The 288,358-nt window shown below is 40.7% G+C and overlaps 1 protein-coding gene across 1 annotated transcript; it reads left to right on the top strand.

Moving 5' to 3' along the window:
* Positions 1–42,418: 42,418 nt before the first annotated feature.
* Positions 42,419–237,768, top strand: ITGA8 (integrin subunit alpha 8; the record flags this gene model as incomplete). Its single annotated transcript, XM_080717210.1, has 30 exons — positions 42,419–42,624; positions 43,207–43,340; positions 75,603–75,703; positions 78,874–78,997; positions 83,208–83,269; positions 84,381–84,426; positions 87,605–87,730; positions 88,642–88,686; positions 101,067–101,110; positions 102,700–102,756; positions 104,480–104,532; positions 114,540–114,745; positions 117,034–117,225; positions 144,535–144,580; positions 146,812–146,919; positions 154,509–154,564; positions 155,159–155,313; positions 156,810–156,947; positions 157,451–157,518; positions 159,470–159,617; positions 167,996–168,088; positions 173,813–173,892; positions 179,199–179,279; positions 191,251–191,356; positions 194,082–194,240; positions 204,971–205,099; positions 212,141–212,254; positions 229,376–229,477; positions 235,524–235,646; positions 237,682–237,768. 30 exons carry the CDS (start codon positions 42,419–42,421, stop codon positions 237,766–237,768), a joined length of 3,189 nt encoding a protein of 1,062 aa, XP_080573336.1.
* Between the last annotated feature and the right edge of the window lie 50,590 nt (positions 237,769–288,358).

Below are 288,358 nucleotides of genomic sequence, written 5' to 3' on the forward strand. Positions count from 1 at the left end.
ATGTTCTAATTTTAAATAAATGCATATGCTGGTTTTATGATAAGAGAAAATATATTTATTCCAATTTTACATTTAAAAAATTACATACAGCTCTAGGATACTAATATCTGTGGAATATTTTCCAAAATATAGGCTGAGTCAAATATTTCCAATTCATATGATATGAGAAAGTCTTTTGGCCCAAAGACATAGTAATATAAATTTGCCAGAACTAGCCAGGCACAGTTAAGTCATGCCTATAAGCTCAGTATTTGGAAGGCTAAGACCAGGTGGGCTCAGATTCGAGGTCAGAGTGTAGTAACTTAGTGAGACAGTTTCAAAATAACAAATAAAAAGGGCTGGGGATTTAGCTCAGAGGTAGAAAGCCCCTGGGTTTAATCCCCAGCACCACAAAAGATAAATAAAAATTAAAAGGAAATTTGCCAGCACCATAGAAATTGTCTCTGCGCCATTTTTATACCTTGACAATCAGCATGGAAAATACAAAGTGTTTTAATAAAAGGCAAGTTTTTTACTTACAATAGAATTAATGATTTTAATATTGACAGTAAAAATTAAAGATTCTCTAAGCTGGGCAAGTTGGCGCATGCTTGTAATCCTAGCATTCGGGAGGCTGAGTCAGGAGGATTGTGGTTCAGGAGGATCGTGGTTCGCGGACAGCCTCAGCTACTTAGTGAGGCTGTTTCAAAATAAAAAACAAAAAATAAGGCTAGGAATGTAACTCAGAGGTAGGATGCCCCTGGGTACCATCTCCAGTACCACAAAAAAAATAAAGAGATTCTCTATCTGATCTATTTAATATAACAACATTTGTAACATCATTATTTCAGAGACTTGCATATTCACACTTTGTCTATTGGCTGCCCAAATTGTATAATTATGTGATGAAGTTGAAGAGAAAATGATAGATTTTGTGAGTTTACACTTAATTGGAGGTTTAAATTTTTATGTATCTAATTTCCTCAAAAGGTGAAGTGTTCTTTTAAATATATATGTTAGATCCAGGCTCAGTGGCGCATACCTACAATCCTAGTACCGGGCAGGCTAAGACAGGAGGATAGCGAGCTAGAAGACAGCCTTAGCAACTTATCAAGACTCTCTGCAACTTAGTGAGACTCTACTTCAAAATAAAAAAATAAAATAGGGCTGGGTGTAGCTCAGAGGTAGAATGCAGAATGCTCCTGGGTTCAATCCCCAGTGTGTGTCTCTCTCTCTCTCTCTCTCTCTCTCTCTCTCTCTCTCTCTCTCTCTCTCTCTCTCACACACACACACACACACACACACACACACACACTTTAAATATAATTATATTCCTTTCAATATATGCTTTGAAGTGTGTGTGTTGGCTGCCAGGCCAGGGGCTTTGGTGAGAACACAAAGGCTGGTCCATTATTCTTCCAGCGCCCGGCCTCCTGGGAGCGCAGGCCGCATGGGCAGCAGATGTGGCCCAGGGCGACCCAGGGCGGGGCAGGAAGCCTTGTCTTGTGACTGGGAAAAGCTTCACAATCTACACAAAGTCTCGCCAGTACCAGCGGGATAGTCTTCTTGTTGTTGTTGTTGTTGTTGTTGTTGTTGTTGTACTTGAAATGGAACTCAGAGGCATTCTACCTCCAAGTAACACCCACCCAACACCCAGCCCATTTTTATTTTTTATTTTAGAACAGGATCAGGCTAAGAACCTGCCACCCTCCTGCTTCAGGCTGCCGAATGCTGGGACTGCACACACGCCCAGTGGGCTGGCCGTACAGGTCCTTGTTTCCCCTGGAAAGCTGCTAGTGGCTTTACTAGTCTTTCCAGTTACTGTATTTTTAAATATTTCCACATGAGATTTAGAATGTCTGCCTTTTTAAAAAACAAAAATATGTTTTGAACATAAAACAGTCTCTCGTACCCTAACTCTACCTGTTAGAGCTGAGATTGGGGTGCTTGTGTGCTCATGTGTGCAAACACACACACACACACACACACACACACACACACACACACACACACCTGCTGGCTAGGCTCTCAGGAGAACTAGATGTCAGTGTTCTACTCAGAAACCCAGACCTTCTCACTGAAACAACTCAGACCTTCCAAGAACACAGCTAGCCCCCCCGCAGATGCTGTGGAGCCCCACCTTCTGAATCCGGCCTTCTCCACATCATGGCCCCGGTCCCCTCTAGAGGCCTTCTTTATGGAGCCCAAATCAAATATCAGGGATTGCTTTTCTGCCCTATAGGCTCCTGTCTGGCTTTGCAAGAGACAAAGGGTCTCTCTTCAGCAGTTCCTGCTAATCAAAAACAAATTGAACTTTGGGCTTTATTGCTTTCCAAGAACAAAGCAGAGGCAGTCCCGGGTGTGGGTGTCTCCTTCCTCCTCACTTCTGCAGCCTGAGGGCCTAACTGCTTCCTGCAGGGAGCAACTCCCCAGTCCTCCTGCCTCAGTCTCCCTGATCCTCACACCCACCAGTGAGTAGGTTAAACTTATCATTTTCATCAGATCAAACTGGCTCTGGGTTATAAGGATCTTGAAGCTAAACTGCTTCCCCAGCATCAAGCAATCCTCACCTGCAGTTACAAACAGCAGCAACAGCTCCCCTGCTCCTCCTCCCGGAAACCCTGCCTCCCTTCTCCTGCAGGCTGGCCACTGGGCCCCAGAGAGTGCACAGTGACCAGGGCCTGCGCTCCCACTCTGAGCCCCAGGGAGTGTCATGGTGGCACAGAGAAAAATCCCCGTAAAGCTCAGTCTGCAAGCAGGATGTGAGCGCATCCACTCAAGCTATTTCAAACAACTGCATGGAATTAGTGAGCTGGAGCAGGAAATGCTTATTGCCCTGCAGAGAACAAAGTCTGCATGCAGAGATCACCTAAGCGCAGAGAGGCTAGGTAGACAGATGCAGAGATGCAAGACTGACTTAAAAAGCATCTACTCAAGCCGGGTGTGGTGGCACATGCCTGGAATCCCAGTACTTGGGAGGCTGAGACAGGAGGATCGCAAGTTCATGGCCAGTCTCGGCAACGGAACAAGGCTCTCTGCAACTTAGTGAGACCCTATTTCAAAATAAAAAAGGGCTAGGGCATCAGAGATAGAGCACCCATGGATTCAGTCACCAGTACCACATGGAAAAAAAATTATATGGGCATGGTAGGGCACACTTGTAATCCCAGTAATTGGGAGGCTGAAAGGGGAGGATTGCAGGTTCGCAGCCAGCCTCAGCCACTTAGTGAGAATCTCTTTCAAAAAAAAAGAATAAAAAATAGGGCTGGGGCTGGAGCTCGGAGGAAGAATACCCCTGGTTTCAATCCCTAGTACTGTAAAAATATAAAAAAATTAAAATTAAAATAAAAAAATCATCTAGCCAGCATTTTGCAGAACACATTGAGGAAAAAAAATCATTCCCTAAAAATCAACTGATAAAGAGTCATCACTGAAAGATTGTGCTGGGAGCAATTACGTAAGCAAAGACTAGTTACTTTCTGTGCTTAGTTATTTGGACTTTGAAGTGGAGGGGCAAAATAAAAAAGGATGTCATAACAACACAGATGGGGCAGAACAAAGCCCGAAGCCTGGAAAAAGAAGATTCCAGACAAGAGTTCCTCATTCACTCTGGTTAAAACTATCATAGTTCATGAATGAGGAAGACTCAAGATGTTATCACAACCCACCATATGCTCCTTTTAGCTCCAAGGGAGGAATCTGGAAAGTCCAGTAAGCCGCATAGAGTCCTTATTTTGGAGACCGAGCTCAACCATTCTCAAGAGGACCTGTGTCCCTCCCGTCCTGCCTCCTGCTCCCCCCCAACCCGTGAGGGCTGGGCCAACTCTTCCATCGGCCACTGGCTCCTCCTCCTAGAAGCTTCTAGTTATTCAACCAGTTCAAACATTTTATCTAAAACCATAGAAATACTCCCAAGCCAGCACATTTCTATCTATCTATGTCTGTCTATTCCAAGTAAAAGGCTACACCATATGCCAGCTCTATGTAGCACATCATTGCTTTCCCCGAGGGAGCAATCCAAAAAGATGAAAAAAATAAGACGAAGGCTCATAAATTAAATAATGATGCATTAATTGAGAAATAGCTTAAGACTAGTAGCAACTGCTTGAGGGAGAAATCCCCCTGGGACTGGGTACTTACTCTTCTGTAGATCTACAACCACACTAGAAGAGGCATTCATTCTTCTTATAGAATCTTATTAAATGTTTTGGGTCTAGCACCTCTACCTACTAACAACATGGGACTCCAAGTACTGGACTTGAGTTGTGCTGTTCCATTCAAGGAAAGTGGGAAGGATGCTAGAAAACAGTGCCACTTGACCACTGGTGTCCCCCAAAGCAGCATCTCTCCGTGGAATCCCAGTTGGAGCTCTGTACAAGAGCCAATCAGGAATTCAATTCATCCAGTCCTCTTGGTCAGGATTGAGAGAGAGAAGCAGTGAAGAGAAAACACAGGTCAAGGGAGGCCACAGGCTAAAAGCCAGGGAAGCCCAGGCAGGCAAAAGGTTTGAAGGAGGGAGGAGAGCCTAAGACCACTTCCTAGGTTGCAAATAGTTGCAGCAGCTATTTATTTATTTAGCAGCTTTTGTGAAAGAAGACTGAACCCTGGATGTTAGCAAAATGGGCCGTAAAAGGGACTCAAACACAGACACCAGCTCCTTTCAGGTCAGACTCTTTCCCACCAGGGAAGGAGAGATGATGCTTTCCAGGTTTGCCCAGGGAAGGCCCTAAGGTTCTCTAAAAGTTTTCTGAGACAGAAGAACAGTTAGTTGCCTTCACTACCTCACTAAACCATGCACTTCCCAGCGGCCGTGTTTGATACCACAAGGTTCCTAGAACCTCTTCCAACACACGCTTAAGACTCGAGGTGGAGAAGAGTGTCTTGGATAATCACTGATAGGATATTCATGTGAAGACCTCCAGGGTGGTATCTGTGGGGTTGTGAGTCTGAACTTGTGGCTTCCCAGCAACTGGCATGGGCAAAACGTGCCCAGTGTCTGGAAGTGAGCCAAGACTCACAAATCTCCTGTGCCAGAATCCAGCCCCGAACTCCTTACATGCACACGGTGACGGCCTCCTTAATCCTGACCAGCTGTGAGGGTAACGGTGGTGCCAGGGATGGCAGCGGACCAGCATGGCTGGGACAGTGATTGATATCAAAGGGAGTGTTCCGGCCAGGGAGCCACGGTGAGTCACTGCAACTGAATTCTGTTGTGAACACATGGAGCATTTGTTGGTTCAGAGGAAGAGGTGCGTGGATGGATAGAGTCCACATGGCTAATGTGTGTGGTGGGCAGTGAACAGCTGGAGCCAGGCGCAGAGGGTCTGGAGGAGCTTGCGATTTGGCCTGACAGCAGACCCGGGGTGGAGTTGAGACTGCAGGCCCCTGGCTTCCTCTTGGGTCTGTTGAGTCAGAACATTGAGGGTGGAACATTGGCACACAAACATTTTTAAAACTCTGAAGGTGATTCAGAGGCACAGCCAAGGATGGGAAGCAGGGCTCTTAATGTTTTCCATTATTGCGATTCTAAACAAAGCTTAGTTCTGACACTGTTTATTACACTGTGGAAATGCTCTGCAGAGCCAGGTAATGTGTGGAGAAGTTTTATACTTTGGAAATCTGTGAAAGCAGAAGTCGTAGACAGATAAGGAGAAAGTTCTTGATATAGAGATGAGTGGGAGATAAATTTATCTTCACCAAGAGGCTAATAGCCAAGTTCAAATGAGATCAAATTCTGTTTGAAGTTATTTCACTTTAGAAGGTACAAGGAAAAAGAAAAACAAATTTGAGTCTCTGTTCCCATATTCTCCAAAGATTCTTATTTTGATCATCTCTCTTGGAAGATATGTCACACGTAAAGTGATCATGTTTGAAAAGTTAGATCTTGATAATGTCTGAAGTATTTCAAAATGCCTAGTTAATTAGACATAACCTCGTTCTGGTGAGCTTGGCTTAGCTGGATACAGCTTATATCCCCAGATATAGAGCCCCCAACTGATGATTCAATTTGAGGATGGTGTGAAAGTGACATACACAGTCACTGGAAACAAGACTTAGAATTTCGATCTTCCCCTGGGCTAGTGATGTGCAGTATAATTCTCTCTTGGGATTCTGAGCAGCTGCAGTGAGCCAGAGCTCCCAGCCCACCATGTGATGGAGAGGGGAAATAACCAATATTTCACAGTGTGCCGTGGTGCCAGCATTTTTTGGATATTGTGATTTGTGTTTTGGCATTTCATCTAGTCTAAAAATGCCTCTGTGTGTACATGAGCTATTTGACAGCTGTCAAAACAGGCTTTGTGCTAGGTGATCTTGCCCAACTGCAGGTCAACGTAAATGTTCTGAATACTTTTAAGGCAGGTGAGACTCAGCTAAGCTGTTTGGTCAGTTAGGAGTACTAAATGCATTTTTCACTCAGAAGACTTTTAGTTTACTATAATTCCATTGTAAGTTGAAGAGAGTCTATACTTAATTCACTAAGTTGAAAAAGGTTGAATCAAGAGGACTTGAATAACCACTCTTCTAGTTGGATTTTAGTAAATAAGCTGATGACTCCTAAACATTTCTATCAGGATAAGAACATCAAAGCCAGGCGTGGTGCTGCACACTTATAATCCCAGTATTGGGGAGGCTGAGACAGGAGGATTGCAGGTTCATGGCTGGCCTCAGCTACTTAGTGAGGCCCTCTGCAACTTAGTGAGACCCTGTTTCTAAATAAGAAATAAACAATAGAGCTGGGAGTACAGCTCAGAGGTAGAATGCCCCTGGGTTCAATCCCCAGTACTGAAAAAAAAAAAAAAAGAATAAGAACAGCAACCAATGAGTGGAGATGAGGCTGGTCAGTAGTGGCCACGGGAGGAGCGTGGACACTGAGAGCAGCACGCTTTGAGGAGCAGGCCACACAGAGAACGTGCCCAGGAAGGTGCTCAACTTCTCTGTGACCTTCCCATAGGGAAAGCAAGGAAAAACGATATCTCAGCAGCAATAAAGCAGGGCTCAAGGGGATGATTATCATCGTCCTTTGACAGCTAGGCATCCCATGTTCTCCCTGGTGGGACGAAGTAGATAGTGTACCGCACTGCTGTCGCCGCCTCCTTCTTTGATCACAATTTTCAATAAGTAGGTCACATATCATTCTAAAGTTATTGGTGTTAAATGTTTATCAAGAGAAAGATGGTTCCAATGGTCAGTCAGTCCACAGATATGTCACCAGTTGGCAGCAGCATGAGATGGCATGGCAGATACCAGGCTACCCAAAGTCTCTGGACCACATTTAATTCTGAGTTGGCCCAGTGCTCAGCTGAGTGGCATCAAGGCACAGAGCCAGGGGGCTCGGGGACCACTGGAGGGCACGTGTCTACCACTCCCTACATCCTCATCACCTTCCACAATGGCTGCCCCATCACCCTGCAGGGTCGTTATCCATACACTATCCCTCTGTTAGCCAGAACTACAGCATCACAAGGTTTGGAAGCCAAAGGACTCCCCATGGGGGGACCGAGGTGGCCCAACATCTGTTGACCAAGTGAACAGTCTCAGTGCTCAGCGCCTACCCCAGCCAATCTCAAGCATTTGAGAAAAACCACCAGGCCCACGTCTTCAGTGACTGGGTGTGGTGTTTCACCCAGATTGTAGCGGTGTGGCCAAGCAAAAGAGGTGTAGACAGATCAAAACCTGCATGCATGCTGCTATGGTTTAGTCATATCCCCCCAAATCCATGTGCTGTAAACATAATACCCGATGCAACAGTGCTGAGAGGTGGGACCTTTAAGAGGTGATTCAGTGATGAGGGCTCTGCCTTCAGGAGTAAATTGATGCTGTTATCATGGGAGTCAGTCAATTATCTTAAGAGTGGGTTCCTGATAAAAGGATGAGTTTGGTCCCTTCCTTTCTCTCTCTCTCTCTCTCTCTCTCTCTCTCTCTCTCTCTCTCTCTCTCTCTTACACACACACACACACACACACACACACACTTGCTCTCCTGCCTCCACCATTGATGATGCAGCAAGAAGGCCCTTGCAAGCAAGATGCAGGCCTCCTAGGCTAGAGAGCTATGAGAAGTAAATCTCTGCCGGGCGTGGTGGCGCACGCTTGTAATCCCCGCGCTTGGGAGGCAGAGACAAGGAGGATCGCGCAGGTTCGAAGCCAGCCGCGCTGGCTTAGGAGACCCTGTTTCCAAATAAAAATGCAAAAATAGGTCTGGGAGGGTAGCCCGGAGGTAGAAGGGCTTCCAGGAACCCCAGTATCACCAAAAAAAAAAAAAAAAAAAGAAGTAAATCTCTGGGTTTTTTTTGTTTGTTTGTGTTTTTTTTTTTGTGTGTGTGTGTGTCTATCTGTCTGTCTGTCTGTCTGTCTGGAGATTGAACCACCTCTGAGCTATACTCCTCAACCCTTACTGCTTTTGTATGGACACAGGATCTCCCTAGGTTGCTGAGTATCACTAACTTGTTGAGGCTGGTCTTGAACCTGCGATCCTCTTATCTCAGCCTCTCAGGCACTGGGATTACAGGCGTGCACAACCACGCCTGGTTCATTTCTATTCTTCATGAATTACTAAGCCTTACATATTCTATTATAGCAAGACAAAATGATCTAAACAATAAAACAAGCATCAATCTGGCCAGGATGGTATTCATTCCTTCTGGGTATACAACAGTTTTGGAAAGCCATAGAAAAGCCATAGTGCAGTACCATTTGCAGAAAGTCTTTCTTTTCAGAGTATGTTTGTTGGCATCCTGCGCAAGGATTAAGGGACATGGATCATTTCTCAATGTGCTGGTACAAAACACAGATTGTATGAAGGGCTGAAGGAGAGTGGAATCTGGAACAGCAAAACCCCCACCTGAGGGGATATTTACTTGGGAGTACTTTAAAGCCTGTGTCACAGGCTGTAAAGGGGGGAACTCACCATTTGTTTTTCCAGAAATCAAGTTAAACTATCTCTGGAAAAACCCTTAGTAATATTATGAACCACATCCACCTCTACAAGTTTCACAGGAGTCGACACAAACAGGATATAGTCTATCTTGCAGGAGAAATTGGCGAAAGGATCATTGTGACTCAATCCACTGTAGTTTAAGTTACAACTGTCTCTCTCTTGAAAACTGATCCCCACACAGCTAGTAAAATCAGTCTCGGTAGCAGACAGGCCATTATAGTTGCTCCTGAGTGTGTTTGGGGAGTGGGAGGGGAATTCTAAGGGGCCTCACCACACCCTGGAGGCTTAGAAGTGAGAATTTCTAAGTTTGGTTCCACTGAGCAGACAAAACCAGCCATTCACAGGTTTGTATGACTTGAAGGAAATTAGACCAGGCCTAAGAGAAATGTGGGAAGGGAAAATATAATTGTTTCTCCACCTGAGCCCTCTCCAGTAGACTGCAAATTCCTGAGGCAAGGGCTTTGTCTGTTCTCTCTTGTGTACCCAGTACCCAGCACTTAACAAGCTGTGATCCATAAATATTTATTGATGGATTAAATAAAAGCCCAAAGCAATCTTCCTCAAAGTCTCACACTGATTGAAAAGGAATAGAACTTTAGGGAGGAAGGTATAAAATTGGACTCTTCTCAGAGTGATTAATGTTTGAAATAAATTTATTTATAAAATGTTCTCCCTCTCGGTATGTCTGCTTGTGTAAGATGAACTGAGAAATGGCAATATATTTATCAGCAGCCGTATAACACCATGTAACACTGGGGGACACCACTTGACAAATACGGCATGCTTGGTAGCACCCAAATGGATTCGGCAATGCCCCTTTCCTTTCCTAGCTGAAGGTCCTGGGAGATCTGCCTGGATTTTAACCCCTTAAGGGCAGAGACTGTGTATCTTATCTCCTGCACCCACACATTGCCTGAAACCAACAGGGACCTCAGGGAATGCATGTCACATGGCGTGGTCTCAGTTGTTTCTTACCAATTGAAGAGACTAGGGTGCAAGGAAATTTAAGGTAGTCGTTGGTAACCAGAAAGCTGAACGGGTTGTTGGTAAATATCACATTTAGTAAATATTGGGACAAGGAGTGCACAGCTCCACAGCAGGAGCAGATTCATTTGGGGGTAAATCTGAAAAGAGGCCCATGGCAGGGAGGGAGAGTCCAGGAGAGTCAGGGGCCCCTGTCTTACAGACTAGGGGATTTTTATGGGGCATTAGGAGGGAGGTAGTTACACAGGCGTGGCTTTTCCCCATTGGTGGTCTTGACAGGGGCCAGCCAGGTAGGTGTAAGTGCTGGGGGCAGGGGTAGGTTAGGGCCCTCTCCCGCCACTGCTGGAGTTCTCTGTTCTCTACCTCCTCCAGCCAGGCCTCACAGCCAGACCTCACAGTGCCCACACAGGTGAACAAAGATTACACTGGGATGTCAAGAAGACCACAGGAGGAATGCAACTAAAGAAAGGTGCTAGAAAACCAAGTAGGTAGAGATCAGAAGACTGAAGACAGAGGTAGTAGAGACAAGAGCAAGAAAGTTTAAAAAGTAACTAGATCAACAGTCAATACTTATATTTATTGGAGATATATATATGGAAGGAGTTGTGTCTTGGGTCTCTTTGGGCACTAGGGATTAAACTCAGGAACATTCTACCTCAGAGCTACACCCTAAGCCCTTTTTATTTTTTATTTAGAAACAGGCTCTCACTGGGTTGGTGAGAGTCTTGCTAAAATGCCAAGACTGGTCTTGAATCTGTGATCCTCCTGTCTCAGCCTCCCAAGTACTAGGATTGCAGGCAAGACATTCATTCTTGAGAGGAATTCATGAAAGCAGAGCTCCCAATCTCAAAGATCTTATCAATTATTATAGCAAGAAATAATAATCAGGGGTGATCATCAACTTTATATGCCTATGTACCTTTAAATAATACCCATGATATAAATATAACTATTTCCCCTTAACAAACTGCTAAAATCAGGAATGTAAGGCCCCTGTGTAGCCAGGCCTGGTGGCACATGCCAGTACTTGGGAAGCTGAGACAAGAGGATCACAGGTTACAGGCCAGTCTCAGTAATGTAGTGAGATACTCAGGAACCTAGTGAGACCCAATTTCAAAATTAAAAATAATTTAAAAAAAAGTCTGGGGATCTATCTTGGAGGTGAAGTGCCCATGGGTTCAATCCCCAGTACTACCAAAAACAAAAAAATAAAAATAAAAATAAAAAAGACCCCTTAGAGTATTTCAATGTTGTTTTTATCATCCTAAAACTGGAATTGGGGGATTTTGTACTTTTAAATGAGTGAGGATTAAAGTAATTATTTTTAAGATTGCCAAAACATCTCCAGCCCTTCTCAAAAGCCACCAATCACACTATAACTACAAACAATTCCATACTTAATGCCGCCCCCCCCCTCTCTCTCTGTCTCTCTCTCCCTCTTTCTCTCTTTGTACAGATGTGAATCTTGGCTTCTCTGGGGATGTGAATGCTCCAAGGAGCTGATAAAAGCTATGGCCTCTTTATCAAGAAAAATAAAATTACACAATTTATTTTATTTCATTGTAAATTTTTTTCCCACATACCCAAACTACATTGAAGATGTGCATGTTATGCTTTTCATGGAAAAATTAATGTGTACCTCCTGAAAACAACTGAATTAAAGGTCATAAATTTTTTTTTTCGGGTCTGGGGATGGAACTCAGAGGCATTTTACTTCCGAGCTACATCCCCTGCCCTATTTTTTATTCTTTATTTTTTTGAAACAGGGTCTCACTAAGTTGCGGAGGACTTCACTAAGTAGCTGAGGCTGTCCGCGAAGCGCCATGCTCCTGTCTCAGCCTCCCGAATGCTGGGATTGCAAGTGTGCGCCACCACACACGGCTCATAAATTTTAAAAATACTTAATTCTTTCATTTCAATAAGAACTCAACTTTTTGCCTCAAATAAACAAATTAAACTGGTAAGACCTTTGTTATAGTGACTTCCTTGTTAGAGTAGTTTGACGTTTATTCATTGTGTGTGTCTCTGTGTGTGTATTGCTAAAGATGAATTTTTAAGAATCAGAAGAACTATAAGCAGATATTTTAAGGTGTATATTTTTAGGAGCCATAGACTTTCTGTGTTTGTGGCAGGGGGGTTGGTTACTCGGAGCTAGGTGCATTCTACCTCTAAGCTATACCTTCAGCCCTATTTTAATTTTTATTTTGAAACAGGGTCTCACTAAGTTGCTGAAGTCCTCACTATGTTGTTAAGGCTGACCTCAAACCTGTCATCCTCCAGTCTCAGCCTCCCAAGTATTGGGATTATAGATGTGTGCCACCACCCCAGCTAGGAGCCGCAGACTTCCTTATCTCGGCTTGCTAACCTTCCTCATCCCATCCCCTTTCATACCTGCATCCTTGCCCATTCCCAGACACCAGTGACCTTTGTCACTTGCTCTGTGGGACTTCCAAGGATTCCCCAATCCCTGCACCAGGAAGCCAAGTACAAGGTCTGGACCGTTTCCACCGGCAGCGCCTGTGCACACTGGGTTGGGCTTTGTGCCACACGGCTCCATCACAGAGCCACCATGAGCAAACCAGGTGGGCCAACTTTTGACAACCCTATCAGAAAATGTACTGCCTGCCGGGCGTGGTGGCGCACGCTTGTAATCCCCGCGCTTGGGAGGCAGAGACAGGAGGATCACGCAGGTTCGAAGCCAGCCGCGTGCGCTGGCTTAGGAGACCCTGTTTCCAAAATGAAAATGTAAAAAATAGGTCTGGGATGTAGCCCGGAGGTAGAAGGGCTTCCAGGAACCCCAGTACCACCAAAAAAAAAAAAAAAAAAAAAAAAAAAAAAGAAAATGTACTGCCAACATCTACATAACCCATTAACTTGGCATTTGGAACACAGTCTGCTTAGAGCCCAGCTCTTCTTGCCTGCGATATTAAATGCACAATTTGACATGAGTTTCACCCTCATTCGTTTAGCTAGAATGACCCATGTATTTTATTTCTAAGAAAAAAAATTTATGGCTTATGTGTATCCATGTCATTTGTTTGTTTGTTTGTTTCTTTGTTTTTTTGGACCCAGGGGCTTTCTACCTCCGGGCTGCACCCCCCAGACCTATTTTTTTTTAAATTTGGAAACAGGGTCTCACTATGTTGCTGAGAACCTCAGTAAGCTGCTGAGGCTGGCTTTAAAGGTGTGATACTCCTGACTCAGCCTCCCAAATACTGTGATTACAAGAGTGCCACCAAGACGGCTGTACCATGTCTTGACTATAAGACACAGTAATGAATGTTAAAAGGAGCAAACATGGAAAGTAAAAGCTTCTAGCCACTTTTTTAAACCACTGCCAGGCAGAGCTCTGTTTTTGTAATATTTGTTCTAAGTACAGAGTATAAAGTTGCCATTTCACTATGTCCTTCTGCAGAGCCATCTTGGGCCAAAAAAGCTAATAGAGATGCTGAAACCATAATGGGCTGGCTCAGATTAGAAAGCTGACTCCTCCCTGACTATCTCCCGATTTGGGTAAAAGCTGAGCCTTAGTGTGCTTCGTCCAACTGATTCTTGATTAGCGTTGGTTTTCTGTCCTGCCTGGCCAAGATCTCCACGGAACATTAAATCAGACAGGGAAGGAATGTCTCTGGATTCACACACTCCTCCATAGAATGCATTTTCATAGCCCAATCACATCACTGCTCTCTTCCCTCTTAGTTACTGGTTATCGAGACCGAAGCTGTGCTCTCAAATCTAGCGAGTAATGTGTGATGAGACACCTGCGGGCTGCTGTCTCCCCTCGCGTTGTTATTCCCAGTGGGTCCCGCAGCACCACTATAAGCATGAATCCTCATCACCGCAGGCCGTCTGTGTTTGTCATGGCAAGCCTCCAATACAGGCTTGTTTGGCAAAAACAAGAGTGTTTCTAACAACAGAATCCAAGACAACTGTGCGCTCCAAGCTGAAGGCAGCAGAGCCTGGCCCCATTAAATGAGCAGCTGATAGTCTGCCCCAGAAGGCAGCAGAGCCTGGCCCCGTTAAATGAGCAGCTGATAGTCCGCCCCAGGAGTTGCTCCTGGTCTTGTGTTTCCATGTGAAGCAAGGCCAGCAGCTGGGCAATCTGTATCCTACTTTTTAAAGTTTTTTTTTTCCACGAGTTAGAGATTCAAATCTGTTTGCACATATTCTCCAGATACTGGAAGCCCTACAGATAATTAAAAACCTTTTCTTGTTGTCGATTCTTGTGAAATTTGTTATTTTTAGTATTTATTTCTTTACTAGGGGACTGAGGATTTAACTCCGAATCATTTTACCACTGAGTTACACCCGCAGCCCTTTTTATTTTTTATTTTGAAACGGGGTCTTGCTAAGTTGCTGAGGCTGGCCTCAAACCTGCGATCCTTCTGTCTCAGCCTGCCAAGTACTGGTTTTATAGGCATGTGACACCATGGTGAATTTTTTTTGTGTGTGTGTGTGTGTGTGTGTGTGGTACTGGGGATGGAACCCAGAGGCATTCTACCCCCGAGCTACACCCCCAGGCCTACATTTTTTTTGAATTCTTTGTTTTGAAACAGGGTTTCACTGAGTTGCAAAGGGCCTCACTAAGTACCTGAGGCTGTATGTGAACCACGATCCTCCGGTCTCCGCCTCACCAATGCTGGGATTACAAGTGTGCGCCACCATGCCTGGCCCTCTCTCTTCTACTTTCAAGTCATTTTTTTGTTTGTTTGTTTTGCTGCATGAGAGAAAACATGGAGTGCTTGTCTTTCTGAGTCTTACTTATTTCACTTAATGTGATTTCCCAAAATATAATAAATTGTTTATATTAGCATGTTTGGGATGAAAGTAAAAGAAACTCCAATTCAAAGTGACGTGTACAATAAAGAGTACCTATGACTCACAACCGAGAGCCCAGAGGGACTGAGGTCTACATCAGGCTCCAAGGGGTTAGACATCGGCTCCACCTGCGCGCACAGCTCTCAGCTCCGCCCTCCTCTTTGACGGCTGCTAGCTGGGTTATATGCTTCCTCTTACCCAACCAGGCAAAAGCCTCACCTCCCACCATCCCCAGTTGCACCCCAACCAATCCTTGGGCTATTTCAATGCCAGATATTGGTTGATTTATGCCTGGGAACTAACCTCACCCCTACCAATCTTTGTGGATGTAGGACAGCATGTGTAGTTTGGTTTATGTCAATCAGCAAACCTGTAGACTTGAGGGTGGGTCTGTCCCACCAGTGAGCATAAAATGGGTGAAGGAGAAAAGAAGGGAAAGAGAGCTTCATCATAGAAATGGGAGAGACAGGTGAGGGGTATTAGGTATGCAAACAGTGAAGACCAATGGCACCATTTTTACTTAAAAATATATATATGTATACATAATTTATGTGTGTGGTATTGAGAATTGAACCCAGTGTCATTCTACCTCTGAGTTACACTTCAAACCCTATTTTATTTTTTTGGTTTGTAACAGGGTCTCACTAAGGTGTGGAGGGCCTCATTAAATGGCTGAGGCTGTCCATAGACCTGCGATTACAGGCATGTGCCTCCATGCCCAGCTTCTTTGAATTATTTTAATAGTGCATTGCAATTATACATCATAGTGAGGTTCATATGATAAAACATACATGCACACAGCTCATGGTGCATTTTCTTCCACACCCCCTGCTCCCATTTCTTGACCCCAACAAAGGACTAATTTTTCTTATGAGAATTTTAATAAGGTACCAGGGCCAGCGAGACAATACAGACTTTTTTAAAGCAGCGTATGTTTTTTTTTTTTTTTAAGAGAAAGAGATAAAGGATAATAATTATCTGTCCAAAAGAACAACTTTACCAAAACTGTAATAGTTAAAAATTAGGGTGTTTAGCCAGGTATGGTGGCACATGCCTGTAATCCCAACACTTGGGAAGCTGAGACGGAAGAATCGTAGGTTTGAAGACAGCCTCCTTAGTACAGTAAGACTCTCAGAAACCTTGTGAGACTCTGCTTCCAAAAATAAAAATAAAAAAGGGCTTAGAGTGTAGCTCAAAAGTAGAATGTCCCTGGGTTTGATCATCCCCAGTACCCCTCCCCCCAAAAAAGAAAGAAAGAGAGAAAGAGAAAAGGAGGGAAGGAAGGAGAAAGGAAAGAAGGAATGATGGAAAGAAGGAGAGAGAGACACCTCAGAGTTCTGACCCTGCGTCCTTGGTTTATGTTGCATCTCCATCACACAGAAGTTTTATGGCACTGGATAAATCAGCAACCATATATCTGTGCCTCAATAAGTAAGTACGATAATAGTGCCTACATCACAAGGGCTAAATTAAATAACTCATGCAAGTAGATCTTGTAAAGCAATAAGCACTCCCCAGTTGCACCCCACTAGAAGGGGACCTCTCTATGGGCAGAGATGTCACCTGCCCATCTTCTCCTGTAACCTCCATGCCCAATGTTCAGCAAGCACTTTGTGGAAGCACTTTTTCTCCATCTCTAACCCTCAAAATAAAGAGTAAAAAAGAGAGCTGGGCATGGTGGTGCATGCCGTAATCCCCGTACTTGGGAGACTGAGAAAGGATAATTGCAGGTTCGAGGCCAGCCTCAGCAACGTAGTGAGAGCCTATTTCAAAATAAAAAATGTAAAAAGGGGCTGGGGATGTAACTCAGGAGTAGAATGCCTCTGGGTTCCATCCCCAGTACTTCCCCCCACCAAAAATCAAAAGAGGAAAGAAGAGGAAAGTGTTAAAGAAACTGAGGGCCAACACAGCTGGAGCGAGATCTTGGTTGAAGGCCCGCTTTGAAATCCAGTGGGATTGAGGCTCGGAGGCGCAGATCTCCTTTGAGTGCTATTGGAACAACGCAGCTGACAGGCCTGAAAAAGAAGAGGTAGAAGTGTTTGTTAAATCCCACAGCATGGCTGTTGGCCATTGCTTGCTTTTCTTTTTTTGTCTTTATTTTTTACCATGAGAAGCAAAGGATCAAGATGGATCATCTGGTTCAGTGACATAATCTTTAGAAGAAAAATCTGGGAGTCTCTCTGTGGGAAAAGAGAACTCAAAGGAAAAAGACAATAGAGGACTTAATCCAAGCCACTGAAAAGCAAATGTTGTTTCCAGGGATTTTCAGAGATTCTCCATGGAGGAAGAGAGAGACTGACCACTAAACGAGAGAGGAACACAACTGTGAAGAGATTCCAAACACCGTGACTGCCTGTGCATCCTTAGAGCGGCCTACAGGGCGACACATCCCATATGTGTGCCCTGCCAGGCCTTTCTCATCTCCTCAGCCTCTGCCAAAAAGTGGCAGAATCCTGACTACAAGGACAAAGAGTCCTGCTCAGGAAACAGCAACAGGAGCAACAAACCAAAAACCAAACACCAAAACAAAACAATAGCAAACAAAACAAGCCAGGCATGATGGCCCGTGCCTGCAATCCCAGTACTTGGGAGACTGGAGACAGGCTCAGGTTCAAGGTCACTGGGGCAATTTTGTGAAGGCCTCAACAACTTAGTGAGACCCTGTTTCAAAACAATAAAAATAGGGAAAATAGAGCTGGGGGTGTAGCTCAGAAATGGAACACCCCTGGGTTCAATCTCCTGTAATGCCAAAAATAAATAAGTAAATAAAAGTAAAAAGAAAAGACCTAACTCTGTTCCCAACATAAAGCAGTGAATATTTAGAATAGTCAGAGAAATTTAGAATATTAAGAGAAATATAAACAAAAATATAAAAGAAAGTCGTGGAAGTCACAATTTTTCATCTTTGCTTTCCACGTTTTACTTTAAGATAGACTCACATTTACAAAACCCTTGCAAATAATAGTATACACGGTTGTCCTCTATAGCCTTGGCTTCCCTGTCCATGGATTCAACCAGCCCGAGATAGAAAATATTCTAAAAAATACACAGTTGAAGTTGGGCGTGGTGGTGCATGCTTGTAATCCCATTACTTGGGAGCCCGAGACAGGAGAATAGCAGGTTTGAGGCCAGCCTTAGCAATATAGCAGGGCCCTCAACAACTTAGTGAGACCCTGTTTCAAAATAAAAAAATAAAATTCTCAAGAGGTAGAATATCCCCTGGGTTCATCCCCGGTACTATAAACAAACAAACAAAAATAATTGTGCCTGTCTGAACATGCACAGACTTTTATTCTTGTCATTATTCCCTAAACAATACAATATAATGATTATGTAGCATTTACATTTTTTAGGTAGTATAAGTAATCTAGGGATGACATAAAGTAAACTGGAGAGCTGGGCATGGTGGCACACGCTTGCAATCCCCGCGCTTGGGAGGCTGAGACAGGAGGATCGCACAGGTTCAAAGCCAGCCTCAGCTACTGAGTGAGGCCCTAAGCAACTTAGTGAGACCCTGTTTCCAAATATAAAATAGGTCTGGGAGTGTAGCCCAGAGGTAGAAAAGCCCCTTGGGTTCCACCCCCAGCACCACCGGAAAAAAAAAAAATTAAACTGAAGGATGTGTGTGGAATACCACTTGATTTCAGGGTCTTAAGTACCACAGATTTTGGCACTGGTGTGGGAGGGAGGCTGTAATTTGCTGCCTGACAGTTGTGCATGTAATCTTCATATATACCCCGGACCCTGTATCCTCTGCTGTTAACAGCTCGTGAATGTGATACATTTGTCCCAACTAATAGGCCATTATTATGCTTGGTGAATACAATCCAATATTATTAGCCAAAGTGCATATCTGCCTCAGAGGTTTTAGTCCTTTTTCTGTCCCAGAATTCTATCCAGGTGTTACGGTCAGATAGAATCCCCCCTGAAGAGCTCACGTATTAACGTTCCGTGTTGGTATTGCTAGGTCATGGGGGTTGTAATATCATCAGTAGAAAATCCATTGTTACTTCCCAGATAAATCCATTCCAGTGGTACCCTGGGCCAGTGCGGTATGGTTGGAGAAGGTTGTGCTTGTGTCTCTGAATCCCCCTGCTAGTTTCCTCCCTCCGTCTTGCTTCTGGCCTCCATGACGTGAGGTTTGGAACCTTGCGCTCTCCCTCCACTTCCGGTCACCATGCCCTGGGCTTCAGACCCTGGCCTCACATGGAGAATTTCCAAAAACTGTGAGCAAGTAAATCTTTTTTATCTAAGTGGTGCGGTCAGGTTTACTGGGACGCAGAAGTGAGGATGTTGACTTAGACAGCAGCGGTCTTCCTGTCTCAATTTATTAGACTTCGCTTCTTCTCGATGACTTCTTTTGAGCACATATTTCATAGAGTGTCTCTCAACTTGCATTTGTTGGATTTTTTTTTCCCTTTCAGACAAGGGTTAGAGGTTTGGGGGAGAAGCACCCCAGAGGTACTATGCTATTCTCATGATGTCACATCAAAGTTATCATCCCAACAAATATTTGTTCATTCAATGACTTATTTCCATCAATATGGATTAATGGATATTTATTTTATATTTGGGGTTCTGATTCATTTCTATGTTATTTATTTTGTTGTTCAAGGTGCCCCAGCCTTGGGCACTGGGACTCCTGCATGCCCTTGACCTACTCCCATCAACTCCCTTATTTCCTGCACCACAAGATCAACCAGTTAAACATCCACAGTACATGCTCCAGCCCTTCAGTAAGCCATTTCTCCAAGGGGCCTGCTTCCTCTTGTTGGAAAATGGTGTTGGAAACCAAGATCTGGGGCCAGGGTGTACTTGTAGCTACTAGGGTGTGGACACGTCTAGGCTCTTTCTGTGCTAGCACTTGATTTAATTCTCCTTATTTTGACTTCCCAAACACTTTTACCTAAACATGGTGGTAGGTGTACATAGTCTTAGCTACTTGGGAGGCTGAGGCAGAAGAATCCCTTGAGTCTATGAATGTGAAACCAGCATAGGCAACTACGATGGCTAGTCTGGATTGTAACTTGACTGGATCATGAAACACTGCAGATTATGTGACTTTGAGTGTGTTGATGGCATGACTGCCTTATGTAATGGCAGATTGAAGGGGAAGTCATGCTCTGGCTTTAGGGAGCACAGTCCTGTTATGTGCAGAACACAGATCAAGGAAGACCATGTGACTGATTGTGTGGTTCTTCCTGACAAAAGCATGTCTGCTGTTGTTTGAGATACCAGCCTTTAATTCTTCAAACTGGGCCTTTACCCCCATTTCTTTGGAGAGTCTCCTGGCCTTTCCATCTGGGACTGCATGAACAGTTTCTCCTATTCTGAGACTTCAGCTCTTGGACTGCTGGACCAGCTGCTGGTTCCTCCAGCTCTCTGCCTGCAGGAGCCCACTTGGGACTACACCATTTTGGACTGTATGCTGATTTGATAAATCCCCCTTTACCATATGCATATCCTGTGAGCTTTGTTATGCTAGGGAACCCTGACTAATACAGCAACTTATCGAGATCTGATCAAAAAACAAACAAATAAGCAAAATAGTCAGATGGTAGTACCTTATCCCAAACCAAGGAAACAGAAATGGAATAATAATTTTTTAAAAAGTAGAATGCCCCTGGGTTCAAGCCTAAGTACCATAAAAAGAAAACAAAAAAAAAAAAAAAAAGAAAGAAAAAAAAGGTGTTCTGTGATTTGCTTTCAGATTTTGCCATTTCACAGACAGGTCACCTCTTGCAAGTTACTTAATTCCATCAAGCCAAGGTCCCATCATTTAAAAAATGTGAATAGTTAAAAAATATACCAAAAGAGTTTGTGTGTATAAAGGGTAAAATAAAGCACAAGCTCATGACTAAAACAATTCTAGCAACCTGTCAGCATAAATGTTTATCCATTCTTCCTTCTTTTTGAAACTTTTAATGTATTTGATATTTTCTCCAAATTGACTGATTTACTGAGGTTCTGTCCTGTATTTAAAAACCAACTATTGACAAATATAAAATATCAATCCAGGTGTGGTGGTGCACACCTAGGACTTGGGAGACTGAGACAGGAGGATCATAGGTTCGAAGCCAGCTTCACCAGCTTAGTGAGACCCTTCCTGTTTTCAAACAAAATAAAACAAGGCTGGAAGTATAGTCTGGAGATGTGAAACTACATCATATAATTTTTCCTGAACTGAATCCCACATTACATTTTCTCAAAATTTTTACAGAAGCACAATGATCTACTCAAATTCTTCAGACTCAAGCTCTACTTCTAGCAATATTAAAATAGCCAGTGCTCCTGATATAAACAACTAGGAGGTGTTGACAAGTGTTTTTCAATGTTCTTACAGGCACTGAAGCATTCATAAAGCACATAAGAATTATAGGGCCTATTTCTAAAGGAAGAAAGAAATTCAGAGTTGGAACCAATATTTGGAGCTATTTTTCCCTATGAGAATCTTCAAGGATTCTAATGAAATGAATCATTTGCAGGTGGGGATGGGAAAGGCTCCTCAATGAGGAGAGAAACTCTAATCCATGTTCTTGGGAAAAATCTATTGTAAATAGCTTAGACTTAGGTCTAAGACTTTAAAAGTTTACACTATTAAAAAAAAAGAAAGGTGAACTGAATATAGACTCATGCTTCCAGCAACTGAAGCCCAGGTTAGAATATTGGTTAAAGTAACGAGTGCTCATAGTGGCCAGCCAAGTGTTAAACTCGAATTGAATAAAGATAGCATCATTCATAAAAAATTGATCATTTAATTGTTAAATGTTCTTAAGTGAGAGCTACATGAGGAGACCAGATAATACCAGCAAAAGCCAAGAGAAAATGCAAACAAATCCCTACCCCCATGATGTATGTAATAGACACAGTAATAGATTCAAGCTTTAAAATAACTCTGGAAATACTCATGGAATTAAGAAGCAATAAAACATTTTGGCAGAAAACTGGAGACTAAAAATAAAATAACTTATGGGAATTCTACAACTTCAGGATATACTGGCCAAAATTTAGAACATGATGGGCTGATTTGGCAGAAGATTAGTCACAGTTATACAATCACTGGTGGACTGGGAAATAAAATCAGAAGAATATATTGAGAAAAATCATGCAGAACAGCTGGGTGTGGTATGCACACCTGTAATCTCCATGCTTGGGAGGCTGGGACCGGAGTATCACAGGTTTGAGGACAGCCTCAGCAACTCAGTGAGACTGTTTCCAAATAAAAAATAAAAATGCTAAGGGGTGCAGTTCAGAGGTAGAATGCCCTGGGTTCAATTCCCAATACCACATACATGCAAAAAAAAAAAAAAAAAAGTTCCACAGAATTAAAAAGATAAAAAATATAAAAAGAAAATTAAAACTGTACTATAGAAAGTATAATATATGAATTGGAGTCACAAAAGATGACAGATAAGATAAAAAACAATATTTGAAATGTGTGTGTGTGTGTGTGTGTGTGTGTGTGTGATACTGGGGATTAAATATTCCAGGGCCATCCTATCTCTGAGCTACACCCTTAGCCCTTTGTATTTTTTATTTTGGAACAAGGTCTTGCTAAGTTGCTGAGGGTCTTGCTACATTGCTCAGGCTGTCCTCAAACTTGAAATCCTCCTGACTCAGCCTCCTAAGTACTGGAATTACAGTTGTGTACTTCCATGCCTGCCTTCAAGCTCTTCTAAATAACTGAGCTTAAAAAAAAAGATTATGAGATTAACCTATATATTCAAAAATTTCTTACCTCAAGAAGTAAAGAGGGCAAGAAAAACTACTTTACAGATCAAATTAAAGCCACTAAAAGTCAAAGGCAAAAGAGAGTCTTAAAAGCTAGGCGAGCTGTGCTCGGAAGCGCATTTCTTTAATCCTAGCACTTGGGAACCTGAGACAGGAGGATCATAGGGTTAAAACCAACCTTAGAAATGCAGAGAGACTAGGTTTTAAAATTTAAAAATAAAAAACGCTCTGGGCATACTCAGAGGTAGAATGCCCGTGGATTCAACCCTCAAAACAACAGCAACAAAAAAGGCTGAGCAATATATATATATATATATATGTATTACCTTCGTAGTTTGTAGGAGAAATATTAAGGCTGGCAGCTGATATCTTCTTTTTTAATTTTTTTATTGGTGCATTGTAGTCATACATCTTAATGAAGCACAAGATGGTGGAAGCATACATGTACACATCACCCAATTAACCCTTACCTGATCCCGCCTCATTCCCTTCCCCTCCCTCATTCCCTTCCCCTCCCTCATTCCCTTCCCCTCCCTTATTCCCTTCCCCTCTCTCCTTCTCATGTTTGGCTTAGTGATTGACTTTGATATGTTTGTTAATGTACATCATGCACATTAGAGAATTTCCTTATTCCCCCTCCCATCCCCTCAGGTCACCTTATTTGCTCATCTATATATCCCCTTTTTCATCTAAAGTTCCTCCTATGACCCATTTTCTCCCTAGCCTTCCCATATTAGGAAGGACATCTGATTTTTTATTTTTTGTGACTGACTAATCTCACTTAGCATAATGTTCTCTAGTTCTATCCATTATCCTGTAATGATGTATTTGTGTTTTTCTTTATGGATGAGTAAAATTCCATTGTGTACATATCCCTTTGTAATCCATTTATTTGTCGATGGACATCTTGGCTGATTCCATAGTTTGGCAATGGTGAGCTGTGAGCTATGAACATAGATACGCATGCATTAGTTTGGTAGTTTAGTTTCCATTCTTTGGGGTAGATACGCAGAAGTGGTATTTTTGGATCATACGGTAAATTCATTCCCGTTCTTCTGAGGATCCTCCATACTGTTTTTCAAAGTGGTTGCACTAATTTGCAATCCCACCAACAGTGTTTTAGATCTCCCACTTCTCCACATCCTCGCCAACATTTGTTATTGTTTTATTTTGAATTGTTGCCATTCTGGTTGGAGTTAGGTAAAATCTCAGGGTAGTTTTGATTTGCATCTCTCTGATTACTAATGATGTTGAGCGTTTTTCCACGCATTTATTGGCTATTTGAATTTCTTCTTTTGTGAATTGTCTATTTAGTTCACTTGCCCATTTTTTGAATGAGTTATTTATTTTCTTAGTGTGGAGATTCTTCTCCGGGACTTGGGAGGGAGACACCTGAGAGGGGAAACCGAACAGCTACCTGATGGGCAGCTGCCCTGAACACCGGACAGTTGCCTGATGAGCAACTGTCCTGAAATGAAAACAACAGCTGCCTGCTGAGCAGCCATACTGAAATGTAATTGCCCGATGAGCAACTACCCTGAAATGAACACACAGACAATGCCTGATGAGCAACTGACAAAGTTTATTCTCTAAAACCAAAATCGTATGCCCTTTACCAGTGAAATTTCTAGTAGAAAAGTGTAAACACCAAAGAACAATAGTGGGGAATTAAGTGAAGGACATGTAAATCACCAATCATAAACAAGACAAAAGGAAGAGCTGTGACATCACTGGTCTTGTGATTAAGATCAGCCCCCTGACCTTGCAGGTGGGTCTTAGGCTGCAAATTCCCGAAAGACAAGGGTCACACTCAGAATTTTGGAGAATTCGACCTTTCATGAATCTCCTTTAACTCTTTCGGAACCTTCCATCCCTCAGGCTTTGTCCATGTCCTCCATCACTTAGTGCTGAGTTTCTTAAGTTTTCTGTATATTCTAGATATTAGTCCTCTATCAGGAGAGTAAGTGGCAAAAATCTTCTCCCATTCTGTTGGCTCGTGGTTGAGGTTCTTGATAGTTTCCTTTGCTGTACTGAAGCTCTTCACTTTAATGCAATCCCAAGTATTGATCCTCCTTTTAGTTTCTTGTGCCTTTGGGGTCTTGTTGAGAAAGTTTTTATCTGTGCCTATGTGTTGCAGTGTTGGACCTATGCCTGCTTCGAGGAGCCTCAAGGTCTCTGGTTTAATTTCTAAGTCTTTGATCCATCTTAAATTGACTCTGGTACAGGGTGAGAAAGTGAGGTTTATTTCCATTTTTCTGCATATGGCTAATCAGTTTTGTCAAAACCATTTGTTCAAGAGGTTATTTTTTTTCCAGTGTATGTTTTTGGCCCCTTTGTCAAAAAACAATTGGTTGTAAGTACGTGGATTTGTTTCTAATTCTTCTTTTTTTTGCTCCATTGGTCCATGTATCTGTTTTTGTGCCAGTACCATGCTTTTTTTTTATTACTATGGTTTTGTAGTATTGTTTAAAGTCAGATATTGTGATTCCTCCTCATGGTTTTGTTGCTGAAAACTACTTTTGCTATTCTGGGATTTTTGTTGTACCAAATGAATTTAAGGATTGATTTTTCTATGTCTGTAAGGAATGATCTTGGTATTGGTGGATTTTGCGTTGAATCTGTAGATCACTTTTGGAAGTATGGCTATTTTGATAATATTTATTCTGCTTATCCATGAACATAGAAGATCTTTCCATCTTCTAAGGTCTTCTTTGATTTCTTGTTTTATAAGTTTTTTGTAGAGGTCTTTTATCTCCTTGGTTAAGTTTATTCCTAGGTATTTTATTTTTTTGTGGGATATTCTGAGTGGAAGTGTTTTTTAGATTTCTTTTTCAGTGGATTTATGTTGGTATACAGAAAAGATTCTGATTTTTTAAGATTGATATTGTATCGAGACACTTTGCTGAATTTGTTCTATAAGCCTTTTGTTTGAGTTTGTGGGTCTTCTAAGTATATTATCATGCTATGTGCAAATAGTGAAAGTTTGAGTTCTTCTTTTCCTATTTGTACTCCTTTGATTTCCTTTTCTCTCCTTATTGCTCTGACTAGAGCCTCAAGTACGATATTAAAAAGAAGTAGGGCCGGGTGTTGTGGGGCATGTTGTAATCTCAGCATTCGGGAGGGTGAGATCAAAAGATCAAAGTTTGTGGACAACCTCAGCTACTTAGTGAGGCCCTCTGCAACTTAGTGAGATCCTGTTTCAAAATAAAGAATAAAAAGTAGGGCAGGGGGTGTAGCTCGGAGGTCAAATGCCCGAGTTCCATTCCCAGACACACACACACACACACACACACACACACACACATACACACACACAAGTAGTGATAATGGACATCCTTGTTTTGTTCCTGTTTTTAGGTGGAATTCTCACAGTGTTTCCTTATATAATATGATGTTGCCTGATAGCCTATTATAGATTGCCTTTATGATATTGAGGTATGTTCCTTTTATTCTGACTCTCTGCAGTGCATTTAGCATAAATAAATTTTGGCTTTTGTCAAATGATTTTCCAGCATCTATTGAAATGATCATGTGATTTTTGTCTTTGGTTCTGTTTATGTGATGAATTACATGGATCAATTTTCGTATGTTGAACCAGCCTTGCATCCCTAGGATGAACCCTACTTGGTCATGGTGTATGATTTTCTTGATATAGTTTGAATGTGTGTTGCTAGTATTTTGTTTAACAGTTTTGTATCCAAGTTCATCAATGATATAGGCCTATAGTTTTCCTTCTTGAGTTTCATTATTTGGTTTTGGTATTAATGTGATGTTGGCTTCATAGAATGTATTTGGGAGAGTCCCGTTTCTTTCTATTTTATAAACTAGATTGAGGAGTATCAGATTAGTTCTTCTATAAAGGTTTTATAAAATTCACTTGGGAAATCATTTGCCTTGGGCTTTTCTTTGATGGTTGGCTCTTTATTGCTGCTTTGATCTCTTTGATTGCTATTGGGTGCTTTAAATTTTCCATATCTTCTTGAGTTGTCAATTTCTTCCAGATTTTCCATTTTGTTGGAGTATAGTTTTTCAAAGTAGTTTCTGATAATCCTTCTGATTTCTACACTGTCAATGGAATAAAACTATAAATCAAGAGATGAAAAAGAAGATATTACCACTATGGTCTGAAAAGACACAGAAAAGTATATCACATTTTTTAAATTTGCTAGTGATCACTTTGTGGCCCAGGACTATCTATTTGGAGAAAGTTTAGTGAGCAGCTGAGAAAAATGAGAACTCTATTGTAGTTGGGTGGGATAGTCTATATGTGTCTAATAGGTCCATTTGGTTGATGGTGATCTTTAGGTCTGAGGCATCTTTACTCATCTTTTGTCTAGATAATTGGTCTCCCAGTATTATTGTTTGGGATTTATGTGTAACTTAATGTCAAAAAGAGTTTGTTTTGCCGGGCGTGGTGGCGCACGCTTGTAATCCCCGCGCTTGGGAGGCAGAGACAGGAGAATCTCGCAGGTTCGAAGCCAGTCGCGCGCGCTGGCTTAGGAGACCCTGTTTCCAAATAAAAATGTAAAAATAGGTCTGGGAGTGTAGCCCGGAGGTAGAAGGGCTTCCAGGAACCCCAGTACCACCACCAAAAAAAAAAAAAAAAAAAAAAGAGTTTGTTTTAAGAAAGTAGTTGCACCTATGTCCTATGTTTGTGGCATAAATGTTGACAATTGTTATTTCCTCTTGCTGAATTGTTCCTTTTACCAGTAAAAATGACCTGCTTTGTCTCCTCTTCTAATAATCTTGGGCTTAAAATCTAACCTGTCTAATATCATAGTTACTACTCCTGCTTGTCTTTGAGTTTCATTGGCATGGATTACCTTGTTCCAACCCTTTACCTTTAGTTTGTTACTATTTTTACTTGTAAGTTATGTTTTTTGCAGGTAGCAGATAGATGGATTCTGGTTTTTAATCCATTTTGCCACCTTATGTCTTTTTATTGGAGAGTTGAGGCTGTTTATGTTCAGTGTGATTACTGAGAGATGAGTTTTAATTCCTAACATTTTAAGTTTTAACTTCTGTTTGAGGTAGTGTTTGTTCTTGTATGCTTAGTTGTTTTCTTAATGGAAATTCTTGTTTCTCTGTTTCTGCTGTGCATTACTTATTTCTTCTTTGCAGTTAATCTCTTTGAGTATTTTCTCTAGTGCTGAGTTGAAAGACATAAATTCTTTCAGCTTCTGTTTGTCATGGAAGATTTTTATTTCCCTGTCTAATTTGAGAGATAGTTTTTCTTGGTAGAAACTTTTTGGATGCAAGAGGTTGGAATATGTTACTTCAGGCCCTTATGGCTTTCATGACTTGGTTTGGGAAGTCTGGAGTGATTCTAATTGGTTTGCCTCTGAATGTCACTTGGTCTTTTGTTTTTGTTGCCTTTAAGATTCTCTCCTTGGCTTCTACATTAGTTGGGCTATTATGTGGTATAGTGAACCTTTTCTCCAATCTTGTCTAAATGGGGTTCTATAGGTTTCCTATACCTGTGTATTGACTTCTTGTTCTATGTTTGGAAAATTTTCTGATATTACTTCTTTTTAAAGATTTTTTTTATCATTTTGGATTCAACTTTTATTCCCTTTTCTATGCCTATTATTCCTAGGTTAGCTTATTTAAAATGGGCCTATATCTCTTCTATGTCCAATTCATGTTGTTGAATTATTTTTTCTAAATTATATACTATGCATTTGTTTTTGGAGTGATCTTATAATAGCGACATTCTAGTCTCTATATGGTCTAATCTATTGTTTTAGTTTGAATTGATGCCTTCACTTTAACTATTGCAACTTTCTTTCAGACTCTCTAAATTCTTTTCAGAAGTCCTGTGTTATTTCTACAGTTACCTTCCTGATTTGTCTTTCTGGTGATCTCTGCAATTCTGTGTTGTCAATCCTTTTATTGTGGGGTTGTGAGAGCTCATTGCTTCCTTGTCATTTCTCCTTCTCATGAGTTCAGACATTCGTTTCTGTTGATTTTGATAGATTTCTCTCAGTCTCTAGGTGTCAGCTGGTATATCCAAGGGCAAGTTGTATTGTATTTAACAGTGAAGGTTGGGTTGAGAGAAGAGGGAAGTTTAGTTGTAAATGAAAGAATAGGGTAAAGCCACAGATAGGATCAATTAGAATGAGAGTATGAGTTTGGTAAGGTAGTATACAGTAGAGATTAGAGATAGTGAATATGTAGTAATATTCTAGTAACCAATGTAGGATATTTGGTATAGTGATAGTATAGTAGATTTAATACAAGACAAAGAAGGGAAGAGAGAAAAAAAGAAAAGGAATGGAGAGAAGAGAAGGCATGTACAAGAAGCTTGGGAAAGGAATTGGGAAGAGAGCAATCAAAGCATACACACTCACACATGAAAAAGAACAAGAAACAGCTGGGCGTGGTGGTGCATGCTAGTAATTCCCAGCATTTGGGAGGCTGAGACCATAGGATCATGGTTCGTGGACAGCCTCAGCAACTTAGTGAGGCCCTCCGCAACTTAGTGAGACCCTGTTTCAAAATAAAAAATTAAAAAAAAATAGGGCAGGGGGTGTAGCTTAGAGGTCAAATGCCCCTGGGTTCCATCCCCAGACACACACACACACACACACACACACACACACACACACACACAAGAAAACAACAACAACAAAATAATGCAACACTACAAATATATGAATATTCAGCAGCCTGGGTCTCTGGAGTCTCTCTCTGTGCAGACACCTAATGCCACCAGCACCTTTCCTGCTGCAAGCTTGATTCTATGAATCTTTCTCTGTCTATGTAGATGGCTGGTATCAATAGGGCTGGGTGTAGTGTTAAGTGTAGATCACCTTCCACTCTTACCACAGATGTGGAGTCTCAATTTCTCCTTGCCTCCATAGGGGGCAGATGCCTCTGAGACCAAACTTAATCTAAGAGTCTCTTTTCTGCACAACTAGAGCTGGGCAGGTCTACCTTCTCCCCATTCACCATGATTAGGTGGTCTGTGGAGATTCTGGAGATCCTACTAGTTGGATCAAGTGGTAAGCATAGGTCTCCCTCCACACTTTCCATTGACACAGAGCCTGAGTCTGTCTGAGCCTCTGCTATGTCCAACAGTAGACTCCACCCCCATTTTCACCAGGTTGAACTGCAAAGTCTCAGACCCAGGGTGTTAATAGCAGCTGTGTGAGTCCCTGGGGTGTCACACTGTGCATTCTCTTGTGAGGATGGAGTGTCCACTTATGGTTTTGTTGAGTGCCTCTCAGGATCTCTGGAGGAAAGAGCTCAGCTGCCACTGCTGCAAGTTTTAGCTGATGTTTGCACAGGAAGAACTGATGGCTTACAATTTTGATGATCTGCAGCAACTTACTTCGTTTCAAGACCTTGTTTGTTTTTCTGTTTGTCTCTGGAGTCAGATGTGGTGAGGCAAGATGGCCAAGATTGTTGTAGTGCTCATGGCTGCAAGGCAAGTGGATTTCTTCTTTGCTCTCTGATCAGTCTTCTAGCTTTTTTCCTTTCCGCTTTTTATTTATTGTGTTCTTTAAACTTATGGTGTTTTCTTGCTTTTTCAAGAATGCTGTTTTTAAGGCAGTGAAGACTGAGTGTCAGCAAGAGTTATATGTGCTGCTTCCCTTGATTGCCATCTTCCCGGAAGTCCAACAGCTGATTTCTTTCTTCTTTCTTTCCTTCTTTCTTCCTTTCTTCTTTCTTTCTTTCTTTCTTTCTTTCTTTCTTTCTTTCTTTCTTTCTTTCTTTCTTTCTTTCTTTCTTTCTTTGTGGTACTGGGGTTCCTGGGAGCCCTTAACCTCCAGGCTACACTCCCAGACCTATTTTATATTTTTATTTGGAAACAGGGGCACAGGCGCACAAGAGTGCGCCACCACTCCCAGCCAATAGCTGATTTCTTAATAGAAATGAAAAAATAAAAAATAGAAGGCTACAGAGTGATATCTTCAAAGTGGCAAAATAAAGAAATAAACAAAATATTTAACTTCAAATTCTATAGTGAAAATACCTTCCAAGGATAAAATCGAAATGAAGCTATTTTCAGACTTTGAGAGTTCAGTATTAGTAAATCGCACTGAGAGACTCTAAAGGATGCTCTTCACACAGAAGGAAAATGATCATAGTGAGTACTTAAAATTCAAGAAAGAACAAAAAAAAATAGTAAACGTGTGGGAAAATACAACTAGGCATTGCTTGGACAAGGTAATAATATCTCTGTGTTCATTTTTTTTTAGAATTAAAATACATGATGATAATAGCATATAAGCCAGGATGGGATAACTGGCATTACAGTATTCAAAAGCCTCTGAAGAGTTCTAGAAAGAGGTAAGACATGTTAGCTCTTAGTAACATAATAGAACTTAAGGTGAAAATGATGCCCATCTAAAAGAATGGTAAAAGAGTGTAAAATTATAAAGCTATTAGAAAATGAAATGATAAAAATGAAGTTTATTTATTTATTTATTTATTTTTATTATTTTTGGTGGTACTGGGGTTCCTGGAAATCCTTCTACCTCCGGGTTACACTCCCAGACACTTTTTTAAATATATTTTTATTTTGAAACAGGATCTCCGTGTGTCACCACACCTGACAAAAATTAACAGTTTAAAAGCAGGCAAGAACCAGGCGTGGTAGCGCACGCTTGTAATCTCCGTGCTTAGGAGGCAGAGACAGGAGGATTGTGCAGGTTCGAAGCCAGCCGCACTGGCTTAAGAGACCCTGTTTCCAAATAAAAATATAAAAATAGGTCTGGGAGTGTAGGCCAGAGGTAGAAGGGTTTCCAGGAACCTCAGTACCAAAAAAAAAAAAAAAAAAAAAAAAAGCAAGAAGGCAAGAGCTGGGAATGATGGCACACACTTGTAATTCCAATACCTGGGAGGCTGAGACAGAAGAATCGCAGGTTCACACCAAGCCTCAGCTACTTAGGCCCCCCAACAGCTTAGTGAGACCCTGTTAAAAATAAAGAATAAAAAATAGAGCTGTGGGTGTAGCTCGGAGGTAGAATTCTCCTGGGTTCAATCCCCAGTTCTGCAAAAAAAGAAAGAAAGGAGAAAGAAAGAAGAAAGAAAGAAAGAAAGAAAGAAAGAAAGAAAGAAAGAAAGAAAGAAAGAAAGGCAAGCTAAGATTGAAGATTTAAATTCAACTTAATAATTATATTAAATGTAAATTCACTAAATGAAATGCTCTGATTAAAAGTCAGAGATGAACAGACTGGATGAAATAACAGAACCCACCATGGTGTTCCTTAGTTCAGCCATACCCAGACTGAAAGGACTCTGCACAAACAGTGATCAGCTACGATACCCATGACCTACAAATGGCATCTCCAGCTACACATCCAGCCAGAATGCCTGCTGACGAGTACTAAGGGACATGTGTGTAAATGGTCACAGTGGTATTATTTGTAAAATGCAGAAATGGAAACAACCCATATCTTTATCAATAGAGAATAGATAAATAAGCTATTGTACAATTACACCATGAAATACAGTACTCCTGGATAATGAAATAACAAACTTCTTTTGCTAAGCAAAGCAGCAGATACAAGTGAGGACATATGGTATGTTTCCACAGATATAAAGTTCAAACCAGACACAACTAGATTATGCTTTATTGGCTAGGATGGTAGTTAGTCTGGGGAGTGGGGGAGATGGTGATTGGGAAGAGCATTATAGGAGCTTTTGAGTTGTTGGTAATAGTCTATGTCTTGACTTAAGTGGTAGTTATAGGATAGTTTGCTTTATGATAAACCATTATGACTTATATTAATAATTTGTGATATTTTTAAATTTTAGAGATTTAGAAATTTTAAATTAAAATTTTAAAATCTTAGAAAGTTAAAATAGGTAACTATCAACAAAAGAATGAATAAAGAGAGTATCACTCAGCCATAACAGTGAAATCATGTCAGTTGAATAAAAATAAATGGAAGTGGAAGTTACCATATTAAGTGAAATAAGTAAGACACAGCCATATTAAGTGAAATAAGTAAGACATAGAAAGACAAGCACTCCATGTTTTCTCTCATATAGCAAACAAATAAACAAAAGAAAATCACTTGAAAGTAGAAGAGGGAGGGTCAGGCGTGGTGTCCCACACTTGCAATCCCAGCATTTGGGAGGTCGAGACAGGAGGATCACAGTTGGTGGCTAGCCTCAACTACTTAGTGAGGCCCTTTGCAACTCAGTGAGACCCTGTTCCAAAATAAAGAATAAAAAAATTAGGGCTGGGGGTGTAGCCTGGAGGTAGAATGCTCCTGGGGTCCATCCCCAGTTCTGCAGGGGTTGGGGGGGAGAATACAATTAGTAAATGCTGGGGAGGATGTGGGGAAATAGGAGCCCTAATACACTGTTGGTGAGATTGCAAATTAGTATATTATATTATACTATGCAAATTATATTAATTTAACTTTGTAGAGATCAGTATATAGTTTCAGAAGACTAAGAATGGAACCACCATGTGACCCAACTATACCACTCCTGGGCATCTTTCCAGAGGAATAAAAATCAGAACGTTATAGTGATGTCTATAGTGATACATGCTTATAGCAATTCACAGCAGACAAATTATGGAATCAACCTAGGTGTCTTTCAACAAATAAATCGATTACAAAACTGGTCTATACAGAAACTAGAATTTTACTCAGCCATAAAGAAGAACAAAATGATGTCATTCTCAGGAAAATGTATGGGACTAGAGAATATTATGCTAAGTAAGATCAGCCAGTCTCAGAGAGTGAAAGGTCGTATGATTTCTCTCATATGCGGAACCTAGAAAGAAATTGGAAAACAAAAGGGACTTTAGATAAATGAGAAGAGAGGCCAGCAGAATAGTGGGAGGGGATCTTAGGAGAGTGGCAGGGAGGGGACAAGGAAGACTTAACAAAAGAAACACTTAAAATAATGCCACTTACATATATAAAGCTATTACTACTAATCACAATAATAGGTATGGGGAAAGGAAACGGGTGGGATCAGAGGGAAACACCAGGTGCTATGTGCAGGGTCCTGTCACTCTGAACCTCATTATGATGTATAACTACAATGCACCAACAAATGTATATTTTTAAAAAAGAAGAGGTATTGCTTCTCGGCCTTTTGGCTAAAATCAAGAGTAAATAAATAAATAAATAAATGTTAAGTACCTTGAAGTGCATGGCTCACCTCTTTGAATGAAATGCAAATGAGTGAGGTCACACAGTGGCTTAAGCTCCAGAGTAACAGTAGATTAAAATAACTGCAATTTCAACCCAGCATAGTGGTGCAGGCCTGGGGTCCTAGTATTTGGGAGGCTGATACAGGTTCTGCCAACCTCTGCAACTTAGGGAGGTCTTCAGCAACTTTGTGAGACCCTGTTTCAAAATAATAAAATAAAATAAAATAAAATAGGGCTAGGGATGTAGCTCAGAGGAAGAATGCTTCTGGATTCAATCCCCAGAACCACAAAACAAAACAATCAAAAGCTGCTGCAATTCAGATCCTTTCTCTCCTCTGGATGACCATTATTTTTCTGATTTGATATGATCACATAAGAATTGGCAAATAAATTTTTTAGAGATTTTGTAGGAAATCACTCTAATATCTACTTTCAACAAATTCTTCTGCAAATCAGTTGAAAACTGAGTTAATTTTAGTCCATTTGACTCTATGTCTCCTTCCTGCATTGCTGCGTGACATCTTTCTTTGTCCCTTTATGATAGGATTTTAACTTTCATCTGCCGGTTTTAATTTAACTTGTCATATTTTTATTTTTTTGTATGTGCCTAGAGGCTTTTGGAAAAAGGACACGTTTTTTTAATATGTCAGAACAATAAAAACCAGAAAAATCAACTTAAGGCAATTAGTCACATTTTAGGTCATCTAAATAGAAAACAAGAGATTCACTTCCAACTTTCAAGTAATTCTTCTGAAGATTACTAACTCTGGAACCTGGCTAAGGCATTCCTCCACAGAGAGAATTGAAATGACCAAGGCCATAGTTATAGATAACTCAGGCAGACACTGTCTCTCACCCTCAGTACTGGGGGTTGAACCCAGGAGTGCTGTACCACTGACCTACATCCTCAGCTCTTTTTATTTTATTTTTGAGACAGGGTGTCATTAAGTCGTCCATGCTGGCCTTGGGTTTGCCATCCTCCTGTGTCAGTCTCCTGAGCAGCTGGGATTACAGGCATGCCACTGTGCCCCACATCAGGACCTTTTGAAATGATAACACAGAAGCTGAAAGGCACATGACACCCTATAGCAACACTGAATGTCTCGATGTGATGGAGTGTACAGATGAATTGAGTCAACACTGGACCCTTTTTAAGTCCAGGGCCCCAAACAAGCCATAGGGCTTCTTGTTTCCCAGAAATAGGTGAAGAGGCCCATAAACCATAAACCATGTATTTTTACATACGGTATGAAGATAACATATATATATTCTCCCATATACTTTAAACTATCTCTAGATTGCTTATACCCAATATAATGCGAAAGCTATGTAAAGAGTTGTGAAGTTATATTACTTGGAGAATAATGATAAGAAGAAAGTAGCAGAAGTTGGTTTACGTTTAGCACAGATTCAAATTTTTCCTGGATATTTTTGATCCACAGTTGTTTGAATCCATGGATATGGGGCCCGTGGATATGGAGGGTCAGCTGAATCAATCTCTGGCTTTGATAAGCCAAAGATTTGGCTTATCAAAGCTTTGGGTTTCAAATGCTGCCACAGTGCCTAAGACATAGTTGGTGCTCATATTTGTTGAAAGGGGGAAATCATAAATAAATCTTACCACAAAATCAGAAAGGCAAATAAGGTTGAGTAAGACATAGGCTTCTCATGGATGACAGGGAAACCTGATTTGGATTTTGCCATAGTTGGGAAAATATCAAGTAGTGCTTTTATGGGAGCAACTTCCTCTCAGCCTGCCTGCCTTCCTTCTTGGTCGTCATCGAGCAACTTCCTCTCAGCCTGCCTGCCTTCCTTCTTGGTCGTCATCGAGCAACTTCCTCTCAGCCTGCCTTCCTTCTTGGTCGTCATCGAGCAACTTCCTCTCAGCCTGCCTGCCTTCTTGGTCGTCATCGAGCAACTTCCTCTCAGCCTGCCTGCCTTCTTGGTCGTCATCGCTGTCTCCGTTCTTTTTCATGTAATGATTTGTAATGCTTTAACAAAGAAATGATAATCTTAATAAATGTGAAAGAGATCACCTCAGTATTTGGAACATTTTTAAGGAAAAAATATTTTAAAAATCCATTTACAAGGGTCATCTAAATTGTTAGGAGGCTAAATATCCGCTCACAAGGAAGACTTTTATGATCCCTGGAAGATCCCATGCATTTGAAGAGGATCACAGACACTAGAGGGCAGCCCTAGACACCTTCGTGGTATTTCCTAAAGGCAGAATGAGCACCACAAGCTAGTCTCAGGCTCTAAACACACTCATATCAATATATCAGACACCCCTCCCTTCTCCCTGCTGTGACTGCATGACTTCCTGCATGACATCCCCAGCTATTCAGACCCCAGACCTTGGGTGCCTTCCCTGAACCCCGTAGCCTCTACCAGAAGATGAATAAAAAAGCTCCTGGCTACTCCCCAGGAAGCCCAGGCGATGCTGCTGCTGCTGTTCCAGGACTATGAGTGAACCTGAGCACTGTGTTCAGGAGAGCCTCTGCTTTCTAGTCCTGCTATGTGCAGGGGTGGGAGAACACCATCTCTCCTTATTCTTGAGGGATGTTGCCCTCAACCCTGGCATATTAAGGAGACTTGTAGTTTTCCTTCCTCCCTCCCTTCCTCCCTCCCTTCCTTCCTTCCTTCCTTCCTTCCTTCCTTCCTTCCTCCTACTGTTCTTTCTCCTTTCTCCTTTCTTTCTTTCTTTCTTTCTTTCTTTCTTTCTTTCTTTCTTTCTTTCTTTCTTTCTTTTTCTTCCTCCTCCTCCTCTTCTTCTTCCTCCTCTTCCTCTTCCTCCTCCTCCTCTTCTTCTCCTTCTTCTTTTCCTCCTCTCCTTCTCCTTCTCCTTCTCCTTCTTCTTCTTCTTTGCTGGAAATTTAACCCCATGGCATTCTACCTCTGAGCTACACTCCCCAGCCCTATTTTTTTTTTTTTAATTTTGAAACAAAAATCTCATTTGGAAGGCAAAGTTCCTGAGGCTGTGAGGCTGGCTTCAAACCTGCCATCTCTTGTCTCAGGCTCCCAAGTACTGGGATTATAGGTGTGTGCCACCATGCACGGCTGCCTTACACTTTTTTTTAAGCATCTCCTAAATATATTCCTACATTTCCTGTTTGCACTAGGCTCAAGTGTGAGCCCCTGGAGGAAATAAGTTCTTCCGTTGCCAGGCTCTGAATTATGTCTGGGATGCTGTGAGCATCCTTCCAGCCCCCAGAAGTTCCTACCAGTCATTCTGGCTAGTCATTCTCCCACCAAGCCATAGGACTAGTGTGTAGCATCTTCAGGATTCTAGGAAGGGCCCTAACTGAATCTGATGAGTCATTAAAAATCCTGATTATAGGTTTGGCTCCACCTGGAGCTTGGCGTCTCAGGAAGATTTATCCCAAATGGCAATGGTTGGGAAGAACTTTGTTGCCTTCAGTTTCCTTTCCTTTAGAGGAAGAATTATTTCATCAGTTTATTTATTTATTTTTTAATTAATTAATTAATTAATTTTTGCCATACTGGGGATGAAACCCAGGGGCACTCTACCTCTGAGTTACATCCCAAGCCCTATTTTTTACTCTTCTATTTTTGAAACAGGGTCTCACTGAGTTGTAAAGGGCCTCACTAAGTAGCTGAGGCTGGCTGCAAACTGTGATCCTCCTGTCTCAGCCTCCCAAATGCTAGTATTATAAGCATGTGCTGCCACGTCTGGCTCATCAGTTTGTTTATTTATTTATTTATTTTCTTAGTGCAAAATGCAGGGCTGTTTCTAAAGGCTCATTTTAAAAAGAGATCAAGTTGGAGTCTGGTTCTGACTAGTGGGAATTTTCCTCCAGCTAAACCAACTGTTGCCTGTGCTTGAACTTCTGCCAATATGGGGGCCATCACTGCAGCACTTTTAACTTAAAAGTGGCTAATAAAATTATGAAGGAAAATCATAAAAGAGAATTATAAACATCATCAAAAAAAGAGAAAAAATGATTTGACTCTGATGAAACTCACTCTCCAGAGACCATAGTAGAAAATTTGCAGACATAAGCTTATGTCAGCAGAAATACTTGGCAGAAAAGTTGTTTCCTCTTTAGTAGGTTTAACTAACCAGTTTCTACTAGTTGGTTGTTTTTAAGATTGCAGAAGGGTGAGTTCGTTTGAACCACCCCCACATGCCACTCTTCAATGGCATGGGGCTGTAACTGTCTTCTGTATTTCTGTCTTTTTAATAAAGTTCTTTAAATCTTCAAAAAAAAAAAGACTGCAGAAAGACAGTAGAGCTGGGCAAAAGAAAAATCTTTAATCACCTCAATTATTCAAATAGAAGAAAGTGAAACACTATTTTCCCTCTTTGGCGCATATGTGTCATGGTGCTGGGGAATGAATACAGGGCATTCTACCTCCAAGATATGCCCCTGCCCTTTTTATTATTTTTACTTTGTTTTGTTTTGAAACAGTGTCTCACTAAGATGTTGAGAGCCTCCTTCCATTGCTGAGCCTCCTTATGTTGTTAAGTACTGAGATTACAGGCAAGCACCACCATACCTGCCTACGGTACTTTTATTTATTTATTTATTTATTTATTTATTTATTTATTTTGCGGGTCTGGGGATGGAACCCAGGGACATTTGACCTCCGAGCTACATCCCCTGCCCTATTTTTTTAAATTATTATTCTTTATTTTGAAAACGGGTCTCACTGAGTGGCAGAGGCCCTCACTAAGTAGCTGAGGCTGTCCGCGAACCTCGATTCTCTGGTCTCAGCCTCCCAAATGCTGGGATGACAAGCGTGCGCCACCACGCCAGGCTATGGTACATTTATTTTTAAAGGTGATGCAGCCTTCAAGAATACAATGTTTTCTGCCGGGCGTGGTGGGCACGCTTGTAATCCCTGCGCTTGGGAGGTGGAGACAGGAGGACCGCGCAGATTTGAAGCCAGCCTCGCTGGCTTAAGAGACCCTGTTTCCAAATAAAAATATAAAATAGGTCTGGGAGTGTAGCCCAGAGGTAGAAGGGTTTCCAGGAACCCCAGTACCAAAAAAAAAAAAAAAAAAGAAAAAAGAAAAAAAAAGAATACATTGTTTTCACATTACCTTACTTCATAAAGAGGTTAGTTAACACATAGAAAGTGTGTTTGTATTAGTGATATAATCATGCCAGGACTCACATTTTAAGGCATAATCATACTTCATCATAATAAACTTAAAACATAATCAGAAACAATATTTGGTCATTAAGTTATGAATATGTTTGGTTAGAAAGTTTTAGCTAACGGGTTAAATGCTACACTGTCTTTATTTTCAAGCACTTTGAACATGGCTACAGTTCCAAGATCATTTTTTCTTCTGGTACTTTTTACTTGTTTATTTTTGGAATGTTTGGGCCAAATCTGTTCCAACTCTGACCTTTGGATTCCTTTCTTTTCTTTTTAGGGAAACAGCTATGTATACCTTTCCCTGTATTAACATACACACTCGCATGCACGATAAACAATTCCCAGACTTGCTTTTCTGACAAATAAATCAGTACCAGTAAATCTTTCAAATGTCAAACTTCTCATTCAGCACGAGACCTGTCACTGTCCATGTGTTTCTTTGACGAAAGCCCAGCTCTTGATTGGCGTGGCTCCCAAATGTCAGAATGCTGAGAAGTACAAGACACTTATTCAGGCTTAGCTGTTTTCTGCAATTATTACAGGTTCTTTCTACCTTTTCTTTTCTTTTCTTTTCTTTTTTTCTGGTTTCTTATAACACTGACTGATCTCACAGACTTCTGGCCTCCCAGGAAGGTCAAAACAGTTTCAAGTTAGTTTGATTTCCTTTAACTCTCTGAAAAGGTACCAGCAATTGCTTTTCCAAGATTGCCTGGAAACTGTAAGGCTGCTTTAAGACATTATTCTATAGAAACCTAATATCACAGGACCTAGTTCAGGCTTCTGACAGTCCTAGGTATAATTCATACTTTTTTGCTTCATAAGCACACATACTATTTCACCTCCTGAACTGTAGTCGGAGTCCTCATCTATTAAGTGGAAACTGATAATATTAAGAATAGAAGCGGGGGTTAGGTGTGATAATGCACACTTTTAATCCTAGTACTTGGGAGGCTGAGACAGGAGAATAGCATGTTTTGAAGGCTAGCCTCAGCAACTTAGCAATACCCTCAGCAATTTAGGGAGGCTCTGTTTCAAACAAAAGTTAAAAGGGGCTGGGTGAACTGCTTAGAGGTAGACACCTCTGTGCCATGCGTGTACAAGAGAATAAAGACTTACAAGCCAAGAGCAAATGTGTTTTAGAAGAAAGGAACAAGAGTACATTTACTTAGGTGCCAGTAAGTAGGACTTTTTTTTTCTTTACACACTCACCCTAAACAACAACTACAAAAAAAGGCAAAGAATATTACAGGAAAATAAGCATGTGGATACAACAGGGAATGCCCTGGTGCCATGTTGCCCTATGAGAATCAAGGTATCATGTGATATGTAGCTAGTTCTGCCCAGTAAGTCGGTACGTGGGTCAGGCGCACATTTAGGACCACGATTCACTCCCTACCTCCGTGACATTCCACATCAACCCAAGGCTTGCCTGCAATATGACACATTTCCAAATTTTAATATACAGTGTCATGAAATGACTGGGTTGTTATTTCCTAGTCTCAGTGCTTGTAATAGCTCAACGTGAATTACTCACTGAGATTTTCTATGGGCAAGGCCACTTTCATTAACAGTAGTAACCTGATCAGAGTCAGAGACTCTGTGTCCAACACAAATAGACTTTTGGATGGAGAGAAAAAAAACTTCTACCATCTACACTTAAGTCTTTATCTGGGAAAGGACGATCCAGTTAGGAAATGATCTAGACATGCTGATTTGCCCATAGATACTATTATTTTTAGTATTTTGTAGGGACAAGTAAAGACAAAAGATTCAAAGCAGTCTACCAAGTGGTTCTAATGAAAGTGGGAAGAGAACAACCTAGATTTTCAGTGGGCTCAGAGATTCTTCTTCAGATAATCTCCCAAATCTTGACAGCTCCCAAAATGCAACTGGTGCATTAATCCCAGGCTAGTAACCCATTAGGCAGGTCCAACATCTAACTCATCATCTACTTCCTGCACCTGCTCACCTTGCCCCTTAGCTACCACTCCTCCCCTCCTCCTCCTCCTCCTCCTCCTCCTCCTCCTTCCTCTTCTTCTTCTTCTTCTTCTTCTTCTTCTTCTTCTTCTTCTTCTCTCTCTCTCTCTCTCTCTCTCTCTCTCTCTCTCTCTCTCTCTCTCTCTCTCTCTCTCTCTCTCCTCTTTTCTTTCTCTCTCTCTCTTACCAGGGATTGAACTCAGGGACAGTCTACCTCTGAGCTACACTCACAGCCCTGTTTTATTTTTATTTTATTTTGAAACAAGTTCTCACTAAGTTGCTCAGGGTGTCGCTAAATTTCTGAGGCTGGCCTTCAGCCTATAATCCTCCCGTCCAGCCTCCCGAGTGAGTGCTGGGATTACAGGTATGTGCCACTAGGCCTGGTGCCATTCTCTTTTAAGTCAGTATCAGCGCCTCACCTTGGACGCTCCTTCCCTCCTCTGAGCCTCCCTTCTTCTTAACATCACACCTTCCTCTTTCCTCATTTTTCTTTCTCCTCTCTTTCTTCCCCCTGTCAGTTTGGGGTCTTCATGGGAACAGCTTCTTTGCTTCTCCTCCCAACACACAACACACACACACACACACACACACACACACACACACCTTTGCCTCTGAGCTTTTCCAATCCCTGGGTGCATGTCGTGTCTCTCCTTATTAAGACTGTTGCTCTCAGAAGATCCACCCAGCCACACCACACCATCCCTGACCCACTCCTTTTATCCCAATCCTGTGCTCAGCCACTTAATCCCAGCCCATGTCCTTAGTTATTTCCCACAGCTTGCCCTCTCACAGTCCCTCCTATTCAAATTCTCGCCCAAGTCTACATCCATCGCTACATCTATCTCCTTAAAATACCTCGGAAACAACTTCTAAGCCCAGCCCTACACGGTTAGAAGTCGGTCCTGCGTCCCTGGACGCCCACGTGTCAATTAGGGGCACCCATGCTACCCCCCGCCGCTGGTTCCTCACCCCCTCCCCATGTAGGGACGTGGAAAGAGATCGACTAATTTCGGGGGTGGGAGCTGAGTTAGATTCCCATGGATTCTAATTCGCACCTTCTACCCCTGCTTCGGATACCCTGTAAATTACACATCCCTTTTTCATCGTTATCCTCCTCACACAAGGGGAGTAAGACCTACTGCCAAGCCATTTAATTTGCCCGCGATGCCTCTAAGAAAGACCTAAGTAAAATCTCCACGCTGCCTTTATTAGTCTTTATTAGTCTGCCCAGAAGTGGGAAGGAGTCGAGGGAGGAGGGGATTGCGTTTCCACCTAAACCCCTGATGTAAGGATACCGGCTTCGTCCCGCCTGGCGGTGCGCTCTCCCATTGGTGCATCCAAGCTGCGCAATCTGGGAAAACTGCTTCAAACTCTCTCCCCACGTGGGCGCCGCTCCTTCTGGCTGGAGGCGGCGTGGAGGAGACTCAAATGGACCTTGAGATGCTGCCGGGGTCCAGGGGCATGGCGGGCTCCGGACAGCCGGGGCACGGCCACTAGGGGGCGCCGCGAGCGCGCCGGCCCCGCCCGCCGCGGGAGGAGGGCGAGCGCCGTCCCGGGCCAGTCCCGAGCCCGGGGCGGGCGGGCGGGCCAGACGCGGGGACTGTCACCGCGGACGCACCGCGGCCCCGTCCCAGCGCGAGCGTCGGGGGAGTCGGGGCCGCCCGGAGCCGCCGCCGCCGTTCGTCCCGCCGGGTCCAGGGTCCGGCTCCCGGGGAGCAGCCGCGCGGGCCCGGGGCGATGTCTGCCGGGGCCGCCCGCGGTCCTCGGCGCAGCCGGGCGCAGCCGCTCCCGCGCCTCTGGTGCCTCTGCGCCGCGCTGGGGATGCTCTGGTCCCCCTCCTCGCGGGCGTTCAACTTGGACGCGGACCGGCCCACGGTGTACCGCGGCCCGGAGGGCAGCTACTTCGGCTACGCGGTGGACTTCCACATCCCCGATGCCCGCACGTAAGTCGCTCGCCCCGCGCAGGTCCGCCCCGAGCCCCTGCCGCGGGCCCCGCAGGTCCTCGCAGGCTGGAGGCAGGCGGGCCTGAGAGCGCATCCCGCTGCCCACTCGGGGCCCCGCGCTCCCAGCCCGCCGCCAGCCTCTTCTCCCCCCTGCGCGCTAGATAGATCTGCCTCCTAGCTCTGACTTAGAGACACGCCACTGCGTGGCATTCCCGAGTTCGGAGACTCGCGCATCTTACGAAGGAGGGAACCAGACTGCAGAGGCTCAAGAGAGTTAAGATGGCCCAACGCAGTCTGAGCTACCCTGGTCAGAGTGCCAGTGCTGTGGTCTACAAGCAGCCAGGCTCCGTCCTCTTCATTCCCCCCCTCTACATAGAGAAGAAGTCGGACTTTGAGCAGCCTCTTCCCAACCAGGTGTCCGACGCCCATAGGTTTCCGAGGGGAGGCAAGCTTGACAGGTCTGTCCATCACACCTGCGCTTCTGCCCTCCACCCCTGCTCCAGAGAGCCTGCCGCTCAGGCCGCGCTACGTGCGCACACTTTCCTGATCTCCAAGGGGTGACCTTCTCTAACCCTTCTGCAGAGCGAGTGTCTTGGTGGGGGCGCCCAAAGCCAACACCAGCCAGCCGGATATCGTGGAAGGGGGAGCCGTGTATTACTGTCCTTGGCCCGCGGAGGGGTCTGCGCAGTGCAAGCAGATACCGTTCGACACCACCAGTAAGTGATATTTGTCCTTCTGGACTGTGGGTCCTGGTTTCCAAGAGCCGGAACCAGCAGGAGTCAACTTGCACTAGCTCTGTTCTCTTTTGCTTTGCCTGGCTTGCTGCTGTTCGGGGCTGTAGATCTCTAGGAAAAAAAAAAAAAAAAAAAAAAAAAGAGGGTCGTCTCCACCTTGAGAATGTTTTGTGAGCCATAGAGAAGAAATAATATTTGCACCGTGTTTGGACACATCCTAGTGACATCTGTCTCCTTACTGTCCAGAGGGGATCCTTTCCAGTGAGGATGCTTTGGAGAAATACAAAAGTTACATCCTAACCCTGACCACGGAGAGAATGTGGTTGCTCCCCAGGGCCCCACCTGGGGAGAGACAGCTTCTGAGCCCAGCACAAGCTCCAGGGGCACCTGAACCAGGGCAGATCCAGACACCAAGCCATGCTGTCGCTTAATTCTTTACAGAAAGAAAGAATTCTCTTTCAAAATATTGGACATTGGATGCAAACTAGTACAGGCAGAGTGTGGATGGATTACATTCATTTCCCAAATCCCTAGACAGATGTTTCTTATTTAATTAAAGGGAAAATACATTTTAAACAATTCAGGCTGCTTATGTTTCCTCTGGTGTTTTCTCTTTGAGTCCTGAGAAAATAATTTAAACGTAATGTGTTTGAAAACATTTACACTGAATGTTTTAATTTGTACCACCAAAACTTTATGAATTCAAATGATATATGTTATCAAAAAGCAAATATCTCTTTCCAGGAAAATGCAAATATGTCATCTCAAATAAGTTTTGATGAATAATCATTTAAAATACCTGTGCACTGCACAGCTATTTTATGACACCAGTCTTGATTTTCTTTACTTTTTGGTTTTCTTAGTGTACATTTAGAATTAATGTAGAATATCCATGTTCACAGAATTTTGATGAAATTGGGTGGTATTTACTTTTTACTTTAAATATTTTATGTTGGGGGGAAATAATTTTATATCCATGAATATGAAAATCATTTCAAAGAAAACATCCTGTTCAAGAATTACCTTGAATCATGACCAAATTAGGAACGTTTTTATAAAAAGCATCGTTAAAATTATGTTTTATATGCCTATCTATATATGGTCATGACAGCTCTTTATTGTTTCATTAAATAATTTAGTTCTTTCATGCCAACTTTTATAAACTTTTACTTTAATATTTAAGATGAGCGAATGGAAAAATTAAACTTTTTGATGTTACTTATTGACAGAAATCTTTTAATTACTTGTTTGATCATACTTACTTAAGATGTCTTCTAGTTACTGATCCCAGTTTAAGAATAAACTTCCAAAGTCAGAAACTAAGCATGAAATTAATACCATTTTAATTATCATGCCCAAACCGTGCATAATGCCCAAACCGTACATATTTCAAAAAGTATTTTAAACTCAGACCTTGACAAGTAAAGACATCCTTGGAATTCATTAAATTGACATTCGGGAAAATAAGAGTTTATACTTTGCATCATGCTTTATGTGTTCTCACGAAGAAGTAATCTATAGTCACGAAAACAAATTGAATAACCTTCCAGGAGATCCCATAACACATTGAATCAGGATCTAGTTGGTATATTTTTCTTTTGATAAATGAAGATTCAATGTCTGCTCAGATAAGTGACACCTGAGTACCTTTCAAACCCTTATTCCCCGTACCTGTTATGGTTCTATTGATAAAAAAACAGAGAATCCAGGCATCAATATGAATTTTTTAAAAACCAGTACTCCCCATCAAAATGTCCCAGGGCGACAGTACACTAGGTAATATTTTCCAAGGTTCATTATGAAGCAATTGTTTGGAGCTTTGAATTCACTTTCCCATAGAGAACTAATGCTGAAGATTGTGCTTTGGTCTCCAAAACAGCCCACAGGAAAGTGCTTAACTCTTACTGTAGCTGAATTGTATTTGCAACATAATAGTAAGGGACAAACTAATAGAATTTCAGCAGTTAAATAAATAGGAAAATAATGCCAAGGAAAGACCAGTGCTGGGAAAAGATGAGGGACGATGGCCTCTTTTGTGCAGGGTCTGAAGAAGACAGCAAGAGTCTCAAAGGGCCCTAGAGAGCCACGCTGTTGGTTCCACACTGCCCCTTGCCACCTTACTTCTAAACGCATGGAGTTGTTTCCTGATAAAGAGACAGATGTATCCTACCATTATAGTTATCCACCATGATCTCAATAACTTAGGGCTTATCAATGGAACAAGGTAGGGAGAAGGGAGAGAAATAGATGTCTATGAAACAGTTGAGCAGAAACTGTCTTCTCTACGCAAGTCAGGGTAGGCTACACAAAGTTTGTAAGGAATGAATGGTTCATGGTGGCATGAACCTTGCAGTGATCTGTACAAGAGGAAGGAGGCTCACAGAGAGAAGAGAGGAATAGTCGGGAAAAATTCTTCTTGTTAGCCGTCAAGGAGTACTGTGGGCCCAGAAACCTTGGTTGCTGCTGGGAATGGCCTGAAAATAGGTGGAGTCAGTGGACCACAGGTCCGATGTTTGCTACTGACTGGGTGCTTGGGATACTCTCTAACTCATTTCTATTAACTTGCCTTATGTGTGTACCCACAGTCATACTGGTGGTGGCTGCCATTTTTTCTTTTCTGTCTTCTTCTTTATTATTATTATTATTATTATTATTATTATTATTATACTGCAATTGAACCCAGGGGCATTCTACCTCCAACCTACATCCCTAGTTCTATATATTTTCAATTTTGAAACAGATCCTTGTTAAATTACTGAGGGTCTTACGACGTCATTGAGGGTGGCCTCCAACTTGCAATTCTCCTGTTTCAGTCTCCCAAGTACTGGGATTATAGGTGTGTCCCACCACACGCAGCTGCAGGGGCTTGCATTGATGGGAATCTCTGGAAGGTACCGCAGAAGCCAGGATGGCTGGGTACAACTGGAGCACCAGTTTTGTGGGCAGAGTGGAATCTCAGAACCGAAGCTGCAAGGTGGAAATCAGCATTGCTGACTCTGAGTCTCACAGCATGACATTAATTGATGACTACTTAGTACCAGCTACTTTATATACATTATTTCTCACCTGTAACACAAAACAGCTACGTAAAACTCACTTCATGGTGAAGGAAACTGGCATCAAAGTTATGTCCAGGACCAGACAAGGCAAGTTCGAGATAGAGGTTTGCTGATCCAGAGCCTGCCTCTTTGGTCACCTTCCTTCCAAAAATGGGGAGAGGATGGTTCTCATGGAGTGCAAACCCAGGATCCTGACAGGGTCCCCGACAGCCTTGGCAGGCACCGTTCACCTTTGCTCTTCTCCATCCCCCATCCTGACATTGGCTTCCCAAATTCCAGTGTAAAGGATCCTCCAGATAAGAGCTGAAAGGGGGAGCAGTTGTAGCAGGAAGGTTATAGAAACCAGAGGTTAGCATTTCGGAGGCTGAGACAGGAGGATCCCTGTTCTTGGGCAGCCTCACTGAGCTGCTACTTGGTCCTCTGCAACTCAGTGAGGCTCTGTTTCAAAATAAAGAATAAAAAATAGGGCTGAGGGTATAGTTTGAAAGTAGAGTGCCCCTGGGTTTCACCCTCAATATTGCAAAAAAAAAAAAAAAAAAAAAAGAGGAAAAGAAAAAGAAACCAGAGGTTAGAAGCAGGCTTATCTTAAATTATGGCTTGTGTATGTCCCTGGTTTGCTTAAGCTCTGCAAAATTCCTCATTGAGAGTTCCTCATTAGCTGCCTCCCAAGTTACTCTTTGTCAGTGCCAGCAATGTACTTTTTCCCTAAAAAAAAAAAAAAAAAAAAAAAAAAAAAAAAGGAAGAAAATTTCTCAGCTTGAAAAAGTAGTGGCTTTGCTTGGATAGATACCTGCACCCTGACATCCACATAACAGTGGGGATGTGCTGGGCACAAGTGTGTATCGCATTGCCAGTATTCCTCTGTAAGAATATCTGTGACTTTCCCTGTCTTGCAACCTGTCTACTTTTACTATTTTGTCCAAATTCAAGACATTGTAAGCAACCGGAGCTTTTAATGAAATGTTTTCAACTTGTTCAGTCCCCCGAGATGTCTGTACTTTGCCCTTTTTTAGAGTAACCTATCTATCTCAGCCTAGATACTGAAGTTGCCTCCAGCTGTGATCCTATAATCTCAACTTATTTAAGGTCAGATGCCCTAAAAAAAAAAAAACTACCTGTTAATTTATTTTTAATTAAGTAACTGTTTTTATCTTATCATTTTAGGGGACACAATTTCTCATGGTGAATGCGAAAAGGCAAACACCAGGCTTGGGCTAGTCTAGAGCTTCAGTGGCATGAATACCATTAAATTCTGCTCCTTTCAAGTATGGAAAAAGGGAATTTTAAAGAAGCATATGGTGGTGGGGGAGGTGCAGAGAGTAGATAATTTTTCTGCTCTGTACAGAGTCAAGTGGTTCCCTAAAAAACACTTCTCTCATTTCCCTTCTGTCTTTCCTTCTTACTTCAATAGAGCAAAATCCTTCCCATCACCAAGTGATTCCTTCCACTTTTGCCCCAGGAGCTCTCTCCACTGTGCCCTTCTGTCTTAAGCAACTTAAAACATCGCATCTGCCAAAGGCACGTCTCTCGTCGCTAAGTCTACTCCAATGTGTATTCTTTTTTCCTACACTTGCTTCCTGAACCAAAATGTGGATTAAATAAGGATGGAGAGAGTACAACCTTTTTGCTAAGAGGGGGAGTGAATGAAACTGTAAACCAGACATCTCATTTTTGGAATAATGACAGGGTAAGTCGCAACCATAATAACAAAAGCATAGTACATAAAATATTTGGTTGTGTTCAATGCTCAAATGGTACCTTTTGAGAAGGACAATGGCACATGCTAATAAATGATGGTGCTCATCATGGCACTAATAATAACAGAGGCAAAGCAGATGGGAAATTCTCATGCAATCAGGGACCCACATGAAAAGCCAACAGGAAGTAGTGGGAGGTGTCACTGAGATTTGGAAGTCATCTAAGAAAGACTACTAGAATTTGCCTGGCCTTAATTTAGCATCTTTGTGCTTGAAAAAAGAAAAAAAAACTTAAAATGGAAGATGATTTGGTTAGGATATTTCAAAACTTCAGGATGTTCAAGTTTTGTTGGAATTGTGTTTTTGCGTGGAGACTGGAAGCCTTTATTTGAGGGGGTCTGTTTTGTTTTGTGTGGAGTGAACCCACAATCTGAAGCAGCTTAAAGCATCTGGTGCTGGAACTGGTGCAGGACTGGGTTTTGATAGCACAGGGTGTGCCCTCTTTCTCCTGTGAGGGTTGAGAAACATATTGGTCACATAAGTCTTGCTTTTCTGACTTCCCCAGAAAGCAATCAGTTTTTGTTTGGGAACAAAGAGAAGGAAAATGTAGGTCAGAGCTATCCAAGAAAATGACAGAGGAAATAGCATAAATGTGATAGGATTCAGGAACAGCAGAAATCTGTGGTCTAACAAGTTCAGGAAGGTTAAAAAAGAAAGGGTACCCCAAAGATCACCTACTCCTTTTTTTTGTAGTTTTTTATTTTGATATTTTGGAGATTGAACCCAGAGACATTCTAACTCTAAGCTAAAACCCCAGCCCTCTTTAATTTTTTAAAATTTTTTAAACAAATTTTTTATTGAACATAAATGGTATACATTTCTCACTTAGTTGCCGAGGGTCTTGCTAAGTTGCTGAGGCTAGCCTGGAACCCGTGATCCTCCTGTCTTAACCTCCCAAATACTAGGATTAAAGGCATACTCCACCTTGCTAACTCACCTACTCCTTTTAAGGATTAATAATGAGCAGAGGAAGTTTTGCTACTCAGATTTTATGCACACGTGTGCGTGCACGCGCACACACACACTCTCACACACACATAGAGTCATTGAGGGCTGTTTAACTGAATTTTTATTTTTTCTGCAAGTGATTCATGCTGGCTACTATGCCTGAATATACTGGCCTGAGAGAGGCAGCCACCATCCATCCCAGAAGGAACCTTGATTGGCCGAGACTTCCATGTGCCTGAATGCAATTGAGTCCCGATCTGAGAAGGGAGGAGGCGGTGGTCCCTACAGCATTAGCAACCGAGGAAGCAATTAGAAAAAGGAAGTCCTTGAAACTGCAGCTAGAAATGGGAAACAGATCTGCTGTACGGCTAGTCGAGTAGTAGGAACATTAGGCGCCTGTTGCTTAATCTGCAAAATTCTTTCAAGAAGCTCGAAGTCTGTGTGAGGGAACAGGCTTCCAGGTTCTTGGCAGGAACGTCCATGTGTCAGCTGCAGCATTCTCGGAGAATAGTCCAAAATAGTCCTAAAATTATTCTGGAAGAAAAATGCTCACTGACATTTAAGTGACCGGCTGAAATGTGCGTATTCAAACATGACGTGTTGTGTCGAAAGTTCTGATTCTGCACATTGTGTTGATAAAAAGAATTGCCAACATTTCTAAAAGCTCCTTCCTCATAGGTGTGCCCTGGCGGACACTACCCAGGCACACAAATATGGATCTTTCGAGGGAGATAGATTAAAAACAAAAACTATTGATCTTATTAAAAGCACTTACTCGATTTTTAACCAGCAAGCATGTTTAGAACATTTTAAAATTGATTTTTCAAATATATTTAAATACATGCTTAAAATAGACTTTCAATACATGCTTAAAAAAAAACATATAAATCTGAGTGTGGTGGCACACACCTGTAATCCTAGTACTTGGGAGGCTGAAATAGAAATAGGAAAAGAAGATTGCAGGTTTGAGACCAGCCTCAGTAACTTAGACTCAGCAATCTTGTGAGAACCTGTTTCAAAATAAAAAGGGCTGGGGTGTAGGTCAGCGATAGAATATTTCTGGATTCAGTCCCTAGTACCACACATACACCAACAGAAATATAAACAAACGAGAGAGAGAGAGAAAGAGAGAGAGAGAGAGAGAGAGAGAGAGAGAGAGAAGAGAGAAGAGAGAAGAGAGAAGAGAGAAGAGAGAAGAGAGAAGAGAGAAGAGAGAAGAGAGAAGAGAGAAGAGAGAAGAGAGAAGAGAGAAGAGAGGAGAGAGGAGAGAGGGAGAGAGAAGAGTATGCCTTCATGAGGACTGGCTGGGACAGGAGGATAGCAGGTTTAAAGCCAGCCTTAACAATCTAGAGAGGCTCTTAGCAACTTAGAGAGGCCTTGTTTCCAAATAAAAAATAAAATAGGGTTGGGATGTAGCCCAAAGGTAGAAAAACCTTAGGTTCCATCTCTAGTATCACAAAAAAAATTGGTTTTCTGGCCCTGGGGGCATTTCTGGGAGCATGTGGGCATTAAGCTCTTTGGTTTATGGGAGTGCTGATATGATAATACCTGGAAACATAAGGACATGCCTGGAGGGCACAGGCCACTACCCTAAATGAGAGAAAACAATTAGATCATTACAGAAGACCTTCCTCATCTTCCTTTAAATAAAGGACGAAATGTTCAGTATGCTTTGTAAAAGAACCCTGCGTAGCTGGGCGTGGTGGCACATGCTTGTAATCCCAGCGCTTGGGAGGCTGAGACAGGAGGATCCCACAGGTTTGAAGCCAGCCTCAGCTACTTAGTGAGGCTCTCAGCAACTTAGTGAGACCTTGTTTCCAAATAAAATATAAAATAGGTCTGGGAGCATAGCCTGGAGGTAGAAAGCCCCTGGGTTCCACTCCCAGTACCACAAAAAAAAAAAAAAAAAAAGAACATGCATGGAACCATGTTAAGAATTCCTCTGTGCAGGGAAGTACCACATTGTGATTCCCTTGCACTTACAAAATGCAGACCTGGGACCCCCCTCTCTGGTAGTCATTAAACTAAGGAGATCTCACCTCAAACATAGGATTGTAGTTATCAGAACTAGCTCACCTGCGCTGCAGGGCATTCACTTGTTACCAGCAGATCAACTCTGCTTTAACTCCATTATTTGACATCACAAAAGCCTGTATCAATCCACCCTGATTTCCAGGACATCCCAAGACCAGCGAGAAGGGCACATCATTGCTGCAGGAATGGATTTATTCATGGAGCCCACAGGGCCCATGAGCAGCATCTCACCCAAAGGGCAGTGGTGGAAGCAAACTCCAGAGCTAAGCTATGGATCCTATTCTAGCCACTTCACCTTCACCTTTTGTCATGTACCCAGAAGTTTCCAGCCAAAGCCACCCTCTTGCCACACGGCTTGCGCAAGAAATGTTCATGGTCCTTCAAAATGCATGGTGAACACCCACTCCCTACCCAAATCCTACCTAACCCCCCAGGATATCTTATCTTCTAGTAATGATTTTCTGGTAGTTCTGGAATCTCTTTTCCTCATTTCCCAAAAAGATATAGGTTTGAGGAATTAATTTAGAAATTGTTATAAATCCTGGTTTTGGAAGAAAGGAGATATGACACTGAAAATATTTTTTGAGCTGTCTAACTGTGGATAGCCCATGAAGTTATGACATAAGAAATAGTATACAAAGAGGCCAGATATGCTGGTGCATGCCTGTAATTGCAGTACTTGAGAGACAAGAGGATTTCAGGCTCAAGGACCAGCTCTTCAAGTAATGATACTCTTGGTGATCTAGCAGGATTGGGGGTGTAGCTCAGAGGTAGAATGTCCCTGGGATCAATCTCTAGTATAAAAAAGTTAAGATTATACAATCATAAAAAGTGAATCCTACAAAGTATCAGCATTTATGAAGGAAGCTGCTTTTGTTTAATGTTAAGTGGAAGTCATAAAATCCAAAATTGTGTCTACCACTTTTTGAAGGGCTCAAGAAGGGAAAGCAGCCGGGCGATACAAGTGGTGGGGGGTCGGGAGCGGTGGGAAGGGGAGGACTCAGTGATGGTCTGGATCACACTCTCGTCTTCAAAGCTGTTGACAGAAGCATCTTCACTTCCTTACCACCTATCTTGCTCTCTACCACAAGTATGGAGTTTGGGATGCGAGCTTCAAACACATAGTGTCATTTGAGTGTCCCCGAAACATGTCCTGGAGAGTAACCTCTCTGGGTCACATTTTCTTTCCCCTGCTTTGTCTCTTTTAAAGGTGTGTGTGTGTGTGTGTGTGTGTGTGTGTGTGTGTGTGTGTTGCTAAGATATTGAAACCAGGCGCCTTCTACCTCCAAGCTACAAATCCAGGCGTTTTTTTATTTTCTTATTTGGAAACAGGGTCTCACTAAGTTGCTAAGAGCATCGCTAAATTGCTGAGGCTGGCTGCAAATCAGTGATCCTCCTGTGTCAGCCTCCTAAGCACTGGGATTATAGGAATTAGCCACCATGCCAATCACTGTTTTGGTAGGGGAAAAAGTATTCAAAGTTTAAATAATATGGCCAACCTCCTGAGCATGAAATGAAATGTGAGAAGCCGTGAAAGTCAATTCCAGGTGGCAACTTTAATAGAGAATGTGTGATCTGCACATCCCCTTTCCAGGAAGGGAGATGTTGGGCACACATGTATCAATAAGGTTCTTTCATGAGCCTGGGTCCCTGGTGGCTTGAATGAGCTGAGCCTCCCTGTATGCTCACAATAAATACATATGCAAAGAATAAACTTGGTTGTATTAAGCCAGAGATTTGGGGTTGTTTCTCTTATCTAGGTACTTTTTGGTCAAATAGTACAAATGAAGAGAACTCGGGGGAACTTTACCTCCAAGATATTCTCCCACCCCAGTGTGTGTGTGTGTGTGTGTGTGTGTGTGTGTGTGTGTGTTATTGGGAATGGAACCCAGAGGCATTGTAACTCTGAGCTTTACCCCCAGTCCTATTTTTTAGTCTTTTTATTTTGTTATTTTTTACTTTTTAAATTTTTTATTGGTGCATTGTAGTCATACATTTCAAATGGGTTTTAAATGAGGTACAAGATGGTAGAGGCATACATGCACACATCACTCATTTAGCCCTTCCCCAATTCCCACCCCATTCCCTCTCCCTCCCTCCTTCTCATATTTGGAGTAGTGATTGGCTTCAATATGTTTATGAATGTACATCATGTACATTAGGGAATATTAGGGAATATTAGGGAATTTTCCTCTTAGAGTTAGAGCAATTTTTTTTCTAATCGCTTTTTTATTTTTAGTTTTTGGCGGTACTGGGGATGGAAGCCAGGGGTGTTCTACCTCTGAGTTACACCTCCAGCCCTATTTTTTAGTCTTTTATTTTTATTTATTTATTTATTTTTCCATTTGATTATTTTATTTTTTGGTGCTGGAGACTGAACCCAGAGGGCTCTACCACTGAAACGCATCTCCAGGTCTTTTTTTTTTTTTTTTTTTTTTTTTTTTGGCTGAAACTTGCTTCTTCTTTTATTTTTAATATTATAGCGATTTATCCAAAATCAACAATGATAATCTCACATAACAGATTCATTTGTCTGATATCAAACTTTTGATCACTTAGAGATAACATTTCAATATTTATTTCTTGTTTTCTTTCTTACCAGAGGATATTTTTCTTTTCTTTTTTTAAGGTGAAACTATCATAGATTTTTTTTTGAGAAAAAAATCTATCCTAACATGAAATATGAACTCTAAATGCCCAAAACAATCTCAAAAAAGAACACAGCTAGAAGATGTACATTTTCTGATTTCAAACCTTATAAAGCTACAATAATCAAAACAGCATAGTACTGCTATAAAGGCAGATATATAAACCAGTGGAGTAAAATAAAAAAACTAGAAATAAATTCTTCCATATATGGTCCAGTTATTTTTGACAAGGTTTCCAAGAACATTTGGTGAAGGAAATAATAATCTTTTTACTAAATATTGTTGAAAAATAATAATTACATGAAAAATAATAAAATTGGACCCTTACCCACACCATATACAAATATTAACTCAAAATAGATAAAAGACCTAAATGTAAATCTTAATACTACAAAATTTTAGAAGAAAACTTGGGTCATAAAACTTCACAATTGAAATTGGCAGGGATTTCTTGGATATGATCCCAAAGGCACAGGCAACAAAAGAATAAACAAACAAACTTTATAAAAAATAAAAAAAATTATACATCCAAAGACAATGTAAACAGAATTAAAAGTTACTGAGAGAATAGGATAAAATATTTCCAAATGCTATATCTGAAGGTATATTAATATTCCAAATAGAAATACTAAAAATTATCAACAATAAAAGCAAACAATACAATTTAGAAATAGGTAAAAGACTAAAATAGATAATGAATCTCCAAATATTTTTATATGACCAATAAACACATGAATATTACTCATCATTATCATAATGCAACTAATTATTAAGGAAATACAAATAAAAATTATAGTGAAATACTACTTCACATTTGTTAGGATGGCTACTTAACATGAATTAACTTGCTCCAGCCATTTAGCTTGAGTTTTTTTTTATTATCTTTACTTGTAAAGTGTGTTTCTTGTAAGCAGCGATGGATGGATTCTGGTTTTTAATCCATTTTTCCACTTAATGTCTTCTTATTGGGGAATTGAGGCCGTTTACATTCAGTGTGATTATTGAGAGATAACTTTTAATTCCTAACATGTTAAGAGTTCATTTCTGTTTGAAATACTGTTTATTCTTCTTTGCTTAGTTATCTGCTGGATGGAAAAATCTTGTTTCTCTGGTTCTGGTGTGTATTACCTATTTCTTCTTTGTAGTTAATCTCTTTGAGTATTTTCTCTAGCGCTGGTTTTGAAGACATAAATTCCTTCAGTTTCTGTTTGTCATGGAAGCTTCTTATTTCCCCATCTAATTTGATAAATAGTTTTGCTGGGTAGGAAGTTTTTGGCTGGAAGTTGTTTTCTTTCAGAGTTTGGAATATGTTACTCCAAGCCCTTCTGGCTCTCATGACTTGGTTTGGGAAGTCTGGAGTGATTCTAATCGGTTTGTCTCCGAATGTCACTTGGCCTTTTGTTTTTGTTGCCTTTAAGATTCTCTGCTTGGCTTCTACATTGGTCATTGTGACAATTATGTGGCATTGGGAACCTTTTCTCTAAGCCTGTCTAAAAGGAGTCTATAAGTTTCCTGGACTTATGTATTGATCTCTTGCTCTATGTATGGAAAATTTTCTGCTATTATTTTTTTGAAGAGATTATTGATCCCTTTGGTTTCACCTTCTTTTCCCTCCTCTATTCTGATTATTCTTAGGTTAGTTCTCTATAAATGGGCCCATATTTCTTCAATGTCAGATTTCTGCTGTCTGATTTTTTTCTAAGTTATAAATTATGCATTTGTTTTTGGATAGATCATCTTCTAGGAGCAAGATTCTATTCTCCATGTGGTCTAATTGATTGTTTATAGTTTGAATTGATGTCTTTACTTCAATGATTGTATCCTTTATCTCTTTTTGGCTCTCTCTGAATTATTTTTGAAGGTCCTGTATTATCTCTACAGTTATATTCCTGATTTGATCTTCTGGAGATCTCTGAATTTCTGTGTTATCAGGTTCTGATAATATGGGGTTGTGGATGTTCATTGCTCTATTGTTCCTTTTTTTCATTATTTCAGATGTTTGTGCCTTCTCTGGGTTCTTCCCTGGGTCACCATGACTTCACTTAGGGTGCTCTGGATCTCAAGTTTGTCGGAATCTCAGCTGTCACTACTCCTTTACTGGGTTGTATCACAAAGTCTCAGACCCAGGCAGTTAATTGAGGCTGTGTGAGACCATGGAGGGTGCCAGGCTGGGCATTTTCCCAAAGGGAGCTGCAACTAGGGTGCGGTATCTCTGCCACTGCTACTCCTTCACTGGGTTGGACTGCAAAATCTCAGACCCAGGGAGATTATCAAAGCTGTGCAAGTCCCTGGGGGTGCAGTGCTGGGATTTTTTCTGTAGGGGCTGCAATTTCACTTATGGTTATTGTGTGCACTGATCTGGAGCTGTAGTGGCTCTGGTCAACTCACCACTGCTGCTGGCAAGTTGAGGTGCTATGCCCTTGGCCGTGAGGCTGGCATATTTCTTTTCTGGTTTTGAGTTCCATTCTGAGTCCCTGGAAGGCGTGATGAGCTTGGCCACTGGGAGTTTAGATGTTCTTTGTGCTGAAAGAACTGCTGAATTACACCTGAATGATCTGCAGCTGCTCACTTCATCTCTTTGTTTACCTTTCCTCTCTGGAGCCTGGTGCTGTGAGGGAAGATGGCGCCAGTGCGGCTCTACCGCCACAATGAGGGCTGGTTTCTTTTCTGGTCTCTGGTTGTTCTTCTAGTCTTCTTTTTCTCTGTACCTTGTGTTTACATTTTTTATTTCTCTACTGAGAGTGTTTTCTGGCTATGAAAAGCGCTGATTTTTTGGCAATAGAGATTGAGTGTTAGCAGGATTCGTAAACACTGCTTTTCTCGATCCCCATATTCCTGGAAGTCAGTCTTTTTATTTTTGAAACAGGATGTCACAAAGGGCCTCGCTAAGAAGCTGAGGCTGTCCATGAACTGAGATCCTCCAGTCTTGCCTCCTGAATGCTAGGATTACAAGCGTGTGCCACCACGCCCAGCATCTCCCCAGTTTTTTAATATTTTCTTTTAAAAAAGGGTTTTGCTGGGTTGCTGAGAGGCTGACTATAGTGCTGAGTCTATTCTTGAATCTGTGATCCTCTTTCCTGTCTCAGCCTCCCAAGTATTGGGATTCCAGATGTACACTACTACATTCAGATTCTTCTCCCCTCCTCCTCCTCCTCCTTCTCCTCCTCCTTTTTCTCCTTCTCCTTCTTCTTCTTCTTCTTCTTCTTCTTCTTCTTCTTCTTCTTCTTCTTCTTCTTCTTTTTCTTCTTCTCCTTTTATTTTTTTGGGTGGGACTGAGGATGGAACCCATGAACTGTATCTCCAGCCTATTTTATTATTTTATTTAGAAACAGGGTCTCACTAACTTGTGGAGGACATGACCAAATTGCTGAGGCTGGCTGAGAACCTGTGATCCTCCTTTCTTAGCTTCACAACTACTGGGATTACAAGTGTGCACCACCACGCCCAGTGCATACCTCACTTTTTATTGGCTTTTCTAGGAGAATACACACTGTAAGTCTCAGTGAAGGAGAATAAATGCAAACATATTCTAACTTATGGAACCATTTTTTTTTCATGTTTAGTCAAAATACTTTTTTAGAAGAGATTGGGGGAACTCTATTCCCTCCTCACTTTGTCAATCCCCCGCCCACCCCAGTGACGTCACCCTCGCTTCTGCTCAGCTTATATTATTGACAACTATGTTGACACACTCACTACAGGATAAACAGACACACCTTTAAAGAATACTTACAAGCCTTACTTGAATCTAAGTGGACCTGTGTACCCCATTCCCCTAAAAAAATGCTCTAAGTGGATTTTGTAACTCATAATTGGCACATACTTAATGTGGGTTTTTGTGTGTGTGTGTGTGTGTGTGTGTGTATGGTACTGGGGATAAAACCCAGGGACATTTTATCTCTGAGCTATACCCTCAGCTCTTATTTTTTCTTTTTTATTTTGAAACAAGATCTCACTAAGTTGCAGAGGGCCTCACTAAGTTGCCGAGGCTGGCTGCAAATCCCCAATCCTCCTGTTTCAGCCTCCCAAGTACTAGGATTACAAGTGTGCACCACCATGCCCAGCCATATAGAATGTTTTAAAGAAAAAAATATTATTGATCATAACCAATGACAAGCTGAACACCAATTCATGTTGTAAAATCTAAGACTGCTTCATGAGTTTACCTGAATGGTGCAATGGAATTGCAAATACACCTGAGCACTGTGACAGCCACAAGCAGATGTTTTTCTAGACCCTGGGATATGGCCACAAAGCCTGAGGCGCTGCCCGCATCTGGCTTTCAGTGAGTAGCATGAGGAAGGACAGGTCCCCGAGGGGACAGAGGTGGGGGTCTGTGCATGTGGGTGCACATTAATTTAATTTGAGGACCATTACTTTTCTATTGCTGCTATAACAAATTACCACATATTTAGTGGCATTAAACAATACAAACTGATTATCTTACAGTTTTGGAGCCAAATCTAAAATAGGCCTCCCTGGGCTAAACACAAGGTCTTGGCAGAGCCGTGTGTCCCTTCTGGAAGCTCTGGGGGAAATCTCTTTCCTTGCCTCTTCCAGCTTTTACAGGCTACCCACATGCTCTGGCTCATCGCCCTTTTCCATTTTTAAAGCTGGCAATGTTGGCCCTTCTACCTCTCCCCTGTCCTCTCTCTCTGCATCTTGCTTCCTGGTTCCCTCTTCTATTTTGAAGTAAGTACCTGTGAGATCTTGGGCTACCTTGAAATTGCAGAATAATCTCCCTACCTCAAAGCCAGATGATTGGTGATCTTAATTCTACCTACAACGTTAACGCCTCTTCCTGGGTAACCTAACATAGTTAGCAGTTTGGAGAATTACGATGTAGGCTTCTTAAGGGGCTATTATTTTGTCTATCACAAATATTCACAACCATCTTTTTTTTTCTTTTGAGAAGGTGATATTTGAGTGAGGGCCTAAATAGAGTGAGGCATCCAGGGGATTACAGGAAATTCAGTGTTAAAATCTACAAGAGAAGCCAGACATGGTGGTACATACTTGTAATCCTAGTACTGGAGAGGCTGAGACAGGAAGATCAAAGGTTCACAGCCAACCTCAGCTACTGAGTGAGGTCCTCTGCAACTTAGTGAGACCTGTTTCAAAATAAGAAATAAAAAATAGGGCTGTGTGTGTGTGTGTGTGTGGCTCAGTAGTAGAATGCCCATGGGTTCAATTCCAAGTAACACACACACAAAAAAAGAAAAGAAATCTGGAAATGAGACTCAGTCTGCTTAGGAAATACAGGAAAGTTTCTGGCTAAAAGAGAAACAAGTCAAGAAAAGAAAGATAGAAAATTAGGCTAGAGAGCCAGGTATAAGAAAGATCATAGAGGGTTTGGACCATGATGCCAAAAGACAATCTCAAATGCTGAAATCCCCAAAGATCAAAATTCCTACAGTTTAAAATTCTAAAGTTTAATTCTGAAACAGTAATTTTATAAAGTTATTTAAAAGACCATTACAAGGCCAGGCATTGTGGCACACACTTGTAATTCCTACGCATGGGAGCCTGAGACAGGAGGATTGTACAGGTTTAAAGCCAGACTCAGCTACTGAGTGAGGCTCTCAGCAACTTAGTGAGACCCTGTTTCCAAATAAAGTATAAAATAGGGCTGGGGATAGCCTGGAGGTAGAAAGCCTCTGGGCTCCATCCCCAGTACCACCAAAAAAAAAAAAAAAAAAAAAAAAAAAAGACCATTACATTGTTAAAAGAGAGATTATTTTTTGAGAGACAAAAAAAAATCACAACTGAATACTTAATGTCCACTTTGCATAATAAAACAGGAAATAATAACATGTAATTTTGCAAGCATAAACACTCAGGTATACTAATGACAGTTTCACACATATGACACAAGCAAACGAACCGTGTTTACAAGCGAATAGGTCAACAGTGAAGTGTCTCACTCTGTTTAGTCATTGTGAGCGCCCAGCTCCGTAACTGTGGTCACCTGAATGAAGTTCTGTCAGAGACCTGGACCTAAGGTTTTACAAGACAAGCTGGAAGTCTTCATAGATCACCACAATTGCCCCAAGAGCCAAAAATCTCAATCATTTATAAAGGCAAATGCCCAAAAAGGATATTTCTTCTTTTAATGAGGAAATTTCGATGCTTCTGTTTAAGCATGATGTTTATAAACTGAGTTCACATCATGATAATGAAATTTCATAGAGTCAAATTTTTAAAAAGTACATTAAGTGAATAGGGCCTGGTGATGTTTGCCTGTGGTCCTAGTACTTGGGAGGATGTGACAGGAGGATTGCAGGTTCAAGGTTCAAGGCCAGAGACAGCAATTTAGGGATACCCTCTGTAACTTAGTGAGACACCACTTCAAAATAAAACAAAATAGGGCTGGGGTATAGCACAGAGGTAGAATGTCCCTGGGTTCCAGAAACACACACACACACACACACACACACACACACACACACACACACCCCTTAGGACCTAAGGGGCTACTTGGTAGCAGCCTTGGAATCCTAAGGCTGGAAAGCCTGGAGTTCTGTTATTCAGGGCAGCAGAAGAAACTACCCCTGCTGGGCATGGTAATGCACACCTGTAATCCTAGTATTTGGGAGGCTGAGACAGGACGATTGTGGCTTCTTTGCCAACCTCAGTAACAGCGAGACCCTCAGAAACTTAGTGAGACTCTTTCAAAATAAAAAATAAAATAGGGCTGAGGTGTAGCTCAGAGGCCCTGGGTTCAACCCCCAGTTCCAGAAAAACAAACAAACTCAACTCAACTCTACCGTAGGTATTAGAGACCTATTTGCCTTCTGTATTTATTCTCTCTAGGCTTTTGGTCAGCTGGATGCATTAATCTGGTGTGGAAACAAACCTGAAATAATGCAGTAGCAGGTTTCCACGTGTTCATTGTGCCTAACATGATGCATCTATTCTACATTCAATCAAAAACATGCTTAAGTACATTGTGTGTTTTAGAGATTTCCCTTCTTTCCCCATCCTTTCTCCTCCTTTAGGTTGTCTTGTTTACTCCTCTATAGGATTTCCTTTTTCATCTAGAGTTCCTCCTATGACCCTTTTCTCTTTAGCTTTCACATATTAGGAAAAGCATCTGATTTCTTATTTTTTTGTGACTGACTAATCTTACTTAGCATAATGTCCTCCAGTTCCATCCATTTCCCTGAAAATGATGTAATTGAGTTTTTAAAATGGCTGAGTAAAATTCCATTGTATACATATAAGCCAAGCAAGGGAGGGAGGGATGGGGAGGGAATGGGGTGGGAATTGAGTAGGGGTTAAATCAGTGGTGTGTACATGTATGTACATACAAGTTTTTATCCCAATATGATGTATGAATATAATGCACCAATAAAAAATTAAAAAAAAAGAAAACATGCTAGTCCTTTTCCCACAACTGGGCTTTCTATCTCCCTTCTGTAGAGAGAGTATCTTTTTTTTTTACCCCAAATGGAAACTATAGTTTGGGGATTTCAACTTTCAGGATTTCAATGTTCAGAATTATAATCTTTCAGGATGATGATTTTGGAAATTTTAGGCATTGGAGGCTTCAAGTGTTTGATCTTTTTGAATTTCAGCATTTGGTATGATGGCCTTCAGAACCAGGTTATAGAGTACTTTAACATCCATGATGACGATTTAGGATTTCATCCTTGGAGAGATGGGCAGTCAGCAGTGAGTTTTGAGTAGACAAGAATGGTGATTTGAATTGTGTTTTATTTTAAAAAAAAATTTTGTGGTACTGAGAATTAAACTGAGGGGCATTCTTCCTCCAAGATATACCACCCCAGCCCTATTTTATTATTTTTATTTATTTATTCTTTGTGGTAGTAGGGATGGAACCCAGGGGCATTCTACCTTTGAACTACACCCCTAGCCCTATTTTTTATTTTTTATTTTGAAACAGGGTCTCACTGAGTTGCAAAGGGCCTTACTAAGTAGCTGAGGCTGTCTGGAAACCACGATCCTCCTGTCTCAGCCTCCCGAAATGCTGGGATGACAAGCATGCACATGCACCACCACACCCAGCTTCATTATTTTTAATTTGAAAACGGGTCTCACTAGATTGATGAGAATCTCACTACTTGTTCAGGCTGGCCGTGAACCTGGAATCCTCCTGTCAAGTACTGAAATTAAAGGCATGTACCACCATGTCTGGTTTTTAAAAGGACCAGATTAGCTTCTGGATGAATAATAACTTGTACACTAACCAGAGAAGAAGCAAGGAGACAAGGTAGGAACCCAATGCCACCATCCATTGGAAGAAATATGGCTTAGCCTGGGTGATAGCAGTTAGTATTCAGGAATGATTAAGAGTGGGATTTATTTGAAAGCACAGTTTGAGCTGGACATGGTGGTGTACGCCTGTAATCCCAGTACTTGGGAGGCTGAGATAGGAGGCTTATAGCCTCGAAATCAACCTTAGCAACTTCGCGAGGCCCTCAGCAACTTGCTGAGACCCTGTTTCCAAATAAAGAAAAATAAAATGGACTGGGGGTGTAGCTTGGAGGTAGAATGCCCCTGGTCCAATTCCCAGCACCAAAAAGAAAGTGGAAAGTGCAGTTCATAGGGTAGAATGATGGGTCTGATGAAGAGTGAACAAGAAAAAGAGCATTTGACTTGAATCCTAGCAGGAATGGGATTGTACAGGGAACATCTTAATGTTGAGTCCGTATCATCTGAAATGCTAATTGGACATCCCAATGAATGTCAAATGGGCCGTTGGATAAATAAACCTGGACTTCAGGCAAGAGGTCGGAGGATTTAGATTCCCAAGTGCTACGCATGCAGGTGGCTTGCGAGACCGTGACGGGAGTGAGAAGGGGCGGAGAGGAGAGAAGCAAAGTGAATCAAAGGGAGAAGAAGAAGGAAGAGGTGCTATCAGAGTTGAGGCGATCCCAGAGTGCCCTGACAGTAGAGAAGTGTTGGGAACAGAGGAGGATGAGTAAAGAATGGGCGGTCCATTAGGCAAAAGCCAGGGGCCAATGGAGAGTGTCCTGCGAGGCTGAAGTGAAATGAGGACTCCTGTGTGAACATGTGATTCGGCATCTGATGGCTACTGAAGACTGGAAAAAGAAGCCAGGCATGGTGGCGCAGGCTTGTAATCCCAGCATTCGAGAGGCTGAGACAGGAGGATCGCGGTTGGAGGACAGCCTCGGTTACTTAGTGAGGCCCTCTGCAACTCAGTGAGACCCTGTTTCAAAATAAAGAATAAAGAAAATAGGGCTAGGGTGTAGTTTGGAGGTAGATTGCCCCTGGGTTCCATCCCCAGTAACCCCCCCCCCCCCCACACACACACAAGACTGGAAAAAGTAGCTGGGGAATGTGTCAGGAGAGGATGGGAGGAGACAGCAATGTTGTGTAGCCATTTGTCAAAGGAGTTTTGCTACAGGTGAGACTAGAGAAATGAAATAGACAAGAAAATATCATAGCATGTTAGTCTGATAGAAATTACCCAGAACACAGGATGGGGAAACAATGACTGAAAGAGATCTGGGCGTGGGGGCCACGCCTGCAATGTCTGTACTTGGGAGGCTGAGACAGGAGGATCACAGGCTCCAGGATCACTGGCCTCAGCAATGTAGCAAGGCTCTCAGCAACTGAGTGAGAGCCTGTTTCAAAGCAACAATAAATAGGTCTGGGGATGTAGATCAGAGGCAGAATGCCCCTGGGTTTAATCCAGGAAGAAAGAAGGAAGAAAGGAAGGGAGGGAGGGAGAGAGAGGGAGGGAGGGAGGGAGGAGCATGTATGTCCTAGAGCACATTTCTGGGTGGATGAGAAGGGATGGGGCTCTTACACAATGGAGAGACCAGCCGTAGAGTGCCACAGAGGGACAGCCACCTGGCCTGGGTGCTGGGAGGGAAGGCAGAGCAAGGAAACAGCCAATGCAGGTCCATGCATCTGTGGCTGGAGGAATAAAATATTAATTTCTTGCATTTCCTTAGTGAAATATGGAGCCAGGTAGAAGAAGAAAAGGTGAATGTTATAAGGAAGGGGTTGAGTGAAGTCACAGGATGACTGCAGCTTGCAGACCATGAGAGCCTGACTTAATTTGTTGAATGAATAAACGTTTGCCTCTGCTCACCCATAGCATGGCACTACTTACTGGGGCAGGATTTAAGAGGATCTCCTAGAGAACGATTTCATCTTAGATGTTAATCTTCCAAAATGATGAATTGCAGACATTGAAAGTTTGCGTTCTGGAGTTCCTAGTTTTTGCAACATTAGGTATAGTGATTTTTCTCCCTCCCTTTCTTCCTTCCTTCCTGCCTCCTTCCCTTCCTTCCTTTCTTCCTTTCTTTCTGTTCTAGGGTTTGAACCCAGAGGCATTTTACCTCCAAGATACATCCCCATCCCTTTTTATTTTTTATTTTGAAACAGAATCTTGTTAAGTTGCTGAGGCTGGCCTGGAATCTATAATCCTATCTTAGTTTCCCAAGTACTGGGATTCCAGGAGTGTACAACGATACCTGGCTAGGAATGGTGATTTTTCAAACCACGGTATGAACTGCTTTATTAGACAAATGGCTGGCACCCTTTTTACAACAACATTTCTGGCATGAGGGATGAAGTACTGAGGAATACATAACTATGCCACGGGGGGCAGTATAAATACATTTTCAAGTGCTACCGGGAGTAAATCTATTCAGCCTTCATCCTGAAACCCAATAATATCCTGTTTTCAAAAGTGGTCCCTTGAGATACTACTGAAGACATTTATGGCAGCTAGTTGGCTTCCTGAGATCCCCATGCTGAGAGGTTTTCACTACTTCTTAAAGGAAATAAATGATTGGGCACTGAACAGAAGCAGGCTGTGCTCCGGGCAATCCAAAGGTGACATCTAAGCCGTATGTAAGACTTCGCATTTCTCAGATGCACCCACAACCACGCTATGTCATCCCAGGTCATGGCTCCACATGTGAGAACACCTAGGGATGAAAGAACATGAAACAACCAAGGAACTACGAGAAAAGGTGCTCTGGATGGGGATGCCAAAGCTGGTTTGGGCAAGGAAGGGGTTTTACACGCCTGCACGCAAACTGTAGAAAGAACCCTGGCTCCGGGATAGAGGAGGAACCCGAAGGTGTCAAGACCAGCAGGAGCTCACCAAGCTCTGGGCGTGTGTGTCCCTACAATGTGGGACATTATGCAAGACTATGATGCACCAACAGAAGGAATCCATGGCATTAACTGAGGCTGCGGGACGTGGTCACCACGAGGGGAGGGCCAGCAGGACTGGGAAGAAGGAGGTGGACTTGTAGATACCTAGAAGGAAGGATGGGTGGAAAGCAACGACTGAAGAGAATTTGGAAGCGCAGGGCTGGATGATTGTCAAAGTTGTACTCCAGCCTGTGGCTTGGTTAATGGGACCAATAAGTGAAGGAAGCTTTAGGGGTGCAAAAAACTCCATTCCTGACTGAAAGGGGTATTTTTTGTGGGTCAGGGAAGACTTAACTCACTTCCAGAGAGTGATATATGTGTGTGTGTGTGTGTGTGTGTGTGTGTGTGTGTGTGTGTGTGTACATATGTGCATATGTACGTATTCATCTCCGGGATTGACAAATAAAACAGAAAACCATGCCAGCCAATGTGGCCATACTGGAGTCGTTGTAGAGCACAAGGTCAGCCAGGCATGGCAGTACACAGCCGTAATCCCAGTCTTGGGAGGCTGAGATGGGAGGATCGCAGGTTGAGGACGGCTTCGGCAATGTAGTGGGACTCTCAGCAACCCAGCAAAGTAAAAAGGGCTGTGAGTGTGGCTTGGAGGTCGAATGCCACCGGGTTCAATCCCCAGTACCACAAAAACAAACAAACAAACAAAAAATGACATCAGTGTTGATGTTTCAATCAATACAGTCCAACTGCAGTCTGTGGTGCGTTTCTGACTCTGGCGTCGCACTCAGGAGTCTGTTTTTGTTTTGACTCTGATCCGCCACAGATGGCTAATGGTTTCCCTTTGGAGAGATCATTCATTTATTTCTTAACTCCTAATTTCTTGCTCCTGTAGCTGTGACATATTAATTAACATAATGTCTATCCTCCCAATCACTTACATTGTACCAACAAAAGCTCATATGTATTTCCAAAATAAACCTTACATAAGATCTTAGTCAGGCTACATATGAAAAGCATTTCAAATAATATATGATGTAGAAAACACATTCATTTTTATTACTAAACACAACTCTAAAGAACGCTGGCAAGCTACTATTGGTTATTCAAAACAGAGAGTTGGAAATGTGACCCCCTATTTTAGGGAAGGCAATCTAGACCTGGAAATAATTATAGCTGAACATTTATACTTTCATCCAGACCAGGAAAAATATGTATTAGGATGATTGCAATACAATCCGGACTATTGGTATCCCAAACCTATACACATGAACATCATTTTCTTTTGTTTGGTTTGATTTTGGGGACTGGGGATTAGACCCAGGAGTGTTCTGCCTCTCAGCTACACCCTCAGACCTTTTTATTTTTCTTTACTTTGTTTTTATTTGTTTTGAAACAGGGTCTCACTAGATTGCTGGCTTTCACTAAGTTGTTGCCAGTCCTAGCCTCGAACCTGTGGTCTTCTTATCTCAGCCCCCCAGATACTGGGATCACAGTTATGCATTGCCATGCTCAGATGGGTATTATTCTTAAAACTCTAAAATATGCATTTATCTCAGTTATCTTTTTTAGGATTTATGTATGATATTAGATACTTAAGTAGTGACATAAATGATTTCAAATAAAAGTTTCATAATTTCCAAAAAAAGAATAGTTGTTTCTCTGTAAACCTAGAGATGTGCTAGAGCCTCTTAAATTCTGAGCACCTGGATGAGTTTACCAAATTTAGTGGCAACTGTACCCAGGGAATTAAGTTCTGATGGACTTTCACTTTGCTGCTTCAGACAATTCTTTGTGTAAGTTGTGTTGCTTTGTATTCTTTAAAAACTGAAAAAGATTCGATTAGAAAAGAGTTTGGGGAGCCGGGCGTGGTGGCGCACACTTGTAACCCCAGCATTCGTGAGACTGAGACGCGAGGATCACAGCTTCACAGCTAGCCTCGGCTACTACTTAGGCCCTCTGCAACTCAGTGAGACCCTGTTCCAAAATAAAGAATAAAAAATAGGCTAGCTGGGCCTGGTGGCACACGCTTGTAATCTCAGCATTTGGGAGGCTGAGACCGGAGGACTGTGGTTCGCAGACAGCCTCAGCTACTTAGTGAGGACCTCTGCAACTCAGTGAGACCCTGTTCCAAAATAAAGAATAAAAAATAGGGCAGGGGTGTGGCTCGAAGGTAGAGTGCCCCTGGGTTCCATCCCCAGACCCACAAAAAAAAAAAAAAATGTTTGGAACTCTGTATTTTAAATAGGCTTTGAAGGAAGTCATTGGCATGAGCTGGCAAACAAGGGGTACGGCTCAAAAGTAGAATGTTTCCGGGTTCAGTCCCACTACCACACACAAAAATATCCTCTCTCTCTCTTTTCCTGATTCAAACTGTCTGGAAAGCTCCTACAGAGGCTTTAGGAAGGTCCCTTGGGGGTGGATTTGGAAGTGATGACTGAGGATTATAGAGAAACTTACAGTTTTTACAGTACAAGATCGAGAGCTTTATAGGCTTCAAAAATTACCTGTCTGCCAAAATGTGTGGTCCCACCCGACCCAGGTTGGGTCTTCCCTCTTTCCCCTACCATGACCTATCCCCACTTCTCACATTTCCTCCCAGTTTGCTAGAAAAGTCTGCTGCAGTCCACCTGTGCAACACATTCTATGCCCCCCCCCTGTCTCTCACTCTGAAATGTGTATTCCCATGAATAGAGAAACTCAGAGCTGACCACCGACTGGGATTTGTACCCAGACTGCCCCAAACTGCCAGCTTAAGAGGGATTGCTTCCCCCAGGAAGGGCAACCTCAGAGAGAGGGCAGAGACCCCAGTGGAGTGACGGAGGAGCTTGGGGAGGAGGAGAGGGGTAGAGGTGTAAAGAAGGTAACAGCTGAAGTAATGCCATGTATGTGTGCTAGATTACCAACGCCAACCTCAAAGACATGCACAGGGAAGGGAGGGCGCTGGAGGGAATGCTCTAAGTGTTCTGTGCATGTATATTCCTATGCATAATTACAGTGACCATTGAAAGAATATATATATATATATATATATATATATATATATATATATAGAGAGAGAGAGAGAGAGAGAGAGAGAGAGAGAGAGATTGTATTAAAGAATTGTAGGACAAACAAAGTCAATTTCTTCCTAACACTCATTCTGAATTTCCCAGGTGAGCCTAGAGATATTTTCAATTGTATATTCAGGTTCTTTAGACTTTTTTTTCTATTTTTTCTTCTTCTTTTGATCATATATGTAATAATGTTCACTGTAAATGCTCAAACAATAAGAAATATACTAAACAAATATAAAAGGCCACAGAACTCAGGAGCATTCTACCTCTGAGCTACAAACTTAGCCCTATCTTGTTCTTTTATTTTGAAATAAGATCTCCCTAAGTTACAGAGGGCCTTGATAAGTAGCTGCGGCTGGCTGCAAACCTGCAGTCCTCCTGTCTCAGCCTTCCAAGTACTGGGATTACAGGCATGCACCACCACACCCGGCTCATATGATCACTTTCTATGGCCCAGTAGTGTTCATTTATGGTCTGGCACTAGAGAGAATCCCTTGTAGATATATAGGGGATAATGGATATAGGAATGCTCAGAATTCATGTTTGTAAGAAAGGCAAAGTTGAAAAAAAGAAAACCTAAAATTTTATATAAAAATAAAATGGATAAATAAAATTTAGATGATTATGCACTATGATACAGTATTACCCGAGTTAAAAGAATGAACTTGGTATATCCATCTTTCTATCCATCCATCCATCCATCCATCCATCATCTATCATGCGTCTTTTTACATATCTCTGCATTTGGCTATGTATCTAGTTAGCTGGCTAGCTAGCTATTAATGGCTCTCACAGACAGAAAACTGAATGTAAAACACAAACACAGACTGCTACATACAGATAATATATTATGATACCTTTTTTTTTTTTTTTGGTGGTACTGGGGTTCCTGGAAGCCCTTCTACCTCCGGGCTACACTCCCAGAACTATTTTTGCATTTTTATTTGGAAACAGGGTCTCCTAAGCCAGCGTGCGCGGCTGGCTTCGAACCTGCGTGATCCTCCTGTCTCTGCCTCCCAAGCATGGGGATTACAAGCGTGCACCACCACGCCCGGCTGTTATGATGCCTTTTTGAAATTTAAAAAAAAATACACAAAAGAATAGCAATTGTTGGAAAACTACAACTGAATCTGGTCCACCATCTTTTTTTGTACTGCCTATAAGCTAGGAGTTGTTTTTACGTTTTTTTAATGGCTAAATTTTTTCCAACAAATACTATTTCACATTGCATGAAAATTACATGAAGTTCAAATTCTGTGCCCATAAACAATATTTTACTGGAACACAGCCCACTCTTACCTATAAGCTGCTTTCACTTGTAAAGACAGAATTGGGTGGTTGTTGATAAAGACCACAGAGCCTAAAATATTTATTATCTGGTGCATGAAAAATTTAGAGACCCCTACACTACATTATTCATGCACATGATCTTTTGTTTATGTTATTTTATTTGTGATGGTGGGGATTAAACCCAGGGCATTCTACTCTGAGCTACACCCCCAATCTTATTTTATTTTTTATTTTGAGACATAGTCTCACTCAGCTGCTATAGGCCTCACTAAGCTGCTAAAGCTGGCTTCAAACCTGCAACCTTCCTGTCTAAGTACTGGGATTGTAGGCATGCACCACCATGCTTGGCCTACTATCTCAAGAATAAAGTGTATATTATCAATTTCTTACAGACAGATAGGTGACAACTGTTAAACTATTATTGTTTTGCTTCAAGGCTCAGGACACTTCTTTGAATTTACAAGCTGATGTATTTTCACCTGAAAGGCTCATTTAAATGCTTAGAACTTTTTTTTCCTATTGAATATGAGTATTTTTTGTATTGAGTTGGGAGACATTTATATATTGAATATATTGATTCTTTTCTTGAAAAAATTCATTGTGATTTCTATTTGCTTATTAACTTTGTAAGTAGTCTTCTGCTACTTAGAAAACTTTAAATGGCCTCTGGTTATTATAAAAGCTTTTCCTAGCTTTAGACTTTGCTCTCTCCATGGGGTGGGTGTGTGTGTGTGTGTGTGTGTGTGTGTGTGTGTGTGTGTGTGTGTGTGAGTTACTGGTGATTGAACCTCCAGCCATATTTTATATTTTTTATTTTGAAACAGGGTCTCACTAAGTTGTGGAAGGCCTGTCTAAGTTCCTGAGGCTGGCCTTGAACCCTCAATCCTGCTGTCTCAGCCTCCCAAGTACTTGGATTACAGGTGTGCGCCACCATGCTCAGCCAGGTTGTGATAAGGACAGACTTGTTTAGGCAATGAACGTCCCACCATGCCCCAGAGTCACTTTGTTGGAGCTTTATGGAGCCCACAATGTGGTGGTAAGCAGGTGACTTCCTTCTGCTCCAGAGGACATGCCCCATGTCACCGGTGTATCCCTCAGGGGTTGGCTTTGCTTAAGAGAATAGAACCCACAGGCAACGAGGGAAGGCTTTCGTACAGAAGGTGCTGAGGCTTGCATGGCCTTGGGAAAGGCTGGGGAGTAAAGGTCAAAAAAGCCACTGTCTGTGGATTAATGATTCTGGAGGGTCAGGGCTCACAGGCGGGACCTTTGCTGCCTGAAGCACAGCAAAGACAGGAGGATCCGGAGGTCACCTGGGGGCTCCAGCAGAGTATCACCCCTGTCACCAGGAGCCTCTGAGCCTGCCTTCCGCTGCCACCAGGAAGTGACAGCTTCTCTCTCTTCCTCTTCCCAGTCTCTTATGGTCCACTCTCTCATCCAGAATCCCACTTCTAAGAAAGTCCTAGAAATATGTTTTCCAAGCTTTCTGCCCTTGCCATTGTGAGGAGAGCTTAGCAGGGCAGTAGTAGTGCTGAGTGCCCACAGATATTACCTGGAAGTTGTTTTTAGTAATGGTCAGGTGGAATTAAATCAAAGCATCCTGCATGTGTGGAAAGTTTCCAGGGTGCCAATGCGCTATGTCCTGCACCAGGTTACTTGACATGGGAGACCCTCATTCAGTCAGGGAAAGGGAGAAATTGGGGAAAGGTCACCATCACCATCAGCCCCAATCTCTTACTTATCTCAAATGTTATGAAGTTACAAGTTTAGATTTAAAGTCAGAAAGTTTATTAAGAAATAAGGGGATATATGATGGTGGAAACAATTCCAACAATCCTTTGTTTATACACGAAGTTATCTGTGTCAATGTTAATATTATCTACGGGGTCAGCCAGGGACGGGGTGGCAGGAGGGACCCAGAGGAAGCACAGTGAGTGCAGTGTGCGTGTCTATCTCTGTCACTCTGAACCTCACTGTGGTGTATAATCACAATGCACCAATAAAAGGATATTAAAATGATAATAAACTAAAGTTTTAAAAGGTGATATTTGTCAACTTTGTGAATCAAGGGAAGGATGCTACACCTAGATAAAAACTCATCTTAGTAAGTTGAGACATGGTGTGCCTTTTTTCTTCTATGCTCCTTGGACAAGGTATGGAATCAGTGAAGTCCCTTCATTTGTACTCTTGGTTCAGACATATAATTGCTACTGAAAAAAAACCCGCAATACATACTATCAATGAAGTTATCACACAGTTCAACGTACAAAGCAGAAGATGTGCTCCAGAAAGCACACAGTAGAATCATAATTTAATCTGCCAAGCAAGGCCCTGCTCGGAACTGGTGTGTTTCCTCACAAGATCCATTTCCTTTCCCATAAAAGCCTGCTTTGTGCAGTGTGTGTTGATGCACACCCGTGATCTCAGTACTTGGGAAGCTGAGACAGGAGGATCCCAGGTTTGAGGCCTGCCTCAGCCACTTAATGAGAACCTCAACTTCATAAGACCCTGTTTCAAATTAAAAAAATAAAATGAAAATGGGGGTCTAGAACAGAGGTAGCATGCCTCTGGGTTCAATCGTCAGTGCTCCCCCACCAAAATTTGAGATCTTCTTTAATTAAGATTAAAGTTTTGAAGTGTCAGTCTTCTTCCCGTGGCTTTTTAGAAACTTCACAACCACTCTAGTCCTTCTCCATGGGCCTTATCAAAGCCATGGTATCCCATGACGTTTCTAATTTCGTTCCTTAGTAGAGCCGCAGATCACGAGTAAGAATCCATTATACTTGTATGTCTATGAAGTCTTTCCAAATTTTAGAAATAAGTTGAATTTCTGGGTTCCAAATTAAGAGACATTTTAAAGGACTTAGGGACTTGCCTTTGTATCTCCATGAGATTTTGTAGTATGTGATTTCTGGGTTTACAAAGAACTTTCAGGTTTATTTATCTCCTGTGATCCGAGTGACTAATTCCCCTGTAGAAGGAGTGGGGGAAAGTATCCTCAGCCTCATTTTTCAGAAGAAATGAAACTCCAAAAGACTAAATGGATTGCCCATAGTCGCCCAGTTAGTGGTGGCAGGACCCTTCAGTTCTGAGTTCTATAATCGTCCAAGCAGCCTAGACACAAATAGAAATGTTTATGTTTTTCATTTTAGACTATAAGCTGTAGAAGACCCTTAATCTTTGCCAGTTGTGTGCACTTTGGGTGAGGATTTCCAGAGCTTACTTTTAGTTTTTAGGTCCAGAAACATCAAAAGCATGAAAGATTTTGAAGACGGGAATTCATAATTTTCAACTAACATGTCAAAGTGTAAATTTTAGGGTATATATAATTTATCCTTTTAACAAGTCCATCATCATAAATAAACTCAACGGAAGGTTTAATTACATGTTTATTTTGGCCTTACCTAAAAGTTCATTTTGTGATGTATGTATTATCGAGTGAAGGAAGAAAAATAAAATACAAAGGAACATGCAGATAAGATGCCCTAGTACAACCGTCCTTCGCAAGCCATTAGCTGTTACTGATGAAGCTCCAGTTTGGAGAATGTAGTTAGAGCCATGTGGGACATAAGCTGATGGGGAATCAAAAGTGAAAGAAAGATGTCTGCTTTTGATTAAGACCTGAAGTGGGATATAATTGGGTAGCATTTTTCCCCAGATGGCCTCTCTCTCTCAGGCTAACATCTGCAAAGTCTGTGGAAAACTGTGTTGGGGCATTATCATCAATACTGTGTAGACACATGTTACTTAGTTAAAAACCCAAACCCCTCACACTGGTTCCACCTATAACATTCTGAGAAATCTTGTGCTGTTTGGACCACAGAGAATCCTAAGTGTTTCACTACTGAAAAAGATTTGGAATTCTTAGAGCAATTTTAATTACTTGGTCTCCCATCTGAAGCAGATCAATAGCCAAAGTGTAGATTCAAGAATACCTCAGTCCACATTAAGTTGAAGGTACAGTTATCTCTGAAACATAAACCACAAAATGCCTCTAAGTTGTAAAATGTCATGGAAATATTTTCATTTTGCATTTTCTAGTGAAAACCATCCTCTACTTGAGACTTAATCTCCATGTGTGAAAATAAGTTTTCAAATAATTTGTGTGTGTGTGGCACTGGGGATTGATCCCAGGGGCACTCTACCTCTCAGATATACTTCCACCACTTGCATTTTTTTTTTAATGAAACAGTTATCTTAGCAGGTTGCTGGGAGTCTTGTGTAAGTTGCTGAGGCTGATCTTGAAACTGTGAGCCTCCTGTCTCAGCCTCCCAATTACTGGGATTACAGATATGTGCCACCATGCCTAGCTTCAAGTATTTTTTCAATTGACAAATAAAAATTGTATATATTTATGGTGTACAATGTGGTGTTTTGATACACGTATACACTGTGGAATGATATGCTATAGTGAACCCAGAGTATGAATATCTCTTTGACGTACTAATTTTATATCTTTTTGATATATAGTAATAAGTAGGATTCTTGAATTATATGGTAACTCTGTTTTTAATTTTTTGAAGAACCCCCATACTATTTTCAAAAACGGCTATTCTAATTTACATTCCCACCAACATTGTATAATCATTGCCTTTTCTCCACATCTTTGTCAGCACTTGTTAATGTTAGTCTTTTATAATCATGGCCGTTCTTACTGAAGTGAGTAATCTCATTGTCATTTTAATTTGCATTTCCCTGACAATTAGTGCAATGTTGAGCAGTCTTCACATACCCGTTGGCCAACTGAATGTTCTTACTCAAGAAATATTTATTCAAGTTCTTTGCTTAGCTTTTAATTGGGCTATTGGTTTTCTTGCTACTGAGTTGCTTGAATTCATTATGTGTTTTAGATACTAATCCCTTCTCTGATGCATAATTTCCAAATATTTTCTTCAACCCTGTATGCTCTTTGCTCAGTCTGTTGGTTGTTTCTTTCACCATGTATGAGCTTTATAGTTTAATGCAATCCCATTCGCCTATTTTTATGGTTTGATGCTTTATATTTGATGCTTTATATCTGATGCAATCCCACTTGCCTTTTTTAGAGTTTGATGCTCTATATTTGATGCAATCCCATTTGCCTATCTTTGCTCTTCTAGCCTATGCTTTTAGGATCATATCTAAAATATCTTTACCAAGACCAATGTCAAAAACTTTTTTTCTTTTTTTGTTTTATAGTTTCAATTCTGACATTTAAATCTTTAATTAATTTGAGTTATTTTTGTATATGGGATAAGAGTTTAATTTCTTTCTTCTGCATGTGGATATCCAGTTGTCCCAACACCATTTATGGAAGAGGTTATCCTATCTCTATTGTGTGTTCTTGGCACCCAAGTTGAAGATCAGTCGATGCCAACAGCATGAATTTATATTTGAGCTCTGCGTTGTTCCACTGACCCAAGTGCCTGTTTTTTGCTACTTTGATTACTGTACCCTTGTAATGCACTATATTTTAAGGTCAGGTGATGTAATATCTCTAGCCATTTGGGTTTTTCTATATATAGGAACATATCATCTAAAAGCACAGATAATTTAACTTCTTCCTTTACGATTTAGATGTAGTTTGCTCCTTTTACTTGCCAACCTGCTCTGTTTATGACTTTCAATACTATGTTGAATAAAAGTGCTGAAAGTAGACTGTCTTATTTTGACCCTTTAACTTTTCACCATTGATTATGATGTTAGCTAATGTGATTCTAAATAGAGCCTTTATTGTGTGGAGGTATGTTTCTTTGATACCTCATTTATTGAAAATTATTATCATGAAGGAGTGTTGAATATTACCAAAGGCTTCTGCTACACCCACTTAAACAACCATGGTTGTGTTATTTGCTCGACATGTTTGTTGTTTTATATAGCATAAATCTTATTTGTTCATAGTGAATGATCGTTTTAATGTGTTGCTGAATCTGGGTTGTCAGTATGTCGTTGAGGATATTCACATCTACATTCATTAGTAATATTGCCCTGAAATTTATTTTTCTTATAGTGTCCTTGCCTGGCTTTATTATTTCTGTTTCTCCTCTTTTTTTTTTTTTTTTGTACTAGGAACATTCTACCTCTGATCTACACCTCTACATCTCTAGCCCTTTTTAATTCTGAAACAGTCTTGCTAAATTGCCGAGTCTGGACTCAAACCTAACATCTTCCTGTCTCAACCTCCCAAGTGCTGGGATTATAAGCATGTGCCACCATGACTGGCTTCCTCTTAAATTTTTATGAAAAAATTTAAAAAGGATTGATACTAGTTTTTCTAGTATTTTCAGTAAACAAAGTTATTACTGTACATTTTAATTAGATACCGTGTTTTAAAACTCTTAATAACTCATATCCTTTTTGTCAGACAACAGAAAGATCAGAGTTAATGGAACAAAAGAACCTATAGAGTTTAAATCCAATCAATGGTTTGGAGCAACCGTGAAAGCCTACAAAGGGAAAGTCGTGGTGAGTAACACCTGTGTGATTGTGGTCCTGCTCTGGAAACACTTTGCCCATTGAAATATTTTAATGCTCATGTTTTAAGAACTCATCTTATATAGGAACATATTAGACTTTCAAAGACAAATTTGTTGGCATTTTAAAGAAATTTAGTGCTTAAAATTAAAGCATCTATTTCAGTGTCCCGAGCTATAGGAAATAAAGCTTATTTCCCAGAATATCAGATATTTTCAAATACCTAAAAAGATGACTAAAAGGATGGAAAAATAAAAGATAAATATTAAGAATTTATTTAGATTTTATGGTTTACAACTGACATAAAGGCTTACTTAAAATTTGATGATAAAAATAAAGAATACAAAAATTGGGCTGGGGATGTAGCTTGGAGGTAGAAAGCCCCTGGGTTCCATCTCCAGTACCACACACACAAAAAAAACAAAAACAAACAAAAAAAAAAGACAAGAAAAACAAGATTACTATTCTAGCAATGTTTAAGGAGTATCATTGATTTTTTTAGAATAAAAAGAAAGCTTCCTTTAATAATAATAATAATAATTTATATTAAAACTACTGCTGATCCGGGCGTGGTGGCGCATGCTTGTAATCCCTGCGCTTGGGAGGCAGAGACAGGTGGATCACTCAGGTTCGAAGCCAGCCGCGCTGGTTTATGAGACCCTGTTTCCAAATAAAAATATAAAATAATAGGTCTGGGAGTGTAGCCTGGATGTAGAAGGGCTTCCAGGAACCCCAGTACCACCAAAATAAATAAATAAATAAATAAATAAATAAATAAATAAATAAATAAATAAATAAATGTAAATAAAACTACTGCTGATTCTCTGAGTTTATTAGTACTTTTTTTTTTTTTTTTTGCAGTACTGGGGATGGAACCCAGGAGCATTCTACCACTGAACTACACCTCCACCCCCTATTTTTTATTCTTTATTTTGAAACAGTGTCTCACTGAATTCCAAAGGGCCTCACTAAGTAGCTAAAGCTGGCTGTGAACCATGATCCTCCTGTTTCAGCCTCCCAAATGCTGGGATTACCACGGCCGGCTTTATTAGTACTTTTAGAGTAAAAAATCCTTGCTCTCAACTAAATACCTTAATCTTTAAAGTGTTATGATTTTATGATTTTTTCTTATTGTTATTATCAATTATATTGTCTCAGTTATTGAGAAATCAACAATTATTGAAAGGATCTGCAGGGTTTTTTGTTGGGGATCAAAAAATCTATTTGCTTTAATTTCTTCATAATGATAAGAAAACAATTTGGACTTTAGGATTTGTTTAAAACTTTTTGAATTATGATTTAGTAAGAATATATATCTAAGAGAGATGGCTAGTTTTATTTAATCTGTGGCTAGCCTTCCAAAATATTTTGACATAAAATAGGTGATGTATAAAATATAGATAGTCTTCTCTAGTTAGAAATCCAATATTGCCAGGTGTGGTGGTGCACGCCTGTAATCCCCATGTTTGGGAGGCGGAGACAGGAGGATCAAGCAGGTTTGAAGCCAACCATGCTGGCTTAAGAGACCCTGTTTCAAAAAAAAAAGTATAAAAATAGGTCTGGGAGTGTAGCCCGGAGGTAGAAGGGTTTCCAGAAAACCCGATACCACAAAAAAAAAAAAAAGAAAGAAAAAGAAAAAGAAAGAAAGAGAAAAAAAAGAAATCCAGTATTTATAATAAACTCCTTATGGAATTATACTTAAATTAATAAAGTTTTATTTCAGAATTTATAAAATATTTTTTATTCTTTAGTGATGTGTAGCTTATGGAAGTAAACCATACTACTGAAAAAACTAATTTCATCATAATCATTGTTTGGGGTTAAAATATTTCAATGCTGTATTAATTTTTCAAGTCTTGAAAATTTGTCTGTAGCATATAATTGTTATACATTTATTCAATATTTGTAGAAACCTTCAAAAACATTAAAATAATGCAACATGTTCATAATAAAATTGTTTGATTTAGAGTATGTTTGCATTTTCTAAATTATGTGCTAGGAAATAGGATAGCATAAAGAATATTTTAAGTAAATCTTTTTTCTTTGAGGCCTGAAACTTAACGGAGTGAAGAATGAAATTATACCCTATGTGATACAATTATTTAAATTAGGAACTAGTAATGCAGAGTAATTAATTTTTCAAAATGATACCTATTGAAGTATCATGTTGAATATCCAGGTATCATGAGTATACTTACATATCGGGTTTGAGTCAAAGCTAAACACAGTGTGTTTCACAACATTGTAAAACTGAGCAGAAAGGGGAAGGGATAACTATTTAGAGCAGACATCATGCAAATACTGGAATGAATATTCATGGAATTAAATTTCCTTTGGTGAGACAAAAGATGAGGCCAGTTGGACGATAGTGGGCACAGCTGGCTGCTTCACTATCTTGGCTCTGGAGCTCTGATCACCATTTTTACCTTACATTGGATGTTAGCCAGGCACCTTGTGAGCTCACTGAGAGGTTCATAAGGTTGGGGCATTGGCCAAGACTTTTCAGTGTACAGAAAACAAACAGCCAAAGTTGTAAACGGGTGATTTGCTTGAAAATAAGTGGTTTATCTTCAGTAAAAGTAGTTAAACATTGGACTACATTACCCAGGACACATCTAAAAGCATAAAACAATTTTAATCAAAATCACTTTTAATCAAATTAGAGGATAGTATAGCCCCTGCATGTTCTAAAATTCAGCAATTCTGTGTCTTTAGACAGGAAACTTGAACAATCAGGTAAAACATGTGAGACCCTGTTTCCAAATAAAAAATAAAATAGGGGCTTCAGATGTAGCCTGAAGGTAAAAGACCCTTGGGTTCTATCCTCAGCAACAAACAAACAAACAAATAAATAAATAAGAGATATGAGTTCTTTGCTGTTAGGAAGTAATTAATATTCTATGGAGAAGAGCCGATTCTTTTGTATAGGTTTAATTTTGCCAGATATTGTATATTAACCTTGACAATTGGCTTTTTAGGTTTAATGAACTCTGATTACCAAGGTACTCATTAGCATGCTGGAGGCCAGTGAATTCACCTAATAATTTAACATTAAGTATGTCTTAACTTTACGTACACTAATGAATAATTCAAACCAAGTTCAGGCCATTGCACAAGAAATCAACATCAAACATATACTCACCATCCTTGTGCCTTCACAGGCCTGTGCTCCTCTGTATCACTGGAGAACTCTTAAGCCAACGCCAGAAAAGGACCCTGTGGGCACCTGCTACGTCGCCATTCAGAATTTCAGTGCATACGCCGAGTACTCTCCCTGTCGAAACAGTAAGTTATTTTTATTCCTGGAAACAAAAATGTATCTCAAGAGCTTTTTCCCTTGTAGACAGGAGCACAGGTAAGTTCAAAATACCAGTGATAAGATGTGATATTATGGGGAAAGAGAAGAGGATAAGGATTAATGGCAGCTTCAGGATGTCTTCCTGTTGATAGAAAGGCTATGACTCCAAACTCTTTTTCTTTTCCAAGGTTTTGAATATTTAGTCTTCATATATTTTGTGGAGGAATCGATTGGTTCTTTATCTTAGGCTTATTTATGCCGACTGCTACTCGGAATTCGCACTCTGTGTCCTAAAGAATGCAGGATTTAAGTTAGCATCCTTGGACCCAAGTGCTCCTTCTACTTGAGAATGCTGTCTGGGCTGTGTGTTCAATGGTGCATTTGTTTGTTTGTTTGTTTGTTTGTTTGTTTGTTTGTTTGTTTTTGGTAGCTGTGAACTCAGGTTATCTACGCGATATACTTTTCTGCGTAAACTGCTAAATCCCCTTTTTAAAAAGACTCTGCACACTCCGTCCAGATTTCCTCTGGCAGTTCTAGGTCTCTTCTAACAAAGTGTCCTTTAACAAAGGGAAGGTAGGCGGAGGGACTCTCACCAAGTGCTTGAGTGTGCAGGTCTCTATCACTGCGAGCCAAATTATAAGAGCATAATGCATCAATAAAAGTACTAAAAATATAAATGAAGCAAGCCTTTAAAAATAAAAAATAAAGTGCCATTTCAGGGGCATTGTCATTCAATCTCTTATGTCTGTGTAATGCACAAGGGCTTTACGATGGCATGATTAATTGCTTGGTTATCTGTGAACTCAGCATCCTTTTGTGAACGCCCCCATTCTTTGAAGTGCCAGGTGAACAGTACAATTTATGGGTAAGCAACCACTGGACTTTTCTCTTACTTTCTCTATTTTTTCTTTTTCTTTTCCTTTTCTTTTCCTTTTCTTTTCTCTTTTCTTTTCTTTTTTTTTTTTTTTTTTTTTTTTTTGGTGTGTAGTACTGGGGATTGAACCCAGGGGCATTCTTTCTCTGAGCTATACCTCCATCCTTTTACTTTTAAATTTGGAACAAGGTCTTGCAAAGTTGCTGAGGGACTTGCTAAGTTACTGAGTCTGTCCATGAACCGTAATCCTCCTGTCTCACTCTCCCAAGTATACCCTGCACATTCTTACTCTTGCTTGTTCAACAGATGACATGGGACCAAAAACATATCATTTGAAAGAACATTTCAGATATTGATTTCAAGATATTGGTTAAAAAAAAACTTCAGATTTGTTTAACCCTTAAAACTACAAGTAAATCCCCCCCTTTTCATAAATGTTTTTAAAACTTGAGATTAATTTAGGTAAAATAATGGGCAAATTCAAAAAAATAAGACAATAAAGATAAAGAAAGAACCAGGGTTATTAAAGGGTTGAAAAAGAGGCCACTGGGATTTAGAATTTCAAAGAATGTGAAGTGAAACTTTTTAACTCTGATGGTTTGGGGTGAGGATTTTGACAGGGAAAACATCATGATTATCTATACATCAGCCGAATGAATTCTCTGGAGAATAAGGACTTTATTTTCAACAGCTTTAAAATGAGGATTCTTTGTAGATCCTGGATATCATTACTTATTCATCCCACATATGTTTATTGAACACTCTGGCACTAACTATTCTCCATTGAGGGACTACATCAAAGAACAGGAGAAAACAAGCCCCTATGTCTAGGGAATTGACACCCTAGTGAGAAAGACAGATAGCAAACATATAAAGCAAAAATTCACAATATAATATCAGGAAGTGGACGATGCTCCAAAGAGTAAAGTAGCAGCAAAAAATAAAGAAGTAACTAGGGCCTGGGGGACGGGGAAGGGGACTCTTTGGATTTGTTTAACAAATGCTAGTTAGAGGGAAACAAGAAAAGTGTCCCAGGCACAGGCACACCCAGGAGAGGCCTCCTGTGGGTCTTGTTCCATTGAAGGTGCATGGCTTTTGGGTTTGGTACGAGGTGGGTATTATTATACCAAAAAGATTTGATATTGAAGCTGGAGTGGTGGCACACGCTAGAATCCCAGTACCTGGGAGGCTGAGACAGGAGAACGGTAGGTTCAAGACAAGCCTCAGAAACTTAACAAGACTCTCAGGAATTTAGTGAGACTCTTTAAAAAAATAATAGAGGGTTGGAGGTCTGGCTCAGAGGTGGAAAGCCTCTGGATTTGTTAAAAAAAAAAGTACAAAAAAAAGATTTGATACCGAACTTCTTTCGCCAATTCTTACATCAAATCCATATAATATTTTAATGATTTGCTAAAGATGCTTTTCCATGATAGCAAACTATTATAACTGAAAAAATACCCAGCAAGCCCATCCTTCCATTTCCCTTGACAAACCATTATATTCTCCAACTCACATTAAGCTTTATCAAGTGTAAAATTGTCACTGCTTCTGTACGGGATACCCTGTGGGATGTGAGTACTTGTATAGCCTGGAGAATCTAGACTTGCAGGCAGAAGTTTAAGTGTGAGTTTGAAGCATCATGTAAAAATTAAAATTACAGTACACTTGCATCTTTTTGTGTGTGTGTTTGTGGTACTGGGGAGAAAATCCAGGGACATTCTAACTCTGAGCTATGCTCCCTGCCCAATTTTCATTTTGAAATAGGGTCTCATTCAGTTTAGGAGGGCCTCTCTAAGTTGCTGAGGCTGGCCTTGAACCTGTGATCCTCCTATCTCATCCTCCCAAATACTGGGATGACAAGTGTGTGCCACCAGGATGCACCACCATGTCTGGCTCACTCCCATCTTGAAAGCCATTATTTGTCAATTTATTTGCTCTTTATTTTTCCAAATAGAAGAATAGTACAAAAATGCTAAAGTGGAGCTCAGGTTGAATTGCAGAATGGCTAAATAAATTGCCAGGGATCTTTTCAGCTCTAGTATGTACTCAAAGTTTTCACGTCCTCACTGGCTCCCTATTGCCATTGGGACGTCTTCCTCTTTAAATCATCCAAAAAAAAAAAAAAAAAAAACAGACTTCCTGTCACGGCCAAAAAGCTCACAGTTCATTAACACAAAGCCAGCTTGTTCATGAGCATGTGGTCAGTATCACAGAACAGGAACATCAGCAATATTATTTTCAAAAGGGAATTTTAAGAAGTACCGTATGTTAATTCTATACCACAAATGCACTCCACAAACACTGTGAGCAACATGGGAATTGACCTGCTCATTACTATTAATGACATGCCTTTCAGCTCTTGTGTCTATTCATAACTCAGGTTGGAGAGTTCACACACACACACACACACACACACACACACACACACACACACACACAACTTCCTTTTTATTTTGGAAGCCAACAAAGAGTAGTGAATGAGCAGCCTACATCCCTGGATTCCTGAGTTCACTGGGATGTAATTATAAAGTTCAGAGATGTTCAGAAATTCCAAGAAGAAAGATGTTTGTGGCTCTCATAAATTACAACTCAATAAGAAAGGAGAAATGGCTTTGCAGAGGAAAGGACCTCACAGATTACATAATTACCACTCAAAATAAACATTTGGAGTTGGTTATTTACCAATGATTTTTTTTTTAGAAAATAGTATTTTCTGTTAATTTTTCCAGTATCAAAGATGTTCTCTCTCTTTTGGATAATTTACAATATTAAAAACAAACAGTTGATTATTTGTAAAAGGTTTATGCAGCCAGGTGTAGTGGTACATGCCTGTAGTCCCAGCACTTGGGAGGTTAACACAGGAGGATGGCGGGCTCGAGGCCAGCATCAGCATCAGCATCAGCATCAGCATCGGCATCGGCATCGGCATCAGCATCAGCATCGGCATCACATCAGCATCAGCATCAGCATCAACACCGTCCTCTGAAGTACTGGGGGGGTGCACTACCACCCTAGCTAAACTCTTGTTCTTTGATGTATGCCCTAAGTGTAGGATAATTAGTACTCTGTATGTTCAGTAAGCCCAATATAATAACCCCAAAAGATATTATTTTGTGGAGCTTACTGTAGAATCACAATGATGCTTAGGATATGGTAATGTATTTAATAAATTGTTTGGAATAAATTTTTAAAATAAATATAAAACATACTAATTATTTTAAATTTAGAAGGCTGTAGAGGAAATAACAGTATCTTGAATTGGTTATTAAAATATATCTTAGAAATGATGACACTATAACATTTATATATTTTGATCATTCCAGGCAACGCTGATCCTGAAGGCCAGGGTTACTGCCAAGCAGGATTTAGTCTGGATTTTTATAAGGTGAATTATTTTAGTCTCAGAGCTTCTAATACTTAATATGCATATTTTTGTGACTTTTATTTTCTTTTACTTCCATATCCCCAAACAACAGCAATAACCAAAAAACCTTTACCATATCTACCTAGCTATATCTAGCATCTTCTTCTTTATGCCTTTTTATTTGCTCTTTATTTCTATTAAGTAATCTATGCACATAACAACCTACTCATATACTATGATAAAATATGTGTAGAGAAATACATATGATGAAAAGCAGCTCTCTTCCTGCCTAACCCCTTGTAGCAAATGTTTTTAATGAAAATCTCAAACACTCAAAAATAATTGTTTCTAGGAAGATCACACAAGAATTTGTAAGCTCTTTATCTCTTTGCTGTAATTGGCTGATTTGATATTCATATTAAAACCCACATATCCTTTCACAAAATTAAACACAGAGATGACCAGTGCAAGCATGGAGAAATAGTCTCTAGTTTTGAAAATAGTGTAGCAAAATGTCGCCAACATATGTTCTGTTTTACTAACCATTCATTGTATTTTATCATTGCTTTTTTTGTCTTATTTTTTCCACTGAAAGTTATAGATTTAGGGTCCAGAAAGTAGAAATATATAAAGATGACAAAATGTTTATATCTGATAATCTGGGGCTTTTGCTTTCTCTCCTGAGAAGAGGGTTGGGTTGGCAGATGTACGGAAGGAAAGAAAAAAAAATAAACAGGCAGTACTGTGGCCTTGAAAAAACTTGGAACAGAATTTTTTTTTATTACCAAGGCTTTTCAAAAGACTGCCTGCTAAATTGTACAGCATTTAAACATGTTGATGTTTTGCTCACCGGGGGCAATGCCAAAAAAACTGAATTTATATATTCTCGAGGGAGAGAGTTCAATTTACCTAACTGGGCCAAATTAAAATTATTTAATATGATGACACACTAAATAATTGAAAGCAAAAGGAAAGAAAATGAGCTGCAGGCCTGATATAAGGACCTCTTTGAAAATTGTTCTTTTATGGGAAACAAATTGTTAGGGCAATGCTTATTAGCAATGATTTATCACCCTTTAAAATGTTCAGTGTTTCTTTTCCAATTGTTCCTGTTGCTGCTTCTGTTTTGTAGAATGGAGACCTTATAGTAGGAGGACCTGGAAGTTTTTACTGGCAAGGTATGTGCTCTTAGCAAGGAAGAAAAGCATATTTATTGTTACTAACAAGAAGTCAAATGTTGACTTTGTGTTACATTAATATTATACCTCTACTCATAGTTCCTTGAATAAAGCGTCACTTCCAACTTTACTTAGTTATGTAAATAATATTTTAAAATATTCATGCAACTTGAAATTCATTTCTCCACCAAGAACTTATTGAGCTATGCTATTGTGTTAGAGCTGGGGATGCAGTCATGAATGAAAGCAGGCACTGTTTTCCCTTCATGGAAGTTAACACCTGGGGAAAAGATACAGGCATCGACTGAAAAGTCACATTAAATGTCTAAAAAACTCCAACCATGATACACACGGTGACGATATGTCATGAAGGGGCCCGGAAAATACAGAAGGTTTCTCCAGGGTCGCTGCATAGAGGTGAGCACTGTACTCTGACCATTGGCTGACAGGGAGCTGGAATGTATGAAGTTCCCAGTACCAATCTCATTACCATGTTTGGGGTAGGGGAAGGAGTAGAGAGGAAGCCAGGGGCAAACTCACCAAGTGCTGTGTGGGTATAAGTCTCTCTTAACTACGTTAAGATGTGAGACTACAATGCACCAATAAAAGTACATAAAAATTAAAAATTAAAACACTAAAAAAAAAGTAGCACTCTGTTCAAGAAGCCTTTAACCCAGGTGCAAGTCAGTGTATACCCGAAGAAGAGAACCTTGTCTAATTCTTAGAATGACGCTGCGTAGGCCAGCAGCAGCCCACAGCCCATAGATCAACTAATTTGGAAGAAAGCAACTGAACTGAGATCTGGACCTTGCGTAGGAGTAACCTAGGTGAAGAGAGGAAGGACTATATGCAAATGCTCTGCAGCATCAAAGAGCAACAGGTGGAGGGAAATGAGAGTCATAGAGATGTGGAGAGGCCCCACCCACCACCCAGAGCTTCAGGCCAAAGTTAACAGCTTTGTCTTGGTCCTAAATTTGAATGAGAAACCTTTGGGTATTTAAAGAGTTTGAATGGGTGGGTTTAGCTAGAGTAGGAAGGACGTCTTTGTCTTGAAAATAATGGGAAAGTGCTAGAGAATTTTAGCCATGGAATACTTTAAAAGGATTACTCTGGCTACAAAAGGGAAAGTAAATAGTTATTAGATTGTTATAAGGTTATAAAGCAAATTTAAGTTTCTAAGGCCAATTAGCTGTAAGTTTCAGCTACATCATTTGCTTCTTAGAGTGGTGTTGGGACAGACTGCAAAAGAGGAAACATTTGTGAGATACTCTGAAGGCAAAATAAACAGCCTAAATGATGGGTTTGGTCTATGTTGGTGAGAGAGGGAAGGATGGATGTCAAGGATGTTTCTTACTGCTGCAGTTGAATGGACTGACGAACATGGAATAGAAGAGGCTTGGACTGATTTGGAGAAACATGATAGATAAGTTTGCTTTTGATTATACTGAGTATGGAAATGCTGGGCTGAGTTTTCACATCCATATTTAGATATATTGGCTTATGCTCCAGGAAGATTTTTTTTTCGAAATCAGGGTCTTACTAAGTTGCAGAGGATCTCACAAGGTAGCTGAGGCTGTTCTCTGCGATCCTCCTGTCTCAGCCTCCCAAATGCCTTGATTACAAGTATGTGCCACCATGCCTGGCTATTTGTACGCAGTTTTGAACATCAAATAATTAACATTTTGTCTTTAAAATTATTTGCAAACTGAAAGTAATACTACGCAAAAGATAGGATACAATAAAAATTGTGCTTATATCTAACAAGATTTTCTTTTTGTTCATGTGTTTATTTCACATTCCTTTCTTTAAGTTAGAAACACTGTTTGATACAAATGATTTGCTAACAATTAGCCATGGCAAGGGCATTTAGAAACACTTGCCCAAGATATATAATTTAAAATTTTATGTAGGCTTAAGATTACAACAATTATAGACCCAGCCAAAGGAAACAAGCAAAGGCAGCATACACGTTGACGGCAAAGAAGGCAGTACTGAGCTTAAACCAAAAGAAAATCGGAAAATTCTACCAGCATTGTTCATAAATTCACGTGTAAATATCATTGTATTAATATTAAAACAGTCATTCCAGTCTCAGTAACTTAGAAATATTAATGACCTGCTTTGACAGTTTTATTCTTTCCTTTTGGACTTTGAATAGAAACACTGCAGGAATTTCATGTGCAAATTCCCAAAGAAAATTTTGGCTTTGAAATTAATGTTAAATATTAGTCATTTGAAAGCATTTCTCCAGTTTTCTCCCAAAGACCATGAGATCACACCTTTGCCTTCGATGTCCATAATAGATATGGGAATGCTTAGAAATGATAGTGGAAAATCGTTGGCTGTCTTTTAGATACTCATATACCCTGATACAATCGTGTTTCAAGATTTCTAAAGAATGCCCTTTCTAGGAGAGATAAACCAAAGTTATTATCAAATAAATGTTTGTGGTGATGAATTCCCTTCTCAGTAAAATTCTGGACCTGCCTGGACCTGACTGCCTCTTACTATCATAATTTTATACTTCCTTAATATATTTTAGCACAAATAGCAAATGGCTCAAAAATTATATAATTCCCTCCTTTACCTGAACTGATATGTTTATAATCTGATATATTATAAACTGATGCTTTTAATGTTTATAATTGGGTAAAAGTGACTTAATACTAAATCTAGGCTTTGTAGGCATACCAAAGGAGAGAATGCCAAGTCTTGGTTATAATGCCAAATATCCTACCAGCAAAACCATGTGACCTTAGAGAATGCACTCAAGATCTTTGAGCCTCAGTTTTCTCATCTATATGAAATTATTTTTGGCTAGACTATCTCCAGCTTTCCTCCTACCTCTAACACTCTAAAATAAAAAATTAATCACATAAATTTTGCCTACAAGTATTTCTACTTTTTGATTCTTTTGTCCTTCAAAGGTGGAGAAATTGTGTGTGATGAATGCAGGAAGACAGATACAATACTGCTGTTCATCTCTAGTCTTTTGATCTTCTGTTTAGATGTAATCTACCCTAGCTTTTATTTCGAGTGACAAGCAAAAAATTTCATCACCAAGAATGCAAGAAATTGCATGATAACATTTCAGAGGGTGTGTGTGACTCTGGGTCCAAAGAGGGAGGGCCTGCCTTTAGCGTTCATCCACTTACCATATTAATTTGTTTAAATACAGGCCAGGTGATCACTACCAGTATTGCAGATATCATTGCCAATTACTCATTCAAAGATATTCTCAGGAAACTGGCTGGAGAAAAGCAGACAGAAGTGGCTCCAGCTTTCTATGACGACAGCTACCTTGGTGAGGTTCATTGCTCCGGACACTCGTTTCCCAAAGGATAAACAGATTAAACATAGTTGTAAATGTATTACTGATTTATCTGATGCTATTTGGTATCTTATGAAAGTTTTTTTTAATTAGAGTAGATGCTTAGATTTTCTTTTCTTTTTAAATACAACTATTTTTAAAGCCATGCTGCATGTATTATCTACATAATTTGAGCAGGTATTTTTGAGCATCTATCTTTTAAGATCTTTATTAGTCTTTTGCATATAAAATATTTTGCTGATAGACACTATGCATTAGCAGGGCTTTTACAGATGCTATAGGGAAAACGTGCCAGCAACCCTGTCCAGTTTTTAGAGCAATAACAATAGACTTCCAGGATGCTAGAATATCCTCAAACTTTATTATGTGCAAACTACACAATATGATTTCACCACAATTGTTTCCCACATTTGGTACCATATTTGCATACGGCATTTTGATGGCTTAAAAAATTGAAAAAAATTTAAATGGAAATGAATTAGGAAGTAGGATTTGTTGATAAGGCATAGAAAAACCTGAGCAAAAAGAATATCTTTCAGAGTATCATGCTTTCTCATGATGAATCAGCAGCTCTTAAAGTACAACAGTTGCCATTTACGCTGAAAGGTGGATTATAAAGTATTCATGCTTTGAAAATTGACCTCAGAATCTGATTTTTCCTATTGTTTCTACATAAGAGCTAAAGTAAGAGATCTAATATGTGTCTAGGATTTAGTATGAAAGTGTTCATATTACTGTCATTGATTTTTCCTTTTATGGAGTTCTTAACTTTTTATAATATTTGTAGATATCTCTTAATAAAACAGTAACATAGTATTTTTTCTAGATCTAACTCATTTTTTAAATCTTTAGGTGTAATTAGTTTGTTCTTTTCTTTCAAACAGGATACTCAGTTGCTGCTGGGGAATTCACTGGAGATTCTCAGCAAGGTAAGAGACATTATTGAGCCTTAGTCATTTAATAAGCATGGAGATCAGGTAAGATGACATTAAAAGTTCTTTTGTAATGTGGTTTTCTTTGCTATATAAAATGCATATAAATGAGCCAGGCATGGTGGCGCACGCTTGTAATCCCCGCGCTTGGGAGGCAGAGACAGGAGGATCGCGCAGGTTCGAAGCCAGCCGCGCGCGCTGGCTTAGGAGACCCTGTTTCCAAATAAAAATATAAAATAGGTCTGGGAGTGTAGCCCGGAGGTTGAAGGGCTTCCAGGAACCCCAGTACCACCAAAAAAATGCATATAAATGGAATCCCAAAATATATATGATAATTTTTTAGAAAGTCCATACATGTTGGTGAAGCATTTTAAATCTCAACAGATTTCTTAAGAATCAATGCCAATCTTTATGCCATCTAATAAAGCAATAAAAATTATGACAGTCATCCCATCTTATGAATAAAATATACAGATGATTAAATGACTTAGACAAGACTCATGCTGTTAGTGAAAGGTCATATGCGATAAATATCAAGATCCCTCTTTTTGTTTTAATGTCTAGAATTTAATATCGCACATATTCAATACTATGTTACCCACCTAGCTCCAATTCAATGATGCCAATATTATTTTCCTCTTCCTCTTTTTTTTTTTTTTTTTTGCGGGTCTAAGGATGGAACCCAGGGACATTTGACCTCAGAGCTACATCCCCTGCCCTAATTTTTGCTCTTTATTTTGAAACTGGGTCTCACTGAGTTGCAGAGGGCCTCACTACGTAGCTGAGGCTGTCTGCGAACCGCGATCCTCCAGGTCTCAGCCTCCCGAATGCTGGGATTACAAGCGTGCGCCACCACGCCCGGCTTCCTCTTCCTCTTTGAACATGTCCAATCCTCAAATAACAAGCAGTTTGGCAGCAGTTAAAAATAAACATCAATTTTCTCTTAAATGCAAACTAATTTTAAAAAACTATCTTTCAATTACTTTTTCTTCAAGTTACTAAATGGCAATATATTATAATTGTTAAGGGCATAAATTGGACATAGACCTTTTGGGTTTAAACCCTAAATTCAGTACTAAGCTCTAGAAACTTGAACAAATTATCCAAATCTTGGAGCTTCCATTTCTTTATTTCTAAAATAGAGGTGGTGATATGGCATCATCTCCTTCACGGGATTCTTGTGGAGATCAAAGGATTTAATTGTATATATTAATAAAATACTGCAGTACATAGTACTATTAGCTATAAGAAAGAACCATTGCATTGGGGCCCACCAGAGATAGAACTGAATAATCAGTTCTTTTAAAATAAGTCAAATCTTATAATCACTCATTGATTTAGCAAAGGAAAATGTAAAATATGCCAAATGATTTTATTTTAACATAACATTAGGGTACATGTTGCAATCCCTCCAAAATACCCCTTAGTTCTGACCCAAAAAAAAGTAGTAATGATGTATACCATGGCATTTTTTGGAAAGATGGTTGAGAATAATGATTTCCCACTGAATCAGCAGGAATATCCAGAAACAGATCCAAGGTGTTGTTTGTTTGTTTGTTTGTTTGTTTGTTTGTTTGTTTCCTGTGGTACCAGGGATGGAACCCAGGGGCATTCTACCTCTGAGCTATACCTCCAGCCCCATTTTTTATTCTTTATTTTGAAACAGGATTTCACTGAGTTTCATAGGCCTCACTAAGTAGTAGCTGAGGCTGTCTGCAAACCACAATCCTCCTGTCTCAGCCTCCCAACCAAGTTTTAATTGATGGAAGGATATATAAAATAAAAGCACTACCAACAGATATCATGACTAGTTCACTAAGGCTGCCAATATTCATAGCTTGCTTATTTGACAGGAGGGAGTGGATGCTATAAAAAAGAATTTGGTGTCCTCTGCATGAAGGGGCCAAATGTGGAGTCTTTGGGCTGCTGGTTGGTCAATGGCTGGACTTCATTAGATTTGGACCTTCAAGAGTTATATGCAACATTTATATGTGTTTGGATTTTTCAGATGAGAAGATCTATAACTTTCTTTAAATTTTAAATGTGTTCATAACTCAAAAAAGATTAGAAGCCTCCATTCTCATTTTGGAACCAGATGTAGTGAGCTAAGACCCAAGAAAGTGGTCTGGACTTAACCAATGCAAATCATCATCATCATCATCATCATCATCATCATCATCATCATCAAATGTTGTAGAACGGACTTTGCTGTCAGTTCTTGACTTCTATTCCTCCCCAACTATGACCTGTATGGTGACTGAATATTTCTAAGTCTCAGTTTCCCTATATATCATATTGGGATGTTAACCCTTTTTTGAGGTTCAATGAGAAAAATCTGATAAAGCACCTGCCACACTCTTTATTACACAGAAGACTTTCAGTGAATGCTAATCTTCTTTCTGCCTCTTGCTAGTCATGAATTTCCAGGTCAAGAACCTAACTTTTTCCTGATCATGCTGCTGATAGTAAGAAATATCTGAAGGTTTCACCACTGCTGTTTGGTAGAGGTTGAAAATAAAGATCATTTTTCTCTTAATTGCAATGGACCTAAGAAAAGTCTCCTGCTTTCCCTTCCAAGTGAAAATCTGTGTAGTTGAGTGACAGTTGTAATTTGCCTCAGACCCCAAGCAATTAAACTGTCCTAATCATTTATAAGTGATCGTGAACATCTTTAATCAACATTATACTTAATAGCTTCTTAGTGGTGTGGTTTCAGGAGGTTTCAAACTCCACAGTGTTGGGGTGCAATAGTTGACCCTTTAGAATGAGATTAGAAATGCTTGTGGTGTATTAGAAGTAGTGATTGCCTGCATCTCAAATAGCATAATCCCCCAAATCCATCCTTGTCAACAGTCCTGACCTTGAAATCAGTCAATTCCATTATATCAGCTTGTGGTTTATTTTCAGTGTCAGGAGGCCTTAGTTCAGACCCCAGAGAAGATTGCTGAAATCTGGGCAGTATGCTGAGTTCTGGAAGCTTCCCTGGCTAGGGAATCTATCCAGATGGGTTAGTTTTTCAGAACCTTATCCTCACCTTATTCTTTTAGAACATGCTCATTTTCCCTCCTGTTGCAGTAGATAAACTATCCATACTGTCTCCGGTTGACCTCTCTGCTTTGTCCTGGTCCCATTCTTTCTTACACTGAGTGATGGGACTCCAACAATTCTTAGTTTTCTGTCTCACAGCACCACGTTTTCCCTTGCTCCTGCATCATTCTCACTAACATACAAGCATATTTCTCCCATCTTACACACAAAAAAATCATTTTATCTACTTTGCCTTCTGGCTATAGCTACCACACATTTTACTCTGCTTTGAAGGAACTGTCACTTTTCTTGCATTTTCTGTGTGAAAGTTCCTCCCTCCCTTCTCTTAAGGCCCTTCCTGGTGGATCATGTCTCTTCTGCTCTACTAAAATACTAAAATGACTCTTGTTAAGCAAACCACACTCCTCCATGTAGCTCCTCTTGCATGGCTAACAGGAGCCTTGGAAGACTGGATTTCTCCCTCTTGGTTTCTCCACTTGACTTCTTGGTACATTTCTCTCACCTCACTGGGGTGTTCCAGGACTAAATCCACGTGCTGTTTCTTTACCATTTAAGTTCATTCTTGGTAATCTCATAGTCTTTATTTATTCCTCCGATGGGACTAATTTCCAGGTTTGTGCCACAGACTCTCTACTCAGCATCTCTGTCTTTTAGCTAGCTATCCCAGACTTGATGAGCTGGTGACTGAATGCCTCACCTTCCCACTAAAACACACGCTGTCTTCCATCACTCCTCCCTTCACCCCAGTTACAACTGTAGGGCATAGACATTCTCCCAGTTATTCGAGCCAAATACCCTGAAAGCCAGCCTAGGAATACACTTTTTCCAATGACCTATATTTAAGCCATAAGCAAATCCTGCTAACTAAACCCTTAAAATTCAAGCAGAACTGGGTGTAGTGGTACACTTGTAATTCCAGTACTTGGGAGGGTGAGACAGGAGGATGCGGGTTCACAGACAGCCTCAGTTACTTAGTGAGGCCCTTTGTAACTCAGTGAGATCCTGTCTCAAAATAAGGAATAAAAAATAGGGCTGGGTGTGTAGCTTGGAGGTAGAATACTCCTGAGTTCCAAACCCAGTACTGTCAAAATAAATAAAATTCAAGCAGAATCAGACTACTTCTTATCTCCTCCAGGGTTTGACTCTGATCCAAGTTTTCCATCATCTCTCACCTGTATGACTGCAAGTCACCTGCTAGGTCTCTTGCTGTCACCCTTGCCCTCCTACAATCAAGTCCAAATCCAGCAGTTATAGCACTGCTTCAGAAGCACAGTCAGACTGTACAACTTCTTTGCTCTCAGAGACTTTCCAATGAGTTCAGCCAGAACCCAAGTCTTTGCAGTGACCTTAAAGCTCTATTCATGGCCTGAGTTAGTTTGACCTCATCTCCTACCAGTTTGCCCTTCACTCTAGGCCTTGGTAGTCTTTGAGTAACTCCAAACACTCTTTCTGTTTTTGCACTTGGTGTTTCCTACATCTAGAACATATTTCTCCCAGTTAGTATGTGCCCAGGAAGTATTTACTTTTTCCTTTCCTTCAGTCTTTGCTCCAACGTTACCATCTCACTAAGGCTTTCCCAACTACTCTGAGAAGCTGCAATCCCTTCCACATTCTAACTTCAACATATGATATGTTATTTTTCCTTAGGTAAACAAAATTGTTTGGGCATGTTATTGTGATGGCAACTATACCTTTATGCCAGTTTTAAAAAATGTCCCCATGGTGAAAGCTGGCAAAACCAAAATAAGAAATTTAATTTATAAATCACATGTAATCTGAAAAACCAAACTAATATTCTACAGGCAGAAATGCATACAGGATGGTATGAAAATTGGAAAATCTCAAAGTACAACTTTCTCCTGTCTTGTCTGTAAAGAAACAAATGCTAGTGAAAAAGTCCATCTACAATTTTGACGTCTTCCACTTTCCATCTCCCTAGATGATGGTTACTCATTCGAAAGGCTTTGTCTTTAACACTTATTCTCTACATAGCTTTAAATACAAATGCAATTTCTTTTATTTTTTTGATAGCAGCTTTTTTATTGGTTACAAAACCTAAGCCCATATATAAATTAGGAACATGTTTAATTGCCTCTTTTGAAAGAATGTTTTAGTCTATTTTAACAGAGTTTAAAAATATAAAAACTGTATTTTTAAACACTGGTTTGAAAACCGAAAAGCACAGTAATAAACTTAGTTTCTTTTACCTAAGAAATGGTGCAATTCCAGTTCAAAACTGGTTATGGTCACAACAAATTAAATCAAGCAACTGCATACATATGTCTGCACTAGTTGATGCAAATGTTCACTTAAATGTTAGTTTGCACTTAGAACACAATAGAAAATAGGAATCATCACAGTAAGGGAGGAGGCAAGACAGCTGCCAATCAGAACATGCATTCCTCGAGAAGCCCTGGACACCAGAGTTTGGATTAAAATCTGACTGGAACAACTTAAGGAGACATTTTCAGCCGTGACTTCCTATCTAGAATCCAGAAGAGAGAGCGGATAGCGGTGGAATTAGAAGCAAGATGACAAGGAGGCGCCTGCCATGCAAGAAAAGTGATTTTGGGGAAGAACATCCCAGAAGAGATCAGAGAAAAGACCGCTTCATCCATGCATGCAGGGAACTCTTAACATCATACCTTGTAAGAAAAGCGACCCAGGCATGGTGGAGGGAGCTGAGCAGTCCTGGGCAGTAAGCCGAGCCTGTGAACCGAGAGGCCCGGAGCCAGGTGGGAGGCTAAGCCCACAAACTAAGAGGCTCAGTGCCCAATAGGAGGCTGAGCCCACAAACCGGGAGGCCTGGTGCCAGACAGGAGGCTGAGCCCACATCCCAGGAGGCCTGGTGCCAAACAGGAGGCCAAGCCCGTGTCCCGGGAGGCCTGGAGCTGGGCAGGAGGCCGAGCTGTGCATCCCATGGAACTCAGAGCCGCTATGTTGCACCCAGGCCCGTGGTGTGCTCAGAACAGCTGATCCTGCTCTGTGTGGTGAGGCTGTGGGCCTCTGCCTGGAAGGGAGATAAAATTCATTGGTGCTGAGTGCTCAATCCCACAACCTCTTCAAACTGCACATACTATCTTCTTTAAAAAAGAAGAAGAAGAAGAAGGAGAAGGAAGAAGAAGAAGAAGAAGAAGAAGAAGAAGAAGAAGAAGAAGAAGAAGAAGAAGAAGAAGAAGAAGAAGAAGAAGAAGGAGAAGAAGAAGAAATATTATTCAAGATGGCCACGGGAACTTGGGACAACATGCTGTGTGAAGAGGGTGTTCAGAAGAGAACCGAGATGGCTGTGGCAGCAGCAGCGGTGGTCAGCATTTGGTAGAGGCAGAGATTCAATCCATTCTACCTCATAATTTTAAAGAAATATCTTCAAAGGTATACCACTACTGCCACACATGCTCGGGAATTCTGGAAAACAATCCGTGTGGGAAAGGTATTCGGGAGAGAACCGAGATTGCAGTGGCAGCAGTGGCAGTGGTGGTGACAAGAATTTGGAGGGGCAGATAGATCCAGTTCAGTCCACCGTGAACTTTTGAGGAAATCTCCCCACAAAGGTAGACTGCTCCTCCCACACATGATTGGGAATTCTGGACATGTTAAGTGGTAAAAGGGTTTGGGGGGTTTCAGAGGGAGCCCTGCATGGTCAGGATGGGCCGCCACACTGCGGGTTCTGGGCGTCATCAGCCCTCATGGCCACCATGCTTCTCTGCGCAGAGTGGGAGGCCAGGGTACATGTGGAGCAGCAGAGCCTGCTCTCCGGGCTGAAGCTGTAGACCTTGGCCTTTGGAGAAAGGACAAAATTCATTGCCACTGGGTATTTGGGGTCCCAGCTTTCGCAAAAGACATGTACTGCTCTCTTATATTAAAAAAAAAAAAATTGAAGAACACCGGGCATGATGGCACACACTTGTAATCCCCGCCCTTGGGAGGAGGAGACAGGAGGATCATGCAGGTTCAAGGCCTGCCTTGCTGGCTTGAGAGACCCTGTTTCCAAACAAAAATATATTAAAATAAAAAAGTGGGTCCGGGAGTAGAGCCTGGAGGTGGAAGGGTTTCCAGGGACCCCACACCACCAAAAATAAAATAAAATAAAAAATGGAAGAAAAAAGGGAACATATGTAGACAACCTGCTCATAGTGGCAGATAACAGAGCCCGATGCACAGCAAGACAGAAAGGCAGGTACCGGGGCCTCTGAGGCCAGGATAGGTGACTGCCAGATGTCTAGGCCAGTGCCAAGTCCAGTGAGACCAGGATCGGAGCCTGCCATGAGGCAAGGCCGTTGCTGGGGCCTCCAAGGCTGGGATCATAGCCTGCTGAGGGGTGAGACCAGTGTCAGGGCCAGTGTGGCCAGGATCAGAGCCTGCCATGAGGCAAGGCCGTTGCTGGGGCCTCCAAGGCTGGGATCATAGCCTGCTGAGGGGTGAGACCAGTGTCAGGGCCAGTGTGGCCAGGATCAGAGCCTGCCATGAGGCAAGGCCGGTGCTTGGGCCTCCAAGGCTGGGACTGGAGCCTGCAGAGAGGTGAGGCCGGTGTCGGGGCCAGCAAGGGCAGGATCGGAGCCTGCCATGAGGCATGGCCAGTGCTGGGGCCTCCGAGACTGGGATTGGAGCCTGCTGGGGGTAAGGCTGGTGTCAGGACCAGTGAGGCCAGGATCAGAGCCTGCCATATGACAAGACCAGTGCTGGGGCCTCTGAGGCCAGGATTGGAGCCTCTCAAGGGGTGAGGCCACTGTTGGGGCCATCAAGGATGGGATTGGGGCCTGTCGTGAAGCAAGGCCAGTGCTGAGGCCTCCGAGGCCAGGATCGGAGCCTGCTGAGGGGTGAGGGCAGTGTCGGGGCCAGCAAGGCTGGTATTGGAGTCTGCTGTGAGACAAGGCCAGTGCCAGAGCCAGCGAGGCTGGGATCATAGCCTGCTGTGAGGCAAGGGCAGTGCTGGGGCCTCTGAGGCCAGGATTGGAGCCTGCTGAAGGGTGAGACTGGTGCCAGGGCCAGCAAGGCCGGGATTGGGGCCTGCTATGAGGCAAGGCCAGTGCTGGGGCCTCTGAGGCCAGGATCGGAGCCAAATGAGGGGTGAGGCCGGTGCTGGGGTCAGTGAGGCTGGGATCAGAGCCTGATATGAGGCAAGGCCAGTGCTGAGGCCTCTGAGGCTGGGATCAGAGCCTGCTGAGGGGTGAGGCCAATGTTGGGGCCAGTGAGGCTGGCCGGGATTGGAGTGTGCTGTGAGGCAAGGCCGGTGCCAGGGCCAACAAGGCTGGAATCAGAGCCTACTGAGGGGTGAGGCCAGTGCCGGTGTCAGCGAGGCCAGGATCGGAGCCTGCCATGAGGAAAGGCTGGTGCTGGGGCCTCCAAGGCCAGGATCGGAGACTGCTGAGGGGTGAAGCTGGTGCCGGGGCCAGCAAGGCCAGGTTCAGGGCCTGCTGTGAGGCAAGGCCGGTGCTGGGGCCTCCGAGGCCGGGATTGGAACCTACCAAAGGGTGAGGCCAATGCCAGGGCCAGAGAGGCCAGGATTGGAGCCTGCCGTGAGGCAAGGCTGGTGCCGGGGCCAGCAAGGCTGGGATGGGAGCCTGCTGTGAGGCAAGGCAATTGCTGGGGTGTGTGAGGCTGGGATCAGAGCCTGCCATGAGGCAAGGCCGGTGCTGGAGCCAACAAGGCCAGGATTGGAGCCTGCTGTGAGGCAAGGCTGGTGCCAGGGCCAGTGAGGCTGGGATTAGAGCCTGCCATGAGGCAAGGCCGGTGCTGGGGCCTCCGCGGCCAGGATCGGAGCCTGCCGTGAGGCAAGGATGATGCTGGGGCCAAGGAGGCTGGGATTGGAGCCTGCCATGCGGCAAGGCCAGTGCTTGGGTCATCAAGGCAGGATTGGTGCCTGCCGTTTGGTGAGGCTGCAGCCACTGAGGCCAAGATAGGAGATAGCCTAAAGGCAAAGCTGGTGTGGGGCAGGGATCAGAGCCTGCCATGAGGCAAGGCCGGTACTGGATCCAGGGAGGTTAGGATCAGAGTCTATCGGGTGGTCAGGCCAGTGCTGGGGTCTTCAAGAGTGGGATTGTAACTTGCAAAGCGGCATACACAGAGAACTATCACAGAAAATTAAAAAATTGAATGCTTTCCCTAATATGCAAAACTAAGAAGAAATGGGTAATAGGAAGGAATCTAGTGGAAGAAGGGGGCCCTATGGAGGAGCAATTAAGGTGACCAATCAGAGGGGATGGGATGGGATGGGAGAAGATAGAATCTCTTTAAAGCACATGATGTACTAAATAAATATATCAATGATAAACACTAAATCAAGCATGGGATTGAGGGAGTGGGAGGGAATGGGATGGGGATTGGATAAAGGCTGATTGGATAATGTGTACTTAAATATCCTAACAAATCTTGAATCCATTGTGATGTTTGACTACAATGCACCAATAAAAATATATTAAAAAAAGAAATCATCACAATAGAGGCCCAATTTTAATCTTAGTGTGTGAAAACTTCAAAGGTAACTGTCAGCTAAATATGAAGAATCTGGAAGAAACTAAACTAGAAGGAGGACAATTTACAATATCAGAAGGTTTGGAATTAAAGGGTTTCACTGAAATTTGTGCCCTTAATTTACTTTGACTTTGTTATTTCCACTTTTAGTAAATACCACACAGTGTAGAAGATAGTGTCTGAACAGAATGCAGTTATTATATGAAGCTTCAGCTCAAAAATTAGATAAAGAGCTGGGCATGGTGGCGCACCCTTGTAATCCCTGCGCTTAGGAGGCGGAGACAGGAGGATCGCGCAGGTTCGAAGCCAGCCTCACTGGCTTGAGACCCTGTTTCCAAAATAAAAAAAGTATTAAAATAGATCTGAGAGTGGTAGCTGTGTATCCTGGAGGTAAAGGGTTTCCAGGAACCCCAGTACCACACACACACAAAAAAAAAATTAGATAAAGAAAAAAAGGCACCATGATCTTCAACTCAATTTTATCTGCACAAGAGTTAAAAAATCTGAACCACCTTAAAGAGAAATTGATTCTAAAATTTATAAAACCTATAAATAATCAGAGGCCAAATCACTATATTAAAACAGATTCTTTAACAAGAAAATTCTTGCAGTTTAATACACTTGTCCACTTTGGATACAAGACAAAATTCACTCTTTAAAATGGCTTCACATTAGCCATTACATATAATTGTAATGAATACCATCTGCTCTGTATCGTTTCTCAGTGAAAACACCTGAACTGATTCACAAAGCTCTGGTGGCATCTGTCTTATCTTCATCACGGTAAAAACAGCTCCCATTGGATAACTAGATAGTTTAAATTTTCTATCCCTTCACATCAATGCATTGAGAAATTATACCCAGTAAACAAGAGCAACAAAACCATTTCTGTGACACCACAAATTATTTAAAGGTTTTCAAACTCATATTTGTTCATTAATAACTGGGTCAGACAATTTACAAAAAGCGATGTCTTTACAGAGAATGCCAGATTGTGCAAAACTACTTAATGCTCGCTGCAAATCAGGCTTGTGCTAAAGAACTGCAGATTGTTCCTCTGCACAAACCCCTGTGTGAATCTCCTGCTGTGGGCGGATGCTTTGGGAGTGGAGTCTGAATCAACCTTCCCAAGCCTTGTAACACTTGTAAGGAGTTGCTGCTTTATTGCCAACCACATTATCAAAAGCACTGGTGACCAAATAAAAAAATGTTCTAAGACTAAATTATAGTAACCATGAAAGCTCCACAGTTTAAACTCAATATAAATCGACCATATCCAAATATCAAATTAAAACAAAAATTATTAACTCCTGAAAGCAAGATTTTTTTAAAAACATCACCAATGAGTATTTTAGACCGTTGTAGTTTTCTGCTTTTTTATTCTTTCATTTGTGACTCAAGGACTCTTGCTTTCAACTTAAACAGAAGTTCAAATCCATAACAGGTTGAAGCTCAGGTGAAATGCACAACATTTTGTTGCTTCATAGCAGCAGAGACACAGGCCGAGGTGAGTGGTCAAATAGGGCTTGTTCTCAAAAGTCAGGTATACAGTGAAAAGCATTGCCATCCATACCTACCTCTAGCCCTCAATTTCTGCTAGTGAAGTACAGTTTTCTAAAAACTTATCTGTTTAATCAATAACAAAGTTTCTTGCTTTTAAGTTATTTTTTTGTGTCAGTTCCACCAATGAAAATCATTTTACTTGTACTTTAAAATCCATTCTCCCACATAAAGAATATGAAAGTATGTTTGTGGAGGACAGTGATGGAGGCTCAGATCTGACTGCATCCTTTTAGTCTTCCAATATGGATATGCATCATACCACAGTGTCTTGATTCTATTTTCCAAAGGAATACCAAATGGGCGGCTCACTCGCCACCACTTTGGGTTGTTCTAAACTGGAGACTGCAGTTGTCAGCATGTGGCACCAGGGACCAGGGGAAAATCGGGTGGCTGAGATTGTTAAGGAGAATTCTAAAGCAGTTCAGGAAATCATGCATATGCATTGGTAGTCCCTGTGAGAGTCACTTTGGGCAGCTGCACAGTGACTTGCTTTAGAAGCCTCAAAACGAAGAGGCATGTGTTCTGGAGCCTTTTGTAGCTGTTCTTCTAATCATTTGGTAGCCATCTGGTGGTGCTTCATGTTGAATGTGAGAAAGATGCTGCACTCAACTGACCTTAAAATGAAATTCTTTTGTTTGAAGGTCGGCTGTTGGGTCAAAATTGTAAGCACCTTGTTGTGTTGTGTTGCCTCAGGAATGAGTCTAGGATCTTCATCGATATCATCACCAGAGAAATGCCGATCTATGATTTCAAATGCTAATTGATATATGAAAATTTTCAATTTTCTCTAAACCTCCACATTCTTTTATAATTTTAGCTATATACATATAATTTCATCACCAGCCATTATCAGAATGTCTTTTAGACCATTACTTGAACTGCTTGAAAATCTTTTACTGATAGTAAATTACAGAATGGTAGTATTACATTCTTTTGTACAAGGTACTCAACCTGATTTTTCTGCCGCTTATCATTAAGTTGCTAATTGCCCAAGCAGCTTCTTTTTTGTGTTCCAAAGTCCCCCTTAGCAAGTTGATGAATAATCATAGGGATTAATCCAGCATCTATTACAGCTTGAATCTGTTGCTGGTTTCCTGACATTATAGTGGAAAGAAACCATACTGTTTCCTTATTTATCTTCCCTTTGGGGTGTGATAAGAAATTGGGGAAGTGCTACAGGACATCACAATTGAGAACAACCTGAGTCCACCTATCAGTGGCAGTCACTATGTTGCCAACTGCTCTAAGAGCTAGAGTTTGAAATTTTCTTTCTAAATGACAATTTTTGTCCCCAGAACTGGTTGCTGGAGTCCCACGAGGAGCACAGAACTTTGGATATGTGAGTACGGAGAATGCACTCTAGGATACTTTCTTGTTTATGCAAAGAAACAGTTTTTGCATGCAACTTTTAATTCTTTAAAATTATCCTTGAAGAATGAGTTCCCCCTACAGATTCCTGTCCCTCGTTCCTTGAAGAATAAGTTCCCTCTATAGATTCTCTGGCCTCATGGAACTTGGGGGGAAAGCAAGCCTTCAGTGGGGAAAGATGGACAAATCAAAAGGACATACAGAAGCTGAGCATGGTGGTGCACGCTTTTAATCCCAGCATTTGGCAGGCTGATACTGGAGGATTGGGTTCTTGGCCAACCTCAGCTATTTAGTGAGGCCCCCACAACTTAGTGAGATCCGGTTTCAAAATAAAGAATAATGAATCAGGCTGAAGGTATAGCTTGGAGGTAGAATGCCCCTGAGTTTCATCTCTAGCACCACAATAAAGAAAAGATAAAAAAGGACTTAGCCAGGTGTGCTGGCTGACACCTGTGATCCTAGTACTTGGGAGACTAAGACAGGTGGATTGCATCCAGGCAAAGTGGTACATGCTTGTAATTCCAGTACTTGGGAGGCTGAGAAAAGAGGATCCAGGTTCACAGACAGCCTCATATATTTAGTGAGGTCCTTTGTAATTCAGTGAGACCTTGTTTCAAAGTAAAGAATAGGGCTAGGGATATAGCTCAGAGGTATGATGCCCCTGGGTTCCTTCCTAAGTACTACAAAACATCTAATCTAAAAATATTTATAGATTTGGTTTGGGCTAAATAAAATTAAAAATTATTTATGCTGCATGGACATTTTAAAATCTATTTTTTTTTTGCAAAGAGCCATACATATCAGGTCTCACAGTGGCACAACCACAGAAAGAGATTTAGACCAAAATCTTGATTGAATAAATTAACTGATCAGGTTAATTGCTCTCACTGTTCTTGCATTCAACTGTTATTTTCCTACTTTTGATTAGTAAGCATAACTTTATCTGGAAATGTCCTAAACCTAACCATAAACAAAAACTTTAATTACCTTTTTTAGTTCATTCTAATAAACTTGAATTTTTGTTTATATGTAGCTAACTAATTATTACTCATAACAAAAAACTTCAAATAATTTACGTTGCAATTTTTTTTTTTTTTTTTTTTTGCGGCACTGGGAATGGAACTCAGGGACATTCTACCTCTGAGCTCCACCCCCAACCCTACTTTTTATTCTTTATTTTAAAACAGGGTCTCACTAAATTGTGGAGCAACTCACTAAGTAGCTGAGGCTGGCTGTGAACCTGCAATCCTCCCAAGAACTGGTATTACAAGCATACACCATCATGCCCAGCTTAAGTTGCAATTTTTTTGTGTGGTATTGGGGTTCCTGGAAACCCTTCTACCTCCAGGCTACACTCCCAGACTTATTTTATATTTTTATTTGGAAACAGGGTTTCTTAAGCCAGCGAGGCTGGCTTCAAACCTGTCCTCCTGTCTCTGCCTCCCAAGTGTGGGGATTACAAGCGTACGCCACCACACCCGGCTTAAGTTGCAATTTTTTTAAAATAATGTTTTCAGTTTTATGTCCAATGATGTGCCTATCTCATTTCTGTGATTTTAGGTCTCAATCATTAACTCTACAGATATGACCTTTATTCAGAATTTCACTGGAGAACAGGTAAGGACACTTTAATATGAAATAATGCAAGAAAAAGGAAGGTGCTAAGGATAAAAAGGGCAGGGGCTTCTCCCGTTAGTTTTAGTCGGTGACCCCCACTTCACATTATTTTTAATAAGTTTGCATTCAAAATATTGAAAGTGAAGCACACACTTTGAAGCTGCCACGAAGGGCCTGTGTTGGGCTCCTGTCTTTCAAGGTGACAGGAGGATGAACGTTCTGGGCTTCCTCTTCCTTGAGATGGCAGGGAGAACATTCTATGTTCTTCTTAGAAAAACATCTTGGCCACTACATGCTGCATTTTAAAATGAAGGTTAATTGAAAGTAATTAGTAGTGATGAGTGGAAGCCCCAGTAGAGCTAGACCCACATTATCAGTAGTGATAGGAATGATGATGGGCCTTCATGAGGCCAGGGAGCCACAAGTCCTGTATAGCACAGAGGACAAATGTCCCACTGACAGCCTGTGTGGTGTGTGTGTGTGTGTGTGTGTGTGTGTGTGTGTGTGTGTGTGTGAGTATGGGTGTGAGTATGTGTTGAGGGGAATAGGTCAAACACATTTCTAAGAACCCAGAAATTAGAGCAAGAGACTGAAATATGAGGAAATGCTGGGGGGTTTCCTTTCTTTTCCAAGCAACACATATTATCAGACTTCAGGAAAGAAAGAACCCTAGAAGAGCAGGCTAGAGCACGCAGCTGGTATCTAGGACTGCCACAGACCCTCTGATGGCCACTGAGCCGGGGTTCTTGGCAAGGCAGACTATGCTCCTTAAAAGCAAACACCACCAACCACTGGGATGAGAGAAAAAGGTTGGTAAACTATAGTCGCTGTTTAGTGCACCTATTGGTGAGCCCTAGGTACCTCCTTCCTTCTAAGAAGACACTGGCTACACCAAGGTGCCATCCACTGGCCAGAGTAGATGGCCTGGACCCTTGGACCTCTACCTCTCTCACTCACTGTAACCAGAACCCTCCATCGAGCCTCAGGATTACATGGAGTTTGGACAAACTATTCTGGTCTTTTCCTCCTGAAATGATGAGACAAATATGAACACATTATAAATCCTGGAAACAGAAGCTTCCAAGGAAAAATATGGGAGATACAATACTCACACTTGAGGAAAACATTTAGGAGCTTTTGTTGACTATGAGCTCAATATAAATTGATACTCAGATGTAGATTCCTCCAAATTAAGCTGCTTTTATGCTTCAAAATATAAGGAAGCCCCAGTAGAGAGTATAACTCCTACTTAACCATCCTCAGGAGTGTCATCTATTCTTGACTTCCATATGTGGCATCTCTTGGAAAGGGGCTCCATAGTGGACCATCTGAAAATATTTTCAAATAAGACTTCATATAGAGGTAGAATTAGATTTATTCTGTGAGTTTTGAGACTGCAGAACTAGGTGAGATTAAGAACTAGAAGTTATGGAAGGGCTACATATAGGAAAGGACATTCCAGTGATCGTGATGACACACTGAATGGGCTGATTGTTGAGCATATCTGGAGCATGTCCAAGCAGCTGTCAGGATTATTATGGGAAAATTATTCATCAGGCCAGGGGTTAGACTAAATGCCTTAAAGACGCAATCCACGTCCAAGGGTCTGTGAATATAATTGCAAAAATCCGCACCATGATGAGATTCATCTTTTGGTAATAATGAAGAGATGACTTTATAAATGACTTTTGAACATAAAATACGTCCTGATTTTCTTTTGCAGATGGCATCTTATTTTGGATATACTGTTGTTGCATCCGATGTTAACAATGATGGGTAAGTTTGTAAGAACTTCCTCATTCACTGTATATCATGCTCATCCATAAAGATGTGTATTTTCCCTCATAAAATACACCCTTCTGTGCTTCCTCAACAACATAGAGAGCCTCTTGTTTTAACTTTTTTTGATTCAGGACAAGAGGATGCATCTAATAAAGGTTTCTGTGGTCCTATTTTATGTCTTTACTGAGATTTTCCACATCTGCCGTTTCTATAAGGGATGATTTCATTTTTTAATTTTATGAAGTGAACAGTCCTTGGTAATTCATAATCCATGGCCACTGGGGAGGGTGCTCCTCTGTCTCTTCACTTCTAGAGCTTTCCCCAGCATGTAACACAGTCATGAAACATTTTCTCAAAATGGACTTTTTCCCTTCTGACATTATTTTAACCAACTATTAGTAATGTGCACAGAGAAAATGAAATAATAATGCTATTTTCTGATTATGTTAGTAAATTATAGTTGAAGTTGGACCATGAAACACTGTTGAATTATGATTATTTCAAAAATTGTTGTTAAATATATCGTTGATTCACTAAAAGCACCTGAGAAATAAATTAATAAATCATTAAATAAGAAAATCTTGGAAGTGTATTGACTATAATAGATACTGCTGGTGTACCTACTGTGTGCCAACACTGTTTTTGGTGCCTAGAGCACTGTATATACAAAGTGTATATGTTATACCAGGTCTCTATCCTCATGGGGTTCACCTTTCTATAGAAAGCAAATGTCTAAAAAAAACCCTTACTATATTCCAGGATCTTGGCCAAGCATTTTAGATAGATCTTTGTTAGACAATACTTGAGAGACTGAGACAGGAGGACGGCAGGTTCACACCCAGCCTCAACTACTTAGTGAGGTCCTCTGCAACTTAATGAGATCCTGTTTTAAAATAGAGTAAAAAGTAGGGCTGAAAGTATAGCATGCAAGTAGAATGTCCCTGGATTTAATCCCCAGTTCTGCAAAAAAAGATGCTGTTATTATACATTTGTTAAAAATCATAACATGTACAATACCAAGAGTGAACCGGATGTAAACTCTGGACTTTGGTAATGATATATGGTTCATGGTAACAAACGGACAACTCAGGTGAGGATGTGATGGTTGGAAAGACCTTGTGTGGGAGGGAACGAGATGTGAGAACTCTAATTTCTTGGTTCTAATTTGCTTTGAATCTAAAACTTCTGTATACAATGAAGTTTATTGATTAAAAATTAAAGTAAAAGAGGAGGGAGAGAGAAGAATTTTTTCTTCCTTCTTTTCTTCCTTCTTTTCTTTTTTTCTTTGATACTGGGAATGCTGGGCAAGAGCTCTACCACTGAGCCACAACTCCAGTCCCTTGGATGCAATTTTAAGTCAAGAACATAGGGATTCTTCAGTGATAAGATTACAGTGAAGACCTAAAGGAGGCATGGTAAGAAGCCCAATGGATGTCAGGAGAAGAGGTCTTCTCAGCCAAAGAGCAACAAGTACAAGTTCTGGGAGGTGGGGGTGCCAGACACACTTAAGAAACAGCAGAGTGGCCTGTTGCAGAGAGGGAACAATGGCGGGCCTCATCATGAAGGTGCAGAGGCCATGGTGCTCACTCCAGCTCTGCAAGGCACCACACGCTCTGCCGTGGACTAGAGTGAGTCTGTCTCTGCTAGGGACACAGCAGCCCAGGAGCCAAGGAAGATTCCAGGGTAGGGAGTGGTCTGCTCAGACTGGCTTCCCCAGGTGGGCTCCGTCTGCCTGGCCACCATTCAAGGGACTCAGTACAGTAGTTTGGACCAGAGTCCCAGCAGTGAAGGGAAACAGAAGTAGTGGCACTGCTGAAATATGTTTTGTTTGTTTCTGTGGTTTTGGGCACTGAACCCAGGGGAATTCCACCTCAGAGAAACACCCCCAGCAGCCCCTTTTAAAAATTTAACTTCTTTCTTTTTGATAAATGGATCTCACTAAGTTGTGGAGGGCCTAAGTTCCTGAGGCTGGCCTCGAACTTGTGATCCTCCTGTCTCAGCCCCCCCCCACCCCCAAGTAATGGAATTACAATTGTGGGCCATCCTACCTGGCAGGGTATATTTTTAAGGTCTAGTTGAGTGCCAGATTTATTCTGGAAGCAAATAAATAAAAGCTAGATTTCCTTACTTTCCAGTTGTTTCCATTGCAAAAAGAAAGGAAGCATTGGTACCACCAGTCAAGAATCCCAACATGGATGGGCTGTAGCCATTCTCAAAGGCTCTTAGTTGCCGGCATGGTGGCACACGCTTGTAATCCCCGCACTTGGGAGGCGGAGACAGGAGGATCGCGCAGGTTCGTAGTCAGCCTCGCTGGCTTAAGAGACCCTGTTTCCAAATAAAATAAAAGATATAAAATAGGTCTGGGAGTGTAGCCCGGAGTTAGAAGAGCTTCCAGGAACCCCAGTACTACACATACACACAAAAAAGGCTCTTAGCAATTTAGAAAGCAAATAGCTGAAGAAGGACTTGAAGCCCACACAGTGTTCAGTTTTAGTATGCCTGTTGTAGAGCCAGAACAAAACTCCATGGTCGGCAGCCAGACATGCCTAGACACACTTCTCTCCACAGAAGATCACGCGTGCACAGGGCTCTGCCCCTTGGGTACTGCACATTAGTTACAGGGCACAGATGTTTCTGTGGTCCTTTCCATGGGTCACTCGTATTTTGAAGCCCTGCAATTTTTACCAGGTTTCACAATATGCCCTGGAGAATACTTTCTCCTTTCTGGAAATATCCTCAATTTAGACTACAGCAAAGTTCTGTGACAATATTTACAGTACATATTTTTTGCCATGTTAAGGGGAAAAAACTTGTGAAAAAAGGACTTTACTGGTCTCCAGCTGATCAAAACAACATGGTAACAACAAAAGCATGGGTTTATCAAGTAATAAATTTGTTCTTTCTTGATATCCTTTAAAAATTTTATGTAAACTATTTGTTTTTATGAGGTATTATTTTCAAAATCCTTTAAATTACATTAAAGAATAGGTCCATTAACTTAATATTGCCACTAACTTAATACTGTTTTAATACTGTACTTCTTATTGGTATATTATAAATATATGACATATTGAGATTCAAAGTAATACCTTCATTTATGCCACATCATTTGGTTAGTACCACTTTGGAAATACGTATGGGGGTTCCTCAAAAGACTAGGAATGGAGCCCCCATATGACCCAGCGATACCACTCCTTGGTATCTCCAAAAGAATTAAAATCAGAATACTATAGCAATACATGTATACACATTTTCATAGCAGCATAATTTCAAAGTTTTGTGAATATTACCACTCTTAGGTAAAGTGTTCATAAACTCTCAGTGTGATAATACCTTGCTGTTTATAATTACTTAGATATCGTGAATATACATCCAAGGATTGTAGCTGACCAAAGAAATATCCCAGATGAAGATATACAACTCAAGTAAAGTCTGAGATTATAATACTGATATATATATATATATATATATATATATATATATATATAATACTGATACATATATATACAACATATATATAATACTTACACACACATATATACATATAATACTGACACACACACACAAATGTGTATATATATCAAATCACTTGGCTGGGTGATTGTTCATGGTTAAGAAGGGAAGAGCCCCCCCCCCGCCCCATTTACAGAATTAAATCACACATCCCTTTCTCCAACCAGAAGAAAAGTATGTGTACATGAGGCTACCTGTCTTTTGGCAACAAATATCTTCTATTTGACAAAATTGGGATTCTTACAAATGCTCCAACATTTCAATATCAGGGGGAAAATGTATCACTAAGTCAACTGACAAATTGGTGGAAATTTTCCCCAATATTTTTTATTAAGAAAAACATCTAGGCTGGGTAAAGTGGTGCATGCTTGTAATCTCAGTTCTTGGGAGGCTGAGACAGAAGGCTCTCAGGCTCAAGAACAGCCTCAGCACCTTAGCACGTCTCTCGGTAATCTAAGGAGACCATGTTCCAAAACAAAAAATAGAAAAGAGCTGGGGGTATAGCTCAGAGGTAGAGCGTGCTGTGTTCAGTTCCTAGTACAAACAAACAGAAACACAAAAGAAGAAAGAAGGAAAGAAAGAGGGAGAGAAAGAAAAGGAAGGAAGAAAGGAGGAAGAAGAGAGGAAAGGGAGCATGCAAATAAAGGAGGGAGGAAGAAGGAAGGAAGGAAGGAAGGAAGGAAGGAAGGAAGGAAGGAAGGAAGGAAGGAAGGAAGGAAGGAAGGAAGGAATCTTATGAGCCTGCTACAAACATTTCGAGCAAACACTTGTGTGCATGCTGGTTAGTGGGCACAACTATCAAGCCTGTGATGGTTTTGCAAGTATAGTATAAACAAACTGGCAGAATTACCTTTAGTTATTTTAGGGCAGCCAGTACTACAAATTCTGTTGATTGTCAGCTTTTTAGGAATTTCTGAATAAACTTCTTCACAACAAATGGGGATGTTATTTGTTATCTTGTGCCTAAACAAGCAAATCGGTTTGTTTTCCTTTTCTATAGCAATTGAACCATATAGTATTTATGCTATTTTAGAAATTTACAAAATTACAATTTAATCCATTGGTCATTTCTACACACCTATTTTTCTAACCTTTGCAGAGCCAAAAAGAGATAAATTTCAAAAGATTCATAGCATCCAGTGAAGTTGAGAGCATTTTAGAGAAAATTTGCTTGAAAAGAAGAGGCTTTGTGTGATAAAGGTCTTATGCTAGATTTTATCCACATATGTTCACTAGTATAGAATATATCACTCTCAGTAAATTAGATATAAAATCTAGAAATCTGACACATAAAAAAGTTGTAAGTTAAATTCATTTCTGTAATATAATTGGTTAATTGTATTTTTCTTGCCTATCATAAGGCAATTAAGTGGATTAGAGATCAACTCTAGCATATAGTCTACTTATTTGTACTCTTTTAATTACTGTATTCTGAGCATTAGTCAGAGGCATCAGCATTCAAAAAGTACCACTGACAAAAAAGAAACAAAACTTTATATATTAAATCAATCCACTCACACCATTTGGCTGCAGAAAACTTGAATTTAGATGCTTCATATTCATTATTTTCCTTGATGTTGTCTCTCATAGTTCATCACTATATTTATGCTTTTAAGAAAAATATTGGTAATGTTGTATATCAAATGAGGTCCAAAAATGTGGTATTAAGTGTTGCATTATATTAGATTATCAGAGTGGATTTAGACATAAAAGGGAGAAAAAATTAAATTTGTGTGAATTCTGCAGTTAAAGAAAACAGTGCTTAATGCTTTAGATAAAATGAAGTTTATTGCCGGCGTGGTGGTGCACGTTTGTAATCCCCGCGCTCGGGAGGCGGAGACAGGAGGATTGCGCAGGTTTGAAGCCAGCCTCGCTGGCTTAAGAGACCCTGTTTCCAAATAAAAATATAAAAATAGGTCTGGGAGTGTAGCCCGGAGGTAGAAGGGTTTCCAGGAACCCCAGTACCACCAAAAAAAAAAAAAAAAAATGAAGTTTACATCTACATCCTACTATTAAGAAATATCTTTACAAAATAACCTAGATCTCATCCAAACTACCATCATGCGCCAGAGAAAGTGTTTTTTGTTGAAACCATATCATTAATATCTTTCTCCATCACTGTCATTTTTCAATTTAAATATATCTCTAAAATCTCTCTGTATGTGTATATATATGTATATGTGTATATATACACATGTATATTTCCACATATATGTACATGGGTATGTATGTATATACACGCACATATACACACATATTTATATACACATTTTATTAGAGTGGTTCCTAGCCTGTTATGCTCAATTACTTATCAGAAGGTCAACAAAAGTCATCCCTCTTAATAAAAATTTTAAAGCTTAAGCCTAAATTGGCATATTCAAAAAATGGATTTGACAAATTTTTAAATAGCTTAATAGCACACATAATCTACTGTAGTGATTTTCCAACCACTTTTTTTACTCATGGGCCATAATAAAAACCATGTTTGATATTACAACCCAGCACACACATACACACACACAGCTGAAACAAAAGTTTCACAAAACAACAATTACCCTTATTATATAAAATGTCTTTACTCTGTACTCTATTATTGTATTCTATTTTGTTTTTAAATTGCTGGTAAAGACCCATTAAATTTATTTCATAGTTCACTAATTAGTTGCAAATCAAGATTTTTAAAACAGCAGCCTAAACAATAATAATATATGCTATGAGTAAGTGGTATTGCTAATATAAAATAATATTTAAAATAAGTCCAAAATATTCTACAAGGCACATTGTACTAATTAAGTCCAAGACAGCTATTGTCTCTCAATTGTATGAGAGCATAATTATGAATTAAGAACAAATGTTTCTTTCTCTTTTTGGAGTTTAGCACATTTTAGGAGACTTACACATTAGTATCCAGGGAAATATATTCCTAAGAAAATAAACCAATAAAATAAAGCAATATTGCTTTTAGAATCTAAGGATTCCAAGGATGTGCCAAGTTCGCACAATGATAGGCCGTTTCTCGAACTCAGTGTTCTCGGTGAGAAAGGCTGAGCCATCTGTGGCAGTCTCTGTCACACTTCTGCCCGCAGGGACCAATTACATGGCTTTAAATGGCCCTGTTCAATCTGCAGAGAAAGCCAGCGACTCTGGGTATCTAGCTTAGGGCTGGGAGGCAGCCACACACTAGGTGCTTAACAAATAACTCTTCATATTGAAAATAACAATGACTGAAATAGGGGCAACCAAGGCTCCCCGACATGAGACCAGCACTAGAAGAGCAAACTTTCTTTTTAAAAGTAAACAAATTTGAAATATTTTTTGTGGTACTGAGGATGGAACCCAGGGGCATTCTACCTCCAAGCTACATCCCCAGCCCTATTCTTTATTTTATTTTATTTTATTTGCGGTGCTGGGGTTCCTGGAAGCCCTTCTACCTCCGGGCTACACTCCCAGACCTTTTTTTTTTAATATTTGGAAACATGGTCTCTTAAGCCAGAGCACCTGGCTTTGAACCTGCACAATCCTCCTGTCTCAGCCTCCCAAGCGTGGGGATTACAAGCGTGCGCCACCACGCCCGGCTTATTCTTTATTTTAAAACAGTGTCTCACTGAGTTGCAAAAGACTTCACTAAGTAGCTGAGGCTGTCCATGAACCTGGATCCTCTTGTCTCAGCCTCCCAATTGCTGGGATCACAAGTGTGCGCCACCATGTCAGGCTTATTTGAAATATTTTTAGGAAAGCATTTTACCTAAGTAAAATAACAGCCATGCCTCAGGTCTATACCACAGTCTCCACTTCCTTGTTACAATTGGCCACACTTTTCAGTATGTTGTATCTACTGCTGGGTGTAGACAAGTAAGAGCCTATTCTAGAAGTTTCTCTAGGCTCCAGAATATTCCAAAGTTATTTTTCACCTCCCTCCTGGGTTCTACTAGGTGAGAGAGAAGGTAAATACATTTTAACTTTTAATTGATCACTCCTTGTGTTTACATTGGTATAATGTATAAAAATATTGTCTAGTCCCCTTAACTGCCAGCTCAATGCCTTTGTAATACCTACCATTTGTTAAATGTGATATGTGTGTGTGATATGAGTGTGTGTGTGTATGATAGAGATCGATCTTAAATAATATAACCGATAAAGTAGCACATTTCTATATTATCTACATTTTACAGAATTTAGATAACTTATTCAACATGGAATATTGAGTTATTGGAAGAGCCAGGATTAAATCTAGATAACTATGACTTCAAATTCATGTTTTTCTCATTTTATCTGGACTCAACTTACTTTTTCCAATTCTTTTTTCCACTATTATTAATAGACTTGATTTTTAGAGCAGTTTTAGGTTGACAGCAAAACTGAGCAGGAGGTACAGAGAGCCTGCATTTACTTCCTCATGCCCCATCCCTTCAATTTTCCATATTTTAACATCTATATTGGTGGCATCCACTTGTTATGATTGATGAATTTACATTGATACATTATCAACAAAAATATAGTTTACATTAAGATTCATCTTTGTGTTTTATGATTATATGGATTTTGCCAAATGCATCCCCCATTACAGTATCATACAGAATAGATTTATCATGCTAAAAATCTCATGCTCTTTCTAGTCCTCCTCTTCCCCCACCCCTAGCAACCACTGATCTTGCTGTTTCCATAGTTTTGCTTTTTCCTGAATGTTATGTAGTTGGAGTTCTATAGTATTTATCCTTTCCAAATTGGCCTTTTTAAAGTAGCAATATGTATTTCAGATTCCTTTATATCTTTCCATGACTTGAGTCCATTTCTTTTATTTATACCAAACACTATTTAATTATATGATGTACTAAGGCTTGTTTATCTATTTACCTATGAAGAGTACCTGGGTTGCTTCTAGGTTTTGGCAATTATGATGCAAAGATCTGGGTGCAGGTTTTGTGTGACATACATTTTAAACTCATTTGAGCAACTACTAAAGAACACAGATGTGAGATCATGTGGTAAGCCCATGTTTAGCTTTGTAATAAATTGCTAGGAGGTCTTCCAAAGGGGCTGCATAATTTTGCACACCCCTCAATGAGTGAGTTCTGGTTGCTCTACATCCTTGCCAACACATGGTGCTGTCGGCATCTTGGATTTTAGCCGCTCTGAGAGATTTGTAATAATATCTTGTTGATTTAATTTGCAATTCCTAATGATTGAGCATCTTTTCATATATTTACTTTCTGACTGTATCTTCTTCGATAAGGTATCTAATTGAGTTTTCTTTCTTGTTGTTCTTATTGTACATTATATAAGTAGGTTATAACAATAATATATAGTATATAACAATATATAACACTATAATAAACATTGTTATTTTAATATATTAGTTTTATTTTATATTATTGAGCATACATATGATTTGAAGTGATATATTAATATTATAGTTTATTCATTGTAACATATTTATATTAACTTATCAATTTTAGTATATATGTAGTGTTAATATAATTGCTGTATTAATCATATACTATAAGTAGTCATATATTAGTGAGACAGAATTAAATTACATGATAATATTTTAGCAATTAGATTACTTGGCAAACTCCATCATTAACTAATCTACATAGACATAAAAGTCAAATGCAAATTCCTATTCCCCCTACCAGTGGTCTTTCATATTACTGCGACTGCCAGAATAGGATTGTCTTGACAAACTTTAGTCATTAGTAGAGATAAAATCATGCATTTTGTGTGATGTGACTTTTCTTAAAAATAAAACTTTTTCTCTTTTAAAATGAAAATCAAATAGCTTAGAAACTTTGTGGCAAAAAAAAGAAAAACAATTCTGTTCTAGTCCTTCTCATATCACCTGGCTCTGAGAAGGAAACACTTCTAACCACCATTGCTTTATATTCTTCTCATGGTTACATCGTCATCTCTAAAAAATTGGTGTAGATGATTGTTTCTTGAATTGTTTAAACTTCAGAAATCATCTATTAATTTTCTGCTAACATCTACATGTACAAAGAATAACTATAAATTTTTGCTTGCGATGAAAAAGGTTTTCTGTTTTTCTAATCAACATTATTCACCTCTCCAGCCTAGAGAGAGAGAGAAAGAGAGAGGGAGGGTTTTATAGTTATATAAATTGCAGGCGAACTCGAGTCTCCTTTCTCCTTTTAGGAAAACTTCTCTAGGTGTTTTTGAAGTTCTTGTATAATTACAGTTCTTGGAATGTTTTGTTGAAAATGATGAAATATCTGAAATATCTGTGGTTTTCTAAAAGTAAGCATTTTCATCATAGTTAAAAAATTCAGCATGATAATTTAACACTCTTATTTTCTTACAGCATTGTATTTTGTAGACATTAATACAGCAATGAAAGAAATACTATGATTACAAAATGACCTCTGGAAAAGGAAAAATACTAACGGAAATATACTAATCTAGTTGATTACAAATATACCACAAAGAATCTTCTATTTGCCAGTTTCCTCACTGCTTTTTGTTCCCTTCAGGATGGATGACATATTGATTGGGGCACCTCTCTTCATGGAGCGCGAGCTTGAGAGTAACCCTAGAGAAGTAGGGCAAGTCTACCTGTATTTGCAAGTGAGTGCCCTCCTCTTCCAAGACCCACAGGTCCTCACAGGCACCGAGACTTTTGGAAGATTCGGTAGTGCTGTGGCTCACCTAGGGGACCTGAACCAAGATGGATACAATGGTAATTTAACTCCCTGTGTGGAAATTATGTATGTCATAGTTTTGTATTCTTGCTCCATGAAGGAAACAGTAGACATTATAAAGTGTTCACAACGGTGGGTAGGGCTAGGATTACTATTATTGGTTTTCAATAAACTATGAAAAAAATCTCAAGGCAACAGTAAGTTTATATGTTTCACCCAATGTAGACGTCACATGGAAATTTTCTCAAGTTAAATTTAGAATGGCTTACAACAGCTCTCAATGGTTACTTGAAGAGAACTAGAGAATCTTCTCTCTATATAGGGTCAAAATGAATAAATAAATACATACTGATATATTGACAAGTATATTGCCTCCTGATTAACTATGCAGGTTACATATAGTTACACTGCATCATTATTGGTCTATAAAGGCAATTTCAATGTTTGCAATCAAGTAGTGCTAAATAGTCTTGTGGATCTTTAAGTCAGAAAGTCATAGATGCGCCAGGCGTGGTGGCACAGGCTGGTAATCCTCGCGCTTGGGAGGCGGAGACAGGAGGATTGCGCAGGTTTGAAGCCAGCCATGCTGGCTTGAGATACCATTTCCAAATAAAAATATAAAAAAATAGGTCTGGGAGTGTAGCCCGGAGGTAGAAGGACTTCCAGGAACCCCAGTACCACCAAAAAAAAAAAAAAAAAAAAAATTTAAAGAAAGTTATAGATGCTTTTAAGTACCCTCTCCTCAGAAAAATAGTCATGTTCAAACAAAATTGTATCTACATTTTCAGGACCTTTAGGTTAAGAACCAAGGTATAGTGAGTTTCTTGATCAAAGTCAAGGATGTAACAAAATTTGCTGGACCAAAGTAGCCTAGGAAGAGCACACATCAGATTTGAATTCATTGGTATGTCTGGCAAGTGTTTCTGTACTCGTAACGTCTTTTTAAAAGTAATTTTCAACCATGAGTGTTTATTAATTTTTAAAGTACCATAAAACATATTAAAAGCTTATAGCTGCAAGGAAATGATAAAAGACAAATTTCCCCTCAAGGGGCTTGCTGCTTTCCAAAACTGCACTATTTCCTGTCGCCCAAGTGAAACGATGATGCTAAATCATGTATAAGTTGTCATTTTCATCAAATTTTCTTCCATTTGTCTTTTCTCTTAAACCTTTCTACCATTTTTAAGAGCTAAGCAAGGCATTTTTAACCACATCAAACGTGTCTTAGTCACTAAGCCTTGGTATACTGGAGAGTGTAAAGTAAAATAATGCTAAGCCGACCTGGCTTAACCAAGGGAACAGTCCATTCGTCTGTTGAAGGACATCCAGGCTGGTTCCATAATTGGGCTATTGTAAATGGTGCTGCTATAAACATGGACGTGTGTGTCATTATAGTATTCTGGCTTCATTGGCTTTGGAAAGATACCCAGGAGGGGTATAGCTGGGCCGAATGATGATTTTATCCACAAGCCAGAGAGAAATTGGGAAACAAAGGGGACTTTAGATAAACAAGGAGAGATAATAACAGTGGAAAGAGATTTGTGGGAAGGGGTAGGAGGAGAAAAAGGAAACTTGATGAAGGAAAGAGTTAAAATAATGCTATGTTTATATATGAACTTATCAATACCAGTCTCAATAATCTGCATGGGGAGTGGTAGGGAATGGAGTGGAATTCAAAGAGAAATATACATACGATGTATGGGGACGTTTCTATCACTCTGAACCTCAAGATGTGAAATTATAATGCACCAATAAAAGGATATTAAAAATTACCTGCTAGCTGGGTACTGTGGTGCACAGCTGTAATGCTAGTACTTGGGAGACTGAGACAGGATGATTCCAGGTTTGAAGCCAGCCTTAGCAACTTGGCAAGGTTCCCAGCAATTTATTTTATTGCTTCCAAATAAAAATTAATTAGTGCTGTGAGTGTAGCCCAGAGGTAGAAGGCCCCTGAGTTAGTCCCTATTAACACACACACACACACACACACACACACACACACACAACCTATGTATACATATATATAATATATATGTGTATATATAATTATATATATGGCCTACTCTAGAGCACAAATTTCCTAAATTCCGAGGCTTTGAGTGTCTGACTCACTGTCGCACCTACTGTATCTAGAACATAGTAAATACCGTCAGATGGATGAAAGACCACAAATAAGTCCCTATTGCCGCGACCCTACAGAATCCTCATGGAAAATGTAATAAGCCCTCAGGCTTGAGATATGCACTCCAGTTGTAGTAGACCTTATTTCTTCACTATTTCTAAAGCATCCCTGTTTATTTCAAAACATCTTTCTGCTCCTCTGTAGACATCGCCATTGGTGTGCCCTTCGCAGGCAAAGATCAAAGAGGCCAAGTGCTCATCTACAACGGGAACAGCAACGGCTTAAACACCAAGCCTTCCCAGGCTCTGCAAGGAGTGTGGGCCTCCCAGAATATCCCTTCTGGATTTGGCTTCTCTTTGAAAGGAGACTCAGACATAGACAAGAATGATTACCCAGGTAAGGGTTTCTTTCTTTTCCCGTGTGAGTCTGCTTCCTGGCAAAGGTCCACTGGCTGGAAATTGCTTCCTGCATAAGCAGCTCTCTCGTAGAGATGAAGGTCAAACTTAAACGTGGCATGGGTGTTTGTGTGATTCCAGAGTGACTTTCATAAGCATCTGAAGGAAGACGAGCAAACACTCCCTTTCCAGTGAAGGGACAATGAAAAAAGGCAAGATGGCTTAGAAAGCTGCACTGGACATAAAACTTGTCAACCTTACAACCCGTGTTTTTATTGGAGACCCCTCAGTAGCTTGGTCTCCACCGAGAAAGACAACATGCATTGGACACCTTCCTTGAGTGATTTATTTCAATGTGGCGATTCCCTTTTATGCTCATAGTTTCTATTAATCAACGTACAACCCTCAACATTCTCTGTTATAAGGCACATGCTTTTAGAGCGCACATATTTTCCAGCCATATTTTGGAGCTTTCTAAAGATAGATGGAGTATTTTAAGAAGAAAAAAAGTTCATGAGAGGAATCACAAACTCTTCCTGATTACCTAATTCATTTTGAGGGTACATGGAAATCCATAAAGGACAGATAATTCACAGTTTGTACATGCCATATACGAATATGGATTTGTCTTTAAGGATTATATCAGTAATCAGAGCTTTTAGCAGAGAACATTAGATTCGTTGGTTTTATTGTTCACTTTTCACTTTATGTGGGTTATTTTAAGATGTTTTCAATAAATACTGAGAAATCATTAATAGTTAACTGACAACTTCAAGTATATACTAAAACCTTGTCTCCTTCCACCAGCCCCTCCCCTAAATGGGGTTTTTCCATATGTAGAGTTTTCTCCGGTTTGGGGCAGCAATCCAATAAACTGACTGCCTAAATATACATCATTAATTTCAATCTGTTGGCTCTCTTCTCCCTTGGGATTAGGCAAAAAGGTTAACACAACATATTCTTATAAATTTGCCAGGAACCTTCCACAACACTAACATAGACTAGTTAGAGTGGCCTCAAAGAGAATTTGGTATTTATATTGTATGCTAACACTTTCAACCTGTGGTTACTTCAAGAACATTTGGTTAAATTTATTTACTTAGGTCATATTGTACTAGTATAGTCAATAATGGTTTGGGGGGGAGGGGTCTCCTGCATAATATATTTTAATTTTAAATAATTTAAAAATCTAGATCCCTTTGTTATTTCTACCCCAAATATGTCAGGGTGATTGATGAAATTGGACTCCTGGGTTGCAATTTAGGTAAACACTTAATTAAGGAAGTTATTGCTATTCATTACGCTTGTCATAGGCTTCCTTTCCCACCCTCAGTACCAGGGAACTTGACAGGCGGATGACAGCACCTTCCACTGAGCAAAGGAAGCGAAGGGTGTGTCCACCCACAGCCAGCCCAGCGCTTCCCAAAGAAGCTGAACAGGGACCACACGGGGACAACTCAAAACAACTTTCCTCTCAAGGAATATTCTCTCCAGGGTAGGGGAGGGGGGAAGAAAAGAAAAAAGAAATAGGACCGGGTAGAGAAGGCCAAGCCAGTACATGTGAGCAACTGACCACCTAGAAATCGTGTCTCTGTCCAAGTTCCCAGGTGCCGCCGTTGCTTGGTCTTTCACACCACACTTTACAATGAGTTTGAGGGTAACGGAGTTTAGATCAGTGGTACTGAAACTTGGCAGGCTTGCCAGTTACCTGCTGAGCCTGCTCCTGTAGACTGAGGGCATACCACCCTTCACATACTTTGATTTGCCAATTCTGGGATGGGGCGCAGGGATTTGAATTCTTATTGGCACCCTACTTTGAGGAACACTAATCTTTGTGGTGTATGTGGCTCTGTGCCCATATGCACAGAAGTCAGACCCACATTTTCCTCTTTGGGCAAGAATCTATTATCTAAGCTCTGATCATTAGTTAATTAATTAATTAGCTAACTAATTAATTTGTACTGAGAATTTAACTCAAGGATATTTAACATCGAAGAACACCTCCAGCCTTTCATTTTGTTTTCTTTTGAAGCAGGGCCTCACTGTGTGATCTTCCTGTCTCAGCCTCCCAAGCACTGGGATTACAGGCATGCACCACCATACCTGGCTTCACTCATTCTTTACCAGGGGTCAAACCAACCAGCAGCTCTGTTCTGTAGATGACCTCTGTGTGCTGCCCTGCCATGCTTAGTTAGGCCCAACCCGTGCCGTGGTCTCAAGGCCCCAGGAAAGATAAGCTGATTTCTCATGTACTCTCTACATTGTGTGGAAGTTACCTGTGTGTTAAAATGATGCTTTACTAAATTTAAATTAAGATATATTGCTGTATTTGTTAGAAAATAACCTATACCTTAACCATAAAGGACTATCTGAAAAAAAGCCAAGGGCAGGGACTCTGGGAAGGACTGAGAGGAGCCTGTTGTCAGGATCTCTCTCTCTCTCTCTCTCTCTCTCTCTCTCTCTCTCTCTCTCTCTCTCTCTCTCTCTCCCCTTCCCCTTTCTGTCTCTATCTCTAGACCAGTTTTTGTTTGCTTGTTTGTTTGTTTGTTTGTTTGTTTGTTTGTTGTGGTACTGGTGTTCCTGGAAGCCCTTCTACCTCCGGGCTACACTCCCAGACCTATTTTATATTTTTTATTTGGAAACAGGTTCTCTTAAGCCAGCGTGGCTGACATCGAACTAGCGCGATCCTCTTATCTCCGCCTCCCAAGCGCGGGGATTACAAGCGTGTGCCACCACGCCCGGCATTAGACCAGTTTTATCTGAGAATGTCGTAGGCTGCTTCTGCTCTCTTACTACAGCGTCACATGTTGCAGTTATATCCGCTCACAGAGACTGACTAGGCCAAGGGTGGTGGCGTGTACATGTAATCCCAGAACTTGGCCTGCTTAGACAAAAAGATCACAGGTTCAAGGACAGCCTCAGCAACATAGTGAGACCCTCTGCAACCTAGTAAGACCCTTTTTTAAAACAAAAAATGAAAATGTTTGGGGGTGTAGCTCAGAGGAAGAATGTCCCTGGGCTTAATGTCTGTCTCCCCACACATTGTGGGGGGGGGGTAGAGAGAAATACAAAGACTTTACAATTTATTTATCTTAATCCCAAATGTTGGGAGAGGGAATTGGATAGGCTAAGACAAAGGGTGATAGTCTCAAAAAAAAAAAGAAAGAAAGAAAGAAAGAAAGAGAGAGAGAAAGAAAGAAAGAAAGAAAGGAAAGGAAAGAAACAAACACAAAACCAAATAAACAAATTTTAAAAATAGGAACAGGAATAAATTTACAGATTATTTAGGAGTTCTAACAAAACAAAACTAAGCAAAAATGGCCCTGGGAAATAAAACTCATAATAAAAAGGAGAAAAATAACTTTAAAAATATAATATTTTTTAAAAATGAAATATTAAGCTGGACATGGTGGCACATGCTTGTAATCCCCATGCTTGGGAGGCGGACACAGGAGGATTGTGCGGGTCTCTTAAGCCAGACTCGCTGGCTTAAGAGACCCTGTTTCCAAACAAAATATAAAATAGGCCTGGGAATGTAGCCTGGAGGTAGAAGGGCTCCATCCTAAGTACCACCAATATATATATATGAATTGATTTCAAAATTGCTGTACATTACTTTATGCCTCTTCTTTTAGTTCCAAGGTCAAAAAGATAAATAAGTAGTAACTTCTTTGCTGAGTCAAGCTAAGGACTAACATTGTTCTGGTGGGGCTCGGGCTCTGGTGACGAGCACTGAACAGAAATTACATTCTAGGTGAGAAAGCCACACAGGTCAGCAAATAATACAGCAAGGGACAAGTATTGCTATATAAAGTGAATTTAAACTTGCTATGGGGGCTTTTGGAATGGACACCCATCTTCATGGATAGAAGGTCTCTATGTTGGGTTGATATGAAGGCCAGGTAGTAGATAGCCATGGGGCGGAGGCAGGCAGAGAGAACAGCAAGTGTGAAATCCCTGAAATAATAAGAACACTCGGCTTCCTGCACAGCAGAGAGACATTCTGAATCACTGGCACATAAGCAGAGGAGGAGGCTGCAGAGGGGAGCTGGAGACAGACAAAAAAAGCCACTTTGAGTTTGGACTCTGCAATGCGGGCAGCGAGAAGGCACTTGTGTAGTGTCACTCTGACTTTGGTGTGGAGAAGAGATCCCAGAGAGCACTACTGGTGCCGTTCAATTGAAGATGGCAGTGACCCGGATCCTCATAGGGTGCAGAATTGCGGAAGTGGGTGGGTGAAGAGCTCCGTGGGCAGTGGAATCGCCAGGATGTGATGGTTGTGGGGGGAGAGGGAAGAAGAGAGTAGGCTTTTGAATGACTTCCGGTTTTCTGGCTTTGATGACTAGCTGGATGGTGGTGCCATTCCTCAAAATAGAAAAAACTGAGAAGGAAAACTCTGAGGGAAATGATGCTTTTTTAAAATTTTTTTATTGGTGCATTATATTCCTACATCATATTGGGGTGAAAAACTTATGTGTACATACATCTACACATCACTGATTTAACCCCTACCCAATTCCCACCCCATTCTTTCCCCATCCCTCTTCCCTTGCTTGGCTTAGCAGTTGACTTCGATATGTTTAAGTACACTGTGTGTTTTAGAGATTTTCCTTCTTCCCCCTCCTTTCTCCTCCTTTAGGTTGTCTTGTTTGCTCCTCTATAGGATTTCCATTTTCATCTAGAGTTCCTCCTATGACCCATTTCTCTCTGTCTCTCACATATTAGGGAAAGCATCTGATTTCTTATTTTTTGTGACTGAGTAAACTCAATTACATCATTTTCAGGGAAATGGATGGAACTGGAGAAATAATGCTTTTTTAAACATTGTGGGTCTCAGGAAACTTTGCTCACTCAGGGGCAATGCAATGTAGCATGGATGGATGGGTTATTGCAAAAAATGAGAGGCCCAGGGCTCAGCCAGGGCTCTGGGTTCTGAGCGAGCAGGCGCTAAGGTAGTAGGTATGCTTGATGCCAATTTAAAGGGTGATTCTGTTGCAGTAAGACTTCTCCATCAGTGAAGTGTCCTTGGGGCCCTCGTTCAAGGCTTTGTGCACTGTCTGAACATGCTCTGCATCTATTTTTTGGTTCCACCGAATTATATGTTCAAAACATGAAAGATAGTCTTCCTACTGAACTGAAAGAAAATTCTTTTTGTATCTTTGCCTATTTTCTTAGCTTTTCCCAGAAAGACCATCATGTAAGAATTTGCAAAATCACAGAATACTTGTCTTGAAAATGCAAGTCTTTGGGGGGGGGCAGGATAATCTCATACTTGAAAAAATTCAACATGTTGCTGAATATTACGCTTGTAGATTTAAAAAATATTTTATGAAAAAAATATTGTTGGCTTTTAGAAATTGTGTACTCATTTGGTCTTAATTTAATCCGTTGCCAGAAGACAACATACAGGCTCCAGAGACTCGTGTACAAGCACCTCCAATTCCCCTGATTACTTCCAGAACCCAAGCTAATTCCAGGATCAGGGCCGCTGCAAATGATGTACAGGTGGTGCCCCGCCAAGGAGCGAGTGAGGGCAGATTCATGTTTCAGGGGATTCCTTCCACTTGGGAAGGGGCAGGGGAGCCTTTCAAAATTCACACATAGGCATCCATGTTCTCAGTAGCCCTGTTCCAGGACTTCCACTCTAAATAGACCAAAAAAAAATCTCATCACATCGTATACCTGGTCACCTACAAAATTGGTGAGAGACACAGGCAATGAAACTCTGAATTGAAACTAGTCGAGCTACTTGCAATCATAATGGAATAGAACTTATCTGGGAAACTACGCTTGCCAGCAGCAGTGACTTCCAATCCATTAGTTCTCCCATTCTTTAGAACACTTTTTCTCACACTGTAGGTGCCAACATGCTTAGTTGTAAAGAAAAGGAAGGCAGTATTGGCTTTCCTTGGCTCCTCTGTCTGTTGTACAGCTGTTTCTGCACGGCCTTATGAACCCTGCCAGTAATAATGCAGGGCACACAGCTCACCCCATTCAGATAGCAGTGAGCACTCTTCATTTCTTCTTTATGCAGACCAAGAATAAGACTGAATGTAAGATTTTATGTTTACTTATTGTACATTATAGCTCTTTTATCCCCTAAGCCAGCTAGAAATTAATTCATCCAGTATTGGTATTATGGGGCCAATAATATCTATTTTGTTGAGGAGGGGGTATGTGCTTGCACTTTCTAGGTTGGGAGAGATTTTTTTTTTTTTTTTTGCAAAAGCATGGCCATGTAAAAAGTGGTTTTATTTATCTTTACTCAATATCACGTGATGTGCCCTGTAAGTTACATATGTTATGTATTTGGGCAGGATCACTCAGTCTTTGGAGACAGGAATGCTAGCAAAGGGCAGGAACGGGGTCAATTAGATTGTTGACATTTTTTACAATTATAGCAATTATAACTACCGATAATTAAAAGTCCAAAGTATACTAACCACTACATAGAAGATCAATAGAGGGCATATCCATTGCAATATTAATTTTAATCTCTCATACATAAATATATGCACTCATATATAGGTGTGTGTGTGTGTGTGTGTGTGTGTGTGTGTGTGTGTATTTTGTACACATCTATCATATACAGCAGGCAAGTGGGTAAGATTGAATGGCACTCCACTTTTTTTTTTTTTTTTGCAGTACTAGGGATGGAACCCAGGGGCATTCTACCTCTGAGCTACATCCCAGCCCTATTTTTTTAGTCTTTTTATTTTTTGAAACAAGGTCTCACTGAGTCGCGAAGGGCTTCTTTAAAGAGCTGAGGCTGTCTGCTAACCGCGACCTCTGGTCTCCGCTTCCCAAATGCTGGGATGACAAGCTTGTGCCACCAAGCCCGGCTTCCACTTCTTTCTTTCTGAAACCAATATAAAAATAACCATACTAAAGTTAGCAGAGTGGATGTGAACAGAGGGAGGGAGATAAGACTGCCTGAATTTAGATTCCCATCCCACAGTGATTAGCTTGGCACTCAAGTGGGTTGTTTGACTTCTTTGAGTTTCCATTTCCTTTCTGGCACTAAGGGGTCCAAAATACTTACTTTTCTGAGGAAAGTGGGGTACGCTTCCAGTTTCTAGGTTGGGAGAAGATTTTTTTTACAAAAATGTTGTGAAAAGCTTAGGATGGCAAAGAATATCAATTTTATCACCATGCAGAGAATCAAAACTATTTTACTTCCTAGTCTTCTTGGACTCACATAAGATTTTGAAAGATGACATTCTAGAGTGCTGGAAACAGATAACTCAGTTTTAAAATCTGACTCTACTGCTTTTTACTGTGCAAAAGTAGGAAAATGTCTTGACCAATCTGAACTTAAGTGTCATTGTCTATAAAAGGCATAAGAATATGTTAGTATAAAAATGAAAGGAGCCAGACATGGTGGTGTATACCTATAATGCCAGAACTTGGGAGGCTGAGACAAGGGAATTTTAAGTTTGAGGCCAGCCTTAGCAATTTAGCAAGGCCCTCAGCAACACATTGAGACCTTGTCTCAAAATAAAAAATAAAACAGGGGATGTAGCTGAGAAGCAGAATGACCATGGGTTCAATCCCTAGTACCACAGAAAATAAAAAATAAAACAAATAAATGAAAAGAGACCATTGTGTAATAAAAAATGAGATTATATATTTTAAAATGAGATGATAGCCATTGGTGCATGCCTGTAATCCTAGTACTTGGGAGGCTGAGACAGAAGGACCATAGATTGAGGACAGACTCAGCAACATATTGAGACCCTGTTTCAAAATAAAAAAGGTAGGACTTCCGGGAAGATGGCGATGGAGAAAAGTGGGGCTTACAAGCCCCGCTAACAACCAATCTCGATTACCACAAAATCAGCGCCTTTCATAGCCAGAAAACACCATCAGCAGAGAAACAAAAAATGTAATTACAAGGGACAGAGAAAAAGAGGACTGGAAAAACAAGACACCAGAAAGAAACCAGACTGCAGTGCTGCATCCGGAGCCATGGTGTGAAGCAGCGGGCGCCATTTTCCCTTGCAGCACCAGGCTCCAAAGAGGAGGGGGACTCAGAACGGAGCTCAGAGCCACAGAGGAGATACGCCGGCCTCACGGCCGAGGACGTGGCAGCAGCGCCTTACTGCCGGTGGCAGCAGCACCTTACTGCCTGTGGCAGCGGCGAGCTCACCGGACGGCACCAGACCAACGCACTCAACAGCCCACCAGGCTCCAGAGAGGAGCAGCGGACAGCAAGCCAAGGTGAGCCACTGCGGATCAGCCAGGAGGAATTCGGCCGATTTCTCGGCGAAGGAGCATCTAAAGCTCCCAAGGGCTGGGCTCAGCACACCCTGCAGTGACTCAGAGTGGAGCTCAAAAACAGAAAAGAAATAAGCCAGCCTCATGGCCGAGAGTGTGGCAGCGGCACCATATTGCCACTGGCGGCAGCAGCAGCGAATTCACCGAGTCCACTACAGCTCCATCTGCGCACTCAACAACAGTGAGTCAAATTGTGGCCCCTAGAGGAGAAATCCCAGTACTGTACTCCCAGGGACTTGACCCAGTGGGGGAGTGGTGGTGGCAGAGATATCACACCATAGGAGAACGCCCAACCTGGCACCCCCCATGGTCTAAAGCAGCCTCAGTTGACTCCCTGGGTCTGAGACTCTGCGATACAACCCAGTAAAGGAGTAGTGGGGACTGAGATACCACAGACTCGAGATCCAGAGCACCTTAAGTGAAGTCGTAGTGACCCAGGGAAGAAACCAGAGAAGGCACAAACCTCCAAAATCATGGGAAAGAGGAATAACAATGGAGCAATGAATGCCCACAACCCCACAACATCAGAACCTGATAAAACAGAAATCCAGAGATTTCTAGAAGATCAAATCAGGAAAATAACTGTAGAAATAATAGAGGTGTTTCGAAAATAATTCAGAGAGAGCCAAAAAGAGATAAAGGATGCAATTAATGAAGTAAAGGCCTCAGTTCAAAGTACAAACAACCGATTAGACCACATGGAGAATAGAATCTTGCTCTTAGAAGATGGTCATTCCAAAAATGAACGCATAGTTTCTAATTTAGAAAAAAAATCTGACAGCAGGAATCTGACATTGAAGAAATATGAGCCCATTTTAAGAGAGCTAACCTAAAAATAATTGGAATACAGGAGGGAAAAGAAGGTGAAACAAAAGGGATCCACAATCTCTTCAAGGAAGTAATAGCAGAAAATTTTCCAAACATAGAGCAAGAGGTTGATACACAGGTCTAGGAAACTTATAGAACTCCCTTTAGACAGGATCGGAAAAGAGGATCCCCACACCACATAACTGTCAAAATGACCATGTGGAAGCCAAGCAGAGAATCTTAAAGGCAACAAAAACAAAGGGCCAAGTGACATTCAGAGGAAAACCAATTAGAATCACTCCAGACTTCCCAAATCAAGTCATGAGAGCCAGAAGGGCTTGGAGTAACATATTCCAAACTCTGAAAGAAAACAACTTCCAGCCAAAAACTTCCTACCCAGCAAAACTATTTATCAAATTAGATGGGGAAATAAGAAGCTTCCATGACAAACAGAAACTGAAAGAATTTATGTCTTCAAAACCAGCGCTAGAGAAAATACTCAAAGAGATTAACTACAAAGAAGAAATAGGTAACACACACCAGAACCAGAGAAACAAGATTTTCCATCCAACAAACAACTAAGATTGGTCATCTGTGGAGATTCATTATTTATGTTAGTCTTTTACCTATCTCTAAATTGTATTGTTTGCTTTTATTGTTGCTAATTTTTAGGATTTCTAGTTGTAATATTAATATACCTTCAGATATAGCATTTAGGAATATTTTATCCCATTCTATCAGTAACTTTTAACTCTGTTTACATTGTCTTTGAATGTACAATATTTTTTTTATTTTTAGGGAGTTTGTTTACCCTTTTGTTGCCTGTGCTATTGAAATCATATCCAAGAAATCACTGCCAATTTTAATGTTGTGAGGTTTTATGACCCAGATTTTCTTCTAAAAGTTTATAGTCTTAAGATTTATATTTAGGTCTTTTATCTATTTTGAGTTAATATTTGTATATGGTGTTAGGTAAGGGTCCAATTTTATTCTTTTTCATGTAATTATTATTTTTCAACAATATTTAGTTAAAATATTATTATTTCTACCACCAAATGTTTGTGGAAACCTTGTCAAAAATAACTTGACAATATATGGAAGAATTTATCTCTAGGCTTTTATTTAACTCCAATGGTTTATATATCTGCCTTTAGAACAGTACTACACTGTTTCAATTATTGTAGCTTTAGAAGGTTTGAAATCAGAAAACATACATCTTCTAGTTTTGTTCTTCTTCGAGATTGTTTTGGGTATCTAGAGTCCATATTCCATATCAGGATAGATTTATTCTGAAAAACAAATAAACAAATGTATGATAGTTTCACCTAAAAAAAAAAGAAAATAATATTCTCTGGTAAGAAAGAAAGCAAAAAGAAATATTGAAATGTTATTGTTAAGTCATAAAAAGCATGGTATAAGACAAATGAAACTGTTATGTGAGATTATCATCATTAATATTGGATAAATTGCTATAATACTAGATGTCAACCACTAAGCCAAGTATGGGAAGGAGGGATGGGGAGGGAACGGGGTGGGGATCAGGTAGGGGCTAACTGGGCGATGTGTGCATGTATGTCTACAATAGTATTATCTTTATACCATTATGATGTATGAATACAGTGCACCAATAAAAATAAATTTAAAAATAAATAAAAAAGGTAAAAAGGGTTGAGGGTGTAGCTTGGAGGTAGAATGCCCCTAGATTCAATACCCAGTACTATAAAAATGAGACTATGTAGAACATAATTTAATAAATGACAGATCTTCAGTCAACTTTTAAAACAAGAGTATATTTTGGAGGTATTCCTTTCCCTAAGCATACCAGTTGATATTCTTTTCTTTTGCTCTGATAAGCAAATGTCCAAGCCAGGCATGGTGGTGCACACTTGTAATCCCAGTTCACGGACAGCCTTAGCTACTTAGTGATGCTCTCTGCAACTTAGTATGACTTTGCTTTAAAATAAAGAATAAAAAATAGGGCTGGGGGGGTATATCTCAGAGGTAGAATGCCCTTGGGTTTCATCCTCAGTACTGGAAAAAAAAAAGCAAACTTTTGTAGTCCCCAAGTTTAATTTGCAGTCCTACTTTGCTTCCTCTACCCACAGAGGATTAGAAATATGAAAGGAAGGTTATATCTACTGTGACCTGCTGGGTCAAGAAAAAAAAATTCTCTGATGCTGGACTCTCAGCAGAAGGTTCTCCCCTATCATGAGATTGCTGCCCACATTGTGATAAAATCCACTGTGCACCCACTGACTGCCAGCTCCAGGCTGGAGATGAGCCAGCAGGGACTGCTCATATTTCTCACCCCTGGGGTTTACCAGGCATTGAAAATGCTCTTCACTCTCATCCCCTTGACCATTTGCAGATATCAAATTTTACACTAACCAGGCTGGAACTAGGGTGATGGCCATGGAGCTGAAAGGAAGGGACTAAGAAAATTGTGTAAATGAAAATTAGAAGAGAATTACAGAGGACTCGCTGTGGTGAAAGGAGGAGATGTGGGGATTACGGGAGAGGGGAGAGGGAAGGATGAACCTCCAGGGGTTTCTGTTGTGGTTGTTGTTTGTTTTGTGGTACTGAGGATTGAACCCAGGGTCATTCTCCATTCGAGCTACATCCCCAGACCTTTAAATTTTGTTTTTTGTTGTTGTTGTTTTGAAACAGGGTCTCACTAGGTTTCTGAGCACCTCTCTAAGTTCCTAAGGCTAGTCTGCAGTCTGGGAACCTCCTGTCTCAGCCTCCCAAGAACTAGGGCTATAAGGATGCACCACAGTGCACAGCCAACCCTGGAATTCTGATTTAGTGTACCTGAAAAAAGGAGCATGTAAGAGACAGACATGGGAAGATTTAGTTAGAGAAATAAAGAGATTTGATTACAGAATTAATATGTGTAATAATTTTCCTAATGTCTGATGTATCTGCTCAGTGTTGTTTTAGGCTTTTTGTGATAAGTATTATCACCGGCACATGAACATGAGTAGGAGTCATAAGTGTTCTTGTCACTAGCACCAATATTTTTTTTTTCCTTTTCAAAATGTAGATGTGTTCAAGTTCCTGGGTTGGTGCTCTTTGGAAAATTGGGATGGACTGGAGGAGTATCTTGTGTACATTAATTGAGGAAAGCATTTCAGAGGAGAAACAGCTGTGACAGCCAGGCATCCCACTCTTCAGTGTTCTAGTCTAATCTGTTAAACATAATTGCAGAACAACAGCATCTGCTAAATGCATAGTCCAGACATGAGAGGCCAGAGGAGGGGCAGCGCAGGTTTTGTTGAGGAGACAAAAATCTTGCAGTGAAAACTGGAGGAAAACATGGGCTGAATGCCAAGACTATCATTGTCTCTTTCAGGCCTTTAATATGTGATGATTATATCATGAGACCATTTCAGACAATTTTACTCAATGAAAAAAAATGACCTATCATCTGTTTTAATGAGTGTTGTGTGTGCATGCGTGCGTGTGTGTATGTGTGTGTGCGCGCGCGCGTGCGCAGTGTAAGCAAATAAGTGAGCAAGGGAGAACTTACACATAACAAGAAATAAAGGGGTGGCTTTACCCAAACACAGTAATGCATTTTAATTAAACTTTGAGCTCCTTGGAATTGTTAGTTGGAAATTTAGTTGAACCAAGTCCAAAATCTTGTATCAAGAGTTTATTTTTACTTCTCAAACTGCTACTCAAGTTTGCAAGAAAAGCAAAACATTACATTCTTATGGAGCAATATTTTCATAATTTCATTATAAACACATTAAAAATTAGAATTTTGCATCATTTTTTGTAAAAATATCCTATGAATTTAGATTGTGTTGAATTAATTAAACTCAAAGTTCATGTACTTGAATTGAGTAGTGTCATAAATTGGAAGTCAAAAGAAATGAGGTGAGACAGGTATGATAGCACATGCCTGTAATCCTTGGGAGGCTGAGACAGGAGGATCGCAGGTTCAAGACCAGTGTCAGCAACAGAGCAATACTCTCAGTAACCTGGTGAGATAGATCCTGCTTTAAAACAAAATATTAAAAGGGCTAGGGTTATAGGGTTATAGCTTGGAAGCAGAAAGCCACTGGGTTCAGTCCCCAGTAACACACACACACACACACACACACACACACACACACACAAGAAATGGTGTTTTGGGGGTTTTTTTGGTGGTACTGGGGTTTCTGGAAACCCTTCTACCTCCAGGTTACACTCCCAGACCTATTTTATATTTTTATTTGAAAACAGGGTCTCTTAAGCCAGCAAGGCGGGCTTCAAACCTGTGTGATCCTCCTGTCTCTGCCTCCTAAACTCTGGGATTACAAGCGTGCACCACCACGCCCGGCAAGAAATGGGTTGTTAAGAGGACCAGAATTCTAGAACAACTCTCCCAAATATGATTTTAGTAACTAAACTTGTCTGAGCCGCCTGTTTCCCATTTGGAAATAAAGTAGGTATACGAATTGCTTCTCCAAGGGTTTTTGTAGCTCCAAACATCTTTGGTTTTTACAGTTTTAGAACTAGAAGTACTGTCTCCTCAGATTACTCTGTAATTTTTTATAAATTACTAAGAATTTATCTTTAAAATAACAAAAACCTTTAGTGAAATTATACAAGGCTTTTTTTCCCCTTAATTTTTTCTTGGAAAAGAACAGTACTTTCTATAATTCAAAGTGATGCTTTTAAAGCCCTGTCTTTACCCAATTCCTGTGGGGTCAATATCACCACCGTGATCGATTTCGGGCTGTTGGGGCCCTTACGTGATCAGAGTTGCACAACTGCAATACGTACCCCTGAAGTGAAGTTGCTTATCTATATGCCACTGCCCGGGCACTCACAGGTACACTAGCCCCCGTTTGGCCAAGGGGAAATTTCTATTTCTATATTCTCAGCTTGAGAGTGAGTACAATCTATACTTACAACTGTACAATCTATACTTAGAACAACAAAACAAAAATTACTTGTAGTCATTTTCAAACTCAATAAAAATATGCTGACCACCTCCTCCCCAGCCTTAAATTAATTACAGCTGGGCACTGTCACGTCCCCACAACACATATTCCTGTTTCACCTCTTCTTTTTTTGAAGACTTGTGACTCCATCTGCCTTCCTTCTGGTCCAACCTTGATGATGCAGCCATATTGAAATACTGTGCCTTGAAACCAAAGCTGCACGGATGGCCTTGGCATCGAAGCCAGAAGCACTCACACCCTTGAATCGGATTCTAACATAAAACAACAATAATAAATATCATTATTATAAATTTATATAAACATTATTATTATAAATGTATTATATTATAAATTTCACAAAATAAGTGCCTCATAAGCCATTCACCCTACAGTCTATTCTAGAGCAGATATGAATAATATCCAACTTGAAAGTAGTAAAAATAGTGCATTTCTTTCACGAGATATATGAAATCTAACTATGTAACTCTGACATTTATATGCCACCTGCATAGAAATGTTACTTTAAGTTTGAACTAACTTCCTTGCACATATTCATAGTATTTACTAGTTTCTTTCAGAAAAGGGCATCAGTAGATATGACAAAGTGCTATTTACACTTGATCTTGCTCGTAAAGATAGAGTTAATAAACACTTACTCTTAGTAAGAGAGGAAAGGGTAGGGTGCGAGAGGTCTGCAGTAGGTTGCCTCGCACTCAGAGTCTCACATTATGTCTGCCTGCAACCACTGGCCATCCTTCTATGAGTCATTTTAACGCATTAATATGCAAATTAAAAGCCATATTTTAGTGTCATTAGCGGATGTGTTCCTTCTGCTATAAAATCTTTGTGCATCCTGGCTGTTTTCCCAGCAGTTCACTTCCTACTTAGGAACTCAGGTCAAATGTCACTTCCTCAGGAAGCCTTCCCTGACTGTCATTCATCTCCTAAAAACACATATCTCAAGTGGCAATGACACAAGTGGGGGATTATTCAGTAAATGACTCTTTCACCCCGATAGAGTGGACACTGTATGAGTTGGAAGCTAGGACTGGATTTAGTTTTGCTCACTGTGAAATCCTGGTGCTCCAAACAGCGACTGGTACAAAAGACACCTGGGAAATAATGAATGAATGAGTGAATGAGCAAGGAATGAACAGGACCACGCACTCTGCCAAGAAACCATTGCTCTTGTCTGTCTTCCCCTCGCCACTGCCTCAGACCTGGCTTGAACCCAGCAAGCTATTTTATTCCTGCGCAGAATAAGAATGAAAGTACAAGTAGAGATGATAAAAGAAGACTCTGGTGCTCCCTCTTTGGGAGCCTACGAGGCTCCACTTGAACGGGCAGATTCATCTGGTCGAGCATGCAACCCTTGTCTCCAGTTCTTTGTTGGCTGGAAATCAAGGCGAGAATTGCCTTCCCAGCCACTGGAGCAGGAGAATCAGTGGCCAGCGTGGTGGGAGGGCACCACCCCAGAGGCGGGGACCTGGGTGTCCCTTTCTTTGCCCATCATGGACCAGCTCTGCAGCCTGGGACACATTTACACCTGGGCCCCTGGGCTTACCCAGCCATAAAAGGAAAGTGACCTGACCACCATTCAATATTGTGGAGACAGTTTGCAAACTCTAAAACTAATCTGTGCAGTCATTAATTCTTAGTTCTTAGCTTTCCTCGCCAAATGGAGGTGGGGGGACCAAACTCTAAGGCTGTGGTCTGGTTTCTTTCCCCCAGATCTGTCCTAAGACGATGACTTAGGTGATCTTTGTCTAAAGCTACCTGTGAGATGATACATGGGTGACTTTCAAAATAACTATGATAGTGACAAAGTCCACTTTGGTCCTTCCTATTTGCAAACATCAGAAAGCCTAGGTTCCGGCAAGCCCTCAGACAAAGCCGTGGGGCAGGTACAGCACGATAGGGATGAGCAGTTTCTCTCTTCCTCTGCTTCCTTTTCTTTCTGTCCCTGGAGGCTGGCTCACACCACATGTAGACGTGTACATGACTTCCCTTTCTCAGAGTCATGCTGCGGAAGGCTCTAATACCCTTATCATCATCAGGATAGAAGTGATTAAGGAGAAGTAGATCCCACCCAGACACTTTGATTTCATGGACCCTGTCCTGTGATTTTCACCGGCCTCCTTGGCGAATTGGTTGATGGGCTCTAAATACTTGGAGTGCTGGGAGTATACGTGCTAAATACCTTGAGCCTTGGGAGTACCCGAGTGCTTGCTCTCTGCAGAACCCTGGGCAGGCAGGGCAGGGCTTGGCTCATGGTGAGAGTTCTGCAGTGTTGCTGAATGAGGGAACTCATTCCAGGGAACTACTGGTATAAACGACCCCCACCCCCAACAACACCACTTCCCTTAAAGATCTGTACATTTGTAGCTCTGGGCATTAGCTTATTCAGGCTACCGTAACAAATGGCCATAGACTGGGTAACTCAAACAAACTCAGTGAGTTTCTTTCCTCCCACTTCACAGTGTGAGCAGGGTGGGTTTTTCCCAAGGCTCTCGCTTTGGCTTGTACTCAACCATGTCTCCTGCATCTTCTCACTGTCTTCCCTCTGTGTGTGTCTGTCTCCTAGTTTCTTCTTACACCAGTCCTACTAGATTAAGGACCTTCTGTATGACCTTTTTTGTTTGTTTTGTTTTGTGGTGCTTGGGATCAAACCCAGGGGCATTCTACCACTGTGCTATACTTCCATAACTTTTCACCTTTTACTTTGAAACAGGATGTCACTAGGTTGCTGAGAGCCTCACTAAGTTGCTGAGGCTGGTCTGGAACCTGCAATCCTTCTGTCTCAGCCTCCCCAGTACTGGGATTAGAGGCACGTGGCCTCACGGCTGGCTTTAACTTCATTTTAAATGCATTACTTTTTAAAGACCCTATGTTCTATTAAATACTTTCTGAGATACTAAATATTAGAAATTCAACTTATTAACTTGGGGATGTATAGAACTCGGCCCATTACACTTAGAAAACATATAAAGCCTCAAGAGGTTCTCATCACAGGAGTTTATCCCATCAGGCTAGATGGGGAAAGTGTCTTCTGAGCTCCTGGGCTCTTCTGGAGCCTATGGAATCATCGCCAATAGGCGGCCATTTATCCATGACACTGCTTCTAAAGAAAGACCTTTCTCCAGGACTTCTAGCAACCGACAGGACAGCACACATATTGTGTATCAGGGTAGCCATGACAAGGACACAGTGGCCTGCCTTTGATGGAGCAACTTGGAATGCAGACACGGGGTGTCAAGCAAGAGTAGGGGCGGCGGTAATCTTTGCAGCCACGGGATGCTAATAAACATATAGAAAACTATTTTCATAAGGCGACTCCTCGTTTGATATTTCGCTCTTATTTCTTGTGGGATTTTTTTAAAGGAAAATAAACCCTCAGTAAATTAGAATGTTGCAACCCAATACCACGTTCAAGCTCATAAATGTTTTTCTTCAGAGTTCATTTGGAAGCATTTCAGACATATTGTTAGGATTATTACTTTCTGGGATAAAATCATGCATTTTTTTGCAAACATTTCTTCCTTAACTCATAACCTTCTTCTCAGTAATATTTTGCATGTTGCAATAAAAAAGCAAAGAGGAAAGGCAGCCTCTGCCTATTTTTAGATTAGCACTCTTGCCAAACTTGGGGAGACTTATCTACACGCCTGCTTCCCGTAGACATGAGCTGGGGCCATCCTCCTGCACCGTCTTTAAATCCCACGTCTCTAATGGCCCTGTTTCTCTTGATGTCATCACTGTGCAAGTCAGCAGCCCCTGGTGGATCCAGGTAGATGACTGTACTAGACAGCCTTTGTTTTTGTGCTATGGGGAGAAGCTTAGCCAACCCAGAGCCTGGGCAGGGATGGGTGATTCCTGGGAGCAATTCTGTGTAGGCAACAAGGAAGCCAAGATAGGAGCCAGGAGTCACGGCAGCCCAGGGCAGAGGTGATGGGCGGTCTCATGTATAGGGCTGGGAAATCCAGGAAGAAAGCCAGAAACTGGTTCTCCCTGAGCAGAGGCAAGAATAAGCCCATACACACACCTGCAGAAGAAAAGCTGTGTCCAGAGGCTAAGGAGGGTCCTGGATTGTACATCAGAGCGCGTGGAATGCAGCGATTCCACCCCAATGCATTCTACTGTGTTCTTGGTTTTCTCATCTGGAGACCCCTAAAGGCTTCACCAGAGATTTGGCAGTGAATGGTGATTCATCCAAGGTCGCTAAGAAGCCAGTGGCAAAGGGGACTGGAATTTAGAATTCTGACTTTTTCTCTCTTTATTCATAATTTTCCACTTTGAAATACCACTCTATTTCAAAGAAAGTTTCAAAAGTTATTTATTTATGCATTTTTGGTACTGGGGATTAAACCATTCTATCTCCAAGCTATACCTTCAGCCCTATTTTATCTTTTTTATATAGAAAGATAGTCTCACTAAGTTGCAGAGGGCCTTGTGAGTCTTAAAACTTACTATTGTGCCTCAAACCTGAAATCCTCCTGTCTCAGTCTCCCAAATACTGGGATATCAGGCATGTGCCCTATGCCTGGATATGAAAGGTTTTAGAGAGATTCAATAAGAGAGAATGTACAAATCAAAATTGGCCTGTGGATACCCCCAAACCTGCATGTAGATGTTTACAGTGACTTTCCACAAGTTGGAATGGCTCAGGGATCTTTTAGCCAAGATGGACAATCAAATTGCCAGTCATCCAGTGCCCCACACAGTGGAACACTACCCAGAAATAAAAGAGAATGGATTCCCGACACACAAAACATGATAGATGAATCTCAAATGTTTGGAGTATGAGAAGCCAGATCCAAACTGCTACAGGCTGTAGGACTGCATTTTTATGTCATTCTGGAAAACAGACGAGTGGACGCCAGGAACATGGGCAGGGTTGACTGCAAAGCTGCATGGGGGATACTAGGGGATGATGGGATTGACTGACCTAGGCCTTGGCTGTGATAATAGTTACATGATTGGATGCTATTATTGAAGTTTCTAGATCTATATATTAAAAGAAGGAAATTTAATATAGAAAAATGTGTTTTTATGTGACAATTTTTTAAAGAAAAAAAAATAGCAGGTAGAGAAGCTCCCAGAAGACAATGTTATAAAACAGATGAGTGTGGGCTGAACAGACGGAACTGGGCCTTGCCTCTCTGAGCCGCATTTCATTATCATCACCGTTATTATTACTAATGTCCATAAAGTGGCATGAGATTGTTGTACCAGAGGTGTTCTAGTCGTTCCTTCTTACCTATGGAGGAAGACCTCTCTTGGATGCCTGAGTAGTACCTTACTCTATATATTTTGAGTTTTTCTATGTATACCTATGATAAAGTTTAACCTATAAATTAGACACCAGAAGAGATTAACAATATTAAAATCAAACAATTATAACAATATAATTTCATAAAAGCTATGTAAATATGTTCTCTCTCTCTCTCTCTCTCTCTCTCTCTCTCTCTCTCTCTCTCTCTCCCTTTTGTTTTGTGTTGTTTATTTGTTTGTTTTTGGTACTAGAGATTAAATTTAGGGGCATTTTATCTCCAAGTTACACTCCCAGCTCTTTTTATATTTTAAAACAGAGTTTTGCTAGGTTGCTGAGAGCCTTATTAAGCTACTGGGGCTGATTTAAAATCTGAGATCCTCCTGTCTTAGTGTCTGAAGTACTAGAATTACAGGCATGCTCCACCTCTCCCTCTCTCTCTATTTCTCCCTCTCCCTCCCTCCTTCTCTCCCTCCTCTGTACTCACTCTTCTTGTGCTGTGAGATGATACAATGCCTATATGATGAGCTGAGGTGATATAGATTACACAGACATTGCAACTTAATATTAGACTGCTATATATGAGTTACTAGAACACAAGCACTGTGGTCCCACAACAGTTGACCTGAGAACAAAATGGCTACTTAGTCACTAATGAGCAAGTAGCATATACTGGGTGGAAACACTGGATTTACATCCTGGGCACAACATAGCATTTGGGTACAAGATTCATCATGCTGCTCAGAATGGCACACAATTTAAAACTTATGAATGGAATTTTCCATTTCTGGATTTATATATCCACAAAATATGAATACATTTGCATAGCCATGTGTATATTAACTGGATACATATAAACATTTGTTTAAAATTTCCAACCACAGTTCACTGTTGGTAACTGAAATTACAGAGAGTGAAACTGCTGATAAGGGGGGACTAGTGTTTACAATGTTTGCTTTTTTTCAACATTTGTTTGTAGGATTGTAAAATATATTTCATGACAGATTCCTTGAAGTGCAAATGCTAGGTCAAAACTATGCATTGTCATCCATATGCACAAACTACCTTCCAAGAAAATTATGCATATTTATACTACTACTAACAGAGCAGGAGTTGTTGGTCCTCCACTCTACCCAACCCTGCCTAGCACTAATCTTTTCATCTTTCTCACTTTGAAAGGTTAAAAATTCTACTTCATTGTTTCTTTAATTTGTATTTCTTTAATGACTAGTGATGTTGAATGTAGTTTCATATATTGTTCATAAAGTATTTCTATATTAATTGCCTTTTAGAATCATTTGTTTGAATATTTATAGTTCTATTAATCTACAGCAGTTTGTTATAAATTAGGCATAATAATCCCTAATGTTTATTTTTCACTCTGCCAAGCATAGAAAAAAATTGTTATTTGTTCAGGCCCACATTTCTTTTTAAAATTGTTTTGTAATACTGAGGATTGAACTCAGTGGCATTATACCAGTAGGCTATACCCTACCCCTATATTATTTTTTATTTTTAAATAGAGTCTCACTAAGTTCTGAAGTCTTGCTAAATTGCTGAGGCTGTCCTTGAACCTTCGAATCACCTATGTCAGCCTCCCAAGTACTGGGATTACAAGCATGTGCCACCATGTGTGACACTTTTTAAATTTTCTTCGTGACTTCTGAATTTTCTCGATCATGTTTAAGGAGATCCTCCCATTTGAGTGATTGTAATTTTTCAACAACGGATATTGTTATATTCCCATGTTTCTCATTTGTTTGGAAGTTTTTTCTAGCAATTCTAATTGTAGAAGTTTTGTCTTAAATAGTAAATGATTTTTAATTTCAAAATGAAAAAGAAGAGCCAGTGTTGTGGTGCATGCCTGTAATACCAGTACTTGGAGGTGGAGACAGGAGGATCACAGATTCAAGGCCAGACTCAGCAATTTAGTGAAACGCTCAGCAACTCAGTGAAACCCTGTTTCAAAACACAAAATAAAATAGGGCTGGGGGTGTAATTTGGAGATAGAATGTCCCTGGGTTCAATCCCTAGTACTGAAAAAAAATGAAAAGGAAGATGCCTGATGGCATTTCGAGCAATAATCTTAAGCATCAGTGTATTTCCAACAAGTGATTTAGAGGAGAGAAAAGGGTACCAGGGGAGATGAGGATGCCATACGGAGCTCACAGGTTGTAGGTGCTCGGGCGGCCGCAGAGACACCCCATTAACTGACGCAGGGTGATTCTCCAACGCGTCACCTCTCCTCCTCTGGTCTCCCTCTTTTTGTGCCCCCACCTCCCAAGATGTTCCCACTCTTCATTTCCTTACTGTACCCTGTACCCCTGACCCTAATCGCAAAGGCCCACTGGACAAAGTTAATGTTTTCAAACAGAACTTCCTCCAGCTCTCAAGTTTCCTTCATTGTTAGTGAAATCAGACTCTACGGCCCAAGGGCTACTTTAAAGGCTTGGCTCTTTTCTTCCTCACTTAAAAAAAATAATTTTGGAAAAAGAAATAAAAACATAGGTGTCATTTATCTCCGATGACCTCACATTTTCAGGACAATTTTTTTCTTGCCAACCGATCCTGCGTTCATGCTAATGTCCCCTTTCTGTTTCCTTAAAAGTCCTCAGTTGCTCCAGCAAAAGCTAAAAGGAAAATAAACTGTGTTTCTCAGGCGATGTGTGGCAATAACAATGGCCTGAGCATTTGAGAACATTTTTTGACTGAGTGGAAAGAACCAATTATAGTTGCCAGTGATTTCGACCAGGGGACAAAAAAAAAAAAAAAAAAAAAAATAGCTATGTGCCTATGTATAGCGAGGGGCAGACTTTTTTATTTGTGTTTATTTTAGATCTGCCTTTCAGACATTTCTAAAAGAAAGGAAAAATTGAATATTAGATAATGTTCAAAGTAAGGGAGAAAGAAATGTCACACAAATATGAGTCTAAATATCAGCACCCAAATTATTATTATCATTTAAATTCCTAAGAATAGAATTAAGCAAGATTTTAAAAATATGTATTGTTTCTGAATGTGGATACCTTTATATATATATGCATATATACACATAACATTATAACACATGACATATATACATATAACATAGAAACATAAGTATACGTACACATTTGTATATAGAACATATGTTAAAATATGTGCATATATTTGTTATATATGGACTATACGGAGAGAATAATAAATAGTGCTTATCAGAACCAATCACAACTCTTGGAAAGACAAATTGTCTAGAAACACAAAACAGCGAATCAATTCTCCTCTCCCAGAGAGATCAGACCAGTGGAAGGTCCTGAGATTAATGCTTCTGGCCTTTCCAGCAGGCATAATACCAAGGTGGTGTCTCAAAAGACAAACATGCTTTTGTGGTAGATAACTGCTTTCTTGGCCTCTGAATAACTGTGGCCACATTCTTGCAAAGAAAATTGTGGCCTGCTTTGCCAGTTATTTTATTTTTCCAGAGAAGGAAAATTCCCACCGTAAGGCGCAGGAATTAAAGCTCTTAAGGGAGAAGTCCTCGTCCTCGTCACCGTTCTCACCTCTGATGTCAGTCTGGGTGAGGTAGAGCCTCTACGTAGCTTTCTAGAATCTGGGGATATATGTGTGTTCACGCATGCGTGTCTCCAGCACAACCAAGCCCACCTGCAAGAATCCAGAAGGACTTAACTGTGTCTCACATCGACCCATCTGAATAGCGGTCTCCTTTCTTCATCCTTTTCGTCTTTTGTATATTGTCCCTTGATTACTTATTTCTCTACTAATGAATTATGAAGTCAGTTGTGGTAATTGTGAAATCTCTGTATCGGACACTGTGGCTGAACCATGCAGGCAAAGATTCTTTCACCATGGAGTTCAAGCCATTCTCTTCTAAGAAGTATTTGGGATATGCACACTTAGATATCCTTGCCCTGGAAAAGCTTACAGTTTTCTTTGCCTTTTCTGAAGAGATGATGCTTAAAATTCAGCTGGTATTCATTCAAGGTCTACTCTTGGTGTATAAGTATTTCACCTTACTTGTAGCCAAGAACAAAGCACATAATTTTTCCTGAGCCAGTTTTCACAGCAGAGCACTCCTGTCTGCTGTCAGGTCAGCACATAAGGATCCAGGCCAAGGGCCACCTGGGTTGCACTTGTCTAAATATTAAGGCCTGTGATTATACAGGAAGGGTCGGGTTCATGCTTCTGCAAATCTGTGACATTCAAAAATGCATTAGCAAAAAAATGTTGTAAGAGACAATGTAACAAAATGCATATGAAAATCATTAACAGAATTGGAATTCTGATATAATTTATCACAATAAATTTATAACATATCAACTATATAAATTATTATATAATTTATGTATTAAATTGCACACATATATATACATACACACACACACACACACACACACACACACACGCACATATATATATATATGGTACTGGGACTTGAACACAAGGACAATCTACCTCCGACCTGTATCCTCAGCCCTTTGTTTTGTTTTGAAACAGGGTCCTGCATGCTTGTAATCCCCGCGCTTGGAGGCAAAGACAGGAGGATCGCGCAGATTTGAAGCCAGCCTCGCTGGCTTAAGAGACCCTGTTTCCAAATAAAAATATAAAATAGGTCTGGGAGTGTAACCCGGAGGTAGAAGGGCTTCCAGGAACCCCAGTACCACCACCAAAAAAAAAGAAAGAAAAAAACAGGTCCTACTAGGCTGCTGAGAGTCCCACTAAGTTGCTGAGGCTAGTTTTGAACCTGCCACCTTTCTGTTTGAGCCTCGCAAATATTGGAATTAAAGGCATGCATCACCAAGCCTGGCTTCATTATAATTTTCTAAATTGGTAAACTTAGTTGGGTGTGGTGGTGTTCATGTGTAATTCCAGTACTTAGGAGACTGAAACAGGAGGATTGCATATTTACAGCCAGCTGCAGCAAATTAGTGAGACCCTCCACACTTAGTGAGAACCTCCACAACTTTGTGAGAAACTGTTTCCAAATAAAGAATAAAAAAGGGCTTTAGGTGTAGCTCAGGGCTAGAATGACCCTGGGTTCAATCCCAAGTACCATAAAAAAAAGAAAAAAAAAGAGAGGGAGGGAAGGGTTAGTGGAAGGCTGAGACAGGAGGATAACAAGTTTTAGGCTAGCCTCGATAATATAGGGAGACCCTAAGTTTAAAATTTTAAAAAAGGGCTTGGAGTGTAGTTCAGAGGTAGACTGCCACTGGATTCAATCCCTAGTATGAATAAAAGAAAGAAAGAAGAAAGAAAGAAAGAAAGAAAGAAAGAAAGAAAGAAAGAGAGTGAGTTTTGTTTTACAGCCGCAGTTGACCAACCTGTAGTCCTTTCCTTGATGTGTTCTTTAATTCCACTTCAGTTGACTAATTTGAGCATTACCGTACACAGCTTTTTAAATGTGGGACTTGGGAGTCAAATGCGGAGCTTACTGTTGCAATCTGACTTCTGTGCCTATAAAACATCAGTCATCTGTGTGTGGTTTTGTTCTTGAAGAGATTTGAGTCCACTTTTTCAGCAAAATATTTTAACAAGAAATACTGTCTCTTAGGTTGAGCTGTCCCAGAGCAGATGTGAAGACAAGGATCAGAAAACAAGTCATTTATTTGAGAAGTGGTCCAGAGAAGCATCAGTAAGGGAGAAGGAAGAAAGGCTCAGGAAGGAAGGGAGCAATAAAGATTTTTATCAAGCTGTTTGCCCCTGTGCGCAGGAGCTCCTTCTGAGCAGGGAAATAAGCGAGGCCAGGAGGAGCATGCCTCCTAGTGACCCCACTGGAGGGACAGGAAGCCATGCGAGTTATCACCCACTTCCATCCGCAAGTGGCCAAGGGCAGTTCCCAAGGGGCAAGGAGCCCACAGGGGAAGAATCAGGTGTTTGTAATCTGGAAATCAGCCTGTGAGGAAAGATGCCTATAAATCATTTTTCTGTGCAAGTTCCATTTTACCAATTTAATTACTTTATAATTTTCCATAGGGAGCAACAAGCTAAGATCCCTCCCTGTCCTTTTTAGTTTTTTGTAGCTTTTCCATTTTCACTTCTATTTTACTAAAATTATCCAATTGGGGTGTGTGTGTGTGTGTGTGTGTGTGTGTGTGTGTGTGTGGTTATTGAGCATTGAACATTGAACCCAGGGGCATTCTGCCTACACCTCTACCCCCAGCCCTATTTTATTTTGAAACAGGGTCTCACTAAAGTTGTTGAGGGCCACGCTGAGTTGCAGAGGCTGGTCTCAAACCCGCGACCCTTCTGTCTCAGCTTCCCACATACTAGAATAACAGGCATGTGCCACCATGCCCTACAGCCAATTTAAATTTCAACTGTTTTCTTCTATGGCCCTTGTTTCTGCTAAGTCTGTTTTTCTTACACCTAAATGCTATAAGTTAGCTAGCATTGTTTCGATTAGTGTTTGATTGCTTTCACCAAGAATAACCATTGTAAACTAGGTAAAGAAAAATAGGCAGCTTTACCTAAATACTAACCATTCACTGAGATACACTGAAAGGGTGAGTGTTACCCCTCAAACAGTCCAGGACTGTCTATTGCTGTAACCCAGCTCCACCTCTGACCTGGCTGTGTAAACCTAAGTCAATTTATTGACTAGCCTGCTTAAATCTCAGTTTACTGATTTAGAAAATTGTAACAATATTAGAGACTTCTTAATGTCTTTGGGGAGTCAAAGTAAATCATTAAAAAAAACAAATCATTTAGAAGAAATTTTAGTGCAGAGTAAGTTTTCCATCAGCATGTGCTATTTGTCATTGTCACTGTTATTTAAGATCAATAGAATATGTCAGTTATTTTATGTACTATCGATTGCTTTGCCAAAAGTGTACTTGCCACCCACACCATCTGTAAAGAGCAAATGGTTGCATCAAAATGACAACCAGAATGTTCTATTTCAGGGGTAATAATCCCTGCCTCAAGGGCTGTTGCTGGCAAGGGTGTAGTGAAACAATAAATGTAATGAGCCTGCTACCTAGTAAGAGCTAAGCATGTGTTTCCGCCTTCTTCCCCTGATTTGTGTGCACTGAGTCTAGAGGTTAGTAACAATGATGCTAGGGTGAATGTCTTAAACATTTCTAGAATGTGGGTCTTCCTAAACTTTCCTAAGTGCAAAAGGGTTTGAGATCTATTGACTCGTGTAAAAATCACCTCAATTTGGTATGCTCCAATATGCGTTCCAAGGTGTCTTAAGAAAGGTGGAATTGGCTCATGTCGCTTTCTGGCTTCCACTCTGCAATCAGCATTTCAGGATCTTTCATGTGCTACTTATGATTATGAGCTTAGTACAGGTTAAGTATCCCTTATCAGAAACCCACACTTGTAATCCCAGCACTTGAGAGGCTGAGAGGAGGATTATAGATTCATGGCCAGTCTCAGCACTGAGTGAGGCCCTCTGCAACTTAATGAGCCCCTGTTTAAAAATGAAAAGTAAAACAGAACTGGGGGCGTACCGCAGAAGTAGAATGCTCCTAGGTTCAACCCCCAGTACCACAAAAAAGAAATGAAGAAGAGAGGGAGGGAGGAAGGAAAGGAGGGAGGGAGGAAGGGAGGGAGGGAGGGAGGGAGGGAGGGAGGGAGGGAGGGAGGGAGGGAGGGAGGAAGAAGGAAGGAAGGAAGGAAGGAAGGAAGGAAGGAAGGAAGGAAGGAAGGAAGGAGATCTTGGAACCAGAAATGTTTAGGATTCCTTAGATTTAATCCCCAGAATTTAGAACATTTGTATATACATAATGAGGTATCTTAGGCAGGGGATCAAAGTCTAAACACAAAAACTCATTTGCATTTTATATACATCTTATACAAATATCCTGAAGGTAACTTTATGCAACATTTGTAATAATTTTGTTCATGAAACACAGTTTTATGGTATGGATTTTCTACTTGTGTCATGGCAACGCTCCAAAAGTTTTGGGTTTTGGATTTTGGAGTAATTCAACTTTTTTTTTTCTTTTCAGATTAGGGATACGCACACTGTAGATTGTTTCTATACATCTGTGTGTGTTTTTTATGTTTTTATGTTTTTTAGATTTACTTGTGGGTGCATTTGGAACAGGAAAAGTAGCTGTTTACAGGTATGTGGTTGACAGTATGCAAATATTCTTCGAATTGTCAAATGCATTTTCCTCTTGTTGTTGGTTTTGCCATAAAGACTATATTCCAATTATTTATTCTGGAGAATATTAGATGCTTTTTAAAGTATAGAGGTAATTTTTTTGCTTTTAGTTTTAAGCCTTTACTTCATCCCTCTGTATTTTTTCTCATATTTTATGACTGATCTTCTATCCCCTACCAATGTTATATAAAATAAGATCTGAAACTCAGCAAATCACAAAATGGCACCCTTTTTAGTTGTCACTCTATTTGAATTAATCTCTGTATTTTGAAAATCCTTGAAGTATGCGCTTTTAGAAAATGGAGTTCAGGGTGGGAAACTGATAATACTTATTGTGCCTACTATTATCAAGTGTGGACACTAAGGTAGTAAATAAAACATATCAGAAATTGGTGGCCTCCAAAAGCAAGTATTAAACAGCAGTTCCCATAGACAAGACGTGGATTCAAATCACTAATTTACAGTCTTAGGCAAATTCCTATAATTTTCTGAGCCTCAGATTTCTTTCATCTGTAATATGAGAATAACAATACTTTATAAGATTACCTTTGTTAAAAAGGATCAGTGAGAAGCTGAAAGGAAAGTTATCAAATAGTAACTGGTTAGACAATTGGTGCTCAAAAATTTCAGACTCTCTTTTAAAAATATATTTTTAGAATATCAGGATATCAGGACAAAAGGCAGAGCATGCAGAGGTGTCCCAGGCACATAGTGCTAGGACATCCAGCTCCCAGAGAGAATCTAAGGCTAGATATCTTCCAGCAGGTAAGATTTTCTTCCTCATCAGTCCCAACACAAACTCAGGGAGGGCTGACTTATACTGGCCCCTCTCCACGTCAGGGGAATCACAGTTGGAACCCCCAGGCTCTGCAATATGGCGCTTGGGTTTGTGGTGGCCACAAAAGGGTGCCACTCAGCATTGCTGGAGAGAAATCAGATCTTTTCCATGAGCCGCTCCTACCCAGTTGCTGGGAACAGCAATGACATCGATGCAAACCTGTTTCTGGGAGACATACTTCTGTCACAGCATCTCTGGCTCAAGGGCATCTGGTAAGCCACACCAGAACTTTCTTTCCCAGCCTTTATTCCTTCCTTCCATCTTTGCAAAGGTCCAAACTCCCAGCCGCGGTCCCCCACTTACTCCTCTTTTACTTATTGGTGTTAGCCACAAAAAAAATCTCTGGCAGGTTTAATTTCATCTTACAATCCAATTTTCCGAAGACTAGAGCTGACACACTATTGAAATAATATAACAAAGCACAGAGAAATAACATAAAGTACCTTAGGAAAACTCACAATGGGCCCCATGTGGTTATCATGAAATTGAAGTAGCGCCCTAAACTACATTCTGGCCCATGACACCGCCCTCTCTACTGTATTCAGAGGAAAACTCCCAACATAGTGTCTCTGTGTGCTGACATCTGGTGACTTTGACTCCCAACCATCATTTCTTGTAATCAAGCTTTAGAAATTGCCCCCCACCCCCGTTTATCTCTTATTATCCTTGCTCTGAGTGCCTGAAATGGCATTGATTCGCACTTCCCCTCCTCAAACCCGGCTGCATATTAGGATCACCTAGCAATAGCATTTAACACTCCAGTGTCTGGTCCTTACCCAGAGGGTACTGGTCAATTGGTTGGTGGTGGATTGTATTTTCTTAAAATCTTTGGTGATTATATCGTGCAGTCAGGATTCAGAACCCCTGTTCTGGGTCAAGTAACAACGTTATTCTGTAAACCTACTTTCACCTGCTTTACTGTATTTCCAAAGCTCAGATAGAAAATTGTCAATCAAAGTAAATTATCAATGAGTCAACAAAGTTTATAAAATGTAACTAGTCACTAGGAGTAGATGAAAGATGGTATATTTCTCCAAAGATAGATATAAATATTCTGGCAAATTTTAGAGTAGTATTTTAGGGCAATATTTTTTAGTCCACTGTGTAACAAAGGCAGCTTTGTCTATGCATCTGTGCTTGATGGGCATGTGGCATTCCTTATATGGAATCCTGTGTGTTTAAGAGTAATTAATGGAGTGTGCTGCCCGTCCCCCGCCCCGTTCATGCAGTGAACAGAATTCTAGGTGCAAGGCTGAGAATGTTGGTGACAGTCCCTGGAAGACTGTCTTCCAGAGTGAATTTCTGTCTGTCACTGGTGTGATGCCCCTCAGCCCCTGTGTTTTCTCCTGCAGAGCGAGGCCCGTGGTGACCGTGGATGCCCAACTTCTGCTGAACCCAATGATTATCAATCTCGAGAATAAAACTTGTCAGATTCCAGGATCTTTGACACCAGTGGCCTGGTGAGTTTGCCTAGTGCGTCTTGAATTCTGAAGGGGATTCAAATCACCTTGTTATCTTGTTAGAAGAAAGGCAAATTAGGATGTTGTAAGTTCATGGTAGAGCCTGAGGCTTTGCATTTCTTGAAAAAGCTTCAAGAGGGTGCTGATTCTTATGTAGAAGAATGAAATTAGACTCCCATTTCTCACCCTGCACAAGAGTCAATTCAAGATGGATCAGAGGCCTAGAAATTAAACCAGAAACTTTACAATCACTAGAAGAAAACACAGGACCAACTGCTCAACTTATAGGCACTGGTAGGGACTTTCCCAATAACATCCCCAAAGATCAAGAAATAAAAAGAACCAATCAATGAAGTAGCATCAAATGAAAACGCTTCTGTGCAGCAAAGGAAACAATCAAGAGTCTGAAGAGAGAGCCTACAGAATAGGAGAAAACCTTTGCTAGCTACTCCTCTGATAGTAAACTAATATTTGGAATATGCAAAGGACTCTCACACTAAAATAATAACCCAATTTAAAAGATGGACAAGAAAGTCAATCGACAGATGAATAGATAAAAATGTGGTACACACACACACACACACACACACACACACACACACACACACAGAGTAAAACTTTCCTAGCCCTAGAGAAGAATAAATTATGTCATTTGTAGGGGAGTAGATGAAAGTAGAGAATATTTTGCGATGTGAGAGCAGCCAGTCTCAGAAAGTCAAGGGTCCAGTGTTTTCTTTTGTAGGTGGAAGCTAGAGAGGAAATAAGAAACAAAAGAGACTTCAGATAAATGAGGAGAGAGATCAACAGAACAGTGGAGCGATTGAAAGAGGGAGGTGGAGAGGGGAAAGGATGCCTGGTGAAAGAGACAGTCCAAATAAAGCTATGTTCATATTTGACGGTATGACCATCAATCTAACATGTACAGAGATTGGGTGGAATGTGGAGGGAGACACACCAAGTACATGTATGTTTGTATCACTTTGAACTCACTATGATGTATAATTACAATGTACCAATAAAAGTGTGTGTGTGTGTGTGTGTGTGTGTGTGTGTGTGTGTGTGTGTGTGTGTGATGCTGGTCAGTGGACCAGATTTGAGTACCAAAGAAATAATCTTTCAATTGAGGCATGATCCCAGTACTTGGGAGGCTGGGACAGAAGGATCACAGGTTTGAGGATAGCCTCAGCTAGTAGTGAGACTTTCATCAACCTAGCTAGACCCTGTTTTGAAAATAAAAATAAAATATGGCTGGGGGTGTACATAGGAGGTAGAATGCCCCTGGCTCAATTCCCAGTGCCACACACTCTTTTAAAAGAAAGTATGATGTAACCAGGTGTGGTGGCGCATGCTTATAATCCCAGCATTCAGGAGGCTTAGACCGGAGGATCGCAGTTTGCTGACAGCCTCATCCACTTAGTGAGGCCCTCTACAACTAAGAACTTTTTTCAAAATAAAGAATAAAAAATAGGTCAGGGGGTGTAGCTCGGAGGTCAAATGCCCCTGGGTTCCATCCTCAGGCCCGCGAGGAAGGAAGGAAGGAAGGAAGGAAGGAAGGAAGGAAGGAAGGAAGGAAGGAAGGAAAGAAAGGAAGGATGGATGTGATGCTAATCTTTGGCTATGGACTTATGTGACGGCTCTGAATGAGATGAGAAGCATAATGACATTTGGGAAATTCCCAGTGAAGCAAAACTTGGTGCTCTCTTTTAGATTTTAGCATACTAAAATTAATGTTAACCAAACTAAAAATATAACAAAATACTTTGGCTTTTGCATTTGCATATGTTATGGACACAACATTTCAGACATAGACTATGATTTCCCTTTTTTAGTAGTGTAACTTGGGTTGAATTACTGTTTCCTGTGCTGAAAACAGATGTCAGTTTTGTAATGTATTTGGGACAGAAGGTCAACATTACAGAAACAGATTTTCATGCCCTAACCCGGATCTTTGTGGCCATGATCTCATCATTAGAAATAGTGGTAGCCAGGCATGGTGGGCACGCTTGTAATCCCCGCAATTGGGAGGTGGAGGCAGGAGGATCGTGCTGGTTCGAAGTCAGCCTTGCTGGCTCAAGAGACCTTGTTTCCAAAAATAAAAAAGTATAAAATAGGTCTGGGAATGTAGCCCGAAGGTAGGAGGGTTTCCAGGAACCCCAGTACCACCAAAAAAGAAGGAGGAGGAGGAAGAGGAGGAGGAGAGAGGAGGAGGAGGAGGAGGAGGAGGAGGAGGAGGAGGAGGAGGAGGAGGAGGAGGAGGAGGAGGAAAGAAAAGAAATAGTGGTAAAGTTGTGGTTCGTTGGCCTGGACCATAGGAGAACATTGCTTATCCAGCTTCTGAAAGTATTCCCTCTGAATTGTTCATCACCTGAAGAAGGACAAAATGGCACTTGGTGATATCACAGCCTAAGAAAATACCACCTCATTCCTCAGTAGGAAATCCTTGAGGGTCAAGATCATTATATCAGATTATGCCAACAGATGATACCTCCTGGAGAATCAGCATCTCCCTGAAATGTGCTCTCATTCTCCAGAAAATGTCTAATCCAAGAAATACGTTCAGTTCCTGGGACTGTGAGAACATAGGACAAGCCAGTCTTGACCCAAAGAAGTCCTTTCCAGCCCATTTTAGTGTGCTGTAGATTGGCCTTTGATAGGATTTTATATGAGAGTCAACACTTTTAATGGTGAAGGGTGGGAGCATGGAGGACGTTGAAGAATTCTTAAAAAAAATCCTGTTGTTGGGAGTTCCCAATGTAGGAAGACATGTCCTCTCTTTGAAAGTTTCTCTATTGAAAGTAGTTGGGAAGTGCCCTGAGCACATTTTAAAATGGCTTAAAACCATAAAATGGTATAATGAAAACCTGACGTGATTAAGTAGACATTGAATGAATGGTGAGCACTATGTGAGCATAAATATTAAAACTTTATCATTCCCCATATCGTCTTCTGTTCCTGTCTGCAGAACTCCACGGCCTTCTAAAAGGCATTTTTGAAACAGCACTATCCATATCATCACATGCTATAGAATATGGCAGTTTTGAACTGAATATCTTTTCTAAGTGTTTTTAGTTTTGTGGACATTGTTATGAGGTTTAAGATTAGAGAACCTGCAGGGCGTGGTGGCGCACGCTTGTAATCCCCGCGCTTGGGAGGCAGAGACAGGAGGATCACGCAGGTTCGAAGCCAGCCGTGCTGGCTTAGGAGACCCTGTTTCCAAATAAAAATGTAAAAATAGGTCTGGGAGTGTAGCCCGGAGGTAGAAGGGTAGAAGGGCTTCCAGGAACCCCAGTACCATCAAAAAAAAAAAAAAAAAAGAGAGAGAACCTGTTGGTTTGGGAAAAAGAATATTGTTTCTTAACCAGAAAATGTCTTTCTTTTCATGAGCAATTTTTTCTTGCATTAAATTATATTATCAACATGAAATGTAATTTTATCACATATTTCTCTAAAAGACTTATTTTTGCCTGCAAAAGTTATGAATGTTGCCTCATCATTCAGTGTAGAATGTGTCTTTCTGATTCTTTTTGGTTATTATTATTTTGCTAGGAGTTTAGCTTAGTTTTTCCAAAGGTCTCTGTTAATTTTTTTCTATAATTTTTGTCTGTATTTGGTATAACCTTGTACTGGAGATCTGAAGAACAATTCTAGAAAAACTATTCTGTTCGCTTAACCAGTCTGAAAACTTTTCTTGAGATATAAAAGGCTTTATGTAAAATATATCTACCATCATTAAAATAGGACCAAATTGGTGATAATTAGAAGGAAATTTCTTTGTACTTGTAAATCATGTTTTGCGTTTACTTTATCTCCATTATCCATAGCTGCGAGCAGAGTAACGTCCTGGGATCACTACTCTGAGTGCAGGCTGGCGACTAGCGTGACCGCCCTGTGTTGTGTGGTTCTGCCTCTGACCCTATCAGCAGCATGGTCCACAAAACAGTTTCATTTAGATATATGTAACAAGGAATTTGGGTTGACTTCATTGTTTTTTGTTTGTTTGTTTAGCTTCAATCAGATCTCTTCACCATAATGGATAGTGCTGAATGTGACCACAAATTCTAGATTGAAATTTTAATTCTAATTTAATTAGAATTTGCAGCTTTTTCTGACAACACACAAGTGTATTTTAGGATTGAGCTGAAGTGGGCCTAATTGTATGGCATATAAAACACATAATGTATGCGTATATGTTTGTATTTTTAATATTTAGAATGAATATGTCAGTCTACTACCAAACAATCCTGAGGATTTCTCTTTTAGATTAAAAGGGGAGTTCTTGAAAATTTGTTACTTGGCAAAGACTTTTTAGCTAAAGACATTTTTTGAACCCAGCAGATTTAGGTTGGAATGCTATTGTCGACAATTCAGAAAGTTTTAATGGTTAAATTAAACTTGTCTGTAAAAAGTTAAAGTACCCAGGTACTTGTAATTCTAATACTTGAGAGGCTGAGACAGGAGGATCACTCAGGTTCAAAGATAGCCTCAGCTACTTAGGCTCTCAGCAACTTAGTGAGACCCTGTTTCCAAATAAAATATAAAATAGATCTGGGGGTGTAACCCAGAGGTAGAAGGGCCCCCTGGGTTCCATTCCCAGTACCACACACACAAAAAAAGTTTAAGTGATCCATTTGCTGATGGTATTGAAACAACAGGGAAGGAAAACTAAGAAAGGAAATAGACATACATTAACATGTAATTCATAAATCAAGAGTAACCATCCATCTTACAGCATCATTTACCAAATACCTTCTCACAAAGAGGAAATAGTATCCACTTTTATAATTTTTTTTCAAAAATTGTATTGCTTTTGAATTGCATTAAATCTAAAATTATCTTAATTTATATATGTTAATTTCACTACAAATATGAATTTACCTTATAAAAGTTATGTAGGATACTGAAAAATAAAACAAAAGGTCAATGGACAATTTTAACACATAACTTCCAAATAAAAGTACTTCCAAAAAAAAGTTGGGCACAGGAAAAAAAATCCAAGTTTGGAAGCCAGGCTTGCTACAAAATTTAAAGATGTGATTAACTATTCATCTTCCTTGAGTAGTTCTAATTGAAGTAGATGTGTGTTGGAATTTGTGATTTCTCTGGGGAAGTGGTATAAACACTTGTAATGGCATAGACATTTCAGAAAAGTTTTGGCTTAATGGTATGTGGTGAATTATTTACCCTGAAGGGAGACATTGACTGGGGTCATGGAGATAGATGAATCCCAGATGTGACACATTTTCATTATGTTTGACACAGGAAGCTGACATATAATTAAAGTATGATTGGAGATTACTCCTTTTGAATTCCATAGAAATATTCAAGTCATACTATGGTATTTTATTAGTAAGAACTTTAGGATTTTTGTTAAGTGACAATTAGCATATTGTCATATTTTTAATTTCTTGGAAATGTGAAAAGACTGGCTGTTAGAATTTTGCCGAAGGGAGGTAAGAACACTGCAAAATCAGGCAGAGACCACTAGACATTTCTCATTCCCTCTGTGCACACAGACCCAGGCCAAGTGCAGGTCATCCTATAAGCCATGGCAGATTTTCTTGGACTGTAGTTAGAGTATGCGCAAGGCAAAACCATAAAGCGTCTTCCACACCCATCCATCTTCTTGTTCTTGCCTTTATATACCCCTATCATTGTGCCTACCTTGCTTATGCCAGCAACCTTAGGCTCGTTTTCTTTCTCTTCTCCCATTTTTGTCTCCCTACTTCCAATGACCCCTCTCCTAGCAAGCTACCACCAAGCTCCAATCTTCTTCCAAGCAGAGTGGGTGACTGGAGTTAGGCAGAGATGCCACTTCATGCTCCTTAGGATGAAGTCCACATTCTTTAGTGTGACTTCAAAGCCCTGTTCCTCATCAGTCAGCCAAGTCAGCTGTGCCTCCTGCAACTTCCCCATCTTGCTGGATTCTCTAAGTGCACTGAATACCTTTAGGTACCACAGAGGGCGTCACAATCTTGCAAATCTCCGGGCTTCAGTTATCATTCCCCCACTTTACTGCCTACTTCTTCACACCATAGTGCAGGAAAGATGCTCACATGTGTTCATTGCATAAATGAAGCAGGGCATTGGTTGACTGAGTCAATCAATCTCTAATGATTTCTAGTAATAGTCTCAAGTTATTACCTCTCTATGCAATCTCATTTGTCTTAACCCATTTTATTCCATCATCATAGATGAGAAACATCTCTAAAAACTTAAATATATTGCATCATATATCTTTAATTACATAATATGTAATATGGTTATGTAATGAAAATATAATCATAATATTGATAATGTCAGTTAACATAATAATACATAAAAGTCCTAGATTGATTTCCAATCTATTTCAACACACTTGTATCTATTTCATTGAAATATTTGCAGAACTGAAAACTTTGGATTTAATGGGTTTTGACTACATCCATGTTGTAGCATACTAGTGGGAAATATATGTGTGTGTGTGATGTATGTGTGTGCATGTATATATAATTAAAAGTATAGAGGGAATATTATGTATTCCTTTTACCTGGAAGGAAGGAGAAGAAGATTTCTATTTCTGATTCAAAAATTTATTAACCTTTGCCACCTACACCACTGATAGAGGACTAATATCTAGAATATACAGAGAACTCAAGAAACTCAACACTAAGAAAACAAAGCATCCAATAACAAAATGGGCAAATGAACTAAATAGACACTTCACAAAAGAAGAAATTCAAATGGCCAATAAATGCATGAAAAAATGCTCAACATCACTGGCAATCAGAGAGATGCAAATCAAAACTACCCTGAGATTTCACCTAACACCAACTAGAATGGCCATCATTCAAAACACAAACAACAACAGATGCTGGCGAGGATGTGGAGAAGTGGGAACTCTAAGACATTGTTGGTGGGATTGCAAATTAGTGCAACCACTTTGGAAAACAGTATGGAGAATCCTCAGAAGAATGGGAACAAATCTACCATTTGATCCAGCAATACCACTGTTGGGTATCTACCCAAAAGAAAAGAAACCAAACTACCAAACTAATGCATGTGTATCTATGTTCATAGCTGCACAATTCACCATAGCCAAACTATGGAACCAGCCAAGATGTCCATCAACAGATGAATGGATTACAAAACTGTGGGATATGTACACAATGGAATTTTACTCAGCCATCAAAAAAAAACTCAATTACATCATTTTCAGGGAAATGGATGGAACTGGAGGACATTATGCTAAGTGAGATTAGTCAGGCACATAAAATAAGAAATCAGATGCTTTCCCTAATATGTGAGAGTTAGGGAGAAAAGAGGAGCAAACAAGACAACCTAAAGGAGGAGAAAGGAGGGGGGAATAGGAAAATCTCTAAAGCTCACAATGTACTTAAACACATCGAAGTCAATCACTAAGCCAAGCAAGGGAGGGAATGGGGTGGGAATTGGGTAGGGGTTAAATCAGCGAGGAGTACATGTTTGTACACACAAGTTTTTTACCCCAATAAGTTGTATGAATATAATGCACCAATAAAAAATTAATTTAAAAAAATTAAAAAATAAAAAAATTTATTAACCAATAAATTATTGAATGTTCCTTTCTATAGCTTTTCCTTAAGAGTATGTGCATCTGTAGCAGGCCAGAGTATTTCAAACACAGTAGGTAAGCTTGTTTTTATCTCTACCTTCCTATGTGATACTAGGCAAATTTAATAGTAAGCATTTCTCTGCACAGACTACATAAAGCTAAAGGGTCTGATATTGACATCCAGATTTCTGTTACATTTTTAGAATATTCCACACGAATATTATTTCAGTATAATTGGTATCAATATTATCCATAAAACATATAAATATAAGAAAAGGACGATCTGTATTTTGCAAGATAATTTTACCTCGGAAAGTATTCTATAAAATTTGTTTTAGTTCAAGTTTGATCCCAAGTATGAAAAAAATTTTCTCAAATAAGCAACTTGAAATAAGGATTCATATTACTTCCCTTGATGTTACATATATATGTGAAATTATCAGATCCAATCTCAGTATCAGGTATGGGAAAGGAGAGGGACCCAGGGGAAGCTCACCACGAGTTATGTGCATGCGTGACCCTATAACTCTGAATTTCACTATGATGTGAGATTTCAATGCACCAATGAAAGTGTATTTTTAAAAAAAGAATTCACATCCCTGCTAGATCACTGTGTTTTCTGAAAGTTTTTCATCCCCCAATTGTATTTACTTTATTTCTGTCCTTTAGCACTGATAGCTGAGGTGCAGTTGGATTACCTGAAACAAAAAGGAGCCGTTAAAAGGACACTTTTCCTCGATACTCATCAGCCTCATCTGCTCTTCCCTCTTGTGATGAAGCGTCAGCAGTCCCTCCAGTGCCAGGACTTTGTTGTCTACCTTCGAGTAAGTGTTTAGAATCACTTCTGTGGCCTCACGTGCACATCCAAATTCCAAACATTTCTCTCCAGTTCTTCATCCTGTTTGTCTACAGAGACCCCCCATCTGTCTATTTTCACTTTCATAGGAGGAAACTTGGTCAAGGTTGAATAATCTTTTCTTGACCCAGACGTCAACTAACCTAACGATCCATCGCTCTTTATTTCTAAAGCTTTTTTTTGTTTGTTTTGAACAAAATCTTGATAACAGCACTCAACTCAGGTGGTTTTCATTTCTAACTGCCTCCTCCCAAAAGACATAAAAGCTCAGCAAAATTTATTTGAATTGTTATCCTATGTGAGTATGTCCCATTAGATTTTATCAGTGTGCGCTTCTGAGCCAACTAGGGGGGGAAATGCCAATTCAGGCACGCAAAGCTTTCATTAAAGGTTATTTGTGCTGGGTGTGGTGGCACACACCTCTAATCCCATTACTTGGGTGGCTGAGACAGGAGGATCCCAGGTTTGAGGACAACCTCAGCAAAGTAGCTGGACTGTCAGCAACTTAGAACCTGTCTCAAGATAAAAGGAGGTCTGGGAGTGTATCGTGGAGGTAGAATGGTAGAATGCCCCTGGGTTCAGTCCCCGGCAAAACACACACACACACACACACACACACACACACACACACACACATGCACGTGCACACATACACACATCGGTAAGCTTTTTTAAAATATAGTTTTACAACTCTAGAAGCTACCATAAAATTTTAAAAGTCAAAGTATTTCTTAAATTTTTTTGTAAAAATTACTTTTTTTTGGTATACATTTCTTTGTAACACCATCTTCACCTTGCCAATGGCTGAGCCGTGATCACGCACCCTCATTTCCTCTCCTCTAATGGCATAGTTAGCAAGGGGAGCCCTAGCGAAGACCACACAGTCACAGCCACACTCTAGAATAAAAAGTGTGGCATGTGACCCTTACATCTCATCATGGCCTTGGCCTTCACTGCCAATACAACTTTTTTGAAAAGAATTATAAACGTCCTAAAAGTGTTTTGAATTTCATGCAAGCCAGGGTTTGAAATGAAAAGGGAAGAAGAGAACGAAGATGTTTTCTTCCCCTAAGCCCCAAAGAACTCATAAGTTCTGAGAACCTCATGAAAACAAAAATCCTAAATTGTGAAAGTTTTCATGGCATTTATGGTACATAGCAGTAATGTTTTACTTTGAGATTTGCCGGGGTCTTTGTAAGGTGCTGAAGGCCCGGAGAACCCGAGGTTTACCTCTAGAAGCATGTTTCAGTGACGCCACGGCTCTAACTGGCATCATCACTGGGCGTACATTAATTGTGCTGGCTACTATATACCACATAAATCAGTGTGTGTCTAGACTTGCTGCAGATCATTGCTTTGTCGTCCTCTTTCATTGGCCAAAGCCCAGGGTTGCCTGCCTTCCGTAACTGACATCTTGCAGCTATTTCACGGGGCCTCTCTGGAGCTTGTGATTATTATTCCTAGGATGAAACCGAATTCCGAGATAAATTATCTCCAATCAACATTAGCTTGAATTACAGTTTGGATGAATCCACCTTTAAAGAAGGCCTGGAAGTGAAGCCAATATTGAACTACTACAGGGACAACGTTGTTACTGAGCAGGTATGTCCTGGGCGCACTTTGATGGTGCTTCCCCAGGAAGCCCTGGTGGTGGGTGGGGGTGGGGCTGGGGGTTCCTGGGCCTTAATGACAAAAAACCAACCCTTCTGTTTTTGCTTCTGCAAACAGACAGTAACATTTGGGAGTCGTTTTTTTCTTACGTGTTTCCTGAAGCACCGAATCATTGGGTTTTCAGAAACCCTTTCCCCTTGGAAAACCAAGGTTTCCTATTTTTAAAATGTGGCTGTAATCCAAAAGGACAACCTATAAACCTCAAAACAGTGTCAGGGTAGCATTCTGCACAGTCATTTCAGAATGGACTGGGGATGGGCTGTGAGGCAAACGAGTCTATACTGAGAGAGAAGCGCAGGGCATGGAGTTGGGTAGATTCATGCACAGCGAAGTGGAAGCTTTGGCTTCGTTTGTGGAATCATTCTGAATTTTCAAGAGAAGGATGTGATTCAGGGTTCCCCAGATTATTCCTGATACATGGTTTGTACACGCAGGCTCACATCCTGGTGGACTGTGGAGAAGACAATCTGTGTGTCCCTGATTTGAAGCTGACAGCTAGACCGTAAGTTGAAATAAATAGATGAGCATGGTATATTTAATGGAATACAAGCATTGATTTGCAGTTTCTCTGGAAAAGATACACACTTCCAACAACTACCAAAAAAAATAAAGACTGCTCAAATTTCTTGAGCTTGGCAACACTTCAGGTTAATCTGAGATTTGGTTGGTTCCTTTTTAAATTTTATGATTATGATTATGACTATGGTTTTATGTTTATACGTATAGTACTAGGGATTGAATTAAGGGGCATTTTACCTCTGAGATACCTCCCAGCTCTCTTTTATTTTATTTTATTTTTGAAACAGAGTCTCACTAGGATGCAGAAGGCCTTGCTAAGTTGCTGAGACTGGTCACAACCCTGTGATCCTCCAGTCTCAGCCTCCCAAGCACTGGGGTTACAGGAGTGTGCTATGCATGGGTTGGTCAGTTCTTGGTCTCTGGGGTCCAGTGACACCTGGAGATTTGCCTGGGCCATCTCATCTTTCAGCAAAAGGCGGATAGTGTTTTTGTTAAAAGTAAACTCGCATGTGGGGTGGCTCAGGTTATATTCACTTCAGGGCAAGCTGGTCTCAAACCTTAACCAAACAGGTTTTCACAACACCCTAGGACTCAAAGCCATTCTTAAAACTGTCAAAACAAAATTAATTTTAATTTACCGGAAAAAACTTAAAAGGTATCCTAGGGAGCAAAGGAGAAGGTGTCACAAAATCAAATGAAAGTCAAAGGGCTCCACAGTTGCCAGTCACTGGAGCCCCTAAGCCTCGGCCTGTGTAATCGCGCTACATTATGTTAAGAAAAGGAGGCTAGGATGTAAACCATCCTCCCGTAGAAAGAGCAGAGTGCTGCTCCTTCTCTCCCAGGAACTACCTCCCTGCCTGTGTTTGGGATCTGTTTAGTAATCTCTCAAGGGGATTTTCCCCCAAACTTCATAATTTACCAAGTGTCAAAAGCAATAGCTTTGAGTAAGGGTCAAAAGTGGAAGAGGCATATTCTAAATGCTGGTTTGATTTGGAGTTCAAAGTGAATTAAGTTGCCTCGAAATACTTCAAAACTCTCTATCAGCCACTTAGGATCCTGTTTCATCTGCCTGTTTTTTCCTTTCTTATCATTAACTTTGCATGTGTCCCCATCTTCCTTTCTAAACCAGCTCTCTTCCTTTCCCCCATAGCTCATTTGCTGCTGCAGTTACCTTCTTCTTCCTTTTCTTCTTCTCTTCCCTCCTCCTCCTCCTCCTCCTCTTCCTCCTCCTCTCTTTTTTTGTGATACTGGAAATTGAACCCAGGGTGGGTTCTGGCTCTGAGCTACACCCCCAGCCCTAATGGATCTTATTTTGAAGTAGGGTCTCCCTAAGTTTCAGAGGGCCTAACTATATTGCTGAGGCTGGCAATCCTCCTGTCTCAGCCTCCCAAGTACTAGGATCTCAGGTGTGCCCTACCACACCCAGCTATTTTTTTAAAATGTGCTGGTGCTGCTTTATTCTGGCTTGTAAGCCAAATGTTAAGTTTTTTCAGAAATCTTCTATCAGATTGATAAGTAAGTTGACAGCTTGAAGTTGACCACAGTGGGATGATTTTGACCACAGCCGGATGATTTTGACCACTGGAATCTGCAAATGCTATAAATCAATTTTTGTTTTTTGAAAAGTGGTTCCTAAGGATTGGCCAGCGCACTCTTGCCTGTCTCTCAACATCCCCAGCCATCTCTTCATGATGACCTGTCTTCTTTTTCTGCCTTGCTATTATGTATAGTCAACACTTTTTTCTCTTAAATTAATAAATCAAATATCCATGAAGTCAGAGAAGTAGTGTGCCCTCCCCTTTTTACACGGGTCTTAAGTTGCTCAGGCTGACCTCAGACCTGCAATCCTCCTATCTCAGCCTTCCAAGTACTAGGGGTATAGGCATACACCACTATGCTCAGCTCTGATCATCCTTTTTAAACTACATTTCTAGAGATAAGCACCAGATAATCATTGGAGACGAAAATCACCTTATGCTCACTATAAATGCAAGAAATGAAGGGGAGGGAGCCTACGAAGCTGAACTCTTTGTAATGATCCCAGAAGAGGCGGATTATGTTGGCATTGAACGCAACAACAAGGTAAGGCTGCAAATTATTTAAAGTAAAGAGCTTGGTGCAGTTTTGAGTTCAAGTGATGCTGAGTAGGGTTATCCATGCCGAGTTTCTTTCTAACTAAAAGGGAGCAAAACACTACAGCTCACTTTGTAAACCATAATCGAAATGGAGCAGGAGGGGGGATGGGCATGCACAGTGTAAACAACTGTCTGAGCCACAGTGAGAAGATAAATCCAGCAAAGATTGGGAGATGCCGCAAGGAAGAGATCGGCAATTTCCCACGCAAACTTCTGCGCCTCTCTGGCTTTTCAGGCTTTGTTTCGCATTCCTTTAGGTTCTGAGAGGTCCCAAGAGGCCTGGACCTTATTATTGGTCAGGGAAGAAGGCTCAGCCAATCCCTGTGAGCCCTGATAGCAACCTGGACAGGACCTGGAAGGGAACAAGTTCATTTTCTTTCTTCTTGGTCAACCCTGAGATTGCAGCCAGGAAAAACCTGGCCAGGGCCAGTCTTCAATGCCTCTATTAATTAAAGTGACACCAAGGCCATGTACAAGCTTCATGTTCATTATCAGAATGTGGACCTTCCTACTCCAGGTAACCTTGGGCCTTGGGAGCGCTTAGTCACTCGGTCTAGAAAACCACTATAAGTACTTTCTAGATTAACAGAGTCCCTGAGTTTCAGAAGTACTCAAAACTCACAATTAAGAATAGACAGCCAGGCATGGTGGTGCACGGTTATAATTCCCGCGCTTGGGAGGCGGAGACAGGAGGATTTTGCAGGTTCATAGCCAGCCTCGCTGGCTTAGGAGACCCTGTTTCCAAATAAAAATATAAAAAAAAATAGGTCTGGGAGTGTAGCCCGGAAGTAGAAGGGTTTCCAGGAACCCCAATACCACCAAAAAAAAAAAAAAAAAAAAGAATAGACTGAGTCGGGCGTGGTGGTGACACTTGTAATCCCAGCATTCAGGAGGCTGAGACAAGAAGATCGCAGTTCACAGACAGCCTCAGCTACTTAGGCCCTCCACAACTTAGTGAGACCCTGTTTCAAAATAAAGAATAAAAATAGAGCAGGGATGTAGCTTGGAGGTCGAATACCCCTGGGTTTCATCCCCAGACCTGTAAAAATAATAAATAAACAAATAAATAAATAAATAAATAACCAAATAAAAATAAGAGACTAAAAAATAGAGTTGGAGGTATAGCTCAGAGGTAGAATGCCCCTGTGTTCCATCACTAGTATAAATAAATAAATAAATAAATAAATAAATAAATAAATAAATAAGATTGAGTTTCACATTTCTTTCACAGGAGTGGGTACATCATAGGTGCTCCTCAAACACTTGCTGATGGAGTCATTTAACCAAATTGTACTGACAGTCTCCTCTTCCTGAATATTGGATCATCTGAGGCGCTTACACACCTATCTCTCTATCATCTATCTATCCATCTATTTATTTATCTTGGCAAAGGGGGACTACTAAGAATTAAACAATTGAACCCGGGAGTATTCTACCTCTGAGCTCCACCCTCAGCCCTATTTAATTTTGTTTTTAATTTTGTTTGCTAAGTTGTTGAGGGCCTTGCTAAGCTGCCGAGGCCGGCCTGAGATCCTCTGATCCTCCTGTCTCCGCCTCTCAAGCACTGGGATTACAGAAGTGCATCACCATGTCCTGCAGAGCTTGCACATTCTAACGACTGAATTTAATGAAAAGTGAATTCCTTCATTGTGATGTCGGTATATTAAAAGCATCTTAAAACATAGGGAATATAAAATTATCTAATTTGTACATCTAGTCTTGTGGATTTTTGTCTTAATTGAATTATCTTCTTAGTCAAAAAAGAAAAAAAATCCAGATAAGTAACAAGTACCTTGGGGTCATTTAAAATCAGCATGAACCAGGTGCAGTGGTGCACATCTGTAATCCCAGTACTTGGGAGGCTGAGACAGGAAGATTGAAGGTTTGACGTCAGCCTCAACAACTTTAGCAAAACTTTGTTTCAAAATAAAGAGTAAAAAGAGCTGGGAGTTCAGAGGTAGAATGCCCTGGGATCCATCCCTAGGACCTAAAAAGAAAAAAATATATCACCACCAACAACAAAAAAGTACAAGTTTACAAGTTTCTATTGCAGAAATTGATAGGAAAATATCTCCTGACTCATGACTCATTAAGTTGTTGTATCTGTTAAGCATATGTAGTTTTTTTGTGACAATCATACCTCAATAACATGGTTAAAAACAGCCCCAGAATGTTCCAACCCTTCTATTGAGCAGTGTGGCTGGAGAGAGGAAAAACCATCCCGCTTCCTTTGGGAGTGTTTGAAGCTGTACAACTCATGACTCCCCTCATCTCAAACAAGAAAACCAACTTGTACCCTTATGGGTACCACTGAATGGCCTATAATCATCTCATTTTCTTCTTCCTCTAATTATGAGATATTTTACTCCTCATTTCTCTATTATAGTCACATTGAGATATAAAAATAAATGAGAATAAGTGGATCACTTAGTCACATAACTTATAAAGAGGGTATTTAATATCCATTTTGAATTGAAAGTGTCCTCATGATAAAAAAAAACTCTGCAAGCAAAAAAAATCACTGACAGATAGTCACATGCAAATAATATATAAACAAATGCAAAACCGAACCTCAAGTATGTTATTTTTTAAATGTTCTAGGGCTCTGCTCACATTTTTGTTTGAATTCCCCACATGTCTTTGCACCCTTGACTTTGTTAGACAAAGCCTCTATGTTCTTTCAGCCAAACATCCAGTTACCACTCATTTTGTAGCAGTAGAAAACACGGGGAGGGGGCTTATCACTCCATCGTTGGCTACAAACAATACAACAGACATTATCCATAATCTAAAATGAGCCCTTCACAGGGTTTTCTCCATCAGTCCCCTTGGGCCAAGACTTAGCTCAGTCTTTGAATTTTACATGACTAAGCCACACTGTTTTCTTCTTTATTTTTAAGCCTTTCTTGAGGTTTATGTACCTTCTAATTTAAACTCAGCTTAGGGGGTTTTTTGTGTCTTATTTTTTAAGTAAAATTTTCTCTTAAGGGAAAAGTATTAAGAATTATCTGATTGTTCCTTTGGGGTTTGGCTCATTGTTGAAAACATTCATCTTTTTAAAAATCCAGATGCCGATTATTACTTTGTCTAGAAACCAAAATTGAGTCAGCCTATATACTTCCCTTTCTTTGACCTTTCTTGTAACATTTTCCTAGGAATAAATGTCTATGTGCATTATTATCATAGTAAAATTTACATATAGTCAAATTTGCCGTGTGTGTGTGTGTGTGTGTGTGTGTGTGTGTGTGTGTGTGTGTACTGAGGATTGAACCCAGGAGCATTCTCCCTTTGAACTATACCTCCAGTTCCAGCCCTATTTATATATATATATTTTTGGTGGTATTGGGGTTCCTGGAAACCCTTCTACCTTCGGGCTACATTCCCCAGACCTATGTTTATACTTTTTTATTTGGAAACAGGGTCTCTTAAGCCAGTGCACGTCACTGGCTTCAAACCTGCATGAGCGATCCTCCTGTCTCCGCCTCCCAAGCGTGGGGATTACAAGTGTGCGCCACCACGCCCGGCTATTTTTAAATTTTTGAAACAAGGTCTCACTAAGTTTCAGAGGCCCTCACTAAATGGTTGAGGTTGATCTCGAACCTGCAATCCTCCTGTTTTAGCCTCCCAAGCCCTGAGATGACACCGAGATGTGCCCCTCCACATCTAGTTTAACCATCCTTAAGTGCACAGTTCAGTGGGATTACACCCACACTGTCATGCAACCATCACAGCTACCCATTTCCAGACTTCTCATCCTCCCATACTGAAACTTTGTTCTCATTAAAAAAATAAACCCTGCCAGGAGTGGTGGCACATGCTTGTAATCCCAGTGCTTAGGAGGTGGAGACAGAAGGATTGCGCTGGTTCGAAGCCAGCCTTGCTGGCTTAAGAGACCCTGTTTCCAAATAATAAAATATAAAAATAGGTCTGGGAGTGTAACCCAGATGTAGAAGAGTTTCCAGGAACCCCAGTACCACCAAAATAATTAATAATAATAATAATAATAATAATAATAATAATAATAATAATAATAATCCCTTGCTGGGCATAGTGGTGCATGCCGTAATGCCAGTACTTAGGAGACTGAGACAGGAGGACTGCAGGTTCAAGGACAGTCTCAGCAATGTAGTGAGACTCTTAGCAACCTAGTGAGAACGTGTTTCAAAACAAGAAATAAAAAGGGCTTGGAGTGTAGCTTAGAGGTCGATTGCCCCTTGCATTCAATCCCCAGTACCCCCCGCCACACACTCACCCTGGTCACCACTACTCTGTCCTTCTCTACAAATTTGGCTATTCCAGGCACTTCAGACACATCTCCCCTCAGAACTCTCCCAGCGGCCTCACCTGGGCATGTCCAGGCCCAGTCCAGTGAATGGCTGGAGCTGGAGGTGTAGTTCAGAGGGAGAATGCTCTCTCCCTACCCACTTGCTCCCTTTCTCTTCATTTCCTGTGCCTGAATATGGCAGCAGCACCTACCTGGCTTTTAAAAGCCAACGTCAGTCCTGAAGTTCTCTGGTGCTCACCCTGCTCTCCCTCCCCGCTATGGTCACTGCTTTGTCACTCCAGCACCACGAATGACCTATTACCCTGATGACTGCAAGAGTCCACGCATCCCCTTCCGGCTCCCTGTCTCTAGGGTCTCAGCTGCAGAGAAAATCGCACATATCTGACCCCATCACTCCCTGGCTTAAAATCCTCACTAGCTCCCCACTGCTTTAGGACAAGATCCAAAGCCCTCAGATGACTGCTAAGGCCCTCAGCACGGCCATCCCGGAGCACGCCTCCCTCTTTCTGCTGGATATTGACTCTTTCCTTCACCCCCCACCCAAAACTCCAGCTGGAGTGAATTTCTTTCAGTTCACCCACCGACTGCCTTGGACACGATGCTACTAACTCCATCCCCTCATCCTGTTCATCTAACTTCTCTCTCCTCCTCCTCAGGAATCAAGAATAACAGGGCTACAAATGGAGGCTTAATGGTCATTGAGGCTGATAATATTTATTCAACAGCTGCTGTGGGCTGCATGCTGCTTTTGCATTTATTTACTTAATTCCCAGAACAGCCTTATGGAGTAACTGCCCTTCCTCCTAAACACTGTCTTGGATTGCTTACGTCTCTGCGCATGCCCTCCTTTGTCACAATTGATTTCTACTGTCAAAAACATGCCAAGGCCTAATGTAATTGTATGTTTCCATTGCTTGTTACAAATGCTCATAATTACTTTTTACAATTATTATAGTAATTAGAAATTCTGTGAGGACAAGGGATCTTATTTGTCAGGACTGGGTAAATACATCCACAGTAAATATTTTTAGTGAAGGAATAAATGCATGAATAATATCCTGAGAACTATAAATGGATTAGAACAAAAATGTCCTTGGAACCGCTGAGGAAAATAATCTAGAAATATCTAGAAAAACAATCATTGTTTCACAGAGAGGAAATAAAGGTTAAAAATAAGAAAGGGTGGAGGAGATGAGGGAGTGAGAAAACTCTTTGATTGATGTCAGAAAACTATTTCTAAAAAGCTGGAAACACGACCATGTCCCCTTTAACCTTTAGGTAAAATAAAAATATTCACTATAGAAACCAAATTCTTCAAGGGACACAAGGGCATTCTAAAGCTCTTGCTGGTTTCCCCCGCACCCTATTTTCATGACTGAGTTAATAATCACAACACAAAATATCTCTGTGTAGTTAATATTCCTTGTTCATTCTTTTTTTTTTTTTTTTTTTTGCGGGTCTGGGGGTGGAACCCAGGGGCATTTGACCTCCGAGCTACATCCCCTGCCCTATTTTATTTTGAAACCGGGTCTCACTGAGTTGCAGCTACTTAGTGAGGCCCTTTGCAACTCAGTGATCCTCTGGTCCCAGCCTCCCGAATGCTGGGATTACAAGCGTGCGCCACCACACCCAGCTCCTTGTGCATTCTTAAGTAGTTGAATACTTACTAAATCTACCTTTGAGAAAAGAGAAGATTACCAGCTTTTGGAAAATATGATTTTAGTTCCTTTAGCATAACTAACACATCATTCAGGGGATTTGAAGAGAGCATACATTAAATGGACCTACAAGCTGGATGTGGTGGCACACACCTGTAGTACTTGGAAGGCTGAGAGAGGAGGGTTGCAGGTTCAAGGACAGCCTCAGCAAATAATGAGACTCTCATCAACCTAGTGAGACCCTGTTTCAAGATAAAAATAAAATATAGAGCCAGGAGGTAGAATGCCCTGGGTTCAACCCCCAGTACCAAAAAATAAATAGGCCTTCAAATATCAGTGATTCGCTCCATTCTCATTAATCAGAGTGTGTGTTTGTACCCAGATGTTGCTGGGAAGGGAGTCTCTATGTGCTTGTGTGTTTTACCTTAGGCTCACTCTCTAGGAAAGAGTGAGCAAGCCGAACGTGCTGGCATGTACTTGTAATCCCAGCACTTGGGAGGGTGAGACATGATGATTGCAGGTTCAGTTGCCTCAGCAACTTAGTGAGGCCCTTGGCAACTTAGTGAGACCCTGTTTCAAAATATAAACCAAAATAGGGCTGTGGGTATAGCTCAGAAATAGAATGCCCTTGTACTCAATCCCCAGTACAAATACAAAAAAAAAAAAGAAAAGAAAAGAAAAAAGAAAGAGTGTGCAAGCTGCTTCTGCCCAAATCTGACATTGCCTAGTTCTGCTCCAAGCAGTGGAAAGAAATCAGCTACAAGAACTCAGTCCTAGCCGGGTGTGGTGGCGCACTCTTGTAATCCCCGCGCTTGGGAGGCTGAGACAGGAGGATCGCACAGGTTCAAAGACAGCCTCAGCTACTTAGTGAGGCTCTCAGCAACTCAGTGAGACCCTGTTTCTAAATAAAATGTAAAATAGGTCTGAAAGTATAGCCTGGAGGTAGAAAGCCTCTGGGTTTCACTCCCAGTACCACACACACACACACACACACACACACACACACACACACACAAGAACTCAGTCTTCCTGAAGCTCTTAGCCTCAAAATATCTGATTTGCCTACAGAGCCTTTATGCAGATGTCTCAAGTTTGTTTGGTTTTTCTTGATTTTGGTTTGAGGGTTTCTGTTACTAAAATAGGAAGAAAGAAACAAAGGCTCATTTCTGAAACTTTTACTTGGAAAATCACACCACTTCCTTATATAAAATGTCCATGGTGCTGACAGTTAGATACATGACCATCATGTTGAGGATCCTATTTGATGGACTCCTCGCAGGGACAGAGATCCCCAAATAGTAGTCCTTTGTAGAAGCCCTCATTCCAGATGAGCCTTGGGGATGACGGTGGCAGGCGTGTATTGGTGGTGTGTAAAGAGAGCAATGGGTGGGCATAAGTAGCTTCCATCGAATGCGGAGCTGGGTGTACATACAGTAGATTCAGAAGTATGGAGGGAGAATCGGGTTGGGGAGGAAGGAATGGGTTTCTAGGCAGCTGGAAGTAGCAGAACAGGAAGTGATCTGGAGGAGCAGAAGACAGCAAGGAGAATCCCTTCCCCTTCTCCAGCAGATAGGCCCAAGCACCTCTTCAAATGAGGTGTTAAAGACTCTAATCAGAATGGGATATAGGGAGAAGCCTATATTCCAAACCTAAAGGTCATCTCTTTACACCTTAAATATTTGGAGGACTGAGAAAAATTGACCGTGCGATCTCCAAATGAGATCGTGATGTGGTGGCGTATGCCTGTAATCCAACTTCTTGGGAGGCTGAGTGAGAAGGATCGCAGGTTTGGAACCTGCCTCAGCAACTTACCAAGACTCTCATCAACCTAGTGAGACCCTGATTCAAACATGAAAGGAGTGTAGCTTGGAGGTAGAATGTCCCTAGTTCAATCTCCACTACCAAAAAAAATTTTTAAATTAATAAAAAAAAATGTGTTCAAAGAAATTCTCTTCCAAATCTTATAAAACTCCATTATTTTTATATATATAGTAGTAATACTATCATTTTATTATCACAAGATTAATAGATTAATATAAGGAAAAGTCTGTTTATTCATATTTAACTGTGTGATCCCTATGCTCTGAGTTTAACATTAATGTTAGTGAAACAATGTCCAAATGTTCATGTAAATACTATTGGAGGATTGTGTTCGTCTCTGAAACACATGTTTACCATTTAACACATTTCTATCCAAAATTACCTCTCCCTTTTTCTCCCAGGCTTCTCTTCTGAGCTAGTGGTCACACATGAACTTTTGTGCAGCCCTACCCACACAGGTGTTTGAAATCAAGGAGCTCCCGGGCCCCCAGCATTGCCGTGTGACAGGATGTCATTTATTCTGCCCCTGAACTCCGGGCTGCTGTTCTTTCTTTTTTGTAGGGACTGAGACCACTGAGCTGCGAGTACAAGATGGAAAATGTGACCAGGATGGTGGTGTGTGACCTTGGGAACCCCATGGTGGCTGGAACAAATGTAAGAGAAAGCCGGCTGAGATCACTGGTTTCCCTCTAATTAAATTTTACAAAGAACTAGTGCAAAGCCCCCCAGTTAGCCCTCAGCAGCTCCGCACACAGCAACTACAACAAATTAGGCAGGAAATTGCCAGGGTACTGGGACTCAGCATTATAACAGTACAGAGGGTGATGGTTACAGGTTATACAGGCATAATAAGATATATACTTTATACATTTCTCTTGAGACATTACACTTATGGGTATTTTAATCACAGAATATCTAGAAAAATGTTTTTATTACAGATTTTTAAATGTTTAAAAAACCTAAGATAACTTAATTTTTAAAAAGGTTAGCAAAGAAAATTAACTTATTTCCAATAGACCTCCTATATGAGTAGCATTCACAGTATTCTCATATTAAAAATATTGCCATACTCACCAGGCGTGGTGACACATGCTTGTAATCCCAGTACTTGGGAGGTTGAGACAGGAGGGTTGCAGGTTCAAGGTCAGCCTCAGCAACTTAGCATGGTCCTCCACAAATTAGTGAGACTCTTTCAAAATAAAATAAAAGGTTGGGTGCATTCATTTCGAGTCACCCCTCCATGCCAGTCTGGTATGAAGCTGTATTTCTATTTTCTGTATTTCTATCTTTCTAATAAACTTCTTTAAATCTTCAAAAATTAAAATAAAATAAAATAAAATAAAAGGTAGGGCTAGGGGTATAGTTCAGAGGTAAAATGTCCCTGGGTTCCATCCCCCCTCCCAAAGATTGACATACTCTAGTTTTTGAACCAGCTGTACTAGGTCTACATTTGAAAAATAATACAGAAAAGTATTTGTAGCAAGAGGAAAAAAAGATTAATGATCTCCAGCATGCACTCAAGAGAGTAGGACTTGTTTTTCTCCTTCCCTTCTTCTACTTCTCCTTTTTATTTTACTTTTTGTCTTTCCAGATTTAGGAACTTTTCTTTCAGGATTACTTGTAGACAATAAATTTATTTTATGTAATTATGATCTAAGTATACACACACAACTTCTTGTGATAAATATCACAGTGGCAATATTTTATGAAGTCGTAAGTCAGAAAAAAATCTGAAATTTGAAAATGCTACATAATTACATCTTACATGATTTGACCCTACATATCTTTCTATTCAAAATTAGATGTTTATATTTATCAATGAAATGACATGTTTGAAAAAACTTCTTGAAAAGCTGTGATTACATAGGTTTGTATTAGAACTACTTCCCAATGGATTCCAAAGAGCAGGGTACCTCAGCCATCCTTTAAAAGGGAGCTGTGGGGCCAGGCGTGGTGGTGCACACTTGTAATCCCTGCGCTTGGGAGGCAGACAGGAGCCAGCCTCGCTGGCTTAAGAGACCCTGTTTTCAAATAAAAATATAAAAATGGGTCTGGGAGTGTAGCCCAGAGGTAGAAGGTTTTCCAGGAACCCTGGTACCACCAAAAAAAAAAAAAAAAAAAAAAAGGGAGCTGTGGGGTCTTATCCTTCCCTGGGAGACTTGGGTACATGCTTGCTTTTAAAGGTGTTGGTAAAGTCTTCTAGTGAATAAACATTTTACCACATTTACATTAGCATTTGTAACTTTTTCTCAAATACCTATTTCCAATTTATACTTCCAGATACGATGTTAGCATAACATTTTGCTCCTTCACGCTATGACTTTGCATTGATCTTGGGTATTTGAAACAATGTGCCAAACAATAGTCTAGTCAGCTTAATTTTTGGGTCCAAAAACATTTAAATGAGAGGTACATTCCTACAACCGATTACCACTGGTTACTGTGAGTTGACTATCCTCTATGTTATAAACACGTCACTGGGAAAAGGAGTTACTTTCTATGTTCTTTTATTAGATTTTCAAAAATATCCTGTGAGTCAAGTTATTTCCTTATTTTATGGGTGAGGAGACCAAGGCATAGAGAAGCCAGGTGAATTGCCCATAGTCCCACAGACCTCACCACGAAGTCCACATTCCATCTCATCTGCAAAAAGTATGGAAAATACTTATATAAAAAAACTAATGAAGAGCTGGGTGTGGTGGTGCCAGTACTTGGAAGGCCTAATCAGGAGGAATGCAGGTTCAAGGACAGCCTCAGCAACTTAGTGAGGCTCTCAGCAACTTGGTGAGACCCCGTTTCAAAATGAAATAGGGCCGGTGTTCTAGCTCAGAGATAGAATGTCCCTGGGTACCTCAATCCTCAGTACCCAAAACCCAAAAACAACCCCCCCCAAAAAAAAACACTAACAATTAACAGATAGTACTATAAAATAAAGCCATAAAAAACTGAATGTCTAAGCTAAAATATAAGAACATTTTTCATTATAATACTTTTATTAGAAGCTAATAAATCCTTTTGCTAGTTTTCAAGGGCAAAGTCCAACCACCTAATTTGATAGAAAGGGGTTTACCTAAGGGCAAACAAATTAATTGACATGATGGCAAAAGAGGTAGCATCGGTAGGCGTGGTCATACTCATCCTTTTTCCAGTATTAAAATGTTAAATCTAAAGCCAGGCATGATGGTGTATGCCTGTAATCCTAGTACTTGAGAGGCTGAGATAGGAGGATCACAGGTTCGTGCGTGGCCAGCCTCAGCAACTTAACCAGGCCCTCTAAAACTTAGTAAGAACTTGTTTCAAAATGAAATAGGGCTAAGGGTATAGTGTAGCTCAGGGGCAGGATGTCCCTGGGTTTAATTCCTAGTACAACAGACACACACAAAAAGTTAAATCCAGACCTGAGATTGTCTAAGATCATCAACAACTAAGGATAATCCTGGAAGAAAAACAGGCCATCAGTGACATTCAAAGAGAAGGGTAAAAATGGTAGTGTGGTCTGAACCACCAATGTGTTTATTTGAAAAGATGCCAATACATTTTACCAGCTAATAATCCTTAGAAGTCAGGGAAGTAAATTGTTTATAATCATTTATCTCTGAGTTCTATAGTAGAAGAAACCTAATAGCTTTCTTATCTTACCCTTTAATGCCCTTAAACACATCAAATTTTATTGCATTCTGTTTTGTTATAAAACACTTTGATTTATTTACTTCTTTGTTTTGTACTTTAAAAAGACTGTCAGTGGACTGTAGTAAAATTCAAAGTAGAAATGCACTCCTAAATATTAAAATAATCAGAAATCACCAGGAAAATATATATATATATTCTCCCAGTCCCAATATTTTGAAAGAAAGTTTTTAAGTGACTTTTAGTTTTAAAATATTCAGGATAGTGTTCAAATGTTTTGCTTTTGATTTTTAAGTAGTAAAGTCATTTTCACATAGTAGTACAACAATATAAAATAGTTACATGCGCCGGGCATGGTGGCGCACGCTTGTAATCCCCATGCTTGGAAGGCAGAGACAGGAGGATCACGCAGTTTCAAAGCCAGCCTTGCTGACTTAAGAGACCCTGTTTCCGAATAAAAATATAAAAATGGGTCTAGGAGTGTAGCCTGGAGGTAGAAGGGTTTCCAGGAAGCAAAAATAAAAAAATAATAGTTACACGCTAATAAGGTTCATAATCACTCATAAATTTTCTCAAGTAGTAAAACCAAAAAAAAATAATAATAATAATAATAATAATAATAATAATAAGTTCAAAATTTTTTTAGACTCAATGCCCAGAAATCTGGTGTTTGGTATAGGTTAGGAACACATAAATTAGGCATGGTGACTCATACCTGTAATCCCAGTACTTGGAAGGCTGAGACAGGAGGATCACAAATAAAATAAGGCTGTGTTCAGGTAGAGAGCCCTGGAGTCAATCCCCAGTACCACTCACACACACAAAGAACACACGAACACATGAGCCTCTTCCCTGTGTGAGAGGGTTATGCCATGTAACTTAGTCTTCCTCCTGTTTGAACTCTTCAACCATGAAAAACAACCTCAGGCAGCTTTCATTACGATACAGCAAGATTCCATCACTAGACATGTGTGAACAAGGGCAGAGTCCAAACATCCTTTCAACAAGTTTAACTGTCCCCTTCTATATGCGCGATACTAAGCTAAAGGCTGACAATATAAATATGAAAATATACACTCTCCCTAGAGTAAAAAACTCAAAATTAGCAATACCATAGGATGAATAAAAGAAGAGTAGTGAAGACAGAGAGGGGACTAAAGAGGGAAAAATCCAAGACCTTTCCGGGTTTAAATACCAGTTTTGCAGCCAGGTATGGTGGCACATACCTATAATCCCAGTACAAGGGAGGCTGAGACAGGAGGATCGCAGTAGACCAACCTCAGCAACTTAGTGAGGCCCTGCACAACTCAGTGAGACCTTATTTCAAAATAAAAAATAAAATAGGGCTGGCGTTATAGCTCAGAGGTAGAACGCCCCTGAGTTCTTTCATCAGTTCCATTGGGGGTGGGGACCATCTTTGCCATTTAGCAGCTGTGATACCTTGAGCATGACATACTGAAATGGGAAAATACCTACTTGTGGAAATGTTTGTAACAATGCACCGATTGACATACGATAAGGGTGATCTACCGCCAAAATGATGATCACTAGTCACAGTATTACTGATTCATATTTACATGAATTTTTATGACTGGTTTGATTCTCATAATGCAGGAGCTTTGATTGCAGATTCTAGAGTCAGCTTTCGGGGATTCAAATTCCAGCTCTGGAGTTATTTGCTCTGTGCCTGGGGCAAAGCTTTAATCCCCCTGAGCCTCAGATTGCAGCTGCGTGATAAAGTGTCAACGCTATCCTTACCTAGCTCAGAGTGGTTTTTGTGACTACGTGAGAGAAGGCACCTAAGGCATAGCACAATGCTCAAAAGACCAGCATAATTTTTAGATGTTACCTACTATTTTACTACCTTGTATATTATCATTGAATTTATTTTTCTTCATCTTAATCTGTATTCAGATTATAAAAACAGTAAGCACAATATCCAAAATTTGGAAAACAGAGGAGGAGAAATTATTCCATGTAACCATAGCCTTAACCTAGCTATAATTTATCATTCTGGTATATTTTCTTACAGTACAGTTCCACATTTGTCTACTGATTTTTCTACATGTAGATTTTTTAAGTGTGGCTAAAACACACTGTGTAAGAAATTTATTGTGTTTATCTCTCACTGATCATTATTGCATTTGCAGCACTGTCCACATCATCACATTAACCTTACAGCTATAATTTCAACAGCTACATAAATGCCTATTAATAAGAAGCATAATAAATTTCTAAATCAAGCCGGGAATTGTGGCTCACAACTCTAATTCCAGTATTGGAAGGCTGAGACAGGAGGATCACAAGTTAGAAAACAGCTTCAGCAACTTAGTGAGATCCTGCTTCAAAATAAAAAATAAAATAGAGCTAAGGGTGTAGCTCAAAGGTAAAATTCCCCTTGGTTCAATCCCCAGTGCCAAAAATTAGTATTTGAAGTCAATCCCCATGCATATATTTGGGTTGTTTCAATGAATACATGGGAAAGTGGCCAGGGGAAGGGGGCACAGGACTAAATAGAGAGACAGACTCAAAACATACAGTGACTTGGGTCTTCTGGGCCCTGTGGTCTCACTTCATGACCTCCTCTCAGCTCTCAACCTCCAAGGGCAAAAGAGAAAAGATAATACAGAGATGAAGGCTTTGTTTTGGAGAGACTACTTAGAAAAGGTTTGCATGCTGTGTATAAGGTCCCTTTGATGTAATAACTTTGTGTCTCCTGTGTGTTTTGTCGTTGTTGTTATTGTTTTCTAGTATTCTCTGGGCCTCCGATTTGCAGTTCCACGTCTTGAGAAAACAAACATGAGCATTAACTTCGATCTCCAAATCAGAAGGTCAGACCTTTAAACGCCTGCATTATCAACAGTGCTCTAGAGTAGAGATTCCTGATGAAGTATGTGCCACTGGCCACGCTCTTTCACCTTCATAGTTCTGAAATCAGAACCTAGACTTTTAGAAACTAGTTATTCATTCTCAAATGTTTCAGTGTTTTCAATATTTGGGGTCTTAAAAAAGGAGACTGCATTATGTAGTCCAAGGTAGGAGACCATCAGACTGTGTCCGGGGCCCCTCTCACCCTGCTTCACTACCACTTTTCCTTATTCCTTTTTCTTTATAAGAAAAGGGGAGGAGCATAGACTTTTGTACGTGCAACCTTGAAATCTACAATTTCAAGAGTGAATGAGTCTGATGATTTACTTGGGAGCACCATGGAAGGATGAAGATGACATAATAGTGTATTTTGAGAGCAGGGCCTTCTCTAGCAACATAAAACGGAGCCAACAAGGTGGCTGCCTCTTTTTCATTTTTGTTTTACATTTTAATATACTTTTATTGGTGTACTATAATTATACATTGTAAAGAGGTTCAGAGTGATTATGTGCATGGCACTTAATGATGTTTCCCTACCATTTCTCAGGTTGAACCTGTCTGAGGATTCATCTGTGACTCCACCTTTTTACTCTTTGCTCCTTCATGACCAAACATAATATTTCATGAGCAGGAAGACCCATAGGGTTAATGACACATGTGGGCCAGGCTTCTAGCTCTGAATATCAACCTTTTATCTGGTGATAGAATCAATTTAATGGCTCTAGGCCTATATTTTTAAATAGGAAAATGAATGGAAGATAATATAGTACTGTTCACAAAATATTTTGTTCAGATAAATATAAATCTTTTTCGAAAAATGCCTCCTTAGGTATATTTTGCAGTATGCAGTTTTAAAACTTTAAAAAACATTGGTAGAGATGCACATGTGTACACCCCACAGTTATTTATACCTTATCAGCATAGTGAACCCTTGCTCTAATTATAGAAGTGACTGTAAAGTCGATGCTCAAAACTTGGCTCTCCAATACCAATACAGCATGACGAATCTCTAAATTTATCTTAACATCATGCAAGAACAAGCATCCTTAGAGTGTGATACCTTTGGGGACAATTACTTTGTGCACCAGATTACATCGATGAAAGGTTCAGGATTTAAAAAGATACAGTAACTCTTTGATTCCCAATTTCTCTCTAGCTTTCACCTATGAGAGAAGACATACAACTATTTACTTCCAGAGACTGGATAATCTCAGTTAGCATAAAATTCTCAAGTTTTCTCACTTTCTTGTAAATGACATAATTTTGTTCATCTTTATGGCTGAGTAAAATTCTACTGTGTATCTCTAGTACAAAAAGTCAGATGAAAATCTGCAATGGAGCATTGAAAGGGGTTAGGGGAGGAGAGGGGGGATAGAGACACACGAAGGTAACAGTTTAAAAACTGTTATGTATGTATGTGAAATTATCAACACCAATCTCACTGATATGTACAGCAGAAGGTGGGATCCGGAGGGGAATGGTGCAAGTGTTTTGTACACGCATATTCCTGTCTCTCTATACCTCAGTGCACTAGAAAAAAAATACAGAAATGTAACAGATCTTAAAAATCTGCAACCCTGTGTCAAAACCATCCTATCCCAAACTTGGCAATACGTTTCTAAGGATGGAGGTGTTCTAATTTAGTTTAGGCATCCTATTCTAATCTTGATTCTTTTTTGTGGGTTTTGTTTTGGTACTTTAAAATCTACTGCTGAGCTACACCTGCATTCTTCCTCTTTTTAAATTTTGAAAACAGGGTCTTACTAAATTGATGAGTTTGGCCTTGAACCTATAATCCTCCTGTTTTAGCCTTCCAAGCACTGGGATTACAGGTGTGCACCACCATGCGTAGCTATTAGGTCTTGCTTGAGCCTATTATTTTCTGCTGAATCTTAGAACATCTTTTCCCCTCCAAATTAGCAATGGAATGCAAATGGAATGATTTTTTCTGTAAAATCTCTTCACTTTTCAAAAAAGTTACTGAACACTCTTTTGTATGTACAAAAATATATTCTTACCAAAAGTTTTAGGCAGTCCTAAATACTTTCACTTTGGAGTCTTATGCTAGTATTTTTAAGTTTACAGGGAGGAAATGCCAATGAAACTTATATTTCCCTCAATTATCATCTCTGCCTTGATCTTGCAGTGGCCTGAAGCTTTGCGTCACATGGGGAAAGACACAGCTCTCATAAATGCATGCCTTTATTTAAAGAAAGTCTGATATGAAGGTGTGAAGCAAATTCATTTTAGTCCCTCCTTTATCTTTATTTTAGTTTTGAATAAGAGAATGGAAGCGAATAGTCATTCAGTCAAGGAACAAAAAAAACACTAGATATTCTAAATGCCATCCCCAAATTAATCCTGTACAGCATCATTTCAACAATGAATTTAGTGGTAAAGCGTTAAATTTGATGAAAAGTAGAGATGGCCACATTTTGAACATCCCTTCTTCCATCTAAAAATGACTCCTGATTATATTCCATTTCTACTCATGATCATTCTAACACGATCCTGAAGAAAATAAAGATGCATACAAACTGGAACGTATACAAAACATCAAATTTCCAAAACATTCATTATAGAGCCAGAAGTGTTGGAGAATACTTTGAAAACTCAAATAGTAAAGTATTAAGAGGTGAGCACTTATCTGTATGCTTTGCTGGCAGCCTCTGAAGATGAAAAGAAGAACTTAGATGGGTAGCTTTATATCCAGTTTAAATGTGTGCAAACCAGAAACAAACTAATCCAATGCTACAGAGTTGGAACTCTTACAGCCATACACTGATGACCCTACCTGCAGTTACTGTACTTTCCACAAATAGAAACCAAGTAAAAAATGGGCTTTAGAAATCAATTAGCTTAAAATTTTCAACAACATAATACTTGAATTAAATGCTCTTTCCATCCCCTTGTTCTATATGACACGGACATTTTTCTCCCTGTAGAGAGTGAATCACATTGCAATCCCCATATACAAACAGCAGCCTGTGTTCATCTTTTAAGTTGCTCCCTCCTTAGTGATGAAATGACCACTGTGTTGTTTTTGCTGACATTCCAAAGACCACAGAAAACATAAAAGGCATGTTAGAAAATAGGAAACAATAGGAAAAGGGAAAAGGTACTGATGTAATCAAGTGGAAAACAAGTTTACCCTTTGTGTGCAACACAGGGTACAGTTGTATAGAGGAAATTCATTCTTTGTGTAGAATGAGCACCAATGGTTTAAACAGCTTGGTGCTGGAGACAGGGATGAATCACTTGTTTGAATGTGCAGCAGTGTTAGGGAGGGAGGTTTCCTTCCAGGAAGGAGGTCAAGGAAGCATCTAAGTTATATATCAAACCTGGTTCATTTCTTGCCGGGAGACTTTTGTCAATATCATTTGTATGTAGCACCAAGAATCATGAAATATCTGTGTGACGGGAAAAATCTGCTTAGCTAACCAGAAGGTCTGGATTCTGTGCCCGCCATTGCTCTTGTGGCTCTCAAAACCGTCTTCAACAACCTCATTCTAGTCTCAGATTCAAGGATGATTTCAATGTTTGACACCTATTTTCATGTCCTCTCTAAAAATGGTGTTATCCAAGCCACTTATAAACAAAACACAATACAATTATTATGCAAAGTCTCCAATGAGACTTGGTTTCATAATTCTAATTTCCACCACGGCAAAGCAGTAATAGAACAAAAATCCGATTAATTTGTGAAGCAGCTCTATTGAAATTTCTGAACTAAAGAATTGCTCTTAATATACTGGGAACCATCAAGTCAGCAACAAATAGAATTACTTAAAGAATTCTTAGGGGTAAGAATGTTGACTTCACTTCAAAAAAAGAAAAAAGAACTTTTCCCCAGATGTGAGAATAGTAAAAAGAAATGGCCTGGCAACTGGGGTTCAAACTCTGGCAAACAAGTCCCTGCAGGCTCAATGGAGAGCTTAGCAGAGATGCTCCATTACAGGAAACTAGCCTGACATTTGCCTGTTTATATCTTTTATGTGTGTTTGCAGTTCAAGTTGCCTTATCATTATATACAATCGACCAGGGCTCTTCAAAAGCGGTGTAGGAACAATTCTGTCTCCTCTGCCTTTGAGAGCAGACTTCTATCATATCCTTTCCAGCACCCGCATTTGGAAAGCTTCAAAATCTATCCAGAAGCTACCCCGTCGCCGCCATCACAGCATTAAAGCTTGTGTGTTGAATCTGAGTGGGATTCCATGGTGAGCAGAGGAGGCTTTCTCTTAATGAGACTTGAATATAAACATGACCCATAAGTGGGGATGTGGCCACATCTCAGCTCGCTAAAAGCTGCCTAATCCTATGGGTGACTTCTATGAAAGCACAGAGACAACAAATGTGGATGCCAGCTGTGTCTGAGGCTCAGACACTGGTTCATCCTCTTGGGAGGTATATTTTATTTTCCCTACAGCACTGACTGCTTACTGCATCCATTTTTTTTTAAGTTAAGCTTCCTATCTAATTATATATGTTCTAGGGGGAGAAATCAGCAAGCAAAAGTAATTTTGCCACTGTCCAAAAAAATATTGTTAAACACACACCTTCTCTCTTGAGACTTCCAATGAATTTCACACCTCACCATGTTGTCTCCGAATGGCCTCTTTCCTTGGGTCTTGTTTCTTCTCACTATTAGCCGTGTTTCTAGTTCTTTCCCCACTCTTCTTCCTAGACAGTCAGCGAGCATGCTGTAAATGTACACTTATTTTACCATTAACTTAAGAAATAAGCCATAAGGAAGATTAAAATTGCTTCCAAGACAATGTATGGTATGATGCAGTCCAGAGGTAAACGCAAATGCCTTTTCGATTATGTGCTGGTCTGGGCTGTGGATGTCAGCTCTCCCTGTTATGAGCGTGGAGAATCAGGAGCGGACTGTGCTGTCCTTTTCTATTTTGTAGGAAATGAACATGATACTCATAGATGGTAAGGAATTCATTCAAAGAAGGAGCCAGAAAATGGCTTTTTGGTTTAGCCATTGAAGCTAAAAAGTGTTAGCTTCTTAGATTTCTATTATAATTCCAGATAAAAGATTTCCTCAGGGAAAGTTAGTTCATTACTGTTGCTCATCAAACAATCCTAACAGTGCTCTGTACAAATAGTTATGATTCTGTAGAATAAATATAGCATCGTTTCTCGAATAATCAGGTTAGGAATGTGTGTTGCTCTTGTGATGTGAAGAATGTTTTTTTTGTGATCATATAATGTGTAACACATCTGAGAAAATAAATTTAAATCATCTATCATTGTGTTTTAGTTCCAACAAGGACAATCCAGACAGCAATTTTGTGAGCTTGCAAATCAACGTTACTGCTGTAGCCCAAGTCGAAATAAGAGGGTAAGTAATAAACAAGAAATAATAGCTCTTGATATGTAATAATTGTAGTGGTATAATAATAGTTCTCTGTGTGAAAAGACTTATGATGAAATACTAGTAATAACTACATGGAATATTCCTAATAGGTATCACAGTTTACTCTAGTTATCAATACTCATTAATTTCTACTCATCATTAGCTTTTGTTGTTGTTGTTGTTGGTACTAGAGATGGAACTCAGGAGCATTCTACCTCCAAGCAACATCCTCAGCCCTATTTTCTTATTCCTTATTTTGAAACAAAGTCTCACTGAGTTGCAAGGGGCCTCCCTAAGTAGCTGAGGCTGTCTGTGAACCACGATCCTCCTGTCTCAGCCTCCCAAATGCCGGCATTACAAGTGTGCACCACCACGCCCAGCCATCATTAGCTTTTTATCAGAAAGTATACTAAACCTGTGTAATAATTTACTTTAAGGATATAAAAACATCACATCACATCAGTTATTTCTCTAAGCTGATAGTTCAGTTGTCAAACTAATAACCAGTTGATCAGTGATGTGATTGAAAAAAGTCACTTTTTAAATAATTATTTTAGCATATGACAATTTAGCTCCACTATTCCACATCTTGAGTTTAATGAATGGGTGACTCTCTGATGGAAGGACAGGTGGATCTACATTCTGCATCCTTTCCCTTTGGTCCTGTTCTTTGAAGGAGGCACCAATAAGCAACCAATAGGGCAACGGGGAAAGTGGTCAAGGCAAAATCTAGAACATCTACCAACTGAAAAGCCTGTGTCTGGGGTAAAGGAAATCAGAAATGGGTCGCATGAGTTCTTATCTTGCACAAATGTGAATTTCATTGATTTGTGATTGTAATTCTGTTTCTTGAACAATCAAGATTTGGCTAAGAATGTCAACTGGTTCTGTGGACCAAATTGTCCCTGTAGTTCCAGAATCCTGGTTCCCTCCCTTTTCCACATGTCCTGAGTGGTTCACACTCCTCCTTGAAGACAAAAGTGGGTTTCTGTACCCAGAGCCACTGTCGCCAGGGGCCATTTTACTTCTGTTCCAGGATACTCTCTTTGGATGCCACTGAGGCTTTGCCTAGTGACTGGAAAATAATAATGCTTAACATTTATTGATGTTTTCTGTGTGCTGCCCAGGTCAGCATATCTTAATATTTACTAGTATTTTTGATGTGCTAATGAGGGAATTGTGCCCAAGGAATTGAAGGCTACACAGGGAGAAAATTACCAGAATGTCAGTACTGACAACCATCCCCAGAGCTCATGCTCAGAAATGATCATATTATCCTGCCTATGAGTTTCTTGAACCTTAGCCACATAAAACCCATTTATTTGTGATTTTCTGATTTTTTATTCAAACAAATGACTTACCCAGTTTAGTGCATATGCTTGTAGTTCACTCATTTTAATTGCACAAGAGTATTACATTGTAAAAATATGACATAATTCATCCATTTTTATTCTTGATGAAAATCTGGAACATTTTCCATTTTTACAAACTTTTTTATACATACATGACTTAGAGTACATGAAATGGGTCAATGGAAGAGTGTCAGCCGGGTATGTTTTAAGAAGTGGAATTTCAGGATCAGAGTTTATACTATTTAACTTTACTAAATGATACCAAACTTTTTCAAAATGGTTGTATCAAATCACATTCCCACAAGTAGATTAAAGTTTCCACGGCTCCACATTATCAACTCCTAGAATGATCCAGTTTTGAATTTCTAGCCATGATAAATAAAAAATAGCACGTAGATGAAAGTTTAATTTGCAGCTCCCTTGATCTAAATGAACTTGAGATGCTCCTTGAAATTGACGGCTTTTTATTGTTCCTGTTCAAAAAGATTCTTGCTGGTTTTTATACATATTTCAAAGGATTGGCTTTTTCTTTTTCTTTTTTCTTTCTTTTTTTTTTTTTTGCGGGTCTGGGGGTGGAACCCAGGGGCTTTTGACCTCCAAGCTACACCCCCTGCCCTATTTTTTATTCTTTATTTTGAAACCGTGTCTCACTGAGTTGCAGAGGGCCTCACTAAGTAGCTGAGGCTGTCCGCGAACCGCGACCCTCCTGTCTCGGCCTCCCGAATGCTGGGATTACAAACGTGCGCCACCACGCCCGGCTGGCTTTTTCTTATTAATGCATAAAAATTTGTTTATATTCAAGAATTTGGACACTAGTATTAGTTATACATATTGTAAGTATGTTTGTTTTCACAGTTTATGGGGTCTGTAGGTTTTTTTCAAGTCAAGTTTATTGAGAGGTAAATTATATAAAGTAAAAACTCACCCTTTGAGGAGTCTAGTTGGAAGAACTAGGGCACTCTGAGAACAATGACAGCCCAAATGGTCTTTTGGACTCTTTTGTGGTCATACGTTCTCCTTCCATCTGGTTTTCTGACACTGTACAATTTGTCTTTTCCAGAACATCACACAGGTGAACTCAATCAGAATGAGTCTAACTTCTTCCACTTAGCATAATGAATTTGAGAAATATTTATGTTCTTGCATAAAATAATCATCGATTTCTTTTTATGCTGAAACGTCTTGCATTATTGGGATGTCCACTGAGCTCCTCGTCCATTCACCACTGCGTGGATGCACGGGTTGCCCCAGTTTGCAGCTATCTAGAGCAGAGATGCCATGAACGTTCACATGCAGCTCCTTGAAGGAACATTTGTTTCCATAAGTGGAACCACTGAGCTGTGTGGTGAGTGTATGTTTATAAGAACTCGCCCACGGGTGTGCAGGAAGCCGGTACCACTTCAGCTTTGCATTCCCACTAGTAATGCACGAGGGCTCCTCTTTGCCACCCAGAGCTTTGTGTTCAGCTGTTGGTCATTTCAATTTCAATGAATGTGTAGAGTAACTCACGGGGGTTTTAATTTTCATTTGCTTACTGACTAGTTACACTGAGCATCATTTCAATGCTTATTTCCTTTCAGTATCTCTTTTTTGGTGAAATGACTCACTTTATTTGTTTAATTCATTGTTTTATTACTAAGTTATAAAAAGTGTGTGTGTGTGTGTAGAGTAACTCACGGGGGTTTTAATTTTCATTTGCTTACTGACTAGTTACACTGAGCATCATTTCAATGCTTATTTCCTTTCAGTATCTCTTTTTTGGTGAAATGACTCACTTTATTTGTTTAATTCATTGTTTTATTACTAAGTTATAAAAAGTGTGTGTGTGTGTGCATGTGTGCGTGTGTGCGTGTGCGTGTGCGTGTGCGTGTGTGTGTGTGTGTGTGACTGGGGATTGAACCCAACGGCATTCTACTTCCAAGCTATGCTATTCTATATCACCCTTCCCTTTATGTTCTTATTTATTTATTTGCAATTCTGGGGATGGAACCCAGGAGCATTCTACCTCCAAGCTATACCCCATCCCTAGTTTTTATTCTCTATTTTTGAAACAAGGTCTCACTAAGTTGCATAAGGCCTCACTAAGTACCTGAGGTTGTCTGAGAACCCGAATCCTCCTGTCTTAGCCTCCCAAATGCTGGGATTAAAAGTGTGTGCCACCACGCCTGGATTTATTTATTTATTATTATGAAACAGGGTCTCATTAAGTTGTGGAGAGTCTCATAAATTGTTGAAGCTGGTCTTAAACCTGTGGGCCTCCGGGTTCAGTCTCCCAGGTATTGATTGGGATTATAGACATGAGCCACCACACCCACCTATAAAAGCTCTCTATAGGTTCTAGACAGAAAACTATTTTTCAGATGTGCGTTCTGATTTCACTCTAAAGTCTGACTTTCTATTTTCTTTTCTCTCTTTTTTTTTTTTTTTTTTTTGGTGGTACTGGGGTTCCTGGAAGCCCTTCTAACTACGGGCTACACTCCCAGACCTATTTTTTTAATTTGAAAACAGGGTCTCTTAAGCCAGAGAGGCTGGCCCAGAACCAGCGCGATCCTCCTGTCTCTGCCTCCCAAGTGCGCGGATTACAAGCTGCGCCACCACGCCCGTCTTGACTTTCTATTTTCTTAGTAGTGTTGTTTAAAGAGCAACAGTCTAAAATTTGTATAAAATTCAGTTGATTGATTTTTTTTACAGTTTGTGTTCCTTGTGTCTGATCTAAGAAATATTTGCCTCCAAAGCCACAAAGATTTTTCTCCTCTGTTCTCTACTAGAAGTTTTATAGTTTTAGGTTTTAGGTTTAGGCCTCTGATTAATTTTAATTTGGTGGAAGGTAAGAGCTGAGGCCCATTTTTGCTTATGAATATCTAGTTGTTCTTGTTGAAAAGTTCATTCTTTTTTATTAAATCACTTTAGAACCTTTGTTGAAAATCAGTTACCCATATGTGAAGGCCTGTTTCTGGGTTTTCTACTCTACCTGTGTGTGTGTGTGTGTGTGTGTGTGTGTGTGTATGATCTTGAAATGAAGCGCTTATCCTGACATTTTAGCAAACACAAATACAAGTAATAGTATATTTTATGTTTGTTGCTTTTACAGAATTTTCTATGCAATTATCATGTTCTGAGTGAATAAAGACACTTTTATTTCTTGCTTTTTAATTTGCATGTGCAAAAATTTGGCCAATTACAAAGTCAGAGAGAAGAGACCCTACAAAAAACGGCTCCAGTCTGACACTAGCTGTGAATTGGGGTGGTTCCCCAACCAATTTTTGATTCAAAAATTCACCAAAAGGACTTAGAGAACTCATCGACAGCTACAAACGCAGTTATAGTTTATTAGAGGGGAATTTTTTTGTGTGGGTCTGGGGATGAAACCGAGGGGCATTTGACCTCCAAGATACACCCACTGCCCTATATTTTATTCTTTATTTTGAAACAGGGTCTCACTAAGTTGCAGGCAGCCTCACTAAGTAGCTGAGGCTGTCCGAGAACCACGATCCTCCAGTCGCAGCCTCCCAAATGCCGGGATTAAAAGCATGTGCCACCACACCGGGCTTAGAGGGATTATTTAGATTAAAATCAGGCAAGGGAAGGAGGATGGGGCAGCACCTTGAGAAGTACCAAGTGCAGAGCTTCTGCTGCCCTCTCCCATGGACTTAGGACGTGCTCCTTCCCTTCTTCACATCCACAGCCCACCTGGGCCAGGGCAGTGGGCAGGCTGCGTGCAGACTGCATGGGAGACATATGGTTTGCTGGGGGATGCTCGCAAGAGATCAGTGACTCCTCCAGGATGCGTTCAACGGAGACAGGCTGACAGCACCTCTGTCCCTCACGGTGCTTTGCCAAGCACCACTTCCTCCCCCTCAAGTTGTGTCCACCCGTGGCCCGCTGGCAGTGACACGTCTCCTTTCCACAGCGCCCTCCACTCCACACCAGTCGCCGCTGTGAGAGGTTTTTGTATTTGGGCTGCAGAAGCAATGACATCATCAGCAATAGTGTGTTTTGTTTGCTAAATTTGCTCTTATGATAAACATCCCAAGGAGCAACTGCTCCGGTGCATGGGCAAGAAAGCAGCTTTCTACAGACAACGCCAGCATGGCCTGGCTCTCAGTGTATATGCAAGAAGGCCAGGTCTGCATCTGTACCTGGACTTTCCTGCCCAGGCTTCTTCTCATTGTTCGCTTAATGCAGCTAGGTTTGGGGTACAGAAAGGAGATGCTCAGGGACATGGTGCTTTACTGCCCCCCCTTTTCCTTAGAGCTGATGCACCTGGTATTTGAGGGGGAAAAAAACTATGTTTAAAATTAGAGAAGAAGCCGTGTGTGTGTGTGGTAGTGTGTGCTTGTAATCCCAGTACCTGGTTAGCTAAGACAGGAGGATCACAGGTTCACAGCCAGCTTTAGCAATTTAGCAAGGTCCTCAACAACTTAAGGAGACCCTGTTTCAAAATAAAATGTAAAATAGGGCTGGGGGTAGAGCTAAGAGGTAGAATGCCCATGGGTTCAGTCCCCAGTATCTCACACACACACACACACACACACACACACAATTATCAATCATTCATTCATTCTTTTTTTTTTTTTTGGTAGTGGTACTGGGGTTCCTGGAAGCCCTTCTACCTCCGGGCTACACTCCCAGACTTATTTTGTATTTGTATTTGGAAACAGGGTCTCTTAGGTCAGCGAGGCTGGCTTCGAACCTGCGCGATCCTCCTGTCTCCGCCTCCCAAGTGCGGGGATTACAAGCGTGCGCCATCACGCCTGGCCATTCATTCAGTCTTGTACTGGGGATTGAACCCAAGAAAATTTCACCTCCAAGCTACACCCCCAGATCTTTTTTATTTTTTATTCGGAAACTGTCTTGCTAATTGCTGAGAGCCTTGCTAAATTGCTAAGGCTGTCCTCGAACCTGCAATCTTCATAGCTCAGCCTTCCAAGTATTGAAATTACAGTCATGTGCCATTTATTACTATCTTATTTTTATATCTTTTCAAATTTTTATTTATTATTTTGTTTTAGAAAGCCTACAGAATGGGAGAAGATCTTTACCAGCTATCCCTCTGATAGAAGGCTACTATACAGAATATATAAAGAACTTAAAAGTCTTTACACTAGAAAAACAAATAACCCAATCAAGAAATGGGCAACTGAATTGAATAGACACTTTACAAAAGAAGAGATACAAATGGCTGATAGATATATAAGAAATGTTTAAGCCGGGCGTGGTGGCACACGCTTGTAATCCCTGCACTTGGGAGGCGGAGACAGGAGAATTACGCAGGTTCGAAGCCAGCCCTTGCTGGCTTAAGAGACCCTGTTTCGAAATAAAAATATAAAATAGGTCTGTCCCAGAGGTAGAAGGGTTTTCAGGAACTCCAGCACCACCAATAAAAAAAAAAAATGTTTAACATCATTAGCAATCAGGAAGATGCAAATCAAAACTACACTAAGATCCCATCTAACCCCAAACAGAATGGCAAGCAAATAATAAATATGGAGAATAGGAGCTCTTCTACACTGTTGGTGAGGGTGCAAACTAGTTCAGCTGCTATGGAGATCAGTGTGGAGATTCCTTACAAAACTGGGAATGGATCCACCATATGATCCAGCTCTACCACTCCTGGGTATATTTCCAAAGGGGTTGAAACCAAAATTAACTATTACACATGAACTTTTGTCTCATTCTTTAAGCTTAGTTTATCTTAGTTGTGCTAATCAAAAATAAGCCAGACTGTTTTTCATTCTGAAGCAAATTCAAGATTGAGAAATATTTTTATTCAATAAGACATAACTCAATACAAGACAACTAAAGGCCTAATATAACTTTCTTTATTCTCAATATTCATTTAATGAGATTAATATTTTCAAATGTATTTCTGCCATCACTTACAGTAAAATGAAGGAAATTTCTATTTATTTTCCAGCAATACAAATAGTTAATTAAAGTTGACTTTCTCATGTGGATGCAATTGTTTTAATTGCTAGATTAAAGTCCAACAATTGACCACAGTTTATTCTCTAAGACAGTGTTGAAGTTCTTTTTGGCCATTTTACACAGTAAAGCTCTTTCCTCTGAATATGCACCAAAAAATTGGTCCCAATGTTTAATTCTTCAAGGAACAAACAGCTGCTATGTTGAAAATCTTTCATGCTCAATGTTAAGGAAAATGTAATTTCCTTTTGGCTAATGTTATTTATTTCAGTGAATTTTATTATGTACTATCTCATGCAGTGTTTTTAAAATTTTACTTTTGTTTCTATTGTTTACAAGTAAATTAAAATGAATTTTTTGAGTGGGGAAAATACAGAGAGCTACTCAATTTGTTTCAGAGCTAGATAATATCAACATTGTCTTTGTCCCATTTACATGCCATTTGTTGATACAAAGGACCAATTTAGCATGGATTTGTATGAATTAAATTTTGCCACTGGGCGTGGTGGTGTATGCCTGAGACTAAGACAAGAGGATCGAAGGTTTGGGGCCAGCCTTGGCAACTTAGCTAGACCCTCAGCAACTTAGTGAGACCCTGTGTCTAAACAAACAAACAAATAAATAAATAAATAAATAAATAAATAAATAAATAAAATAGAGCCGGAGGTATAGTTTAGAAGTAGAATGTCCCTGAGTTCAATCCTCAGTACTCCCCCAAAAAAGAAAAAAAAAAAAAAGAAAAATTTTCTATCAAAGGCATTACCACATATTAATGAGCTCACAAGAAGTTTAAGAATATTGCCGTCTTTGTAAAATAAGCAGGGTGGAATAGGTTTATATTAAGCAGGGTCACAATAACCAAAGCAAGCATCCGGAGCACGTACAGCCAACATTGCTTCTGACAGTAAATGACCGTCTACTATTTGGGAGCAATATGATTGGATAAATAATATTAGAAAAATAAGGTCACACCATACTACCCAATCCTTAGACTTGAACATCTTAACAGCAGACATACTTCAGCCTGTCAACAACCAAATTCCTTTATTCAGAAAAATAAAACTTTATTCCAGGAAAATAAAAATTCATACATCAATACTTAAAGCGTGTATGGGGGGGGGGGTGCTGGGGATTGAACCCAAGGGCATTCTACCTCTAAGCTACACCCCCAGCCCTATGTTTTTAAAATTTGAAACAGAGTTTTGCTAGGTTGCTGAGAGCCTCACTACATGCTGAGGCTGGCTGCGAACCTACAGCCTCCTATCAGCCTCCCGAGGACTGGGATTACAAACCTGGGCCACCACGCCCAGCATAGCATTTTTTTTTTAACTAGCTGAAACCCGCAAGAATCCAAATGTCCTCCAGTGGCCAAATGGTGCATGAAGTGAGGCACAGCCACACCATGGAATATCACGTGATAACAAAAGGACTGCACTAGTGACCCATGGACCACCTGGACGGATCTCCAGGAAATTATTCAGTGGAAAAGCTCATCCCCCAAATCGCACGCAACAGGATTCTATTCACGTGACAGTCTTTAAATGGCAGGATTCTAGAGATGGAGAGCAACTTAGTGGTTGTCAAGAGATAAGGAAAGAAGCAGAGGGAGATAAGTAGAGCTGTAAAAGGCTATTTTTTGTGATGACATCGTATCAGTGTCAATATTCTGGTTGTGATATTACATACACGATAGCATATTATATGGGGTGGTTTTACAAGAAAGTTTAAATTGTGTTGACTAAATACCACTGAGCTTAAGGGTTCCTAAGGTGCACTGGGTATTGGAAACAGAGACTGGTTAGTGGGTATAGGAGAGATCTCTGTATTATTTCTTACAAGTATATGCAAATCTAAAATTATATCACAATGAAGGTTAATTTAAGAAAAAAAAAAAACTGCCCGGCGTGGTGGCGCATGCTTGTAATCCCAGCATTTGGGAGGCGGAGACCAGAGGATCGAGGTTCGCAAACAGCCTCAGCTACTTAGCGAGGCCCCTCACAATTCAGTGAAACCCTGTTTCAAAAAAAATATATAGACTAAAAAATAAGACCGGGGGTGTAGCTCGGAGGTAGAATGCCCCTGGGTCCCATCCCCAGTACTTAAAAAAAAGAAAAAAAGAAAGAAAGAAAAAAGCTAATTCCTTGCTTTTCCCCAAATCCTTTTCTAATATACAATGTTACCTTTAAGAGTATTTCACCTTTTTATTACCTGAGGGTCACAGTGATGAAGGGCCATTCAGCAGGAGTGGCTAGAGGACTGCCTGGACTGTTCACTCCAGGCAAATGAATCGATTATAATGCTTTCTTGCTAGCCAGCTCCTTTTTTTTTTTCTAAAAAAAAAAAATTTACTTTGATAACAATAAATTTAGTTAGGCTTCATTCTTAGCCATACTTTCCCCCAATTTTAATAATTTTTCAACAGGTAAATGATCTGTACTTTTTGAATGATTTTGCTGTGCCCTGTGACAGATTATATGTTTCTTTACATATAGATTTTGTTTTAGAACCAAGCCATAAAGTTTAAATTGTGTTTACTAAATATCACTGCAGCTTAGGGGTTCCTAAGGTGCATTGAGTATTGGAAACAGAGAAGAGGGTTCTTAGGAAATCTGAGTTTTATTCTTTTATTTCTAACAACTAACTCACACTTCCTCTGTATATCCGTGTTCTTTTTGTGCATAAAATGAGAGGTTTGGGCCATAATGTCTCCACAGTACCTATCAAGGCCTAAAGATTTATGATTCTATGATCCTAGAAAATGTATAACCAATTCTACTAGACTGAGGACCACACAAACAAAGTATGTTCCGAGAAAGTGCATTCAGCTTCTGTTCCCTGTGCTAGAAAACACACACACAGCCGGGCGTGGTGGCGCACGCTTGTAAGCCCCGCGCTTGGGAGGCGGAGACAGGAGGATGGCGCAGGTTCGAAGCCAGCCGTGCTGGCGTAAGAGACCCTGTTTCAAAAATATAAAATAGGACTGGGAGTGTAGCCCGGAGGAAACAAAACACACACACACACACACACACACACACACACACACACAGCCTAGAGCTTTGCAGTGGAAAGTGGACACTGAGCATGGACTCTGCTCTGTGGCAAGCTGAGAGGAGGTGAAGCCTTGGGTGGGGAAGTGGGCAGGGCGCTGTGGCCACGGAGGCCCCAGTGGTCATCTCTGGCCTCCATCTGAGGAGAGCAGCCCGCTGCGTCCTGTGCTCTTCTCCCTGTGAATCCCTCCAGTTTGAGCTGAGCGTGATTGAATCAAACCAAGTAGGAAAACAGGACACGGCAGTGACTGGCCTGTATACAGGAGAGTTTTGAGGCACCAGCCCGGCAAAGCCTGGCACTTCTTTATAGTTGCACATTAAGCGCATTTGCAAAGGGCTTTACAACGTAGCAACATTTCTGCAGGTTGTCCATTCTCCACACACCTCCAGAAGACAATGCAGACAGATTAACTTAGACCAAACGCATTTGAGATCCTTTCCAGTCATTTGTGGCATACAATCCAGAAGTTTATCATAGTTTTTTGGATGAGGCAATATACACACTACCGCCTTTAAATTATTTGCCCTCGGGTCAGCATTCGACCCAAGCCTTGGAAAAAGATTACCCAGAGGAGGAAAGGGAAGATAACATTTAAGGCTGCTAGAAGTGCAGTAATTACTGGATACCCCTAAAAAGGGAATTTGGGATATCTGATTGGCATAGAGATGTTTTCTGTTGAAGTTACTTTTAGCTGAAGGTCTAGGAATTCTTTTAAAGATACTTTTGACAATAAAAAAAAAACCCTGCCAGAATGCATTGTTATCTTGAGAATTACCCTTTCTAAGATTTTTACTAAAATAATAACTGGGTTTGTAATCAGCTGTTAACATGGAATAATGCTACACACTGTATTTTATTCCTGCAGTGCGCATGCTCTAAGTATACAGTGCAGGAAAAAATACCCATATATCAAGTTGGTATTCTACTTAAGTGATGAACAATTTAACTCCGTTTTTCTCTCACCTTTAGTTCTCTATAAGACCATGCTGGGACTCAACCACACTTTTTTGTTGTTGTTGTTCTGGTCTCGAGCCTGGTCTGGTGAGAGGTCTGAGGGCATTGACAGGAAGCCCAAGAAATCTAGGGAGAAAGGAAATCCTCTTTTACTCTCAAGTCTTTAAACAGAGACTATATTTCTTTACAACTGGACATTTACTACATCACAAAGAATCCTAGATATTCACACACACACACACACACACACACACACACACACACACCTCACTTCTCAATATGCCTTAAAGCAAGAACTATAGAACCTATGTACACGCATACAAGTACACACACACCTCTGCACAAATACTTACGTGTGCGCGTGCATTCAATTGTTTCTCAACTAAAGAATGCTCTCCGCTCTGCCCCCTAGTGTCCAATCGATGAGGTGCTGCAAAATAGTAGTTCTCGGGTCTAGCAACAGTAATTAAAAGGCTTCAGTAATAGCTCTGTTAGATCCTTTACTACCACGTGGGTCATGCTCTTAAATATCACAGCCAATATTTTTTCCATGCAGAAAAAAATTTTTCAAATAAATTGAGAGCCGCGTGTTTCCCAGCTATCCGTGCACCCCGGCCTAGTGGAACAGCCCGGTTATGGGCCAGCAGCAGCAGCTAACACGGCGTTCCATCTTTCAGGGTTTCCCACCCTCCACAGATTGTGCTGCCTATTCATAACTGGGAACCGGAAGAGGAGCCCCACACAGAGGAGGAAGTTGGGCCGCTGGTGGAGCATATTTATGAGGTAGCAGTTTTCTCCACTGAAGTCATATTAAGCTTTTTATATTTTTATGCTCTTTGCTAATAAACAGCGAGCACTTCAAGGCCTGAGCTTTATACACCACCTAACTTCATGCTATGCTGCTGTCTTGTTTTGGGGGGAGAGGGTTCTGTTGGGCATTCAAAGACTGGTCATCTGTGCCTTGGTGGTGTGAGCCATTACATGGTAAGAGCTATTTTATCCTGTTACTCTTCTTCTTTACTTAAATGTTCTTTATCTGCAGCCTTTGAATACTTAGCCAACCTACTCTTAAAAATAACTAGCTCCCTAGACTTTATTTCATTTCTTCCTACATTTTCAGATGTCTTTAAACCCCATTCATTTCTCCAACTGAAAGTCACCAACTAGAAGTTCCAGACCGGAAATTTTTATAAATTATTCACTACTGTACTGAAAAAAATGCACATTTGATATGTGAGATGGGTGCATGGTAGACAGATAAAAATAAATTTACTCACCATTGAAGTAACCCCATTAGAAATTAATCATGTATTCTGAGATTTTTTCATAACTTATTCTGAGTCCATTGATTAGTAAAATATTTTCCAGAAGTCAACAAGCAACACATGAAAAATAACCTGGTGTTCTTTTCCAAGCATTAAATTGTGACTAGGGAAAAGATTCCTTGACCTATCAGCTAAAGCATTTAATTTTTTTACAAATAGAAACCAACATCTAATAAAGGGATGACTACTAAGTCCTCCAGATGTTTTGTTTTGTTAGTAAAGTTAATGCTATTGACCAAGAGCAGTTATCCACTTTCAGAGGAATGGAAATAGAATTTTTGTCAAATGAAGTTCTAAGGCATTTTTTGATTGAGATTCCATCTTGAGAACATTCCTACTGTTTGTGCCTTTCCTATGGAACTCATGCCCCTGACCGTATGGATTAGGTCACGACATTCATCTTCAGCCATGAGGGTCAAGAACAACATTCTCTGCTAGGGTAACAACAAAACCATTTCCAATCTGATGAGCTGTTTCCATTCATGGGAGAAAGCCTCAACTCCCGCGCAGGATCAGAATGGAAACCTCCATCTTCCACCCAACCTGCAACTCAAGTTAAGAAGCCCTGTCCAGAGCTGGACACAGCATGCCTTATACTCTCCTGACAGGAAGAGGACGCCCCTGTCCTAGTTCCACTACGATCAAGAGACTCACTGGAAAAATTAAAAGCTGTCAAATAATTTATTAAACTTGTGTGCCTGCTTCTGCTCAAGAATGATGAAACTTTAAAGTTTGGGGGGAAAAAAATTCCAGACTCAATCATTCACAATGCAGCCCTGCTTCTGATCTTAGCATAAACGGACCATAAAAGTTTAGAGTGATTACAAGGCGTTCCAAAAGCAATCATCAGATGTTTCTTGCATGCACTATATCAACGAATATCATCGTGTGAATTAAACTTTGAGAATGTGAATTAAACAGGCATCTAATAAGAAAAACCAATTATACTTTGGTTTATAGATTGTGATAATTGTCATAACTGTGAGGGGACAAAGAGAAGATCTTTGTTAACTTTGAAGTGAGTTTTTAAAATCCATGATAAATCTAAAAGTGCTTAGTGTTTTTGGCAAACTGTTTTGTGTATTCTAAGCACGGGATTCGCATGTTTTAAAAAAAGTCCATCTCTTTATGAGATGTGGCCTTTCTTTCTTTGGGATCTGCTGATTGAAACAGAGGGAGCTCAACTTTGAAATATGCACTCAAGTGAACTGTGGTGAGTGGAGACTGCCTTCCCCCCTTGATGGATAGCCATTTTTCCAGAGGGTGAAAGAGAGCGCATCTCATATGGTTGCAATTGATGAGCCTGTAGTCAGGCCAGAGAGGCAGATTTCAATGCAAAGAAAGAACCACTACATTTTGAAATCTTATAATTAAGACTGCATTTCTAGCACTACCGTTCAATTAATATAAATTCAAGGTCAACATTGCAATTACCAGACACAGTTAGTAAAGGCTGAGCATCTTGAATCTGAAAACTAAAAATGCGCTCCAAAATCCAAAACGTTTTTTGAGAATTGACATGAAACCACACCTGGAAACTTTCATACCAGACCTCACGGGATGGGTTGCAGTCAAACTGAAGATATGTTAAAATATCACATAAGCCGGGCGTGGTGGCGCACGCTTGTAATCTCTGCGCTTGGGAGGCAGAGACAGGAGGATCGCGCAGGTTCGAAGCCAGCCACGCGCGCTGGCTTAGGAGACCCTGTTTCCAAATAAAAATGTAAAAATAGGTCTGGGAGTGTAGCCCGAAGGTAGAAGGGCTTCAAGGAACCCCAGTACCACCAAATATATATATATATATATAATCACATAAGAGTCCCTTCAGGCTCAGTGGATAAAAAACACCAAAAATGTGTGTTTAGAATTTGGGCCTGTTCCTGAAATATCTCATTATGTATGTGCGATATTTCAAAATCCCAAATACTCTAGTCCTAAGTGTTTGAGATAAGGGATGTCCAAACAGGGTGGCGCTGAGAAATGCATGCTAAGAGCTCCAAAGACCAGAAAGTCTTCTCCAAACAGCAGCCCATCATGCTTCCATAGTTCCTGCCCACAGGGACTCTTTATTTTCTCATGACTTAAAACATTTAATACAGGCCTCTCTGGCAGGTGCCAGCCCTGGAGCTGGGCCTGGCCCCTACCTCGGGCTGTGTGTTCTCTAACTTGTCACTTGCTTGCAGCTGCACAACATTGGACCAAGTGCCATCAGTGATACCATTCTGGAGGTGGGCTGGCCATTCTCTGCGCGGGATGAGTTTCTCCTCTACATCTTTCATATCCAAACTCTGGGACCTCTGCGGTGTCAGACGAATCCCGACATCAACCCACAGGACATAAAGGTAGGAGTCGGGCCAACCCAGTAGCTGTATTTATTCTTTTTCTGATAAAGAAAAAAAAATTTTAAACGGTGGCTTGTTTAAAATGTATGAAAGCAAAGTAATTATAAGTTGCTTCAATGATTATTGATCTGGCCTTTAGTTTTTATAAGGTACCAACCTAATTCAAAATATCACACCTGAAATCTTAACATTTTTAAATAGCGCTGTCACTCATCAGGACTTGCCATTCATTTCGCCTACTACAATGTGCACCTTTATGTATGGTTTGATTAGCTGTACGACCAACCCCAAATCATTAACAGATATGTCTTGTTCTGGAGAATTAGTACAAAATGCTATTTTAAAAGTCTTTTTGGTGTATTGCCAAAGATGTGAGAATCTTTGCCAAAACAGGCTCTTCCAGCTGTTGCCAACAGCAAGTGGTAAAACGTGAGAATTTACTAAAGGCGCCTCAATGCTCCAAGCACCTTGAGACTGGAGCGTTCAGGACCTATTGGATTGAAGCTTCTGGAAAAGCCTGCTCGTCAACACTGCCACATCACCGGGGGCTACTAAAAAGCAGGTTATAGGCCAGGTGCTGTTGTGCATGCTAGTAATCCCAGTGCTTGGGATCCTGGGACAGGGGATCACAAGTTTGAGACGAGCCTCAGCAATGTAGCCAGACTCTCAAAAACCTAGTGAGACCCAGTTTCAAAAAAAAAAAAATTAAAATGGGCTAGGGGTGTAGCTCAGAGATAGAATGTCCCTGCGTTCAATCCCCAGCACCACATACACATGCACACACACACGGGTAGGGTGTGAGTGTAGCGGGTTCTGGCTCACGCTGCTGCTCCACTGGCCAGGAGTTCCTCAGCAAGGAGCCCTCGTGTCCCCAGGAGCTGATCCCATCTAAAGTAAGATCCAAATTTGGCTTCCATTCTTTCTGGGAAGCAAAGAAGGGAATTAGCAGACACCCTAGAAAAATGTGACATTTGTATGAGATCCAAAACAAAACTTTGTTAATCAGATGTTGTCTTCAGAAAACAACTTCATTTAAGAACGAACATTTCCCAGTGACCACAACGTCACAGCATCTCCTGGGCCAGCAAAGGCTTCTGGAAAAACTTCCTCAGCCATCCAGGACACAGGTCGCTCTCGACACTTGGCCACAGGCCCTGGGCCACTGCTGTTAGGCAAGGCTTTCTTTCCAGCCCCCCATGCCTCTGTGTTCCAAAAGGGGAAGACTAAAGGGGGCTCAAAAGTGAAGGATTCAGAGGACAACAATAAAGAAGGACAACTGTGAAACGGAAAACTTCCAAATACTTCCTCTTAGAATGTTTCTCCATTCCCTTCTTCTCTGCTCTTTACTAAGATGATTTTAACATCGTTAAAGGCAGTAGCTTATCATAAAATTATGTCAAGTGTTAATGATGTATAATATTGAAGTAACTCAAGCTTTTGCATATCCTGCTCTGCCTTTAACATGTACTGTGTTCCAGTCATGGGTTCTTGGAGCACGTGATGATGCAGAAGGCTTCTCTCTCTGAGTGAGATGTTTACTTTATATCTGACACTATTTGTACATGTTTGTATATATTATGTGACTTGTTTAATGTGCGCCATGTTGGTTTGAGTTACGTTTTTCTTTATGGCAATTTAACCATCATTTGCAGTGACTGGGAGAGTACTAATAGATAATTTGCCTTGGACGTTGACAGATACATGCAAGCTGACTGGAGGTATATGCTAAGCACCTGGCATTTTCTGCTTCCCAGTTCTTTGAAGTGCTCATGGGCTTTCACTAAAAATCTGTTGAAGGCTAGGAGTCTTTTAAGTGTAACTTAATTATGCTCATTTTTATAAAAATCGATAGGATATTGGATCACAGTATGAAGCAACAGCTCTCTAAAATAGCTAATTAGAACAACATATGAATTTTTGAAATTATGAATTCCAAGCAAAGTTGAAAAGGCATTGCTTTGGGGCTCTCAGAGTACTTTTACCTCTATTTAATATATGTTCCCAGAGAGTCTAAAAGGACTTTGTCAACAAATAGATTTTCATTGGTGTTGCTGTTGTTGGTTTTTTGTTGTTATTGTTCTGTTTTATTTTGGTACTGGGGATTGAAGCCAGTGGCATTCTACCTCTCGGCTACATCCCCAGTCTTTTGTTTTTTATTTTGAGACAGAGTCTTGCCAAGTTGCTGAGGCTGGCCTAGAACCTGTAAGGACTAGGATTACAGGCCTATTTAACCATGCCTAGCTAAATCGATTTTAAAACTGGCAAGCAGTATTTTTATATCAGTGGCTATAATACAATTGAGGATACTTGAAAATTATTTTCTTCTTAAGATATTAAGTAATATCTTGTTGAAGTTGCTACTAACTTTCCTTGGCAGTTTATCTCTTTCTAGAGAATGCAAAGATAAGTAGTCCATTCTCAAACATAAGTACAAATTAGAAATCAGTAAAAAGCCAAATTACAGCATTTCTTATATGTTGTAATCAGTTTTTCAATAAGAAGCACAGAAACAATGTGAGTAAATGGAACAGGGAGGCAGAAATATATATGTTAAGGTAAGAATTAAACAGCAGTATCCAATTACTTACCAAGCAGATGGACTAAGGTACAATTCCTCACTATTTGTGGTATGGTTTGGATGTGATTTCTCCAAAATTTGGTTTCCAATGTAAGAGTGTTGAGAAGTAGTGAAACCTTTAAGAGATGTTTGGATCATAGGAGCTCTGCCCTCCTGAAATGATTAATATTCTCAAAAGTGAGTTCGTTCTTAGATGGGTTCGTAGTTGTGGGAATAAACTGTCATGAAAATCAGTTTGGCTTTCTCTCTTGCCATGTGGTCCCCTTGCACGCTTCTGCCATGAGGCTCCCACCAGAGCAGATGCCAGCAGATGCCAGCGACACGCTCTTAGACGTCCCTGCCTCCAGAACTATGAGCTAACAAAAAGTACTTTATAAGTTACCAGGCCTTGGGTGTTCTGTCATAGCCATGCAAAATGGACTGAGGCCGTTGTTCTGAAGTTTCTTTGTAAGGAGATAGGTAGTAAGTGCCTCTTGAACCATCCACGCCTGTGAGTAATCCATTACCCCCAAGTCCTTCTACCTTCCAAGAATGTTCCAGGCCCTACTGGGCCACCCTCAAAGTCCAGGTCGAACATGGCCTGTCACAGGGAAACCTCACCCCAACCTTCTGAAGATAAAGGCTTTGGTCAGTCGCCCACCACACACTCCTCTCTGGCCATTCAGTTTCCCTTCAGCCAATCCCTTTCTCTTGTGTCGGGTATATTTTTAGCTGATTTCTCCTTCTGTTTGTTTTCTCACTTTGCCCACTCTGCTGAGAAGAACTCTTTCCTCCCTTGCCTCCTCCCAGTCCTCTCACAGAAAAATCTTGCTTATGAAAAAGAAACACTCCAGATTTTCTTCGAAGCCTTTGCTAGTCCACCCACTTCAGGGAACCAGTGCCATCAATTCCAAAACCCTTGAAATGTCCCAGATACCCTTCAAAATCTCTACAAATCTTCTACATACTTTCCCATTTCCATCTACAAAGATATTTTCACCTATCAGCGTTCAATATAAGGTACTTAACACAATGATCTTTTGTCTATTTTTAAAATTACCCATATGGCCATAGTTCTGGATATTATTATTTTTATTGCAAATGCACAGTTTTATGGCATCAAAACCATATTGAGGCTTAAGTAAGCTTTCTGTGGACTGGCTTGAGAACTGAACTACCATTTAAAACATCATTTCTAAAGTGAAATTCATTCTCAACGCCAAACATCTAGACCGAAGCCTCCTGAAATCTAACCCTTCTACACATCGAAGATGGGTTCCAAATGCAACATAAGCCTCAAAGTCTTCTCACATAAACCTCAAAGCCCCATAAGTCCCTAACAGGGTTCAGTGTTCACAACAGTAACGGGTATAGTTTGGTTATCCCCTGGACTTACCACACTGTCCCCTAAGTTGGAGGAGAGAACACTGCCCGCCTTTAAAAGCCACAAGTGTGATCATTCTAACCCGTGGCTACTTTCGGAAGCCATGGGCAACAGTCCTCTCCCACATCCACCTCATTTGTTGCCCATATACGGAGCCCCAGCCACTAGCATGGGGGAGGGAAGGCGACCACACACGCAGATGCTACTCAAAAGCCACGTGCTTCTTTCTCTAAATGGCTGCTGCATGTTGGGCTCCGTGAGTGTTTTCGTCAGCTTTCCCACTGCTCTGACCAAAATGCCTGACCTGAGCAGCAGAGAGGAGGAGAGGCTCGTCTGGGCTCATAGTTCAGAGGTTTCAGTCCATAGCTGGCTGGCTCTAAGGCAGACAGCATGGCGGAACTGTGTGGCAGAGGAAAGCTGAGCTCAGCTCAATGGCAGACGGAAGCAGGGAGACAGACAGACAGACAGACACAGGAAGTGACCGGGGACAGATATAGATCCCGAGGCCACACACCCCGTGGCCTACCTCCTCTAACCATGCTCCATTTGTCTGAATTACCACCCAGTTTATCCATTCAAGTTGTTAGCCCTTCTGTGGATTTATCCACTGATGATATTAGAGCCCTGATCCAATGATTTCAACTGAACATTTTTGTATTGCCAAAACATGAGTTTTTCCATGGGACATTCTATATTCAAGCCATATCAAGGGGAGTTCACTCAACTTGGTGTTGAAATCTCAGATTCTGAAGATAGATAGAAGTATGGGTGGTAATGGAGCTCAGGAAAAGAATGAGCTACACTGCCCTCATTTTCCCACATGAGACCAAGGTTCAACTGAAGGCAGCGTAGGAGTCTGGAAGGGCCTAGGCCTGCTCACTCCTGAGCCACTTCGGCCTCCTAGTGATAAGGCTACTGTCTTGGACTTTCTATTTCATGCATGGTGGTTTCCATCTCATCGTATTCAGTCAGCTGTCTTTGTAACTTCAGGGACATAAGCAGACATCCATAAGGTTCTTCCTCCAGGCTTCACGGTCTAGGTCGGAGGGAAATGATTCTAATGTGGGAATTTCTTCACGTTCTACCACCAAAAACATTTTGAAACATTCAACTGTCTGTGGTGTTCAGGCCAATCCATTAAATCTAATTTGTTCCAGATCCTTCTTGGAATAAAATTTTAGAGTCGAGTAAAATATTTCTTGACTATACTAAAGGCAGCGAAATAATTATTGTGAACTATCAATTTTGTTATTTTGGTAGACTTTATCCTGAGGTTTGGAAAGTCCTTCAAACAGTCTATGATTTTTAGATAAGATGAGGTTGAAAAAGTAAACCCTTCTAATGAACCAAAAGTCTCATAAAGAGTAAAGGGTTCTTTTTTTTTTTTTTTTTTTTTTGATTGGCAAGATTTTATAATAAGCAGCCAAGGGTGAGATGCAGAGAGAGCAGGCTCTAGAATGTGAGACTGTACCTGGGACAGCACTCGACTGATGGGATGCTCAAACAGAACCTGTGCCAAAATGACAGTACAACATTCTGGCTCTAAATTCCACCAGGAAGAATCCTGCGGTAAAAATGGCCTGCCAGAGAGGAGACTGGAAAGAGCCATTGTAGGAGGAAAGCCTGTGCCATTGTAAGAGCTGTCTGCAGGGCCCACGGAAGGTGGGAGGTTGCCACTGAGAACTAGTCTTTTCAACAAGAGCAGTCCCACAGGAAGCCCAAATTGCAACCAGAGAGCACAGGCATGGACGGCTGACACGCAGAGCCAATTTCTTTTGTCAAGAATTACGGCCCTGCAAATCGTTTTTCACAATCACGTGGGCCCGCAGACAGTGGCTTGGCTAATTTGCATAGTTCTGTCTTATCCTTAAGAGTACTTTCTTCTTTCAAAACTGCCTTAGCTTACTGGTTTTCATTAATTCAGAATGCAGGGACCCTGATTCATTTTAAAATCAATCTCTCTCTCTCTCTCTCTCTCTCTCTCTCTCTCTCTCTCTCACACACACACACACACACACACACACACACACACACACACACATCTTACAAATCAACTCATAAAAAGGAAGAAGACTATTTCTTATATATTGGCTGTTAGTCCTGATTTTTTAAAGTTATTTTGAGGGCCTTTAACAATCGCAGCCACAGTTCATTTCCTAGCTAAAGCATTGCTTGATGTCTGGGTTTCTCCTACACGCTCTCATTCCAGGGGAAATAATAAAAAAAAAAAAGACTAGCTGTTCATTATTTTGTAAGGTCTGATCAAGAGAACAATACCTAATTTTAATCTCCTTCTTTCCAATGGTGATAGTGAAGTGACAGCTACCACTTGCCCCTGAATTTGTCCTCTCCATCCTGCCCAATAGACGTTCTCTTCTGGAAGAGCATGCTCTGATAGAGGAATTTATTCACCTTTACTCTTAACAGTGCCTGTGGATCAAATTCTTAACTACCGAGGAAAATATGCCTTCAGGGGCCCATTTATTTTTGTCTACTGTTTGAGACTCTAGTCTTCAGGTTCCTGTGTGTGTGTGTGTGTGTGTGTGTGTGTGTGTGTGTGTGTGTATTTTTTAAAGGTTAAACTGGGCTTGAAGGCACATGGCTGTAATCCCAGTATTTGAGAGGTTAAGGCAGGCAAACTGCAGGTTCGAGGACAGCCTCAGCAACTTGTCAAGAATCTCAGCAATCTAGTGAAGCCTTGTTCCAGAACAAAACATAAAAAGGGTTGGGGATGTAGCTCAGAAGTAGAATGCCCCTGAGTTTAATTCCCAGTATTGAAAAAAAGAGAGAGTTAATTGCCAACCATAGATAAATGATATGTAGATATCAGTTCCAAGATTAGCTGTAGTCTGTGTGATTAAAGCCAACCTGGTTCCTGCAGCCTTCGGGGTGCAGACCTAAACCCATCAACCCATGCATATTGTAAAATGCAAAACCACCATGTCCAAAGACTAAGAAACACTTCCATATCACCACTGGAGTGAGCTGATTTCTTCTAGTTTTGTTTTGCATGAACTTCTCAATAGTGGGATTTTTTCCTGTCCCCACAAATTTTTAACATTTATGCCTTAATTACATGGTAGACTCACCCCCTAGGCTTGTCTCCACTGAGATTTAATTATAGACAAAGAAGCCAATGAGAATAGTTTACTGTTCCTTGCATGCTGGGAATACCTGGATTCCAAAGTGAAATCACAAAGAAGAGGAAGACCGTGGGCACTGCCTTTGCTTCCCAGGCCCTTTCTTCATGTCCAACTGCACTGCAGATTCCAGCTACAGAGCGTCCCTTCCATCCATAAATTTAAACGTAGCCTGGAGTGAAGAGTTATGAAAACAGAGAGTGCTTGCTGGGATCAAATTCTGAGTAGCATCTGGAGAAACATATTTACTAACAATTACTTCCTCATTGCAGAAAGAAGCCATTGTCATTTGTTTCTAGGAACACTAAAGTATTTACCAGCAAGCAGCTCCTCATAGCACTTAGCAGATTTTTATTCTGAACAGAGTGTCCGCTTAACATGGGTTCTCCGAGACCAGACTCCTTAACCTCCGGTGATCTTGATAGAGGGCAAATGAGGCCTGTAGGGTCAGCGCCAGCTGTTGAAAGCAGCTACAAATGTGCATCCAGAAAATGGACTTTAACTGTTTACATTTCTTGTATAAATTCTTCCTTGGTTTTAGTTCTGTTTTGTTCTCTGAAATAATTTCTGGAATGCCACTTGAGAAAACCAGTCTGCAAGCCCCTTGAAGACCTTTTGGCTATGTTGTTTAAGTGTGGCATTCCTGTCACAAAAAGAGAGAAACATGTTCTTTCAACCCCTGCTGTGCAATGGACTTATTTTCTAGTTCAGAGTAAGCCCTGTGCTTTATTAAGAGGCACTTATCAATATTTGTGAGTGATGCTGTACCCCAATAGGGTGTGCTCCTTATGTGAGCTGTATCTGTCACACAGGACACACTTGTCATTGGACTATTTTACTGCTATTGATTGTTGCAGTCAAGGTTCTCACTGCTGTGACCCAAAACAACCTGACAGTCAACACATCTTTGAGGAAGGAAGATTTATTTGCTCACAGTTCTGGAGATCTCAGGGGTTCAGTCTGTGTTAGACCTGTTACATAGGCAGAGCTCAGGGCATAGTGGTAGGGGGCAGAGAGAGGGAGAGGAGAGAGCAATGGCTCTTCCCTCACATCATGAAGGCCCAAAAGCAGAGAGAGCAAACAGGAGATTCAAAGATACATGTACAGCTGGGCATGGTGGCACACGCTTGTAATCCCCATGCTTGGGAGGCAGACACAGAAGGATCATGCAGGTTCAAAGCCAGCCTTGCTGGCTTAAGAGATCCTGTTTCCAAATAAAAATATAAAATAGGTCTGGGAGTGTAGCCTGGAAGTAGAAGGGTTTCCAGGAACCCCAGTCCCACACACACAAAAAAGATACAAGCACAGTCCCTTATGGCCACACTCTCAGAGACCCACATCCTCCAGCCACACCCCATCTGCCTAGGTTACCACCCAGTAAATCAATTACAATTAATTTATCCACTGATAGGATTATGACCCTCATGATATAATTATGTCAACTCTGAACATCAATACATGAGCTCCTTCAGGGGATATTCTATATCTAACCATTTCATTGATATTACTAGTAATCATACTCATGATATCATGAGAATAAAGACCCATTTTCTAGTTCCTTCCAATACCTCTTCGCTGTAGTTTTGTTAGCTATTGAGATATGTCATCTAGTCATCAACAACCTATAAAAATAGAAATTACACAGACTAAATATGGCAATAATACTCATACCCAGAGTACATGATAGAAAATACATGAGCAATTAAGGATTTCCACAATTCCCAATTTTCTATGCTCAGCTTGTTATTTTAGACTATAAAAACTTTTGTTTTACCAGATTCTCCATCATTGAGCATCTGTTAACAACTCTTCAGGTCACCCTCTTCACTGGGCTAGACCCTGCAATTGTCCTGGGCTATCCCAGCATCCATGGTGTCAAGCCATTGAGAGCTCTCCCCACTCCATGGGCATCATTCCAGTGCTTCAGCCACTGGTCAACATTACTCCGAGGTACCCTGCCTCAGAAATGCTCAGCAGCCTATTCTTCAATAAGAATAAGGTCCCCGGCCGCCCTCCTCCTCTAGGCTTTTGTTCCTCACCCTTGTTTATTACTACTCTTCATTTCTGACATTCTTAGTCATTCCCTTGTTTTTTTAATTTTCTTTTCCTTTGGCTTTTATAAAACCACGCTTTCCTGGACTTCCTCTTTGTTGTTACTGGGAATTGAACCCAGAGCCATTCTACCTCTAGGCTATACTCCCAGCACTTTTGACTTCTTATTTTGAAACAGGGTCTCACTAAGTTTCCCAGAGTCGCTAAGTTGTTATGGTAGCCTCAAACCTGGAATGCTATCTCAGCCTTCCAAGTACTGAGATGACAGGTGTGCCACCAGGCCCGGCTTTGGACTCCCTCTTATGTCTGATTTCCCCTAGCTGAGTTTTCCTTGCTGGATCTCTTTCTCTGCCCATTCTCTGGTATTTCCTGGGAGGCTATATGTGATTCTATGCCTCTAACTTTGCTTCCTCATTGGGCAGCTCAAACCAGTTAGCAACAAGTGCGGTTCAGCCCAGTAGTTACTGACAGGCAGCAGAGTAAGCGTGTGCAACATGAGAAAGAGGCTCAGGCCATCGGCGTGGTGCATCTTGGGAGTGCAAAACAGCTCTGCATTCAGGCCAGCTGGGTGTGCGGGGCTCTTGGTGAGAGATGAAGCTAAAGAACCAGGCGAAGACAAAAGCCAGTGCGCAGAGGCCTGCACATTTCATTCTAAGGAGTGTGGACTCTGTCCAGTAGATTGTTTCAGGTCCTTATGACGCACTGAGCACCGTCATTTCATCTTGTGTGATGCATCTTACATCTGAAACATGGGAATTTCTTTTTTCATTCCATAGAGATGGGCATAGTAGTATTGCTTCCGTGACCTAAAGAAAAATCAGGTAAAAGAAGACAGTATTCTTAAGAATGGAAATGGAGGGGCAGAAAATTAGGTACCTGTGTTCAGTCGGTCTAAAATAAAGAATGTGAATAGAATATTATGTGTGATTTATTGGAACTCTCAAAATACTTTTTCAGCCATCAGAGGCACTCAGCATGCAGCCTGAGATAAAAATCACCAGTTCTAGAACACTTACACAACACTTGAGGCTGCATGCACGCTCCATTACAGCGGTGTGCATGGGGGCATACTTTGGAAAAGTAATTTCCATCAGGATGTGGCTTTCTCCCGAGGGAGCACTTGTCCTGACTATAAGAATGCTGTGAGGTGCAGCCATGCAGACATCAGGTTGACCACACTGGGCTATTTCTCCACGTTTCAGTTACCTTTGGATTAGTCTCCCCGCACAGACTATTTCTAGTTGAGCTAGACCCACTGTATAACGATAGAAGAGTCACAAGAGAATAACTCATGTTGAAAAGTCAGCTCCAGACTTGCTAGCCTTATGGAGAAATTCCTTCTGCTTAAAATCTTCTCCTTAAAAGATAAACTTCCCGAGAACGCATTCCCCATGCTTCATGGATTCCTGTAACAGCAGAGTGGAGAGGCTTGCTCCTGTCAGCATTTTGCTGTTGAACATTCTGCTGGTAAATCACATGTTTGAACTCTCAATTGGGAATCCAATTCACTTAGGTGGGCAATCACCCCGAGCTCAAGGCAAATGAAATGGTAACTGTCATTGCAATTGTGTCTATGTCTCCTGTTTTCTGGTTGCAGCCTGCTGACTCCCCAGAGGACACCCCCGAGCTCAGCGCCTTTCTGCGAAATTCCACCATTCCTCACCTCATCAGGAAGCGGGATGTGCCCGTGGTCCAGCTCCACAGACAGAGCCCTGCAAAAATACTGGTGAGTCATCTTCATGTTCGTGGAACCAAGGGGGGAAGGATGGATTCGACAGAATTCCCAGGTACAGATGGCTTTAACTTCCAGTCTTGTTTTCAGTCTCTTCAGATGCTCAGAGCTGCCTGACATTTTTCTGGCAGTACAGATGGTAAGAAATGGAAGCAACTTTTCTGCGAGGATTAAGGAGCGTTTGTATTATAGCCTTTTTTTTTTTTCCATGCTGGGGATGGAATCCAGGAGCATTGTACCTTCAATCTACACCCCCAGGCCTATGTTTTTTTTTAGTCTTTTTATTTTTGAAACAGGGTCTCAATGAGTTGCAAAGGGCCTTGCTAAGTAGCTGAGGCTGTCCACAAACCAAAATCCTACAGTCTCCACCTCCTGAAGGCTGGGATTACAAGTGTGTATTACCACGCCTGGCTTATTATAGCCGCTTTGCTCTTCTAAACCTGACATGGGAGGCTGCTTTAGAGAAAGAAAGATGAAAACATCAAGGATGACCTGACTCTACTTCAAGAAGATGAAAGTTCAGTTGTTAGCCTGACCACAGACACCAAGCTGCTGAAGGTCTGACACAACAGTGGAGAGGTGTCTGTCCAGTGAGTCCCTGCGATGCCACCACTGACCTAGATCCGAGTCCCCTGCTTGAGGCAAGAATGGTGTGTTCGGGGCCAAGCATGGTGCACACACCTGTAATCCCAGTATTTTTGAGGTAAAAACAAGAGGATTGCAGGTTTGAGGCCAGCCTCAACGAGTTAGCAAGGCTCTCAGTAACTTAGACCTTGTTTTAAAACAACAAAAAAATCAAATAAAAATAAAATAAGGCTGAGGTAAAATGCCCCTGAGTATAAACAAACAGACCATGATGTATACTTCTAGAGTCTTAACACTAGGATTTGTAGTTGATTTATCCTAATTCAAACTTTGCAAAACTATACACAGTATTCATGATTCAGTCATTTGGGGGCGATTCTCCTCAGTACTGTTCCTAGAGCTTTATCTCCTCCCATGAACATTCATCCCCTTCCCTAACCTTGTAGCAAACTGAATACAAGTGTCAAGGAGCAAGAAGTCATCTGCGTTCCACGGTCTAGCACCATAAAGCATATTCTCTAGCTTTGCGGAAGCAATCAGCGATCATCCTCAAACCCAACCTCCTCTACAAAACCAGGAGTGGTGGCCCATGCTTATAATCCCAGTACTTGGGAGGCTGAGACAGGAGGATCACAGGTCCATGGCCAGCCTTAACTACCTAGTGAGACCCTCTGCAGCTTAGCCAGATCCTGTTTCAAAATAAAAGATAAAAAGGGCTAGGAGTAGAGCCTGAAGGTAGACTGCCCCTGGGTTCAATCACTAGTAATAACAACAACACCAAACACAGGCACACCCAGGGCCTGGGCTATGGCAGGCCGAGCACACTGTGCCTGGTGCCTTGGATAAGGCAGGGGCCGAGCAGGTGCTTCCCGCCCACAGCTGCAGTGCAGAAGCTCCATCCAAGATGCACTGTCAAGTGGTGCTCAGAAGCCACACCCCAAGCCAAGCATTGTCAACCCAATGAGGCAAGAGAAAGAGAGACAGCCTAGGCAGGAGGCATCTGAGCACAGGAGCAAGCAAGGAAGGGGAGGAAGGCAGAACCAGGAAACCCTGAGCCAACAGGGATGCTATGGATGCTCCTGCAGGGCTCACTCTCCTGGCTGGGCACAAAGCTACAGACACCCAAGCCCAGGCTGCTGGCCTCTCCAGGACACGCTGGCGCCACTCCCAGGCTTGTCCAGGTGCCCCAGTGCTTGCTTGGACCACCGACAATCTCCATTCTCCAGTTGTCCACTCTGTGGAGCCCCTGCAAGGTTAAGAATATGTTTGGTTTTTTCAACATTATTTCTTCAGGGTACAACTCAGTGCCTGGCTTATTGGATGAGCAAATATGTGAATGTCATGGTGGTTCACTCAGCTGCCCCACTACTAATGGCTCTTGAAGTCACCTGTAAAGTGCCTTTGGTGAACCATTCTAGGCTTACTCTTCCTCCCTTGTCCTCAGTGGTTCTAATCCTCAGCCCAACACTTAGCAAACATATTGCAAGCACTTTAAAAGATAGTGTTAGTAGTGACTAAATTCACTAGCCATCCTACCCACTAAATTCTGAATAAAATTGTCAAGCATGGTGGGCCACTCCTGTAACCTCAGTATTTGGGAAGCTGAGACAGGAAGATTGCAGGCTTGAGGCCAACCATAGAAATATAGTAAGAGCCTCAGCAACTTAGCAAGGCCATGTTGCTAAATAAACATGCAGCTCAGGGTAGAATGCCCTTGGGTTCAATCCCCAGTACAAAATATAATGGCTGTTCTGACAATGAACTCTATGCTTTAGGAATAGAATTATCCCGGCCAGCTGTGAAACTGAAATTGTTCAAAAGAGATAACGGGAACAAATCTGTGTTCCAAGAGCAGAATCCCTGATTTTAACATGCGTGCTACTTAAAGAGGAGCAACAACAAGCTTGATTTGCACGTTTTAAATTGAAGAGTAGAAAGGATTTGCAGAAGATAAAGTGTGGATAGTGATCTGAGTGAATGCTGCCAATCATTTGACCCTCAACAAGAGTGGACGATGTGATGCTGCTTATAAATAGCACCATACTCTGCCTGCCAAATTCGTGGAATCAAACATGTGCATGTGAATGCATGCTGAGGAGAGAAGAGACAGGGAGGTTCCAATAAAGGAGGCCAAGTTCAGGAAAGATAGATGCAAAGGCTGGGTCTGGGCAGCCGAGAACAGCCGTGAGACCATGGCCTCCTGCCAAAGAAGGTCCCAAGCCCAGATGCACACCGCCTGCTTCCAGGCTCCTCTTCCCCTAGAGTTCTGAGTCCAGGTCAGTTCCCCTAGGGGCTGAGATGCATGTGAGTTTTGAGGAAGATAAAGGGACAAGGGTGGCGAGTGGAGGGACTGGGAACATCCTAATTGACTTTCTTTCTGTACCTATACTCCTGTATTGACTTTGAGTCCGTTTTTTTTTTTTTTTTAAAGTAAAGAAAAATTATTATTTATTTATTTTGCGGGTCTGGGGATGAAACCCAGGGGCATTTGACCCCTAAGCTGTACTCCCTGCCCTATTTTTTATTCTTTATTTTGAAACAGGGTCTCACTAAGTTGCAAAGGGCCTCACTTAGTAGCTGAGGCTGTCCGCCAACTGCGATCCTCCAGTCTCAGCCTCCCGAATGCTGGGATTACAAGTATGCGCCAGCACACCCAGCTGAAATTTTATTATTTAAAAGCCAGATAATCTTAATTATTTATTTCAGCACAATAAAGTAGGCTAATGCCATACTGAGTTAATCATTATCCTGAGAATTCCAAATATGTCACCCGTCACATGGATAACCTTTATTAGCGGCAATAAAGAGCCATCAAAAAGAGGGTGCCAAGGTAAAACAGGCACATCTCCAAGCTCTGTGTTTCAGCAATAAAAACTGTTTTCAGGAGCCAGTGTTTTAGTTTGGGATGATGAAAAAGTTCTGAAGACGGGGTGGGGGTGTGACTGCACAAGAATGTAACTATTTGATGCCACCAAACTATATGCTTAAAAGGGTTAAACTGATTTTTAAACACATGTTTCAAACACTCTCTGGCATGAATTTGTTTTAACTTGATAGTAAAAAAAAATGTTTCAAACATGGAACTGGACAGAAAAATACAAGCATGATACAAGCAAATCTAATTTAAATAATCAGTTAAACTTAAGCAGGGATCAGTTGTTATAATAGAAGTACCTGAAATTACATGGCAAAAAGGTATAATTGGCAGATTCTGATTCAAGTACTATAAATTTTTATGGCCCCGTAATGTTTTTCAAAAATAGAAGAGTAAAAATCCATATTCTATTCCTTTCAGAAAAAAAATCAATACAAGTTTGCATAGTGTTATTAAGGAAAAAACGCTGCGTGGGCTTGGTGGTGCACACCTATAATCCCAGTACTTGGGAGGCTAAAACAGGAGGATCACAGGTTTGAAACAAGCCTTAGCAACTTGGTGAGACTTTCAAAAACCTAGCAAGACCCTATTTCAAAACAAAAATAAAGAAGTAAATAAATAAATAGACTCAGGAGTGTGGTTTGGATGTTAAATTGTCCCCGGGTCCAATCTCCACTACCACAAAGTGAAAAAGGAAAAAAATCCAGAGGGAACAATACAATAGAAAACAATAACTGGCATCTATAGGATTCCAAAATGTGTAGTGCAGCAACCGGAAAACCAAAGTTGAAACCTACGTACAATTTGAAAAACTCCAGGTCAGATTTTTTTCACTGTTTGTGTTTGTCGCATAAACACACTTGAGGCAATGGAGACCAATCGCTAAAATTTGTTCAAAAATTATGTACCTTTGTGTTATAGAGTCAAACATCTTTCCTCTTTTTGCTTCTCATCAAATATGGTTGACGTAAGTTAACTTTTCACTTCTGAGTGCTGTAGAAGCTTACTTACTGGCAGATAGTTGCCACTTTACTTTCCGTATCTGATTTTAACTCATCGTCGGTTCTCGTATTCTCTAACTGGTCCATACACCTCCTCATGTCCTCAAAGCAAAATAGCTTTGGATAGAGAGTGATTATGCAAAGTTTATTCTAAAATCAAAAGCTAAATAAGACCTCCTATGGCTTTTGTTTGGTTAAAAACAACTTAACTGAATCACATTTCTGATTAGGAATTTGAAAGCGCAAAATGCCAACATCCTGTGTTGGGATCATCATTTCCCATTTGCATAAACTATTTCGTATCTCAACACTGAAATATAATTCCCTTCCACCTAAGATGATCTCCTCTTGGGCGCCTGCTGCCTGGTCATTATCAGCTCCATCTCCCCTTCTCCAAACTCCTCTCTTCCCATTCACTGCTCAGCTTACCAGAACCTTGGCTTTCTTAATTTCTCATTAGCATTTGCTGCTATTGGTCACTTTCTGAAACTATCCTGTGCCTTCGCATCCCAAGAAGCCTTCTCATCTGGCTCTCTTCTTACATTCTGGCCAGCCCCATCCCATTTTAGAATTTTACCTGGATGTCTCTTCTTCCCATCCCTAAGTGCTCTGGACCTCAGAATTCCATCTTCATCCCACTCCTTTGTTCTCCATTCAATTTTGCTTTCTCAGAGAAATTTCTTTCACAACCATATGTTCATCATGCCTTACTGTATTCAAAGCCTGAAGGGTTTGCTTGGATGTCTGACAGCTACTCCAGTGCCTACATGTCCCAAACCCTTGTCCACATGGCCCCCCAAATGTGCCTCTTCTCTATAATTAATTTCCAGCTTATTACCACCCAACTTACCAGCACCCATCCAATCCAAAGACCCATCCAGTACATTATAATGTGGTAAGGCACTAATGCACACATATAACCTGTACACAGGTTATATTTATATTTTTTCTTTATTTTATCACATACATCAGGCACTTATATTTAAATAAATATGTCTCATGTAGAAAAATCAGGGAATAGGTTAAGCAGAATTTTGGCCTTGGGGGCTGATGGTGGAGCCATAAATTCTTCCTCGATTGTCCTAGGAAAATAGGCTTTTCATTTTTGGTTGATAAGGTCAAAGTATTAAGTTATATTACTTGAGTTCTTCATTTAAGGAGCTTGTTTTCAAGCAACGTGAACGACCCAGTCCAGACCACTCTACCCTTCACTGCAACCCCACGCATCTGTTCTACTTTGTAATCTCCTCTCCATTCCCGATTCCTTAATTCAAGCTTTGTCATTTCTCATTCGGGGTCTGGCCACAGCCCTTAACCCTTCTGCCTCCCACTATCCTGTCTACTTTTTCCTCCAATACCACTATCCCTCTAAAATACAAACTTATTATGAATCTTGCTTTAAAAGCTTCACCAGCTCTCCAGTGCCTTTGGAATAAAATCTAAGCCCCTTAGCACAAATTTGAAGATTCCTCACCATACCAGGATAGGTATGGTGACAGGTAGAATGTCATTCATTATAATGAATACTTCACAGGATCATGCATTTGGATACTAAAAGTGACCCCTTAGAAGTTGGGCAATCCTAGGAAATAGTTTAAAAACAGCCTATGAAATGGCATTACATATGGGCCTGCTCCACAGTTAGAAAGCAACTTGGGCAGAGAGAAGAAGGTTATGGAGCCAGTGCCTGTGAGGTCAGTCATTTCGAGTCTTCGAGGTAACATGGACTTGGGAACTTTCTCTGCAACCTTTTCCAAAGGAAGTTCTTGCTCAAGCAGCCACCGGTATTTTGAAGATCTACAAGAAACACTGGCTGCTGCAGAAGTTTAAGTTCTTAGAAAGGAACTTATACAGCCCAGAGTGACTGGTACACACCTGTGATCCCAGCCATTGTGAGGCTGAGACAGGAGGATCATGGGTTTGAAGCCTGCCTCAGGATGGAGAGGCCCTCAGAAACGTAGTGAGGCCCTGTTTCAAAATAAAAAACAAAATAGGGCTGGGGTGTAGCTCAGAGGTAGAACATCCCTGGGTTCAGTCCCCAGTACCATAAGCAAAAAGGAAAGGAAGAAAAGAAGGAAGCTAGGAAGGCAGGCAGGCTATTCTAGTCTGTATTTGTGTTCCATCTTATCACTTTATTACCACTGAGTCCACGTGCCTTTCCTTGATTGTTTCAATGAATTTGTTCTTTCTTTAAATTAAAAAACTCACCAGGCGTGGTGGCGCACGCTTGTAATCCCAGCATTTGGGAGGCTGAGACCGGAGGATCGCGGTTCACGGACAGCCTCAGCTACTTAGTGAGGCCCTCTGCAACTCAGTGAGACCCAGTTTCAAAATAAAGAATAAAAAAATAGGGCAGGAGATGTAGCTTGGAGGTCGAATGCCCCTGGATTCCATTCCCAGACCCGCAAATTAATTAATTAATTAATTAATGAAAAAACTCAAACTAAATTTGAAGACATAACAATGACTTTTGGAGAAATAAAAAGGTAAATAAATTGAATTCAATCCTGATTTTCTACTACCACTTAAAGATGCTGATGTGCTGCCAATGTTGATTTTTTTTTTTTTTTGCAGAATTGCACAAATATTGAGTGCTTACAAATCTCCTGTGCGGTGGGACGACTTGAAGGAGGAGAGAGTGCAGTCCTGAAGGTCAGAGCGCGACTGTGGGCCCACACGTTCCTCCAGGTAAGATACAAATCACTGACTCACCTACCCACCAGTCTCCAGGAACAACCTCTCAGAGGCTCAGCGGAAGCATAGGGGATTATTAAATTTTTTTTAATTTCTGATTTTAATCTTTAAATTTTTGTCTTTTCTAAATTTTTTTTTAATTTTTAAATTTAAAATTTTTATTTAATCTTAAAAAAATTTGAAAGGAAATTTCTGTGGAGGAATTGAACCAAGGTCAGTTGGTCATTATTACCATTAAATGAAGACAGTTAACCCTCTTGAGGCCCTAAGGTCTTCCAGTGGTTTTGTGGAGTTCACCAGTCCTACTTAGCTCACCACTATCTGCCCAGTGCTGGGCACAGAGCAAGTCCCCAGTAACTGTTAGCCAATGAAAAAAGGGGGAGAATGAAAAGACAGTTCAAGCTATGTGTTCAGAAAAAGAGAAAATTGATGTAGATGGGGAAAAGGAGAAAGTTCCAGAAAGTTCCTCTTGTCAGGTGGTCTTATAGCATCTCAGCAAAGCCCCGGGCTTGTGGGTTTATAGATTCTCTGTGGATTAGAGGAAGCCGATTACATATAGGATGGCTGGGGACACACATGTGCATGCACACACGCACCTGCAAAGCAGTCCTTTGAAAGAGCTTACGGGGTACATAAATAGGACTTGGCTCATCTGTGCTATGGTACCCACGCTGCTCTGGATGAGCAATTTACAAGCCTCAAATCTCTCTTACTCTAAGAAGATGAAATTCAGTTAGGTCCTACTATTGTGTTAAAACTTATTGTTTGGTCAAGATTTAAGAAAAAATAACTGAATTATAGCTCCTACCAAATCCAGGCATTCTTGCTCATATGTTACTAGTAAAATCTCAGCTGGTTCCTTGCACCATAGAAAAACAAATGGTAAAATCCTTTGAGTCAGCCAGGTGTGGTGGTTCACACCTGTAATCCTGGTACTTGAGAGGTGGAGAGAGGAGCATCGCAGGTTCAAAGCCAGCCTCAGGAACTTAGTGAGACCTTGTTTCCAAATTAAAAAAAAAAAAAAAATGGCCTGGGGATGTGGCTCAGAGGCAATGCCCCTGGGTTCAATTCCTAGCACTGCAAAATAAAAATAAATAAATAAATAATTTTAGTTTACCTATAAATATAGAACTTTGTTTCTCTATATTTTCATGATTTCTATTATTTAAAATACTTCTCTAATCTCATATATCTATTAATTTTGTTTCTGAAACAACAAACATGTGGAAAGTTAACATTTCTTAAAGGTTGTTTTGAAGCCTTCTCTATCTTTATTTTGTTTCTCTGATTTTACATAAGGCAAGGCTTCTCAGCACTGTTCACAGTGTGGACCAGATACTTCTGCCTGGGTGGAGCAGTCCACCATGATAGGGTGCCCCGCCGCTGGCCCACTAGATGCAGTTAGTGCCCCCCCCAACAACCAAAAGTGTCTCCAGGGGCTGCCAGTGCTCCCCGGGGCCAGCCACCCACAGTGGGAACCACTGATCTAAGGAGAGGAGAAGAGCCAGTCTGCATTCACATATGTATATGTGTATGTATATGTATATGTGTGTGTACGTATATGTGCATGTGCATGTATATGTATATGTGTGTCTATGTCCTTGTTTCTTCAAACTGTTATTTGCACATCCACTCAGCAGATGTCTGTGGGGCGCCCACTGTGTGCCTGGCCCTGCTTCATAAGGAAATAACAGTGAACACAGGGGACCCGCGTCCACTTCGAATCTTGGTGTTGGAGTCAGAAATGGCAGATAGGTGCAGGCGCTGTTTTAGAGACTTGGGCGCCCTAAAGGCAGCATAACAGGGCAGTGGGATAAAGGTTGGGCAGGGGAGCTGCTTCCGTAGGGAGGACGGTGTGGAAGAGTGCTGTGAGGGGTGACCTGGAGCTGACACCTGGGTCACAGGACCACACTGAGTAAACAGAAATTCACACCGAAACATTTAGGAAACAGGGGAGACCTGAGAATGTATGTCATAGATGAGACAGAAATAGTATCAGATTATATACCATGCCAGAGAGCCTGGATTTCATTCTAAGCACAATGGAACTTCATCTAGGAAGTGATGTGATAATAATTGTGTTATAATTCTTAAAAAAGAACAAGTGTGAATAAAAAGTTGAAGCATAGCCTAAGAAATTTATATTGTTCAGAATTAAAAAGAGAGAACTGATTCCATTAACATAGGCAAATCTCAAGAACATAACGTTGAGTTTGAAACTGAAGATAAGTATGAGTCAAGCGCAAAAGCAAGCAAAGCGAATCAGCACTTTGGTAAAACTTAGAGCAAAGCAAGGGGATAAAAGCACAGAATTCAATCAGTCTGGAGGTTTAGCTCAGAGATAGAACACCTCTGGGTTCAATCCCCAGTAAAATACACACACACACACACACACACACACACACACACACACACACCATGTACATATTCATCTAAAATTTTTTTCTTTTTTTTTTCTTTTTTTTTTTTTGGCGGGTCTGGGGATGGAACCCAGGGGCATTAGACCTCCAAGCTACACCCCTGCCCTATTTTTTATTTTTTATTTTGAAACCAGGTCTCACTGAGTTGCAGAGGGCCTCACTAAGTAGCTGAGGCTGTCCGCGAACCGTGATCCTCCAAGTCTCAGCCTCCCAAATGCTGGGATTACAAGCGTGCGCCACCACACCCTGCTAAGATTTTTTTCTATAATCAAATGTTATATATGATTATTTATATTTGCTCAAAACTCAGTAGAATCACTTCCAAGGGACAATACTAAAAGGACTGAGAGTTTGGAATCTACACTTAGTCGGGGGCAGTGATGATGGATCACACCTGGGCAGCAAGTGAGATGAGACACGATTCAAGATTTATTTTGGAGGAAAAATCAACAAGACTTACTGAATTTCTTGTGAGACAAAGAGGGAAATAGTGGAATAAAAACACTACTCCAGAGTTTTTCACCTGAGCCAAATGGTGAAGAATGCTTTGGGGAAACCTGTCTTAGGAGAAGAAACCCCGAGTTCCTTTACACTTTTATAGTTCTGACTATTATTTACCTATTGCTGTGTAGCAAATTTCCACAAACCCTAGAAACTTAAAACAATAAACTTTCATATCCCTTATAAAGGTACTCTGATTGAATGTAGAGTCCACCCTGATCGGTTTAATCTCATCTCAAACCTTTCCTTAATTATGTCTGCAAAGATGCTTGTTCCAAATTAGGTCATGTTTTGAAACTCTACATGGCCATTAATTTTGGGCAGAACACTATTCAACTCATTGCAGTAACGATCGCACATCACTACTAGCAAGCGCTACCACTCCACTTTGCCACAGTATTGTAATAATTTCTTTAATCTAGAGGGTTAGCTTTTTGTTACTAAGATCAAAATACCTGACAAGAACAACTTAGAGGAAGAAAAATTTATTTGGGTTCAGTCCATGGTCAGCTGACTCCACGGCTTTGGGCCTGAGATGAGGTGGAACATCCTGGCTGAAGGCCATAACAGAGGAGAGCTGCTCAGCTCGTGGCAGCTAGGAAGCAGAGAGAGAGGGAGTGGCTGGGGAGAAGATAAAACCACCAGGGCATGCCTCAATTGACCTGCTTCCTCCAACAGGCCTCACCTCCCACTCAGCTATTCTCCCACTCGGGAACCCTGATGAACGCACCCTGATAAACCCACTCTGGATAAATCCACTGATGAGGTCAAAGCCCTCATAGCCAAATGTTGCCTAAAAGCCCCACCTCTGAGCCTCGCTGTATTAGTATCATACTTGAACACGTGTGTGTTGGGGACACATTTCAGACCTCAAACTATAACAGCTAGTAAATATATTCTTCTTTCTCTTCTTCCTGTCTTTCTTTCTTCCTTTCTTACCTTCTTTCTTCCTTTCTTTCTAACTCAGAGCTTCACACAGGCTAGTGAATCACTCCACCACTGAGCTACATCCCCATCCTTTTAAAAATTTTATTTTGAACCAGGGTCTCACTAAGTGGCCCAATCTGGCCTCCAACTTGCCATCCTCCTGCATCAGCTTCCCGAGTAAGCTGTGATTACATGTATGCACAGTGAGCATTCTTCTTAAAATACTTTGCTAACATAGTAGTACAGGGGGAAATAATTAGAATTTAAGACATTTTTGTTATGACAGTTTTCTTTCTGTTCACTATATATTTTTTCATCTAGTCTCTACCACATTACACTAAGCTTGAGCAAATTTTTTTTGAGGTGCTATGGATGGAAACCAGGAACATTCTACCTCCGAGCTACAGCCCCAGCCCTATTTTTGATTCTTTATTTTGAAACAGGGTCTCACTGAGTTGCAAAGAACCTCACTAAGAGGCTGGGGCTGTTCTCATACTGAGATCCTCCTGTTTCAGCCTCGCGAATGCTGGGATTACAAGCATATGTCACCGTGCCCAGCACAAAATTTTAATCAGAATAAAATTAGTATAAGCCGGGTTTGGTGGCGTACGCTTGTAATCCCAGCATTCGGGAGGCTGAGACAGGACGGTCGAGGTTCGCAAACAGCTTCAGCTACTTAGTGAGGCCCTCTGCAACTCAGTGAGACCCTGTTTCAAACTAAATGAATAAAAAATAGAGCTGGAGGTGTAGCTCAGAAGTAGAATGCCTCTGGGTTCCATCCCCAGTACTACAAGAAAAAGAAAATTAGTATAGATTATTTTGCATATTAGGTAAATACTGGCAAAATGTGTGTGTGAACATAATGCTGAGCATGTTTCTGAATTTTATATATACTCAGTCATTTGTGAGAACTACCTGTGAGCAAAGCGATGTGTAAAAGCTATATGTACACATTAAACTCACATTCGAAAAGTGACAGTCCAGATTTACTCTGTTTCCATTGTCTGTGAGACACTGGTCAGGAGGCCACTGCTCGGTTCCATTCCTGACTGGCTGCATTCGAAGCACTTATTTTTCATGGGGCTCAAATTCCTCTTTTGTGAGATGAAGGTATTGGATGAAAGGCTTCTTTCATCCCTAAAAATTCACTGATCTCTGGGAAGCTCACATGGAACCTCTCCTGATACGTTATTTATGATGTTTATTCTACTTTACTTAAGTCAGCAATAACTCTGTATGCTTTATTAATAGCCTACTTTTGCATTGTGTCGACACTTTGGTTGACTCAGAACAGACTCTGTCTTAATGGTTCTCTAACTTAAGGAACAGCTGGCCGACCTTCCCAAAGATGTCCATCTGTCTGCAAATAGCCAGGTTTCTGTTGAGTGATTGTCGTGTAACAAGGAACCAGGACAAATGCTTATATGTGAAATAAAACACATTCTTAGAGCAATCCTGTGGGATCATACTCTTATTATCAACTGCATCTTTACAGATGAGCAAGCTGAAACATAGAGTTTGAGTGACCTCCCAAGGTCACATAGCTAGTAAGAGCTTTTGTCTTGTGTAAATTACCAGGCTATATTGCTAAGCTAGAGATTACTGCGTGATAACTTTCTACTGCCGGCTCTATATCGTAATCACTATGCTACAGATTGCTAAATGATAACACCTCTATTATAAATTACTATACTGGGTGTGGTGATGTATACCTGTAATCCTAGTATGTGGAAGGCTGTAACGGGAGGACCACAGGTCCGTGGCAAGCCTCAGCAACTTAAAGACATCCTGTTTCAAATAAAAAACGAAATAGAACTGGAGTGTAGCTCAGAGGTAGAATGCCCCAGGTTCAGTCCCCAGTAACACACACACACACACACACACACACACACACACACACATAAATTATTATACTGTAACCAATGTATATTTTTAAGCACCATGCATTAGAGCTTTATAGCTTTTTCAAAGATCTCTAAATTGCACAACATTCTATTTAAAAAAACAGTAGAGAAAACATAATTCTTGAGTTGAACTGCCCAATATAGTAGTAATAACTACAAGGGCTGTCTAAATTTAGAGTATTCCGAGTGCCCAGCACTTCTCGTAGTATTCCACATGACTTTGGAGACAAAGAACATTTTTGTCCTTAAAGAAAGTTTGTTGGGCTGCACTGTTTCAGAACTTTAGAGAAGTACATTTCCCTTCAGATTTTCAGGATTAGATTATATATGGTGAATTATCATATAGTATTTAATGTAGTATTTATAGTATTCATAATATTGGTAGTATTTAATAGCATTATAGTATTAAATGCACTGCTTTCTAGCATTAAATATTTTAAAGCAAACACAGTATTAGAGCATATAGTGAATTATTATATCTGTCAATAAAGTCCTGGATTCTCTTTAATCCTAGATTTCTGTTTTCCATTATGTTCCCTGATAAAGTACAAGTGAGGTCCCCTTTTGCCTAATGTCAGTGCCATCTGCTACCTCAAGAGACAAAACCCTTATCAAGAATCCACTTTTGCCGGGCGTGGTGGCACATGCTTGTAATCCCAGCATTCGGGAGGCTGAGACTGGAGGATCGCAGTTCATGGACAGCCTAAGCTACTTAGTGAGGCCCTCCACAACTTAGTAAGACCCTGTTTCAAAATAAAAAATAAAAAATAGGGCAGGGGGTGTAGCTCAGAGGTCAAATGCCTCTGGGTTCCATCCTCAGACCCTCAAAAAAAAAAAAAAAAAAAAAAACAAGAATCCACTTTTTACTAAGTTTGATGTCCTGTGTTTGAATAAACACAACAGCCTCCTGCTGCCCCAACCAGCCAGCAACGACAGCAAAACAGTGTGATATTCAGACCAAGGAGCTAAACATGTTGGCTTTACTTCAAAGCTTAAATGTAAACATGAACTGTACAAGTAAACTTTGGGGTTCAGGACTGTTTAAGCAAATAAAGCATGGAAAGTCTGCTATATGCAATGAAAAATACTGGAGGTTGTGTTAAGAAATTTTCTAGAAATCGGTTTTGGAGAGAGCCCCCCTCAAATATATCAATAGTTGACACCAGAGTGTGAGCTCCCCTAGGGTGGGAAGGAAGTTTGCTTTGTGTTTGTATCTCACCCCAGTGGCACCTGGCCCAGGGAAGCTACCAGCAATGGCTTGGATTTAGGAAGTCCCTCAGTCCTCGTGGAAATCAGGTAGCCATGTTGGAAGCAGCTTGGGTGGTAAGGAGGAGTTCCTTGGGGATCATGTCGGGGTCTCTCCTCCCCTTGCTCTCTCGCTTCGCACCCTCTGATGTAAGAAGCAGAGTCCCTGTACTCGCTTTCTCCTGCCACGCCCCGAGATCCGTCAACCTAGACTCACATGGACTGAACCCAGAATCTCCAAAACACCGTGAGCAAATCAATCTTCTTCTTCTAAGTTGTCTGATCTTTTGGATCATAGCAGTTGGAATGTTGACTAAGAAACCACTCATAACATTTCTAACGGGTAAAACATCCAGGGCCATGTGCTAGGCTTGGCTGGGCCACAACTTCTTGTCTTTTCAGAAGGAAGGCAAACAAATCAACAAATCATAAAGAATTGTCGCTCTTGGCTTGAGGCTAATATCTCTAAATAGCAGATACTCTAGAATTGTGAAAATGTGTCACCAGAGAGCATGAACCAGAAGTAGCTTGAGGTATCTTTCTCTGGAATCTCTGGAAATGCCACCTTGATTGGTAATTTTGAGATGCAAAGGATGGCTGAATTCATGGATAATTTTATACATGGATTCTGAGTACAGCCAGCTAGTTTACTGGAAGGATTTTTTTTTTTTTTTTTGGTGTGGTACTGTGGATTTAAACCAGAAGCATTTTACCTCCAAGCTCCACCCCCAGACCAATTTTATTTTTTACTTAGAAACAGGAACTCCCTAAATTGCTGAAAGCCTCACTAAATTGCTGAGGCTGGCCTCAAACCTGCAATTCTCCTGACTCTGCCTCCCAAATACTGGGATTACAAATGTGAGATACGCAGGTTATTAGTGAAGAGCTTTGGCTCGTGTTATTAATGACATTGACTTTTCTCCCAAATCCTTGCCACTTCATCCTGTGCCCAAACCATGAGCCATTCAGGTTTAGTGACTTTAGTAAAGACTTCTTGCATTTCGCGCAAAGTGACCATTTCATTTTCTGAATTCTCTAAACAACATCTTCCAGTTTCAGATGACAAGGCTTCAAACTAAAAAGAAACCCTTGAGTGTTTTAAAACTGTCAAAAATCCGTCAACTTCTCTGCTCTGAGCCACACCTCACTTGACTTATTTTAGTTCAGTGAGGCAGATGACTCAGGTTACCAAGGGATGAAGACAAGTCCAAAGGGCCATCACTATCCCTTTAACCCCTGTGCAAGAGGTTGCCTGAAACTCTTAGGTCCTGACAGCACTATTTCCAGTCCCCATCCAGAGGTGAGGTAGCATCAGAAGTCTGAGCGGTGCAAACCCCCTCTCGTGAAGCTAGCACTATTTCTTTAAATTAAGCTGTAGAAGTAGGTCTTAAAAGTGTTTACCTACAACTCCTGCCACACTCCTTAGACTTAACCAGGCGGCAAATGCAAAAGGGGGAGATATTTTACCTCTTTTATTTTTTCTGCTGAAACAGAGACAAGAGACACTCACTGAAATCCAGCGATAGCACTGTTAGGTTGTTGGGGCAGACTCTGTGATCAGAACCAGTCACAGATTCCTTTCTACATTATAGGAATGAGAGGCAAGTTTCTTTCTATTTTGCTGTTGAGATCTACAGAAGGAAGCAAGCACACATTCCAGAGAGGCTTTCCAAAATATTCTACGTCTGTATGTATAATTTGTCTTCCAAGAAAGTTACACATAGACCTTGTGTAGTTTATTAAATAATTGGTCTGTTCATTCCCTTTTTCTTGTAATGGAAATTTTAAAAACAAAACTTTACAATAAAATTTCAGGAGGTTTTTTGAAGTCTTTCATAAAATCTGGACCTTTAAGTAAGAGAAAAGGGAGATAGGATTTTATAAAAAGATATGTTTTCTAGACATTATGGTGCAGGCCTGTAATCCCAGTATTTTGGAGACTCAGCAGGAAGATGCAGGTTTAAGACCAGCCTCAGCGAGCCAGTAAGACTGTCAACAGCCTAGGGAGACTCTCAGAAACCTAGCATGACCCTGTGTCAACACAAAGCATAGAAAGGGCTGGAGATATAGCTCAGAGAGAGGTAGATTGTCCCAGGGTTTCAATCCTGGTATCACAAATAAAATAAAATAATAAAAAATATTTCAGAGAATCCAATTATTAATCTCTTATTGACAAATTGCCATGTCAAATTTTATCATTTAATTATTTGAGGCATGCATTTACTAGTACCAGTTTCTTCAAAGACTAGGCAACAAAGAGTATGTCATTTTAATACTTCAGAAAGAGCGTAAATTTGAAAATTGTAAGTAGTCTTCAAATCAGATTTTACTTTTCATAGATAATAAAGGCCTCCCTAGAGTGCCAATTTTCCTAATTACATAGCTTTTCAACTGAATAGCCAGAAGAATGGCTGTACCACTAGCATGTATCCATTCACTCTCTACTTTGTGACTATTACTTCTCACTTATATTTACACTACAGTCAAGGAAAGTGGGTCATTTTAGACTTCACACTTGCATGATATTGTATTCCAAGTGGAGGTCAGTGGCATAAAAACAGAGCCTTTATTTTCCTATTAAAGACCCAGCATGAGCCAGGCATGTTGGTACATGCCTGTAATGCCAGTACTTAGGAGATGGAGACAGGAGGATCACAGGTTTGCGGCTCAGCAACTTAGCGAGTTCCTCAGCAACTTAGAAAAGAAACTCTCAAAATAAAAAAAAATAAAATGGGCTTGGGGTGTAGCTTGGAGATAGACGGCCCCTGGGTTCAGCCTCCAGCATCAAAAATAAAATAACAAAATAAAATGGGCTGGTAGGGCAGCTCAGATATAGAATATCCCTGGGTTCAATCCCTAGTACCAAAACACACGTATCCAAAAGAGGTTGCTAATCATCAAGGGACTGGCAAAACAAGAAGGAGCCTAGGTTTAACCAAGATAACTGTGTCAACATTCTGAAGTCCTTAGAGAGTAAAAGGGCCCCTTCTGGGGATACTAGGGAGAGTGGCAGAAGTCAGTGTGCTTAGTCACACAGATAGCCAAAATCTGTACTTCCATAGTTTCTGCTTTTTTCAGTCAAGGAAACCTAATGCCACAAAGGAACACATCCTTGCAAATTCCCTTGCTCTTTCTATCTGTACTGCATATTGGGAATTTTTAGTACTTTTACCACACAGTCCTGGGGGTAAATATTTTCTACCTTCCTGACACAGGCTAGAAAGTTTACAATTCGTGTTTGACGTGACTATAATATTTGTTCCTGTCCTTGTGGTAAATACACAAATAGATCAGAAGGTTGTATTTAGGTTAATCCTAAATGAACCTCTGTTCTGTGATTGTTGCTTAGAACAGAAACCTTTTTTACGGTTGAAACTTTCAGCATCAATTTCTTAGGCTCCGTCGCCTCACAAAGCCAGGTTTCTGGTGGATATTGAGTATTTAAACATGGGCTCATAAAATGGACATGTGCTTAAAAGTAATTATGGAGAAGGAGCAAAGCGGTTCAGAGGCAGAGAGGAAGCATCTTGGCCCTGCTAGACGTGCTTAGGTATTCAACCAGCCCCAAAGACTTGTCTCCCCTCCATTCGTTGCCAACTCTGGAACTTTTATTACTACCATTATTATAATCAAACTATTGTGCAAAATATGTAATAGAGACAGACAGCGGGCTACAAACCACAGTTTAAATGATGTAGCAATAACGAGGAACCGGGCATTTTCTGGGAATTAATAGCTATCCGGGGTAAGATGAAGAGCCAAGATATTGTCAAGGGATATTAAACCAGCTGGGTTTTCAGTCCTAAATTGCTTATAACATGGCAATGATCACTATTATATGAGTAAGATGCTGGAAGAGGAGGAAATTGTTTTCAACATCAGAATAATACTTTTGCGAAGGACACAATTGAAAGCATTTGACTTTGAACACGGAATCAATATTATGACTCTGTCCAGAACTGTTTCTCATGAATTAAATGATCACCAGTACCGTTCCTTTGACCAGGAAGCAGAACCAGCATATTGCTGATGCCTACCCAGCTGACCGTGGCCTGCTAACCCAGATTTCGCATTCACTGGAGCTCTGGAACATATTTTAAGTGAAAAGGATAGCTTTCTCTGCTGAAAAGGCTGGAAAAATTCTTGCTTTTGGAGAATAAATTTAAAGCATAAATCTACCTATGAATTGTAGTCCTCCTAGGCTATTTGCCTTATGGCTTGATTTGCTCAGGCCTTAAGCTGTGTTGGTTTGTGGGGTGAGTTAGTGAAGGGGAGAACACATCAGTGCCACCTTGTGTGAACAGCAGCCCTGAGTTCCCATCACCACCTCTGAGTTCCCATCACCACCTCTTCTTACCACTTCCTGAAGTTCTCAGTCTAATTAGGGGAAAGTGGAATGTCCATTTCAGTCACTGAAAAGATTAGAAAGGCATGGTGGCACATGCCTGTAATCCAAGTACTTGGGAGCTTGAGAAATGAAGATTGCAGGTTTGAGAACATCCTCAGCAACACAAAGAGACCCTGTTTCAAAAACAAAAATTAACCGGGCGTGGTGGCGCACACTTGTAATCCCTGCACTTGGGAGGCGGAGACAGGAGGATCAAGCAGTTTCGAAGCCAGCCTTGCTGGCTTAAGAGACCCTGTTTCCAAATAAAAATATATATGAAAAAAAAAACGGTCTGGGAGTGTAGCCCGAAAGTAGAAGGGTTTCCAGGAACCCCGGTACCACAAAAAAAAAAAAAAGAAAAACAAAACCAAAACAAAACAAAAATATAAAAATAGAAGAGCTTGGGGTGTCTCTCAAAGGTAGAATGTCAGTGGATTCAATCTCTAGTACCACAAAAAATAAACAAATAGAAGAAAAGAAAGAAAAAGAAAAAAAGAAAAGAAGAAAAATCAAGCCTTTTATAATGAGCTATCAAATAAGTCATATATGGGATAGGAGAGTCATCAAATGGTCAGATCATGAAACATGTTACTTCATCAATTCATGTGGCCAATCCACCAGTCTTGATTGAGCTCTAGTGCACAATGTGGGGTTTCATGGAGATATAAGCATCAAATTCTGTGGTACATGCTGTATCCCATTCCTCTTGGTACTATCTAGATAAGGAGAAAAGTACAATTATGCATCGCTGCACGTCGCTTGATGACAAGGATACATTCAGAGAGATGCATGCATGGGCAATTTGGTCACTGAATACACATCATAGTGTACTTACTCGAACAGAAGCAGCTCATGGCCATGCCACTAGGCAAGAGCATCTCATGAAACTATCACCATATATGCAGTCCCTTGACCAAATTTTGTTAGGTAACTCAGGACTATAAAGTAAAAAGTTAAATCCCGATGTGAAACTTCCTAAAAATATAAGTCAGATATGCCCTCATCCCAGACTTACTAAATCAGAATCTCTAAGAGAGATCCCAGGTGTTGCTGAAGCTCAGCAAAGCCCAGTGGTTACTGACCCACTAGAAATATCAGCAAAGAGTGGGGATACATGGAATTGTGAAGAACCCCACTGTGGCCAGTGGTGATAGGTAATGGGAAGAGGTGAGAAAAATCCATTTTCCACATTCTGCATTCTAGAGTTCAAATCCACCCGCTATGTGTCAAGAAACCCTAATATTCATAAATGTAAAATCAGGTCAGAGAAAAGTTCCCCATCTAGAATAAATGCATAATTGGAATTCTCACAAAATGTTTATCAAAAATATGACCTTAAGTGCAGAAATATAATTTTCTTTTTTATTTTTTATGTTGCATTGTAGTCATACATCTTAATGGGGAACAAGATGGTAGAGGCACACATGTACACATCACTCATTTAGCCCTTCCTTAATTCACACCCCATTCCCTCCCCCATCCCTCCTTCTCATGTTTAGCTTAGTGATTGATATATTTATGAATATATATACATCATGTATATTAGGGAATTTCCCTCTTCCCCCTTCTATTACCTTCAGTTAGGTTGCCTTATTTGCTCATCTGTGGTTTCTCTTTCTTCTTCTAGAATTCCCCCAGGACCCTTTTTCTTCCACATATGAGGGAAAGCATCTGATTCTTTATTTTTTGTAACTGACCGATCTCACTTAGCCAGTGTTCTCCAGTTTCATTCATTTCTCCACAGATGATATAATTTTGTTATATTTTATGGCTGAGTAATTTTCCATTGTGTACATATCCCATAGTTTTGCAATCCATTTATCTGTTGATGAATATATTGGCTGGTTCCATAGTTTGGCAACTCTGAATTGTACAGCTATGAACATAGATACTCATCTATTGGTTTGATAGTTTGGTTTCCATTCTATTGGGTAAATAGCCAAATGTGGTATTGCTGGATCATATGGTAGATTTGTTCCCATTCCTCTGAGAATCCTCCATACTGTTTTCCAAAATGGTTGCTCTTTGCAACCCCACCAACAAAGTATTAGATTTCCCACTTCTTCACATCCTTGCCAGCATTTGTTGTTTGTGTTTTGAATGATTGCCATTCTAATTGGGGTTAGGTGAAATCTCAGGGTAGTTTTTATTTGCATCTCTCTGATTGCTAATAATGTTGAACATTTTTCATACATTTATTTGAATTTCTTTTTTGTGAAGTGCCTATTTAGTTCACTTGCATATTTTTTACTCTCTTGCTTTCTTAGCAGTGAGTTTCTTGAGTTCTCTGTATATTCTAGATATTAATCCTTTATTCTAGATATGAATTATTAATAGTTGGCAAAAATATTCTCCCATTCTGTCTGCTCTCCATTGAGGTTCTTGGTATTTCTTTTGCTGTACAGAAGCTCTTCAATTTAATGTAATCCCACATATTGGTCCACCTTTTAATTTCTTGTACCTTTGTGGTCTTGCTGAGAAAGTTTTTTATCTGTGCCTATGTGTTGAAGTATTGGACCTATGCCCTCCTCAAGGAACTGTATGGTCTCTGGTCTGACTTTCAAGTCTTTGATCCATCTTGAATTGACTCTTGTGCAGGGTGAGAAAATGGGGTTTATTTCCATATTTCTATATATGGTTAACCAACTTTTCCAACACCATTTGTTGAAGAGTCTATATTTTTTTCAGTGTATGTTTTTGGCCCCTTTGTCAAAAATCAGTTGACTATAAGTGTGCAGATTTGTTTCTGAGTCTTCTATTCTGCTCCAATGGTCTATGTATCTGTTTTGTGCCAATACCATGCTATATTTGCAGATGGCATGATTCTATACTTAGAAGACTCAACAAACCCAACCAAAAGGCTTAGATCAACAAATTCAGCAAAGTATCTGGATACAAAATCAATCTTTAAAAATCAGAAGCTTTGCTGGGCATGGTGGTGCACGCTTGTAATCCCCGCACTTGGGAGGCGGAGACAGGAGGATCGCACAGGTACGAAGCCAGCCGTGCTGGTTTAAGAGATCCTGTTTCCAAATAAAATATAAAAATAGGTCTGGGAGTGTAGCTCAGAGTTGTAGAAGGGTTTCCAGGAACCCCAGTGCCACCAAAAAACAAAAAAATCAGAAGCTTTCCTGTATGCCAGACATAAACCAGATGAAAAAGAAATCCAGAAAATACTTCCACTCAGGATATCTCACAAAAAATTAAAATACTTAGGAATAAACCTAACCAAGGAGGTAAAAGACCTCTACAAATAAAATTATAAAACATTGAAAAATGAAATCAAAGACCATAGAAGATGAAAAGATATTCCACATTCATGGATAGGCAGAATAAATCATCAAACTGGCCATTCTTTGAAAAATGATCTACAGATTCAATGCAATACCCATTAAATCAACAAGGTCATTCCTCACAGACATAGAAAAATCAGTCTTCAAATTCATTTGGAACAACAAAAAATCCAGAATAGACAAGGTAGTTCTCAGCAACAAGAACCATGCAGGAGGCATCACGATACCTGACTTCAAACTATCATACAAAAATATAATTTCCTAGCAATTTTTAATTGAACTTGGAGATGAATGGAAACTTCTTTATTGGAGGTTTGGGATCATACACACACTCACCCAAGTGTGTAATTATAATCCTCACACATACAATCTAGTTCCTAGAATTTTTCTGATGTTTACGACCAGTGAGGGTGACTGAAAGGGAAATTAGATTGAAATCAACACCTATGCTCAGATTTTGAGCTAAGATTTCTAAATTTTATAAAAAATGATTCTCAGGGGTGGAAATTGGGTAGGGGTTAAATCAGTGATGTGTACATGTATGTACACACAAGTTCTTTACCCCAATATGATGTATGAATATAATGCACCAATAAAAAAATTTTTTAAGGAAAAAAAACGATTCTCAGATAGACAAAAACCCAAATTTCAGTTAAAATGGAAATTTCAGCAGAGAAGAGAGCACCTGAGAAATGATGCTTTCAAAAGAATTTTTCCAAGTGAATGACATTATCCTGGAAGTTAGAAAGAAATAAAAAATCCAAAGATAGAGCAACTTTATGTATATAATAGTTATATTATACATCCTGTCCTGATTATGTATAGGAAATTGGGCTAACTAAAAACAACTTCAATCATAGGGAAAAATTAACTTTGTAAAAATACTTGAATAAAATCATTAGAGTCTGAATTATTGGATTGGCCACAGGAGGCCTCCCACTGGATCATAGATGCCGATGATCATAGACTCACAGTGCTCTCTGGAAGGAAAAACATCTGATGGATAGCATTTTCCACTTTCCCTGGTGTAGATTCTTCCACTGTGACTTATTTCAGGCTAACAGCATGATGTTGGTGAACACAGAGCTGGGAGCAGATGCCCATTAACACATGGTTAGATGGTCTTTCTCCTTACAGATGCAGTAGATGACAGTGGTATCAAGAGCATAAGTAATAGCAAAATACAATAAAGCAATTAGTAAGAACTGTTTTGAGTATTTATTACCTTTTTAGAAATATAACTTAATTAAATTTACACTTTTAAGGTTTAATAATGCTTCTCTTTAACAACTGGCACTCGACATTTCTGAAATTCTAGCAATTGGCAGTCAAGAGCATTGTGAGCCCAGCTGCAGCTCAGCACTGGGAGACCTAATCATTGTCTCAGACTAAGAGCCACAGAAGCTTAAGCCCTCCAAGCAGCTCTCCTGGGTTAGTCTTCAAAGGTTATTCTGACCTTTGACTTTAAAGTTCACATAATAAGAACCAGTTGAACAGTGAAAAGTTCTGAAAATCTGTGTCAGAAATATTGTATACTGTAAGGCTGTGGCTCTTAACTGGGGCGATTTTGCTTCCTGGGGGACATTTGGCAGTAAGTAGAAGCATTTCTGACTGTCATAACTAGATCATTTAGCTGGAAGAGGCCAGGGATGCTGCAGAACATCCTACACTGGAGAGGACACGTGCTCCTGTCCAACTCCAAATGCACGTAGCACTGAAGCTGAAAACCCTGCTCTGGGTCTTCTCTAGAAATTGAAATATGATAAAGTTCTTTTTAACATAGTACCATCCTCTCTTCGTCTCCTTTGTTTTCACCAACAGTACCTATATTAATCCTATACATTCCTTTTTAGGACCCTGATTTTTTGTTTATCTTTATCTTATACACAAATCTTAACCTTACACAGAAATATGACCTTATACACATTATTTTTATTTTGTATGTGTGTGCTCCTGGGGATTAAACCTATGGGCATTCTACCTCTGAACTACACCCCCAGCCCTATTTTATTTTTTATTTTGAAACAGTATTTCCAAGTTGCTGAGACTGGCCATGAACCTGTGATCCTCCTGTCTCAGCCTCCTGAATACTGGGATTACACATATGTGCCACTGTGCCTGGCTAAAACACATTATCTTTAAAAATGAAAATGATTGGTTGGGTGTTTGGATGGATGAATGGATGGATGGATGGATGGATGGGTGGGTGGATGGTGTTTAGAGAGATGGAAGGATGAATAGATGTAGGTAGGTAGGTAGGTAGGTAGGTAGGTAGGTAGGTAGGAAGGAAGGAAGGAAGGAAGGAAGGAAGGAAGAAAGGAAGGAGAAGAAAGCAGAAACATTGGAAATGGAAAACACTAAAAACAATTGGGTGGATATCAGTAGAACTTTTAAATGCTTTATAAGAAATGCAATTAAATAAATACTTTTACTTTCAGAGAAAAAATGACCCCTATGCTCTTGCATCCCTGGTATCCTTTGAAGTTAAGAAGATGCCTTATAAAGATGAGCCAGCTAAACTCCCAGAAGGAAGCATAGCAGTGAGTATTTTTAGCAATACATGGGCACATATAATACACCTGAAGTAATTTTAAACCGCTGCCTAGCATGTGCTTGCTTCAAATATTTATATTGATTTGAGAAAATTTTTCCTTTCTTCACATCGCTATATTCTTATTTCGGTTTGGAAACTTCCTAGGGCCGTTTGATCTGGCATCAATACGCAGTCAAGTTTGAGAAGCACTGTTTTAGATGGTATATAAGTTTATCCTATTGTTATTTGTTTCTAGCCTGTATCTTTACTCTTCACTGTAATAATTAATCATTATAATGTATCAATAAAAGTATATTTTAAAATAATGATAAAAATACATTGATCCACTGATCAATGATTCTCAACTTTGAGTAAGCAACAGAATTATCAGTCATGCAACTTTAAAAATATATAAAAATTCATGTATGCTAAGACCTCACCCCATGTATGTGGACTGAATAGATCTGGAATGGGGTCCGGGTGCTGTGCTTTAAAAGCTTGACAAGTAAAATTAATCAAAGTGCGTTATCTGCATGTCTCAGTCAACATTCTCTCTGCCATAATCCTAAACAACTGACACATTTAGAAGAAAAAAGATTTATTTGCTTACAGTTTTGATGATTTCAGGGTTCATGCTGTGTTAGGCTGGGTCTGAGGAGCTCAGACATGGTGGTGGGAGGCAGACAGAGGGAGAGATTGAGGCTCTGTCCTCACAGATGCCAGAAGCAAGAGAGAGTAAAGGAGAAGAGGAACCATATATAATCCTCATGGCCACACCTCCAGGGGCCCACCTCTTCCCACCACACCCCACCTGCCTAGGTTACCACCCAATAAATCCATTACAGTAAATTCATCCACTGATAAGATTACAATCCTCGTGACCATTTAATTATATCAACTCTGAATATTAATACATGAGCTCTTCAGTGGACACTATCTAATCATAAATTTGCTTACAAATATGTCATAATGAATTTCACTATTACATATAATTAATATACACCAATAAAAAGTCTAAAGCCTCAGAAGTGCAGATTCTGCAGTGGAGCCAGAGTTGAGAGCTGTAGCACAGGCAGGTGACCCAGAGGAAAATCTGTGGCTTTCAGGACAGAGTCACCTGGATTTGATCCCGCCTCTGCCTCGCTCCAATTAGGGAAACTTTCAGGAAGTCACATTATTCCTCTAGGACTGTTAAACACATCCAACTGATGAAATTGTTGAATATATATATATATATATTATAGCTTCTGGAGCAAGTAAAAGTCTCAAGTCTCAATAAACATTAGTACCCTTCTTGAATGTCTTATGTTTCTAAGTCCAATAAGCTCACATTGGAAATGACAATTAAAATTTGCACACAGTATTTTAAAGGCAGCACAAACACATATTTCTTCATTTAGATCACCTCTCTTTTTCTCATGAGCTGTATGCTGTAGTGAGATTTATGTCCAAGCCAAAAAACAGAGGTTTAGGGCATTTAATATAGACTATTCATCCAAAGAGGTTCAAAGGCTTATCACTAGAAGGGAGATAAATCCAGGTCCTTTTGTTTTCTCAGAGCATGTGTTTCATAACAGAAACACATGTTCCAGTCGGTCCCATCAACAGGCTTGCATCTTTCTGTGCTGGCCACAGGTGACAGCCTGCTGTTCTCAACTCATCTCAAAAGATCCATGAAATGATCAAATGCATGATTTCTCCACCCCATCACTGGTTACTGTGTCATAAAAAAACAATACTATTATGTAGATGATTTACCGCACCATTTAGATAAAGGTTATTGGAAAAACATTTCAGAATGAAAGTGCTTTCAACTTCCCTAAAATTTAACCAGAGAAAATCTTGCCAGTACTAAGTCAGCTGTATAGTGCAGGGGAATACTATTTCTGTGGCTTGAATTGAGAGAAGGACACGAGTTGGAGCCAGCAGACATTGTTTATAGCAACATCCTCTCAAAGGTCTTGTCATTCTTCTCTTGAAGAGGCCCGCAGAAGAGAGTTCCGATAAGGGAGGGAATCTGTTGGAATAAGTAGTTTGAGAATCCTCAGCTCTTTAGTCTGCCACTGGGGAATGACTTTTCAAGGAGAGTAAATAATATGTGTTTGTTTTCCTAGATTCTTTTGTAAGATGATGAGTTTGTTTGTACTTATTTTCAAACTGTCATAATCCAACCACTTCTTAAGGCATATATAAGCTTTACGTATGGAAAAAATAGCAATCACTTCAACAATCTGTGTTTGTAACCAACATGACACTTGTCCTATTCAGAAGTGAGGCAAAGATTGTATGACTCAAAGGGATATGAGTGAGTACTGAATCACTACAGCACACACAAAATTATTCAACTATTTGAACTATTTGAACAAAATTATTCAACTATTTTGGCTCACCAATGAACCTTGGCGTTTACAGGTCATGAAAACCACTGCCCAATTCTAAAATTTACATCTGTAAAAATAGTGTTATTATCTAATATAATGTCAAAGGTGCTAGTATAAAGCACCTTGTGAAAATTCTTATTTAAAAATGAATACATAAATTAAAAATCTATTTTTAGAATTGTTAACAAAACTTCAACACTTGAAAATAGAATCCCTACACTAAACAATTATTTGGCGTGTAGACTTAAGATGGAGACTACTTGTCTCACAGAGGCTTTGTAGACGTATGCCCAGCTGGTCCACTCTGTGTTATTGTGTTCTACATGGCACTGTAGATAGAGTGTCCTGGTTCATTTACTTAAAGCGTTCTTCTGACCCCACTGAAGTATGTTTACACAAGATTTTTGTGATACATAAATACAGACGTCAACATTAATTACAGTTGCAAATACAAGGGAACTTTTTCCATCTATCTTGGTATTTTTTGTCAAAATATACAAAAACATATAATAAATGTCAGTGATACAAGGTAGACATATTAAAAGTTTGTTTATGACTTTTCGACCATAATAAAGAACAACAAGATTTATGACATGATGAAGGTAAGATTAAATGTTCCCTACTTAAGATCACTTTAAGAAAATCCAAACCACTTACTATTTATGGATTCTACCTCCTAAAATAAGTAAATTGTTAAAAAAAATTTATGCTATTTCTTTAAGTAGCTACAAGTTTATGATAAACAAAAAACATATTAAAATAGACTGCTGATTCATTGGCACACAAATAGATTTTTCTCCTAAATTTTACATACTCCAGTTACTCAACAGTAATCTTTTTTTTTTTTTTGGGGGGGGGTACTGGGGGTGGAACCCAGGGGCAACCTCTGAGCTACACCTCAGGCCTATTTTTTATTCTTTATTTTGAAACAGGGTCTCACTGAGTTGCAAAGGGCCTAAGTAGCTGAGGCTGTCCACAAACCGTGATCCTCCTGTCTCAGCCTCCGGAATGTTGGGGTTACAAGCATTTGCCACCACGCCCAGCAACAGTAACCCTTTTAAAAAGAAGTTCAGATATCCTATCACAAGCCTATGTTGTGAAAGTAAAGCTTTTGCCCTACATATACCCCATCTGTTGCCTTGAGACACCATCTTGATGAAAGAATCTTATAATGAGGAGCTTGGATAATTCAACACCTCTCACCATTGTGTGAAATCGTACAAAACTCTCTATAGCTGTGCAGTCCAGCATGGTTCTTGCTAGTCACATGTGGACATTAAGTTCCTGAAATGTGGCCAATAACAGAACTTGTACTTTGATTTCATTGAACTTATTTAGATGTAAATGGAAAAGATGAGCCATATAAACTATTCCTTCCATTAAACACACATTGATATTTCTGCTACACCACATTTCACTTTAAGCATTGAAAATCTCGTCATTGTTATGTGTCACCAATGTGAAGTTCACACTGAATTTCGGAAACAGTAAAAAACAGAGTGTAAAGATATCTTTTAAAATTGTTATATTAATCTGGGAATAGCCGTGCATGCTTGTAATCCCAGTATTTGGGAGGCCAAGACAGGAAGATCACAGGTTCAAAGCTAGCCTCAGCAACTTAGTGAGACCCTGTTTCAAATAAAAAATAAAATAGGTTGGGGTATATCTTGGAGGTAGAATGGTCTTGGGTTCAATCATCATCACCACAAAAAAAAGAAAAAATATATATCAGCTACATGTTGAAATGATAATCAGCTTATTGTTAATAGATAATAGTTGCTACTTAGAATTAACTAAAGTATATTATTAAATTAATGTTCCTTGTTTCTTTTAACTCCTTTTAATATGGCTACTAGGAAATTATAAATTATACATGTAGCTCATATAATTATAAAATGTAATTATTTGGGGGAAGGGGCAGCACTGATCCAGTCTAAGTTATAGCTGACAACAATAACCACAAAGCCTCAAAGAACATGCAGTGATTAATAAATATTATTTGAAACAAGTTAAAGATTCTTACTATAAGTCAGTGATTAGTCATTAGAAACTCTAAAACTATGGGCCGGTTTTCTTTTTTTATTACACAATGACTACTTTAATCTAAGCATTCAGTGGGTTTGGCAAGATAAATTGTGAGACAAATATGTATATTAGGAGTAAAAAAATGTGGGCATTTCCAGCATTTTACTTCTTGCTCAAGCTTCTCCCAAATTGGCCTGCGATTCCACAGGACTTGTGCATATTTAAATAAACTTTGATGGGGTCAGTCACTTCCTTTCAAGCTCACCTGCACTATAAGTCTTCATCCACACAGAATACTGAGTTTCAGGGAAAGCTGTGCATCCCTGGTTCCCACCTGCAAGTGAAATGTCCCGTTGCCGCCGGCAGATTTATGGACATGAATCTGTCATATGACCCTCGGTCACTCTATTCTCAGAAGAAATTCTCTTTCCAAGACATATATGTGACTCTTCTAATGATGTGTAACTTCTGGCTCTTCCCAGTAAGTCTTTTTTTTCTGCACTGCAAACCTGAAAGGAGTTCTCAAGTCAATATTGTTTGGTCTGTATTCCGCTGACCTTGGTGTGGTGACTTTCTAAACAGACAGCAAGAGGTCCAGATGAGTGCAGAAGACCCCAATGAAGGAAGAGCCACAGGTGCATCCACAGTCGCATTTAAATAGATACCCATTGAGGACCCTGCTGGATGGGTATCTATTTAAAGGCAGAGAAAGAAGAAAGCAGACAGACAGGAGAGACACTTTGAGTTTGTCTTGTGAGACTCTGTGAGTCCCTTTCCCCTGGTAAATTGTGTAGAACGGCATATGGGAAATGTATGTGACATGTATAATCCTAACACTTCAAAGTACTCGTGGCATTTTTAAATGAACCTAATGTTACTGGAAGCCAACTGGAAACAGTTTTGATAATGAGGCTTCCAGAATTTAGGAAGTGAAAGGGAACTTCAGAATTTTGAATCACTGCACAGTGACCAGCCCCTCACAGACTCTTTTACAGCTGTGCTGTCAGACTCTTTGGAAGTGAACGGAAACAAAAAAAACCAGTTGGTCTTTTAATTATCCCTATAAAGTTGTTCCCTGCTTCAAAGGACCCTATTAAGCATATCCTGATCTATTTAATATTTGTGTACTGATGTTATGACTCAGTCCCGCTGAGGCTCAGTTTTATCCTCTGTAAAATAATGGTATTTGATTAAATTATTTCTAACCTTCTTACACATCTAAGGTTCATGGTTATCCAAGCTCATCTCTCAGTGAGATGAGCTGAGTTACAAAAAGAAACAGATGCAGACAGACTCGATGCTCATTGGAGGCGACTTTTGGCAGTCTTCTCCATAAGGTCCAGCTCGACCCAAGGTCCTTCCTTCCCTCATGTTGGCTCTGGGTCCACCTCAGTTCTATTCTAGGGTTCCTGTGGTGAAGCCACCTACCCAGTGTTCATAGCTAGACTTTCACCTGACCTACCACATCTGGGAATGTGCTTGTTTTTGAAAGTCTGTGTTCAAGCACTATAGCCAAATTTCTCTTTGGATGTTTTCAGTTATTATATGGGTCCTTTCAGAATGGTGTCCAGTGCTATAATGGCAGAAACTAAAGTGCTTCACCAAGTAGTTTTCAGGCAAAGCTCACTGGCTTCATTTTCATTTCAGATTAAGACGTCCGTTATTTGGGCAACCCCAAACGTTTCCTTCTCCATTCCATTATGGGTCATAATACTAGCAATACTTCTTGGACTGTTGGTTCTGGCCATTTTAACCTTAGCTTTATGGAAGGTAAGTTGAGTTCCTTTATTTTTCCTTTGGACTACAGAGGCAATTCTGCAGATAATAATAGAAGCATACTGTTAGGGATTTTTAAAGATAATGCTAAAAGCACAATTTGGAGATTTTGAAAGGTTGGAAGTATGTAAAGGGAAAATTGTGTCTTACTTGCTTTGACATACTTAATATGTTTGTGTAGCTCATATTTAAGAAGACCAGGGGGGTTTTTGTTGTTTTCATCATGAGACTTCTTATAAATAAATACATAAGAGACTGTACTCACTCAGACCTGTGATCTTCTTTCCAAGGTGCTTGGAGTAATATTGTTACTTTGAAAACTTCTTTTTTTAATTAGCCATGACCTTAAGCTTATTATTGACATGGTCCTATCATCAATCCTTTGTGGCTTTTCCTTATAAGTACTGCACTAAATTAATTAGTATAGGTTCATCCTATTTTTTATTTTGACTATGAATTAGGTCAAAGAGATCATGCATATTATAAAATACTTAGACTTATTTTTAATCTTGCCACTTTGTCATCCTTACTAGAAAGCCTTAAGTTATTCTTCAACGTATTTTCCTTGTTTGTTCTCGGAGTCTACAATAGGAACTAATTTTTGGCCCCAAAACCTGTATAACTGCCAAGTTGTAGAGAGCCTTCTATTTCAGGAGAAAAACAATGTGAAAATTGACTACATGACTATAAGATTGTTCAGTCACTGCTTAGTTAACCACTATTGTTATAGTTCCTTACAAACATGGTACACTTTTATTTTGAAATAATACACAGCAAGCTTAATAGACCCATAAAATGAGAAAAGCTTGGCTTTGAGTTAAATAATAGTTTTTCTAATTATGATCAACTGTTTAGTGCCATCCTGAGCCCACATGGTATATGACACCCACCTAGAAATGACTTTTGTATTATTCTGCTATTCATCATAACTATATTTCCAATGAACAAAATATACAATCACATCTCTGGGCTGTAATCCCAGTACTTGGGAGGCTGAGACAGGAAGATCACAAGTTCAAAGCTAGCCTCAGCAGTTTAGCTAGATCATTTCAGAATAAATAAATAAAATAAAGTTACAGTCACACATTGCCAAGTGACAGAATATTCCACTCGCACAGCAAAAGAACCCATGTTGAGTTTTCAACATGGGAAACAGTAGAAAAAATTGAGGCTCCAGGTTTCTAGAAAAAGACACATCCTCTTTAGCAAAATGCTAACTTGAAATTCCAAGGTACGAAGATTCCAGAGCCCCCTCACCCAGAGTTTCTGGTTAATCTATGTAAAGTCACTAATGCCTATGCCTGCCTGGACCTCCACTGAACTAAATGACACATCACATTTTTCTTTTTTACTATATGCCCCGGCAACTGCATAAGGATCTGCAGCAAAATCAGTTCTCCCTGCAGTCCATCTCATGGTCCCTACTGTACTCCTCAAGAGATAAGGTTCCTTTTCTGGTCAACAGTTAGTACCAGCAAGCATGCAGAAAGGCAAAGAAGGAATCCTTGGGACAAATTGCTGTCATTCTGGAGAATATTGGTTTAAAATACGGACATATTATCTGGGCTCAATAGCACACACTTGTAATCCCAGTACTTGGGAGGCTGAGACAGGAGGATTGCTTGTTTGTGGCCAGCCTCAGCAACTTAGTGAGGCCCTCCACAATATAGTAAGACCCTGTTTCAAAATAAAATAGATCAGAAGGTATAGCTCAGGTAGAATACCCCTGAGTTCAATCCCTAGTAACACACACACACACACACACACACACACACACACACACACACACACACGATAGCAGGAGGAAGGACACAAACTCTCTGCCTCCCTCCCGCCTGGCCCTGCACAATGAATTCCTCTCTACAGGTAAGCAATGTGATGTTTTCAAATCTTAATTTGGAGAACGGGGCAGATAAAATTCACAGAGCTCCAAGTTCCTTAGGAAATATATAAAGTGGAAAATCTTCAAAGAAGGGGTGTTGCAAGTCCCCCCACACTTGCCTTCATAGCCTGTTTCTCTCTTCCACAGTGTGGATTCTTTGACAGAGCAAGACCTCCCCGGGATGACCTGGCCGATACAGAACAGCTGACAAGCGACAAGACCCCTGAGTCCTGACCAGGGAAAACCAAGTCCAGGAATGTAAATGCTGGTCCCATTTGAAGAAAAGCAAAAACTAAGGGCTACCTGCCAATGACCTAGGAAGTGGAAGGGCTCCTGAGACTCTCACCACCAATCTTCCATGCTGTGGGAGTTTCCAAAGAGCCCAGAGAACCCTCTTAGAAGAGGAAAAGCCAACAGTGTAGAAGCAACCAACAGTCATGGAAGATTTCTTTGATGTCATCATTCCACATTTGGCAGACAAATGGGTATGGGAATTTGGGTTGCTGCCCAGGTAAATCCAACTTGAGTTTGCAAAGATGAAGTGTCTGAATTACTGTAGAATTTAGAAGGTGAACTAAGATGGAACCGTCCAACACTACTGTATCCAGTGGAATATCTGACACCTCCCTCTGGAAAGGAAAGATGTCTAATGGTGTGATGGCTCAGGGAGACAGGCAATATTTGTTGGTACTGTGAAAGTACTTTTTTGAAACAACAAAGATAATCTTGTAAGTGAGGATAAATTTTTATTTATTTATTTTCCATTTCTCTAGGTTGAGATTCCAGTTGACTTAGTGGAATTGGGAATTAAAATTTGATTACCTAGTTTTTTAAGTCACTCACTTCATTTCCTCCTAAGACAACCACTTTGTGCAGATAACACATTAACAGAGCTTCAGAATTTAGACTGTTAAGGTCAAGAAAATTGATACTAAGAGTCAGTTTCACTTAATCCCTTTTATGCCTTATACCTGAAATTACTTTTATTCATACTATCCAGACTCACGTCTGCTTAATTTAGCTTTACAAAAATGTTGCATTTATATTTTCTTTTGTATATAAATACAAATATTTTCTTTGTTTTTTTTTAATCTTTCCACAAACTTAGTTAATACATGAATTACAAGGTACATGTCATCCTATGTGGTGTTTAAAAATAATAGTAACATCTATGAAGTCCAAGAAATAAAAATAAATTTAACTATATGGAGAAATATTCTTTTTAATAGCTATAACAAGCAACACCAGTATTTTAGCTTGGGATTAGATACCTGTTTTCCCTGCTAAATCTCATACTTGTATACACAGAGAAAACACATTGAACATAAATAGAATGGAATATAAAAGTTCTGCAGGTAAGAGACAAACCTAGAACATTGATTCCTAAGGATTATATTTCAAATGCTTATTTCAATTTTATTATTCGTTTTTACTACTAGTATATAACCTTGGAAAATAATCTTTTATTTAAGCTATTTTCCCATCATCTTTAATTTAACCATCAAAAAAAGTTGTTTAAAGTTCTTGTAAATAATCCTTAACCATGTGTAATATTATCATTTTGAAGTAAAATTAACCAGCCCAATTCCTAGATAGCCTGCACAATTTTGTATACTTCTTATAAGAATGGAAACTTACTATGAAAAACGTGCTGAACAAATTTTTATGTGCAATACTTTATAGACCTATGTATCTGAGGCATGTTTACACTGGTGTTAGTTATTTTTTAAATTAATAACCTGAATATTAAGTATGATAGAACAAGCTGACTAAAATCGTTAAGTTTACAAAAGCAGTTGCAAAAAAAAAGAAAAAAATAGTGTCCCAGTTTCAACAATCACACTTTATTCTAAAAACAAGCCAAACTCACAGACACTAAATTTTATGTGGTGCATTAAACTGGAGAGAAGCCATTTGGCCACAGCTGCAGAACCTCATCAGGAAGCAAACGAAAGGCACATGAAAGAACACATCACTGCAGCCCCTTGCTTTCTGCCTATGAATTAAACCCTGCTGTGGTAGCTGCTTCCTGTCTAGCAAGAGCTGGAGCCTGGCTCCTGCTGTGGTCAATGAGCATGGCCCTTGCCTCAGAGAGTTTGAGCATCAGCTGGGTGTGGTGGCGCCCACCTGTAATCCCAGTACCTGGGAGGCTGAGACAGGATTGTAGGTTGGAGTCCTGCTTCAGTAATTTAGCATAACCCTGTTTCAAAATAAAAAATAGAAAATAGGGTTGGGAATATAGCTCTGAGGCAGAATAGCCCTTGGTTCAAGCCTCAGTAGCCCCCCTTAAAAATGAGAGAGGGTTTGAGGGTCCCGCTGTAGCCTGTGGGGGTGTTGGGTGTTTTAGGTACCACTGGCTTTGCAGGTAGTTGACCACCGTTATGGTGTAACTTGAGGGTTGCCTAGCAGCTCTTCTCCCCCTTGTAATGTTCTGACTTTTGTCAGGCCTCGCCCATGGCCAACAGAGATGACCTCTTCAGGATTTGGAGTCCTGGAAGGTTCCTGAGAACACACACCCCTCACCTTGAAAGAACTCTTGGGGCTAAGCATAGGAAATCATTGAGATCAGTCATACAGATACTCGAGGACACTAAAGATTCTGTGAGGAAAATGGAGACCCAGAACAGAGCAAGGAATGAGGGCTTCCAAGCTGAACCACGGCTTCCCAGGGTCTCAGCCAAGAGCAGTCCCTTGCTAGAGGGCACTGCCACATAAAGACATTGCAGAGGGTCATCACACACACACACACACACACACACACACACACACACAGTCCTCTGATGCTTAGAATATGGAAGTAGATGGCAGAGGGGAGAAAACTGAAGTCAGGTGAACTTCCCATCCATCTGTTCTTTGGCATCCCCTCCACATGGAGAACACTGACAGCCCACCGAGTATATATTGCTCACAGCATTGTCAATGTCTATCATGAGTCACAAAGAGGGGCCTCCTCGTACAGCCTAATTTTATTGCTCTTCAAAGTATTACCTTCTCCAGTTCTTGCCCCTGGTTTTTAAGACAAGGGAAAATGGGCCAATTAAGTTTTATAAACTTGGAGGTTTTATGCAATAAATAACACATACTATGGGCACTGAAATCCCTCTCTTAGCAGCTCAGCTCTTGTTTTATTTAAATGCATCTGTAAATATCTGTGAAGAATTTTCATGTACCTATTTACCTTGTCACTAATAAAATTAAAATGTAAACACGTGTTGGCATATTTATGTTTTATTTCACACTAAACATAAAGTTTTCCTATCATGGCTAGAAAAACAAAGGTTTTTGTCCTATTCCTTTATTCTTTATTACATAAAGATTTAACATTAGAAGAAACTTAGAGGAACAAAAATATATGCTCCTTCAAATGATGAAGGTTGTAGTGATGGTTACACAACTCTGAATATATTGAAGACTACTGAATGAATGCACTTTAATCAAATAAGTTTAGGATATGTGAATATATCTGAAAAAGGTGGCAAAACTTAAGTCACTCCTAAGACTTCCTCCCTTATACAACCGACTTATCCATCTTATCTGTTGAATTTTGTCCACGTGTACATGTGTGGTGGAGGGGGTACTGGGGATTGAACCCAGGGGGCATTCTACCTCTGAGCTGCACCTCCAACCCTATTTTTTTATTATTTTGAAACAGCCCCACTAAGTTACTGAGACTGGCCACAAACCCACAATCTCCCTGTCTCCACTTCCCAAGTACTGGAATTATAGGAGTGTGCCACCACACCCTCTCATATGTACATCTTAGCTCCTTTATGAAGACTTCCCTTGCATCCTTGGTGAACTTCAAGGCTCCCCCTGTCCTCCAGAAGCACTTTGTAGATCACTCCACTTTTCTTTTTCATCTTTTTACATGACTGTTGTCCTACCAACTGGCCCTCAGTGGAAGCAGGAACCCTATCTTTCATCTATTTCCTATACCTGGCAAAAACACCTAGTATGTGTTTGATGATAAATTCTAGAATTAAGAAGTCATTCTAATTCTAAAATTAATTGTGTGTGTGTGTATATATATATATATGTATGAGTGTTTGTATATGTGCATTTATGTATGTATGTGGTAAGTCATATATGTATGCATTTATGTATGTGATCAGTCATGGTCAAAACACACAGGCACACTAAAACTATTGTATAAGATTGCTTCAGGTTCTGTTTATGAAGTGCATATAAAACAAATGAATTTGATACTTAGATTTGGGTACCATCTCTGTGATATCTCATCACACATGTGCAAATATTCCAAAATCCCAAAGGATCCTAGATCCAAAACAGTTCTGGTCCCAAGCATTTTGGATAAAAGATATCCAAGCTGTAGAATAGTTTCCCAGTGGCTTGTTCAGTTAGTAAGTCATTTGTTAAACCGACCATCTCCCTCTTACTGGGAATAACTATTCACAGCTTTGTAATTTTTAAGAATAACATTAACTTGTAAACTTTCATATTTGGGATTTCTTTTTATTTAGTGAATGAATTTTGTAAGCATGAGATTGCTTGGTCAAAATATACAAAACTGTTTATAGCTCTTGATCACATTACTCTTAAAAAAGACTATTAATTTACATCAATCTAAATGTATCATTTCCTTCACAATTCTGTCAGCATTAGTTAAATAGTTTGGAAGTTGTTTAAAATATTCTTCATTTTAATTTGTATTTAATTATAATTTAGTACTTTCTATAAACATGTTTGATTTTTAGTTCTAACATTTATTGGCCACCCAATACCGACTCATTTATCAGTCAGACCCCTGACTGGTATTCATGAATCTCAATGAGAAGAATCTTGTTGGGGCACTTTCCCTGTAGTCTAGCGGAGCAGTGGGATGAGTCCTTCCCTTAATATATGTCATTCACACTTCAAAACCTATGCACATTTAAAGTTTTATGGTATTCCAGACATGCCTGTGTATTCCAGAAAAAAAAAATATGCAAAAGCAAACCTGAGATTCAGCAATATGGGCTTTGTCTTGGAGGGCATTCTCACTGTGGTAATCCAAAACAACTGACCACACAACTTAGAGGAAGGTACATTTATTTGCTCACAGGTTTGGGTGCTTTCAGAGGTTCAGTCCATGTCAGGTCTGGTTTGTGGAGCTTAGAGCATGTCAGTGGAAAGCTGAGAGAGGGAGAGAGCAAGGGTTCTGCTCTCACCTTATGGGGCCAGAAGCAAAAAGCAAGCAAGCAAGGTGATTTAAAGAAAAAAGCACAGTCCTTACAGCCACCTACCTAGGTTACCACTCAGTAAATTTATTATAACTCTCATTACTTAATTATATTAACTCTGAACATTAGTGTATGAGCTCTTCAGGGGACCGTGATAGGCCCTAAAGATCAAGATGGGAGCACTCACCCAGTATAAACTAGTCTGTGTGTGGCTAGATTTGCCTGAGGCACACAAAACATTCTGGGCCAGCCCTGCTCCTGAAGCCTGCACATACAGTGAAGACAAAGAGGAATTCTTACCAAATATTTAATAATGGTAAAATATTTATAGTATACACATGAAGTGGGAACTCAGCTTCTCCACGAGTTTTTTTTTTTTTTTTTGGTGTCTCTGCCACTTCCACTTTATTTGTGAATGCTGAAATGCACCAATACTCAACACTGAATTGAGATTTGGGTTCCCAGACTGGGGAAAATGAGAGAAGAATCAATCATTGCAGAATTGTCTGTCAAGGTAGAATTCCCTTACACATCGCACACTTCCTCTGTGAAATACACACCACCCTCACCACTTCTCCATATAGAAAGGTCCGTCTGGTGTCCTCAAGAAGAGCTAAAGCATAAAAACCTTTGTCTGAATCTATGAATGCTAAGAAGGTGCCTCTCTGGAGTCTAATGTTCTTTTCCCAAACGTAGCAGAATTTCTCCTGCAGAACTCTGATTACATTAAAATGTTGATTTCTTTAACATGAGAGGTTTCAAGCATTGAAACTTTAGACTTACTTGGAAGCTGAGTAAAACCATAATTTTGCTCATAATGCTTGAGTTGGTGGCAACTTCAGGATGGCCAGTGTGCCCAAGGTATAGCTTCACTTGCCATTTTAAACCTCCCACCCCCAAAATAACATCTGCCTGACACACTGCCTTTGAAATTGTTTATGAGCAAGTCCTCTGTTATTTATGATTTTTGGATAAAATCCATGTGGAAATGTAGCCTGACACCAGGGCCCCTTGACAATAAAAAACTTTGGATTTAACTTCTGTTGGCGCCATGATATGACACAGTAGGAATGTTCTTAATAACTCTGTGCTATTGCTTATTTTGATTATGCACTGTGTTGTAGAAACAACCAAATATTCAGCAAATTCCTCTGCTATACAACCCTTAGGTAGGGTTCTTTTTAAAATATTAATAGCCTCCTGGTCTTAAAGTTTTTAATTTTAACTTTTATTCACTTATAATTTCTATTTCTCTAAGGATTTTTAATTTTTATTTATTTGTTTATTTATTTTTTGGTGGTACTGGGGGTGGAACCCAGGGGATTTCTACCTCCGGGCTATACTCCCAGACCTATTTTTTATATTTTATTTGGAAACAGGGTCTCACTAAGTTGCTGAGAGCCTCACTCAGTAGCTGAGGCTGGCTTCGAACCTGTGCAATCCTCCTGTCTCAGCCTCCGAAGCTCAGGGATTACAAGTGTGTGCCACCACGTCCGGCATGGAATTTTAATTGTTTAAAGCTCCATATTTTAGTGTCCTGAGGTTCCCATGAATTGGATGTCTTAAAATATGAAGTCACTGTCTCACAGTCCTAAAGGCCAGAAGCTTAAAGCCAAGGTGTTGACAGGCCCATGCTCTTTCTGAAGGTGCCAGGAAAACACCTGTATTTATGCCACTCTCCTGGCTTCTCCTGGTCTTAGGTGCTTCGTGGCTTCTGTGTGCATCACACCAACACTACCTCTATGCACAGCCTTCTCCTCGGGTGTCCCTCGGGTGTCCTACATCACCTCACTCTGTGTGCTTGTCCATGTTTCCGCATATTAGAAGGACACCAGTCGTACTGAATTACGGTCCACTGTAATGTTCTCATTTTAACTTTATTACCTCTGTAAGGATGATCTTTCCAAATCAGATCACATTCTGAAATACTAAGGAATAAAACTTCTTGGAGGAGATACAATTGAACTCATAATATCCTCCTTCAAAAATATCTCTCCTAAGTCAGGTATGGTGGCGCTTGCCTGGAATCCCAGTGTTTGGCAGGCTGAGAAAGGAGGATTGCAGGTTTGAAACCAGCCTCAACAACTTGCAGAACCACTCAGCAACCTAGTGAAACCTTGTTTCAAAATGAAACAAAAGAAAACAAATTTTAAGGGCTGGCGATGTAGCCTGGAGATGGAATTCCCCCTGGAGATGGAATTCCCCTGGATTCAATCCTAGTACTAAAAACAAACAAACAAACAAACAAACAAACAAACAAAAACTATCCTGTAAAGCAGATTGACAAATGAACCCAACGTGACAAAGCAAATTGAAATTTAAAGAGAATATTTCTATACCAGTCTTTTTATTTCAACTCACCCAGGTGATATGCTAAGGTTGTCAAGTCCATAATAGATTTATAAATATTTCTTTTCCCTTCCCTTGCTACCTCCACACACACACATTCTATTAAGAAACTAGCATTTAGCCGGGCGTGGTGGCGCACGCTTGTAATCCCCACGCTTGGGAAGCAGAGACAGGAGGATCGCGCAGGTTCGAAGCCAGCGGTCCGCGCTGGCTTAGGAGACCCTGTTTCCAAATAAAAATGTAAAAATAGGTCTGGGAGTGTAGCCCAGAAGTAGAAGGGCTTCCAGGAACCCCAGTACCACCAAAAAAAAGAAACTTGCATGTTTTATATAATTTGCACATCTTTCTTATCATGCTCTGCAAGCGCTTACTTTCCTCACACATATTCCCATGCTTCTCTTTTCTTTTCCCTTGAGATAAGCTTCTTACGCTCATGGACAGTATGGATAAACGTAAGCTTTGTGCTTGCTGTAGTTTGGATGGATGCCAAATGTCCCCCAGAGGTCCATGTGTTAAAGGTTTGGTCCCCACATTGTGCCGTTGGGAGATGGTGGGATCTTTAATGAGGCCTAGTGGGAGGTCTTTTAGGTCATTGGGGGCGTGCCCTTGAGGGGGATCATGGGAACCTGGTCTCGTCCTCTTTCTGTTGCTTCCTGGATCATGATGTAGGGCATTTTGCCCTGCCCCACACTCCCTTCCATTGCCATCAAGCATCTCTAAAGCAATGGAGCTGCTTCATTTTAGACGAGAACCTCCAAGACTCTGAGATAAATCAGAGTCTTTTATGTTAATTATCTCAAATATTTTGTAATCGTATCAGGAAGCTAACAGTCATAGAAGTAGATTCCTCACTGGTGGAAAAGCAAAAGACACTGACCACTGAGTCAGTGGATAGCAGGAAGAGATAGACTATCCCTGGGTTAAATCCCAAATGCAACAACAACAAAAAAATAGGGTTAGGCTGACTCTTCAGGACCATTGTGATAGGTGTGGGGACTACTAAAATGGGGTTTTGCTGCAGGAGAGACCTCAAAAACAAAAAGGAAATGTATAATCAAGGAGCAGAGGAGGAGTCAATGAGTGGAACATTACTAGGAGAAAACGTCAGAAAGAAGGAGGACTCTGGCTAAAGGCTAGCCAGAATATCAGCTATTACCTTTGTTACCTGCAGGATAGCAGGGGTGAGGAATTTGATCAGATATGGAGGATGGGAGTTCCTTCTAAACTGACTTCTAGGAATCTTGCTAAATTGGACTCTACCAGGACACAGAAGCCCAAGTTCATCTCTAGCTGAGCAAAGGGCTCAGAGGAACCTGACTAAAGTCAATGACAAGAATGAACCTGTTTTATACATGAATCGAGGTCTAGGGCAAGTAGGTAGCTTCAAATCCAAGCCTGCCTAATTCCAGAAACCAGGCTCATACGATTTGCCCTTGGCAACAAATATTGAGAAACCCTAATGTAGTCCATGCTGAACGCAGAGAAGGAACCATTAAAACAGTGGAGCTGATGGGTTTTTTTTCTGATTTCAATGATGCCTTTTAAATTCTCCCACTATGAGAAGACATGAGCAAACGGGGAAACAAACACAAATGCGTAACGTAGCTTGACCGCTTTCGTCTCTAACATCACCACAAGAGTGACAGGCTGGGCTAGGGCTCCCTGTCCCAGAAGGAAAATATGATACATGGAAGAGAAGCACCTCTATCTGAGTGCAGTGTATATTAGACGCCTCCTACCAACCCTAGCTCACAAGAAATATAGATATATATTACTATATAGATATGTGTATGTTTATACACATCTATATATGACTATATGACCATATAAATGTGTATGTATAAACAGAAATATGTGCATCTATATCATTTAAAGATATGTTAAAAGACATGCATCTTATATATCATATGTCTAACATATATGATATCTTATATAGATGTTTATGTTTTATATCAGGGCCTGATTTCAGTCTACTCTTAGCCATTATGCAAAACGTGGCATGCCCCAGATACTACTCCACTTCAGCTTAAGCAGAGGGACAGACGTATTATTGAGGTGACCATGGCCAGGAGCACCCAGTAGCAGTAAGGGTTCCTGGTGGCCCGGGAGCCAGACAGATATTTCTCTTTATCCCCCATTTACACATTCACTCATTCATATGCAGGATCTTGAGAAAATCATCACAAAATTCTCCCTAATATGTGCTACGGAAGGATTCCCCCTTACAAAAAAGTAGAAAATCTCTCTTGGATTACATATATCACAATGTAAGTGCAATAATATACATACTTTGCATATATATATATACAATGTAAATATACACATATATTTATATTTCATGTTTGAGTGTGTGTGAGTATACTGAACATTTACAAAATGTGGGTAGGTATTTAGTAGGTGTACAGGGAGTCCTCACATCTAATCATATACATCCTTTGGGGCTTCTTGTGCTTAAAATCACTCAGCTATTACCACCTGAATTAGCCCATACGTATATTAAATTTGCCTGAGCCAGCTATCTGACCAAAGTATCTGTCCACCTCTCTCATTGTCCTGCTACTCTTTGCTTGAAAGTTACTACAAGTGAATTATCCTTTTTAGTTTAGAAACAAGGTTCCCCTTTGATAAGAATGGTCATAATCTCTGAAACACTAGTCCCTTGGACCCTCTGTTAAGAATCCTGTTTTCCGCACACCATTGCCCTTATATGTGCATCCAAGAGGCAGATGATAAACCACACTCTACCAAGTATTTGTCCCTGAAATTACAATTCACTGTCTCCTGCTTTTGAGGTCACATGAGGGGAAAAGTCTCCTTTAGTTGTTTCACTCAAGGCAAAAATTATGAGGAGGGAGGAGAGGAGGCTCACATCTGGAGGGCGTTAGTCCTGCGGCTGGAGGAGGAGGCAGCTGAGAGCAGAGTGATGTGGCCGCTCCGCTCGACACGGCCATCTTGCTTTAGCTTGAAAATGCCTGTGTTTTCTAACAGTTGTGAGTTTTATTGGGTGAGGAAAATACAGTGTATTTTCACAGAGGAAATTCAGCAGTTTATTTATATTGATAAACTACTTTTTGCCCTAAATGTATTGACCAGGAATGTGCTATTAACAAAAAATTGGGAGGTCTTAGGGAAACTCTAAATCTTGCACAGCAATTAATTATTGGACACAAGTAGAGATTTTGATAAGATTGTGTGGAGCACTTCTGTTAAGTGCTTTGAAGACCTAAAGTCTTTGGATTCCTGTGTCTGGCTGATGCCTACTCTGATAATCCAAGCTGAGGGCATAGAGAGACAAGATGAATAGCCTTGAATGTTGCCAGCATTTAATGTCCCCAAGACTCCAAACCTATGTGAGAGTCATCTTTCTCTTCCTCTCTGTCTCCCTACCCACACCATCTGATTAATGAACAACAACATTTCTCAGCCGGGCGTGGTGGCACATACCATAATCCCAGCACTTGGAAGGCTGAGACAGGAGGATCACAGGTTCGTGGCCAGCCTCAGCTACTTAGTGAGGAACTCTACAACTTAGTGAGACTTCAAAATAAAGATTGAAAAAATAGGGCTGGAGTATAGCTCAGAGTTAGAATGCCCCCTGGGTTTAATCCTCAGTACCTCAAAAAAAAAAAAATCTGGCTCCTAAAATCATCTTGAAATGAAAAGGTTTCCATCTGAGCATAAAATAGTACTTTATCTATACTAAAACATTAAAACATGACCTACTATGCAAATTGGTGATCCAAGTTTCTCCTTGAAGAACAAAAATTGCCAAAATGTTTTAAGTCCTCCTTTCAGTTTGATGGAAAAGAATTGTTTGGAAAATCCTTTTATTTACAAATAGCTTGGGTTCCCAGAGGCAGCTTCTTAGTGGGTTTGTAAGTTCAAAGGCAGCAATGCCTGAGGCATTTTCTCTAAATAGAGAGAGTTGGCTTTTTGGATCTTGAAATCTGGGCATAAACTCCTCCCACTTGCTGAGAAACAGCCCTCCCTTGGTATCCATAGGGGATGTTTCCAGTGTCTTTGAGAATATCAAAATCTTTGGATACTCAAGTCTCTCATATAAAATGTAGTATTTGTATACAGCCTAAGGTACACCTCTCATATACTTAAAACCATTTCTAGATTACTTACATACATAGGGCTGGGGTATAGCTCAGAGGTAGAATGCCCACAAGGTTTAATCCCCAGTACCTAAAAAAATAATTCTGGCCCCTAAAATCATCTTGAAATGAAAAAGTTTCCATCTGAGCATAAAATAGTACTTTATCTATACTAAAACATCAAAACATGACCTACCTAATACAGTGGATGTAAAGAGGTTTTATTCTGCATTGTTTAGGGAATGACAAGAAAAAAACCTCTATATATGTGTTCAGTTTACACGTAATCTTTTTTCAAATACTTTTTATCCAAGTTTAGTTGAATCCACCTGTATAGATCCCATAGATACAGAGGGGCAACTATACTTTCTTGGTGATAAATTCATCTATCATCCCAGGTCTTGCGTGACAACATAACTTCTGAAAAGAGTTGCCCACTGTTGCCACGTCTGTTTCACTCATTCTTCTGGAAGAGGCCCAAGCCAATGGCCGTAGTTGATTCTTACTTCCAGTTCCATGTCTATGCAGCCCAGCTGGCCACCTTGTCATTTTGGAAAAATAAGTTGTCCTTTGAATAATGTAGGGATCGGTGAAGTAAAAAAAAATCTGCATATAACTGTTGACTAGAAGCCAATAACTACAAGAAGTGGCTATGAAATTAATTTCTGTATTTATGATGTAATACTGTATCTTTACATTTGTTTACATTTCTCTAGGTTTCAAATGGTGAGTTTGCGTTCCAGGTTTTGCTAAATTTTAACTTTTTGTAACACATTTGTGCATGCTTTATAGTAGTAAAAGTAAAATAGACTATTGTTGTATACATTTTATGCGCTTATGACACACCTGTAAATTTTTTTACAATATTCTGGGCTACGCAGCTGATCCGAAAGACCATAAATCTCAAAAGAATCCACATGTAAGTGGACCCACACTATTCAAACTCATGCTGTTAAGGGCCAATTGAATTCTCTTTTCTTGGTTCTTTCTTTACCCCAATCACCCATCTTCTGGTCATTGTGCTTTGGTCTTTCTCGCATCCTTTTTTTCGACTTGCCATGGGTCAGTTCCTAGAGTGGGGCTCCAAAGTGCTCCTCCAGGTCCTCTCATTTGATATCTCCCCACGACCTCTAGATCATCTCCCCAGGACCGTAGATACCGTCTCTCTGACAATGATTTCAATCTTGCACCTTCCATATGCACTGCCCGCTGATCCATCCCAACACCTACTCAACACCTCCACCCTCCAATAGGAATCTCAAAGTTTATGTGTTCAAAATGTCCTACGAAAATTTTTGCTCATTTTATGAGTATTTCTTTATTGTCAGCCTTCTCCTTGTCCCTACGATCCAAACAGCAAGGGTCACGTCTGTGGTTTTCAACATTGCTTCCTCAGCAAGTTTTTCACATTCTAAGGGCTCAAGAAATATCTGTTAACTTAACGAACAAATCTTTTTGTGAAAAAAGAACAGCTTCAATAAGGCAGATACTATATGAGTCTATGTAGCTCGAGTAGTGGAATTATCAGAGACAGAAAAAAAAGAACGGGGTTATCAGAGGCTGGAGAGAAAATGAAAAGGGGAGTCATGTTAACGGTGTGTCATAAGTGCATAAAATCTATTCAATAGAGGATGACAAAACACAGAACTAGATGTTGGTGACAGCGACATAACAATGTGAATATATTTAATGCCACTGGACCATACACTTTAAAACAGCAAAATTGGTAAATTGTATGTGGTATCAAACTTTGGTTTTTTACTACAGTAAAAAAAATCATCAAAATTGAAAATCAACTGAAGCAAATAAACTTCTTCCTTGTTGGCATCTACAGATGTCCCAGCAAATTCCTTAATAGTTCCAACATCCATACTTTTACCACTTCATCAGTAAAACAGACCTCAATCCAACCGACATCACCATGGCTTACCACAAAATAGGTATCAGCAGTGCATTCAGGTTGTTTAGTCATTATGATTTTTGACAAACTACTAGACTTTTCCCAAATTGATGTTAGGTCAATGGGCATCTATTTTTATTCAAAATTCTTCACCAAATATTCAGAAAACGTTTCTTTTTGTCAATCACTTTTTTCTTGCTAATTTTGTAGGTGGCATGAACTTTTGACATGTTATAGACTTATTCTTTCTCTTTGCAAATCAGCCAACTGCCAAATAATTTATCTAGTATCCATGTATCTAGTATCCATGTGCAATATCTAGCCTCTCACCTTTTTAAAATATTTTTCCATCTTCTTTTGTCCTTCCACCAGAAACACATGCCTTTTCTCGCTACTGTTTTCATCACTTGCACGGATACAGCATGTTAGTGTTAATACCATCCTCACACACCTGAAAGTGGAGCATGTAAACAGTAAACACAACGAGACTAATAATTGTTGTGGTAAAATGTGTTTGGTGTGTGAAGAGAGAAGTAATTCCCCCACCACAACCACACAAACATAAAAACAGAAAAACCGCGGATTCTTGTCCTAAGCTAAGAATAAATATGCATAGCTTGGACAGTTGCTGAAGATTTAAAGAAGTTTATTAAAAAGATAGAAATACAGGAGATAAGTACAGCCCTGTGCCCGAGAGAGAGGCACAGGGGGGCAATTTGAATGAAATATACCAAAGAACTCCAGTTTACTGAGTGTTTTTATCCCGACCAAGTCGAGGGCAGGTCCTTTGATCTGTAGATATGCTAGCCCTATCTCTAGCCCGTTTCTCTGCTGTCTCTGGCTGGATTTGCCCCAGAAGCGGGAGGCTGTCTTGCCTCCAAACATAGCCCCCTACACCTCTTGTTCCATCCCCCAAGATGTGTGAAATTGTTTCTCCAGGATCTGGGATTTCTTCAGATTTCCCTTAGGCCATGTTTCTTTTAGAAATGTAAGTAAGCCTCTTTTCTTCCCTTTAGAAATGTAAATTACAAGTCCCTCCTTTCTGCTAGCCCTGGCTTTCTTTAGTATACACGAAATATTTTCAAAATTGGAAATCTTTCCCAATACTGATACATTAATATATTTTAAAACCTCTTCCCAATACTAGTACAATAATCAAAGTTGCTCTCTGTTGATTGCATGGATAAATCAACATCCTCTGATCTGAATCCTGTATGTGGGACTTCGGACCTGCATGTGAATATCCGGATGCCTGGCCTCTTTGAAACGCTAGATCGGCTACAGGGCCTACATTCTTCTGCAGCAACAGGCACTGGTCCTGAGTAGTGGGGACGCTTCAGCCTCACATGGACTTTCTGGTCAACCACAACTTCCACCCAACTCACTTTATTCATTAAATTCTGGCCACTATAGACACTTGAACTGGCAAATCTGGTCCTTGAAAATAGAACCTTAACTCTAGATGAAGCCTCATCAGAAAGGAAGCTTTTCTTTTCGATGCTAAATAATATAGTGACGAGATATGCCTTACTAATATGTCAAAATCCTACCTGGTGATACTTTTTTGTGTGTGGTACTGGTGATGGAACCCAGGGGCATTCTACCTCCAAGCTCCATTCCCAGCCATATTTTTTTTAGTCTTTTTTTAATTTTTGAAACAGGGTCTCACTGAGTTGCGAAGGGCCTCGCTAAGTAGCTGAGGCTGTCCACAAACTGCGATCCTCTGGTCTCAGCCTCCCGAATACCGGGATTACAAGTGTGCACCACCACATCTGGCTTTACCTGGTGATTTTTAAAGAAAGAGATTAGTTAAATATGAAGAATCCCAACATTGGGCATGATGGCACATACTTGTAATTCCAGTACTTGGGAAGTTGAGATAAGAGGATCACAGGGTTGAGGATAGCCTCAGCAACTTAGTGAGACTCTTAGCAACTCACTGAATCTCTTTTTCAAAATAAAGTAGGGCTGAGGGCTGTAGCTTAGAAGTAGAATACCCCCGGATTCAGTTGCCAATACCACAAAATGAAATAAATATGGAGAACCCACAAAGAAAAACAAATGAAATTAGTTAGTAAACTCAAATCATTAAAAAAGTTATCGCACCTCAAAAATTACCTTCTGTAATAATAAAAACTTTTGTTGGGTGAGGCTGAGACAGGAGGATTGTTTGTGCCAGGAGTCTGAGGCCAGCCTGGGTAACATAGACTCAATGGAAGGAAGGAAGGAAGGAAGGAAGGAAGGAAGGAAGGAAGGAAGGAAGGCAGGCAGACATGCAGGGAGGCAGGCTCTTTTAATAGCTAAGGCTTTCAAATGATGAAAAATTTCATTACATGAAGCAGCACTACACTGTGGAGCATGTAATGAGAGAACAAAGACTTGTTTTAGCAAAATTCTATAATGGGGTAGTGTCTTTTCATTAGTCTTTATGCTAACAGCCAACCAGGTAGAAGCTGACCCGGGTCTGTGTGGACCTATAACTAGTAGTGTTGGGGGTAGGTGATATTTCACCAAGATCCTTATAAAGATGAAAAGGTGACTGAGAATGGCTGAACATGGTTCTATAATGAGAATATATGTGGTGTATAATACCTATAAACATATATATACATGCATATGAGTTATAAGAGTTGTTTATCATTTTCCTATGCCTCCTCTAAGAAAACTTAGTGGTAGAATTAGAAAACCAAATTTAATATAGATTATGCAATAAAGGGATTTATCGACTAATGTAATAAAAAATATTTAGGAGAAGTTTGATCAATGGACCCAACCTGTCTCTTCTCTTGGCTCTGAGCTCCTCCACATCACCTTCAATTATAGAATCTCTATAGTGGTAACACAGATCCAATAAAAAGCTATTTACATTCGCTCAGAGTTACCCTGCCCTTAACCAATCATCATGACCAGGCAAATGTGATGCTCCAATTGGCCATGTGAGAGTCATGTGCTTACCTCTGATCTGAAGGAGGAAATTGACTTTACCCAAAGTACCTGGACTAGGAGCTGAGAGAGGAGTTCCCCAAAGAAGAACCAGGGTACTGTCAGCAGAAGCCATGTAAAAATCAACAAGTACCTATTTTTTCTCTCAAACCTACGATCCTCCTGTCTCAGCCTTCCAAGTACTGGGATTACAAGGATGCACTACCCTGCCTGGTGATGGTATCTATATCTATATATATAAGAAGTGGGTAGAAATGTGGCGATTTCTCACACAGCTAGAGGAAGGTTGTTTCTAAAGGAATTTAAAGCTTGGCCCAAGTCTTAGGGTCAAAGGGTTTTGTACACAGTCACTAAAAATTCTTTTGCTGCTTCTGTAGCTCAAGCTACATTTTATCCTTGTTATCTCACAAGAATCATAGGTCCATGAAAAACATGACCTTGAAAAACTCCTTTTAATTATGTGTTGACAGCAGCACAATCTACTCCCTCCGCCTGCAGACCCTTCACTCCCCCATCAGAAACAGCGCAGATATTCATCCTGGAAGGTAATTTCATACTACGACCCATGACCATCCACTTCAAACTCTATTTCAACCAAGCATCTCATAGTAATAGTTGAAACAGTTAACTTTCCCCCTAAATAAGCAAGAAAATAGAAGCATCATCAATAACAGACTTTATTCAATATATTTCCTTATAACTCACAATTTTTTGTTAGATAGCTAACAAATCCAACCATATACTACCACATTCTAGCCTTCTTTGCTTTTCTCCTATCTCAAAATTTGTCTTCATGCTTTCATATTTTATTCATTCCATTTCTATTATTTTATAAGCCAAAGTCCCAGAAGAAAATATATAAAATATTGAAAGGACTTTAATCTCCAAGTATATACCCCCAAAGAACTGAAAGGCAAGGGATGGAGCAGATACTTGCATGCCAATGTTCACGGCAGCATTAGTCAAAGTAGCTGAAAGGGAGAAATAACCCAAGTTATTTCCATTAACAGAAGAATAGATAAGCAAAATATTGTCTCCTCATACAATGGAAGGATTATTCAGTCTTATAAAAAAAGAATAACATTCTGATCCATTCTATTAAATGAAATGAACCCTGAAAATATTATCCTAAGTGGAACAACCCAAATGCAAAATAACAAGTATTATATGATTCTATGAATAGGAAATGTCTAGTCATCAAATTCATAGAGAAAGTAGAATAGTGATTACCAGGAGTTGAGAGAGGGGAAATATTTTTAAGGCAGCACTCATGACTGATACAGACACAGATGGAAAAGTCCCAGTGAATCCTGAGCCCTGCGAACCCAGTTTAGACAGGGGCTTGCCCTCCCCCACAGCTCCTTCTGCCCAGTCCCCTGTCTCCATTTTCTACGTTAGTCAATTGTCCTACATTCACTTGTCCAAACACCCAGGCCATTCCCTCCCTTCTCTCGATGCCTAGCCCACTACCCCAAATATCTGCTCAATCAGAAACATCCATTCCTTGTAGATTACTGGGCTGGTCCAAGCCCGTTTTATTTTTGACACTTATTACTGCAAAAACTTGCTAATTGTTGTCACTACATTCAATAGTCTTTTATTCTTTCTCCACCCTTTTGCTAAAATGACCATTTCAAAGAACAAATCTACCTGCACCCTACCCTCCATCCCCACTGCTCGGCCCACCCTCTGAGGCTGTGCGTGGCTCTCAGGATAAGGGCAGATGAGGTCTCTCACTCGGCCGTTTGCGTGTTTTCTTTCTGTACACCCCTTTCCCACAGTGCCCAGCTGTCTCTGCCCTTGGTTCTTATCCCATTTCCATGACATTGCCAATGCTGCGCTCTCACCTGGAACACATCTCTAATCCCCCTTGTTCACCTGGCCTACTTCTTCTCTGCCACAATCACCTCCTGAAAGCTGTTGGTGATGTCCCAGCCCTGTCTCCACTCTGGGTTCGCGGCCCTTCTGCACATCCTCGTAGCCCCACAGGTGCTGGTCTTGTGTTCTCTTCTCCACCTCCCAGTTTGGCAGCCCTGAGGCAGGGATGCTGTGTTTGCCTCTGTGCCTCTGGAGCATATTACTGTGTCTTGACATGTCTAAGCACTCAACAAATACCCCGTGTTCACCACTAAGAGAATGCATCACTTTCTGGGTTTTGTAGTAAAGACAGCTGCCCATCATAAAGCAATGGAAGCCAGGCATGGTGGCGTACGTTTGTAATCCCTGCACTTGGGAGGCGGAGACAGGAGGATGGCACAGGTTCAAAGCCAGCCGCGCTGACTTAAGAGACCCTGTTTCCAAATAAAAAGTATAAAATAGGTCTGGGAGTGTTGCCCGAAGGTAGAAGGGTTTCCAGGAACCCCAGTACCACCAAAAAAAAAAAAAAAAAAAAAACAAAGGAAACCACCATATGGCTGAACTGCACCACTCTTCAGTATCTTTCAAAAAGATTTAAAGTTAGAATATTATAATTATACATGCATACCTATGTTTATAGCAACACACTTCACAATAGCCAAATGATGGACCCGCAACCTAGGTGTCCATGGGCAGATGAAAAAAGAATGTGGTGTATAGACACAATGGTGTTTAACTCAGCCGTGAAAAATAACAGTGTGGAGATTCCTTAGAAAACCGGGAATGGATCCACCATATGATCTGGCTATACCACTCCTGGGTGTCTTTCCAAAGGGACTGAAACCAGATAACTGCAGTAATAAATGCATGCCCATGTTCATAGCAATACAATTCACAATAGCCAAACTATGAAACCAACCTAGGTGTCCATCAACAGATGAATGAATTTCAATGTTATGGGAAATACACACAATGGAATTTTACTCAGCAATAAAAAAGAACAAATTTATGCCATTTGCAAGAAGATGGAAAGCCCTGGAGAATGTTATGATAAGTGAGATTAGACAAGCACGGCAAGTGAAGGGTCATATGTTTTCTCTAATATACACAAGCTAGGGAGTATTTTGGATACCAGAGGGACTCCAGATAACAGAGGAGAAACCTCAGTAGAGCCGTAGAAAAGGTAGGAGAGGAGGAAGACTGAGGTTCATTAGTGGAAACACTACTATCGCCTAGGACTAGTGTCAAGGACTGTGTGCATGTATGTTATTGTTAACGTGCATTAGGATGTGAGACTAAAATGTATCAATAAAAGCATAGAATGATTTTCTCTCATATGTGGAGGCTAAAGAGAAAATAGGACACAGAAGGGACTTTAGATAAAAGAGGTGAGACATCAACAGAACAGTGGATGGGGCTGGGAGAGGGAGGTCGGGAGAGGAAAGAAGAAAATTGGTGAAAGAAACAGTTCCGGTGATTCTATGTCCATGTATGAAGGTATCACTATTGACCTCACATGTCGGGGAAGGAGGGGGACGAGGATCTAGAGCCAAGTGCTGTGTGAGTGTTTGTCCATGGGCTCGAACCTCACTGTGATGTATAAATACAAGGCTCCCATGAAGTGGGGGAAAAACAAAGCAAAACAAACACAAAAAAGCACCAGATACACATTGATCCACTCCTTATACATCAGTCTCATTCCAATTTGGAAAGACTGACCTTGGATTCTTACTGATCAAGCAAGGTATTTTTTCCCATACTAGAAGAGTTAAGTTCAAAGATTCATTTTTTCCCTTCCCCAGGGACTGGTTATATTCAAGAATGCAGACACAAAATATAATAAAAAGCAATTGGACACTAATGAACTACTCATTTTTACTCGCACTGGCCATGCTTCTACGTGGGAGTAATTCTGTTTACGTCTCTAGAAGGAAAATCTGGGTTTCATTTTGTAAACTCAGAACAGAAATCAGCTGCCTGAATAGCTCCTGACACTGTCGCAGCATTTTAGGGAAATTCCGTGTATCGCACCGTTTCTGATGACGCCCCTGAGCAAAAATGTGTTGTTCCTTTATGAAAGAGAAACTCTACTCTGCCCTTAATCTGACAAGTCACTTGTGAAAGCTGAATCTAGAGTTGATTTGCTCCCAATTCCCAGAAGAACAGTCATGCAAGTTCTATTTATAGATTAAGACTGGTCGCCACAAAAATCCACAATAACAAAAGATGGCTGCCCCCCAAGGGGATAACTTACTTAAAGAAAATCCATTGATCGCCAGGAAAGCACAGAGCACGTCTTGCCTCTGAGGAATGTGACCTGTGTAACATCCCCCCCTCCTCACGTAACAGTTCTGTACAGGCCTTCTTCACAGGCTTAATCCAAACCTTACTTGCTGCTTTGCCCGATCTGTTTCTGGCAGATGGTATTTTGTGGGGCTGGATTGAGTTAAGATAACCAGACAGCTTCAGTGGTTAGAAACACGAACCTATGAATGGAGGCATGGCAGACACAAGTGCTCTTTTTTCAAGCAAGGCTAAGAAGGGCACCCATTGAAGCCACTAGGGTAACGTCCCTTGCCTTTGGCCCTAAAAATATTTAAAACAATTTCACAACATGAAGAAACAACAACTCATTCTTTCTGCAGATGAACATCTCACACAGTGTTCTTGTCACTAGCACTCCTGTCTGCAAGCCTCATGTCCCATATACTTAATTTAAGAAAATAAAGCTGCTTAGGGCAGGCAAGGTGGCACATGCCTGTACTCCCAATCCTTGCAATGCTGAGACAGGACTGCAGGCGCAAGTACAGCCTCAGCAACTTAGCAAGACTCTCGGCAACTTAGCGAGGCTCTGTCTCAAAACAAAAAATAAAATAGGGCTGGAAGTACAGCTCAGAAGTAGAATGATCCAGCCGGGCGTGGTGGCGCATGCTTGTAATCCCAGCACTCCGCCAACATTCGGGAGGCTGAGACTGGGGGATCGCAGTTTGCGGACAACCTCAGCTACTTAGTGAGGCCCTCTGCAACTTAGTGAGACCCTGCTTCAAAATAAAGAATAAAAAACACTGCAGAGGGTGTAGCTCGAAGGTCAAATGCCTCTAGGTTCCATCCCCAAACCCACAAAAAATAAAAAAATAAAAAGTAGAATGATCCTAGGTTCAGTCCCCAATACCACACAAAAAAGGAAATAAAAATAAAGTCACTTAGATATCATGATTCTCAGGTATCAATCAGAATGACAACATAAGTCAAAATCCTGTGATTCTTTTTCTGGCCCTCCTCCACTCCATCCTCACCCTCAGTTGTCATCAGTCCTCATGAGGTACACACCTGATACCTAGACCTTTCATCATTCCAGAACAGTTGATACAGGCATTGGTACCCTCAAAGAGTTGGGCCAACACTGAGACCCACGGGCTCTGCAAATATCCTCCAATCTGAAGCCATGTCCCATCTCAAGGATTTCTAGAAGAATACTCCAATCCAGGGCGTTCAGGACTCCTCAGGCCCCTGCGCCCCCAGGGCCCCAAGCACCTCGTGGAACTTCAGGTGCTTGTGAGTCTTTCCTCACTACCTATGACAAGACGAGGCTGTAGGAAAATACAGAAAATAAGGGGGAAGCCAGGGGTCCAGATGTACTAGCAAGACACGAAGTGTAAAACTCATAGAAATAAAAAGATAAATCCACAGAAATGTATGAAGAGCCCAGGATCTAGATTCACACCCACACATGTACATACATGCACACACATGGATTTACTGTGTACTTGAAGTATTGTAAATTGGTATTTCATCTATAATCCCAGATATTCAGGAGATTGAAACAGGAGGATCATAAATTCAAGGCCAATTTCATCAACAAAATGAGACTTCATCTCAAAAAATAAAATAAAATTGGTGTTTCCTGGAGAAAAGGTAATTATCTCACATGAATGTAGCAATGAAGTATCACCTTAGGTAAATTAAAGATTAATTCTTATATCTTAAATTTAAATAAGTTCTAGAGAGATTGAAGTTTAAATATAAAAATAATATTCATTAAATAATCAAATAGAAATGAGTAGGATTTTTTTTATAATTCTATCATGAGAAATGTCAGTGGAATTGTTTGTTTTGGGCGCTTTTTAAAAGAAAAAAAAAAAGGTATTGGAGATTGAACCCAAAAACATTTTACCTTCAAGCTATACCCCATTCCTTTTTATTTTTTATTTCAAAACAGAATCTCACTAAATTGCTGAAATTGGCCTCCAACCTGTGATCTTCCTATGTCAGCCTCCCAAGTACTGAGATTACAGATCTGTGCCACCACACTTGGCTGAGAAAAATAGATTTTTTTTTTTTTTTTGCAATACTGGGGATAGTACCTAGAAGCATTCTACCTCCAAGCTACACCCCAACCCTATTTTTTCATTATTTTGAAACCGGGTCTCACTGAATTGCAAAGAGCTTCACAAAGCAGTTGATGACGTGTCCACGAACCATGATCCTCCTGTCTCAGCCTCCCAAATGCTGGGATTACAATCATGCGCCACCACGCCCGGCTGAGAAAAAATTTTAAGCACAAAAAATACTTATATTTTACAAGAGAAACAATAAATGTATTTGGCAATATAAAAATTTGGAACTTGCCTATGGCAAAATAAAATGACCTGTGACATGTGTCATACTATAAAGGTCATTAATGACTTAGGGGAAATATCTGCAATGCATCTTTTTAAAGGCAAAGAAAGGGATCCTCCAAACCAATAAGGGAAAGACACACTTCTCATTAAAAAAAAAAAAAATGGGCAGAAAACAAGGAGGCTACTCATAAAGGTAGAAATGTAGACACCGTGAAACGCTGTTAGAGATCAAAGGCAGTCATATTAACAACAATGATGTATCAGTTTTCACCTATCAGATTGGCAGAAACTAAAAAGAGTGATACTACCCAGGGTTAGCAAGGCAGAGAAAATAAAGCCCTTTCATCCACTGCTTGTGGGAATGGAAATTGATAGTCCTTTTCAGAGGGCAACCTAAGCACTGGGTATCTGAATCCAAAATACACATATCATTTGACCAGCAATTCCACACGTGAGAATCCAAAAACGACAGGTATGGGAAGGCGAAGGCACACAGCCTTGAGAGCCACTCCTGGGCAGGATGTGACTGCAGATATCCAACAGGCCCCGAGCACCCGGGAGCACAGAGTGGAGGTTCTTAAACATTTCCAAGAGGAGGGAATGCTGGAGACCAGTCAGGGGAGACAGGTGGGGGAGGAAAGAAACAGGGATGAGGGTTGAGGACCACAGACAACACTGCACAGTTGCAGGTAAAAGCTGGGACAGGGATCCTGTAAGAAGGGGCCAGAGAGGTACCAGTGGTAAGCATATTAATGATGGCTACGAAGAGTGCCCACTTTGTGGGTGAGACAACTGAGATTTGGTTACACGGGTCAACACAGCTGCTGACGTGACTTGCTAAGGACGGAGCTGGAATTTGAGCCCAGGTTCATCTATCTATGGAGTCTGGACCATGGTAAAGAATTTGGGCTTCATCTCAGTCACTGTAGGATGTTTGTGCATGGTTAGGTTTGCTGTTTGAAAAATCTTTTCTGGAGGCAGTATGGAGAGCAGATCAGAGGCATCGCAGGCAGAAGAGGGGGAAAGTAGTCAAGAGTCCATGGCAAAAAGACAGGATAGGGCAGATGACATGGGAGACAATCAGTGGTAGGATTAAAAGATATTTAGTAGTTGCCAGGCATAGGGGCCCATACTTGTAAGCCCAGTTATTGGGAGGCTGAGACAGGAGGTTGCCTCAGCAACTTAGCGAGACCCTGTTACAAAATAAAAAAAAATCAAATAGGGCTAGGGTGTAGCTCAGAGGTAGAATGCCCCTGAGAGTCCAATTCCTAGTGTGTGTGTCTCTCTCCCTCTCCCTCTCCCTCTCCCTCTCCCTCTCCCTCTCCCTCTCCCTCTCCCTCTCCCTCTCCCTCTCCCTCTTCCTCTCTCTCTCTCTCTCTCTCTCTCTCTCTCTCTCTCTCTCTCTCTCACACACACACACACACACACACACACACACACAATACTCAGAAGATAAGATTCACGGACTTGTAGACCTGTTGCACAAAGTGCAGAAGGAAGGGAAACGTCGGGATGAGCTCATGCTATTGTCAAAAGAATTGCCTAGTACCCCTTGAACACAACTTAACTTCTTTTTTTGCTCCCACTCTTCCCTCCCTCTGAAATATCATCTTTTTCTCCAAGATAACATTCCATCCATCCTCCAAAGCCTATCTCAAATGCCACTCTTTCATGAAGTCTTCACTGAAACTCTCCAGGGAAGTGGAGGCATTTCCTTGTTATCTGTATTTGCCTTTATCTGTCTGATAGTTAATCAATTATGTAGATATCTTGTTTTCTTCCCTGTCAGCCTCAGGATGGCCACCTCGTACCCCTTTCCATATTTTCTGCAATACCTAAAAGTCTCTTATGCCTGGTAGACATCTAAATAGTTAGAATAAAGAAAACAAACAGATTCTTACTTTCCCCCCTTAGATTTTTGCCTTCTCCACTTTAAACTCAGAAATACTATAAACGTTTCTTGCTCCAGCAGAAACCGAGAGTTGGAAGGAAGTTTTGGAATGCCTGCAGGAGATTTTCTTAATCCTCAACTGACTGATAACAGCACAGGAAACAATCTTTAGGAAAACACAGCGAAGAGACAGTGGGGTCCTATTACCACTTCCTTGTATATGGAACAGAACATTTCGAGAGTAATTCCCAGTGGAATGTCTTCTCAGTGTGTATAAATAATCACGGTCAGCTCGGTGAAAGTGTGTTTCCAAGATGAACTGATAAACTAAGCAAGATAAAGGAGGTCAAGTGGGCAAGATGAATTGCATGGCGTTTTTATAGACGCGGTACTTCACTGGGCATTTTCCTGGAGAGCAATAGCAGGACAGCTCAGACGCTTTACACACCGACCTCATTTTAGGGAGCACAATGTCAAACTTTAATCTAAAAAGTAATGATGAGCAGGGCGTGGTGGCACACGCTTGTAATCCCAGCATTTGGGAGGCTAAGACGGGAGGATCGAGGTTCGCGGACAGCCTCAGCTACTTAGTGAGGCCCTCTGCAACTCAGTGAGACCCTGTTTCAAAATAAGGAATAAAAAAACAGGGTTGGAGGTGTGGCTCAGAGATAGAATGCCCCTGGATTCCATCTCTGGTACTGCAAAAATAATAATAATAGTGATGATGATGATGATGATGATGATGATGATGATGATGGATGAATGAACTAGAAAAAATAAATAAATAAATTAGGGGAAGATTACTTACAGAACTAAAGTAGCTCTAATTCTGAAGGACAATCATAGGCATGTGCTCCTGCAAGCCAGAAGGCTGGTTCTTAGGGAAAATGAATCTCCCCAACACCTGCCACCTGAAGGCTTTGGTCATTGTGATGCCATAACAAGGCCCCTGTGGAGTTGTTCTTCCTTTCAGCCACTCCAGAGACCAAACCAGAATTTCCCAAAGCATGTCACCTGGAACAGCATTCGCCAAAAATCCTTTATGAAAAGGAGGGGAGAGCTCCCATGGTCGTGGTCAAATACATTTCTGAAATGTTGACAGTTTTAATATCCATTAGAGAATCACAGTGCACCTTGCTCTGAGGGTGGTTTATAAAGAACTATTACAATATGCTTTTGCTTGCCTTGAGCACCTGTTTTCCCACCTCATTTGATCATAGGACCTTTTGAGATGTGCAGAAATAGATTCCAGTAGCAACAGATTGAAATAATGCTGCCCAAAACCACTTGGGAATCTCAAGACCGCACTATTTCTGTTCCTCCTTCCTTCCTCAAACTTTAGCAGCCGCACTGCTCACTCCTCAGAGCCCACAAAGATGACTAGAGGACCTGAAGACATAATTTATATTAAATTGCTATTGGGTAATGGTTTGGGTATTATTTCCCTAGAAGCATTCAGTGTGTGTGTGTGTGTGTGTGTGTGTGTGTGTGTGGTGGTGTGTGTGTTTTGCTGGAGTTTGAAGGTCGAAACCAGGGGCAGTGTGCCTCCAAGCTACACCTCTTTTATTTTTATTTAGAAACAGGATCTTACTAAGCTGCTGAGGCTGACTTTGGATCTATGATCTTCCTGTTTACAGGTTCCTGATTACAGGTGTGTGTCACCACCCCCAGGCTTTTTGAAATATAACGATTTAGTTCAAAGCAACAGTGCAATGTCAAGGGCCTTATGCTTATGTGTAGCAGAAGTCACTTCTCCATGCTAAGCTCAGCACTCAGACAGTGGAGGGAAATTCCTCCTTTCTCCAAGCTATCCCAGCAACTACAGCAACAACTAAGGGCCCTGCGCAACTCATTCATAACTTGGTGCTAGAAGGCACCCCCAGCTCTGGCTGGCTCACTCTTCTTGCATCAGAAATCAAAACAAAAGCTGTTTCCATTTCCCTGAATCCTAAGCTGGGGGGAAAAACAATCAGCCATCCTCTTTCATAGAGCCCACTGCATCCCCTCCCTTTCCTCTTTACCAACTATCACCCTTTATGTAACCACTGTTTCCTTCTCCATCTCATCCACCAGACCTTAAAGTTCACGAAGTCAAAATGCTGTCTGTCCTATCTCCTTCTGTAGGCCTAGAACCTAGCCCAGGATGGGATATAGAAAACCAACCTCCTAAAGAATAGAGAAAGAGTGTGTGTGTGTGCATGTGTGTGTGTGTGTGTGTGTGTGTGCGCGCGCGTGGGTGCATGTGTGCGTGGGTGTATCCTATGGAGCTAATCACCTCATTTTCAAGGAGAAGAAGAAAGCATGAAAATGGGTACTTGAGTGAAAGTCCATGATCGCATTGAGCTGCACACACTGAGCATTACTATATAAGGCATTATAGGAGAATCTGCAGGGAAACAGCAAGCCTAGAAGATTTAGTTCTTATCTGCAAGGAATATAAAATAATGAAGTGGCAATAGTAACCTTCCCATCTCCCCTTCAACATGACTCACCATACAGAGACCTGAGCATGTCCTGGACACGGGGCAAGTTGGCCTATTGTCTGCCAATCTTCTAATTAAGAACCCTAATCCTTATCCCCAATGCCAACAACTTACAAAAAGTGCTTTCCTACTGCGAGGAGGGCAGCCCAGAGAATCCCTGACTGAATTAGCATGTTTCTGCTACTCCATACTGTCCTGCCACTAGCACAGAGGCCCCAGGGTAAGGGATGAGGTGCCAGGGGGCTGAGGAAGTGGGCGGGGGCTGCAGCCTCTGCTGGTGTGTGTGATATCAGCCGAATGGAGAACATCTGGGTCCTGTCAGAGTTTCCCAGAGATCTTCTCTGTCTAACTGTAGTGTGAGTAAATTAAGATTGATAAATTGTATGGCTCTTTCTGGCTTTAAAGATCCCAGATGCTCTGCTAAATTAACGGTCGCTCTATCCCCACTCAACCTGACACCAAAACAGAACCTTGGAAACAAACCAGAATCCCACTCCCCCAACTGTGTGCACACACCCAGCACAATGCAGCTTCTGTAGCCTGGATGCCCCTACGTAGATTTGTGTAGTGGGTGATTCAGCACATGTGTGTGGGGGGGGGGGGTGTGGGTGTGCGCACACGCGTACGCGTGCGCATGCACCTGGACATGTGCATATGTGCACACATGTTTTCAGAATAGAACTTCTCTTTACCAGAAGGCACATGTATATATAATTTTGGCCAACAAATGTGTATCTGGAAATATAATTGCTTAACTTGCCCAGAGTTCCTTAAAACACCAAACTGTTCATTACAGAATAATTTCAAAAAAAAATGAGATCATTTCTATCACTTGAAAATTCTCATTTTACCCAAGTACAGCACATTGCTAATAATACCTAAGAGTGTTCTGTTCTTCCTCTCTGGCGCTCTGTGCAGTAACCCAGTTCTCTTATGGCAGACAGCATGGTTTGTTTATATCAGTAGAAAACAATCATATATTCTTGAGGAAAAGAATCTGAAGCAATTAGCTAATGCTCTTCTGTCCCTGTGAGATTCTAGAGATTAAATACCACTGAAGGATGCCCTGTTGGTGGTCGCCCAGAGGCCCCCAAGCATGCATTTGCAAATGAGGTATGTCTCCTGCGGGTGCTTCCCTCAGAATGGAACTGACCAGAAGGAACTATGCCAAATAAAAGGTGAGCATCCTAGGTCAACACCAAAGATAATGAAGAAATGTCCTACAAATTCAGACCATTCATTCATTTCTGTAGGCCCTTTCGGATAAGGGCAAGAGAGGGAATAGAGTTTGACTTCTATATGATCACCTCCAAAGCCTAAAATGTTCCCAAGCATACCTCAGTTCCTGGGCCAGGGTTGTTAATGATGTAAACAATAAATGTGCACCCAAGCTCGTCCCTGCAAAACTCGCAGTCTTCAAGTGGGAGGATCCCCAGCAGGACAGCCATATTGCTTTCTTTGGCTGCTCATCATTTGGTTTTCAAAGTTCCCTCCCTTCCAGAACCCATGGTAATATCAGCAAGCCAGCTTTCACCCATCATTGTTCATTCATTCATTCGCTTGTTCATTCATTCCACAAGTATCTGTGGAGGGCTTCTTCTATTCTACATGCTCGGAAATGCTGGTGAAAATCAGATGAAACTGGGCATGGTGGCACACACCTGTAATCCCAATACTTTGAAGGCTGAGACCAGAGGATGGCAGGTTCAAAGTGAACCTTAACAACTTAGCAAGAATCTCCACAACTTAGTGAGAACCTGTTTCCAAAAAAACTAAAATTAGAGCTGAGGGTATAGCCCCTGGGTTCAGTCTTCAGTATCACATAGACAAAAAATGAACAGACCAATGATTCTCAAAATGCGGGGTGCAGATCAGAATCACGAGCATCACCCAGACTTGCTAGAAAGGTAAACTTCTGGGCTTTACCTCAGACCTGGGAAGTAGGGCTCCAGCAGTCAATTTTTTAACAGATCATCCAGAAGAACCAAGTACACATTCATATTAGAAAACCATACCTGGTGTTGTGCTGTGTATTTGTAATCCAAGCTCTTTGGAATGCTCAGACAAGTGGATTACTTGAGCCCGGGGTGCACTGCTAAATCAGTGGTCGCTCTACCTTCACTCAATCTGGCATCAAAACAAGAGTTCAGAACCAGCCTTGGTAATACAGAGAGACCCCATCTCAAAAAAAAAAATTGAAGAACCCCTGGCAAAGACTAGGCTGTACCTGTAGAATGCACATTTTATAGATGAGGAAGGCAATAAATACATATGAACTGTGCAACATAATATCAGGCAATTATCAATGCTTTCTTAAAGTAAATCAAGGAGAGAGGGAAAGAGTGATGGGGTACTATTTTAGGTAATGCAGTTGGAGGGAAGGGGGATGACCTCCTTCAGGAAATGGCACCAAGGCAGGTGATGGACGAAGGGCGGGTAGGGACATATGGCTGTCTGGCTCAGAATCATAGTCCTACAATCTTTTTCCCTGCAGACTTTCCAGATAAATATCAGACCACACTGGAGGGAAGCTGTCTTATCAGTCATTCTAGAATGCCAATGGAGCTTTGAATCTTAAGGGGGAAAGAGTGAAAATCAAACACCTTCTGCAAACCGACCACTTAAGTTTAGAAATCAGAAGATACCAAGAGTTGAAAGACTCAAGAATTTCAGTTATCATTTGAAAGAAACTCTGAGAATGAACTTCTTCATAGTAAATATTATGAAAATACAGAAGAGGCTGCCAAAGAAGATGTAGAACTGCTCTCTTGAAGGAAAGAGCATTCTCTGACGCTCATGGCTCAAAGTGTGACATTGGTGGGAGGCAGGAATGGACAAGAGGATCCTTTGGGGCCATACTTGTCCGCAAGATCAGAAACATCTTCAGATCATTTTAAATGCTTTTTATGAAATTTGCAATTTAGCAAAGACCCTGTTTCAAAAAAAAATAGGGCTGGGGGCAAAGCTCAGAGGTTGAACGCTCTGGGTGTAGAGTAGGGGGGGACAGACATCTCTCCTGCATTCCTCTTTTAAGGGGGTTGCCTGAAAACTGGCATGAAAAATGTATAACTGGACTGTTGACTGGAATGATAGAAACATAGGGAATGCAAGCCCTGCTCCTTCAATATGTATTTATGGAACGTTTCTTAGACACAGGAAACAGCCAGGCAATTTGAGGACTTGGGTAAATCAGATAGGTGCTGGTTCTGCCCTTTGGGAGGTTACAGAGCTGTAGGAAGAAAAACAGCCAGCATTTTCCTGAAGATCAGAGCTACTTTGGTGGCATAGCCATAAGGTAAAAGAATAGATTTCCTAGACGGGCATGGTGGTGCAAGCCTGTGGTTCCAGCAGTTCTTGGGAGGCAGAGACAAGAGGATCGCAGGTTCCAGGCCAGCCTCAGCAATTTAGTGAGGGTCTCCGCAAGTTAGCAAAACCCTGTTTCAAAATTCAAAAATAAACAAATAAAAAGGGCTGGGGTGTGTAGCTCAGAGGTAGAATGTCCCTGGTTTCAATACCCATTTCAAAAAAGAATAGGTTCCTTAACTTACCACCCAAGACTGTCTCCACCAATCCATACTGGCTTTGGTGAGATTCAATATTGCATGTGTTTGTTGTTTGCGGGACCACATGAACTACATGCAATTTTCCGGAGTCAGACTTAGACGTGTTCCTCCGTTTAACCTCCATACCAGTAGTGGACATAGATAGGTGTTTATATGCCTGGACTACTAGATGCATAATAAATTTTATAACTGAATGAATTGCACACTTGAGGTTAAGAGATTAGTACAACTCCCATTTTCTACTAAATACCTTTAATTTGCATTTAACTTGCTTGCCCTCACATACTTTATAAGACAAAGAGGTCAAAGGGATAAAGGTGACTTAAATAACAGAAGATTTTGTTTTCCTCAGATCTGATCTTTCTTTTTGTAGTCCTAAATAATGAAAGTCACACAGGCAGAAACTATTCAATCCTACTCTTTGGCAGAAAAAATAAGTGACACCTTTGGAATTGCTATAACCGGCATTAATTCATTGATCTCTTCCCACTTACGAAGAGGCAAAAAGAGCCACTTTGTAGATTTTCTATGGCTTGTCAAGAAACCAAAGTGATATATAGATAATCTAAACAGCTATGTGTCACTGAACAGCCCGCCTAATTGGCGTTTAGTGCGACCGGTGTTCTTAAAGGCAAATCCAATTTAGAGACATGATTCCCATTGTCCCCAAAGCTTTGGCTGCGTCCTCAAATGTTCCTCAACAGAAATGGGCTTAATTTTTAACTCCTGTTGAATTTCCCAAGGTGCCACATAGCTTTTCGGTCTTCTCTCGGTTAGAAATATAGCCAGACGTTTGAGGTAAATGGCCAATAATTATTGAGATTTTGGAATTCCTGACAGTCTGTAGGATAATTGTTTAATAAGTCTAATAACTATACGGACAGCGCACATGAATGTCTTTAATGCTTCTTAGTAATTAAAGGCATTCTTCCAAGGCCCATTCTTTGCTTCATTATTATTATTCTATTGTTATATTCTCTTATTTATTACTATTATTATTAGAGTATAGTATCCTATACTATTATTCTGTTTGAATTTGATGTTTCTCAGGCTCAGCTGGAAGCCCCCGCCGTGCTGCTGCCCCTGGCCAGGATCAGCAGAGCCGCCTCCCACCGTGACACTTTATTAAGTGGCTCCAGGCAACAATGCCGTGAACAAGGAGACTCTGTGCCTCCTTGTCCTCCGATCAGCTATGGTGTAAAGTGAATGAATGATCCCCGGGCTTTGCCTTCACTGGGCCACCTCCTTCCCAGCCTCCTAGCCCAGGTCATCCAAATGATATCTCCTTTTTAATATTGGGAAGAGCAAGACAGGACCAGAGGTGTTGGTCCTCTCAATGGCTAGACGGGTCCAGTCAGACCTACTTCTCTCTGACCTCCAGCAGAAACCACTCAGCCTGGAAATTTCCACAGATCAGTTACCTCTCAGAGTCACATGATTTTTAAGAAGAAACAAAGAAGGGCAAGGATTCAGAAAAAGATGTGATTTGAGAGCCGGGCGTGGTGGCTATCCATGGAGACAAGAGGATTGCAGTTCGTAGCCAGCCTCAGCTAGTTAGTGAGGCCCTCTGCAACTCAGTGAGACCCTGTTTCAAAATAAAGAATAAAAAATTGGGATGGGGGTGGATTCAATCTTCAGCACCACAAAAAAAGAAAAGGAAAAGGACATGATTAGAAAGGTGTAAAAGATTCTCACCTTTCTTCTTTGCCCAACTAGACTTGCCTCTAACTTCTGATAATATGATCAGCCCCTCTTAACCTGCACGGCATCTGTACCTAAGTTCCAGGGCTAGCCTCTTCTTTGAAAATGGTTCCAAAGGCTGGCCCGTCTCATGCCTGAGCAAGGCTAAAGAGCCCTTAACAGAGGAAGACTGGCAGGGTCACCTTCCCATCCCACTAATGCCCCCTGCACGGAGCGGCATACAGCCACAGCCTCCGGGGGCAGTTGATCCCAGAGGAAGCCACAGGTCTGCGCTCCTGTGAGCCAGGCTTGGACTGGACAAGACACCTGGCCCGACCAGAGTCACAGGAGCCAGCAGGAAAGGAAGTACAGACTCCCAAGAGAGTGCTCCTGTGTGCTCACCGCTCCCTCCACGACACCCTCTCATTTTCAATCTGTAACTTCTTCATTCAGATTTCTCTATATACGATATATATATATGATTTCTCTGCTTATTTGTTTGCATATGGTCTATAATGAAACATTTGCACCTGAATCAACATTATCTTTGAGCTTCACCTCCTCTGAATAACACACACAGTGTGTATTATTCTGCCCCCAAGTTGCAAATTTCTGGAAAAGATGATTCAGATCCAGCTTTGGAAGTTATTCACCCACAGACCATTATCTGTGACCAAAAGGGTAAAATCATACAGTAATTACAGCTGCCCTAACTGGGCTCAGGCAGGAGCAAAGTCTCTATAAAAGGGTTATAGAAGCAGGGTATGGGGGCACATGCCTGTAACCCCGGGCTGAGACAGAAGGATTGCAGGTTCAAGGCCAGTGCCAGCAACTTATCAAGGTCCTCAACGATTTAATGAGATCCTGTTTCAAAATTAAAAATAATATTGAGCTGAGGTTGCAGCTTAAAAGTTAGATGTAAATAGCCATGGCATCATAAGAAAAAAAACAAATATTTGAAAGCAGCTTGGAAAGGTGAATTGTATTTTTTGTAAAAAGGGATCCTGCCACTAGTAAGTCAGGGACATAGGAGCAGCTGGGTGTTTATTTCCAGCACAGGGTTTCTGTGCTGTGCTCCTATTGGTGGGAACAGAGCCTCACAATCCTTACACCATTGGCTGAAAGGGATGCCAGGGGAGAGGTTGGCGCTCAGTTTCCAGGAAATGCTATCTTTACAAAGATACAAGCACACGGCAGTTTACACAATGGTAGTTTTACAAAATGGAGTCTAAGCCAAACTATGCCTTTGATAGAAAAGATCTAATTATATTCTTACAAGTTATATTTCCAATAACACACACACACACACACACACACACACACACACACGCACGCACACACACACGCACGCACACACACACACAAGTGTGGGCAGAAAAATATAGAATGGGGAGAAATTAATAAAATCCCTTGCCCAGATTATTAAAATACATTTTCTAATCACCCATAAGAATGCATCATCCACTACTCAGTGAGGCCCTTTACAACTCAGTGAGACCCTGTTTCAAAATAAAGAATAAAAAATAGGGCTGGGGATGTAGCTTGGCGGTAGAATGCCCCTGGGTTCTGCCCCCAGTGCCAGAAAAAAAAAAAAGCATCATCCAAATCTCCATCTCTAGGGAGTGTGTAGTTGACTAAAGGACCCATCATTGTATTTGCATCAAGGTCCCCCAGCTAACAGCACCGCTGGGCACAAATGGGAGACCTGACACTCCTCTGAGGCGTGGGACCCACCTTTGCTCAAGAACCCTACAACCCCAGTGGCCTTGTTGAAGCTGCCTTGAACTGCGTGGCCATTTTGGACATCTCCATCCTCCCTTCCTTACCCGGTCCTTACCTGGATCCTCACCAGGGTCCCATTTCTAGGGCAGTGAGATGGTCTCAGAGCATCCTGGCTCCCATCCCACTTTCTCTGCCACATGTTCCTTCTATACAAATGTTTGCACATCAGTCTCATCTTGGCATCTACTTCTCAAAGGCCCCCTACTAACCTAGCATTCGAAGAGCCAGGAGATTTCCAGGCAGCACAGCTCAGAGACGGCTGGTACACCTGGCAGGTCTCATCTTCCTTATTGCTACTTTTATCACCCTCTTCAAAACATGTTAATCAAGCCGGGCATGGTAGTGCACACTTGTAATCCAACAGCATTCGGGAGGCTGAGACCGGAGGATTGTGGTTTGCGGACAGCCTCAGCTACTTACTTAGAGAGGCCCTTTGCAAATCAGTGAAACCCAGTTTCACAATAAAGAATAATAAATAGGGCAGGGGGTGTAGCTCGGAGGTAGAATGCCCCTGGGTTTCATCCCCAACACAGAAAAAAAAAATGTTAATCACAGCTCAAACTGGGTAGTATTCTATCATTTTTAGATGCCGCCCATCCAAAAACAAACAAACAAACAAACAAAGCTGTCTCCAGGCTTGTTTTCAACTGACTCTGATTTCTTCCTCCACACTAGCCCTGTATCACTTCACCAACTTCCAACTCCCCACTTCAGATCAGACGATAAAGTTTATTTTTTATTTCTGTCATCTATAACAATAGTAGAAACTTCCTCTGAGATTTAAAATATAACTGATCCCTCCCATCCCAGTGTGACCCCCTTTTGAATGGCCATAGCTAGGGAACCCTTTCTTGCTAAGGTCCTGTGGTAGCACAGCAAAAGCCTAAAAAAATAAAAAATTTATTGCTTAGGTGTGTGTGTATTTGTGTAACTAGGGACTGAATCCAGGGGCATTCTACCCCCAACCTTTTATTTATTTATTCATTCATTTATTTATTTTGAAAAAAAAGTTCTCACTAGGATGCTAGGAGTCTTGTTTCATGGCTGAGACTGTCCTCAAACCCCTGGTCCTCCTGTCCCAGCCTCCCAGCCTCCCATGTACGGGGATGACAGATGTGCACCAGCACACCATGCGAAGGTCCTCTGTTATTAATGCAGCGGCTTCCTTCTGCCTCTTGCAGATCCCTGTTGGTCTTTGCCCATCTTAATAACTCCTTTCAAAGTGTCAGCCTCTCCTCATTCCCTGGCCACTTCTTCCTTGTTGGGGACACTGGAATCCAAAGCCTGTTTAGAATGGAGCTCTTTCCCGAGCTAAAAGAAGGCAGCCTCACAAAATCAAGCTCGGAATCTCCAAATCAACATTTTAGAAAGGCAGCCTTATGCTTTGGTGATTAGGAAGAAAAATAAACACCTCCCCAGGGAGGTGGTGTCCTTTCTTTGATGAGCGCTGAGTAATTCAGGGTCTCCTTGGGAGACATTTCCTCCTGCGGTGAGGAGCGGGAGTCCTGGGGAGGGTCACAGCTCAGGATGAGAGGAGCGTCCCCTTCTCTCCCCTGAGCCGCAGGCACTGTCCTGCAGGTCGTACACAGGGAACATATTATTTTCTCAGTGATGTAAGATTTGGCTCCAGTTCATGGACACTTGGGGCGGTTTACATGGCTGAGCCAAAATCCTTGCAGAGTGATGCTCAAAGAGACTGGGGAAGTGAGAGCCCCTTGTGTGTGTACAAACAAGACCGTGCCATCAAGGGAAGAAGGGCTTTGGGTTTTATGCTTTTCCCCCCTTTAACTAAGGCTGCAAACCTGTCTCCAAACTCACTTCCTACCAGAAATGGACTAGAGACCTAATCCATGCAGGACAACCCGGACATGTTCCCCAAAGAGCTTGCCTGTCACCGCGAAGTGTGAAGGAAACTCGTCCCTCAGGATATGACCATCAACCCCTGAGCTTCCCCGGGGATCTGGCCAGTGCACTCAGGACACTCAGCTTAGGAGTGACTATCCTATTCCCTTGTTTAATCTAAATGACTAGAATAGAAAGCTTTCATAGGCAAAAAATGACAGGCTTTTTTTTTTTCTACTGCTTGTTCCTGTTTCCAGTTTATCGTCTTCAGGGAATGTCAAAAAAGTAAATATTATCTATAGCTATTTCCTCTTATCAGAGGCTGCATGTATGCGGCTTTATGTCCCCAAAGGCTTTGCAGCCTTTCCCAAGGAGGCCTTCTCAAACATTCCCGCTGCAGTTATTTATTGTGACATTTCCAAAATAAACAACCATGCAACCAAAGCACAGCCTTCCAGAGACGCCGAGGAGCGGGTGGGACGCCTGCCCGGGGAGCGGAGCAGCTGATCCCCTCAGCCCACGGAACCCCATTCAGTTGCTCCAGCCACCCGCACAGGCCTTAGCTGTCTCACTTTCCACCCCACTAAAACGCAGCCACTTTGCAACACAGGAACTCTCCTTCCTACAGAAAACGCTCTTGCTGTCTTGCTGATATCCACACTCCACACGCATGGCTCAAGCAAGAGTTTGTTGTTGTTGTTGTTGTTGTTTGTTTTGTTTTTAGTATGTCCCAACTGAAACTTCAATGCTTGTTAATCAAGTTCAACTCTGGGTTGCAAACAACCTCACCAAGAAGAAAGGAATTTTATCCTGATTGGGATGGGCACAATCTCTTCCATCCAGAAGTATTCTTTCTAAATCTGAACTCCATCGCAAATCTCCTAAAATGGAAGAAGCCAAGTGTTAAGTGTGGGGAGAAGAAAAGTCCTAGAATCAATGACTAAAATGGCAATGGAGCAGATCCAGGCTTTGGGGGTTACAACAGCTCCTGAGGATGGGAGAGAAGCAGAAGGATTCTGGACACATCGCATATTTTATTATTTATTTATTTATTTATTTATTTATTTATTTATTTATTTATTGCAGTACTGGATCCAAGCTACTCCCTCAGTCTGATTTTTTATTATTTATTTTGAAACAGGGTCTCACTGCGTTGCAAAGGGCCTCACTAAGTAGTAGCTGAGGCTGTCCCCGAACCGCGATCCTCCTGTCACAGCCTCTCAAATGCTGGGATTACAAGTGTGCAACACCACACCGGGCTCCCACATTTTATATAATGGACAATGCTTCCAAGAACAGCTTTATATCTCCAGATAATGTTTCAGGAATGAATTACCACTTTGCAGGTGAACTAAAACCTATAGGCATCCCTGCTGTTAAGCTAAATTCTTTTATCTGAAAACACTACGAGGAAATCATGGATTCCATTTATATACAGATTAGTATGAAATTATTGTGTCAATAGCTTGATTATTTCTCTCTATGTGTGCGATACTAGGATTAAACCCAGGGACACTTACCTCTGAGTTATGCCCCCACCCTTTAGTTATTTATTTATTTTTGTTTTTGTTTTTGAAACAGGGTTTCACTAGGTTGCTGAGAGCCTCACTACATTGATAAGACTGTCTTCAAACCTTCAATCTTCATGTTTCAGCCTCCCAAGCGCTCCCATGCCTGGCTTTAATGATTTATTTTTAATAATGAAGCTAAAATGAATGAGAAGACATATTATGTTATTTCCTTGTGAAAGTGGCTTGGTGATTAATTAGCAAGAAGCTCCTTTGAGGAAGGTGTCTGGCATCTTTGTTAATGGCCTGAAAGATGAAGGGAGAGTAGAGAAATGGAACAAAGTATGAGCAGAACCCAGAAGAAGAACCCAGAGAGAAGCAAAGTGCAATGCGAGGTGTGAAGTTTTAACCCAGGGAGAGCTATACATCCTATGGAAAATCATCCCCAGTGAAGATCTCAAAAAGGATGCGTAGAAGCCGGCCGTGGTGGCGCATGCTTATAATCCCAGCATTTGGGAGGCTGAGACCGGAGGATCGTGGTTCAAGGACAGCCTCAGCTACTTAGGCCTTTGCAAGCTAGTGAGACCCAGTTTCAAAATACAGAATAAAAAGTGGGATTGGGGGTATAGCTCAGAGGTAGAATGCCCCTGGGTTCTATCCCCAGGACCTCAAACAACAACAACAACAACAACAACAACAAAAGTCTGAGTAGAACTGGAAGAGAGGAAAGCAAGCTGCGGTGGTGTGGGAATTCATCAGTGCATTCATGCTGTGTGAGAGAGAAAGAAAGACCCATGTTCTTTGGTGATTAATGAAACTGCCGCTTCCTTTAAAAAGTTGATTTTTCCCTATCCCCTACAAGTTGATTTGTTTTCACATCCAATTCTATAAACAGAAAAACTAAATTTCAATGACTTAAAACAATGAAGTTAGTTAGGGCTGTCTTTAGCATAACAGATATTGGAACCAAGATGCTCAGCTGCCTTGGGGTGATGAGCCACGTGATACCCAAGTGCCGCGGTTATGTCTTGGACTTGGAAATGTTTGTGTTTTGATGTGCTGTGCTTGACTCTGTGTATAAAGATGACGATCTATGGAATTTTTTTTTAATTCAATGCACTTGTTTTAACAAAAAGAACTATGGAGGAAGAATGGGGTTAATGCAGCTCCATATGCAGGAAGAATTCTTGCATGTAAGAGTTCTTAACATAGCCAGACATGGTGACATACGCCTGTAATCCCAGTAATTGGAAGGATTGCAGGAGGATTGCGGGTTCATGGCCAGCCTCAGCAACTGAGCGCAGCCCTCTGTAACTTAGTGAGACCTTGTCTCAAAATAAAAAATAAAATAGGGCTGGGAGTATAGCTCAGTGGAAAGGAGAGGGCAAGGGGAACATTTTGGTGATATTTAGAGTGAACAAAAGGATGCTGGCCACAAGAATGACTGTATTTTGAAAAGGGTTTACAAAATTAATTAGCATAACCCACTTTATCCTGTCCTAGAGTGCCAACACCCACAATCGCCTAAAGATACTAAGATCACCTTAGAGGAACTGTGAAGAATGGGGCAAGGGACGCATCTGTGGAACTGACTAGAGTTTCCTGCCATGTTGGATAATACAGTTAGTCAAGAAGCAAGTTTTTATGGAGAATTATTGTACACCTGAGACTACTAGGACCATTTAAACACACTGAAGAAATGTGTACTAGGACTTTTTTAAGTGAAAAATCAAGCTTTGAAAACAATTAGTGAACAGAAGTCAGTGCAAAAATTGATTAATTATTGATACAGTCAGGAAGCCCCAGAGACATTGGTAAGAGAATGAGAGAAGGAACGTCCTTCCTAGAAGACCAGGTCCTGAGGGCTGCGGAAGATGTGACTAGGCAGGAACAGTGCCCTTTGCCATCCCATAAAAAGATAAAATAAGACCCCAACAAGGCTTTTAAGGACTAGGTTCGGGGGTTATGAGGATGATGTCTCCATCAGATCAGAGGGTCTAGGATGGGGGTAGGACACTAAACTTTTTTGGAAAGGCAGGATGGGGGCCGATAAAGAAAGACGTTCATGCTAGGCTGTGATGTTTGTATTTCATAATGAGAAAATAAGGAGCTACTCCAAATTTCTAAGCAGGCAATCAGGCCAACCAGCTAGTAAGACTAGCTAGCCCTCAAATCCAGGCAAGAGTAATGGGGATCAAGATGGAAAAGTGGTGGTTATGGGCAACACAAAGAGAGGGAGAGAAGACAAACATTCCAAAGCAAGATGAAGAAGACTTTTCAAAGGCACAGTTCATAGGACCTGGTGATTAACTCTCTAACCCACGTCTCTCCAAGACTGCCTGCCCCCAGGGACTTCTGCAATCCTCTGAGCAGAATACCCTGTGTAGTCATTTTCTCAGAACACTCTTTGCAGGGGGGCCAGTGTAGGGGGAAATATATATACCCTGGTTACTCAAAAGGCAATATTTAACACTTTTTCCTGAATCCAGGCATGATGGAACATGCCTGTAATCCTAGTACTTGGGAGACTGAGACAAGAGGATTGCAGGTTTGATGCCCGCCTCAGCAGCTTAGCAAAACGCTATATCAAAATTAAAAATAAATAAAACAAAGAAGGCTGGAGAGTGTAGCTAGCAGTAGAAAGCCCCTGAGTTCAATCCCCAGTAAAAAAAAAATTATACTGAAGACCACTATATATTTTTCCAAGAGTAAAATAACTGTGGGTTAAGCCTGAAAAGGAGATGATGAGATAGAGTGTGGGTTCTGTGGCTTGCTGGATGGGGATGAAGGCCCCCAAGTCCCATACTTAGGTTTGTCTCCTAGTCCTTAATATCACTGACCCCTAAGTGAGGCAAATGTGTGGCAAGGGTTCTTTCCTAAGGTGCACAGGGAAGAAGGATGGCAGGTGTCACCATATTCCCACCCTCCCCAATCCAGCCCCACATTCAAACTCTTAGCGCCTCCAGCTCAGAGATGTGCAATGGCACCGCCTCCCCAAAGGTCTCCGGAGACGCCACCCCCACCTGTCTATACAGAAGCCCTCATAGGCGTCTAACTCCCTGCCTTATACTGAGCTCTAATCTCATCATTCAGAATAAAAATAAAGCAGCTTACCACTCTGCCCCTCTGCCTTTAACCAATTACGGCAAGTCAAGAGGAAACACCAGTTAGGACCAGTTTTAAGACTGTCCACTGTTTCTGTTTTAATTGCTTCCTAATTGTGTGTTCTAGAACATCACACAAAAATCAATAACTGTCATTTTAACTGCACTCAGGTGACTGGTAGACTAGAAGATAATGACATCTTCCCTAATGCTCAGTCCTTGCCCGAGGGCTGACTTGTCTTGCATTGATTCAGAGGGTTCATGGAGCACAGTTCCTCATTTAATCAAAGTTTACCAGGAGAGGTCTTACAGAATTCTCTAGACTTCCCATTTTTATCACTTATTTATTGGTTTTGGTTTTGGGTACTGAGGATTGAACCCAGGGGCATTCTATCTCCAAGCTACACCGCAGCCCTATTTTACTTTTTTTTTATTTTGAAACAAGGTTTTTCTAAGCCTTTGAGGTTGGCCTGGAACCTATGATCTTCCTATCTCAGTCTCCCAAGTATTTGGATTACAGGCATGTGCCACCACTGCAGACTCTTCAGCAAATACTTTAAGAAAGAGAATTGCCAGGCATGGTGGCACACCCTTGTAATCCCCGCGCTTGGGAGGCGGAGACAGGAGGATTGCGCAGGTTCAAAGCCAGCCGCGCTGGCTTAGGAGACCCTGTTTCCAAAAATAAAATAGGTCTGGGAGTGTAGCCCAGAGGTAGAAGGCCTTCCAGGAGCCCCAGTACCACAGAAAGAAAGAAAGAAAGAAAGAAAGAAAGAAAGAAAGAAAGAAAGAAAGAAAGAAAGGAAGGAAGGAAGGAAGGAAGGAAGGAAGGAAGGAAGGAAGGAAGGAAAGAGAATTAACTATGGAAAATGTACCAGAAGGTCTATGGGGTTCGAGAAAAACTAAGATCCATTTAGTAGCATGTATGTAATTAATAGACTTGGCCAAAAGCATTTGGACAAATGGTAAAGACAAATCCTAATTAGAATTAGATTAAGAAAGAATGAGATGTTAAAAATGAAGATGTCTTTCCCCTACCCCCTGGGGATTCCCTACCCCCAGGGGTATTCAACCCCCGAGGTACACCCCCAGCATTTTTTACTTTTTATTTTGAAATAGGTCCCGACTAAGTTGCTGAGGCTGGCCTCAAACCTGCAACCTTCCTGTCTCAGCCTCCAGAGTGCTAGGATCACGGGTGTGCGCCACCATGCCCAGCTGGCTTGTTCTTTTAGATGATCACCTGTGGCTCAGTCTCCTCACTGAGGCTCATCTGAGGACCTTGTTCCTCATGCTCAGTTACTCTGTGCTCCAAGCTAACATTATTATCAGACTGAACCAAACAAATTTAATTCTGAAGACCAAAGGCAAAAGGAATGAAAGTAGAGCTTTTGTTCCTTGCTGAGCTCTGCTCCTTCTGTCTGAAACTCCGAAACCAAGCACAGCAAAGCCCTGTCAGTGCTCCAGAACTGCCATCAGGCTGGCCTTCCTCAGAAGCACCTTCATTGCTCCCAACCCCATCCCACCAAGGAGAACCCGTCAGTCACCCATAGGTGGCCACCTATTGCTCTCTGACCTGATTCTCTTATTCTATCCTTGCCTCCTCAGTCAAACAACAGATAAATTCCTATCATTTGCAAGAAATCTTAACAATCATCTCAGTGTCCACACTGTGTGTGTGTGTGTGTGTGTGTGTGTGTGTGTGTGTGTGTGTGTTACTGGGGATAGAACCCCTGGTTTTCCCTATCACTCTGCAAAATAAATATTGTTTCTAAGAATGCTCAGGTGGATGGATGGTCTCCTTATCCTACTACCAATCATCACTGCAGTGTGAGTTCTCCATCTCTTCGTGTACCCATACTTGTCTCATGAGAAAAAGGCTCCCTGTGCTTATGAAGACATCTGTGGTCCCCTGAACGGGCTTCCACTTTAAGACTGACTTCTAAACAACATTTTCAGAGGAAGAAAAATGAGTTTCAGGCATGCATAGAGAAGAGACAATTATGTAGATCACAAAGTTCAACTTCACTGTCAACTCATTCTTCCAACAGATGCTTATTGAAATGTGCTACATACCAGGAATTTTCCCGGATGCTCGGATGCAACCATACATGTGATGAAATCCTTGCTCTTTGAAGCTTGAGGGAAATGACACTTTAAAAAATATTAATCAGATAGCATTGGTGATTCTAGGAGGAAAATAAAGTGAGATAAAGAGAGAGAGAGTCTGAGATGGTAGCAAAAGGCTATTTTAGATAAATAGTAAGAGAAAGTCTCCCTGAGAAGGTGGCTTAAGCAGACATGAAAATAATGAGAAAGAGCCAGTGTGGTGCTCGCCTGTAATCCCAGTACTTGGGAACCTGTGATGGGGGATTGCAGATTCTCAGCCAGCCTCAGCAACTTAATGAGGCCTTCTGCAATTTAGTGACACCCTGTTTCAAAATAAAAAATAAAATAGGGCTGGAAGTGAAGCTCAGAGGTAGAATCCCCTGGGTTCAAGCCCCAGTACCAAGAAAATGAAGATGAAAAAAGAAGAAGAAAAAAAGAAGGAAGAGGAGGGGGGAGGAGGAGGAAGAAGAGGAGAAGGGGAAGGGGAAGGGGAAGAAAGAAGAAGAAGGAGGAGGAGGAGGAGGAGGAGGAGGAGGAGGAGGAGGAGGAGGAGGAGGAAAGATATGGAGAAATAGCACTCTAAGAAAATTAAAATATGAAGGTATGAAGGTTGCATTACTCAGGGTTCTCCAGAGAAACACCACAAATGAACTTACAGAAATACAGTAGTCCCTCCATGGTTTCATTTTCTGAACTTTCAGTTATCTGCAGGCAATTGCAATCTAAAAATATTAGTAATCGTCAAATCTTGAGAGAGAAGAATTCATTCTCATAATTGTTATTACAATTCCATTGTCATAATTGTCCTATTTTATTATTAGGTATTGTTCATTTCTTACTGTGACTAATTTATAAATTAAACCTCACTATAGGCATATATGTTCAGGAAAAAATACCTAATATAGACAAGACTCAGTGCTATGTGTGGTTTCAGGCATCCACTGGGAGTCTCAGAACATATCTCCCATGGATATGGGGAGACTACTTTATATAAGAGGTTTATTAGGGGAATCAGCTCATGAGATTATGAAGGTTGAAAAATCAGTTCCACAAGCTAGAGAGACAGGAAAGTGATACTCAAGCCAAGTCTGAAAGCCTGAGAGCCAGAGGAACGACTGGTATAAATCCCAGTCTGAGACTGCAGGTCTGTGGACCATGAGTGGAGGAAGGGCACTGGCATAAGTCCTAGAGTCCTGAAGCCCACAGCAGGCACTCTGACCCCATGGGAAGGGTAGATACAAGAGGGGAATTGACCTGCCCTCTTCCTTCTGTTTGGGTCTTCAGTGGATGGGCTGGATAATGCCCACCCATGTTGGTAAAGTTGGACCTTTTTTTTCAGTCTACCAATACAAATGGTGATCTTTCCCAGAAGCACCCTTACAGGCACACCCAGAAATGACATTTTACCAGCTATCTGGACATCCCTTAACCCAATCAAACCAATATAAAATTATCCATGACAAAGGCCATGCAGGAGAAATTGACTTAGTATACTCAGTCAGGGCAAGAGGATCGATGGTCCAGAGCACAGTTAGTGAGGGAAAGGAAAGACGATAGAGAGGTTTCCAACTTCCAACAGGATGCTACAACTAGACAAATCTGCCCTTACTCGTCGGAACAAAGAACAATGATCGCGATCATTGACATTTAGCTCAAATAAACAATCAAGGAGTCTGAGGATGAACAATGCCAAGTTTTTCCATCTTTGGGCACATACATATAGTATAAAAAGAAAAAAAAACCCACATAGATGACTCCCAAAGAGTAAGCTAAAAAGGGTAGATAACTTATTCTGGATCTCTGGGTTCAGTGGTTTTTAAGTAATGAACTTAGAGTAAACAAGAAAGAGGAATGATTTTTAATCATGCAGCAGCCAGACATTCAAAATGTTATTTACATTTTAAGAACTATTTTTTCTCTAGGATTTTATGTTTGTTTGTCCTAAAGAAATCATCATGATGAAAAATCTGGAGATCTGTGTATAGTTAGTTGCATATGTGAGCGGCCCATGTCTGCATGCTGGTTGTGCAGACGTATGTGGCCATCAATGGAGTCAGTAAAGCTGGGGAAACAGACCAGAGACTGCTGATGAGAGACGCCAACTTTATATTCCCGCACTGGCATGGAGAGGTCCTGATACTCCTGCATGGAATTGGGTCTCCTGCTTGTTTTAATTATGTTCATCCAATTCCAAGTGATGCATGATATCAAGCATGACCAGGAGTGGAAATATTTCTTGGTGGAATTTTTAAAAACTTGATTGCTGCAAGGAAAAGACCTTTAAGAAAACACAGTATCTTTCCAAATGCAGAAGACATTCCTGTAACTAAGACTGGGACAGTATTACTATTGTGGCCTGTCTCTCCTACTTCTATTGTTCATGCTGATACCCCCCAAAAAGACAGAAATCAGAGGGAATGTTTGAGAAGAGCACAGGAAATAGGACCAACAAAGCAGCAAGCAGGACCCTCAGAAGTACTTTTCATGTCTCGGTGAGAGGAAAAGGCTGTTTATTCAAAACGCTGCTCAAGGGGACAGGAAAACGAAGAGGAGGACAAGGACCTAGTGACCTCCAAGGATCACTGGCTGTAGCTCAGCCTCCCGGCCTGGTCTGCAGGAAGCCAGCCATCCTGACTCCAAACCCACAGCTCTAATCAGAGGTGGTGGGGCCGACCTGGAGCACGAGAGTCATGAGAATACTATTGCCACATTCAAAGTTCAGAGCAGCTGCTTCCTCTGAGCACGAGGAGAACACCAGACAGAAGCTCAGAGGCCAAGAGGCCAGCGCCGCTACTTCTAGGCACGGGAGACAGAGAACGTTACTGCCTCCCAGGGGAGTTGATGACAGTGGGTGGTCAGCTTTGGCCCAGAGTCCTGGCTTTGCAGGAAGTCCTAGTTTCTTCTGGGTCACTGAGTCACTATGTCTTGGAATCCCAAACTAGACAGTAACCTTACAGTCTCTGAGCACATCCTTCTGACCTCAGGTTAGGATCGCCTTGACAACTAAGCCTCCATGAACTGTGCTGTATCGCCCCCTGCTGGCCAGCCTGGTGACCCACTCAGGCACATGGCTTTGACAACAGGCAAGTGGTCTTGGCTCTTCATTAAGAGGTTGAGTCATGATCAGTTGGACAAAGATTTCTTTGAACTATTTTTCTGCTATTGAGATTATTTTGTTCTGAGATATTGGCACCCATTTTCAATACCCATGGTGAAATCCCATGAGAACACAGTAGGGTTGTGTAGTTCATGTTCTATATGAGAACTAAGGGTGTTTCTCAACATCTCAACCAGCTATGCTTTACCTACAGCAAAATCACAGGATGGTGCTTATTTTGGGTACTGGGGATTGGATTCAGAGGCATCCTATCTCCAAGCCACATCCCCCAGCTCTGTTTTACTTATTTAGAAACAGGGTCTCACAAAGGCTAAGGAATTAAAAAAAAAAAACTGAAAGAACATTGAATTCCAACATGTATCCTGTACTCTAGTCCCCTCTCTACCTTCCTTTTACTTCCAGAGAAGTTGCTTCTACCTAGAGAATCTCAATATGTTAAGCTGAAACAAGTTTCCCTATGCCTTCTGCTCAAGTCTAAGTTCTAGAGTGTAGAAATCACCGCATTCTGTCAGCTTTCCCCATTTCACCTGTATCTCAGCCAACATTCTCACCGCTGCAATCTAAGGCAATGACCATGCATCTTGGAGGAAAGAAGATTTATTTGCTCGCAGTTCTGGAGATTCCAAGTTCAGTCCAGGTGAGGCCAGGGTCTACTGATCTCAAGACATGGTGGCAGAAAGCAGAAAGAAGGGTGGAGAAAGGGCTCTGTCCTCACATCATGCAGGCTGAAAGCAAACAAGAGCAAGAAAACAAAGGGATTGAAAGACAAAAGCACATCACACCAGCCTAGCTTACCAGCCATGGTAAATCCATCGTGATGGATTTATCTTCTGATGAGATTACAACCCTCATGGCTTAATCGCATCAGCTCTGAACATTAGTACATGAGCTCTTTGAGAGATTTTACATCTAACCATAACAACCCATGAGAATACCATGAGTGATCTAATCAAATGCCTTGCTGAAATAAAAAAAACACTGCATCATTCCTTGGGATTGAAGCCATACAACTGCTACTGAAATAAGTTAATTTAGTACATGCCATGCTACAAATGCATTGCATTTAATACTGCATGATTGTGCTGGTTCTCAGAGGATGCTGGTGGGCACTACTTCTTAGAGATCCCACGGTCATTCCTTATTAATCCACTCCCAAAACTTACTCAGGGTTGATATAAAGCTTCGTGGCTATAGTCTCGGGGTATTTGGGGATGTGTGCTCATGGCCTTCACCATAGGTATTTAAAAAAAGAGGGCCAATGGCTAATGACCACTGAGCATGGTCCTATTGAGGAGCCAAACATTTCCATCATTTGGTGTAATTTTAAGATAAGTTCTCTGGGGAGTGACCTGTCGATGTAGCAGTTCTAACCCTTGAGCCAGGTCAGGCACTGACAGTCACCCAAGTCTAACATCCTAGAATGTCAACTCATTTCAGACAAGAAATATGACATTACCTGTGAGTGCTGAATAAAGGTTGGTTGGTTTGTTTGTTTGTTTGTTTTTCAGGTCTGGGAATGGAATCCAGGGGCATTTGACCTCCGAGCTGCATCCCCTGCCCTATTTTTTTTATTCTTTATTTTGAAACAGGGTCTCACTAAGTTGTGGAGGACCTCACTAAGTAGCTGAGGCTGTCCACGAACTGGGATCCTCCGGTCTTAGCCTCCCAAATGCTGGGATTACTAGCATGTGCCACCACACCTGGCTTTGAATAAAGGTTTTATATGATTATATTTTAATTATAGTCATGTTTGTAGCTGCTATTTATAATAAAGTAACTTTGGGGACAATTGAAATGCTCAACACAGAGCACACAACCAAAAAAAAAAAAAATAAGGAAAAACTTATTGCTAAAAAAAAAGACGTTTTGAAAACTAACTTTGATGGTGTGATTCAAACTGCATAGATCTCAAATTTTGTATAATCTTAATTCTATTTTAAAAGAAGCACATTATTATACATAGAAAAATTATCACTACTTTGTAGAATCACTGTTTGTTTTTACTTTTCTACATCTTTCAATTTGTCTGCTTTTAATATTAGATTTCAAATGATCTTTTAAATAATTTCTTAGAGTCACAGTGGCTTAGGATTATGTACATACTGCCATATCAAAGGGGACTGGAGTCCAATAACACCTCTTGTCAAAAACCACACAAAAGAGCCTAAGTTGAAAGTGATTTCTCCATGAAGTGGTAAAGGGAGGGGGAAACGGAGGTGAGAGTACAAAGCCAGTGTGTTTGTTGTAAGCCTTTTCTAACTTTTCTAACTTTCAAATTATGTCCATATGACATCTATGAATAATATATTTAATATTAAATTTAAATCTTTTCAAAAATAAAACTAAATGCTTCATAGAAATAATTTTTAAAGTAGAAATCCAGTAAGAATAAAGAGAGGCTCTTCATGGGCATTAATATTTTAACAAAGAATCAGAAGAGGATGTGAGAATCTCATTTAGAGAATAATTTTTGAGGCCGATACAAGGCCTATATTCTTCCAGAATTTCCTAATATGGCAGTATGAGGAAGGCACTGATTGTGCCCTAAGGACTTTATATAGAGAAATGGAAGTCAGATTTTCAAATAAAAGTTGGGATATGATAGCACTTTTGACACTGAAGCATTCAAAGAAGGAATAATATTGGGAGAGTCAGAAAGTTGCTGTGACAGGAATAATATTGGAAGCTGAAAAGTGCTTCTTTTTTATCGGGAGGAGAAGCGGGGCTGGTCTGAAGGCTGAGCACCAGCAAAGGCGGACGAACAGGAAGCACGGAGTCCGCATGGAGAACGACCCCGGCTGGAACAAGCCCTGGGAGCTGAGCGGGGTGGAAAGGCACTCTTCATGCTGGGTCCTACTTGCTACACTTTGAACAATGCAACTGGCATTTAATCCAGGAAATAGTGAGCTAGAGTAAACATTTCCAAGCCAGGTAATATGATCAGAGATGTGTTTCATTTTATTTCATACTTGTCTTTGGTGCTAGGGATGGAACCCAGGTCTCCACATATGCTGAGCATGTGCACTCTGCCAAGCTGTATCCCCAGACCCAGGGTTGTGCTTTACAAAGGAGAGGCTGCCACCCTCTAGGGGAAAAAATAAAGAGGAGACATCAAAGACTAACGGAAAGGATTCAAACAAGAAATAGAAAAGGGCCGAAACTGGAGAGAGGCAGTGATTTGGTCTTCTCAGGAGGCCTTAACAAAATACCACACGGTGTGGCCACCTCACATCCACATTCGCAGATAGCAGCTCAAAGCCCCCAAAGCAAACATCCTGGCGGACAACCTGAAAGATGTGCTTCCTCTTAAGTCAAGCCTCAAAGTTACCCGTGGCATCTCTGAGTGTTCTATTGGTTACAAGAAAATCTCAAGGATTTGCCCAGATTCAAGGGCAGGGGACTTAAAACCCCACCTTCCCCCAAGAGGAAGAGGGTCAAAGAATTTGCAGACATATTTGAAAACTACAACTTCTTTCTGCTTAGTTTCTCCTTTAAACATCTTCTTGCTCTCTTTGATTTCACTGTTCCTTTCTTTCTCTTCCTTTCCTCCAAGGAAGAAGATTCTCTTAATTTCTGTCTATGCCAAATACACTATTCAGAATTTCCATGCACATTTCTTGAATTCCTATCCTGGCCTAGGTATTAGACTAAGACTTTCCTTCAAAGAGCCTTGGTGCAAGTCTTCCCTTTGCCAAGAAACAATGTAGGTGGCAGGATTTTGGCCACGCTATTGTGAATAACCTTCAAACATCAATTATTTCATAAATCTCATTTTTAAAAACATATTTTTCAAAACAGGAACAATGAGTTCATACAACTAACTCCAGTCCATATCTCTTAAGAATTTCAAGTTTAAAGGTTATGTTAGATATCTTTTAGGGAAAATAATAATAGTAAAATCACAGAAAAATCATTGGATCTTCATATGACTATTGTTTAATTACGGAAACTACAGTAAAAAAAAAAGCTTTCTTCATAAAACACTGGATTATGAACTTCCTTAAGAAATATAAACTCAATGACCCAATGAACTCCAGATAGAATCTATCATCTAATTTCACATGACTCATTTCAGTTGATATTAGACTTCCTCATGAAATTAAGGAATGTTAAATGCTAATATAGAAAGTAATTTAAAATATGTGTATTGAGAAACTATGAACATAATTCTTTCCTTAGCTAAAGGAATATAAGGAAATGTCTTTCATGAGGTCAATCATAAGCCTCATAATACAATTTATTATCAGGAGTGAAAAGTTGCTACAGGAAAATGTACAATTAGTCTCAAAGAGTCCTTCTAGCCCTACCCCTAAGCAGGTTTTCAGTAGCTGGATAGTAAGCCTGGGATTAGAACTCTAAGAGCATTCAGAGATTGCCTTGGTGGGAGGCACCCATGGAGAGCACTGTTAAATGGAACTCTTCTCCCTCAGCTTCATGTTTCCTTGTGGAGGGACCTCCATCAGAGAACACTCCTAGTCTCTTTTTGAAGTCTATTAATTTCTCTCCATATTAAAAAGGTGCATACTTGTGAGATAGGCAATAGTTTCCAATTTCCAACTAGACAAAACTCATCTCCTAAGACTATAAGCCCTGGGGATTCTGTCTCTTCTCTCTCAGTCCCTCGCTTATCCCTGAGTGAAGTAGCTGATGCATGGGTCTGGGAGAAGGAACTAAGCATTCCATTCCAGGCCCTTCCTTTCCTCTCTAGAGACTAGTGTGCCGCCCTGCTCTCTGCCGAGGGGAAGCCGTCTACGCTGTATGAAAGGTCTATGGTCGTCACACTCTAACAATACTCAGAC

The sequence above is a fragment of the Muscardinus avellanarius genome (genome assembly GCF_963383645.1).
Source record: "Muscardinus avellanarius genome assembly, chromosome: 20".
In the NCBI taxonomy this organism is placed as follows: Eukaryota; Metazoa; Chordata; class Mammalia; order Rodentia; family Gliridae; genus Muscardinus; species Muscardinus avellanarius.